A 243,793-nucleotide genomic window follows, 5' to 3' on the forward strand; every position below is an offset into this window, starting at 1 on the left:
GGAATGTATTGATCGCCTTAACCCCAGGAACCTTAACTAGAGTTCTTAAATTTCTGACCCAACATTTGCTAAGATGGTGTATTAATGTATAAAACTTAATTAATCCTAATCAGCCCAAGATCCACAATAAAACAAAAAATCGATTGACTCAATGCATTATTAATCACAGTGAGTGGGTTGTTTTAAAAGTTCACACGATAGCTGCTTCATTCAGATAGTTCTTGCATGAACGAGCAGAATGGGTTACATGCGGTGTGTTTTCTCCGGTTATTCTTTGTGTAACGCTGTAAAATCATATGTTTCTGTGTGAAAATCAATATACCGTCATTAGTTTAATAAAATTATTCTGCATTGGCACCGTAGCTTTATATGCATTTAAATTTTCATTCAATTATCATAATTAAATCCCAATCTTTCATCAGTTTTCGTTTTCTAGTATCTTTATCGGATATCCTTTCTCTGACCAATAGATTTTGGTTTTAGGGACAGCTCGAGGTGTAGAATATTGCCTTTCATGCTAGACAATCATATAAAAAAAACTGTATATTATACATCAGAGATATGTACTCTTGATTTCTTGTCTCATGGAATTTTCGGGAAAAAATGATACAACAAATCCGGTCTTTCAATCAGTTTTGGCGTTTGTGATAAAATGAGTAGTCCAAAACTGGCACAGTAATTCAGTGTCAAAGATTTTTTTGAAAAATGAAAAATAAGATTCCTCCAAATACATTTTAGTTTCAAATTAGTCAAAACGACAGCAAGCCAACAAGGCCATAAGAAAGACATTATATGGTAGTTCTACTGTTGCTGTTTTACATTATGAAGTGTTTATTATTGCTACACATACATTAGCTTATTCTATTAATTTCATAAGAGTAAAAAGTGCAGAATTGCACATAAAAATGGGATCATGCTTAGGAGTATTCATGCGAAAAAAATATGTTTTTCCTGAAATCATTAGTTAGCATTAGTCTGTTTGACATTATGTCTGTAGCATATCTTTTGTACTGTACGGTTTATAGTCGGTTTGGTTTGTACAGTTATGCTTACCAATTACAACATTTTGATTATCATAATGATACAACATTACTTCTGCCAAGCTTTTAATGATATACTCCTAGACATTTCAGGAAATTATTCTCTACATTATACGGGAAGCAGCACTACACAATAATCTATATATAACTCTAGACATCTAATTTTCATTAATGTGACAACAAAACAAACAAATATCAGTGAAAATTAAAATTTCATCTATATGGTACAATGAGTATCGGAATTTGCTGACTATGAGAATTTTGAACATATATAGACTTACTTTAGATTGAAGTTCCTCCTCCTTATTGAAGATATGAAATCCTGTCTTAGGAGTATCATAATGGTAGATCGATGCCACGGTCTGATTAAATCTTAAGACGTTCCTGTGTCTTTGGAATAATATTAGAATCGATATCAAGATTTTTTTCTCTCTGAAAGCATTTAATTTATCATCCATCATATATGTCTTTCTTTCACAACAAATCCTTTCTCTATCACGTGAAATGAAAAGTGCCGTGGTCTTAAGCACATCTTGGTTTTATTGGTATCATTCAGATCGAGGCAACTTATAATAATATTTGGTAATGAAAGCTTTAAAGGGCGCCTGGAACAGACAATTCACACTTGGATATTCATAAATATTTGATAGAGTTATCTATCGTATAGTCTCCAGGGATTCAGGTCTCCATCTGTTCACACAGGTGAAACACGACAGGTGGAAATTACCTTCATTTACCTGAATTTCATGTTCTCCAATCAAATATTAAACAAGATAATTAAGCCTAGATTGATATTTTAGATAATTTTGTGAACAATTACCAAATTAATTCTGATTTATTATCGATTCATCTGTTGTGGTTATGAATATAATGATGATTAGATGGACCAGTATGTCGACAACTGGTTTCTTAGTATAATATCCTGAATGCACTGCTAATTAGAAAATATCTTTATATGACAAAAACAGAGATGAGAAATATACTGTTTTATTCGCCATAGGACAAATGCTTCATATTGTTTTGACAGAATTTCACTTGTTTTTAAAAGGACCTGGATGTACAGAAATTTTACAGAGTCTGTTCTAGGAACCCATGGGTAAAATTTAGAAGAGAATTGAACCAATATCAGTAAATATAAATCAGACAAAACTAGACTAAATAAAGTTAAGAAGATGTGGGATACATACTAATGAGAAAACTATCCATAGAGCAAAGATGAAAACAACTACAGGTCACCGTAGACCTTCAACAACGAGCAAAACCCATACCATATTGTTAGATATACAATTCTACTGTATGAAAATATTTGAAAAACCAACAACCCAATTTATACTACACCAACGAATGAAAAACAATATGGCAGACACAAACCTAACAACTACAATCACTAGGTTAAAGGTTCCTGGCTTGTGACAGACACATAACGAATGTGGCGGGGTTTAACATGTTAGTGTGCACTAAAACCTCTCACCAACCTTGGAAATCGATGTAACAACAAACATAAGTACAAACTGTAAAAATCAGGTTTTACTAGTCAGATCAGTACTTAGCACAAAAACATTTAACAAAAACACAAACGACAAGAAGTACTGGACTCGCAGTTGCTGAAAGCTAGCTTAAAATCCAATTGCAACTAAACCCTGTTATCCCAGACTAAAATGTGAATCAGTACACGTCGGATGGATTAAGTGTAAAGACACCATAAACATTCTATGTATTAAACATTCTTATTTAGTAACGTTATGTGACATCAAACTGCCAGCTTTGATTTGAAATTGTATTCTGACTTTGTGAATACAATTCATTTGAATATCTTTTAAAAAAAAAATTAAACTCCTGTGCTTTCTAGAGAGATGTCTTGTGCTATATAGAGAGATGGCTTGTGCTATATGTCTTGTGCTATTGGTATATATATCTTGTGCTTTCTGGAGAATTGTCATGTGATTTATGGAGAGACGTCTTTTGCTATTAACACAGATGTCTTGTGCTTTCTGGAGAAATGCCATGTGATATATGGAGAGATGCCTTTTGTTATTAACACAGATGTCTTGTGATTTATAGATGGAGATTTTGTGCTTTCGGGACATATGTCTCTTGCTTTTTAGAAAGATGTCTTGTGATTTATATCTTCTGTAATCTGGATGTCTTCTGCTATTTAGGGCAATGTCTTAATTGTGCTTTATGGAAAAATGTAGCATTTTCTCGAAAAGTAAAAATTATGATCATATAATTTTGTTATCCATTTAAGTTTTTGTGAAATCCCGGGATGTCTTTTGATAAAATTGAATAGAGAATGGAAATGTATGAATAAAACACAACTACGATTAGCATACGCTTAATTAAGCGACCAGGTCACAACTTGTATTGGTGGAATTGGTTAAGCTGATATATTTCTTACATCTCCATGGCAGGTCAAACTCGCAATACTTTGTAACGTAATAAAATCTATGCAGATTGTACATGTATGAACGTTTGGTTTATTATTTGATACTAAAAAGGAAATAACAAATGAGGCACAGAAGTTAATTACAATGCATTACTCATCTACAAATTTTGTTTACGAATTTTACTGGTTCTTTGTCAATACTTAATGCAATGTTAATTTTTATTAAGTATACTGTGCTGTATCGGAATACCTTTTTAGTTCAAGTATCTTCTATTCATCAAACTAGGTTACTGTACTTCTAAACAAAGTAATATCCTTATTGTCGTTGCATCACAATCGAGTTCAATGACCACTATATCATTAAATGTTAATTAGAATGTGTCGTCTTAAGAGGTCTGTGCATCTGACACGAATATTAAACATATCAAATAATCAAAGTAGATGGTGAATTTAGAATTTGTTTTCAAAATTTTTAACAGCATCTTATAAAGAGATTTTTAAGTTTATAAACATGAACAAATAAACTGATTTGGTAAAAGTAAAAATACAAAAATACCGAACTCCAAGGAAAATTCAAAACGGAAAGTTCCTTATCAAATGGCAAAATCAAAAGCTCAAACACATCAAACGAATGGAAAACAACTGTCATATTCCTGACTTTGTACAAGCATTTCCTTATGTAGAAAATGGTGGATTAAACCTGGTTTTGTAGCTAGCTAAATCTCTCACTTAGAACATATGAACTCCGATACTTGAAATCTGAAATCTGAAATCTAATTTTAAATAGTTTGTCCATCTTATCAAGTTTGAAATTCGATGCTTTTATTAATAAATCAAAACAATTCGATGTTCAAATTTAAACCAAAATATACTTTATTGAAATATACTTTTTATAAGGTAGATTATATTTGTTAACGATACCAATAATCATGATGAAGACCGAGTTCACTTTACAGGCGATTTTTTCAAACAAGTACATTGACCGATAAAAGTCATTTCGTAGTACATAACTTAACGAAAACTAGACTGTGTACTCTTAATATTCTGTATTCTAATTAAATTTATTCCTCGATAAAATGACCGGTTCTGTACACCTCAACAACATTACATAAAAAGCAATTTCAAATTAGATATCAATTTGAAACCGATTTATGGGACGTGTGTTGTAGTTGTAACTTCGCAAGATCATATAGCTGGTTTTTTCAGTAAATTTTTCTGACTTAAACATAGATACTGTATGATATAAACAAGAATAGAATTGAAATAACTTATGATAAGTAAGAAATGATTTTCAGTTTCAAACATTGCTACTTAATTAAGGTGACACTTTGTAATGGTTTAGTAATTATGGAATGAAGCAAGGAATAATTAATGTATTTTATTCAAATATGTACATTGAGGACATGAAATCTCTTTCGGAAACGTTTGGTGTTATGTAGCTTAGAATCAGCCTTTGTGATATTAGTCGCGTGTTAAAAATACTGGATCAATGGTCAACGACATTGTTGTCTGTCACCAGAACCTCTATTGGAAAGTGATCTCCGTTGATCTCTTAATTGCCCATTATGCCACTATCTTTGAAGTTTTAAATGGTCACTGACCCTTCATGCTTCTATATCTAGATGCAACGATATTCGGGAACTCAACGAAAATATTTACTATTTCTTCTACAATACGTACGCGTAATACGTACAATTTAAAAAAAAACTGAAGATAGAAAAATGTGTATTTCAAAATGATTTTCCAGTTGGTAGTGTCAAAACTATTTTTTAATTACAATAACCAAGTAATATGTAAAAAAACATAACCAAGTAATATGTAAAAAAACAATAACCAAGTAATATGTAAAAATAGAGATTAGGGTATCATGTAGATTTTTATTATGTAGCTCATATATTCCATGTTTGTGTTATAGTTCTCGAAAAAGCCAGACGTCCAAGAAATGTCTATTGGAACGCCTAACAAGTTTCCCAACTTTCCATTTTTTAATAAAAAAAAAATATATTCCCCTTCTGGAGACCGTCACAAAAAATGAAGGGACAGCTCTGTGATTTAAATTTTATAGTCTGTTTTGTTATTTTCGTCGATACACATCAGTAATCCCTATAGTCAAACCATATCTAATTTAAAATCTGAATAACAATTATATCGGACTAAAACCAGGACACAACAAAATGACAGGACAAAATGACACAACCAGGACAAATAAAAAAAAAACAACGAGATAAAAAAGAGTGGGTACAACTAAAGTAACCGATTGGTGTCTTTTGATATTGTTTTGTGTTGGGTTGTTGTCTCAATGACGTTTAACCCCAATATCTCCTTTTGTTCATTTCCGAAACCTTGTAAACATATTGATTTGAACAAATGAATGAATACGCAGAATTTTATCAAACTGAAATGTATTAAGCTCTGTTTAAGTATCCTATTGAACTAGTTATGCATTCCTTTGCTTATCTTGATAATTCTGAAGAGGGGTTATCATTTATTCCTTATCAGAAATAATGCTGAAATCAAAGGAAAGAATTACTTGATATTATAAACTTGACGACATGAGAAATTGTTTTTATTGATCTACCATTTTCTATTGTCCGTTCAAGTGACTGTAATGTCCTAATCGTATTAACTAAATGTCTGAATCGCATGACACTGTCATCAGCTAAATTGGTTCGAAGGTGTAAACCTACACGTGCTGGTCATCTGTCTAGTTTATGGGTGTGGAAGCAGAAAATAGATTTAAAAATTACATGATAATGAATAAAAATGTCTAAACTTCACGTATTATGTTTGCAAATATAGAATATTGCCACGTGCGTCTGGCAACCAGTAATTGGAACAATGTCAAAGACACTTATTTCAAGAAGTATAATTATTTGAAATACAATGTCAGTTTTTAAACTATCATTGGTAACGCATTTGAACATGCTAAATACACATTACCTTTTTCATCTAACAAGAGTGAAAAAATTGTCATCTTTTGGTTTTTGCTTTATTTTTTATAATCATTTCTCCCTTTTTTTTAACTCAGAGCCTACATTGTATAAGGCTTGCTTATATATTTAAGATGTACACATACCGATGTTAACCAATTTTTAAACGGTTTTTATATTTTACAGATGAGAAAAACTTTAAAATTGAATGTCAATATTCACTGCGACAACATTCTCGAAGTCGAGTGCAAAACACATTGTCTGATGGTAATTAGGCATAATTTCTTAATTTTGGTTTAGGGATACACTGTTTGTTTGTGAATGAAAAGGTTTCTCCTCGATGAACTTTTGATTTTACTGGTATTGTCTTGTCCAGTGAATCAAGGACATTTTTCAATTAAGATTTACTGTGGGGTTTTAACTAGATTCACCTTGAGAAAGTCTAGGACAAATAAGCAATATAAATGTGTTAATGGGCTGTTTTGATTGCCGCTTGTTCGTTAGATGTTTCAATGTCGGGAATATTTATAGCTAGTATGAAGGAATGGCGGTCTTATAAGGCGAAATTTTATACTTGATGCTAGTTTTGATTACAATTTTTATCATCATTGAACGTTCTTATTTGTCGTTTATAATTACAACGTATTGATAACAATAAAATGAGGAAATTATGAGTTTACAGCCACAATCAAACACATTTTACATCCTGTGCTCTGTCATTATAACGGTGTAGGTTATGTCGATTCCAAACATGCATTGATTTAATGTGGAAATTTCTGCACATCTCACTCAATCAATAATGCCTTCCTTTCAAAAGAACTGAGGTGTAATTCTTTAAGAATTAATTCAATTCAACTTAAAAATTCATGTATTATTCAGTAATCCGGGAACCAGTTACTGCTTTATCAATTCCATTCTTGCTTTTAAAACTTTAAGTCCAATTAATATTTTTGAGTTTAGAAAGAAAAAAGATTCTGGAATATAAACTTTTAGACATAACTTGAAATAACATGAATACTGAAGTTTTTGTTTATATTTCTTCATTTAGTAGGTTTAAGGCCAATTTTGACATTTAGATTTGAAGTGATTTTGAAGGTCATATGTCACCATGATCATTTGTGAGGACTTGATAGAACTACGTCTAACTATTTGTGACCTGATGACTCTTATTGTGGGATAATGTCTCTTTAGGGAAGTTAATAACCCTGAAGAAAAATTGCCTTTAAAACATCTTGTCGCCTTATCGCCTTTAACATCTATCTGTTATCTGACTAGTATTTAGTTATGACTTTCAGAAAAAGCTAAACAGTCAAATGCATAAACCTTCGATGACTTTGACTCAGCTTATTTACCAATAAATATAGACCTAACAACATACTAAATACGAAGTGATCACCCTAATTCAGGGTAGGATTAAACACAATAAGTTTCCTTCATTTTGGGCAACACAATACGATGAAGGAAAAGTTAAGGAAATACTTAAAAAACAAAGAATAATAAAACATATAATTGATAGCAAAAAAGATCAACAAAACGAATACTAAAACATTCAATACCATGACACAAAAAGAACAACATCAAATTTAGAATACCAATATGCCGCTGCAGCAAAAGGAAAAAATAAAAAGTAATAATTTCAAATTACTTGAGTTGGTGATACCGTCCAATCTGATTGAACTGCAATCTTAATTAAAAGTTCAACAACATTAAAAACCAATTAAATCTACAAAGTCTAATGTTACTGCGATCGTCGTTTTTTTTTTTTTTTTTAGACCAGGATATTAAAAAATCTCATGATGATCTTCATATTAATATTTCGAACAATCTAGACTTAAGTTTTTCGTTATTAAATTTTGTTTCCTCGATGTTGATGATCCTTTGACTCATTCGTATGGGGAGTGTATTCGACGTGTTTTAAGTTCTTTTTTCATTAGCACAAACTATTACAACAGGAATACGGACAAAATTAAATGGTTAACACTTTAACTATAAACTTTACTACAAATGTTCAGATTGTTTTTATGGAATTATAAAAAGACTACATAAAAACTTACAGTATAGTACAGAATATGGAATGTCAACCATGAAGACTTACAGTATAGTACAGAATATGGAATTTCAACCATGAAGACTTACAAGTGTAGTACAAAATATGGAATGTCAACCATGAAGACTTACAGTATAGTACAGAATATGGAATGTCAACCATGGAGACTTACAGTATAGTACACAATATGGAATGTCAACCATGAAGACTTACAGTATAATACAAAATATGGAATGTCAACCATGAAGACTTACAGTATAGTGCACAATATGGAATGTCAACCATGAAGACTTACAGTATAATACAAAATATGGAATGTCAACCATGAAGACTTACAGTATAGTACAGAATATGGAATGTCAACCATGAAGACTTACAGTATAGTACAAAATATGGAATGTCAACCATGAAGACTTACAGTATAGTACAGAATATGGAATGTCAACCATGAAAACTTACAATATAGTACAAAATATGGAATGTCAACCATGAAGACTATAGAAAAATGTTACAGATACAATCAATAGCAACCATAAAAACTCGGAGGATAATGCAAAAATATGGAACTACCTGAAATACTCAGAGAATAATGCATATACACATAATATAACAACCATTTAGATTTAGAGAATTATACAAAAACACGGAATAACCACCAGAAATGCTCAAAGAATAATGCATACACACGGGATAGCCACCGTAAGGTTATAGAGAATTATACAAAAACACGGAATAACCACCAGAAATGCTAAAAAAATAATGCATACACACGGGATAGCCACCGTAAGGTTATAGCGAATTATACAAAAACACGGGATAACCACCAGAAATGCTAAAAAAATAATGCATACACACGGGATAGCCATCATAAAGTTATAAAGAATTATACAAAAACACGGGATAACCACCAGAAATGCTCAAAGAATAATGCATACACACGGGATAACCACCATAAGGTTATAGCGAATTATACAAAAACACGGGATAACCACCAGAAATGCTAAAAAAATAATGCATACACACGGGATAGCCACCATAAAGTTATAAAGAATTATACAAAAACAAGGAATAACATCCATAAGATCTAGAAGAATTATACAAAAAACACGGAATAACCACAAGAATTGTCCGGAGAATAATGCATACACACGGAATAACAACCAAAAGATCTAAGGAATTATACAAAACACGGAATAACATCCGAAAATGCTCTGAAAATTATGCATGCACACGGGATAGCAACCATAAGGACTTAGAATTACACAAAAACATAAAATATTTATTATCAAGACTCGGAATACACTTCAGATACAAGGAATATAATAAAACAGAATCATGATAGAGCCACCATATTACTTAGGGGGTTATATAAAAACATGGAATATCAACATAAAGAGTCGAAAAACAATACAGAAACACAGCATAGCAACCGAAAGATTAAGAGAACAATCTAAAACACGAAACAGTAACCTGAGAACTAATAAACGAGAATACGGAATAATCTCCATAAAACCAAGAGAAAAATACTGACACACGGAATAATAATCATAAAGACTAAGAGACTGATAATACAGAAAACTAGCAACTATAACAAGTTAGAAAATATTAGAAAATTACACGATGAAAGAAAATAAATTCATTTGATACTGTTAAAAATCTAGAATAAGATTAATATCATATTAATATGGAAAACGAATAATTCGTGCTTTAGATAAGAAGTTAAAATTTCAACGTTAGAAAACGAGTGGGTAATCTGAGTAATATTAGTAATAATATTAGAAATACGTACATTATAATAAGATTGGAATTTCAGATATCAGGGAAATGACTTTATGATATGATGTATTTATTGACGACATGGAAAATATTTGATAATCAGAACTTTTTCCTGTAAAATAACTTTACCGTAATGTTTTTACTTACAACCGCAGATTGAGTGAAACCTAATTTTGATGTTATTTCCCGTCAGTATAACTCTCATTGATTGTACAATTTTTATTTGCTGGTGTTTTTGTACAAAAAAAAATGTTTTAAGGCAAGTTTTAGGTATTACGTGATACGAAGATGGATAAAAGACAATCCTACGGGAGTCTTAAATCTACTTTCGGAATAAATATTTCAATGCTATTGAATTTTCTACGAGAAACTATTTTGGCAGCATCTCTGGATAACATCTAAATTTAAACATCGATTTTCACGTGACGCGAATGCATCAAAGATCTGAAAGATGATGGGATTGTTACCATAACAACAAAATTAAAGTCCTATAGATTAATCCGGAAACGTCACAAATGGATGAGCAGACATAAATGATATCTAGATTTCCTAACAGAGAACCTTCATGTAGTTCTAACGCCATGTTCTAATATTCAATGAGGATATAGTTTTATAAACCTGATAAAAAAACATATTTATTTGCAATTTTAATAAATCAGCTACACTATATGCACAAACCGAGATCTCGATCCTGATATGCTTCATTTTAGAATGGAAATAATTGGAAATGTAAAATCTAACACGGTATTGTTTATCTGTAACAAATGAAACCAGTTTCCAACACGAGCTTTACGGACTAATATGAGTGGTGATATGAGACAATGTTGGTTTTGCATTGATTCAAGTAAAATGTATGCCATTAACAAACTGTTTCTGAACACTAATATTTGGAGAACACAACAGCTTTCAACAATACTCAAATATTTAAAAAAAAATAAACGTTGTGAAACCAAGACTACCGGAAACCTCTCCATCTACGAACATAATTTGATGCATTTATTGACGACATGGAAAATATTTGACATAATTTATCCCCGTTCCTTTTGCAACAGTTGTGAAACTTTTTAATCTCTGACTGGTCCTTGCTCTAAGCCATACATCCTGATGAATAAAGTTGAAATATACGCGTTATGTACAGCAAGAGTGTTATACACAGCAAGAGCGTTATATACAGCTAGAGCGTTATATACAGCAAGAGCGTTACGTTTTATCGATAATTGAAAGAGTCACAAGACTTGAGACAAACGAAACAGACCTGGTGTAATAACAGCATTTTACGAACAATTACCGAGCACGCACCGACTCTGAACATGAATCTAAAAGAACTTTAACAGTTTGACATTAAACCATACGCGAAAAATATTTACTGTTAAAAATACAATACAAACCATAATATTTATAGTTAAAGTTATGCAAGATATCATATCAATCTGCTTTTAATAGAATTTGTCATCAACTGCTAAAAATGTAGACTTAATTTTTATGCTTTTGTTCTTTAACTCGAATCAAATAACGCAAGTTGCTTATATATAGCTTACGGACCGTGTGTGATTTTTTAACAGATCGCAATTTACCATAACTAAATATTGTTGTTCAAGGTGAATTACAGCAAAACTGACAAAATAAAGAAAGAAAATAACGTTGTATTAGCGTTATTTGACGAGTAATTTCCATTTTCGTATAAAAACAACCTAGCTTTTTGTTATCAAAAGTTTTTCGTTCATAAAGATAAGCCAGACAGTTACAAACGTAATTTTTCATGCTTAAATATAAGGTTAATCTATGGCTAATTTTCACCATTTAACCTGTTATATTAGGACACCGATTGAAATATGCCAAACTTGTGTGTTTCCTACCTCGATAATACTGAATTGCCAATTCTATCTTACACCTACAAATAGTCTAGCAGAAATATAGATTCTATTGTCAACGTTTATATTGAAAAGAACACTCCTAGTTTCTTGGATCTTTTAAAATTAGAGGTTTGGATATGATCCTCCTTAGTACACAGAGAAAAAAGATAAAAAAATCATTCGATTTCTTTCTTCTAAAACATGAATGAATATTGTTAAATTTTTGTATTAAGCATTTTAAAAGTAGCTTCATGAAAAATTACAAAATCAATATCAAGAATCACAGAAACCGTTTTGTGTTTGTACCAGCTAGCAAAGCAGTCACCACTGTTATCGTTAATTAACGTAAGTACTATACCTACATCATCAAACAGAGACGTTAGTAGATGAATACGTTTTTACAACTGAACTGAAAGCTGCTACTGAAAACCTAAATCTATGTATTGGTTCCGTAAATTATAAAAACCAAACCTATCAAATTCCGTTTGATTTCTGCATCTACGTAGTAAATGTTCAATTGCAAATATATCTGTACATCTTACTAGTGCTTTAACAACCGTATAGAAACTCGCTAACAAATGTTAATACACAGCTTACTTTTTTAGCGATATTAATTATTTCTGGAGAGTTAAAACAAATTTAAAATAGATATATGAAGATGTGGTATGAGTGTCAATGAGACAACTCTCCATCCAAGTCACAATTTGTAAAAGTAAACCATTATAGGTCAAAGTACGGTCTTCAACACGGAGCATTGGCTCACACCGAACAGCAAGCTATAAAGGGCCCAAAAATGACTAGTGTAAAACAATTCAAACAGGAAAACCAACGGTCTAATCTATATAAAAAACGAGAAACACTTATGAACCACATCAACAAACGACAACAACTGAACATCAGGTTCCTGACTTAAGACAGATGCAAACAAATGCAGCGGGTTTAAACGTTTTAGTAGACGCCAACCTTCACCCTAACCTAAAACAAAAGTGTAACATCACAACATAGAAAGACACACTATAAAATACCAATTGAAATGGCTTAACTCAATCAAATGACATATTAACAAAAACAAGTGAACATACACTGAACGAATAAATTTGATCTATGACACAATGTAAATACAAAATTAATAATACAAGGGGGTTGGATGTAAAACAATATCAGAAAGACAACCATAACCTTGGACAAAAAAGTCGCCAAATAAAATAACGTACACAGGTAAATAAAAATAATTTTGTTGCAAGGTATACATGGAGTATGGAAATATTTTTTACAAAATAAATAATTTTATTGTTCATTGTACGAGAACAGAAGTGAAAATTTATTGTTAAAATAGTGAGACGAGATATAAAACTAAATAAGTAAACATTAAATAACAAAAAATGCATTACAAATTGTATCAACAGGTCAAATTAACACGAAAGTACGATTTGAGAGTACTCGCAGTTACTGAAAGCTAGTTAAAAGCTAAAAACAATTAATAATAATAAAAAAAAGCATCAGAGACTAAAATCAAGAAGACATGACTTGTGCAATGCCAAAGTAAAAGTATCGACAGGCAGTAGGATTGTTAGGAGTTAACATTTAAATAAATATGTATAATGTTATAGATAGAGTAATCTCTATATAGAAAATGAACGTGGGTGTGTATTTAAAAATCCCAAAAAAAAGTTTGAAAAGAATACAAATTTAGTTATGTTTTAATTTGCTGAGGACAAAATCGATATTTGTGCCAATGTAAACTATATTCAAAGATCTAATCACAACATAATTGCAAAGATCTAATTTTATATATGTACGTTTCGGCGATAAAGTGTATCGTCAGGTAGTAGGTATTCCTATGGGCACTAACTGCGCCCCTTTAATAGCAGATTTATTCCTGTATTGCTATGAATCTCAGTTTATGACCAAACTCAGTAGAGACACATCATTGTTACATTTGGTTGATATATTCAACAATACCTACCGTTATCTGGATGATATTTTTTCGTTAAATAATCCAGAGTTCTCTAAATATACTACCGAAATTTACCCAAAAGAACTTACTTTAACTAAATCTAACATAAACAGTAGCATTTGTCCTTTTCTAGATTTAGACATTTCAATTTCTAAAGGGAAACTCCATACTAAAATTTACGACAAAAGAGACGATTTTTCATTCCCTATTGTTAATTTTCCTTTTTTAGACGGCGATTTGCCTTTGGCTCCATCATACGGTGTTTATATATCCCAACTCGTTCGGTATGCCCGTGTGTGTAGTGATGTCATAGATTTTTACGAACGTAATCAATGCATCACTGGTAAATTATTAAGTCAGGGATTTCGTTAACATAAATTACTTAAAACTTTTACAAAATTCTTTCATAGATACAAAGATTTGATTAGTAAATTTGGCTGTACCTGTAGAAAACTTATCAAAAATGGTATTTCACATCCTAAATTTTATGGTAATATTGTACTTAAAGCGCGGATATCATTATGTGATCCGTGCAAACTCATCGAACCTTTAAACAAACTTATTAGTAAGGGTTGTCGTACCAATGTTGTAATTAGATCTCTGAATATAGTTTACATTGGCACTAATATCGATTTTGTCATTAACATATTAAAACATAACTAAATTTGTATTTACTTTTCAAACGGGATGTATAGAGACACACACACGTTCATCTTTATCTATAAAGAAGACTCTCCTAACTATCCTACTACCTGTCCATACATTCATTTTTGGCATTGCACAAGTCATGTCTTCTTTGCCTGTACATGACGTTAAAATACTATATCCCTGGGATGTATTTTAGTTGATTTTAGTCTCTGATGCATGATTTTTTATTATTAATTGTTTTGGCTTTTAACTAGCTGTCAGTAACTGCGAGTACTCTCAAATCGTACTTTCTTTTTAATTTGACCTGTTGATACTATTTGTAATGCTTTTTTGTTATTTAATGTTAACATGGATCTTGTCTATATACCAGCTTTGATTATTTGGTATTCAATTTACTACAAATTTTCACTTCTTCGTACTATGAACATCAAAATTATTTCATTTTTCCTTAGATGCTGTTCTTGGACCTGTACAGGAAGTTTTATCTAGCACTAATTGTATATTTTTATTGTTGATATTCACCCCATATGTACCAAGTGTTAGATTAGTTTTATTGATATTAAAGAAATTTCTTGGTATTCCTAAACGGAAGATTTTATACACACAGAAGAAGAAGTATACTTAACAACAAAATTATTTTCATTTACCTGTGTATAATATGACGCAGGTTTCTACAAAAAGTGATGATTTGCTAAAAATTGTTTGAAATTTACAGTGATATCATACTTTAACTTTGTTTAAACCTGTTTATTTACTTTTTACTTTAATTATTTATCCCTTGTAGTTTTTTTATTAACTGTGTATTTGCATTCAGGTGTCACAGGTCAAATTTATTCGTTCATTGTATGTTAAGTTACGTTTTATGATTGAGTTAAGCTTCCAATTGATATTTTATAGTGTGTTTTTCTATGTTGTGATGTTATACTATTGTTTCAGAAAAGGGAGAAGGTTTGGTACCATGTAAAAGTTTAATCCCGCTGCAAATGTTTGCACCTGTCCTAAGTCAGGAATCTGATTACAGTAGTTGTCATCTGTTTATGTAGTTCATACGTGTTTCTCGTTTCTCGTTTTTATATAGATTAGACCGTTGGATTTTCCGTTTGAATTGTTTTACACTAGTAATTTTTGGGGCCCTTTATAGCTTGCTGTTCGGTGTGAGCCAATGCTCCGTGTTGAAGGCCGTACCTTGACCTATAATGGTTTACTTTTATAAATTGTAACTTGGATGGAGAGTTGTCTCATTGGCACTCATACCACATCTTCCTATATCTATATGTTCAAAGATCTAATTACAACATTGGTAAGATAACCTTTACTAATAAGTTTGTTTAAATGAGTTTACACAAATCACATAGTGATTACCGCGCTTTTAGTACACATACCCAACTATATCAGTCCTATTCAGGACCGATAACTCTGTCGATAAATATTGTCGGGTATACAATGTTGTTGAAATCAGAGCAAATGTATTATATGTCTCTGTTGAAATGTATACAATAACAATTTTTTTTACACAAGTTAAACTTTCAATATCGATTTATTGAATGCCTGGATTTTGCTTAAAATATTGAATTAAAAAAATAAATAATAAAATCATATGCAATAAAATCTCGTTTAATTTTCTATGAAATAAAAAAAATCCATTTAAATGAAAATTTGAATCAGAATATTTCTTTAAAATAATTATGGAAACATAAATATTTGATTATCTTTTTAAGCAAAAATTATTTTTTTAAAGAAATTTTCATAATATTCATATTTTCTTAAAGTTTATTATGATACATACTTCTTCTGATTTGACACGGGGAAGAGAAGATATTTATCTGTACATTTATGAAAACTTTTGTATATCACAAAATTTAAACTCTGGTAATACATGTATACACAGGATGTTAATGTCACCTGGTTGCTTTTGGTTTGCACGTCTACCTGACAATATATTGTTATGTAACATTATAATCCAAGTCAGAGTTCACCTGTTCGTCAAGGGACATGAGATTTTAAAGGTATAGAATATTTATCTATAATAATTGTTGGGTATTGGGTTTTTTTTTTCTCTTGGGACGAAAACATTTTTTTGTTCTAAAAGGAATGTATAAATATATTTCTAAAGAAAGATAAATTATACAGAAAACCGGAAAAACACCTTAAAAAAAAGAGGCGAAAAATTTTATTATAAATTTTATTGTTAACTATTTTCTGGGAACAGTATATCCTGGATATCTGTCAAAATAAATGTTCCCGTGTCACACTTGAAATAATAATTTTTTGATCAAGAAATTTTGAAATCAATCATTTCGAAATATCACCAAAGAAAATAACAGAAACATCAGAGATTCTGCATGAAAAATTTAATTTAATCAAGGAAAGTCTTACTATACAAATCCTTGATTTGATGCAACATCATCCGCCATTTTGAAAAATCCCGAAAAATCCATTTTTTTAAATCGATGAAAGACCGAATTTGCTCTAAAATTAAACTGTTTTAAGTAGAATATTTCGCAAGATATATGTTTTTATATTCTGAATCGATTTGCAAAGTGTTACTTTTATTTACCGAATTTGTGAATTTAAAGTACAAGTAGACATGGGGTCACTAGATTTTAACATTAAGTCAACGGAGAAATAACGAGAAAAAGTACGATTTATACGAATCTCCAGAGACCTAATTTAATCAAAAATTAATCTGTCAGAACCAACATTATAAGATAGAATTATGTTCGAATACCAAGGATTGATTTGCAAAAGTTAAAAAACGGGTCAAGTTTATGAGAAAATTGAACTTTATTGAAGCACCTATGCAATTTAATGGGACAAAATAATTCAAAATGGCCGCTAATCATACGTCACTAAAGTCACGTGATGTCTTACTTAGTTGGATATGTATTACCATAAAATTTAGGATGTGAAATACCGTTTTAATAAGTTTTCTACAGGTACAGCCAAATTTACTAATCAAATCTTTGTATCTATGAAAGAATTTAGTAAAAGTTTTAAGTAATTTGTGGTTACGAAATCCCTGACTTAATAATTCACTAGTGATGCATTGATTACGTTCGTAAAAATCTATGACATCACTACACACACGGGCAAAACGAACGAGTTGGGATTCATAAACACCGTATGATGGAGCCAAAGGAACATCGCCGTCTAAAAATGGAAAATTAACAATAGGGAATGAAAAATCGTCTCTTTTGTCGTAAATTTTAGTATGGAGTTTCCCTTTAGAAGTTGAAATGTCTAAATCTAGAAAAGGACAACTACTGCTGTTTATATTAGATTTATTTAAAGTAAGTTCTTTTGGGTAAATTTCGGTAGTATATTTAGAAAACTCTGGATTATTTAATGAAAAAATATCATCAAGATAACGGTAGGTATTGTTGAATCTATCAACTAAATGTAACAGTGACTTTACTGAGTTTGGTCATAAACTGAGATTCATAGCAATACAGGAATAAATCTGCTATTAAAGGGGCGCAGTTAGTGCCAAGTTTTGAATAAGCTATATTCCTTCCGCGACCAGTTTGTCTCCATTGACAGTTAACATTTTTCTACTTTGATTACTACAGTACCACATACTTTTGATGAAATTTTCTTTCGATAACTTTAGGCATAACTTTATCTGTTGTGATTACCATTCCATTCTAAGTAATAAAACTTGCAAAGACACTAATACGATACACAAAGAAATGATAAAAACCATTACTTTTTTTTGCTTGAAATATATTTATATTCGTTTTGGAGAGAGAAAGTGTACCGTCCAGTGATTCCGATGGCAACGAATGTGTTTTTGTTTTTTCTAATCGCAGATTTGTATTTTACTTTTTTTTCTGTTATTAATCAGAGTAGATGGCTAAACTGCACAAAATCTCATTGAAACACCTTGATAGATATTTTCATCTGTACATGTAGACGACCTATTTCTGTGTAAATAAACAAATGAAAATTATCCATATGATCAATTTACTCTTTCTATATTCAGCTTGACAAGTGATCGGTATCCTGTTTTAACCTTTTTTATTACAATCCATATTTCAAAATTTATAACAAACAGGACGATATTTCCCCTATGATTTCTTTCCTTTATAGTGACAGTTATATTTTCATTCTTAAAACTTGAAATCACCAGTGATATACATGTATATATATCGAATTGATAAGAGTGTACTAAGATGTATTACAATTATAGGGGTTAATAGTGAGAGTATGATTCCATCTGAATTAAATCAAAATTAAGTTAAAATGGCATTTCACATCCAGCGATTTACGGTAACATTATTTATAACGCAAACGAGTTTGGGAATTATCCTTCGAATCTTTTCTTCTTGTCTTAAAGGAGTTATTGGTCAAGTTTACAAGTATACTGATGTTGTTCAAATATTGAGTTTGATATTTTAAGGGATTGACACCAATTCCCTAAGCTATAGCTTGAAACATTTTTTTTATTTTTGTTCTTGTTGATATCAAAGTCAAGCAAACTGACCAAGAACACATCGCTCCGTGTTGATACCAATTTGACATTTGTGTACACAAAGATCTAATGGTGGAATATCTCTACTAAACGAGCAATCGTTTTACTCAGAAAGATGCCTCCTTGAATTTAAATTCAGCCCATCATATTAACTTTTATTAATATATTAACTTTTTAATCCTCATATGTGACAGTTTCAATTTGACAATGGAACTCAGCAGCAATAGTTATCGATTAATATTAAAATTTTAAACGTAAACAACAATGATATTAAAGATTGTCATGAAAATTAAATTTTTGTCATGACGATGGGATATTGATGTTAAATACAAATGATTTAATTTTGGTTGTAACACGTCTTCTGATTGGCTGAAAGTGTTTTGTCTATCAGCTCATAGACATAATTTTGTCATGTGACCGTGACGTCATCAACGTTTTACTCCTTAAATATGGAATTTCGAATTAAATTATAAGGAATGACTGTAATATTTTTTCTGTCTATTCGAAATAACCTAAAAAATGTGGTGCACACTTTTAAATAACCAGCTACGTGGGTTATTCAGTGTGCACCACATTTTTGATGTTATTTCTTCATGGACAGAAAAAATTATTACAGTCATTCCTTAAATGTTTGTCACGAACGTCGTATGAATGAATTTTGCTGTAACGTGACTGCATTGTTGATGATAGAATTGGAGTCAAACTGTTACCTACTATCCAACATCGTAAATACTCGTTTTTCTAAGAACCTACACTTATCTGTTGTGAACGTCTGATAAAGTCACAAATGCATACAGTAGATGAATGATAGATTCTGTACAAAGTCAATTGACTTTCAACATTAATCACACAAACGTTTCCAAACAGTAAAAGTAAGGTCAGATTGGACTGTATCTAAAACAAAACCATATAAAATGTTAGGACCGATTCTTTACAAAATATATTTTTGTTCACCTTCAGGATAAACACCGGAAGATTTATCATTTCTTTTCCGTAATGAGATATGACTTTACACAGCTTCTTTTCTGACATCTTAGAATCGACTTGTCTATATTCAAATGTTATGTAATACAGCATCAAACAATAAAGTCATCAGATTATTATACAAAACCCCTTGGTTCCGATCAATTATTTATCAAATTTCAGACAGCTTTGTTACAACTTCATTTATTAAAGTGATTTTTCTAATCTATATATGTTATTAATTGCTATTTCATTTGTATCATTCATTGGAACTGTATTCAACATAAAATACAAAATGATTAGTTTCATAGATAAATTTTCTCTGCTACATTGTTTTTAGTTTTATAAAATATTGACGACATCTTATGTAATTTAAAAGCTGAAACATCTCTATGGTATACTTGTAGAAAAGGTTAATATCTAAAGATCATTTCCTTTCCTTTAACATGCAATCATTCCACAAGAGACGTGAATTTAGTTTCTCAAAAAGTGGGTTTGGAAGGGGGACTTGCAAAGGCACGGTTACATGTTTGCAATTAAGTACTTTAGTTTACTATTGCTTTCACTAACTGCGATTATTCTTTGATACAGTAAATTATTGCTTATCACTTTTTATTCGTACTTGTATTTTTATTATTTATTACATCGTTATTTTAGAGTTTTATTGTATGTTCTTTTCTGTACCTATTGTTAGTCAATTGATCGCGAATAAAGGCGGAGGGTTGAGATGTCAAAAAACTATCATATTTATTTATGTGCATATCATCATCAGCGATTATCTTATGCCATATCTTAAGGATGTATTCTTCTGATGTTTCAGTCTCGTTGAAATCTCGTTCGGGAATTATTACCAAAACATGTGATACAAGTGGAAAATATTAATGAATTCAAAAAATATTATAATCAAACTAAACTCTGCGAAAAAATGTGTACTTGCAATGAGTACTTTTTGAGTAATAAGATTTTCGAATTTCATAACCAATCCGGTCAGTGTCATCAGCCAAAATGTTGAGAAAATGGGTGAGGGGTACAAAGAAATGATTTTACCAAAATATGTACATCCCATATCATTTTTTATCTTTTCAAAATTCTTAGATATGTATTTATTCAATCATTCGTAACAAAGAAGTTAAAATAATATGCTTTTTGTTCTAAAAAAAAAAAGAGAAAAATCCCAAATTTACAAAATTGACAGCATGGTCAATTTGACACGAAAAAGCAACAAAATCCTATAAAACTTTCTAATATTAACACCAACCTATAATTTTTTTTAACTTAAATGTATACACATTAGTCCACTTCATCTTTAGTGAAAATATGAAAAAAAAAGTTTAATTGTGAAACTGTGATTTTTTTTCATGATAATAGCCCGAAAATAGGTAAAAATTGATGAAAAATGGGAAAATCATTAAAAATGGGGTATCTCAAATGGCCGTAGCAAAAAAAGAAGACCACCATATGATTATTTTCTTCATCAATTACTTTCTTACAGTCATATAAACCCAAAAATCAGGTTAAGAAAAAAAGTTTAATTCTAGAAATTTTTGGCTCCTCAGAGGTGAACATACTTAAAGGGTTTTATTATTTGAAGAATCTCGCAATAATCCTTTTTTTTAGTTTATTTGAAACTGTTTAGACTCGGCAGTCGGTACAATTCAGTTAAGGCCTAACATATTGAATAGAAAAATATGTCTATTGTTGAAGCCTATGATTTGCCCTGTGGATGTCTTTGGTTATTTGTGTCGATAGATTGTTGTCTCATACATCACCTTTGATTCGTGTGAAACATCTCCGATGAATAATATAATGGACCACACAGAATTTTCAGAAACAAACCAATACCTTTTTAATTAATGAAGAAAACATTTTACATACTAGTACTTATAATTTGTGTCTATCCAAAAACTTGGGTGTTTTAACAACAGAGTAAAGTGTGGAAGAAAAGTGTCTTCTATACGATATATCACAATGGGATGTTACTCGAAATCTGAAGATTAGTAACTCTTTATTTGTGATGAAGGTTAACACATCAATTTTAGCATTCTGTAGATCTATAGTCGATGCTTCATGTATAGAACCACTAATTTTGGTCCGATCATGAAGAAAGTAGTATTATATAATATATTCCACACAAAATAGTTCATACGCATAGTGTAACTTGCAAAATATGTAAAATATTTAGGGAATTTTGGTATTAAATGGAAAGCCGAAGGACCTGTGATCACTATTGAACACTTGTTGGATGTTAATTTTGAATAATGAAAAAAAATGATGAAAGGAATTGAAATAGAAGGGTATATTTTGTTTTGTATCCTAGATCACAAGTAATTGTTTTTGTACATCCGGACTTCCAGGGCACAATGCGCTCTAAAAATACATTTATACGTAGGTTTATTTTTTTAGCACAAGACAAACTAAGCTATAATTGTTTTGACAGGAAATGACTGTCATTTTTCATTTAAACTCAATACAAAATGGCTATGAATGCTAAAATTTGCTGAATTTATATAGAAAGCAACGAAGACATGAAACAGTGGCTGAATACCTTCCTAAAGCTATCACTAAAATACAAATAAAACTAAAATATCTTAAAAATGAATGAAGTCGGACATACAAGTATGAGTATGAATGACTACATACTCATGTAATTCATCAAATATTGCAAAACTATTTCATGATTTTCTCTTGTAGCTTTAATTCTTATTAATAAAACAAGGAGATATGGCCGTATGATAACCAATAAGACTAATATACACCAGATTCCAAGTGACGTGGATTTAAGTAACTAGAGGTCACCCATACGGCGCTCAATAATGAGCAAAATCCCTACCGTATAGTCAGCTATTCAAGACCCCAACATGACAAATGTGAAATATTCGAATAAAAGAAAAAGAACTGCATAATCTATGATAAAATAATAAAAGAAAACCAAGTATGAAAAAGAGCAACCAACCACTGAATTATAAGCTCCTCAAGTGGGACAAGCAAATATACAATTTGGCGGGGTTAAACATGTGTGTGTGTGTCCTCCCCTTACATGGATCAGTGGTGTAACAGTTCAACATATGAACCAATAGTAAAAATTTAAGGTAGATAGGGTGTCTTCCTCCATCTTGGATTTTGTAATACCTGAAAACAATCGGTCTAGATCTTTAATAGAATGTGCAAATTTTGCGAGTAGTAGGTAATTCATGTGTAAGAATTTTCATTTCAATATAGAAAATGACATGTTTTATCATATTTATGGTTGTATTTTACAAAAAACAGAAAACTTTTGTTTGATTCAATTTTTTCCAACTTTGCCACATAAGGGGAGGCAACTCAAATGTAAGGGCAGATAATTCAGATAAAGGTACTTTTACAATAGAATGTGTTAGGAATTTACCTATTTTATTATGTAGCAAGAAAACGGGTCCGGTGACCCCATTTTTTCTTTTTCTTATCCGAAAGCATACTATTAAAGCTATCTTCTCATATTTTATCTCAAAATTCTATGGTGTAGTTTTCGTTTTATGGCAGAAAATTGGGTTTTCCATGCATAATCTATACAAAATCTGTTAATTTTGAACAACCTGTAGCGTGAAAATAAGCCCCGTGACCCATTCTTTTTATCATTTTTTTTTTAAAAAGCTTGATATAAACTACATCTTGGCAAATTATTAAAAAATTCTATGGATTATAATTAAGACACCCCATCTACCTTAAGTTGTAAATTGCTTGATTCATCAGATTGGCAGGAAGCATACAAAATAAACAACTTACATAAAGACAAAAACCACAAAGTACCTATCTAAGAGAACTCCAGTTACTGAAAGCTAGTCCAAATTCAATAAAAACTAATGAATAAATCATGTTCTCCCAGACTAAAGTATCAATCAGTACACATCAAACGGATTTTGGATAGAGACTCACAGTTCGAAAAAAAGCATGACCTCATGAAATGCCAAAATATAAGTGTGATGAGATGATTTAATAAAGCAGGACATTTTCTCTTTACAACATCTTTGTAAGTTTCGTCATTAGAGTTTATCGACAGATCGTAGGTATTCCTACCGGCTAAAGCTCCGCCTTTTAATAACAGACATGTTCTTATATTGTTATAAATCACAGTAACTCGCATATTTACCTTTATAATTACTGAAGGCTTTATACGAATAATATTAAGTTCTGCTATCAGATTTTTAAAATTTACCATTTTAATTAAATAAGAAAACTTATGGGGCCTGGTTTTCGAAAGTATCGTAAGATATGTCATAAGATATATCTTAGGACAAATCTTATGACCATCTTATGACTATCATATGATATGTCATAGAATGTAAATCAAAGCTGTCTTAAGATAGTCATACCTGTCATGCTCTTATGACTGTCATAAGTGAACATATGTTCTTTAATTTTAAAAAATGATAAAAAGAAATATTAAAATAATAAGTATGAACATAATAATTATTATCACTCTTATTATTTACGAATATTTAAAAAAAATCATTATAATGAACATGAACATAAAATGCATAATTAAAGTACCACATAAGGAAAGAAATAATATATATAGTTATCATACAAAATCATGAGTAAGAATTTTACGTCGCAGGAGATTCAAATTTTAATTGCAAAGTGGAGAAGAATAAATCTTTACTATTTATCCGACTGAGCAAAACAACTATAATTTTTATTGTAATGAACATAAAATTATACACGAAAAGTAATTAAAATTTTAGTTGATAATCATAAAACCATCACAAGTCATGTCGTGAGGTGTCTTAAGTTTACGACAAAAGTTATGATATATCGTAACTTGGGACACTTTCGAAAACATATCGTACGACTATGACATGTCCTAAGACCATCATAAGACATACCTTAGTCATAAGATACTTTCGAAAACCAGGCTCCTGTTTGATAAGATTGTGAGGAATTGTAGTGTAGAGAGTCGAAAAGTATCCCTTAAATAATCATGACATAGGTTGGAATCCAGAGAACTGATTGAGGTTTTTTTTATCGAATCCATAATTATATAAATATTTTTAAGTTGTCTGTTGAACTGAATAATTTGAAATATGCAACAAGCAAGTGTATTTTGTCTCACTATCATTTTTTACCAAGAAAATGAATTAATTACATGCTAAACTGATTTGTTTGAAAACTGTCAATCTTTGCTGCATGCTTATAATAAATATACACCAAAGGATCTATTTTTAAAGATATAAATATTGAGTTGAGGTAATATGCACGAGGATGATAAAAATGTCTTTACACTTTGCAAAAACTTAGTGTATATCGTGCTTTTTAAAGAATATAATATAATGGATAGATAGATATAAGTCAAGAAGCTTGTTTTCATGGTACAGATTGTGGCTAGTCGACATATTTTGTCATGATTGTACACGGGAAAAGCCGAATGTGAATAGAAAAACTTTATTATAGAATTTTGAAATAAAATATCAGAATGTAAAAAGAACAAATGAATTTACCATACTTGTTTTCTTTCTACGTAACAATAAAGATTTAATTGTACATTCATTTATAAAACTAGATGATCTCAGTTATTTCATATGTACAGATCTTTTATAAGTTCAGTGAAGCTATCACAATTTTGTCTATAGTTGTAAAATGTAAAAAAAATGTTTGTTGTCACAAGATTAAGTCATACAATTTATTTTCATTCTAAGGAAAAGTCCTACAAATAAATTACAATTTTGTAACAAACATGTATTTATTCCATTAAAATTCTTGATCGATCATTTGTTGTTCAGTTATTCCCTAACTGTTTATTTCAAAAGTCACCAACAGATAAATAATGTGTAAAAGATAAATTTTGATTTATAATTAACGTTTTCAATATTAGAAATCAGACATAGTTTTACCTTCCATGTAAGCTCAAGATTTTGCACAGCCTATAGTTTATTCAAATTATTTGTGAGAAGTGGAATGCCCGTGAGAAAAATATGAGATAAAAAAATTGAAATTAAACTTAAGATATGTATAGTACCGTTTAAACAGTAGAGCAAGTAAAGCGTAAATAGAAGAAATCAGAGGGAATATCGAGAGACGTGGTTCGTCAACGTTTGGAAAACTCGTGATCTCTTTTATAAATCGTGCATGAACCATTTATTGACTTTGAGACATGTTTTGCTGCAGATAAGACTTAAATTTTAATCCTACTGAAAAAGATAAATAAAATATATATCGTAGCTCCATTACTTCATTATTTGTGTTTGATTCTGTGCAGATAAGACATATCGTTTAGTATAGTTCACATGAATGTCCAATAACTGACGGTCACAGATAACGTGATCGTCAATTTAAACTAGCGACAAGAGTTTCTGGTAAAAGCTAAACACATACAACGTTTGTGAGCTTGAAAACACAAAGAAAAAAAAAAGGATTCTTCTAACGCAAATGTTACCATACATGAATAAGTTATGATAGTTAATAACGATTCATCAAAAAAGGTTAGGTTTCTGAACGACCAAGTTAAAAAAGAATAATTAAACTAACCTAACTTGAAACGTTATGTGTTTTACTGTATATATGTTTAACGGAGTACTCGTAATACATGATTCTTACATACTTTACATACTTGTCTAAACTCGTGTTTTTTTTTCTTTTCGAGCTCTGGAAAAAAATAGCTCTTAAACTGCATAAACATTCGTTTAGTTTTATATGATATGACCGCTTTATGGTGTTTTCATCTGACATTGCTTTTATTTCTTAGTCTCTGGCCTTTGTTAGTCTTGTATGTTTTTTTTAACTTTGGTTCATTTATATGTTTCGGAGTTTAGTATGGCGTCCATTATCGCTGATCTGGTATAAAATTGAGAATGGAAATGGGGAATGTGTCAAAGAGACAACAACCCGACTAAAAAGCAGAAAACAGCCGAAGGCCACCAATGGGTCTTCAATTACATTACAAATCCCGCACCCGGAGGCGTGCTTCAGCTGGCCCCTAAACAAAAATGTGTACTAGTTCAGTTATAATGGACGTCATACTAAACTCCGAAATATACAAAAGAAACTAAAATTAAAAATCATACAAGACTAACAAAGGCCAGAGGCTCCTGACTTGGGACAGGCGCAAAAATGCGGCGGGGTTAAACATGTTTTCTGAGATCTCAACCCTCCCCCTATACCTCTAGCCAATGTAGAAAAAAACAAAAACACAGCAATACGCACAGTAAAACTCAGTTTAAAAGAAGCCCGAGTCCGGTGTCAGAATAGGTAACAAAGGAAACTAAACAAAATGACAATGATACATAAATAAACAAAGGACTACTAGCAGTGACTGACATGCCAGATCCAGACCTCAATTAAACTGATTGAAAGATTATGTCTTCATCATATGAATATCAAGCACAATCCCTCCCGTTAGGGGTTTAGTATCATACCATCATAAAATATATGAGAAGAACATAACCCGTATCATGCCAACAACTGGTTTTAGAATAAATGTGTTTATTACCGATGCAAAGAACCTATAAGTGAATCAATATTAAAGCCAAAATATGCCATCTTTAATGACCTAACAACAGTATCGTAACTATATCCCTTCTTAATAAGTCTGTTTAAAGGTTTTGTTAGCTTTAGAGGTGAATGCCGACATTTTTGTGCTTTGTAAAGAATAATACCATAAAAGATTGGATGTGAAATACCTGAACGTATAAGATGTCTGCATGTTGATTTATATTTACGAATGATGTCCTTAGATATAAGAAGATGTGGTATGAGTGCCAATGAGACAATTCTCCATCCAAGTCAAAATTTATAAATGTAAACCATTATAGGTCAAAGTACGGTCTTCAACACGGAGCCTTGGCTCACACCGAACAGCAAGCTACAAAGGGTCCCGTTAAACCATTCAAACGGGAAAACCAACAGTCTAATCTATATAAAAAACGAGAAACGAGAAACCACATCAACAAACGACAACTACTAAACATCAGATTCCTGACTGTACCGATGATAAAATTTAGTAAATGTTTTGACTAGTTTGTGATATCAAAAACCCTGGTGTAATAATTTTTTAGTAATACATAGATTTCTTTAGATAAAATCTAATACGTTGTTACATACACGAGCGAATCGTACAAGTTGAGATACATAAACACCATAGGATGATGACTAGGAAACGTCACCATCTAAAAATGGATAATTAACATTAGGAAATGAAAAATCATCTCTTTTATCATAAATTTTGGTATTAAGCTTCCCGTTAATGATATAGATATCAAGATCCAGGAAAGGGCAATGTTCATTGTTAGTATTAGTTTTATTAAAAGTTTGTTCAACAGGATAAATCTCTTTAGTGTACATACTAAAGTCGTCATTAATGAGAGCCAAAATATCATCCAAATATCTAAAAGTATTATTAAATTTTTGTATCAGATGTTGTTTCGATGGGTCTTTGCTGATTTTAGTCATAAATTGTAACTCATAACAATACAGAAACAGGTCCGCAATAAGTGGTGCACAGTTAGTCTCCATTGGAATTCCGATAATTTGACGATATACGGAATCTCTGAAGCGAACAAAAATGTTATCTAGTAAAAATTCAAGGGCAGTTATAGTATCAAAGCATGTCCAATTGACATAGTTCTTTTGTTTGTTGTTATTAAAAATGCCCTAAAAGAGTTTGAACATGTATATTCGCATTCTGACTTTTCAAATGCCAATTTAATTAGGTGTGTGAACTTTTTCTTAATAAGAATATGAGGCAAACTGGTATATAGGGTAGAAAAATCAAAACTTTGAACAGATTAGTATGTTATTGTTTAGGGGCCAGCTGAAACCCACCTCCGGGTGCGGGATTTTCTCGTTGTATTGAAGACCCATTGGTGTCCATGGGCTGTTTTCTGCTCTTTGGTCAGAATGTTGTCTCTTCGACACATTCCTCGTTTCCATTCTCAATTTTATTTTCCAGACGTGAAGAAAACTGGAATAGTTGTTGGTTAAGCATGCCTGATGATCAGTTACATACATTATGTGTATAATATGGAAAACACCAATTGAAATTATGTAAATTAGTAGGATTCGAAAAAGGTGGATAATTGTTAGAGCCAATAGAAAACAAGGTATTATCGAGTAGGATGAAAACTTTGATCGCAACATAGCTTATATAACTCACAGAAGAGCAGGAATTTTGCTTTTTTCTCTGGTGGAGCACGTAACGAAAACGTCCAGATTACCATTTTTTAATACCACAAAAGAAAATTAGAAAATCTCGGAAAAATGTGTAAATATATATATTTCACAGTCATCGCATGTAATCAGTAGAAAAAAAAATCGTGGTTCGCGTAGAAAATAAAGTCTTTTAAATAGCATTTTGTCGGATTTAGATTACAAAATGAATTGTAAGTGTTCTTTTCAACCGAATAATCAAAGTACTGAAGTACTGTACATCGGATGACTGCAAGTTCTTGTGGATGGTCACAAGCACTTGTCTCAGAAAAAAAATCACATCTTGATACCTGAAAGTGAGGTTAATGTACAGATATAATTTTTTTTCTTGGACAAGTTCGTGCGTGGATAATAAATAAATGACAGGGAATTCAACCTCACCGTAATAAATATGATAGTGAAGTGATACAAATCAGTATACTCTGGTTTGGTGTTATATATTATATTAATATTTGTATATTACAGTTACATGTATATATAATTTTCATCCATTTGTATATTATTCTATTCTAATATATTAATAATAGTGCAGTGCAAGTGCATGGTGGACACTCTTCTGTAATAATTCGATTTTTCTAATAGATTGGATTTCAGTAGGCATTCATATTTTCCAGCCAAACTTTCAATCTCCCATGCAGAGTTATCGGTCCTTGAGAGAGAGAGCGAGAACCGATAACTCTACATGGAAGATTGCAAACGTTCTTGAGATATTCTTCCGCATGCGTTAACACACATTTTCTGTACGTGTGCATAGATATTAAAGATTTTTTACTTATATATATATTTCTAACGACAAAACATTTTCATATTATTAATTTATGTTCTAAAAAAATTTTTTTAGGAGTATCCATTGAAAAAATGAATTTATAACAAGCGATAAGGAATGTTATTTTGCACTCGATAATGTCCGCGTATTTATCATGTTTATAGATCGGTTACAATCCCAACACGAAAGTTACGTAATGGAAATCTAGGCGACAGCAATACACCGGAATGCCCTCACGGTCATCCGATGTAAAAATTACAAGTTTTGAAGTCTTTTCCCATTGTAAACTTTTATTTCTTATACAGTGACATTCCATATGATATCTCACAGTTGATACAACTAGTATTACAGAGTTTGTGTTACTCATCTTGATTTTCTTGATAGAAGTTTTATGCTAACATGAAACTATTAAAATCAAGAACTTCAGTTGTTATGGTCTTTTTGAAAGTTTTACTGACATCGTCATGAGTTAGGTAACCGTTGTGTAATATTTGAAACACAGAGGACTACGGATATGTTCATTTAGCTGCAATCAATCCGTCCACCTAGTTTCCTCGACGTATCGACCTTTACCGGATTTTAACTTGTGATGGGTAACATGACAGGTGCTACTTGTGTGGCATAAAGATTTTTTAAACTTGTTTTGTGTTGGCTTTGATATAGTTTTTTTCTGCTTTGTGAGTTTTGTTATCTCATTTGTCACCGTCTTTTACCTACCGATTGTAATATTAGCAACACGACGGTGGTCACAAGTGGAGCAGGAACTTTTGACCCTTTCAGTGCATACGAGTTTGCTATTGCTTTATGATGTGGTTCGTGTTGCTCTATCTTTAGTTTTCTGTGTAACGTTTTGTGGACTGTTGTTTATATTTCATCTCCATTTTGTTTGCCATGGTGAAGTTCTGGCTTTAGACAAGTTTATGCTATTTTAAAACTTTTATGACGTCTTTACACTAAATTTATTTTGTTCTGAGTAGACATGGTTAATTTGTTATTTGAAATTGGGCTTTAAAGTAGCGATTACTCTAAGATCATTTCTTTGTGTTAGTTGTCTTGTTTGTGCTTAGAACCGATCAGATGAATATTTCACTTACAACTGCCTTTTTAACTGGCCTGTAATAGTTCCAACTTTTGGTCTTTGGTTTTTATTTAAAGTTTTCTCATTGCGCATACTACCACTTCTCTATGTTTATATTTTCGTATATACTGCACCTTTAATTTGTCGTGTGTTGTATACCTTATATAAGAATGTGGTATGATTGCCATTGGGACAACTCTCCACCACAGTTAAAATGAAGTGGTAGTTAGCACTTCGATGATGCAAAAAAAAAACCATACTGTATAATTGGCTATACAAGGGCCCGACATGAAAACCCCATACTGTATAGTTGGCTATACAAGGGCCCGACATGAAAACCCCATACTGTATAGTTGGCTATACAAAGCCCCGACATGAAAACCCCATACTGTATAGTTGGCTATACAAGGTCCCGACATGAAAAACCCACACTGTATAGTTGGCTATACAATGTCCCGACATGAAAAACCCATACTGTATAGTTGTCTATACAATGTCCCGACATGAAAAACCCATACTGTATAGTTGTCTATACAAGGCCCTGACTTGAAAAATGTGAATAATTCAAACAAGAAAACTAACGGCCTAACTTATAACGAAACATGTACATTTGAATTATAGCTAGTTTGGTTAACCTCGTGAAATAAAAATGTTTTTAAATCTCTAGAAGACATGTAAAGCTATAATTTTGCCTTAAAATCTAACTGTGATCGTTTTCACCCACTGACAATTATATATTACATCATGTTCAAACTATGGAGTTGAAACGATACGGAGATACTAATAATTTTACAATATGTCAGTTTCCAGTATGTTTTATTATCTAAAATCATGCTTCAAGTAATGTTTATACCATTCTACTTTTTATTTCTGCAGAAATATCCACAAACAAATGTTATCCCATTTAAAATTGTTGAAAAATTAAGATACATATAGATTCTTACATTGATACCAGTGGATTATCGGATTTATCCAATCGAGATAGTTAAATTATCAATTTTAAAGTCCGAGCCTCGGCGAGGACTTTAAAATTTATAATTTAACTATCGAGATTGGATAAATCCGATAATCCACGAGTAACTATGTAAGAATCTGTTTCTCTAATGATTAAAAAATAAATTTTCCTTTTTTGCTAAACTAAAATCCCCTTCGAGTGCCTTCCACTTTCCATAAAGTTGTCAATTTCATTAACACCTGTTAGCATATTTTGATGCATCCAGTGAGCTGAAAAAGGTTATGACCCTTAAACTCATCCAATCATCATCTGAGATCACTGGCAACCACACGTTGATTAAATTTTTTCATACAATGGGTTCGGAAAGGGATAAATTTCCATAGAATTAGAGAAATGTATATATAGCTAATCTTTCAATTTGTTCTCTGTAACAGTCTTTTTATATTAAAGAAAAACAGAGGGTACTCATTTCATACCTTCTGGATCCTCTATAAGCTACAAACGAATATTCTAAATTACACATTTTAAAACTTTAAGATCGAGACTTTTTGATTCTATCTTTAGTACAAATACAAAGTGATATATTTTTAATAATTTTATTTAATTGGAAATATTGTTCTATTCGAAAAATAGTTGTACAAACAATATTTCAGACTTTTGAGGCAAAAAGGCAGTTTCAGTATGGCGTCTCTCTGGCCTTCGTTATCAGATACTGTGCATCTATCACGATGTTGAATAGCATAGAGGACCCCAAATTCCTAAAGGTTTTGTCAAATACAGTTAGATAATCTTTTCCTGTGGTAGAAAAAACACATACAAATATACATTAGCTATCGTCTCTTTCGAATGTGTTATTGGAGAATAGTTTTAAAGGCTTTATCAGTCAATTCACATTTAAGGTATATACATCTGATTATGGTTCTTTACATTGATGCCTGTATTTGACTTTTAATGTCTAAAACAGACTAGTTTTAACTAAGGATAGTATTCAGTTCTGGTTTTCCTCGTCAAAAATCCTCTTAGTAATTCTGACAACTCATTCCTGTAAACATAAAATCACTAAAGCTTACTTGACAACCTAATTTACACTACAAACCAGAGGGATTACGAATGTTTTGTTCTGGTAATGACTTCTCGTTCAAAGATGTATTTTTTCACAAATAAAACTCCCTGCGGTATACCATGCTTTTGTTATTTATTTTGTATGCATCAAGCGTACTTTCAAAGGCAGATATGAGGGTCGAATGAGGTGTATATTCTGTGTGTTTATCTGTAAGAATGGTATAATTAAATTTTTTTTATCTTATTTTTTCTATTTATTAATTATCTAATATGTACTAAACCTACAGTTGCAATCCCCTATTTTGGCTATTTTGTTAATTACTTTTTTCGGGGCTGATGCTTCATATGTTTTTATTGAAGTTTTGCCTTCAATATACCATTGTAGATAACGATTTGATCATTTTACTGTCATATTACTAACTCTGCACAGACATTTTTCGTCACATTCTTGACTCAGCACAGACATTTTACTGTCACATTCGAAACTCAACACATACATTTTTATGTCATATTCCTGACACATCACAGACATTGTACAGTCATATTCTTAACTCAACACAGACATTTTACTATCACATTCCTAACTCATACATTTTATTGTATTTTTCAAACTCGGTACACATATTTTTTCTGCTGACATTAGATATCATTGATTCAATCATTATATGTAAATTTACTGTTTATAAAATGTTTATTTATTCGAAACACTAAGGGTTTTTTAATCCCAGACATGGATAGCCTTAGCCGTATTTTTGTTTTGGTTTAATGCTCTTCAAATTCATATTTGATTTGTTATTCCAAACGTTTTATTCGAGCACCACTGAAGAGTCCTATGTGGATGAAACGCGCTAGATTCAGACATACCAAATTATAAGCCTGGAATCTTTGGTGAGTTTTAGGCAAGGCATTTTTATCACATTCCTGAGTCGGTACTGATAATATTCAGAGAAAACGTTATGGTTAAAAGCATATCACTTAAAGTAGAGTTCTCGAATTACTGACATTTCCCCAAATCAGAAAGTGAACTTGAAAAGATAACACACTTAACAACATGCAGACTTTCTCTTACTTCACTTTGCCTTTATCACTCTGCCCAGTCGATACGAGACGTGAGCAGCGACGTCACAATTTTTCAGAAAATTATCACCGACGTCACAATGTGTGAGGAGACGTTATCAAGCTTACTTTTGTCAAGCGTAAAAATGTCCAAGGGAAGGGAAAAGACCAGAATTAGCATGATAAACAGATAATCCGTTTTTCTGCCTAAAGATATCGTAAAATTTAGCCGCTCACTCTCAAAAAAAGGTTCACATTGTCGCTCAAGGCTAGTATTTCATAATATCAATGTGTAGAAAATCCAATAATCTATACAATTAGACATCTAACAGATAATCTAAGAACATGCCGAAAATATTTTGAAATATACACGCATAAATGAGTAAATGCATGGTTTGAGAAATTCCGTTAATGGGAAAACGTTATGATCAACTCAGGACATAATCTATTTGCGTTAATTTCTATATACAAAATATATTTTACGCCAACTATTCATTTTCATTTGCATCACTTTCCTTAGATTGTACAGTATAAGTATACAAAAGGTGAGAAATGTACATTTGTCAATCTAAAATACATATAATGAGAAGAGGTAATTACAGAGTCTTATATTTCTATATCTGCGTGCATGATGAAAGCAATCACAACTTGTGAGTTTATTCTATTGTAGATTATTTAACATCAGAAGAAAGCAATAATTACAATTATGATGTATATTTGTTACTTCAACACAAACGAGGATATATCATATAATGATAGATTTAACAGTGCTGTTAGAAGGATTGGTATTTCCAGAGTAGCAGCAAAAGTATCGTTATTGCAGTACAAATTGCGTGGTAAGGTATTACGAAATTATGTATTTAAGCATGTTATGTTAAAGAAATGCTTTTTGAATTGCCAATATCGTCTTGTGCTTCTTAATTCATATTTGGTCTGGAAAGAAAAATTAGATCCGAAGGCAATCTTGTTTATTCTTGGAACAGCTGTTTTTTTATTTTATTTTTAAAAGAAACTTCCGATTGTGCATAGTATTATAAACTTAGTGAATTATAATGGCAGATTAAAAAAGGTTCAAAGATATTCCAAAAAGGCAATTACGATGCAAATCCAGCAATGCTATATTTAATACACCAATTTAAGCAAATAAAGTAGCTTCATTTGCCAATTGTGCAATAGCAAAAACTTTGTAGAAGGGTTCAAATTTAAACTTCTGCTTTTGTTTAATAATTGTAACTTTTTCACGACTTGGTTGATTTTCTAGCAAAATGGCGTTAAATCTTCAAAGGTTATAAGGGACCGACTGGTTCATAAAAGAACAACTTGCAAATGACACTGACATAAGCCAACAAAAGGTCTACTTATAGATATATGGGATATTTTATGTTTTACACTAATATCAAACTAAAATCTCATGTGGTCAGCAAAGAAAATTATATTTAGCAGCAATATCTTGCATTTGCCGTAAAATATAAAAAAAAAAACAAACATCAATTAACAAACATTATCGCATGTTTTGTACTAATATGAACGTTTTTGCATGTCCAGTAATAGCCGGAAGTAGGGGTCGGTTATCTGTCCTCGGGGCCAATTTCGATATTTACTCTCAAATACCCATATTGATCCCCGAATTTAACTTCCGGTAAATCTGTCAATCAAATATGTGATTAATAAATCATTAGATGGCATTTTCAATATTGGTTCAGGTATAAGCCCTCAACCCATATCAGCCCTCGGATTATTAAGATACCAGGGGTAATATGGAAAATGTCATACTAATATAATGATCTACTAGTATATATATTGAACAGTACAACAGGCCACATCAACCTCAAACACCCGACTCCTCCAAAATAAAAAAGACGAAAAACAACAACTAACATGACTTGGTGCAGTCAAACAGTGTTATGTCAACTGTACGTGCGCACAAGCAATGCCTTTGCCTAATCATACCACATGTGGTACAAGTAAACAACAATAAAAAATACCCAGCACAGTCCAATTACCAACAGAAAAACCCAGCACAGTCCAATTACCAACTGAATGACCACTAACTTAAACAAGGAAATACAAGACGACACGTCGATTGTAGAGTCTAAATGATTGTCAATGTAAGAAGCTTGTTAAGGTAGCCACCGCGGTTGTTTGAATACTACCGCTCAAGAAAAAAAAATTGAGACAACACACCCCGCAGGTTTCAGGAGTATTGGTTTAGAGAAATTTACTGTAGTATTTAGAGTAATGGCAAGTACTGTTAAGTGAATTCAATATTTGCTAATGACGTTTTTAAAATGTATTTGCAGAAGAAATGTACCCAGAGGATATCATTCTTTCGTACGCTAAGATCGACGTAGTCCAGGAAAGTTCTATATAAATTCAATAGACGACATATATGAATTCAATAAACGACCAAAAAAAGTATCAGACATTAACACACAATGTTCAGCAATACCAGGACGCTTGTCTTAATTTGTAATAGGGCGTGGAATTTGAAACAAATTGCTATACAGAAATAAATTTCGAACGGTCATACACACACATATATATATATTTTTGTATTTCAATTTCTGTATGTTTTATAATAGCACTTGTTTTCATCATTATAATAATTAATATTTTCTTTCCTTTGTAGCAATACTGTTCGTGTATAAAATGATTATTTTAGACATTGCCGCTGATATTTTGGAATCCAATACGTCAGTCTGGTACAATAATTTGTTTTTGATTTCCCTTTATGAATTATGAAAATACAATTATTAGGTCTTTCCTTATCAGAGAAGAAGATAAGGAATTTTCCAAGTCATGTTACAAAAAGGTAAAGATTGACACGCGATGTCCAACAACATTCTCATTATGGTTTTGTTCATCCAAAGCCATTTGCGTGATTCTACACCTGTGGTCTGGTTCAAAGAGACCAACCTATAGGCGATATAGTCATATAGCATTGCTCGACAGAACAGTAGCGTTTTAAATATTCCTTTTTTTGTCTCCAAACCTTGTAATGAATAAAAACTTGAACATTTTCATTTTGAAAAAAAATGGCTTATTTGATAAAATAACCTTTAAAGATTACTCACATTTTTTACTGTTAACAATTACAAAGTAGAAAATTAAGGCTAATTTCCTCTCTATCTCTTTCACACCTGAGCCATTTTCTAAAAGTCTTTCAATCTTTTTCACAATTAAATCTTATATTAGTATATGTACTATAAAAACGTTTTGACGTTTTCCCTAATATGAATATAATGTAATCAAATCAAATCATATATTGTGTTAAAAATCCATACACAGAATTGTCACCTAGACAGACTAAGTTCAATAATATAAAACATATCCAACAAAGACATATTTAAACATGTAAATAAGAGTAAATACATACATTGATATCGAAGGAGGTGATACTCTTGCCAAGTTTCGTTTGAAAATGTATGACCAAATTAGAAATGCAGTATTACAGTAGGCTTTACAACTTTCTGATCTTGAATCTGTCAGTTAAATAAATACAGAAGAAATTGGTTCTTATTCTTTCAGTGTTTGATGCTTCTAAACACATCATCATTATTCCAGCTTTTTATTTCTTTCATGTACAAACATTATTCCAGCTTTTTATTTCTTTCATGGACAAAAGGAGGTGTGCGACACATAAGTCAATGACAAAACATCCAACACAAGAAATGCATCAAGAGGTCATGATACGGTTACCTACTATAGACTGTCGTCAATACTGTCCTGACAATCTTAATCGGCTCAAATTAAGGCAAAAGTGAGAGAGAGAGAGAGAGAGAGAGAGAGAGAGAGAGAGAGAGAGAGAGAGAGAGAGAGAGAGAGAGAGAAAACATTCTAAAACTTATAGTCGACAACGCTAGGAAAAAAAAGATACTCTCTACAAAGCTCTACACAAAAAACTAAAACAAATGAGCAATACGAACCACACAAAATCCGAGGCTGAACTCCTGTGTTTCAGAAAGCTTAGCAGTTCCTGCAGCCTGTGGTGTTGCTCATGGAAAAAAAATCGATGCTGCTTAAATGTTGCCTTTTTAAAAAGAAATGTTCACAATGGAAAAATTGAAATTATCACCCTAACTGTCAATTTCAAAACATATAGGTGTTACGATAAGAATTGTATACCCATCATATGAAGTAACCTTTACATCAAGTTAAATTGGATAGATTGAAGTTTTGAACAAAATCAGCAGCGGCGACAAAGTAACTGCCACCAATAAATATTTATTCATTAAAACGCGAATAAGCATCGACGAGATATGCAGTGGGTATATGAAATACTTTTTAATACAGTATATATAAGAATGTTCGTAATTACATAAAGCAAATTCCAAGTACTTTATCTGATGACAATGTATCATACCGTCTTCGGCTGGGTGTAGAGCTACTTATGCGCTAAATCTGTCATATATTTTTAAAATGTCACTTATTTTCATCAATTATTTCTATAACATAAGATTAAGTACTTTGATCTAGCATTCAGTGACTGTGAGAACTCTAAGCAATAATTTAGTACTATCGTTTACTGACTAGCAACAATTTTTTTTGTCGTCTGTAAAACCAGTTAATATTTAGATTTAGTACCACTTTTAATTTTGTGCGTTTTCCACTGATGGAGATAACATGAAGGTGTTGAGTACTCACGAAACTACTTAAACCTCGCTATATGTTGATGCGATTGTTTCAGGTAGGTGTCGCTTTATCTTCAAAGGTTTTGTGTATTGAAAACTAGGCACTGGTTTTAGATATTTGGTCCACCCAGTATATTTTGTTCACATCTTGTCTATTCACGGTGCCGTTTGTCTTATAATGATCACCATTCCTCTATATATGTATTTCGGTTATATCATATATTTTGGTTGGTGTCTCATTGTCATATACCCCAACTTTTTAATCAGGATCAGATTACTTATTACATTTTTCTGACGCAATACTACTCCAAATAAACTTTTGCTTTAGGAATACGAGTATGTGTTCAAATCTTTAAATCTTCATATCTTTGACATGAATATCAATATGAATAAAAAGGAGACCTTCGGGTATACGTCGCTGAGACAACAACTCATCAACAATAATTACCAAAAAACACATGTAGTCTTCGAGAAAAGACATTTGTTTCTACAAAATTTTAATCTCTAAATCAAACCTACTCTTGCGGAACCTCATAACTTCGAAGTTTCAGTCTTTAAGGCTAACAGCTTGGTAAATAACTTCTTTAGAAATCGCAGACCACTGACCTTCACAGGTTGAATAACAATTTATTTTAAAAACGTATACCGCTAACCACCATGTGTTATATAACAACTTTTACCGCTAACCACAATGTGTTATATAACAACTTTTACCGCTAACCACCATGTGTTATATAACAACTTTTACCGCTAACCACATGTGTTATATAACAACTTTTTTCAAACATCGAAGTACCACTGACCACCAAATGTTATATAAGGACTTCTTCAAACATTGTATACCAGTGACCACGACAGTTTACAAAACAACTTCTTCAAACATTGTATACCGCTGACCACAATATGTTATATAATAACTTCTTCAAACATTGTTAACCGACCGCCACAGATTAGTGATATAACAACTTTGTGAAACATCATATGCCATTGACCACAATATCTGATATATCATATACTTCAAACATTCTATACCACTGACCACAATATGTTATATAATAACTTCTTCAAACATTGTATACCACTGACCGCCACAGATTAGTGATATAACAACTACTTAATACCAAAATTTATGATAAAAGAGATGATTTTTCATTTCCTATTGTTAATTATCCATTTTTAGATGGCGACGTTCCCTTGTCACCATCTTATGGTGTTTATGTATCTCAACTTGTACGATTCGCTCGTGTATGTAACAACGTATTAGATTTTATCGAAAGAAATCTATGTATTACTGAAAAATTATTACACCAGGGTTTTCGATATCACAAACTAGTCAAAACATTTACTATCGGTTTTGTGTGTAAATATCATTACATAAACTGCTTGATAAATGAATTGGGTATTAACAATTCACTTGGAAACTCAACATATACCCTCACGACACTTACCAAAGAGGAAATCCTGGATAATCATAGGTCTGATCTATGTTCCTTTGTAATTTCAACCAAAGATGAAGAACTGGATCTTCCATCACTGTATTGGATACCTATACTACACAAGTGTCCTTACAACCAACGGTATATTGCTGGGTCTTCCAAGTGCTCCACGAAACCTCTTTCTAAATTATTAACATCTATTTTATCAGCAATCAAAGCCGGGCTCCAAAGTTATTGTGAAACTGCCTATTCTAGAGGTGGCGTGAATCAGATGTGGATACTAAAAAAATCCAAAGATCTTTTAGAGTACATACAATCTAAGACTCTCTCATCTTGCAATAGTATTAAAACATTTGACTTTTCTACACTTTACACAAGTATTCCCCATTCCAAACTAAAAGACAAATTGAAAGAGTTGATATTACTTTGTTTCATTAAAAAGAATGGCGACCGTAGATACAAGTATCTTGTCTTTGGGGGGGGGGGGGGGGGGGGGGGGTGGGGGATAAATCCTACTTTGTAAAGAATCACTCTGATTCAAACAAAAAATTCTCTGAAACTGACTTTATCAAGATGCTTGATTTCTTGATTGACAACATATTTGTTACGTTTGGAGGACGTGTTTTTCAACAGACTGTCGGAATTCCAATGGGAACCAATTGTGCCCCTCTTCTTGCCGACTTGTTTCTTTATTATTATGAGGCTGACTTCATACAGGAACTTCTTAGGAAGAAAGATAAGAAGTTAGCAATATCCTTTAACTCTACGTTCCGCTATATAGATGATGTTCTCTCACTAAATAATACAAAATTTGGTGACTATGTTGAACGAATCTATCCCATCGAACTAGAGATAAAGGATACTACAGATACAGTTAAGTCTGCCTCATATCTTGACTTACATCTAGAAATTGATAATGAGGGTCGGTTGAAAACAAAACTTTACGACAAAAGATATGATTTTAGCTTCCCATTTGTGAACTTTCCATTTCTATGTAGCAACATTCCAGCAGCGCCTGCATACGGAGTATATATCTCCCAATTGATACGATATTCCCGGGCTTGTGTTTCCTATCATGATTTCCATGATAGAGGATTGCTGCTCACAAGGAAGATATTAAAACAAGAGTTCCAAATGGTGAAGTTGAAATCATCCCTTCGTAAATTTTACGGACGCCATCTCGAGTTGGTTGACCGTTATGGAATAACCGTTTCACAGATGATATCGGAAATGTTCCTTATATCGTAACTACTATACTCCCTTTTCACGAATGTGACTTACCAAATCAGACTTTTTACCGGATTTTTCATAACATAAGCAACACGACGGGTGCCACATGTGGAGCAGGATCTGCTTACCCTTCCAGAGCACCTGAGATCACCCCCAGTTTTTGGTGGGGTTCGTGTTGCTTAGTCTTTGGTTTTCTATGTTGTGTCATCTGTACTATTATTTGTCTGTTTGTCTTTTTATTTTTGGCCATGGCGTTGTCAGTTTGTTTTCGATCTATGAGTTTGACTGTCCCTCTGGTATCTTTCGTCCCTCTTTAACTAAATTTTATCATCGGTACAAGGACATCATTCGTAAATATAAATCAACATGCAGACATCTTATACGTTCAGGTATTTCACATCCAATCTTTTATGGTAATATTCTTTACAAAGCACAAAAATGTCGGCATTCACCTCTAAAGCTAACAAAACCTTTAAACAGACTTATTAAGAAGGGATATAGTTACGATACTGTTGTCAGGTCATTAAAGATGGCATATTTTGGCTTTAGTATTGATTCACTTACATAATCTTTCAATCAGTTTAATTGAGGTATGGAGCTGGCATGTCAGTAACTGCTAGTAGTCCTTTGTTAATTTATGTATCATTGTCATTTTGCTAAGTTTCTTTTGTTACCTATTCTGACATCGGACTCGGACTTCTTTTAAACTGAGTTTTACTGTGCGTATTGCTATGTGTTTCTTTATTCTACATTGGCTAGAGGTATAGGGGGAGGGTTGAGATCTCACAAAACATGTTTAACCCCGCCGCATTTTTGCGCCTGTCCCAAGTCAGAAGCCTCTGGCCTTTGTTAGTCTTGTGTGTTTTTTTAATTTTAGTTCCTTTATATGTTTTGGAGTTTAGTGTGACGTCCATTTTCACTGAACCAGTACACAATTTTATTTAGGGGCCAGCTGAGGACCACCTCCGGGTGCGGGATTTTCTCGCTGCGTTGAAGACCCATTGGTGGCCTTCGGCTGTTATCTGCTCTTTGGTCGGGTTGTTGTCTCTTTGACATATTCCCCATTTCCATTCTCAATTTTACTTCAAACATCCTATACCACTGACCACAATATCTGATATATCAGCTACTTCAAACATTGTATACCACTGACCACAATATGTTATATAATAACTTCTTCAAACATTGTATACCACTGACCGCCACAGATTACCGTAGTGATATAACAGCTTCTTAAAACAACCTATACATACCACGGACCACAATATCTGATATATCAACTACTTCAAACATCTATACCAACTGGAACATATATTGAGTATAATAGTCCCAGATACCACTGACCACGTGAGGTTATACAATATTAAAAATATTTGAAATGAAAGAAAAAAAAATCTACAGAAAATTTAAATTAAAACATTTTCATGAATGTTTCTACTAAATCTATTGTGTCTCATGTTGTCAGTCATTTGGATTATTCAAAATGAAACGAATCTCACACAGATGTTCACCTATTTGCTATTGATTAAAATTTACTATAATGCCAAATTTAAATAACACAAGATTTAAAGCAGATGATAAATATCACAAATATATGATTCCAAAAAAACAGTAACTCAATTTTAATAAAAAAAAAAAAAGTGGAGATAGAAAATTATTCCTTCAACCTTGATATTATTTTCAAGGACACACATGTAATCTACTGGAGTTTATCCGTAGATACTTCAGAAGTCTTTCAAATAAGGTTGTATTCAGTAAAACCTTTTCAAAAGTGGAATTTCTGCCATTTCATTGACATCAAATTAGTATCATCAACAAAACTTTATCGATTTTAGCGGAGATGTTCGCTTCGTTAAGTAGATATTAGGATGGACGAGCATTGGAATGTTGGCCAAAACATATCCATTGTCTGATGTCTTCAGGAAAATCTAATTTTGTAAGAAGATTTTGTGTGTATTGTCGCAGAAACTGTCAGTGACAGCAACGTTTTAGAGGAGAATTATAGCGAATCCTTTCCTGGCATTGTTCGCTACGTCTCATGGCGATGGGAAATAAAATTAAACTTGATTGAATGCCTATAACACCGGGTTATCTAATAAATCTTGAGACACAAACGTCAATATATTGATTTCCTTATCTGCGTTTTTTTTTTTGCTTGGGGTTACAGAGCGGAAATAGCAATACTGGGAAGAGCATTGTAATATGGCGGTCTTTTCCATTATAGGGAGATATGTTAGGACGTAGACTTGATTTCCGGGATATAATTATTTGGTTAACTGATTGATTATCTTTGATCATATAATATCAATAATTTAATTAAAATTTGGACTTTTTATCCAAATCATTTCCTATCCGATAGATATGGAAAAATGAAATGTTACATAGCTAGAGAAAATATCAAAGTCTATCTTCACGAGGAAAACACTTCATTATATAAATCATTTTAAAATTTCCTTCGATGATTCTCAATTAAATTCACAAATTATTTCCTGCTTTTTTCGCCTCGTTGTCTCAAATAATACAACATACGACATGGGTCGATCGGTATAACCGGAGACCGTGTTTTAACTTTATTTTGCGTGACTTAATTTCCTAATTTAAAAAACGAGAAGAAAATTACACAGAAAAAAAGAGGTGGAAGTCTGAATTCTGGCTGGCTTTGGACATTCAGCCATTATTTATTAGGCAATATCTAAAGATTACGAGAGAAAGACGTGGTTGTTAGCCTTTTGGACTGTGATGAAATAACAAACTAGACAATTTACTCTTCAGCGGCCATTATTTTGTCCGCAAAACAATTTCTTCGTAGCAAACTCTGATTACAGAGACAATGAAATAAGTAACTATTTATATTTGTTAGGTATAACAAAATAAAATCAAATCAAAACGACTACATGTATGTCATGTTAAAAATGATGTTTTGTTATCATTGAAGCCATTATTCAATCTCCATGAAGATAGAAAATGCCAAACTAAATTGTGATAGTAGCAATTCAGCCCCCAAAATACCCGGTAAGATAATATGTGCATAATGGCATATATGATCGATGTCATTGAAATCATTTCCGTGGAGTGCGACGAATATTTAGATGATAGCAAATAAAATGTTCACGTAATACCATCAAAACGCTGGAATTATTTATATAAAACTGTAGGTAAAAGCTTTAAATCTGGCAACAATTACTCTTCTTTAGACTCTGAAGAAGTGTCCTTTTATGAAGTGTTTTGAAATGACACAACCCACTGTTCATGCACTAGTAATCAAATTTATGTAAAGTATTATTTGATATATACTAAATGATCCGAGGTTTTTGCTTTCTGTACATTCATATGATACTTATGAAAAAATAAAATAAGATTTATGTCTATTAATAAAATAACACCCACCAAAGACCAAAGTAAAAGTGTATATCTAATGAAAAAGAAAGAAGATGGTGCAGTAATTCATGACGCAAATTCTATATTAAGGTATACATGGGGAATAACATTTAATGTACTAGCAAAAGACAAGGTGTGTGACTTGAGAGTGCTTGCTCTTACTGGAACTGCCAAATCTACTTCAAAATACAAATGAATGTGTGAAAAAGATACTGTTATCGTAGACTTGAGTCATATCAAACATATCTTGATGTTAATTTTCTACTTTCTTTATTCATCAAATATTTTATCTTAAAAGGTACATTTTTCAAACCTCGTAAACATTCTAGAAATGAGAAAGTAATAAAAGAGAAGGACATGTTTGAAATAGTAGTTTGAAAAATAACACAAAGTTTGGGTTTTGTGTAATTTTTCATTGGGTTGTTGTATCACTGATGTATACGCAACATCTCATTTTGTTCATATCCAATCAACATCTTATTGTTATGACTCTATCTTAGGTTACTATCTCTGGATTGCACCAGTTATCATGAGAGTACATATTATGATATATCTGTCTCACGAATGAGTTGGAATCAGTGTTGTTCTTCACAAAGTAACAAAAAACAAGGCATTTTTATCTATGTTTCCTGTTTTTAAAAAAACAAGCTCTGTTTTATGAGACGATATAGTCGATCTTTCAATTGAGCATGAGGAATAGTAGTTTAATGTGTAGAAAAATCAAAGGTTTTGACATTACTGCAAAAATGTAAAGATAATCATTGAATATTTTGGAGTAGATCTTTAGAAATTTTAAGAATCCACAACACACTATTTCTGAAGACCTTCTTTTTACCGTAGAATTGTCTTTTTTAATGTAAATACCAAAAGGGAGAAGGATTTCGTGAATGATGTAAGGGTATATGTGGGATTTTCAGATTTGCTGTGAAATCCAAGTTCTTTAGTGAGATATTCCAAATAAACAGTTGTTCAATTGGTTTAAGATGTTTAATTCTGAGGCCAGTCGACAACGTCGGCTACATCTCTAAGGAAACAATAGTAAGACCGGTAACCATAACACAATATATCTTAACATATTAAAACATTTTTAAATCGAAATATGAAAGATAAAGATGTACGTTTAAAAATGACCAGCAGATATCTCCGAACAAGAATTTTAAAAAATCCGAAGAAATGCAATACGGCAGTATCCATTATTGCTTTAAATGTTACATTTAAACGGCACTATTACGGACAAATGTGTGGTGTAATGGATACATTCAACGACAAGCAGATACTCTTTTAGCCTTAATCGGGACAAGAACTTTCTGATTAATATGGAATAAAAATGATTCCAGCTATGCAGTCGACAAAGAAACCGAGCCGAGGTTATAATCAGAGATATAGGGAGATGACACCTCCTTACACATTGTTGTAAGGGCATAATCAAACAAGATGTCAATTTTAAAAAAGAGGAGTCAATGTACTCGTTTTCAAGCTAATGATTTAGATCAGTCTAAAATTGCATCTTTACCCAATATATCACATATTGACGTAACATATATAGTAGTAGTTTTGATTTTATTTTCCGTTTTATAAAAATAGAGGCGGAAGATACCAAGTGTACATTCAAAACTCACAATCTGAAGAGAAACTGACAACGTCATAGCAACAACAACAACTAAAAACGATGAAAAGACAAGCATGTCCACAAACCACTACATAAAAAACTAAAGTGATGTCATTTTCACGGAAGCCTAATATTCATCAAATCATTAATTCATAAAATCAAACATTGATCATAAAGTTTTATTTCATCTTTGCTTGCAGCCAATATTTAAAACATTTGAAATTTGTTCATCATTACCAATAAAAATAGCTTCTTACGAACCACGTGGTAGCCATTTCACTATTGTCGTGCAGGAGGCATTTCTTAACATTCGAAGACGGAGTGATTTCTTGATAGTCAATTTACCACTCTTTAATTCAACGATAGGAATAAAATTTAATGTTTGTCAAGCGTCAACTTGACAGCAACCCAATGATACAACTTTACAAATAACTAATAAAAAATGTAAATGCATATAAAGAAAAGCTTTTTTAGTCTAAGATCGAGAGTAAAACGATTATTCTATTGCTATCAAGATATTTTTTTAACATCGATGTATGGAAACGGACTTCAGCTTGAGAAAAATCAGGGTATCAGAATTTGTTTTCCCCACTGTAATCCCTTGGAAAATGTCACAATTGTAAACATGATCCCTTAGCGGACTTTCTAACAAACTATGGCAACGTGCAACCAGAAATTTGGAAGAAAAGATTGTCGAAAAAAGAATTACAGATAGAAAAGTCACATCAGTCCAAATTTATGAAAAATCTTAAAACAAATCAGCATCCTATTATCTTTTCACGCCCAAGAAATGATTAAAAACCATTACTTTAATTTGGGACTATTATACTATGTTTGTATAATAGTCCCAGATTTAATATAGCTAGATGCTGAATTTAAAAAAAATATTTTCTAATTGTTATAAAACTAAGGTAAACGACAGAAATGTTATTTGTAAATATGAAACAATGAATGAAGGATTTCTTGTGCAGTTTAGTTTACCAATAAATGGTTGGATATTCAAACAAAAAGAGGAAGTCTTTTGTATGTACGTTTTCGTATTATATTTGTCTACTTTTTGTCTATTAGTTTTTCAGTGTGTCGTAAATAACATTGAAGACATATCATTTTAAGAGTCTCAATGCCGAATCTTCGATTTCTAGAAAGAAGTAAATATATAATGGGTATTCTTTCTTCGGGCTATGACTATAACTACCGTGGGGATGTAGTATAATACACAGATATGTTTGAAGAATAACGCGCTATTCTGAATAACGTGCTATTCTTTTGTTCGTAGTAATTTAACTAGGCATCAAATTATATAACGTTTTAACGAATGTCATAGATAAAATAAATGTTTTCAAAAACAAGGTATAATAATATGCTTTAGATAAAAACAAATATAAGTAGTAATAACATTACATTGTTTCCTTGTCTAGTTGACCATGCGACGTGAATATTATTTGGTGATTCTAAAAATTGAAATGTTATGAATAAGAAATACATAATCTTACAAAAATAAAGATTGGAAAATGTTTACCCCGTTTGATCTCAAATAGTATAAAATAATAACAGATGCACATAAAAATCCGCCCAGAAAATACTTGTTTTCGAGATTTTTCGTGATTACAATCTACTTGAAATTGATGCCGTTTTGCAAATCAGAATTCAGAATAAACTTTAAGATTCACGTTATGTACGTGTTTCTAAAATCGATTTGATCATAAAATTGGAACGACATAACAAACTGAACAATTCAACAACAGTTCAGAAAAAGCACTTAAATCTTACTACGAGCTGGGTGTAGTTTTGCTATAGGATACACTGAATTACTCATTGGACGTTTGTCACTTTTGGTAACATAGTTCATTATTCGGAAGTCTATGCAAAATCGGGTTGATTGTTACTCCATTTTGGCAATAAAGATTGTATTGTCATAAAGGATGACAATTATTTTATGAAAATAGCCTCTAGATATCCTTGAACCACTAGACATACTTTTCTAGCTTTACTTCAGGTATATATTATATGGCCCTTATCAGATTGGTTATTCAGTGGTTACCTTTTTCTTGTGTTGTTTAAGATGTTCATTGTTAGTCTGTGAATTAGTTTCTATATTTCGTCAACAATTTCATGACCTCTGTTTTCTGTAATTTTGTCAGCTTTTGGCTTATTATAATATCTCTTAGTGTCTCGGTCTAATAAAAGTGAATTTTAGGTATCAGCCACTCCTGTCTTTTCTTCATCTATAGCTTTTATCATAGGAATACCTGTCATTTCTTCCAACTGATTCTTTTTCATTTCTCATACTTCTTACGCAAATAAGTATGGTGTAACTTACTTTTACCATCGACCTTATGTCCATGCGGTTAGCCATTTCAACTATCTCAAATGATCCCTTCATTTGTAACAGGAACTTATCATTTGTAGATTGCAGTACAAAACTTTATATCCATCAATGAAAGATAGTTCAACTGCTTTTTTCGTAAACACATGTTTAAATAAAAAGATTTTTACAAGCGCTCTGTAAACTTTCGTTTCTTTATGTTTTTTTGCACCTTCCTCTTCGTTCCATCACTTCAAAACCACTAGATGATGTAACCAGGAACTACCAATGCATTTCTTATGCTTAACATTGGTAGAGTTTGGAAAATTTCACATGTTTGATAGTGTGTTTTCAGATTGTATGAGGGAATTGAACGTTTGCTATACGGTAGTTAATTTAAAAATGGACTTATGAACTCCTCTGGAATTATATTCTTATGATCTTTCATTTTATGTGTATACACAAGTTTGTCTAAACAGTGCGTTTATATGTATATTTAATATTTTTATTTAATCTTAAAGTCAAAACTTTCTATTGTATTAACATTGCGAATGACTGATCAAAATATCGTACCAATGCAAACATCCAGACTTTGTTATTTATTGCAAAATATTTTGATTGTGTTTCGAATAACTCGACATTTTATAAACAGTCAATTTACAAGAAAGGAAAAAAAAATATCGATGATATTTCATGTCGAAACAAAAGTGCTGGATCTGGCAATACCCTTTGGAACGCAGTGTCTACAAGCAGTAGCATCGACCCAGTGGTCATATCATTTGATTATAATCTGGAATGTCATACGTCTTCTATATAAGACTCGTTAGTGGCATTTGATTATAATTTGGTATGTCATACGTCTTCTATATAAGACTCGTTAGTGGCATTTGATTATAATTTTGTATGTCATACGTCTTCTATATAAGACTCGTTAGCGGCAATCGAATCAAAACAGTTGGAATGCCAAATCGAATACGAAGCTGAAGAAAATTAAAAATCGTAAATTCGAAAAAAAAGCTGTGCCAAATACACGCGCGCGGTTACGGCAATTCTATAACCATCTGAAATTTACATCAAGACGATTGAAATGTATTGATACAATGTAACATAATTTGTCATGGTTGGTGAAGAGATTTTTAAACAGGCAGTCAGATTTCCAGAGGGAACAACTGGGTTCCTTGTTTACAACGCCGACTTGTTGTTTTGTTCGTTTGAGAGAAACTTCATTGAGGGTTTCTGAATAAGAATAGAAAGAATATAGAATTGTTGTTTAACTTCACGTCCCTCAATATAGTTTATAAGTATTTTATACTTGAATGACTATGTTTATACCAGAACGTTCCACTGAACTTGAAATAAACGATTCAAAGGTACAGCTAGGTTTCTCCATACCTTTGCCTTACATCTAGACGATGAGGTTTGGTTGAAAAAGAGGTTTTGTCTTTTATCGCATTGTAATCTTTATCTTCTTATACAGGGACAAACATTTCAGTAGCAGCCACATTTAGAGTAAATATCTCCCTGCTCATACTATACTTAATCCCTTGTATTTACTATCAGAATTCCTTTGATAGTAGATTACTACGTATGAGAAAGCTTCAGGGTTTTTTCATCGACATGAGAAGCGACTGCAAACATGGGTTCGGCGCTTGTAACTTGTTTAATTGTTAAAATTATGTGAACTTGTTACTTAGTACTGTTATGTTGACGTTTACTTTATATCTTGGTACCTTCCGACTCTCTTTTTTGTATTAATATGATAATTATTTTTTAATGTAATTCTTCGTGTAAATAACAGTGGCTCATTTATATTTGTAACACACAACACCAGCTTAGTGCATACATATTTGTCCATTGAAAACTTCATTTCAAAGTTAGACTTTCAAAATCTCTGAACTGTTGACTGGAGTACACCAAATTTTCAAACTGAAAGTTTATCACTCACCTTGAAACTTCTAAACCTATTCATAATATTAACTCATATTGCGGATCTTTTTAATCTGAAGTGGGTCGGTTATCTTTATGGTAGCTTTCTGACTTCGAGTGCGGGGCGGATGAGTTTTGGGTCAAGGATTCGATTTCCTGCATGACCAAACCAAAGTCTTCAGAACAGATATTTGCTTATCCAAAACCATAATTAATGCATTTAGGAATAAGACTTGATCTGCTTGGAGTCTATGTGTCCTGGTTTTCTTAAGAAACGGTACCTTTGGGTCATGCACAGAAAAATCCGACTGAGTGTGGCGCTCTGAAGTAGGTTATACGCATATATAGCAATAAAATCTATATATACCTCATACATTTTGAATGCTTTTCCATTAGTTTTGTGTCGTCAAATCGTTTAATACTAAACAGTAAGCAAAAAAGAAAATCACGCTCATAAACTAACCATAGCATACTGATTGGTGCAGTTAAATTTTAATATATTCATAAAAAAAAACCTATTCAAGCAAGCATATGTGGATGCAGAATACAACTTTTGTCTTAATAGAAATTACTAGAATTATGTGTTTTCATAGTTACTTATCTATTTTTATGAATTTATTTTTCTTTCTTCGTCAAACCAATACTTTCACAAAGAAAGTAAGCATGTATCTTAATTCATCAAACCCCTAATGAATGCGCTAATGCAAAATTATTTAATAAGTTGAAACAAAATATAAAAACTAAAGAACTGACGAATCTTATGAGTTTGAATGTCCCTCTGGTATCTAGTTTAGCCCCTCTTTTTCACCACCTTTTTCATATGAATGTTGTCATCATTTATTTCAGTTAAGAGGTTAGACAGTAAATATGTAAAAATCATTGATATCTTTTTATCTATATTTGTGAACAACATTTTTTTTATTAGTTAATAACTGTTTTTATACTTAATTCACTGTTATGATCAGAGTATGTATTTAAAAAAAACATTTGATGGGGTACCAATATCTAAATTGACACAAGTATCCCCTCTAGCCCTCACCTTTGATGAAAGCCTATTATCTTTCAAAATTTTATTGAGTTTGTAAGACGCTTATGGTAACTCTTTTATCAGTTGTAACGTAATGAATTTGCATCCAACTAAAAATAAAGTGATCTGATATGATTGACAATGAGACATTTATTCACCCGAGACCAAAGGACGAGGATGTAAACAACTTTATAATGAGCAAATCTCATACCGTATATCAAGCTATAAAAGGCCACGACATTACAAAATGTGAAACAGTTCAATAAGAGATTGGTTGTTGCTTGCTAAACTTCTAGTGGCTATTTGTTCATATAAATAAGAAGATGTGGTACGAGTGCCAATGAGACAACTATCCATCCAATTCACAATGTGTAAAAAGTAAACAATTATAGGTCAAAGTAACACCTTCAACACGGAGCCTTGGCTCACACCGAACAGCAAGCTATAAAGGGCCCCAAAAAGGCTAGTGTAAAACAATTCAAACAGGAAAACCAATGGTCTAATCTATATAAAAAAACGAGAAACGAGAAACACTTCTGAACCACACCAACAAACGACAACCACTGAACAACAGGCTCCTGACTTAGGACAGGTGCATAAAAATGCAACCTTCACCCTAACCTGAGACAGTGGTGTAACAATACGACATAAAAGGACACACTATAAAACATGCATACTTTCAAAAAAAACTTAGCACTTTATCAATTGATTATGTAGCCATCTTCCACGCCAGTACGGTCTAACTGTGCATCTAATATATTTCCTATGTATAATATCAATATGATAAACCGTGAAATAAAAGAAGAAAAAAGGATTTGATTCGCATTACAAATCAAAAATAAAAAATCTTTCACCAGTAAGATTAGATGATATAAAAATAAGGGGATGTGGTATGATTGTTCTATTAGGCATCTACCCACAAAAAGACCATGCAATAGGCATGTATGTAAACAACTATACAGGTCAAACCTCACGGCATTCAGAGATGAGCAAAAACCAAAGAGCAATATATGCTTTGAAAGGTCCTGGATAAGAACCAATAAAACAGATGAAAACAATAGCCTGTCGTTAGTTAATAACATTTCAGCTTAGACAATTATGATAGACGGCAACCACTGGAATGCATTCTCCTGGCAAATGACAAGCACATAAATATATGGCGGGGATATACATGTCTGTTAGTGCACACTCCACCTCTTCTCACCACCATCTTCAGTGCTAATCTCGGACAATGATGTAACAAACCATGGACCATGTTTTCCATGACTAAACTATCAATTAGTGTACTGATATCCCTATTGAATGAAGTGTAAAGACGGTGTAAACAGTCTAACAAAAACATGGCTTTGTGAAATGCCAAAATAAATGTAGCGCCAAGTGTAAATAACTGAATATAGCAATCAGTGAAATGTTTAGTTATATGTACTAAATTGTGAAAATAAAGTTAATGCTTGTATTGATAAGACACTATTCAAAGAGCTTACTGTTATATGAAGTTGATAACCTAATACGTTTATTCAAAGAACCAATAAGTTTCTATGGGTCGCATCTTAGTTTAAGTGCTCTACAAACAACATCACAGTAAAATTGTAATATGATTTCCTGTTTGTAACTAAATTTCAACAGTTACACCCAAACGTTCAAACCATGTTATGTATTTTGTTTTGTGCAAGAATTTATAAAAGGATTTAAATGATTTATGGTAACGAAATCCCTGACTTAATGATTTCCGGTTTTACATAGATTCCGCTCATTGAAATCCAAGACGTCTATAGATATAAATGTACAATGCCGATTTCCATTTCTTAACGTTATTACATTAAATGTTGTCGTTTCGGTTTTTTATACACACCAGAATAGAAAGGGCTTCCATGACAGTATTTGTTAAATTTCTTTTTCGGATGTAATTTATAATTTGTTGATATTATCTCGCAGCTGTGTTTCCGCAATGCACAGATTTATAGCGTGATCGACATCTATCAAACAATTACTCTAAAACCGGACCGTCGTGAACTTGCAGTGATGTGAGAGTTTTTGTGCCATGTTGAAAGTCTCACTATGACAATAGATGAAGAATATCCACAAAAAACACTGTTTCTTTGATTGCAGTTTATTGTGTATGCGTAAAGGTTTAATGTCAGGAATTGATACATCATGCCTTATCTTTTCGATTGATAAAAGAAAATATATATATAGTAGTGAGCACTCTTTGATCCTGCTTTTGTGACGTTTTTTTATTCTTTTTTCATGTTGTAGGCTATCCTATTGGTGGCTGGACTGTACATGTTGTAGGCTATCCTATTGGTGGCTGGACTGTACATGTGTTTTATTGTGTGTTTTACTTTTACTACATATGTTTCGAGATAAACAGGGTGCGTGTGCACTCGATCTTTAACCCCATTACATCGTGTGCCTCAACCACATGGGTTATGTGTTGTTGGTTGTTTGTACGGGTTTCGGTGTTGGTTGTTGGTTGTTTGTACGGGTTCCGGTGTTGGTTGTTGGTTGTTTGTACGGGTTTCGGTGTTGGTTGTTGGTTGTTTGTACGGGTTTCGGTGTTGGTTGTTGGTTGTTTGTACGGGTTCCGGTGTTGGTTGTTGGTTGTTTGTACGGGTTTCGGTGTTGGTTGTTGGTTGTTTGTACGGGTTTCAATGTTGGTTGTTGGTTGTTTGTACGGGTTTCGGTGTTGTTGTGGTCTGTTGTATTGTCCATTATTTCGGTAACTTCCTGTTAGCCCTTTTATCCATTATATGATACCGGTTCAAGGAAACATATGAACCAAGAAGACCCGATGTAAGCTAAAGTTTCTAAAATGAAATAAAAAAATAAGTTAACTTTTAAGCTCTTTTTATCAATTATTCAAACGGTTAATACATTATTATGAGCTTTATATGGCAATGTTATTGAGAGTTTGTGTGTTTTAAGTATTAATTTTGATTAAAAAGCTGCAATATGTTCAAATTAAAATTTAAAAAAAATAGACAATTGATGATAGATTGTTTTTTACTGGTCATCTTGATGTATAATTGAACTTTTCCACTTACGTTGTAAAAGCATACATTTTTAATTTTAAAAAATCATGTAATTTATAACATAATGTATGATTCAAATTTGAATTTATAAAAGAATAAGAATAAAAAATTCATTAATTGTTTGTTTGTGTAGCTGGATATTTATTTGATTACCAATGGTCAGTTCACTGTATATGAATCCTTAAAGTATCTCTAAAACTTCCCAATTTCAGATTGGTAGGTTATTATCACTGCTTAATAAGTATTTATATCAATATGTGGTCTTTCGAGGCTTCTGTCTATAACCACGTCTTACTGACCTATGGTATTTAGAATTGCTTCTTTCATCAACAATAAATACTTAAAACTTTAATTCTGTTTGACAATCCCAAGCGATTCTTTGACATTTCTTTTCGATAAAAAGGAATTCCCTTCCCGTGTTTTTCATTTGTCTCTGACTATGGAAATAAATTAGATTTCACGCAAAAACGTATTTCATGGTGTAAATAATGGTTGTTAATAAATCACTATAGAAATTCGTCAGAAATAATCAATGGTTTGGATATGTGACATGAAAATATAAAATCAAGTTAAACCTGACTTGCGGGACATAAGCTATCGTACAAATCAGTGTTTTGTTTTGTTTTCAAAATGCAGCAAGGAAGAAATCGAAGCGAGGCTTTAAATAAAGCCAATTTTTTTAAATTTAATATCAACTTATAATGCGTGAAGTATTTACATCTGGTGGTTAAGCAACCAACAACGGATTAACATTTTTATCAATACTATATATATTGACGGCTCCTTACGACACAATTAACACAAAACAAAACATCTTCAGATAAACATATGTAGCACGCAACAATAGACAGGTGTCTGTATAGTATGTCAAGTTTTAAACAGGTGTCTATATAGTATGTCAAGTTCCAGAAAGCCCCGAGTCCAAACAGATATGAACTAATTACTCTGAAACTACTAATTATCTGCAAAACAAACCCACCAAATTCTCAAAAGTTTGAAAGTTTAAGATTTTAATACTTTTTTCACGACTAAATCATCATCGCTTGCTATTGCAGTTGGTTACGGTTCGAGATATATGAAACGCTGGTCCATATCTATCCCCTTGGGTAGTATTTTTATGAAAGAAAGTACAAACTCTTGAAAGCCACCATCAAATAAATCAATCACAAGAAACTTCCCAAGGACCACAACTAATTTTCCAGTGCATTTCTTTAGAACAATAATTGCAAATCAAAACAATCACATCTGTGCTTTCTAAACGAGATTTTAAAAAGTGACGTAATATACTTGTGGAACAAATTCTATCAGAATTATGGGAAACTTCATCAGCTCTAACCCAAAATATGGACAATGTTATTTTAAGGGCATACGATACAGTTTTGAACCCACGGTGATTTTTTTACGAAAATTTGCATACAAGCTTTTTTTCAATTAGTTAATTCAAATATGTAATAAAAATATACCTTCATGTTCTAAATTATGATAAATGGGGTCGAAATTTTAGACCTTTACTCGGAATTTCGGTTTCTTGGAAATTTCTTTCTTTTGGACAGACATACTTAACTTTTTTGTTTCAAAAGATAAGCACATGCGGATTTATTTGAAAAGATTAAGAATATCAGCTTTACTATAGAACGCTCTTAATTTGTGTAACAATTCTTTATAAATTATTAATTCTATCAAATTTTCATGATTTTAGAAGAAAAAAAACGGCATTTTTTGCTGCATATCTATCTAATTTAAAAAAAAAAATATCACTCGGTGGTTTTTTCATAAAAATTCGAAAAAAATAATCTTCATACAGTATCAAGTCAAATGTCATTTTAAAAAAGAGGGGTCCATGTACTCGTTTTCAAGCTAATGATTAAAATCACTCGAAAATGCATCTTTTCCGATATGTCGCAGTTTGACGTCGCGAAAAATAACATTTTACGTTCATACGATACAGTTACAGGGGAGGTAATGACGTTGCTAACGTAAAATGTTATTTTTCACGACGTCAACTTGAACTGTCACATATCGGGAAAATATGCATTTTCGACTGATCTTTATCATTCAGACTGATTTAACTTGAAAACGAGTTCATGGACTCCTCTTTTTTTAAATTACATTTGCATGGCTTGATTATGTATGAAGATTCTTTGTGCCAATTTTTATATGAACAAATCACCGACGAATTTTTTTTAAATTGGATAAATATACAGCAAAAATGCCGTTCTTTTGACTAAAATCATGAAAATGTGATAAAAATGAACAATTTCCAAAGAATTGTCACACAAATTCAAAGCACACTTATATAGAGAAGATATTCCAGATGTTTTTACAAAACCCGCTTGTGTTTATCTTTTGAAACAAAAAAGTTAAGTACGTCTTTCAAAAGGATAGAAATATCCAAGAAACCGAAATTTCCAGTAAATGTCTAAAATTTCGACCCCATTTATTTCTAAAAGTAGCACATGAAGGTATATGTTTTGCTACATATTTGAATAGGAATTGACTAGGTAAAAAATAGCTTGTATGCAAACTTTCGTCAAAATTTCACCGTGGGATCATAACTGTATCGTATGCCCTTAAGGGGATCTTTAGTTCAGTTTGACATTTTTTCAGACGTACTCCGTTTTCAAGTGCACCAATTATCATACCTTAAAATTTATGACCCGAATTTTTTTACAGTGTGATGAACCCTTACTTGCCATTTTATTAATAATGGTTGCCTGAATATAAAAATTTGACCGTGTACTTAAAATTTAATTTTTACTGCACATAATTGTCTCCGTGTATAAACCGAACATGTTTACGCACTGCTAACCTAGTATATTTAAACCTTTTGATTTGGCAAAATTTAAAAAAAAAATTATGCAATTTAATTGCACCCGTCCGTTTTAATTAAAGGCAATGGCTTGTAGATTATCAAAGCGTCAACACTTTAGATTTTCGTTTTAAATGCATAAGAAGGGAACTTTTCCCCTTTTTCTGCTAAATCTTAGGCTTTGAACAAATTCTTGCAACCATCAAAGTGTGTTCCCCCGCCATGGCATTCTGTTATTCACTTTTTAGTAATTAACGGTTTGACAAAAACCTTGTAATTTTTCTTCTTTTCTGCTTAAGTATACTTATTTGGCATCCGATGAATGTCCATATCCTTTAATTGGGTTTGTACTTAATCAGATTTCCGCCATACAAGACCAATATTAACACAGTCGAGCTTTTATCTTGCTCCAACAGTGGTGATATCTGTCCAAAATAATAACAAGCTGTCAGACTGCCTTACTTCAGATAAGACGTTAAATCAATGTGTAAACCAAAGCCAAGTCAGTTTTATGTCTTAGATAAAAACATATCTCCGAAAACGTCGCTTAACCATTACAAAATATCTATTTATCTTCAAATAAAAAAATATCTGTATTTGAGTAAGGATTGAGCATTGGAATCTTTTTTTTTTTAATAAAGATTTTACAATATAGGGCAATAAAAGATTTGTTTCATTTGAAAGGTTTGATGACCGAATTGTTTTGAAGATTATATATATTTTAAAGTAATTATCAGAATTCGTTTGATTAAGTAAGTGTGCGAATAGAACAGTAGTACCCATTATTGCTGTTCATCAATTGATATTAAAGTTCTCGAGAATGCATAAAAATTGGCTAGCAAACTTTTTAAACAAACTTTTAACCATCTGCTGTGTGTATTATGTATAGAACTGAGTTGTCGTGCGGTACTTCCAAGACATTGAAGATTAGAAAAGAGCTTTTGCTTGATCGGAGTAAGCAAGATGTGTCCATTTTACGGATATTTCAAAAGCGCTTGGTTGCTTTCCAACCGAAATTATTTTTTATTACCAAAGTTACCTACTTTGGTGTATACAACTCTGTTGTTTCTATTCTCTCTGACTATTAAACAAGTCATAAGCAGTCTGTTCAAATTTGAAACGTCCTTTGTACCGGAAAACATTAAATATATGAAAGAGGTAATGCCGATTTCACCTCTATTCGTTTCACTCAGAGAATTTTAATAAAATCGAAAGCGTGATTAAACATTAGAAGTGAAGAATTAAAAGCAATTTTAATGATATCCGTAAATTCGAAATAGCATTCTTGCTTTACATGGCTGTTGAGGAAAATTGTATCTGCTATTGTTAATTTTTGCTTCGAAGAACATATTTTTCTAAATGAATTAGTTTATTTACGAAAGAAAATAATACAGCTTTTATTGTACCAATTCTGAATATTTGTAATGTTTGAGGCAATTAATTAGAAATAGTTTTACAATACATATATGTAGAACACATCAATTTGAGGAGGTGAAATGAATTGAATTTAACCTTCAAACTTTGCCTCTTGTATATTTCAGATGAAAAAAAAGAGAATCAAGTCAACTGCGTAATAAATGATGAGAGCTTTATCAACCATCAAACAAAACGGAAGTGCACATGCATTCAATTATATATTTTCCAATGAAATGGTTTTACGCCCTCACCCCCCCCCCCCCTTTTTTCCCCACCACCACCGAATCCGCCACGGCTAACAATTTCGTGAAGTACGCATTTTATTTATAAAACTCATATGCAACAACAACAACAGAAAAAAAACCAACAGCATTTCCTTTTTTTTTCTCTTGTACAGAAAAACTTCTATCATCTGAAAATATTTTCCCCTGTTTTCGTGATAGAGTACTTTGTACTTTCATCTTAATATAATCGTATTTCACGACCACCAGCTGCTCATCTGATTGACTAAAATAAAAATGTAGATTTTGATGAGTTGGTTCCGAGTTTAATGAAGCCGTTTCCGGCCCTTCTTTGTTTCCGTCATTTAATATGGATTCCAATCAAGTTGGCCAACTCTACCGAATGGTCACTTTTTGTCGGTATTAATTGCTTTATTTAGCCGCGATGGCAATAAATCTTGATGCAAAATCAACAATAAACACAACCTTATTTGATTTGCAATATTTTTTTATTTAGATTGGAGACATATTCCTAGAAGAAAGGAAAAATGTATCAAATTACAACAAATAACGCTTTAGATGACACGAAGAAAGAATAAAATAATTATAATCAGTCAGGTCAAGATCTCTGCTTGTTGTTAGATGTGATTAAACTATCGAGATTTTATATAATTTGCATAAAGTATGGTGGAGAATTTTGGGAAAAGTCAACAAGGCAACAAATATAAAAAATAAAGAAGCAAAATAAATATTAAAAAATATTGAATATATATATAAATCTAAAACGTTCACGCCTCATGACAGAAAGTATTCAATCTCTCTATATATATTTGAATTATAATGGACAGAAGTAGTTAACAGATGATTCCTATCTTGCTATATGGCTTGGCGCTTGTAAAACTGTATGATTTCAGTAAACATGTCTTGTTATATTGATGTCTCATTGATCGTTTATTCGCATTGAGTGCATTTTTAAATAAAAATTACTTCAAAAAGTTCGAGCAAAGAGCTCATCCATCAACAAACTGGGTATGCATTTTAGTCGCAAAATTGTTATTTTTAAGATACAAAATGTATGATTACTTATTCATGTATAAACATCTAAACGTCTTACACCTTATAGCTGACAGATACAACCAACCTCTCTATATGTCGGATATGAATGGATTGGTATAAACATCTAAACGTCTAACACCTTATGGCTGAAAGATATAACCAACCTCCCTGTATGTGAACACCTTACGGCTGACAGATACAACCAACCTCTCTTTAGGTTGCACTTTGTAAATACAGCTGTTTCACAAACCACGACTCTTTTGGGGAGATATATAATATTCATAGATATATTGTTTTGTTTACCTACTGGTTCCCAGATATGATTTATATGTTTCATCTCGTAGAGTAATACTTGAATGTTACCAGTATAAATACACATGAATAGCGGCAAAATTGAAATCTGTGAAAGACCCAAAGTGAAGGTAGTACAGAATTTTAGTATAAGTTTAAACTCTTAGAAGTTCGAGGCATATACATATTGAAAATATGCTGCACAGCCCTATACTTTGACCTTTGAAAAAAATAGTAGTGCATATGAGCTTTCCATTGTAGGATATAATTTTTTACGAAACTTCCTAGTAAAAGTGGTACAGTTTTAGCCGTAAAATGAGTTCCTGTGGGAATTGCATTGTCTATATTTACAGAATTGCAACCTATATGTGGGATATGAATGGATTGGTATAAACAGTATGAATCTTTCCAGTCAGGCTGTCTTGCACTCCCTTCATCTCTCCTAAAATTCTGTCAATGGCGTCCATTTTTTTTTTGTGTTTAAGTCATTCACAGCTAGTCAGTGAGATTGACAGCTTTCCTTGTGTCGTGGGCGCCTAAAAATTCACAAAAACCCTAAGATTTCTATTTTTGGTATAACCAGAAATGTTGTTTTGTTACTTCGTTGACGTATAAACATCAAATCAGCTTTTATTCATATTTAATGGACAATGAATTTAAATTATATTCAAAAAGTAACGGCATTAGTGGGCTACCCATCAACAAACTGAAATTGTATTTTATTCCTGATAATATAACAAGTAATATAGAAAATACAGATAAGCAATATTTTTACCGATGTGATAGAAATCAATGCTGTCATAAAAGAATGCTTACAGGGTTTCAAATGAATATAAAAATGATGTAATCCAATAAACATTGTGTAACAAGAACAAAATACACTATAAGTGCAATTGTACCTGTGAAAATATGAATAAAAGGAGACGGCTATTTTATTTAATTTATTTGAATAAGGTCATCTAATATCATATATGATAGGGCTTTTTTCAACATTCAGGGGGGAACTTTGGAAGTCAATATTCGGCATTATATATATAGTTGTCATGACAGCCCACATTATTTGTTCAATAAAATGGCAAAATGACTAGTTTTACCATAATTTTCGTTTTCAGTGAAATTGTTATGTAGGTTACGATTTACGTAAAGTTTACGCCTACATGAACTATTAGTGTCATTTTGTCGACTCTCTAAGGACAGATTTTTCAGCAATGGTGTTTTCTGGTGCAGTGATAAAACTAACAATATGGATTGCCTTACCAAATCAACAACTGTCTGCTGTATGACTAAGTTTCTTAATTGAATTAACACCAAAGCTAGAAGTAACTTAAACTGTAACATTTTTAGCACTAGTGAGTGTTATAGTCAATGCCGGATAGAGAAAATATTTGAGGAGAAATCCATAGTGATGCATTTCGTGTCTTAAAGTGTCAAAGTTATGCAAATATTTAATTACTGTTGATTTGTGTTGACTTGTATAATCCTCAAGGAAATGGAAAAATTATGACCGTAATTATTTTTTAATTCCTTTTTCGCCACGAAAGAAATTAAAGCGATAAAGAAAACAAACGCGTCCATGACAATTGAAATCAGTAGAAAATTTCAAATTAAAAAGTTCATGAAATGTATGGGTGTTCAAATTAATATCTAAACCATAATTAAATCTGCAAATATTGAACCAGTAAAAATCAAATTAATTTTGACTTCATGTATTGAATATTGGAAAATCGGTACAGCTTTTGTCCTTTTGAAAATTCAGCTATAACTTCCATTGAAATCTTCATAGCTTTGCAAATATTCACAATAAAATAAAATACTACAGCTCAGTGGCTTCTCTTTTCCCTTCCATGGGCACGTGTTAAAAATTGTGTTCAAGGAAGATCCCCAGAAAGTTTCAACTGACTTAAAAATAGCTTTCAATAATGAAGTTTATTGGAATGAAGTAAGACTTACAAGGAGCATCCATCTAAGAAGATTTGTTTCAATCATACTGCAATAATTACCGCTAGTGTAAAAACAATGTAGTCTGATTTATATCATCTAGATTTTCACAGGATGAACTCAAGGTGCTTGATAAAATTGTGATATTTCCAGTTAAATTGGATTCTTCTTTGTTGACGTAAATACAAGACATTTAATATTCTAACGTCGTAATGTTCTGGTACCAGTGCTAATTTGATTTAATTTCTAATATACTTAAAGCTAGGTCTGCTTGCATTTTATATTTATTAAATAACACCTTCCTTGTTACTTATTTCTTTAAAAGTGCACATGGCACTATTTACTAATTGCTTGAATAACACCTTTTTGTGGGCCTGTCTATATGGTTAGCATGCCAACGTACCAAATATAAATAGATTCAACAACTAATGTCTGACCCGATCAAGAATGAAATCAAATAATATCTGCTTATCGAAGTTTAAGGTGAGAGGGAAAATAAGATGGTAAAAAGAAAATTAAAGAATGAATCGATCGTGTCTAAAATTATGACATTAGGCAGAGGAATGCTTACTTTTAATGCGCGTAGAATTACTCATGTTGCATTTGTATACTCAGCCGCAAGTTTTTCTTTAAGTATTCCAGAACAATTGTGGAAATTTTTTTAAAATCTTGAATGATACTTCCTGGTTAAGTTCTGCTTCTGTCATTGTGTATTTACCGGTGTCATACCGAAGGCTTTTGGCGAATTAGTGCAGCGAATTATAGGTCAGATTTGACAATATCTACGTGAAATTATAGCAAATCCATTATGTTAAAAATAAGTTTTGTAAGTTTGTTAGGAAGTTTTTTCGTTCGTTACAACTAAAATTGACGAACTATTCATAACATATGTCCAATTGAATTTCAGTATTTTCTTTTGATATATTAAAACTCTACCTTTGTCGTTGTCTACAATTCTTCATTTTAATTATAATGGTCAAACAAACTTCCTCACAAACTTGGCAAACAACTAACCATACTTTGGTTGAACTGAATATTGCAGAATAGCTCTAAACCTGCTTCATGTCTTCGAATCCTGTGATTTTTTTGTGTGTGTGTTTGTCCGGTTCCTCTTCCTAACTAAACGTGAAAAAAACAAGTAATACTGGTTCTTTTTTATTTGCCGTCATTCAGTATAAAGAAACTTAAATTGGTTATCTATAAAGATATAAGAAGAATGTGTCGGTGCATTGATAACTCGATCTTGTATTTGATATTAAATCATTGTAGATTGTTGACTGTTTTTGAATTGTAATCAACCTTTAAAAGAGAGAGTGGCTGCAAAAAAAATAAAAAAAATAAATGATGCAACGCTCTTAGCTCTCACTTACAACAAAATATATTTACAGAATCATCATTGTATTCCATTCAAAATTCGTTCTTCAAAATCGTTACTAAGCATAGTTGTTGACTTTGATATTTATAACGATATCACAGAGACTCTGAGAATTCAGTACTCCGTCCTTTTTTCAGTATTGTACTATGATGATACAATCCTTATTTTCAACAATGTGCTATGAGGACGCAGTCCTTTTTCTCAATAATATTCTATGAGGACGCAGTCCTTCTTCTCAGTACTATACCCTGAGGACGCAGTCCTCCTTCTCGGTATTGTACTCAGAGTACATAATTCTTCTTTGCATTGTGCTATGAGATCACAGTCTTTTTGTCTCACTAATATACTATAAAGGACTATAAAGACTCAGTCCCTCTTCTCAGTGTTGTACTCTGAGGACGCAGTCTTTCTTCTTCTGAGGACACAATCTTTCATCTCAGTATTGTACTTTGAGGGCTCAGCCCTTTTCACCGTACTGTACCACGTGTATGCAGTCGGTCTTCTCAACACTATACTCTCAGGACGCAATCCTTCTTTTTAGTACTATCATTGCACTCAAAGGACGCAGTATTTCTTCTCAAGTTTTATCATAATCACCATTCTATTCCTTTCAAAGGTCACCCTTTAACAAATGAGTACTACTTAATGGGTTGATTAGCTACAACTGCCTACAGAAATATGTATAACTTCTTTACATACATTTCATCCGTTATCAATTGAATTCACATCATTGTGATATAAACTAAGGTGTAGTTATATGTCAAGACTTCCCTTTTCAAATACTTACAGATATAAATGTTTTTCTTTGTCGTTGGTATGATGTTTTGTAGTTGGTTGATAAGATGTTTTGTCGTTGGTATGATGTTTTGTAGTTGGTATGATGTTTTGTTTTTGGTATGGTGTTTTGTCGTTGGTTGGTATGATGTTTTGTTGTTGGGATGTTAATGTTTCATTAACATTTGCTCGCACATCTCCTTGTTTTAAACAAGACACAATTTTTAGCATGAAGGAAGAAGACTTAAATTGACAGATAGTAGATAAGACCAAAGTTCGTTGTAGAATCTTTTCAAGAAATGGGAAAATCTAATTGATATTGAACATACAAAACAGCTGACATGTTGCCGATATTTTTAAAAGATTGAAAACGAGGAAGGGTGAAAAGTATTCACATTGCTATAGAAGTCCGAAATTGTTAATCAACTCAATAAAGAAATAAGAAGATATGGTATGACTGCAAATGAGACATCTCTCCACCGGAGTCCAAATGACGTAGAAGTTATCAACTATAGGACACTTGAGTGAAAATATGCAAAGTTTGTTCTTTTTAGTAAGGAAATGAGAATGTTGCTATCTTTAGACTATAAAATCATTGTAAATATTCGTGATATTTCAAAGATATTACACTATAAACTTTGCTCATACTCAACGATTATTTGTAATTTAAAATCACCTAGCTGTGTTATACTTCATTTTCACATGCCGACAAGGACCCTTATCGCACCTTCCCTTTGTCTCTTGTAGTGAATTTTTGCCAGTGATTTGATTCTTCATCGCCAAGAAGAACCTGATTATAAAATCTAATAGATTAATATTTTCTTGGAAGTCCAATTCGTGTATATTTTATTATTATCGTTCAAAAGGAATTATGATGACTATTTTCTATAAATTAATCGAAAGATCATATTATCCAACATCATTTTTTTCCTTTTAATTAAATTATGTCGTGATGTCTTGTATAAAGTAGAAAAATCATAACGGAAACAAACTTATCGTCAATAGAAGCAATAGTATCAAAGACTTTCAAAGAATTTGAACATCGCAAAAATAATTAATACTGTCATTTACGTAAGCTTTATTACAAAAATTGACAATGCACTTTTAAATCTTATTGGAAGTTGAATTGTTATGGAGGAATTTACTTTTTACTTTTTTTGTAGTAAGAGGATGGAAATGACTAGATTTAAGTTATGTTTGACTAAGGCATTTAATTGACTGCTTTGTCAGCTGGTACAAACACAAAATGCTTTCAAATGAACCTGTGTAGTATTTATAATGAGTAAAATTGCATCGCTCTGACACAATGTTAGGTGACTTTTGGCAATTTTATTTAGAATCAGCTGATGTCACTGCTGGTAGGTTGCAAGTCACCTACTGAAAGTATTGTCAGCCCAGTAGCCAGTAATTTTGATTGATAAGTTATTAATTTGATATTGATATTTTAGAATTTACAGTGGACGAAAGATGTTATATTTGTGTAATTCTAAGGATATTCACTCAGTGAGAAGGTGTTTTATAATTTGGACTTCCTGTTAGTTTTTTTTTTATTATTACGTTTTTCCACTTTGCAACTTACTTTCGACTTTCTGAGATTTGGTCTCGAGCATCACTGACGACATATAGTTTTCGAAATAAACATATAATGCATCAAATTAGTTTCAATATTTTGTTATTCTGTAATGGTTATATTGCTGATGCTTGCGTGTATATTCGATATTCAAAACCTTTGGCTCGTAGCATTCCGTAGAACAGTAAATTCAGATATTCACATCTTACGCATAGATTATAGAGGAGTTTAACTGTCATTTGATTTGATATGACACAATACTATATAAACGTACATAAAGTTCTCCAATTGTGAAATACCAACTTGCTGTTTTTGCAAAGGTCGAATTAGTCTACACGTTAAAAAAAGGTATAATTGAAGATTTTTTTTAGTTTTGTTTGCATCTATATTGTTGCAACTTAGTAAACTTCATTGTACATGTTGTCAGTCAGAAAGGAAATCTCAAACCATCAAAATGTATCCTTTTCCATAAGAAAGTTAAAATTTCATTGGGCATGTTGTCAGTAAGGAAGGAAATCTAAAAACATCAAGATATAAATAATATCCTATTCTATAAGAAAGGTAAAATTTCATTGGGCATGTTGTCAGTTAGGAAGGAAATCTCAAACCATCAAGATGAATTCTGTGCCATAAGAAAGGTAAAATTTCATTGGGCATGTTGCCAATAAGGAAGGAAATCTCAAATCATCAAGATGTATTTTGTTCAATAAGAAAGGTAAAATTTCATTGGAGCAAGGAAAGAAACTTCAAACTATCAAGACGCATCCTGTTCCAGACGAAAGGTAAAGGTCATTGGACATGTTGTCAGCAAAGAGAAACCTGAGAATGTCGAAGCTGCAAAAAACCTAACCATTCCACATTATGCAATGAAATTAAAAGTTTCTAGGTAAAATGCTTCTACTCCTGAGTTTTCCCGAACACTTAATGAAAGAACTCAAGTTCAACAATATAGTTGAATATCACAAATCAGTCGGTACGGTATAGAAAACAAAATTAAACATTCCAAGTTTGCTGATTTTAAAACTTCTTTTCCAAATGAATTTTTACCAGGAAAGCTCAGAGGCGAAAATTTGAAAAACCATGCATGATGTTTAAATTCGGGGATCCAAATGTATAACTTGTATAAAAGAAAGAAAAATAACAAAAATACCGAACTCCAAGGAAAATTCAAATCGGAAAGTCCCTTATCATATGGCAAATCAAAAGCTCAAAACACATCAAACGAATGGAAAACAACTGTCATATTCCTGACTTGGTACAGGCATTTCCTTACGTAGAAAATTGTGGATTAAACCTGGTTTTATAACTAGCTAAACCTCTCATTTGTACGACAGTCAAATAGAATTCCATTATATTGACAACAATGTGCGAGCAAAACAAAGACATAATAGGTAAAAATGTCAAAAATGAGGGTACAGTAGTCAACATTGTGTTATAATCTAGTGAGTATGAAATCTTTGTTTATTTAAACATGTCCAAAGCTTATCGGCTGAGAATTTATCTGAATGTATGTATGAAGTCAAGTTGTATATATTACAAACGGAGCTAACGTGTAATCGAAAACCGAAATCGTCTATAAGGCAAACGTTTCACTAAGGAGTTGCCATCTTCGCTATTCAAAGAATTCACAAAAGATAGCATATAAGAATTTATCAAAATGTAAAACATATGCATATAACTAATTATGCGCTGACAAAGTCAGAATTATCTAGAGGTTGGTACCAATGGGGATTAACATTCCATAACTTGTCAAATCAATAAGGTATTTAAGAAATTTCAAAATTGCTGCGTTCGAAAGATTTTTCTTGATATATTTTCAACAAAATTGTCAATAGCTGGAAGTTTGGAAATTGAAGATCAGTGAAACTACGTTAAGTATGTACTCACTCTGTATTTTTAGATAGTAAATTTATGATTATTTTGTCAAATTGGCAGAAGGGCAAATTCTTCTTTTAATAGAAATTTATAGAATAAAATTTACAAACGAATTTTTAGAAAATTCAGATTCAAAACAGTGAAGTGAAACATATGAAGCAGAGAAAAAGAAGTGTGTTTTAGTTGACTGATTGGTTTGTATGCTTTCAGTAGCAAATATTTCATGCATTTTTAAGACGAGAACAATTTGGTTATAATTCATATAGGTCATTTCTGCATTGGATTAAAATGGATAAAGGACAGGAATGTCGGCTGCCGCTTGAAATGAAGGTATTTTGGATAGGGACAGAAAATTCCACCTGCAGAACGGTCAAAGAGTTCTAAACGTGCAGAGAGTGTTGCACTTTACTAACATGCGGCAATATATTTAATGTCCCCATTTAAAAAAGAATGAGAATTTATACATCCACATCCAAACAAATTCCCCTCTATAGCATGGGTTTCGCCATACAAGGCCTGTTTGGTTGTGATGCACAGATATAGGTATCTTCATCTTCACTGCCTCAAGGAAATTCATGGGTCTTTGCAATCTGATGAATTAATAAAACAGTAGTTAACTATTGTTAAAATCTCGAAAATCGACCAAGAAGAGACAAATAACGGTGCATTGACAGGGTAAGGGTCTCCTGCTATAGATGCATCACCCGTCATGGGCAGATCTGCTTCAGTCCGTTAAAAACTATAAGCCAAAAGATACAAGTCAAACTAATCATAATAATGTACTTTGAATCTTTTTGGAACATATGAAAAAGAAGATATTTTAATGTGTGACGTGTGTGATTATTGCGAAACCCAATGTTGTCGAACGTTAAGTGTTTCATCATGCAGAAAAGGTAATGAAAGAGCTAAATGTGTCATGATCCAGGTTTCTCCAAATGTGGTCGAAGTGCTAAAACCAGATTTTACGCCAAACAATGTATTTGCAAAAAAATAGGACAAATATTGTGTAACAGTTCTGTCATCCAAAAACATTTTAAGAAATAACAAATAATTGTTGAGTTCTGTGCTTGTGTGAATTTGGAATAATTCAGTAAAACTTATCTTTGATTATTAAAACTCTTAAATTGCAAGCTTTAACATTCAGTAGTTATCAACAATAAAACTGCTCTGTTGTTCAAGGTTTTCAATTGGTTTTTTTTTAACATTTCATTCTATAAAATAATTTCAGGCATTTTCTAAAATGCCTTTCAATTTTTCCAGGCATTTTGTAAAATGCCTAGAAAAATTAGTCATTATGTAAAATGCCTGAATCTTGCAGGCATTTTAGAAAATGCCTTAAGTTTTAAGGCATTTTACAAAATGCCTAAATTTAGAAAATGCCTGTATGATAGTTTGAGGTACTATAATTAACAAAACGGACTCGAAGAAACTCGATGGTCAAAGTTGTCTTAGTGAGTATGAAACCTTTGTTTATTAAAAGATGTCCAAAGCTTATCGGCTGAGAATTTATCTAAATGTATGTATGCAGTCAAGTTGTTGGAACTGTATCAAAACACTTAAAATAAAACTTGTCTTGTTCTAAATAAGGGAAGCCACAACTTTAGAACATGGCACTTTGCCTCCAGCAAGTTTGACACTCATCACGCATGATGTTATGATTAAGAGACTTAAGACTAAAGTCTAATACAAGTAGTCACTATTGTTATCATCGGCTATTGAATCTCAGAATCACAATAAAAAAGCTGCAATAAAACATTAACAGTACCAATTTTACAGCAATATTCCCATTCGATAATTGATGTCTCACTGGAGGACGACAGTCATCCAAATAAAGCATATATGGAAATCTAAAGAGGTGTATAAGATGCAATATCAAAGTAAAGAAAGTCATTTTGTTTCTATTTGGTAGCTATTGGTTACAGAGACAACCAAAATGAATTTTATTCTCAGAACAATGCTGAAAAATTAGTCTTAAGGTATTCAGTTGTGACATGTAGTTCCGTTATTATCAATCATATATAAATAGAAGGAGATGTGGAGTATACGACAGTGAGACAGCAACACCACGACACAAATCATCAAAAGACATCTAAAAAGCAACAAAAAGTGGTCTAGAGATCAATATACAGTCTTCAACAATAAATGTTTGATAACAAATGAATACCAGTTACTAGTGAATGATTTATGCTCTAATTTATTCTTTGATTTTATATGCTAAAAACTTTAATTTCGAAGATTCACTCCATCTTTTTTCTCTCCCGGAAAGACTTGATATAAAATCCAGAATTTACATTGTCAATTATATGTTGTAACACATAGTTTAATGCCGAAAATGCTTAAACGTTGTTATTATGCGTAAAGTGTTAAAGATTGAACACATTGGCGAAGAGAATCGATAGACAGCTCTTCTCTTAATTGCCAATTTGTAAATGAAAATGGACAATACATTAGAATGGTAGACAGCAACATTAAGTATTTTCGGATGCGTTGATAGATATATTACCCCGGCTCACAGGTCGTAAAGTCCACAGCGGATTACTGTATCTAATGCTTGATTGGCTAGATCAACATTAACTTAATGGTACAGAGAGAAATGTTGTCATATACAGTGGCGAAACATTTTTCATTAATGTTTTCTGCTATCTGTTTGACATTTTTTTCTCACCGACTGAAAGAAATTTTCGAATGCTGGTTTTAGTTATTGTTACTCATTCTAAAAACTTTTGTAGACTTATCATACTTGTTAATGCTTTATCCAATTGAAAGATCTGCTTTGTTTATAGATGATGCTTAATATGTACCCTTTTCTTTCTTTTTTTCAAATAGTATCTGTAGGTATTAAATACTTTCATAATTTCATAGTGTTTCGAAGAAAATGCAAAAAAAAAAAAAAAACAACAAACGAAATGGATAGTTTTCGTCTTTTGTTACTTTCAGTTTTGGAATTTAAATGATATTATTTTTATCAAATCAAACAATTTCGTGTGCACTTGATTAAATATGGATGTTTTTGAAAAACGTCTTGTAAGTACGTAGGTAAACAAATATCGATTGATATTCGGTGAACATGTTCAGGATGGATATCTGAGTAAAATGCCAGTCTTGAGACACAAAATTTCATTTGCCTATCGGCTCAGGAAATTTTGCCATCTTTCGACTGATATTTTTCACTAAAACCCCTCTTTAAGAGAGATCGGGTGTCTTTTTCTGATCATCACTTCTGGGCATGTTGCATAAATACATTTTTGGTTTAACAATATTTTACCAAGTTTTATTCAATATACAACTAAAACATATAAAACTTGTTAACGATTAGACTATAAAAAAATCAAGTGTCATTAATTCTATTAAAATTTTTCAGAAAATTCTTTTAATATCAATGGCAGATAATCATATTGAATTTGATAGGACAATTTGTGTTTTTTATTTTATTTTTCAAGAAAATAAGGCCCATGTGACTCCCTATTTTTATTTGATATTCAAATGTATTAATGTAAGAAATTCTCTCATTGAATTTTTAACAAATTCTATCGTTTAATGTTTCCTCAATAAGGAAGATTTAAGTGGCCTCTATATAACCCATATAAAATAACTGTGATTTCGTTAATTTCAATGTATTTTTCCGAGAAAAAAAAACATGGCCCGTGACCTCCAGTTTTTATATTAAAATTTGAAAGTACATTGACCCAGAAGTCTTTTACAAAAGTTTAAGAAACATCTATAGTAAAACATTTAGACACCCCAGCTACCTTAACATGATATATTTGTTCAAAATTCATTCAGAAGTTGAATGTCTGGACTCTGGACGACTAAGAGCTCAACAAAATGATGCACACCTTCCATTAATATGCAAATAAGATCATTACCCTTGACAGTAATCTATCCTTACATGCACGATAGACACGTTTTGTTATTTTGGTTGCAAACTAGAGTAGAACTTGAAATGCTGCCGTGCTCTTTCATCTTGTATATCTAATTTTTTTAACTCTAGCTTTATGTAGAAATGGAGTTATCAAATACAAACGGTCAATAGTTAAACAAGAAGTAAAGCGGAGCCATTTTTATCAAATATTTGTCAAATTTTACCTGAATATCAGTAAATATATATATGTTTTTTTTTTTCTTTCAAAATATCAATTTATAGACTTGATAAGAAAAAAGATTAAACATGAAATGTTTGTATATTCAACAGTGAATCATGTCTTGCTTTTTACTCAAAATGAATTAAAAAAAACTGCGGCCAAAGTCATATACTGTATTATTAATGAAAGGGATAAAGTATCTCAGATCTTTTCTCAATTCGCAAATATTATCCAAAGTATTTGCCAAAGCTTAAGAAGAACTCGTATTGATCAAAATACATGCCAAAAATTATGCGAGGTTTTTTTACCAGTTTGTATTATTCACCATCTTATGTCATTGCATTCTTCTATGTACTTGGTCAATATGTTTTGCTTGTTGTAAGAGTGCTATGTTGATATCGTTGATACCTTTCCAAAATTATGCTAAATTTCTGAAGGAATTTACATTTAGATTGCAATTGAATACAAATCGCTAAAAAAGAGCTATAGTGTTCGTCCGCAATTTTCTATTTATATACTGCAATTTTAAACAAGACTTATCCTTTTCTCAGATATTTCTGAAAAATAAAAGTTGATATTTTTAATGTCTAGACAAGTGAACTTTAACTTTTAACATAAAATTGTTTGATGGCTTAATAACTGCATATGTATAGATATCTAAAGACGTCATATTATATCGGCTTTTCTCATTTAATTTTCAGTCCTTTTGTTTGTCTTCCGGGAAACGACATTTTGACAGTTTTAATCTATATGTTTTAGTATCTTTCCGCTCGGCTAACCTTTCCTCAACCTCAAAATAATCTGTTTTCATTTAATTTTCGACTCTGATGGGTTTTTGGCGAGAAAATAATAACTGGTTCTTGTCCATTACTTCTTTGACTTGATTGAACAATAATGTTGTCAAGGAAAAACATGCGGCTTCATCAAAATGTCTTTATAGTTTGACAGCGAACACTTACTTAATGAAGAAATGTGCCATATTTTGTGAAAATAAGACAATTTTGTGAGAAAAGTTTTAGATAATTAGATTAATAACGCCATTTTGCCTACGCGTCTGCTGGAAAATGTGTTCTAATATGAACGTTAATGGAAAAGACAGAATTTAATAATTCCTTATCTTTCAGTCATTTTCTGTTCAGTAAAATATCTTTTGACCACATACAGCATATTTACCGTAGCATATATGTAAATATATTTCTAATCATTTTTGATAACATTTTTCACGTGTCAATATATATATCGTATTAAGTGCCAGTCTTTGTAAGAATCAGGCAATTTAGAAGAATTTCAAAACATGGCCGGAAAAAACCCAACGACCTAACCATCCTTTTTTGAAGTTACCCTCATCCTGAGTTAGAAATGGTAGGTCTTTCGTTTCTGCATGTCTCCGTTGGAGATATCTCTAGATAACTTTTGGTTAGAATGATAGCAAATTACGGAGCTCTGGTGCATTTCTACCAAATTATATCGTGAAATACCAGAACAGGAAAAAGGAAACGAATGTTATATTCGCGTGAACATAAATTAATGTAAAGCTGAGTGGGTTTTTGTTTGTCATGTTTTCACCACTGCCTGATTCTTAGGCAGATTGACACCTATAAGAAACACCCGACAAAGTATCAGTACAATGTATTTTGTAAGGTGAAAAGGGACATTGTGTGTATTGAATAAAAACAAACATTCCTACATAGACTATACAAAATCCAGATTGAAGGAACAGATCTGTTACCATGGCTCCCAATCTCTAACTTAGCCAAAACGAGGTCAACAACAAAAGCAAACAGGTAGAAGCTAACACGCCAACGCAAGCTCAAGACGGTCTGGAAGCAACGGTACCAGCGGCACTCCCTGCCAGACGTTTATCGCCTCTCTCAGACAAAAGTTACCTTATGTAGATTTGGCTATTCTTTTTATGTCCCTCTTGTTCATAAAGCCCTTCAAGTGTTCATGTATATAAACGTATTTGTCTTTAATGTTTAAAGCTCTTCAAGTGTTCACGTATATATATATACATATTTGTCTTTAATGTTTAAAGCTCTTCAAGTGTTCACGTATATATACATAGTTGTCTTTAATGTTTTAAGCTCTTCAAGTGTTCACGTATATAAACGTATTTGTCTTTAATGTTTAAAGCTCTTCAAGTGTTCACGTATATATACATAGTTGTCTTTAATGTTTAAAGCTCTTCAAGTGTTCACGTATATATACATATTTGTCTTTAATGTTTAAAGCTCTTCAAGTGTTCACGTATATATACATAGTTGTCTTTAATGTTTAAAGCTCTTCAAGTGTTCACGTATATATACAAAGCTCTTCAGGTGTTCATGTATATATACATATTTGTCTTTAATGTTTAAAGCTCTTCAAGTGTTCACGTATATATACATATTTGTCTTTAATGTTTAAAGCTCTTCAAGTGTTCACGTATATATACAAAGCTCTTCAGTGTTCACGTATATATACAAAGCTCTTCAAGTGTTCACGTATATATACATATTTGCCTTTAATGTTTAGGTATGAGCGTTCCTGTTGAAGGTAAATCCAGAGAAGTGCTTCGAATGCACCAAATGTATAAAGTGTTGTTTTCATCTTAAAAAGCTATGCTAGTCATGTTTTGCCTTCTTTTCATTTACAAAACAGTGGGAAAATTTTTTATTTTTTTTTTGCGTTTAGTGACAGATATAAAGGTCTATATAAAATCATACAGAAGTTGTGTTTTAAGTTAACCTTTGGGTTAAGTGTAAATGTGTGTAGTCTGTCAAATGATATATAAATATAGAGCCTTCAGTTAAATTTCTAACAAAAGAAGCTCTCTAATGTATCCTGGATTTTGTCTGTTGTTCAATTAAGCCCAGTCCTATAGAATCAAGTCAGACAAAATCACCTTACAACCTTATAGAAATAGAAGAAATGTCAATCACAAACGTCGCTTCTGAAAGTGAAAACCGTCTTTTTCTACTAATTAGAGATTACGAGTTTCTTTTACGCGACTAATTTGTCTTTTCCACTTTTCTTATTTATAAACTTAAATTGGAGAAACGGCTAGGGACTATGACAGTCGACAGTCATTTTAATTACTACAAATTTCTATAAAATTGCTGATATTGGAAGATGTAGACTCGTTTTGTAAAATTGTATTTCACAACAAAATTATCCGCTTGGCTATGATGATAGACAATTAATTCCTGTTCTTACATTCATAGGCACAGTCTCGTCTTAACCAAGGACACCAAGCAACACGTACTGTGTTAATACTTCGATAAATTTGAAGAAATTTGAGTTAATAAATTAGTAGTATCAGGCAGTATTTCTAGCCAGATAATTGTGATGTAGAATTCCAAGCACAATGGGTCAGTAATTCAAGTAGTCATTTTAGGAATTAAAGTATAATATTAGCATATTTTTTTCATTTTTTAAACCCTTGCTTTTAAATGTGATGCGACTTTAAAAAGATGTACTGAATATAATACTGGAATATTCTTAAGCCGATTCTAGAAGATTTCTCTAAATTAAGTTTACAATTTAAATTCAGATATTTATGTTTTCCTGCAAATGGATAATAAGCTAACCTTAAAGGAATAAGTTCGTCATTTTTCTTTTGTCCAAACAAAATCTACATGACTTTCATATTTTTCATTTTGTTTTTATTCAACATCAAGGTTTAATGATAATGATTAACTATTGTGACGTGTTTCTTAAACTAGAGGCTCTAAAGAGCCTGTGTTGCACACCTTGGTCTATGTGCATATTCAACAAAGGACACTCTCCAACATTGTAGACGATAATAGAATTCATGACAAAAATCTCTGTTTTGTTGATCTTGTATTGCTGATCATTCAGTCTGTCTAGTTTCTCTGTATCTTCTTTAGTTGTGTTCAAAACACAAAAGAGGGTAAAAAGCCCTCATTTAAAGGAAATCACTCCTATAAAGCGTGACAGCATACTAACTTTATCGGCAAAATTTGACTTGTTAGTAGATCTTGCCTTGCTGATCGTTTTTGTGATTTAATGTGTCTATTTATCTATTATAATTCTTATCATATAAGGCAAACGCAAAAATGGTAAAAATCGTCAGTAAAGGGCAATAACTCCAATAAGGAGTCATCGGACGATTTCCTCCATATGTTTTAATTGTAGATCTTGTCTCGCTGATAATTTTGCTTATTAAAGTTTCTATCTATCTATTATAATTTTTAAGATATAAGTCAAAAACGCAAAACATTTATCAAAATCAACGGTCAATAACTCTAATAAGGAGTCGACTGATGATTTTGACCATGTTTAGACTTATTTGTAGAACTTGTCTTGCTGATCATTTTTGCATTTTAAAGTTTTCTCTATCTTTTATAATTTTAAGATAATAGGCAAAAATGAAACAAAATGGTAAAATTTGTCATTTAAGGGCAATAACTCCTAAAAGAAGTCATCTGACAGTTTTGACGCATATGGACAATTGGTAGAGCTCAACATTTTGAACATTTCTGTTCCCTGTCAGATTTTCTCTATTTATAACGGTTTTCATAATAATAAACAAAACTTGCAGTTTACCCCAATGTTCTAATTTTAGCCATGTCGGCCATCTTGGTTGGCAGGCGGGGTCATCGGACACATTTTTTTAAACTAAATACCCCAATGATGATTGTGGCCAAGTTTAGTTAAATTTGGCCCTGTAGTTTCAGAGGAGAAGATTTTTGTCAAAGTTAACAGACGACGACGGACGCCAAGTGACGAGAAAAGCTTACTTGACCCTTTGAACCAAGTGAGCTAAAAATACAACAAAATTTTAAAAGGCAGTGTGCCAATGCTTATACAACTGCGTACCAAATACCATTGACCTACTGTTAATGGTTCCTCTTTAACTTACCTGATCACAAATTTTAACATATATACTACTCGAGTATATATAAACTATCGGTACTTTTGCCAACCACGTATCATTGATCTTCTATTCGCGATCGTCGTTGCCGGAAACAGCACACCTCCCATCGTCGAGGCGAGACAAAAAGGTTGAAAACACATTTATTTATCAAAATATATTTCCAACTTAGGGGTCCTAATGACGCACTGTGAATGAATTGAACGATTTCCAGGGGCTCTAATGACAGTCTGTCATCTCTTCAATGTCTGCCTTTCTTGAGGTTAATAAAATCAGTAATTTTTTACGGAAAGATGATTTGTAAGCAGTAGAAATCTTCATGTATGGTTGTGAAGGACAACTGTGTTAACTGATAATGATAAATCATACATAGTATTTGAGAAAAAAAACATTAAGAATTCATGACTTGATTACAAATTAGTGGACGTGGTTGCATTTTAACCATACGTTAATTTAAGGTTGGACCGGTTTCAATCGTCTTTAAATTACATGTTGTGTTAAATTGACAGATGTTCTATCTACCTCGATTTTAAGTTGACAGATGTTCTACATCGCTCGATTCAAAATTGATATATGTTCGACCTAGCTCGAGTTCAAATTGACAGGTGTTCTACCGATTTTAAATTGACAGATGTTCTACATCGCTCGATTTTAAATTGACAGATGTTTTACCTAGCTCGATTTTAAATTGACAGATGTTCTACTTACCTCGATTTTTAAATTGACAGATGTTCTACATTGCTCGATTTTAAATTGACAGATGTTTTACCTAGCTGGATTTGAATGGACAGATGTTCTACCTAGCTGGATTTTAAATTGATAGATGTTCTGCCATTGACAATTTTGTTACCTAGCTCGATTTTAAACTGATAGATGTTTTACCTAGCTGCGACTCTTTTCACAAAAAATCTTACGATTATAATTGATCGTAAGTTATACTGAAATGTGTATGACTTACGAGTATTTTTACTCTTTAAGATTTTTTGTGAAAAGAGTCGCAGGATTTTAAATTGGCAGGTGTTCTACCTATTTGGATTTCAAATTGACAGATGTTCTAGCTAGCTTGATTTTATATGGATCTTTTTACAGCCAATAGAACCGGTATCTTGATAATGAGAAACGAAGACTTAGTAAGTAAGAGGAGTAATTTTATTTAGAATCAGAAGAAATATACAGTTAACAATAAGCTTTAGAAATCACAAACAACCGACTTTATCAAATATATACAAAACGTCACAATAAACGGAGTTAAGAATAAGCATAAGATAAAATAGCACATGTATCAAAAGCACCAAAAAATGTCATATAAGCAAATCAAGATCAGAATAAAACAAAACATTGAATTAGTTAAGCAAATTTCTATTTACTGCATAAGCATCGAACACCAATATACTTGTAATCAAATAGCAAAATATGTGGCCAATAATGACGTAGAAAAAACAGAACTTGAATAAATTCATGCATGAGGCAGCAATGTTTGGCATTAACAGGCACCGCAAAAACAGTTTCTACAAAGATTTCATTCTGGTGATTGTTGTCTTTTTTCAGTTTAAGAACTTTACAAACTTAGCGTCTATATTACACGTACACTCGGAGTGTTAGGAATTGAAATTTTAACAAACATTACTGCTGTAAATCAAACAACATAATTGTACGAGTCGGTTTTTTCCATGTTTCATAGTTTGATATTTTATTTTCTTGTCGTAGAAGTTCGATTACATTAGTTTTTTTCCTATTTGTCAATTCTGTTTGTTCTTTGCAAATTTGACTCTCCTTAATGTATAACTCTTGAAAAATACATCTGATTTTATGAGACGTTTTTATATCGGTTTCGTTTAATAAATGACATATTCTGCATCCGGCTAGTAAATTGACATTTCTAAATAAAAACATAGGACGTAAATGGTAAGGATTACAGTTCTATTGCGAGTGACTACTTAGTTATGTTATTGTTGTAAATTGATTCAATTATTGTTCAGAAACATATTCCATCTTCTCTAGTTAATCAGATGGCGTTCAAGCAGTAATGATAGATAGAGGAGAAGCGATAATTTGAAACGCTTCCCCAATGTTTTGAAAGAAACAATCAAAATTGATGAAATGCCTGTCACGTTCTCGGCTCGAAATGAAATTGTCGATACAGAAACTTAGATTGATGTAATTATTCAACCCTAAGACTCAGACCACGTGACCTTTTACTTTCAATATTGGCATATTATTTTATCCATGATTTATTACTATATACGAATAAAGCACCATATAAGGTCAGCGACAAAAGTACTCTCACACCAAAATATCATTCTAGACTTGTCTTCATTATACAACTCTCAAAAATTGTATTTTTCTATTTCTTAAACGTAATTTGCTAAGATCTAGTTTTCTGTCGGGTTGTGTTTGCGTCAATAGCACCTCTCCACTTAAATGATGAATTGAATAATTCAAAATAATCATTTATTTCTTAATGGAAATCACCAGAGATGGAGAATATCAAATTGAGTTTTTATCCATGGCCAGTCACAATTAACGTCTCTTGATTCTAAATTACTTTATAACAAGCACGTTCTGTAATGGAAAGGCGGACATCCTGGTTCTTGTCCGTTTTCTGAAGTCCTATAAATGTATGTTATGTTTAGTTAGCTTACTTAAAGTCTTTTCCTCCTTCGGTAGAAATTGCTATACTCATTAAGTATGTGCTTCCTGCAAATATTGAATAAATTGCATCTATTGCCAGCAACTTTTTTTAAAGATAGGAACAGAAGCATAGTACTTCTATAACATTCGAATATGTTCGGGTATAAGAAAGCTTAGAATGAATAAAATAAAATGCGGGAAACATGATTGATTGATTGATTGATTGATTGGTTGGTGTTTAACGCCACTTTCAGCACTATTGTGCTATTTCGTGGCGGTCAGTTTTTATTGATGGAGGAAGCCATGGTATCCGGAGAGAACCACCGACCTTCGGTAGGAATCTGATAATCCTAGTCAATTAAGACTGGAGTCGAGCGCACCTGCCACGTGCGGGATTCGAACTCAAAACCTAAGTGTTGACAGGCTGATATAGTTGTTCAATAGCAAACTTACAACAAAATAAAATAAAAAAAGCTTCAAATCGTTTTATTTTTGTTGAAAATATATGAAAAGAATAACTTTAAATTACGAGTGCCATCAAATTCATACGTCGTACCGTCAAGCACATTATCCAATGGGAACGAGACTTAAGGTTCATGTGGACCCTTTGGCTAAATGGCTGCATTTTTACCTCAAAATTTACTTTGAGTACAGACAAACCTGAGTATCTGGAAAAAATTTAAAGTATAGCATGCTCTAGATAAATAACATTCAAATGCATTTTCTCTTTTAGAAAATGAAAAACTTAACTGGATTTTGCAATGCACTTTTTTTCATTCCTCCTGAAGGTGCCAAAATGAACAAAATTAGGAGAGAGCTTTCAGAATTTTCCCCACAGGTAATAATTGGGGTGAACTGTATTGATTCACATGGATTATAGATACCTGGCAATAATTGGTGATTTATGGCTATTTTCCTAATGCTTGTGGTTAAAAGGTTTGGTTGGCTTGCTTGATTTGTTTGTATAAATGTTTGCTAAGGCATTGTAATTAAGATTGACATCTGCAATCAATAGATAGGCGGGGCTTCAGCTTGTATAGATTATACTTATAAATGTTATTGGATGTTAAGTATAATGCAGTGTATAATGTATACAAACTGAAGCCCCGCCTATCTATTGATTGCAGATGTCAATCTTAATTACAATGCTTGAGCAAACATTTATACAAACAAAGCAAGCAAGTCAACTAAACCTTTACACTAAAAGCATTAGGAAAATAGCTCTAAATTGTGTACCTGAGTAGACCATATCAAGTGAAACTTTTTATCATCTTCTGTAGGAACAAAAAAAAAAGTGCACAGCGAAATCCAGTTAAGTTTTGAATTTTCTAAAACATAAAATGCATTTAAATTTTATTTATCTAGGGCATGCTATGCCTTAAAATTTGTCCAGATACACATGTTATTAATGAGTATTAATGTATAAGTGTGTAAATAGTATTGCACCTGATTATCTTTGTCAATTATTTAACAATAACCAAAATGACAATGCAAGATATTCTTTGCGTTCATCGGACCATTATTGTCTTTTCATACCACGTCCGAGAACAAATTTTATGAAAAAGACATTTCAATATTCCGGTACTGTTCTTTGGAACAGTATTCCTGTAGAAATAAAAAAGATAGAAAAGATAGAACAGTTCAAACAAAGGTATCATAATTTCTTGTTTCTAAAACAAAAAAGTTAATTATCAGATTCATAAACAAACGCGTAAAACCAACCAAATAATGAAATTTATCTATATTTTAAAAATCCATATATTTGCCTTGTACATCATTAAGAAAATATGTTCATGAAACGAATCTATATGTTTTTTTCACCATTTGTTTTGCATAAAAAGCTGTATGTATGTATATGTATATATCATATTATTATATTTTGAGTTATTCAGAGGGCATGAGAGAAGATTAGTATTGTACTAACTGATTTTACCCTATTTAAATAAAGTATATATCATAATTTTATTTATTATGTTAGTCTGTGCTCAGAGTAAATTTTGAGGTGAAAACTCAGCCATTTTAGACAAAGGCTCCACATGAACCTTAAATGATATCAACAATAGGTTGTATGCATTACAGATTATACTTTGTTCGAATACTGTGTGTAATCACGATGGGTTCTGTTTCAATTGGACCCTCGTATTATCTAGACTAAAACTCAGTGTATATTACAATAGAAAAATGGATCGAAACTTCGACAAAAACATAAATTCATGCTCATTTTTTAAGTTAAAGATATTGCTTTACAGATTCATAATTCATATTTTTGAAACGGAGATATCTCTAGGAAAGCAAGATAGACCCTACAGTGACTAGATCATTGTGTTAATTTGAAAATTATATTTTCTGGTGTTTCTAATATATACTGCTAAATTTGAATGGTAAGTTCACGATGGGAAAACGTAAGTATTGCACTGGGCCACAGCTTGGCTAGGTGTTTTTTATTTAGAATTTGACATTGTCCCTTATTTATGAACAGCAAAATTCGTGTAATAAATGCTTACAAATAGTAAAATGGTTAATTCTGAAAGATTTGGTCAAATTATGAGATTTCTAAACAAAAATTAACGTAGCGTTATATTTCATCAAACAGAAAAAACTGTGTCCTAAAAAAAACCCGTGGTAATGACCCATCAAACAAAAAAAAAATCAAACAAATATTAGTGGCACAAACAAACAACATTAGTAACATTATGTCCCTTTAAAGAAACAAATGCGGCTTTAACTTCAACCAAACAAACATGCGGGCATTGAGTCATCAAACAAAGGTCTGTAGCTTAAACCTCAACCAAACAAACATGCGGGCATTGAGTCATCAAACAAAGGTCTGTAGCTTAAAACCCAACCAAAACAAACATGTGGGCATTGTGTCATCAAAAAAAGGTCTGTAGCTTAAACCTCAACCAAACAAACATGCGGGCATTGAGTCATCAAACAAAGGTCTGTAGCTTAAAACCCAACCAAAACAAACATGTGGGCATTGTGTCATCAAAAAAAGGTCTGTAGCTTCAACCTCAACCAAACAAACATGCGGGCATTGGGTCACCAAACAAAGGTCTGTAGCTTAAAACCCAACCAAACAGAAATCAGTGACTTTGAGCTATGAAACAGCTTCCAGTGGTTTAAATGCCAACCAAACAAACATCAGTGACATTGAGCCACCAAACCGTTGTCAGTGGGATCAACCCCAACCAAGCAAACATCGGTGGCATTGGGCCACACCATAAACATTAGTTGTATTATTTCAACTCAAATAAAAAAATATCGTTGTCATTTTACAACAACGTTGACATCAAATCACATTAATGTCAACAAAAACACCAGTATTATCAAGTTCAAAAATGTCACTAAGCTGGAAACTTATTTTGTGAATTTGTGTTGTTTTTCGTATTGAGATGATGGTTGTCGCATATTTGGTGCTTAATGGTGATGTCAGATATCATCAATGTTAGTTTCTGAACTCCCATTCAAACAACACACTTCATGGCCTCATATATACTTGTTGTTAATAAAAAGAGAAACAACCATTTCTACAGCACTATATATTGACTAAGAGTGAACTCATGTTAATAAAGTGAATATGATTTCCATATTGACAGTCATTGTACTATAAAAATGTTTTAGATGATAAAAATCAAATTCAAAGTTTTCAATGCCATTATTTGATATGCTTCTTGTCATTTTTTTTCATTTTTATAATCAACAAAGAAAGACCGATGTGAAAGCCAACGTGCGACCACTTTATAAGATAAGTTCGTGTGCAAATAAATAAACCAGTACAAAGTATGTTTGGAAACAATTTCTGTGAGAAATCTGAAACAATTTATATCATGCCAAGAAAATAGTGGTGGGTTTGATTTGTTCTTAAGATGGCATAAATCACTCGATACTCCATTAATTAAACATCAATATCTTTACTTGGTAAAAAGCTCTTATTTATGGCTTTCTTTTGGACGTGTGAAGAGAACTTAAATAATTAAAGTAGACGTGTGCCTTTTTGTGACATTAAACAGTTAGATAACAACACGGTTCTGTCTCATGAAAAATGTATACGCTGTTGTTTGTGACACGAGGTTTTAATTAATCTTAATGTTATTGATGGTCGGATGCTTCTTATTTCCTTGTTTTTTTATAGGTAAAATATATTCTGATGAATTATTATTACAATATGTACAATAAGCTTTTCTGGACATAATATGATCATGTGATTTGTATCTTACCCTAATAGAGCACCCGAATTCTACAGAGTTCTTACTTTCAGTGTCTTGAACATCAATGGAAAGGGAATATTTTTCTGTGTTCGATCTGCATATCATTTCTCTGTTTACTTTTATCAGAAACGCTCAGTGCCAAAAGTTGCTGCTCAACCAAAGTTGAATGAATACACAACTATATAACCAAAGGGGTCTTTAAAATAGTTCAAACTTTAATACAAAGCACTTTAACAAAAGGGATCATAAAAAAAACAGTCTTAACCATGACAAATCATTATACAGCTCTATAACAACTTGTGTCGGTATTGTGCTATCATTTTGAGTTCTTTTATGTTTATGCGATATATTATTCAAGCCAGTTCCTTTGCATTATGTATATATAAAAACTTTAGCGAATGCAACGTATGACAAATGGCATTGTATAGAGTATGAATAAATAGAAATATGAAAAATCATCGGTACCAAATTCCTCTAATGATAAAAAAAACAAAAAAAACAACCATTGTGATAATACAAAAAAATTCACGAATTTCTAACTTAAGACATGATTTCATAAATTTGAGTCAACTAATTTTTACATTGTTCTTTATGAAGTAAGTACACTGAAATAATAAACAATCAAAACACGTCGTCAATATACATAACAAGCTAGAGGTCTACAAGAGGACAACACAGTTAAGATTGTGCTTACACCGTTGAAATGAAACTCTTTTTTCGTAACAAAAAAAAAACGAAGTTGACCTTGCTTCGACTCTTTATATTCGCTTAAAATGGTGTTATAAATCTTTGCGTATCTTATCAGGTTTTCTCTGAATAATGATACTTTAGTTGCGATGAAGATAGTAGCAGTCACAGTAAAACAATACCAGTGATAGGTCTCAAAGGATTCGATAACAATTTGTTGCCGACAAGAAAATATTCACATGTTTTGATGGTAATGAAGACAAATTTACATGTATCTCCACAGGGACCCTCGTTTTGCTCATCAACCACTTTTCGGATTTACCATTGTAAGGTCCAACCACAGGGTAATACGAATGAAGACTTCAATTTCTTTCACGGATCCATTAACTTGTTAGTCATTAAGATCAGACAGTTTAGATTTCTCCTCGTTATTACTGGAAGACTATTTGGACACATTGGGAATTCAATTGCATAGATCTGCCCCCTAAATCGATCTCCCTTAGACAATCAGGAACATTAACCTTTTCCTTTTTTGCAAATTTGAAATTTCCACATGTGATTTTCCTGAGCGTCTCGTGGGCATAGGAGATAATCAGATCAGACGATCAGGTCATTTTCTGTAGAAATCAATTTCTCCAAGCAATAATTTTGTCATGAAGGCTAAGTCTGATTACAATTCTGGTCTAATTTCATATGAGGATATTTAATTTAGCACCCCACATTGTAAGATTGTGTTTACTGGTTGATCGATGTATTCTTTGATTGTACAAATAAATAGACTTATATCTCCTATGCATACACAAGCTTTCCTAACAGATAGATCGCGTCTGATGACGTCATTACTGTTCAATACGTTTATATTAGATAATAATAGAAACAATGGTCATTAATTCGCTCGCTTTTAAATAATGTTTATAAAGTATTGTTCTTTTTTAACTGTCTGTAAGATTATGGACTGTAGAGCATGGCTTTTTGGGGAAGACAAAAACAACGATTTTTATGACATATTTTTATTGGATTTGTTCTTTTTTTCTTTTTTGTTTAGTGTCTTTTGTTTTTGTATTTTTGTTGTTCTTTTTTTTTTTTTCCTATGGGAACTCATTTTGCTCACCTTCTCGTCGACTCTTTTATTTGTTAGTATGAAACAGACTTCATACGCTTGATTCTCGAGAAGAATGAAAAGAAGGAAGAGTTATCCTTTCCGCCAAAAAGATGATGTTCTCTTACTGAGAATCCGGAGTTTTTTTTAATATGTTAATAGCATCTATAGCTACTATATATCCTATTGAACTTGAAGGGATACCGCAGTTTTTCAAGTGTTGTTTCTATTTGTCATGCTTTTGTCTATCCTTTTGTCGTATTTGAATTTCCGACTTTCATATTCGGTCATGTTTTATAGTAAGAGAATTATGGTTTATGAATGTAGTAATGTTTTAGGGTTATATCAGAGACGCTACGAATACGCTATGACATTCATCCTTACAACTGACTTTAACATATAGGATTTAAGCATGGTCAAACGCGATAGGTGTCATTATTGAAGGGGGAACGGCTAACCCTTTAAGAGCACCTGGGTTGGCCCCTGTTTCTGGACGTGTAGTGTTTTGTAGGTTGTTGTTTGTCTGTTCGTAATGATATTCTTTTAAATGTTCTTTTCTGTCTCCATTCCAATTGGTTTTCTACTATCGCCTTGGTATCCTCTATCTTTTTAACAAACCTATATATTGTACATATTTTTATCTTTTGTTTTGCAATTTTCTTGTATTAGAGGTGTTTAAATACCTACCGGGTAAATATTATTCTTTCTAAAAAATATCAACCTTTTATTTCTTTGTTGATATTAATTTTTTCTTCGTCAGTACCTTGTATCTTTTATAACCAATTGATTTCAATATGATTATTTTTTTATGTTTTTTTTAAATAGTTTGCTTATTTTTTATTAGGCAGAGAAAGCAAAATGAGAAGGTGAAACTGCTTTAAAATGTTAATAGAGACTTTGCACGGTGAATTTACTGCCTATTGCATAGCTGTAACAAAGTAGCAAGGGGGAAAATGTACAGAAGTTAAAAGCATTCTCAGTCATAAACATTTGATATTTAAGCACAAGGTATTGATCCACGGAACAGAAAAAACAATTAAGAATGCACAAGAATTTAACTGATCAATAGAAGGAGTAGTGATTGCATCGCAATCTGAAATAGTTCCGAAGTATTTTACATCATTATATTTTAATTTGACAAGACAAAATCTGTTATTAAGCAAAAGACATTTCAGAAGACGACGGAGTCATATGTCCTCTCATCTTGCTAAACATTGTCAACTTTTTAAGTATGAATTTGTTGGTTTCAATATGTTGTATTTCCCCAAAAATATGTATATCCAGTGAGAATAAAGAAGATACAGAATCAAAAAGTTAGCAATTAATGGTAAATTTGGAATGATACCAAAAGAAATTGCACGAAGTATCAAAGAGTTATGTAAGAAGCTTTCACAGATTAGTATTCACACATTTTCAGTAACATCTGGTACTAGCCAAATCCGATCTTGTACATAAGAGCTATGACAAAACCTCCTTTCAATAAGTTGAAACTGATAATTTGATTATTTGTTTCACGCACATAGTAAGTGTAAAAAAAATGATGAAAAACAATTAAAATTTGAATATTGCAGTCTTTATTATATATACTTTGGAATATTTTCAAAACTTTTACATATACACATTAAATCAAATATTATTCATAACTAGAAATTGCCGTTTTGGGTATATGATAAAATGTGCAAATTTTACATGTTTTTTTTTAAATTCTGCATTGAAGGAAGCCCGAAACCAAAATGAATTAATAATGAAAGACTATACAGTTTTCTTATGACAAATTTGGAGGGTGGCATGCGTTTCCTATTAATATTTGAGATTGAAAAACTGAACTGCCAAAATCTATCAAATTTCCGTTTTGTAATATGAAAGAGAATGTACAAGTCAAAAATGGGTAACTGACCAGGGTTAAAAGTTCAAAAGAAGTGGTACTAATAAAAGTTCAATGGAATGTGATATTCTACATATACGCACATTTACGGATCAAGATCTGCAAATCGTGGAAGTTCGACAGATCAAAATGAGAAGGTATTCATTGTTTCATTGTATATGGATAGATAATTGGGTGGGCAGATAGTCAAGATGGTAGACTTTAATAATGGTTTGAATGTGGAAATCGTACTGAAAATAGTTCTTATTTCTTTTAACAAAACAGTCGATAGTCTGAGAATGGTAGTATATCATGGATAACAGTTTACAACAAAATCTTCATATTTTCTTTGTAGGAACTTTGAAAAGATTTGCATCAAACTGGTTGGTTTCCAAGTAACCCGCGTAATATAGATTGACAATCGTGGAGTATAGCAGTCCACTAGGATACATTTTAATTGATAGAAGTAAGAAATATACGGATTAAAACCATTGCCTGTCAGATTGATGTGTATAGATTGCTCAGAAAGGCACTTATCCCACATATCTAAATATTGACTTTTCTCCAAAGAAAAATTGTCTGAATAAAGTTAATGCATTGCAAAATACTATCCAGCAACTGAAATAACTAATTCACCATTTCTTCAATTTATTGTATGCAAGTCATGTAAACATTCGCATTTGTCTTCAGTTTTAGCTCCAAGCTGCACGTTCTTTAATAATTGATTGGATAAGAGTTATAAAAATATTCCAATTATGCTGATAATTTTTTCCCTAACCAAAAATGAAACTGTGAAGATATTCCTGACAGCAATTAACTTACAAAGGAAACCATAGGGATACATCATATGAACTATAGATGAACTTCGTAAACACTCCAGAAATTTCAATATCTGTGTTACTGGGGATTCAGTATGTATGTTGTAAATACTATTCACCATCCTGTGTGCAACGTATAGACCAACCAAAACCAGAAATGTATATGATTAATAACTATACCTTATATACGAATTTAAAAATAAAAATAATTACATATTATGCACTCCAATAAAGCTGTATTTCCAGTGAGCCTGGACCTCCCTTCGGTCTTTTCTGAAACTTACAACCCTTTTGTAAACCAATTGCAGAAAACAAAGATGATCTTCACTGAACATTCGGAAGATATTGCAGTTTAATTCAATGAGTAGTGCAATATACAGATGGCATTCCGATGACTTATATAAAAAGGCTGCCTGACTGGATCTGGTAAATAAAGCCCTTAGTTGCTTAGAAAATAACTTCTGACAAATTAAGCTTCGGATGGCTTGGTTTTCAATTGTGCACAATTCATATAAAGAACCTCGTATACATTGTTCCTGCCAATGAAGTATTTCCTTTATGGTTTGAGTGGCAACTGTGAATGACCATTCATGATGCTTGTCACTTACATTTTTTGAATATTTGAGAACAGATTTATAAAAATGCGCTCCGCCTGGAGCAGCTGGATACAACCGCAGAGGTCGAACTCTGATCAGTTGGGGCAAGTTGGGGACACAATATTCAAGCTTGATACAGCTTTGAATTTGGATAGTGATTAAATATTTGACACATTATAGATTCTGACACAGAATAAATGTTGTCAGATAACTTAACAAGAGGCTGTCAGATTGACAGCAAACTGGATTTTCCTGCAGAGGTCGAACCCTGAACAGTTGAGCAAGTATGGACACTACATTTAAGCTTAAAACAGCTCTGAATTTGGATTGTGATTGAATATTTGACACAGCATAGGTTTGTGACACAAAATGAATGTGGTCAAAGAACTGAAATATTTGAAATTGGACATTTACCTATTATGGTCCAATATCCAAAATCTAAGTACATATTAGAATCAGCATATCAAAGAAACCCAAGAATTCAATTTTTGATGAAATCAGACAAAAGTTTAATTTAGGACCCTTTGGACCTCAATATGGACCAATTTGATAAAGGAGCCCACAATCCAAGATCTCTCAATACATGGTTAGATTCAGCATTTCAAAGAACCCCATAAATTCAATTTTTGTTGAATCAAACAAAGTTTAATTTGGACCCTGATTTGGACCAACTTGAAAACTGGGCCCAAAAATCTAATATTTAAATACAGGTTTAGATTCAGCATTTGAAAGAACCCTATATATATATTTAATTTATGTTGAAATGAAACACAGGTTAATTTTATCCATAATATTATCTGTGCAAAGGGAAATAACTCAAACTGGATAAAATTTTTCTAAAATAAGATATGATGCAATTTTTCAAATTATAATCAATAATATAATAACAACAACCAGTGATGACTAAGTTCTCTAAAATTAGATATGATTTAACACTCAAACATTGTTAGAATCAGCATATCAAAGAACCAAAGAATTAAATTTTTGATGAAATTAAACAAAAGTTTAATTTAGGACCCTTTGGACCTCAATGTGGTATTATCTTATTAATAATGAAAAGAAATACAGGTTTAGATTAAGCATTTCAAAGAACCCTATATTTATTCAATTTATGTTGAAATCAAACACAGTTTAATTTTGGACCCCGATTTGGACCAACTTGAAAACTGGGCCCAAAATCAGAAATCTAAATATATGTTTATTAATAAACAATATAAGCTTAGTTTTTAAAGGAGTTCACTTCATCAAAAAAAATATATAGCATTCAGAAAATTAGTTTTTACAGAATAACAAACAAACTTGCCACAAAATTCTTCAAACAATCTACCAAAGAAAAGAAGAAAAAAATCCAAAATCTTATTTATCATTAATACAATGTCTTTTCAAAATCTATAAAACTTATCAGTAACAAGAAATAATTGTAACAGGATGCTGTTACGAAGTCTCCCAAACAAAGCTCCAATTATTCATCATTCCCATGGTCGCCTGACATTGGGCAAAGTTCAGTACAAATTGGTTTGTGATATGCATAAGTGACAGGAATATTTATGGTTGTTTAGGGGTGGAGATCTCGACCGTTTACAAGTTCTCAAAAGGGGTGTGTGATCCCCAGGGGACTCACCCTTTATTTCATATGATTTGTTTTTTTGTCCCATACAAGAATATATATGGTTTAGGGGTGGGGATCTCGACTGTTTACAAGTTCTTAAACAGGAGGGGGTGGGGGTGACCCCAGGGGACTCACCCTTTATTTCATATGATTTGTTTTTTTGTCCCATACATGAATATATATGGTTTCAGGGGTGGGGATCTCGACCGTTTACAAGTTCTTAAACAGGAGGGGGTGGGGGTGACCCCAGGGGACTCGCCTTTTATTTCATTTGATTTGTTTTATTGTCCCATACAAGAAAATATATGGTTTCGGGGTGGGGATCTTGACCTTTTACAAGTTTTCAAAAAGAAGGGGTGGGGGTTACCCAAGGGGACTTCCCCTAAATTTCATTTGATTTGTTTTATTGCTCCATAGAATATATATGGTTTAGGGGTGGGGATCTCGACCGTTTACAAGATTTCATAAAGAAGGGGGGTGGGGGTTACCCCCGTGGACCTCCCCTTTATTTCATTTGATTTGTTTTATTATCCCATACAAGAATATATATATGGTTTCGGGGTAGGGATCTTGACCGTTTACAAATTATCAAAAAGAAGGGGAGGGGTTACCCCCATGGACTTCCCCTATATTTCATTTGATTTGTTTTATTCTCCCATACGAGAATATATATGGTTTAATAATGAAAATCATACTTGCAAATCTGAAGGGTTATTCTTTTGAACAAAACTGTGGTTTAACATAGTACTCTAACATTACATATATAATAATTAATAATGTAATTAACTTCAAAATGTCTAATAATATAGCTTATAATCATCACCACTTAGGAAATAGAAAATTTTCAAATAAATCTGTCACTTCAATTATAATTTTGAGATAAGACATTTACTATGCTTAGTCATAATATGATAACAAGAGAAAAATATTTAAAAATACCACTTTTGGATATTAAAAATGGCGATAACTCAAAAAGGATAAATACTAAAATAGTGAAAATTGATCTAGACCTTCATTTAGTCACAAGAAACAACATATCTAAATTAGAAAAAAAATCATCACAGCGTTTTCATTTTATTGAAGAGACACTGTTTGGCAGCCGCCCGTCCGCCCACCCGCCTGCCATACATCCCCAAATCAATAACCAATATTTCCTTCGAAAATCCGGTAAAAAATTTGAAATGGGACATTTAATCTACTTAATGGTCCAATATCCAAAATCTAGTTCCATGGTTAGATTCAGCATATAAAAAAAACCCCATGAATTCAAACAAAGTTTAATTTTGGACCCTCTGGACTAATTTGAAAACAGGGCCCAAAATTAAAAATCTTAATTCACAGTTAGATTCAGCATATCATAGAACCACAAGAATTCAGTTTTTGATGAAATCAAACAAAGTCGAATGTTGGACCCTTTGGACCTCAATGTAGACCTATTTAAAAATGTGGTACAATTTCATAGAGATCCATACACTTATACACAATTTATAGTCCAGAAACTAGAAAAATGCCTTTTTTGGTCCTTACAATGAACATGTAAAATTAGTAATTAGTATTGTAGATCATTTCTCCAGATATAGTCTTTTTGATTTTTGTAGCAGGACATTGTACATTGTTGCTCTTTTCTAATGGAATCATTTCTACTTTTTCTTAGATTTGAACAAATAGATAAATACAACTAAATAGCTGTGAACTGTATAATGCACAATATAGAAATATATAACATCTGGAATCTATTCAAAATAAAATAAAATTATTCAATCAGTAAAATTTTATTGAAGAACTGGATGCCATTATACACAGAGAGAAACAATAAACAATTATGCTGATGATTACAAATGAATGAAACTTATGATATACATTAGATAGACAGTTTTTATCTATGCTAATGTCATTGTCTTAAAGCAACAAGTGTCATCTTCCTTAACTTTATAAAAACATATATATCTATTATAAGTGGTGAGTTCCTTGTATTATCATGATGTGATATACAAAATGTACCTTTGAAAAGTTGCCAATATTAGATATCTTATTTAACTAAAATATATTTAATAAAACAGATAGTTTTTCATTTTACAATATATTTTACAGCAATTTATTGAGTTATCTACCATTAAAAACCATAAGCAAATGTCTATCCACTTTTATACTCCTGACAAATGAAATATTAGGAGACAAAAATATAAATATATTCATGGCTTGATTGCTTAGTAGATTTATTTAATGTTCTTGGTTTTTTATAATAACTCTGAATAAGTTATAAAAATCTAACTACTCTATGTCTCTGCCTAAACTATCTATAAAATGCCAGGAAAAATTATCACAGTACAGCATCAAACATTCAAAATGCTAAACAATTAAAACCTAACATCATCTCAAAGAAATTTGAATAAAGTTTACTTTTCAATGATCTTAGAAAATCTGATGACCACTGACCTGGGTGTATATTTGATTAAAATGAAAAATTTAAACAATTTAATTTTCACAAATACATCAAATTAATTTTATATTTTCATTAATAAATAAGGCAGACATAAGCACCTAATAACTTTTTAACCTACAATATACAAACATATATAATACTATAGAATAATAAATTGCTTCGCCTAGCGCAGCTGGATACCACCGCAGAGGTCCAACCCTGAACAGTTGGGGCAAAAATGGACACAATATTCGCGCTTGATACAGGTCTGAATTTGGATTGTAATTAAATATTTGACATAACTGTAGTCAAAGACCTTAGAATTGGTTATATGATTTGAATTTATATTCAATTTTTTGCTTTTGTGCAATACACTATGCTGTTGTGAATTGCCCCCACCCCCACCCCAAAAAAGAAATTTTCTTATTAATTTCTGAAATCTGAAATGAGAAAAAATCCCCCCCCCTCACAATTTCTTTTTTACCCCCCCCCCCCCCCTTTTCCAAAAAAATAAATTCTTTCCCTCAAGATATGGTCATAATCTCAATTCAAATTTCCAATGGAGTTTGCAACCATAATTACCCATTTAAATACATCTTAAAAGTCTTAAAATAGAAAATGACATACATAATCATGGCTAAAATTAATATTCCTTAATCAGCATTTTTAAATAGTAACTTCTAAAAACATTGTACTTTTTTTTAATTGTCCATTAACCAGGAAACCCTTGTTTTTCCCCCTTTTTGGCCCCTAATTCCTAAACGGTTTGAGCCATAACCCCCCCAAAGCCAATCCTAACCATCCCTTTGTGGTATGGAAACTTGTGGTATAATTTCAGAGAGATCCATAAACCGTTCCACAAGTTATTGTCTGGAAACTAGAAAAATGCTTATTTGGGCCCCTTTTTGGCCCCTAATGCCTAAACTGTTACGACTATAACCCCCAAAATCAATCCCAACCTTCTTTTTGTGGTTATAAACCTTGTGTTTAAATTTCATAGTTTTCTATTTACATTTACTAAAGTTATTGTCTGGAACCCAAATGTCTTCGGACGACGCTGACGACGTGATACCAATATACGACCGCAAAATTTTTTGCGGTCATATAAAAAACTTGGCACAAGTGTAATCAAACACTTCTTATATAACAATGTGAAGTTATATCTCATGTGGTGAGTTATCAAGATATTCAACATAATATATATATCATTTGTTTACATTTCATGTATTTATAAAATTCTTAGCCACCATTACAATCATAAGTAAAAGTTAAGACTTTGGAAAGCATAAGAAGTTAATTTTAATAATTTATTCAAGAATGTTCTTTCTCTTCATTTTCAGAAAAGTACACTTTTTTACACAAAAAATATCTATTATCCTACTAATATGACATTTTTTTTCCTTTTTTGTGACCACTATGACATTACCCTTAGACTTTTAAAAAGTTGTGAAGTGTCAAATTTTCTTATCAAACATATGACATATCAATAATTGAGTGCCATTTTATATATATTCTGAAATGGCTAATTGTTTACTTTCTTTTGTTCACACAGCTACAGTAGTGATAGGACTAGAAACATTAGAGAGAGAGATGGTATTTCTGCATGCTTGCTATGACTAATCCTCTACAATATAATTTGTTAAATCATGACAAGTAGATACATCCTAGACAGTGTGGATGTAATTTGTCCTATAATGTGTTTTTTAAGTGGCTAAAAGCCTGCAATTCAACAACAAAGTAAGAATTTTCGTGACTAATTACAGAAGTGACTGAGTAAATTGAAAATTTCTATATTGGTAATAACTGCACTATTTTACCAATTGTTCTAAACCTTCTCATACTTTACTATCAGAATACTATTTTATGAATTGTAAATACAGATCTATCAAAGAAGCATGGTTTAAATTAATACAAAAGAGTTAGCAATGGGTATCATTTTACTTCAATATCTCTTATTTTAAAGAGGTATTAAACTCATCGTAAAAAATAATTGATGAAATTACATTGTCTGATATTGAAAAGGCAATACAGACATGTATGCACTTTGTTATATACCTCAAGTAGATATTTTTTCATGTGACTTCGTAACACAGATAAGGGGTTTGATAAAAGCCTAAACAACCATGACTGATAACTATGACATGACTACATACAGATTAGGGATTTGATAAAGCCTTTGCAACAGTGACTGATATTGTAACATCATGGAAGGTTGATACAGAATGATTAACACATATATTCTATTCGTATTTACTGCTAAGCATATTTTAAAGACTATAATCAAAAACCTTTTGGAAAAGAAAATGCATGAGTATTGATAAATTACATATGACTGTGTTGACATTAAAACATAGGAAAATGATAATAAAGCTCAAGAAACAGACGAGACAGAAATGTGGAGAATGATAGGAGTTATCTAAGAATTCTGACTAAAATATTCATATCTATGTTCTCAGATACATAAACCAATGTTTTCAAAAGGAGTAATATGCATTTAAAAACCTGATGACATTCTGATTAAAATAGAACTGTCTTTCTCAATCAGTTTGTTTGGTGTATAACAGTAATTGTTTAATGACAATAACATTTATGAAGACAAGAAATAAGCTGTATTATTTCAAAGAAATCTATATTTTAAAACTTGTGAATGTAAATTTAATAATTTTTCATACATCCAAATTTACGATTTCAGAGCAAATAGTTTTCTTTCCATGATATCAAATTTTGTATTATGAAAATCAATTGAAATTAGTATCGAAATTAATTGTGTCTTATTTGTGGAGGTTTAAAATGAACTTTTTTTCAAGAGAATTATTCATGAAAGTGATTAGAATTTTGAAATTCAATTAAACCTTCATCATTGAAACAGAGTGAAAGATATATGTTATACATGGCACTGTTCAATCACACAATCAAAATGAAGCTGCTATATTAAATGAATTCAGTTTCTACTTTTATCCAATAAAAGAGATTTTTATGTTTTCTTTCATTTCCTAAGAGGTAGAACAATGAACACAGGACAAGACAACAATTCTGATGTACATATCACAATCAAGCTCAGCATCATAACAAGTGATAACGAGAAATAATGTGATCCTGTCCATTGTCAATGAAACAAACAATAAAAAAAATACCAGCAAATGTTAGTCATTTTGATTTTAATAACAATATTAAAAAAATATCTCAATCAACAGCAGAAAAGTGTTCAATTTCAAAAACATACCTGTTGATATTATAAAATTTAAAAGGTCAAGCATTACTGACTATAAAGCTTAAAATATAATTTAAGATGCATTTATCACTATGCACTTCATCAGTCTATCATTTCAAGCATTTTACAATGCAACCTTCTGTCACGTAAAGATTTATATGTGAAGACTTGTCACTTTTTTACATATCATCTTTTTCTGTGTAATATTTTTAAAGCCATCCAGTTCACATATTACAAACCATGAGGGGTATAGCTGGTACAATTGTCATAAAATCAACAATTTTACAAAAATACATCATTATAATGAAGTGATAATTGGTCTCGTTATATTGAATAATAACAATGTAAGGATGGACAGAAAAGCAGTTTCTTGCTACTAAAATCACTAATGTTAAGAATGAATTATATGGAAGTCCACTGAAGCATCACAACATATATTCCACTTGATTGAACACAAGGATTTAAGTCACTGCTATAAATTGTTGTCATTTAATAGGGGTTCTGCTTCTATCTTAACATCACCTGAAAAATACAAAACACTCATTCATCATAGGCAAACATCTTTACACTAAATCTGTTGGATGTGTACTGGTTGATACTTAAGTCTGGGGGAACATGATTAATTTATTAGTTGTTTTTGGCTTTGAACTAGCTTTCACTAACTGTGAGTATTCTAAGATCGGTACTTTGTGCCTTTTGTGTTTAGGTCAGTTGTTTTTTTGTTGTCTCACTTCAGTCAAGCCATTTCCAACTGATTTCAACAGTTTGTTCTTATTTTGTGCTGTTTCACCACATTCCCAGGTTATGGTGAAAGTTGAACGCTCAAAAACATGTTTAACCCTTCACATTCTATATTTGCCTGTCCCAAGTCACAAGCCTACAATTCAGTGGTTGTTGTTGGTTGCTATGTGTCATTGTTTGACACTTTTTGGTTATTTGTGTTGTTTGGTTGCTGTCTCATTGACATATACCTATCATATGTTATTACAAACATTGAGTAACCCTAAGTTAAATAGCAAATGTCAATAAATAGAATCTGTTGACATAAAATGCAATGAAATATCCCATTGCGTATCATAAGAAGTAGAATATGTAACTAAATATTGCGTCTCTCTGAATTTATTATAATTAAATGCATGTCAAAATTTGTTTATGCTTTTTCAGTGTTACTGGGTTGTTGTTGTCAGTATCATCTTTAATTCATATTTGAATTTAAATCTCTCACTTCTTCATTCAACAGACAAGTTATAAATAATAGTATGGACCATTTGAAGGTAAAGGAAAAGCATTCAAACTGTAAATCTCTCACTTCTTCATTCAACAGACAAGTTATAAATAATAGTATGGACCATTTGAAGGTAAAGGAAAAGCATTCAAACTGTAAATCTCTCACTTCTTCATTCAACAGACAAGTTATAAATAATAGTATGGACCATTTGAAGGTAAAGGAAAGAGTTCAAACTGTAAATCTCTCATTTCTTCATTCAACAGACAAGTTATGAATAATAGTATGGACCATTTGAAGGTAAAGGAAAGAGTTCAAACTGTAAATCCCTCACTTCTTCATTCAACAGACAAGTTATAAATAATAGTATGGACCATTTAAAGGTAAAGGAAAAGCATTCAAACTGTAAATCTCTCACTTCTTCATTCAACAGACAAGTTATAAATAATAGTATGGACCATTTAAAGGTAAAGGAAAGAGTTCAAACTGTAAATCTCTCACTTCTTCATTCTACAGACAAATAATAAATAATAGTATGGACCATCTGAAGGTAAAGGAAAGAGTTCAAACTGTAAATCTCTCACTTCTTCATTCAACAGACAAGTTATAAATAATAGTATGGACCATTTGAAGGTAAAGGAAAAGCATTCAAACTGTAAATCTCTCAATTCTTCATTCAACAGACAAGTTATAAATAATAGTATGGACCATTTTGAAGGTAAAGGAAAGAGTTCAAACTGTAAATCTCTCACTTCTTCATTCAGCAGACAATTTATAAATAACAGTATGGACCATTTGAAGGTAAAGGAAAAGCGTTCAAACTGTAAATCTCTCACTTCTTCATTCAACAGACAAATTATAAATAATACTATGGACCATTTGAAGGTAAAGGAAAGAGTTCAAACTGTAAATCTCTCACTTCTTCATTCAACAGACAATTTATAAATAATAGTATGGACCATTTGAAGGTAAAGGAAAAGCATTCAAACTGTAAATCTCTCACTTCTTCATTCAACAGACAAGTTATAAATAATAGAATGGACCGTTTGAAGGTAAAGGAAAGAGTTCAAACTGTAAATCTCTCACTTCTTCATTCAACAGACAAGTTATAAATAACAGTATGGACCATTTGAAGGTAAAGGAAAGAGTTCAAACTGTAAATCTCTCACTTCTTCATTCAACAGACAAGTTATAAATAATAGTATGGACCATTTGAAGGTAAAGGAAAGAGTTCAAACTGTAAATCTCTCACTTCTTCATTCAACAGACAAGTTATAAATAACAGTATGGACCATTTGAAGGTAAAGGAAAAGCATTCAAACTGTAAATCTCTCAATTCTTCATTCAACAGACAAGTTATAAATAATAGTATGGACCATTTGAAGGTAAAGGAAAGAGTTCAAACTGTAAATCTCTCACTTCTTCATTCAACAGACAAGTTATAAATAATAGTATGGATCATTTGAAGGTAAATGAAAAGCATTCAAACTGTAAATCTCTCACTTCTTCATTCAACAGACAAGTTATAAATAATAGTATGGACCATTTGAAGGTAAAGGAAAAGCTTTTAAACTAAATCTCTCACTTCTTCATTCAACAGACAAGTTATAAATAATAGTATGGACCATTTGAAGGTAAAGGAAAAGCTTTCAAACTGTAAATCTCTCACTTCTTTATTCAACAGACAAGTTATAAATAATAGTATGGACCATTTAAAGGTAAAGGAAAAGCGTTCAAACTGTAAATCTCTCACTTCTTCATTCAACAGACAAGTTATAAATAATAGTATGGACCATTTGAAGGTAAAGGAAAAGCTTTTAAACTAAATCTCTCACTTCTTTATTCAACAGACAAGTTATAAATAATAGTATGGACCATTTGAAGGTAAAGGAAAGAGTTCAAACTGTAAATCTCTCACTTCTTCATTCAACAGACAAGTTATAAATAACAGTATGGACCATTTGAAGGTAAAGGAAAGAGTTCAAACTGTAAATCTCTCATTTCTTCATTCAACAAACAAGTTATAAATAATAGTATGGACCATTTGAAGGTAAAGGAAAGAGTTCAAACTGTAAATCTCTCACTTCTTCATTCAACAGACAAGTTATAAATAACAGTATGGACCATTTGAAGGTAAAGGAAAAGCATTCAAACTGTAAATCTCTCACTTCTTCATTCAACAGACAAGTTATAAATAACAGTATGGACCATTTGAAGGTAAAGGAAAGAGTTAAAACTGTAAATCTCTCACTTCTTCATTCAACAGACAAGTTATAAATAATAGTATGGACCATTTGAAGGTAAAGGAAAGAGTTAAAACTGTAAATCTCTCACTTCTTCATTCAACAGACAAGTTATAAATAATAGTATGGATCATTTGAAGGTAAATGAAAAGCATTCAAACTGTAAATCTCTCACTTCTTCATTCAACAGACAAGTTATAAATAATAGTATGGACCATTTGAAGGTAAAGGAAAAGCTTTTAAACTAAATCTCTCACTTCTTTATTCAACAGACAAGTTATAAATAATAGTATGGACCATTTGAAGGTAAAGGAAAGAGTTCAAACTGTAAATCTCTCAATTCTTCATTCAACAGACAAGTTATAAATAATAGTATGGACCATTTGAAGGTAAAGGAAAAGCATTCAAACTGTAAATCTCTCACTTCTTTATTCAACAGACAAGTTATAAATAATAGTATGGACCATTTGAAGGTAAAGGAAAGAGTTCAAACTGTAAATCCCTCACTTCTTCATTCAACAGACAAGTTATAAATAATAGTATGGACCATTTGAAGGTAAAGGAAAGAGTTCAAACTGTAAATCCCTCACTTCTTCATTCAACAGACAAGTTATAAATAATAGTATGGACCATTTGAAGGTAAAGGAAAGAGTTCAAACTGTAAATCTCTCAATTCTTCATTCAACAGACAAGTTATAAATAATAGTATGGACCATTTGAAGGTAAAGGAAAAGCATTCAAACTGTAAATCTCTCACTTCTTTATTCAACAGACAAGTTATAAACAACAGTATGGACCATTTGAAGGTAAAGGAAAAGCATTCAAACTGCAAATCTCTCACTTCTTCATTCAACAGACAAGTTATAAATAACAGTATGGACCATTTGAAGGTAAAGGAAAAGCTTTCAAACTAAATCTCTCACTTCTTTATTCAACAGACAAATTATAAATAATAGTACGGACCATTTGAAGGTAAAGGAAAGAGTTCAAACTGTAAATCTCTCACTTCTTCATTCAACAGACAATTTATAAATAATAGTATGGACCATTTGAAGGTAAAGGAAAAGCATTCAAACTGTAAATCTCTCACTTCTTCATTCAACAGACAAGTTATAAATAATAGTATGGACCATTTGAAGGTAAAGGAAAAGCATTCAAACTGTAAATCTCTCACTTCTTTATTCAACAGACAAGTTATAAATAATAGTATGGACCATTTGAAGGTAAAGGAAAGAGTTCAAACTGTAAATCCCTCACTTCTTCATTCAACAGACAAGTTATAAATAATAGTATGGACCATTTGAAGGTAAAGGAAAGAGTTCAAACTTTAAATCCCTCACTTCTTCATTCAACAGACAAGTTATAAATAATAGTATGGACCATTTGAAGGTAAAGGAAAGAGTTCAAACTGTAAATCTCTCAATTCTTTATTCAACAGACAAGTTATAAATAATAGTATGGACCATTTAAAGGTAAAGGAAAAGCGTTCAAACTAAATCTCTCACTTCTTCATTCAACAGACAAGTTATAAATAATAGTATGGACCATTTGAAGGTAAAGGAAAAGCATTCAAACTGTAAATCTCTCACTTCTTTATTCAACAGACAAGTTATAAATAATAGTATGGACCATTTGAAGGTAAAGGAAAGAGTTCAAACTGTAAATCCCTCACTTCTTCATTCAACAGACAAGTTATAAATAATAGTATGGACCATTTGAAGGTAAAGGAAAGAGTTCAAACTTTAAATCCCTCACTTCTTCATTCAACAGACAAGTTATAAATAATAGTATGGACCATTTGAAGGTAAAGGAAAGAGTTCAAACTGTAAATCTCTCAATTCTTTATTCAACAGACAAGTTATAAATAATAGTATGGACCATTTGAAGGTAAAGGAAAAGCATTCAAACTGTAAATCTCTCACTTCTTTATTCAACAGACAAGTTATAAATAACAGTATGGACCATTTGAAGGTAAAGGAAAAGCATTCAAACTGCAAATCTCTCACTTCTTCATTCAACAGACAAGTTATAAATAACAGTATGGACCATTTGAAGGTAAAGGAAAAGCTTTCAAACTAAATCTCTCACTTCTTTATTCAACAGACAAGTTATAAATAATAGTACGGACCATTTGAAGGTAAAGGAAAGAGTTCAAACTGTAAATCTCTCACTTCTTCATTCAACAGACAAGTTATAAATAATAGTATGGACCATTTGAAGGTAAAGGAAAAGCATTCAAATTGTAAATCTCTCACTTCTTCATTCAACAGACAAGTTATAAATAATAGTATGGACCATTTGAAAGTAAAGGAAAAGCTTTCAAACTAAATCTCTCACTTCTTCATTCAACAGACAAGTTATAAATAATATTATTCCACTGTATATCAAATTTGATAGTTTAATTAATGTTTGATTGGTTGAGACCATTCCAAGTGACACTGAACAAATCTTCATATTCCCCTCTGAGTATCATATTCCACTCTGAACATCAGGACTTGCCTGTGCGACGTTACGCGCGGTTAATGTAAGTAACGTTTTGAACGTTTTTAAATTGCGATAGTAAAGTCACTATTGTGTTCAAAATTATTTCAGACGTAAAATCCAAACATAAATAATAGATAATTATCTTTTGATCAGTACTGTTTATCAATTTTTTAAATTATGTCGTGTTTAGTTATGAAAACAAGCGGTTAATAAAAATGTATGTGAATTAATGTTTTATGTTCATTTACTTAGAGTAAACAAAGTAATGGCAGTGGAATAAAACATTCATTTCCCTTGGCTTAGGGAGATATGAAGATTTGTTCACCCTCGAAAAGTCATATTTCCCTCGGCCGAGGCCCTCGGGGAAATATGAATTTTCTTAGGTTAAAAAATCTTCATATCTCCCTCAGGCACGGGAAATAAATGTATAGTATGGACCATTTGAAGGTAAAGGAAAGAGTTCAAACTGTAAAACTCTCACTTCTTCATTCAACAGACAAGTTATAAATAATAGTATGGACCATTTGAAGGTAAAGGAAAGAGTTCAAACTGTAAATCTCTCACTTCTTCATTCAACAGACAAGTTATAAATAATAGTATGGACAATTTGAAGGTAAAGGAAAAGCATTCAAACTGTAAATCTCTCACTTCTTCATTCAACAGACAAGTTATAAATAATAGTATGGACCATTTGAAGGTAAAGGAAAGAGTTCAAACTGTAAATCTCTCACTTCTTCATTCAACAGACAAGTTATAAATAATAGTATGGACCATTTGAAGGTAAAGGAAAGAGTTCAAACTGTAAATCTCTCACTTCTTTATTCAACAGACAAGTTATAAATGATAGTATGGACCATTTGAAGGTAAAGGAAAAGCATTCAAACTGTAAATCTCTCAATTCTTCATTCAACAGACAAGTTATGAATAATAGTATGGACCATTTGAAGGTAAAGGAAAGAGTTCAAACTGTAAATCTCTCACTTCTTCATTCAACAGACAAGTTATGAATAATAGTATGGACCATTTGAAGGTAAGGAAAGAGTTCAAACTGTAAATCTCTCAATTCTTCATTCAACAGACAAGTTATGAATAATAGTATGGACCATTTGAAGGTAAAGGAAAGAGTTCAAACTGTAAATCTCTCACTCCTTCATTCAACAGACAAGTTATAAATAATAGTATGGACCATTTGAAGGTAAAGAAAGAGTTCAACTGTAAATCTCTCACTTCTTCATTCAACAGACAAGTTATAAATAATAGTATGGACCATTTGAAGGTAAAGGAAAGAGTTCAAACTGTAAATCTCTCACTTCTTCATTCAACAGACAATTTATAAATAATAGTATGGACCATTTGAAGGTAAAGGAAAGAGTTCAAACTGTAAATCTCTTACTTCTTCATTCAACAGACAAGTTATAAATAACAGTATGGACCATTTGAAGGTAAAGGAAAGAGCTCAAACTGTAAATCTCTCACTTCTTCATTCAACAGACAATTTATAAATAATAGTATGGACCATTTGAAGGTAAAGGAAAGAGTTCAAACTGTAAATCTCTCACTTCTTCATTCAACAAACAATTTATAAATAATAGTATGGACCATTTATAGGTAATGGAAAAGCGTTCAAACTGTAAATCTCTCACTTCTTCATTCAACAGACAAGTTATAAATAATAGTATGGACCATTTGAAGGTAAAGGAAAGAGTTCAAACTGTAAATCTCTCACTTCTTCATTCAACAGACAAGTTATAAATACTGTGGATTTATTTATTTTCGTGGGTACCAATTTTCGTGGATTGAGGAAAACTTACATGTTCGTGGATATTTAATTTTGTGGTTTTGCCGAAGTCTGCATACAAGCCTATAGAATATTTGTTATATAAGTGGGTTGATGGTCTTTTTATAAAACAAATAGTATGGACCATTTGAAGGTAAAGAGTTCACCCTGTAAATTCTGAAACTTTTGCATGTATATATTATTGTGATTGTTGAACAATGAACACAATAGGGATATTATTATTTATAGCCATTTCAGGAAATGCTACATACAAATAATACTTTCAAAATTTCAAATGTGATTTCTTATTTTAGAGAAAATTATTCTGTTGCATTTATTGCAATAATAAAAAGATCCCAAACAATCATGAATTTAAAGAATTTTCTTCAAATGAAATGGAGGATGTTCTCACCAGGCTTTAAATGTTTGTCCTAAAATAAATCTTGATGTAAACACTTATAAAAGGTATTCCAACAACTCCAGAATGTGTTTTATCATATTCTTTTTATCTAAAGCAAACATATTGTCTCCTTACCTGTACCATTGTTGAAAGACTCGTTTAGTTTTGCAGACTTTTTCCTGCCTGCAATGGATGATGAATGGGGATTTTCTGGAATAAAAATGGCCACAAGAAAGGCCATTATGACTAATATTGCACCAAAGGCAAATGGGGGTCCTGGAACCATCTCCTAGAAACAATAAGCATTAGTTTAATATGTCACTCTATCAAAATATGATTTGAATTGATATTTTATTATACAGTACTGTATTACCTTTTATGAAAAAGTGCTATAAATTAGTTACAAAAATTAACCCAGAAATCTCATAAAAGATAATTGAAAAGTCAGATCATACGGGAGTTCATATGGGAGTTTAAATAACCTCTCCCCCAGTTATCCAAATATCAATTTAAAAAATAACATTATCAGATTAAAAATTCGTAAGGGTTCCGCGGAACCCAGTGTCTCGCCTACTTTTGGTGTTAATCGCAGGCTCAACAAAAATGAGGAAAAAAATTAATAAAAATATTCCCCTCTATACTATGTTTTGATTGTAAGTAGCTTCTGTCCAAGTTTGGTAAAAATCCAGGATAATTTATGAATCTAATAAATGTTTTAAAAACTTAAACTGCAGAATGTATGTAATGTTGACTGGAAGAAAAACTAAGTCCATTTATAAGTAAAATACAGAAAAAATGGAACAAAATTTTATCAAAATTTCCTTCTAGATACTAGCTTTTGATCATAAACAAGCTTCTGTCCAAGTGTGGTACAAATCCAGGATAGTTTAAGAAAGTTGTTAAAATTTTAAAAACTTTAACCACAGAGTGAATGTAATGTTAACTGGCAGAAAAACTAAGTCCATTTATAAGTAAAATACGGAAAAATGGAATTTTTTTTTTTACAAAATTTACTTCTGGATACTATCTTATGATCATAAACAAGCTTCTTTCCAAGTTTGGTATAAATCCAGGATAGTTTAAGAAAGTTATTAAAATTTCAAAAACTTTAACCACAGAGTGAATGTAATGTTTCCTGGCAGAAAAACTTAAGTCCATTTATAAGTAAAATACGGAAAAATGGATTTTTTTTTTTACAAAATTTACTTCTGGATACTATCTTATGATCATAAACAAGCTTCTTTCCAAGTTTGGTAGAAATCTAGGATAGTTTAAGAAAGTTATTGAAATTTTAAAAACTTTAACCACAGAGTGAATGTAATGTTAACTGGCAGAAAAACTAAGTCCACTTACAAGTAAAATACGGAAAAAATGGAATTTTTTTTTTACAAAATTTACTTTTGAATATAATCTTATGATCATAAACAAGCTTCTGTCCAAGTTTGGTAGAAATCCAGGATAGTTTAAGAAAGTTATTAAAATTTCAAAAACTTTAACCACAGAGTGAATATTTGTGGACGCCGCCGACGACGACGCCGACGGAATGTAGGATCGCTATGTCTCGCTTTTTCGACAAAAGTCGAAGGCTCGACAAAAATCATCTGTTCAGAAGGGACAACAAAGTTTAAAAGGTTAATTAAAAAGTTAACAAATGTCTTCACCTTTAAATATTCATGCATATGAAAAACCCCTGTATGCACTTTTGAAAATAAAATTTTTCCCAACCACAGAATCCTTGATGTCACAAATATTCAAACTAGATACTTAGTTGTAAAGACATATCCATTTGCATTTTACCATTGATTAGTCTTCAAATTACACCCATCTATATCCTTTGGCATTCTGTGTAATCTATAATTACTGACAACTAATTCAGGTGTATGTTATTAGTGTTGTCTCCCTTTGTATTGACCCAGAATTACAAATATTAATAGACTGGCGGAAAAATTCAATTTCATAGAAAAGTTTATCAATGGTCTTTGATAAAAGCTAACAATGGTTGTTCCAATCATAAGAATATTTAATATACTTATAAATTCATTTAAACTAAAATTAAGTAACTCAGCTCGGTCATCTGTATTCCTAAATATTTATTTAAAGTGTCCTGCATACCGTACGCAAGTTTTCAGCATAATAGTAAAAGAACCTCTGTTATTTCGACTTACCCTAAAAGCATCATGAACATGAGATGTATTTGCTGATTTAGTTGCATTCTCTTCATTTAAATCTACTCCAAACAAGAAGAAAATACATCCAAACACTGCTGGACCAAGTCCATTACATAATCCTCTAATACCAGTTATAAGACCTTGTGCTGCACCTATAAATAAATCAATAAAATGGGTCAATGTCGCTATAGTCCCAACTCCAGAATTTCTGTGAAAACTTATGTTCATATCATTTGTTGATATAGTCAAATTTGAAAGGTGACACACTAAAGCCTGAAAATCAATTATGAATATCATGAAATATTTAGAATAAAGATTTCCATGATATATTAAAAGTTTTAGGATTTATTTGATGGATATGCACTTCAGTAGTCATTTAAACATTTCACCAACATACTGTACAGATATGGCAAAGTCCATGTTTTAAAATGAGAAACCCATAAAGGTAAAGTCCATATTTTGAAATGGGAAACTCATAAAGGCAAAGTCCATATTTTGAAATTGGAAACCCATAAAGGCAAAGTCCATATTTTGATATCCCATAAAGGCAAAGTCTAAATTTTGATATGGAAACCCCATAAAGGCAAAGTCCATATTTTGAAATGGGAAACTCCTAAAGGCAAAGTCCATATTTTGATATGGGAAACCCATAAAAGCAAAGTCCATATTTTGAAATGGGAAACCCAAAAGATCATTGGAATGAAATAAATCAGATTAGAAGGTGCACAATATCATTACGTTCTACTACTCTTTGAAATATTCTTTGCAATCTTTTCAGTGGTTTAATGTATGCAGGGGGGTTAAAAGCACTCTTTAAAAATTCTTCAAATACAGCAAATTTCTCAATTTTCACACTCTGGGAAATAATAACTTTTGTTTGAAAAGATTTCTTTTTTTAATATACCTTTTTGAGCTATTTTAATTGCATAAAAGTTTTTATTTTGCTGTAACCTTTTTCAAATCAAAGCACGAAAGCGCTGTAAAGGCAGTTAATTACAGGTTGTGTGTATTTTAAGTCCAGTTATATCATTATCTTGCATAGTACAGTGTACTTATCAGAGGTGGCTTTCAGTATTTAAGATTTAGAGTTCTCTAATGATATTGAATAAGTTTTATGAATGTCATATTCTGAGCACTATATGAAGGTGATTGTTCTCACTTGTTTATGAACTAGTGCATTATGTCCAGTTTGTACCTTTTTTTATCTATGTTTATAGTCAAATTAGTTATCAAAGGTACCAGGATTATAATTTAATACGCCAGACGTGTGTTTCGTCTACATAAGACTCATCAGTGACGTTCAGATCAAAATAGTAACAAAGCCAAACAAGTACAAAGTTGAAGAGCATTGAGGACCCAAAATTCCAAAAAGTTGTGACAAATACGGCTAAGGAAATCTATTCCTTGGATAAGAAAATCCTTAGTTTTTTCATTGGCAATCATAACACATCTCCTTATTTATATAATGATCTATATTCAACGACCTCAGGTACAAAAAAAATGTATGTAACTAAACTATGATGGGAAACCTTTGACTTCTTTCTTTATATAAACTTTTGATTTGGTACCATAGAACTATGTAGAGTAAATGCACATTGCAACATGTCAACTCTTTCAACTCCAAGCAAAATTATATTTCCAAGCATAAAGTAATTTATGAATGAAATAAAATGCTCCGCTGGGGTGCAGCTTGATACGACCGCAGAGGTCGAACCCTGAACAGTTGGGGCAAGTATGAACACAACATTCAAGCTTGATTCAGCACTGAATTTGGATTGTAATTAAATATTTGACACAGCATAGGTTTCTGACACAGAATGAAAGTGGTCTAAGATACTTAAAAAAATTTAATTTACCTATTCAAACCATATCATTATTATTTGCTTTTATATATAAATCAGAAATAACCAATTTAAAATGGAAAATTTTAAAGAAAAAAAAGGAAAAAGAATCCCGCCCCCCCCCCAAAATTTTTTGAACCCCCTTATGATTCATCACCCCAAAACTCAATCCCAGCCTTCCCTTTGTGGTATGGTACCTTGCAGTACAATTTCAGAGAGATCCATACACTTGAACACATGTTATTGCCTGGAAACTAGAAAAATGCTTGTTTTTTGGCCCCTTTTTGGTCCCAAATTCCTAAACGTTTAGGGCAATTACCCCCAAACTCAAACCCAGCTTTCCCTTTGTGATATGGAACCTTGTAGTACAATTTCATAAAGATCCATACACTTACACACAAGTTATTGCCATGAAACTAGAAAAATGCTTGTTTTTTGCCACTTTTTGGCCCCTAATTCCTAAAATTTGGAGGCAATTACCCCCAAAATCAATCCCAGCATTCCCTTTGTGATATGGAACCATGTGATACAATGTCAGAGAGATCCATAGACTTACACACAAGTTATTGTCATGAAACTAGAAAAATGCTTGTTTTTTGCCCCTTTTTGGCCCCCAATTCCTAAAATTTGGAGGCAATTACCCCCAAAATCAATCCCAGCATTCCCTTTGTGGTATGGTACCTTGCAGTACAATTTCAGAGAGATCCATACACTTGAACACAAGTTATTGTCTGGAAACTAGAAAAATGCTTATTTTTGGCCCCTTATTCCTAAACTTTTTGGGCAATTACCCCCAAACTCTATTCCAGCTTTCCCTTTGTGATATGGAACCTTGTAGTACAATTTCATAAAGATCCATACACTTACACACAAGTTATTGCCATGAAACTAGAAAAATGCTTGTTTTTTTGCCCCTTTTTGGCCCCTAATTCCTAAAATTTGGAGGCAATTACCCCCAAAATCAATCCCAGCATTCCCTTTGTGATATGGAACCTTGTGATACAATGTCAGAGAGATCCATAGACTTACACACAAGTTATTGTCATGAAACTAGAAAAATGCTTGTTTTTTGCCCCTTTTTGGCCCCTAATTCCTAAAATTTGGAGGCAATTACCCCCAAATTCAATCCCAGCATTCCCTTTGTGATATGGAACCATGTGATACAATGTCAGAGAGATCCAGAGACTTACACACAAGTTATTGTCATGAAACTAGAAAAATGCTTGTTTTTTGCCCCTTTTTGGCCCCCAATTCCTAAAATTTGGAGGCAATTACCCCCAAAATCAATCCCAGCATTCCCTTTGTGGTATGGTACCTTGCAGTACAATTTCAGAGAGATCCATACACTTGAACACAAGTTATTGTCTGGAAACTAGAAAAATGCTTATTTTTGGCCCCTTATTCCTAAACTTTTTGGGCAATTACCCCCAAACTCTATTCCAGCTTTCCCTTTGTGATATGGAACCTTGTAGTACAATTTCATAAAGATCCATACACTTACACACAAGTTATTGCCATGAAACTAGAAAAATGCTTGTTTTTTGCCCCTTTTTGGCCCCTAATTCCTAAAATTTGGAGGCAATTACCCCCAAATTCAATCCCAGCATTCCCTATGTGATATGGAACCTTGTGATACAATGTCAGAGAGATCCATAGACTTGCACACAAGTTATTGTCATGAAACTAGAAAAATGCTTGTTTTTTGCCCCTTTTTGGCCCCTAATTCCTAAAATTTGGAGGCAATTACCCCCAAAAATCAATCCCAGCATTCCCTTTGTGATATGGAACCTTGTGAGATCCATACACTTACACACAAGTTATGTCTGGAAGTTACAAAAATGCTTATTTTTGGCCCCTAATTCCTTAACTGGTGGTACCATAACCCCCAAAATCAATCCCCACTTTCCTTTTGTGGTATTGAACCTTATTTTAAAATTTCATTGAGATCCATTCACTTAAACTAAAGTTAGAGTGCGAAAACTAATGTGTCTTCGGATGACGACGCCGACGTCATACCAATATACGACCACAAAATTTTTTTGCGGTCGTATAAAAAGGAGTTCTTAATTAAGAAATAAACTGATTCGCTAACACACGCAGAGGTACTACCCTGAACAGCTGGGGCAAAAATGGACACAATATTCAAGCTTGATACAGGTCTGAATTTGGATTGTAACTAAATATTTGACATATTATAGTTTCTGAATAAATGTAGTCAATGAACTTGAAATCGGTTATATGAATTGAATTTATATTCAATTAAAGATTTCTTGCTGTTGTGCAATACACTGTGCTGTTGTGCAATACTTAATAAATCTGTTGCCAGACTATAAACAAATAAAGTTCAATTTCGTCTCAATGTCATATTTGAAATTTATGAAAATCAATAGGGAGATTACATCAATAGCTATAAAAAATTCACCAAAGTTTCATGTGAACTGCTTAAAGCATTTTTTGAGTTGTCCAAAAACTGGAAAATCCCCCCTTTTTTAATGAATAAAACCCCATAACTCAGAAATGTAAAATCTAAAATTTATAAAATTCTAAAGGGAGCTTACGGATTGATAATTTAGTCTTAGATGCAAGATTTTTTTATCAGTTGTTAGTGGCTTTGAACTAGCTGTCAGTAACTGCGAGTACTCTCAGATTTGTACTTAGTGTCTTTTTGTTGTTTGGATGTACAACTACCCGACCACGTCCACTTGTATTTGTATTTATCCATCTGATGAGTTTAGCCTCTTTTAACTGATTTTTATAGTTCTTTCTAATATTGTACTGTTACACCACTGTCCCAGGTTAGGGGGAGGGTTGGGATCCCGCTAACATGTTTAAGCCCGCCAAATTCTGTATGTACATGTATGTGCCTGTCCCAAGTCAGGAGCCTATAAAAGTGTAATTCAGTGGTTGTCGTTTGTTTATGTGTTACATATTTGTTATATTTGTTCATTTTTTTAAAATAAAATAGGCCGTTAGTTTTTTTTGTTTGAATTGTTTTACATTGTCATTTCTGGGCCTTTTATAGCTGACTGTGTGGTATGGGCTTTGCTCATTGTTGAAGGCCGTACTGTGACCTATAGCTGTTAATTTCTGTGTCATTTGGTCTCTTGTGCATGTGTGGAGAGTTGTCTCATTGGCAATCATACCACATCTTCTTTTTTATATTTACATCAACAGATATAAAAATTTCACCAAAGTCAAGGTGAGACAACAAAACTTAGTTGTAAGATCTCTGAAATTTTTTACAGGGTACGAGTTTTTCTCATTGTTGGAGATTGTACGGTGACAGTAACACCTGTAACTGCTTAAACCCATTTCTTATGCACTTTAGTTTGATAAACTCACTGAATATCATACCACATCTCCTTATTTTTATATGCATTACAATTTACATGTGCATGTAATTGTAAATATATATATATCAGAACAAAATTCATTGCGTCACTTTTATTTATGCATCCTTTGGCACAATACAAGTTCTAAAATTACACAACATACAACAACTAAATGTTATTTCAGATGAAAGTTTTGTTTCAGTTTCATTCATAGGATTTATTAGAATTTTGTATGTTTTGCCAAGTCCAATAATTCGCTCTATGTGACATAGAGACCACCAGGTGTCGAACATTCAAGAATTTTCAGTGTTTCTGTTTTTATTTGATGAAAAGGTTGCCTGAGCTCTAGGAGCTTTAGGTTTTATCACGGGATATTCTGTGCTGTCAATAATAATCCAAGTCGTAGGAAACTTTAATTTGAAGTTGGATGGTGAAAAATACCTGACTAAACCACTAGATGGCCAAGTGTTAGCCTCACACCACTGTTTAGACATAAAAATAATCCATGTATACACAATATTCTTAACACTAGATTCAATCTAGAATCTAGACAGTTCAAAGTTGGTTGTATGATGCCTCAATTTCATCAAAGTCATAAAAAAACTGATTTTCAACTGACACCCTATCAATTTGAAAATATATGTATCTCAAACAATGTGCTGCTGGACCAAGTGTGGTCAAAACAAATAAAAATTTAGTATACAACTCTAAACCGGTATAAAAATGCATGGCTGTGTCACGTGTCTTCATTTCAAAATTCTCTGCTGAAAACATAGGCATTGATGGTGTTTGCGTAATTCCATCTGTGAAGCTCAACATTAGCTCGGCAGTTGGTGGTGGACAGTCATAAATCCTTTCTGCAGTATGAATGACTTCTTCAGGAAAACCAACTTCACAATCAAAACTTTCCTCTAGATTTCTACTACATGTACAATATTCATCAAGTTTAGTTCTTTTGTTTTCACAGGAAACTGCCCTGATTTTTCTTTTTGCGGACGATCCAGTCTCTTGCTTGGTCCAGGAAAATAGGCTGGGAATTGCAGTAGACTTAAGTCTCTGTATGGTGGGTTTGCGCCCTGAAAAAGGTTACAAAACATTAGATTTTTTATAATTAAATGAACTTCCATTAGCAATGTATACTTTGTACTACCTGGCGAAATATTAACTAGATTTATTCATTACAATCTGGATAAAACTATGTTTGCCTGATTCAATGTATGTTATGTAAATCCAAAGGACAAACAATGAGAGACTAATGCAACAAACGTACATTGTTTGTACCTAAATAACTATAATATAGATGAGAGCATGTCATTGTTTTGTTCCTGTTAACATTGTCATTGATATTTTTCAAGAAAGTCTATGAGGCATAGCTTATGCATTCCTGTCATTACTACATTAGCATAATTACTGCTAAAATAATTCTCAGTATGATATACCTCTTGTAAGAAATCATTATAATTGTAGCAATCACCAAAAAATCTCAAACAGATCACATTGAATCGTAATCCAAAAAATTATGACGTCTTGAATTACCCACCCCCTTTTATTCTAAAACGATAATTGCGGTTGTAAACAGACTTTGGTTTATTCGCATGGAGATTACATATATAACTATATATTTCACAAAGAAAATAGAGTTTTACCATGAATAGTTTCCTGCACGTAGTCTTTTTCAGTAAAACGTGCCTTGCAAACAACAGCTGATTGAGATGGACTCCACGATATCATCGTGTTCTCGTCCAATCTGCGTATGGGCCATGGCGTTGATCCAACTTTTCCTTCTTTTTAAGTCATTTGGAAATGCATGTCCTCCTCTTAAATGACATCCAGGTACACAACAACAAGTACTTGGCATCGTTAATTAAAAATATAACTGAAATAGTTGCACAGTGCAGAAACCGGAAGAAGAGGAACAGGATCCGCTACCACGGCGCCACCTATTCAGGAACGATAATTTTCTACTTTTTATAACTGCGAAAATAACGTTAGACGGGTTCACGTGCATAAACAGAAATGCGCTTTAAATTGTATAATATAATTCATGTTCAGTCGACCTTTAATTATTATATCAACGACTGAAACGATTTATAAACATCTAGATTGCAGATAACACTCGAAATTAACCCGAGCTCTTTCCACACGGAATTCAAATAATTCTAGTTTGTCAATCGGTTGACTGCTTATAATGCAAAATACTAATATATCAAAAGTTTTTAAAACTAACAAAACACAATGATCGTTTCTCTATTTCCCAATGTAAATGAAATGAAACAAAAAACATTTTATATCGCAATAAGAAGAGGAGATAATTCAATATTTCCGGATCTACTTAGAGTCTAATGACCCCCCACGTAGATAAGTTGGATATCGCGGAAGGAAGGATTAACCCGGCAACTAGAAAGGCATTAAAGCACTGCCTTTAAAAATGCAAGTTTAGGGCTGTTCCATAAAAAAATACATGGGATGAAAGGAAGGTAAGTTGAATTTGCCTCTATGGGTTGGTGTGAAATATTATGTTGAAAAGTTTCAAATATATGCAGGTCTCTAAAATTACTTCTATGGGTGGTAACTCTATTTTCAAAGTACCTTCCCTGGGTACACTGTGTTTTAATGGAATAGCCCTTAGGGTTTTTTTTTTAACATTTTACAACCACATCTAGAGAATGAACTTTAACCATATACATTTTTTTGTAGAATGAACTACAAATGCACTTCAATGGACTCTCTTAATAGACATCCTATTGTGTTCTAATAAACAGACAATACACATTTTTCATGTAAACTTAATGTCAATAAACGTGATATTTGTTCAGACAATACATAAACTTAACTGGAAACTTGGACTTAATAATTTGATAACAACTATATAATATATTTCATATTTACTTCTCTCCCAAGTGTACCATAAACCTTTCTAACTGTCTCAGAATTTGAGGAAAAAATAAGAAATGATTGGATTTTACAGATAAACTTTTCGATATATCTGTAATACATTAAGGACAAAAAGCATTACGACAGTCTGTCATAGATAAGACTTTAAACATGCCATATTAAATCATTCCTTACATAATATTTATTTCTTTTGATTTGTATAATGAGCTCAAAGGGCAAATAAGGTGTGGAGTTTGGTCGACTTCCAACAATATCAGACACATTATTTCCGTATCATGCAAACTTTTGTTGATATTCTTACCCTGTTGGTCGGGAGCAGCATGTTCTGATGCAAATGCACTGATTGCAGGATAAGTTACACTGGACATAGCAGCAATACAACCAGCCATCCAGATTATCCTAGAAGTAAATCATTTTATTGTAAAAAAAATTGAGATAAGAAATTGATTATGCAAAAGTATGATGTTAAGATGATGAATTAATACATGTTATATTACACAAGAGGATTATAGGTTGAAATATTACATAAGAGGACTATAAATCATCTTAAAAACATCATATTACGCAATACAATTAAAACATTTAAAGTAGAAACATAAAATAAATCAAGATTTAAACATGCTTTCTATCAGGTTGTTCTGGTTATATTGTTTTAGTAGATATAATTTCAATTGTGATATGTTACAGTTTTGTATTACTATAATGCGACAGAAACGCTAGATTATCTCGATAACATTTTCTACAAGACAAAAAATACCCAATATACTGGTGATCATCATTATGTCAGACTACTGTTTTATTTCCATTAAAAATAAACTGTTTACACAGAGATATGTCTTGCCTGTCAACAGAAAATTCAGAAAAAGACAATCTGATGGACTGAGGACAGCAACATTGCTAATTAATTCAGTCGCTGGAGTATGAACTATAAAATTGTCCCACATTTTGTGCTTAGAAATACTTTTGAAATATAAAATATGTCATTATATTTAGAAGTAAATAACACTCACAAAACAAGAATGTGTCCATAGTAAACGGATGCACCACTCGCACTACCATTTTCTATGTTCAGTGGACCATGAAATTGGGGTCAAAACTCTAATTTGGCATTTAAATTAGAAAGATCATATCATAGGGAACATGTGTACTAAGTTTCAAGTTGATTGGACTTCAACTTCATCAAAAACTACCTTGACCAAAAACTTTAACCTGAAGCGGGACAGACGGGCGAACGGATGGACGAACAGGATGCACAGACCGAAAAACATAATGCCCCTCTTCTATCGTAGGTGGGGCATAAAAATAACTCTTTTTATCTACAGTGATGTTGTTTCATGTACAGAAAATATACATATTTTTGCTGTTCCATTTTTTAACAATATTTCCTTATTTAAAAAAAAAACAAGGGTAAAACTTAATGATCCCTCTGCTACGGGGGCATAAAAAAAATATTTCTTGTATCTTTCAATTTTTCAACTAACATCTGAATCTCAATACTATTTTGTTACTTTCATCAACCAATAAGATAATTTATAACACTTACCATGTTTGTGAACCAAAACCATAACAGATTAGCTGTGATATTTCAAACACCAAACCAAACATGATAGAAGCTTTATGGCCTAAATATCTCATTAAAAATGTCAATATTAATGTCTGAAAGAAAAATGAAACTGTCAGCAGGAATTTATCAACAATGAAATGTAACATTAAACTGTCTAGGAATCTAATATGTAATCTCTTTATTTCCATTTTTATCAGAAGAAGCCATTAAAATTGTTTGACATTCAATTTACACCAATAATTTTAACTGATTTATCTGTATCCATCATTTAATAAATTTAAAAACTTCCAGAAATTTGTTTAATTGATCATGCATAAAATTTCATTTACTGGTCAATACCCATCTAGTCAGACTAATTTGACCAATCCAGAGTACAAAAGTGTTCTTAAAAATAAATCTTGACTGAAATGTTAATAGATTAGTATAGTCAGAAAATTAAACCCCATCTTAACACAATAAATCCTTGCTTTATCAATAAAGTAAAAAATAATTTCCGCTGACCATTTAGCAACCAGTAATAAATTGTACATAAAAAAGGTAATTATATTTGACTACGTAGCTAAGAATAAAGCTTACTTGAGCAACAACAGATAAGACACCAACTAAAGCAATGTATGATGCAACTTCTTCTGCAGAAAAATTCATTACCTGAAGAAAAAAAGAAAAAAATATATTCTACCATTATATAGAGATGTAACATTACAACTTAACCATGAATCATAAGTTACAAAGACTCCATGGGAGGTGCACAAATTCAGGAAGCATCAAAGACACATTAGCCTAGTTACAACTAAAGAAATCCGGTAATGCAATTACAAACTAGAGGCTCTAAAGAGCCTGTGTCGCTCACCTAGGTCTATGTGCATCTTCAACAATGGATACTCTCCATCTTTGTGGACTACAATAGAATTCATGACAAAAATCTCTTCTTTGTTGATTTAGTCTTGCTGATCATTTTTGCTTATTAAAGTTTCTATCTATCTAATATAGTTTTTCTGATAGAAGGCAACAATGCAAAATAAAATGCTCCGCTGGGCGCAGCTTGATACGACCGCAGAGGTCGAACCCTGAACAGTTGGGGCAAGTATGGACACAACATTCAAGCTTGATACAGCACTAAATTTGGATTGTGATTAAATATTTGACACAGCATAGGTTTCTGACACAGAATGAATTTGGTCTAAGAACTTAAAATTTTTTAATTTACCTATTCAAACCATATCATTATTATTTGCTTTTATATATAAATCAGAAATAACCAATTTAAAATGGAAAATTTTAAAGAAAAAAAAAATCCCTCCCCTAAATTTTTTGAACCCCCTTATGATTCATCACCCCCAAACTCAATCCCAGCCTTCCCTTTGTGGTATGGTACCTTGCAGTACAATTTCAGAGAGATCCATACACTTGAACACAAGTTATTGTCTGGAAACTAAAAAAATGCTTGTTTTTAGGCCCCTTTTTGGCCCCAAATTCCTAAACATTTAGGGCAATTACCCCCAAACTCAAACCCAGCTTTCCTTTTGTGATATGCAACCTTGTAGTACAATTTCATAAAGATCCATACACTAACACACAAGTTATTGTCCTGAAACTAGAAAAATGCTTGTTTTTTGCCCCTTTTTCCTAAAATTTTGAGGCAATTACCCCCAAAATCAATCCCAGCCTTCCCTTTGTGGCATGGTACCTTGCAGTACAATTTCAGAGAGATCCATACACTTGAACACAAGTTATAGTCTGGAAACTAGAAAAAAGCTATTTTTGGCCCCTTTTTGGCCCCTTATTCCTAAACGTTTCAGGCAATTACCCCCAAACTCAATTCCAGCTTTCCCTTTGTGATATGGAACCTTGTAGTTCAATTTCAGAAAGATCCATACACTAACACACAAGTTATGTCTGGAAGTTACAAAAATGCTTATTTTTGGCCCCTAATTCCTTAACTGTTGGTACCATAACCCCCAAAATCAATCCCAACCTTCCTTTTGTGGTATTGAACCTTATGGTAAAATTTCATGGAGATCCATTCACTTAAACTAAAGTTAGAGTGCGAAAACCAATGTGTCTTTGGACGACGATGACGACGACGACAACAACGACGCCGGCAACGTCATACCAATATACGACCCAAAAAATTTTAATTTTTGCGGTCGTATAAAAATGATAAAAATTATTATTAAAGAGATCAACTCCAATAAGGGGTCATCAGATGATTAAAACCATGTTGACTTATTTGTAGATCCTGTCTTGCTGATCATTTTTGCTTATTAAAGTTTCGGTCTATCTATTATAGTTTTTCAGATACAAGGCAAAAATGCAAAAAATTGGTCAGAACCATCATTAATGGGCAATAACTCCAATAAGGGGTCGTCAGACTATTTCAACTATTCAACTTATTTGTAGATCTTGTCTTGAAGATCATTTTTGCCTATTTAAGTTTCTATCTATCTATTATACTTTTTCAGATATTAGGCAAAAACACAAAAAATTAGTAAAAACTGTCATTAAGGGCATACGATACAGTAGCAAGGGCAGATAATAACGTTTTCAAAACTTTTCGTGTTGTTTTCGCGATGTTGTTAATCAGAACGTTGTAATTTCGCGATGTTTCTTAAAAGAATGATTACATTTTGCGACGTCGCTTTAGATGTAGTCACATTTGCGGAAAAATCCACTGACGTCATAATCCGATTGCGCGAATTTGAAAAAAGGCACCTGCTAAAAAAATTGACCATATCACGAAAATTGTAATATCTATTCATTAGTAATGAAGTCAACAGTATTTACTTGAAATGTGAAAAAAAATCAAATCCACAGTCATAGTTTTGTATGTGTTTTATTTCATATAGGAAATGAATAAAAGATATGTAAATAGAATAATACGTCGAGGAGACAGAAACCCAACTACACAAAAAGCCCAATAAATAATTCAACGTACTGTCTTGACCATAATATAGTATCTATATATACACCATTTGGCAAGCTCTAAATCGTATGACAATTGTACGGATAAATTAAACAGACTATCAACAAAATGTTAAAATAACATAAGAAATAAAGACAACGCCTCATACTGTTCCTGACTTTGAATAGGTACATTAAAAAGTTTAACGGCATTTTTAGAACTAACCCAGTGGAATATTTATATGTGTATGAAGAATAACTCTCAGTTAAGTAAACACAGTTATGAGCCCCGTACGTATTACAGACCAAAACAAAAACGTACCCGTTCATGCGCTAAACTTATCCCCTATGTACATATTGAGAGAAAACAATCAAAGTATCGGCACACCGGAATTAGGTATCTGACAGACAAGAAAAGTGTTTACAAGTTGCAACTCACTGTCGTTAAGCTACTGACCAAATACGAAGTCTTTCCGTAAGGTAGTTTATCAGATAAGAAACAAAAATTTGTTGGACCACCGGATGGAATGACAAACAATGGTGTTGCACCCAATGCTAGATTGGAGGTATAATACAGACAAATATGTACCGTAATAAAAAATACCCTGCCTGAATACAAGCTAAGGTAACCTATCTATTGATACAGAATCATGCAATGGTATGCTCTAATATCGACTGCTGTACTTCCTATGAAATATTATACTACACCGCAATGGACTATATATATTGAGATGAGACAAATACGAAATAAATGTGGCTTTTTTGTGTGTCGAAGGCCGTACGGTGACATTTAATTGTGTTTATCTTCGTCATTTGAACTATGATTGATAAAGTTGTCTCATACCAAATGTCCTTATTTTTATATTATCCCATTTACTTTTTTTTTGTAATTTATAACTGTTTGTCATGTCGGGGCCTTTTGAATAATTATATGTATGCTCAAGCTGTGTTGTCTACATGAAATGTAGGACTAATTTAGGACAGAGATGCAAATTTCTTTTTTTTATTAGATTTATTTTTTTTTTGTTTCCGGTCATTTCTTTTCTAAAAGTAATTTACTAAAATACTTTTTCTATCCAAGTTTCGTAACAATTCATAAAGGTTTGGCAAATAGTTTATGCTACTTTACGAGTAACTATCTTTATAAATATTGATGATAGATATCATTGATTTCGAAAAAGAAAACCTTGGCTATACCACTGAACTTGACAGCGTAGTCGTGAACGACGGGAAAGATTTCACGACGTTGTTGCGATTAAAACTTATTTCAACGTAATTTAGCGCCTTATTGGCAAACGTCCCGTTTGCCATTAAAACTCATGGTTTATTGCTTTTATTGAGAAAACAAGCACATGGACCCCCATTTTTTTCTTTTGCAATCAATCAAGGAATGTTTCAGGGACGCTCCGCCAAAATTTTAAGAAAAAATCAACGATCACTTCTGAATAGACGCAAAAATATTGTCAATTTCTTTAGTTCACTAATAGTAATATAATTTAAAAAAACAAAAATTAAGTTAAACCTTAAACTTGTTACAGCATTTTGATGCCGTGGTTCAAAGGAACATTTTACAAAAAACCCGGTTAAATTGTGACTGTTCGTTCAAAAGTATTGTTACTTTCCTTAAAAGTCCTTATTTATGCAATTTCAGTGTTTTTCCTTCAAATATGCAAATTTCGAACCAAATTATCTCAAAAAGTAAGTCATGAAGGTATATTTTTCTTTGCACATTTCAAAAGTACACATTAAAATTGACCTTCTACCAAAATTTCAAGAAAAAATCAACAAGGGATCTCTACTGTATCGTATGCCCTTAAAGGGCAAAAACTCCAATAAGGGGTCATCAGACGATTTCAACCATGTTGATTTTTTGTAAAACTTATCTTGCTGATCATTTTTTGCTCTATACAGTTTCTCTCTATCTATTATAATTTTCAACATAATAGAACAAAAAGTTGGTGAAATTCATCATTTAAGGGCAATAACTTTTATAAAGTTGTCTGACAGTTTGGAAGTAAATGAACAATAGGGAGATCTCATCGTTCCAAACATTTCTACCCGTTTCAGATTTGCTCTTTTTATAGTGGTTTTCAAGATAATGGACAAAACTTGCATTTTACCCCTATATTCTATTTTTAGCCATGTTGGCCATCTTGGTTGGCAGGCGGGGTCATTGGACACCTTTTTAAAATTAAATACCCTAATGATGATTGTGGCCAAGTTTGGTTAAATTTGGATCAGTAGTTTCAGAGAAAAAGATTTTTGTAAAAGTTAATGATGAGGGACAACGACAGATGCCAAGTGATGTGAAAAGCTTAATTGGCACTTTGGGCCAGGTGAGCTAAAAACATTCATGCAATTACATATCTTCTGGTAGATTTAATAGCTCCTGTGATAGGAATACCTCGAGAATGTAATTATATAATGTTTGGTAGATACTGGATATCAAAGATAGTATGTGGAAACCAAAATTCAGTCCATCAAAGCTAGCATTTTGATGTTGACCTTTGACGAACTCAATATATACCAATTTATACACAGAAAATATCCATATCAGAAACAAAAATCAGGACACCTTGTTGCCATTCGGTAAAATATTAGCAGAGTTCAATATGATACATTTTTGTTCATCATTTTATTAAGTTTAACAAACAAAATCCATATCTAAATTATTTAATGTTATTGAAAATTCTTTAATAAAAAAACTTATGATAATATCTTTAATAGGGCTTGCTGCAAAGTCTTCACTCATACAATATGTGTAACAAATTTCTTGTTTTTTTTATATTGATTGACTGTTGTTTGCTTTATGTCCAGTGACAAATATTTCATGCATGTTCAGGGCGATCTTGTTTTTATAGATCATGTACATGATATTTTAAGACTAGGGAGTGAGGGAACCGCTTTCATTCTCAAGATTCTGTTTCCCCAAGATCTTTGACCTTTTGAAAGATTTATTGAGATTTAATCACCAAGTTGAATATAAAGCTGTGATCTGCTACTTTGAAACTAGAAGAAATATATACATATGACATGCTCTTTGCTAAAAAGCACCAAGAAACCAATTTTATCAAAATAAGAAATGGGAGGTTCACAATGCCTTAAATAGTTAAGTCTTTTTTATGGCCATGGCGCATTCTACTTGTTTTCGACTTATGAGTTTGAATGTCCCTTTGGTATCTTTAGCCTCTCCTTAATTACCTCATTTTGGAAGAGCAAAAATGTTTTTATTTGTGCATTCAGCACGATAAATTAAGTCATGTTATAAATAGAATAAATTTTAAGATGTGTAGAAGATATTCATTAAAAAGATCAGGTTCTAGAAATAAAAAATAAAATCAAAGGCACAATAGCAATGAGGATAAAAAATCCTGTGAAAAAGGCATTTAAATCCCTCAAAGTGTGCATGGGAGATGCTAAAGAACAAACAAAGTGAAGATTTGACATCCCACTACTATATACAATTGGTTTTATGAAGAAACTTTATTATAAAGCTACAATAATACTACATTTGTTTTTTGATATATCTGTAACAATGTCAACCCAATTTTTTTCTCCCTCATCTTTATTCTTAAGTACAATTGTAGTACAAAGGGAGGATACTGTATGAATGTTTTAACAAGAGATTTTTTGTTTGTTATTTCCTTTCAGTTTTTAATCAATCCTTGTATTAATGTCTTACTTAAGTTAACACTGTAAATAAACATAGAAAAGATAATCTACATATTTTTATATAGATTAAAATACAATAATTAAAAGAATGGGTTGTAAGCATAGACACAAACACTGTGTTGATTGCACTTAAACAGCCAACAGCATACTGTAAATTCAGAAATTATTGCGTGCATTTATTATTGCGATTTTGAAGAATGAAAAAAATGAAAGTTTAATTATTGCGATTTTAGGAAAACCTTCATACAGATATACGTATCAGATATCAGAATGCGAGTTCTTATTTTTGGGATACTTAAGGAGTCGCATTATTTGCATAAATAAAAACCTCGCAATAATTTCTGAATCAACAGTAATCTGAAATGGAAAAGAAGGGACTGCAGATATTACTTAGAAAAGGATATTTCATTTACCTTGAAAAAGAGGGGTCTATTAGATCCATTACCAGTACTTGTTGAAATATATCTCATTCCTACTTATAATATATACATAGAAATAACTATCTAATTTCAAGTCATTGGGTACCATTGCCAACTTTTTTTTGTACAAACCTCCCCCTTCCAATGTGAAAATTGTCCATCTTATTACCAAACGTACAGAAAAATGAGAAATTGATTCAATACTTACTAATCGTAAATAAACAAAAAATGATGAGTATTCCCCTGCTTCTGGTAAATATGATAAAAATACTGTACAACATAATAATAATATTAACTTGTCTGCACCTATCCTCTTTAATGCCTGAAAAATAAATTATTATTCTTTCAAAGTAAACAAAACAGAAAGAAAGTATGGTTTGAACGCTCTGACCTTTTTCAACTCCAAACCCAATATATATTTTTTTTCATTCTGATTCATATAAAAAGTGTTAAATCTTCATAAGTAGATAAAATTGTTCATTAAATATAAGTAAAGGAGTTTAACAATAAGAGAAATATTATTGTGATTAATTGCATATAACATTACTGAATATGGGTGTATCTTTACATATTGCATAACATAAAGGTATTGTTACCATGGTTATACACCTTCATAAAAATAATTAATAATTCATGACCTTATTTTTTCAGAAGTTGGAAGTATTGTCAATAAAGGTCGTACAATGCAAGGGACGGTTTTCATCAGCTGTCCATTTTAAAACCAAATAAATTTTATAATCTTTCCTTAATATATGGATCTTGTAACAGACATATAATTGAACAAGTATAAAATATCAACTTCTTAAGTAAAACCTAAATAGTTCCATTTGCACAAAATTTAATTACATATTTTTTTATAAATTTTGACTTACTCCAAAGGGATCAGCCTGTTCCCATGAGATCTGGGAACCATAACTAACTGGTCTAATTTTCTCCGGTAAAGATTCTGGTACAAACAATAATATAAACAATACATCTAATACGGCTACAGCTGTGGCTAGCCATACAACTAAATTATCACTATAGGCATTCTCTAGGTAGGCTCCTAATGCTGGACTGGTAACTAAACTGGCAGCAAATGTTGCTGACACCTGTAATACAAATCATGTAATTTTGCATTTAGCAAATGAGGATGTCTCTAAAAATAGACATGATGCAACAAAGTCTAAGATGCATTTTTCTTTTTCCTTTATATATGAGATTTCAGAAGTTCCAACCTGCCATTCCGACAATATTTTTGATTTTGCATAGTTTTCTGGCAGATTGGCTCTTAACAATTTAGAAATTCTCTTGTAAATGTCACAAAGTTCTTTTAAATAAATAGGGAATGTGTCCATGGGACACAGATGATGCCCCCGCTTGCATATCATATGCAAAGTTATAAAGGGACATAACTGAAGAACTGTAATAGTGATCCTATCCAAATTTGTACTTGATCTGAGTTTTGTGGTAATAAGTGTTGTGTATAAGTTTGATAACATTTGGTTGAAGCAAACTTAAGTTAGAGAACGGAAACGAAAAATTCAGTAATTTTTCCATTTGTAAAGGGGCATAACTTTAGTATGGTTAAAGTGACGCCACAAAAATTCAAATTTGATCTGTATTTTGTGGTAATAAGCATTGTGTATAAGTTTCATAACATTTGGTTCAGGTAAACTTAAGTTGGAGAACGGAAACGAAAAATTCAGCAATTTTTCCATTTGTAAAGGGGCATAACTCTAGAACTGTTTTAGTGACACCATCAAAATTCAAATTTGATCTGTATTTTGTGGTGATAAGCATTGTGTATAAGTTTCATAACATTTGGTTGAGGCAAACTAAAATTAGAGAACGGAAACCAACTTTGGGACATACGGACGGACGTACAGACGGACAAGGGTAACACTTTATGCCCACTCCGCTATGGAAGGGGCATAAAAAATGTTATACAATGTACTTAAATAGGGTTTTTTTCAAACCCAGGGAAATTTCTGCAAAATGATCAGTTTAGTTATCTCACAATTTAGTATATGATATTTCAAATCCAATAAATGGTAAAATGTTTTTTTTTTATGACTTTGGAAAATATAGCTTAAAATGGTCTACTTATTATCTCCCTTGAATTGATAGTTGTTCCCAATAATGATTCCTTCAAAGTTCTATGTAATCATAACCATATTTGACAAAAGTATTAAAGTTTCATAAACTTTAACATTTGGGTAAATCTAAATCTATATACAAATTATCTGAAAAGGCTCAAATAATCAATCAATTGACATTTTTTGTCAAAGTTGAAAACTTGTGATGTTATCTCATACGTGCAATTTTCGTTGCAAGTAAAAACATTGGACTGATATAACTGACATCATATTATGGTTATTTATAAAATATAACCAAGGATGTGTAAGAATGAATTATACTCAATTGTCAACAAGAGTGCACACGCTGAAATGTCTCGCCTTCTTTACTAATCATTGATATTATGTTGATAGTCCTAAATATAAAGCTTTATTACAACTGTCACATAAACTTAACATTAACCAAGTAAACTAAACATTGACCAATGAACCATGAAAATGAGGTCAAGGTCAGATGAACCATGCTAGGCAGGCATGTACAGCTAACAATTCTTCCATACAACAAATATGGTTGACCTATTGCTTATAGTTTAAGAAAAACAGACCAAAACACAAAAACTTAACACTGAGCAATGAACCTTGAAATTGAGGTCAAGGTCAAATAAAACCTGCGTGACTGACATATAGATCATAAAATATTTCCATACACCAAATGTAGTTGAACTATTGCATATAGTATTAGAAAAAAAGATCAAATCTCAAAAACTTAACTTTGACCACTGAACCATGAAAATGAGGTCAAGGTCAGATGACACCTGCCAGCTAGACATGTACACCTTACAATCATTCCATACACCAAATATAGTAGACCTATTGCAAGCAGTATTAGAAAAAAAGACCAAAACTCAAAAACTTAACTTTGACCACTGAACCATGAAAATGAGGTCAAGGTCAGATGACACCTGCCAGCTAGACATGTACACCTTACAATCATTCCATACACCAAATATTGTAGACCTATTGCATGCAGTATAAGAAAAACAGACCAAAACTCAAAAACTTAACTTTGACCACTGAACCATGAAAATGAGGTCAAGGTCAGATGACACCTGCCAGCTAGACATGTACACCTTACAATCATTCCATACACCAAATATTGTAGACCTATTGCATACAGTATTAGAAAAACAGACCAAAACACAAAAACTCAACTATAACCACTGAACCATGAAAATGAGGTCAAGGTCAGATGACACCTGCCAGCTAGACATGTACACCTTACAATCCTTCCATACACCAAATATAGTAGACCTATTGCATACAGTATAAGAAAAACAGACCAAAACACAAAAACTTAACTATAACCACTGAACCATGAAAATGAGGTCAAGGTCAGATGACACCTGCCAGTTGGACATGTACACCTTACAGTCCTTCCATACACCGAATATACTAGACCTATTGCTTATAGTATCTGAGATATGGACTTGACCACCAAAACTTAACCTTGTTCACTGATCCATGAAATGAGGTCGAGGTCAAGTGAAAACTGTCTGACGGGCATGAGGACCTTGCAAGGTACGCACATACCAAATATAGTTATCCTATTACTTATAATAAGAGAGAATTTAACATTACAAAAAATCTTAACTTTTTTTTCAAGTAGTCACTGAACCATGAAAATGAGGTCAAGGACATTGGACATGTGACTGACGGAAACTTCGTAACATGAGGCATCCTTATACAAAGTATGAAGCATCCAGGTCTTCCACCCTCTAAAATATAAAGCTTTTAAGAAGTTAGCTAACGCTGCCGCCGCCGCCGGATCACTATCCCTATGTCGAGCTTTCTGCGACAAAAGTCGCAGGCTCGACAAAAATGTTAGTTTTGTTTTACACTATTTAATTGTCAATGACTTCAACATCTGGAGATAAGATTAAAAGAGTGATGATAAAACCTCTTTGAATGATTTGCTACTTATTTCCTTAGCTCTTACCAAAATAAAAAGAAAATACATATAATTGCTAAAGCCAGTCGATTTTATCTCCAATTTCTTAGTCACATAATCCACTTTTAATGACAAGTTTCCTGTTAATTGTCTGATAAATATACCATCAGGAACAAAAGCAACTGACACTGGAGATATGTAAAAGAATTCAGCCAAGATAGTTACACTTAATTGCCTTTTATATTATTTTAAACATTGCTATATTAATCTCTAGTGATTTTCAGATCTGCACATGTTGAAAATTATTAGTAAAAAGATCATTTGGACATCATATACAGTTATACATGTTTAATTTTTTGGTATATTGGAAACTTAACTTAGTTTCGAGATATTCCATGTTGAAATCTAAGGGAAATGATGTATAAATTAATTAATTGGTGTTTTACACCACTTTCAGCACTATTGACTATTTCGTGGCGATCAGTTTTTATTGGGGGAGGAAGCCAGAGTGCCTAGAGATAAATGTATAAATTAAGATAAAATAATTTAAATGGATCGAAGACTCAAATGGTTGGGTGATACATAATGTTTCTTCACAATTGAGATTTGTTTATAAAGATATCACTGACTTCATATTATGACTATTTATAAAATATAACCAAGGATGAATTGTACCCTATTGTCAAAGTACGGTTTCATGGAAATATAAAATATCAAAAATGGGAGAGGGGAATCTTTAGACAATTCAATAAAGGGAGGTGCTCAATTTTTAAAAGGTGTGTAAATTTCTGTGAAGTTTTAAGGATCTGGATTTATAACTGCTGAAGGAGATAATTAAAAGAATTGGTACCTCTTTGAAAATTTTATTGAAAATAAACTATGTTCTCAAGTCTGGAAAAAAAGGCACACTATTCTATAAATATAAAAATAAGAAGATGTGGAATGATTGCCAATGAGACAATCTTCCAGAGACTAAATGACATAATAGTTAACAACTATAGGTCACCTTTCTGGCTTCTATAAAAGCTGGTGAAAACTTTAAACATGTGTCAAATCTTTTTGAGTAGTGTCCAGGATCTGAATGGTGAAGGACTTCGGAAGGAGGAATTAACATGAAATTTGTCATTTCTTCATCAAATTTTGCTCATATAATTCCATAATAACAGGTGAACAAATTCAATATGGGCACAATTTTTTGTGAAGTTTCAGGGATTTGGAATGAAAACTAAAGGAGGAGTTAATTACATAAAATAGGTCACCACTTTATCCAACCCCTGTTTGCTCGCTGGCCAAGCCACCCCCCGATATCACATTTCAGCCAGTTTTACACTGTGTGCAACCAGGCAAAACAGGCCAATCAAATAAAGACTCAGATGTTGATAAGGATATTAAAAAGTCATAAATTTAATAAGACAAACAAGCAAGTGCAATTGATTAATGACATTTTTTATCTGTCTGTTTTATCAAATGTCATAGATTAAAGTTAGCAGACCCTGACTGAAGGAACAAGGCCAAATTTTCTCCATTGAAATGAGATGTACCTTTGTTTATACAACTGCATACCAAATATCATAGCCTTAACATTAGTGGTCCCCATTAAACTGGCCTAATCACAAACTTGGCTCCTCCAGAAACAGCATGTCTAAGACTTGCCTCAACTAGATAATTAGATTAATCTTTGCGGTTGTATTTGAATACTTTTCTGGTGGATTGATGGATGGACAGAAAACAGTATAACATCATACATTGTATATTCATCGCTAATAGGCATATCAAAATTCATTAACTATTGATGTTCTTTTGAAATAAAGCTTTACATTTTTTTTTTTTTGGGGGGATATCAGTCCAAGACATACTTGGATTTTATGACCTACCAGTCCATATGCTTGACCTCTCTCCTCATCTGATGTGATATCTGCCACATATGCAAATACAACACTAAATGTTACAGAGAATAAGCCTGACAGTGACAACATAGTAAAATACCACCTGAAAAATACAAAACAAAGTAGCATTACTAAAATCTGATTATTATACACTGGTATCTATGTTTATGGTCTGAATATATGGAATAAAATCAATTTATGGTTTCTTAACAATCTTAAATTTAAGTGTGTAATTTGCTGTACTTTAATTTATTTTTAACAGATCCTGTAATAATCCGTTAGTGCATTTTAAGTTTAAAACACACAACAAATCACTTTGTTTACATTTCTTTATCTAATACAACTGTTCTTCCAATCACATAAAAATCTATTTCTTCAAGAATTGTGAGCTTTAAAATTGATATTGTTTACTTCATTATCTAATGGAAAGTAAACTGCAATATCTGTAGTGTAATAAAGATGGAGTGTTTTCCAATGTTAAACAAGTGTTGCATAATTTTGTGGCAAAAAGGTAAAATCTTATGCTTTTATGTACATGTATGCTATTCCAAGACATACCAGTAAAGAGGAAAGTATTTAATTTACATAGCAGTGATAACTTATAATAATTACATTAGATGGATGGTTCATTAGAATCAGTAATTCTGATTGGCTGATAACAATTGAGAGGCATTCCATTATAATATTTTATTTCCAATCGAGAGGCACTCCATTATAATATTTTATTTCCAATCGAGAGGCACTCCATTATAATATTTTATTTCCAATCGAGAGACACTCCATTATAATATTTTATTTCCATATAAAATACAAAAAGCTGCATGTGCTATCCGTGACAATGTTTAAACAATGCATGGAAAAACAAAAAGCTTGATATAATTCTTAATTTCATGCTTGTAACATAAAAATGTAATTATAAGAATTGAATGTTTCTTTTAATAATTTTATAAGATTGATCATGGACACATTTTTAATGTATGAAGCAAAAACATGATTAACCCTGCCACATTCTTTATGTGCCTGTCCTTTGTCAGGCGCCTGTAGTTCAGTGGTTTTTGTTGGTACATGTGTCATATTTCTGTATTGTAAATTGTAAATTAGGCCGTTATTTTTCTCGTTTAAACTGTTTCACATTTTCCATGTTGTGACCTTTTATAGCTGACTATACAGTATTGGTTTTTCTCATTGTTGAAGGCCATACGGTGGCCTATAATTGTTTTTATCTTCATCATTAGAACTCTGGTCAATAGTTGTCTCATTGGTAATAATCCCACATTTCTTTATTGTCGAGCCTGTGACTTTTGTCGCAAAAGCGAGACATAGCGATCCTACATTCCGTCGTCCTGGATTTCAACCAAACTTGCACAGAAGCTTGTTTATGATCATAAGATAGTATCCAGAAGTAAATTTTGTACAAAAAAACAAAAATCCTGTTTTAATATCCATATTTTACTTATAAATGGACTTAGTTTTTCTTCCAGTTAACATTACATTCACTCTGTGGTTAAAGTTTTCAAAAATTTTAATAACTTCTTTAAAATATCCTGGATTTGTACCAAACTTGGACAGAAGCTTGTTTATGATCAAAAGCTAGTGTCTAGAAGGAAATTTTGTAAAAATTTATTTCCTGTTTTTCCGTTTATTACTTATAAATGGACTTAGTTTTTCTTCCAGTTAACATTACATACAGTCTGCAGTTAAAAGTTTTTAAAACATTTATTAGATTCATAAACCATCCTGGATTTTTACCAAACTTGGACAGAAGCTTCTTACTGCGACTAACAGCAAAAGTAGGCAAGACACTGGGTTCCGTGGAACCCTTACAAATTTTTTCATATAAGATTACTTTCTAGCTATGTTTTAATCTACAATTTTCAAAAGAGATTTTCTTTTAAATTTTGTCATCACAGCTGATATAAGATCACTGTTGACTGTATGGACAAATTGCCCCTCATTTAATCATATCTTTTATATAATTTTCATTGCAAGAACCTGATTTGACCAATGATAAAAATTCTATAAGTAAATATACCAAGAAAAATATATGCATATAAAAATGTTTTAACCTATTAATACTTACATGGGACTAATAGAGATCAGTGGTATGGGCAGACAAGTAAATGTCACTGTTAACAGAAGAAATATCTTCCTTCCCCATACGTCAGATAAAGCACCAATTAATGGTGCACTTAAAAATGACAACATTCCCTGTAAATAGTAGTAATTCTACCAATTAGATTCCTTCAATTTTAGTACAATTTGTTGTACAAAAAGTATACATTAACTTAATATGGGTTAATCTTCACATTCATTGTTATCTGTAAACAAACACCTTAACAAACTTGGCAACATATTAAACTAATTTAATTTTTAATGAATATAATTAAGAAGAGACATATAACAATTTAAGATAGTTTGTCCGACCTTCATGCAGACAGCCTTTGAGCAAGAAATAGATGGTAGATCTGAACATCCAAAATTAAATATAATTACCATACATATAAAATGTATGATTCCGAAGAATAACTAACTGTAACAATCACTTTATAAAAGATGTCATCTAAATATCAATAACATCCACTATAAACCTTCTGATTGTTAGTAATGACACAAAGCAATTGTCGGCATTACAATTGATACTTTTATTTTCAAGACAGAAATCATCATCTACAAGTTTTGAATAGTTCTTTTACTTCACTTAGAAGACACATTAACATAATTTCCCATATTGCAGATTGACAAAAACTAATATCCAGTCCAGTATTTGAATTATCCACCAAAGTGGACAGGATAAGCAGTTGTGCTAAATAACAGTTGTCTCAAAGTGTGACACAGTGTCTAGGGCAAACTCGTAATAAATATATATTGCTATATTTGTCCCGTTATGGGTACTTGTGATCATACATCCTGTTAATCCTGTTTACTTATATTTTGGCATTGAACATGGTCATGCATTTCTAGAAATGTTTATGACGTCTTTACACTTAATCTGTTTGATGTGTACTGATTGATACTTAAGTCTGGGAAAACATGATTTATCTATTAGTTGTAATCAGCTTTCAAATAGCTTTCAGTAACTGTAAGTACTCTTATCATATCAGTGCTTTGTGTTATTTTTATTTTAGCTGTTTTTTGTGCTTCGTTCAATCTATCTTTTGTAACTGATTTTTACAGTTGCTTCTTATGTTGTGCTGTAACACCACTGTCCAAGTTTAGGGGGAGGGTTTAGCGTTCACAAACATGTTTAACCCGCCACACTCTTTATGTACCTATCCCAAGTCAGAAGCTTGTAATTCAGTGGTTGTTGTTGGTTCATGATTGTCACATTTTTTTCCTCTTAAATTGTATTGTTATAATAAGACCATTAGTTTTCTTGTTTGAGTTGTTTGACATTTTTCACGTCAGGGCCTTTTGTAGCTTCCTATGCGGTGTGAGTTTTTCTCATTGTCGAAGGCCGTATGGTGACCTACAATTGCTAATATCCATGTCATTTGAACTCTGGTGGATAGTTATCTCATTGGCAATCATACTAGCTTGCACACACCCTTTATCCTTCCTTTTCTAATTGATTGTTTGAGATTTGTTAGAATGGTTTGTTTGAGATTTGTTAGAATGGTTTGTTTGAGATTTGTTAGAATGGTTTGTTTGAGATTTGTTTGAATGGTTTGTTTGAGATTTGTTTGAATGGTGTGTTTGAGATTTGTTAGAATGGTTTGTTTGAGATTTGTTAGAATGGTTTGTTTGAGATTTGTTTGAATGGTTTGTTTGAGATTTGTTAGAATGGTTTGTTTGAATGGTTTGTTTGAGATTTGATGGAGATTTGTTTGGTTTGTTTGAGATTTGTTTGATTGGTTAGTTTGAGATTTGTTTGAATGGTTTTGTTTGAGATTTGTTTGAATGGTTTTGTTTGAGATTTATTTGAATGGTTTGTTTGAGATTTGTTTGAATGGTTTTGTTTGAGATTTGTTTAAATGGTTAATTAAAATCATCAGGAACTCGAAATATGGAATCATAAGGATAAATGGAAACTACTACGTGTGATTTGATCTACTATATTTTCAATTATTGTATTACAAGTTTTACCAACCTTTACACCTTGTATAAGTCCATTCAACAGAAATGTGTGGTTAGGAAATGTCTGATTTAATACCTGTCAATATAACCATAATTAAAGCAATATGAACTTTTTACTTTTTCAATGAACAATATATATATCAGATCAAAATTATATAGACAGCAAATTTTAATGTATATTTGTGGACAAAAGAGTAATACAAGTTTTACTTTACTGTTAAGGAATATTATTTTCTGGTGAGGATGTAAAACAGTTCTTCCTGGCAGATATATCATAAAAAGCTTCTGCATTATTATGTCCATTGAGTAGGAAATATAATTACATTAAAACAAATCATAACCATAAGTGATAAACTTACCATAATGATAGGAGATGTCAACAACCCCCATGCAAAAAATTCTAAAAATATGATTATCAGTGCATGATAGACACTTGGAGAACCAAAACCAGAGTTCTGTAAATAAAAAAAGAAAAAATCATGGTAAAAATGGTGATAAACTTCTACATTGTATTTCATTTAACATAATTTATTATTTCAATGTATATTAATGTAAATGTTGATAGCTTAACAAATATTTGATATTAAAGTTGAGACTATTCTACATGTACATGACACTAAACAAAACATTATTTTACTTTCTAACATTGTGACTTGTCTCTCCCTGATGTCACCTTACATGAATTTATGTAAAGTTTAAATGCTGCTGACACCATGTACACAGAATTGCCAATATCCTGCTTAAGCTTACTTCAGGCATATAATTAAAACATAAAATAACATAAATAGCATATCATATAATAAATATTGAATTATTGATATATACTGGTTATGTCAAAGAACAATAAGACATGAATTTCTTGGGTGTACAAATGCCCAAGGCAAATCATAAAATCTTCTTACGGCAAAGGAAATAAATGTTTAATATTGAACTTAACTATTTGTAAATACATCACGGAAAGTTTTTTTAAGACAAAAGCTTAAGGGTGTTTTTTTAAGACAAAAGCCTAAGGGTTTTTTTTAAGACAAAAGCCTAAGGGTGTTTTTTTTTAGACAAAAGCCTAAGGTTTTTTTTTTAAGACAAAAGCCTAAGGGTGTTTTTTAAGACAAAAGCCTAAGGGTGTTTTTTTAAGACAAAAGCCTACAGGTTTTTTTTAAGACAAAAGCCTAAGGGTTGACCAAATCCCAATAAAAATGTTTCGTAACAGTAGTAGGCAACATGATACATGTATTTTAATTACCAGTATATGTTTATATATTTAATGAAACTGATTTTGATGTCCAAAGCGTGATTATTGGATATAATCAAGATCTTGATAAAACGCAAATAAATATTGGGAATTTTATAGTGTTTACGGGAAAATTTAGTATTTGGAAAGGTCGGAACAATATTAAATTCAACAAAACAGCATATAATAAAACATCCATCCTCCGTATTTTTAAGAAAGATATGAATGATTTTATCAAAATGATTGCCTAAATCAAACAAAAAAAATTATTCGGAATAGACAAACTTGACCATTTATCTCAAATGTTGTAATCACTATTAATAGTCGAATTTGCTTATTCTTTGCAGGGACCCCTCTGTCAGCTGCCCTGGACTGCTTAGTGTTTATGTATCCAGGTGATTTGAAATAAAAGATATAATTCACAAAAAAAAAGGAAAGAAAATACAGTACACAACATGTCCATTCTAGTGCAAATTATATTATTATTTTATCGTTTTTGTATGAAGATTATATTTCTAAGTGTAACAAGTAATCATTTGCACACTGTACAATATAAATCACTCCTATTATACACCATAAAACAAAATGTTTCTTTTGATGAACACATTTAAGACTTTTATTCGCATAGTATTGAAATACAATAAGCATTTTGATAAAATAATGGTTTCTTTAAAAATAAAATTAGCTAGTAGTCTTTGATATTTAAAAAAAAAATATGAAGGAACCTGGGACCAAGAGACTGTTTTATTCATGTAAATCCCAGGTGTGACAAATTGTCCCTAAATAAATAAATAAATAAACTGTACAAAAAAAAAAAAGAAACTTCACGTTGTAAAGGCATAGAATATACTGAGTCATGCTATTGTTTACACATCATTGGCATTGTAAAAGATGAGTTATGCTATTGTTTAAGGAACTACATTTTGCATTGGCATTGTATAGATTGGGTTCTACTATTGTTTTAGAAACTTCATTTTATTATGATTTTCCTCCCTTTCTGCGTTTTGGGTTTTTAATTTAAGAACTATAAAAGATAAAGATATGCTTTCAGAAAAACAGATCAATGAGAAAAAGAGTTAAACTACTTTGACATAACTGAAATTGTCATATTTTTTTTTGCTGTTCTTGAAAATTTTAATAGCTAAAGAGAGGCAATATACAGCTTAAATGAGCTTAAAGATATGATTTACCAATTGGTTAACATTGCTGAAAATGTGAATTTCTTTACCAGTTATTGCCAGAAAAGAATTTTTTAGCTAAATTTTGAGATTTTACAATATTAGCTTAAAAACTATAATAGATAGAGAGAAAATGTGAACACCAAAATAAAATCTACATGAAAAAAATAAATTTTGCAGAACACACAATGTATTTGGTTTTAAGAAGGAGTTTTTTTTTATATTATCCACCGAGTACAAAAGAAGCAATTGAGCGGATTCAGAGTAGTTTTATTAGCAAGGGAAGGACATTTCTATATTTTGTGATGGGGATAAGAGATGCTGAATGAAATGAATGTGATGGTGTTTAGAACTGAAGATCAATAATTTTGCCCAAGATATGCTGAAAATGAATTTTCTGTACATTCAGATGTACATACGATTTGGAAAGAGAAATAGGTGTGTACACAACGGAAAATGTTTTTTTCAACAAAAAGTAATCCAGCCTTATAACAGGTCAAAATGATTATTCTATCCTCGCAAAACCTTTTGCTCAAAAGCCAAACCCTAACCAAAGAAATAAATTGGTCATTCTCTCAGCAATTTTGTTCGTTCCACCTTGTTTTTGTAGATTCAAAGGACCTGTCTTTAATATCACATTTGGTCACTTGTGGAGAGTTGTCTCATTGGCAATCATACCACACCTTATTTTTGTATTTGGATTTGTAATCAAACCCTTATTTCTTCAACCTTGAAATTGAATTTTCCATATAATTAACTATTCAGGATTATGCATGTGTACAATCAAGTCAGTGTAATTCAACAATTCGGTACATACAATGTGTGTTTTTCAAAGGGATTACTTATTTAAAGAAAACTGCATGTTTGATATCAAATTTTTCTGATTTTTGTCACAATGAAACCGAAAATATATTGTTGCAAGGCACTTTTCTGATATGGGCAAGAATTCCCTAATGAAATTTTAAGGTCAATAGTGTTTATCCAATAAAAAAATAAAGAAATCATGCAAATATGGAGAAAAAACATTGTTTAAATATCAAAGTGGGTTAATCTTTATTGCCACATACAAAAGAAATGGTTCTAATTAAAATAAATGTGGATAGTGTCCACATGTGGACACAGATTGATGATGCCCCCGCTTGCATATCATATAGTTATAAAGGGACATAACTGAAGAACGGTAAAAGTGACGCTTCCCAAATTTGAACTTGATCTGAGTTTTGTGGTAATAAGCATTGTGTGTAAGTCTCATAACATTTGGTTGAGGCTAACTTAAGTAGAGAACAGAAACTAAAAATTTAGCAATTTTTCTATTTGTAAACATGCATAACTCTAGAACGGTTGTGTATAAGTTTTATAACATTTGGTTGAGACAAACTAAAAAATTCAGCAATTTTTATGTTTATAAAGGGACATAACTCAAGAATGGTAAAAGTGTTGCCACCAAATTTCGTACTTAATCTGTATTATGTAGTAATAAGCATTGTGTATACGTTTCATAACATTTGGTTGAGGCAAACTATAGTTAGAAAACGGAAACAAAAATGTGCATACAATTATTCAATCAATAAAATCTTGTTGAAATTTAAATTTGCTTCATATAAGTTATATTAAAGAAATAAATGAGTTTTAATTATTTGTGTTTATTTTTTTCCTTGATTGACTTGCAATTTTTTCTCATCATTTGTTGGTGTTCCCGTCAATGTTACATGCATAACCCAGAATTATAATGTTTTAAAAGCATTGATTTCCAAACCTCTGATATGAGCCTTATATTGAATTTATCTGAGTTTATAAATGACTACCATCTGAAATATTGTCATCACACAATTTCTTCTTTGGTGCTTATATGATAACTTTATAAGTAACATGGACAGCAATTTTTTGTGTCAGGTCTTTTTTGTGTCACATGAGAAGATTTTACTGTGTCCAAATCAACAGTTAATCAAATTTTTAATATTCAAAGTTATTATTTTGATACTTATTTTAAAAAATAATGTATAAAGTAAATCCAAGGTTTACCATTAAACTTTTTTTCATAAAGAAATTGTGTATGTAACATTGACATAGTCTACTAACTTAGACTTTTACATGTTCTGGCCAGTATAACATGCATAAACAAATCTTACTGCCATATGGAGCTATCATTTTATTTTTATTTTACACAATTAAAGCGTTTGAATGTTTTCATGTTTAATTTGTCTTTTAACACTTGTTAGTAACATTGACAACAATATTTTGTGTCAAGATTTTTTTTATGTTACATGCAAAGGTATTATTTCGTTAAAGTCAGACTTTTATATAACATTTTATAACCTAAATGATTAATTAAATATTACTGGATAGCAATAATATTATTTCTGCAAAGTTGACTATTAAGCACACCACTTTCATCTTATGGTCTTCGTGTATGTAACATTGACATACAACCTTTTACTTTTCTGTCAAAGTTACACGCATGAACAGAACTGAAAATATTTACTAACTCCTTTGCTCCATAAAGATGTTATTGATAATTTAACTTGTTTTACCCCCATCAAACTTCATCTTTATTTCTAAATATAGATATTCTTTTTAGAAGTGTTTTCTTCATTGACAACAAAATTGGTGTCAAGTCTTGAAATTTTACATGCAATTTTTGATAAAAAAAATTATAGGCAATATAAACCTAAGAAAGAAAAAGAAGATCAGCAATAAATGTGACAAGAAAACTCTCAGGAAGATACTACAAAAAATGCTAGACTTTCAAAAATGATGTCCCTGTTAGCCAGTCAGATGGTGATGTCCCTGTCAGCATGTCAGTTGGTGATGTTCCTGTCAGTCAGTCAGTTGCTGATGTTCCTGTCAGCCAGTCAGATGGTGATGTCACTGTCAGCCTGTCAGATGGTGATGTCCATATCAGTCAGTCAGTTGGTGATATCCCTGTCAGCCAGTCAGATTATGATGTCTGTGTTAGCCAGTCTGATAAGGTCCCTGTTAGTGAGTCAGGTGGTGACGGCTCTGTCAGCCAGTCAGATAGTAGTGTCTGTCTGTGTCAGAAAACCAGACGATGATGACTGTGTATGCAGACATACTCAGTGATCTCCCATTTGACCATTCTACAGCAGTGTAGAAGATAATTATTTCCAAATCTTGTTTATTTATCAGTTTTCAATCACCAGTCAACACATGTATTTATTCATGCTCATTAAAGAAATCATGAGGAGTTCAATTTGTAACATTTTTTTTTTAATTTGTTATGCTAATAATTGACATTCCAGAATTTCTTTTGCATTATAAGAGGTTCAGGCTCTTTCTGATTTCAAAATAATAATAATAAACTCATCATGGATACTAGAATTGAAATTTTGTAGGCCAGACACACGTTTCATATACAATAGACTCTTCAGTGACGCTAATGAATCAAAAAAGTTAAAAGGGCCAAACTTGTTTTGAATGTTTGAAATAAAATTTATTGTTTAAACCTTAAAAAATTATTATCAATGTAAGATTAACCAGCAGAAATAAAACGAGATATGGGGTCATGTCTATCAGACAACAACCTCAAAAAGGAAACCCAAAGAGTGCTTTATAGAAGTTATGTAAACGGTTGAAAATAAGATTCTCCATAAATGCAGCTGAATTAACCTCTCGTAGATGTGGAGCACCTACATTTGTCAATATTTTGCCTTGGTTTTTCATACTATTAGTTTTAAGTGTAACTGTGTCGCATTGAGGGATACTGATTACATGTATTTGTTTTGTTCCCTTACTTTGTCAGTATTAGTTATTGAGTGAGAAAATTGTGGATGCTGATGGTTGTGTGGTTGTCTTCTTATCAATCTCATCCCTCAGCATAAAAGAACGGGTTGCTTATTTACTGATTTATAAAAATGTTTCATGATGTGGAAATTTTGAATAACTCCCTCACCAATTGATCTATCTTCGGTCTTAGTTTTATTTTTCTGGTTATTTTGACGTTTGAATATCTTTTAATTTGGCCTTCCATGGTGTACCAACATGAACAAGCATAACTACTGGTATAGTTTAAAAATATGTCTGCTGTCTGAAATTTAGGTGAATGGTTTCGGTAACCACTATTTAAATAATATCATTTATGAGAAATGTGGGAATATAATTTACATTCAGATGGTTGTTTGGAGGCTTTTTATATCTTTTAAGGTCAATTCTGGCATGGTTCATTATTCATACTTTTATGTGTCCACGTTACATTCAACATTTACGTCACCATTTTATAACAGAAAAGAGATAATTGCAAAAATATTGATAGAATTTTTTAATGTTAGGGTAACACAATGAAAAAGAGCCTTTTCATGTTCAGAAAGAAAATGATTCTTATTGTATTTATCTCTTAAACGTTGCATGTAACATTGACAGAAAAGTAGAGGAAACCTGTTTTCAAAAAATTTCTGAAAGAAATGAAAATACACATTTTAGAGTTTAGATGATAGACAATGTTTTGTGATCAATATATATGATATTGAATGTTGAATGAGTTAAGGAATCATTAATCTCAATTTGGAAAAAGTGTCCATGTTACATGCACTAAATTCATTAATTGCCTTTGTTCCAAACTGACTCAAGTTTAAAACTGATTTTTTTTTGTCACAAATAGAAAGACGCCATTTGCAGCAATAATTTGTAAAAAATTTGGAAGCTTATAATGATTTTTATTTTTTTCTTACAATGTCACACTAAAGTAACATTAGCGAATTCCTGCCCATATAAATAAATGGTTTCATGGCAATTTTCCAACATAAATAAATGGTTGCTAGGCACTTTTACACTATAAATGAATGTTCGCTAAGGACTAGTGTGATAATAGTCACCCCTGACCCTGGTCTATGTAATAATCTATACAGTCCTGAATCAAAACATATATGGTTACTAGGTTCTTCTGTAACAAATAAGGGTGGTTGCTAAGCACTTTTGACAAGACCTTAACTTCTTACTGTTTACCTGTAAACAAACCGTGGCTTTAATCATCCTGAACATTTTCCTTACATATTGTTTTCTTCTTTCTATTATCTTTTCTTACAAAATACGATTAATATACGCAAGGTCAAAAGGTCAATATATCTATGACTTTGGGTTAAACTGAATGTCATTTAATGCTCAATAGTTTTCACATCATAGTCATTCAATAGTAATTACTGTTTTCGGGTAATTTTAATAACATGGTCAAATTTCTAAAGAAAAAAACAAAAAAGACACATTTTGGTTTCCATAGCAACCATACAAGCACTCTGAATCCCAAATATTTTGTTGTAAATTATTGACTAGAAACAATGATACTTTATATTTATTACCACAACTTAAAAGGAGGTGGATACAAAACGGTATATTTTGTTCATGCTAAATGTGTATAATTTGCCTTCATAAATACAATGAAAAATGACCTCTGCTCCTGTGGTTGTGACAATATTCAGCCAAAATATTATTTGTATATGAAATTGCTGTTATGCTTGTCATATGACAGGGCTCGACAATAACGCTTGTCCGATACCAGAGGAAAAAAGGGTCGGACAAGTAAAAGTCATATCAAGTTTGTCCGACGGGACAAGTAAAAATCATTCTGTTGAAAATAAATTAAATCCAACTTTGATGATCAAAGTAATAAACAAAAAAAAAAACAAGAAAAGAAGATATTTGTTTGACATGTTTACTTGCGATCGATAATTTAAAACTGGTTCTTTGTCAGATACTTTATAACAGATAAAACGCATACTATTCTCGGAAACCAGTCTTACCGAATGTGGCTTTGTAGAAAAGGTAACAAGACAGTTGGGCACCGTCACGGAAACGAATCGGCTCCATGTTTAAAAGACAGTTCGGCACCGTTGGAGACATTTCGGGACAAAGACAAACCAGTACCTTGTTTTCCTACTTATTCTGTTGCTTTATAATAAATATATGAGAATTTTTTTTACCATAAAATTCATAAAATCATATTTGATCATATTTAGACAAAACAAGATTTGATTGTGTTTGAATAAACATTTTAATATATTAAAAACAAAACTGATTATAGTAAGGCATTAATCATAATAATCAATATTTTATCAACTCAAAAGACCAGGATACAAACTAAATGAGTGTAGACTGACAGGCCTAACAGACTGTGCCTAATGTGCAGAGTTTGATGAGACTTTGGCATTGATGAAAAATAGAACCGAAGTCCTGTGACTAGACTTGACTAGATTCAGTTTTTCTGGATTCATATTTTTGAAAAAGGATATCAAGAGATATAAATCAAATTATGTTCATTGAATCAACCTAAAATGCAAAAAAAGGTTAATATAAAGGTTTTTTTTGGACAAGTTACAATTCCATTCGGACAAGTAAGTTTTGGTATGTACTTGTCCTATTGGGCAAGTTGAAAAAAAAGTTATTGTAGAGGCCTGTATGAAACTAGTTTCTTGTAATTTTAATGTTATCAAAATTAATAAACCAATAGATATAAGAAGATGTGGTATGAGTGCCAATGAGACAACTCTCTATCCAAGTCAAAATTTATAAAAGTAAACCAATATAGGTCAAAGTACAGTCTTCAACACAGAGCCAATGCATGCATATATACTAAACTAAGTCCTGTATGCACGTTTTTTTATATTTATGACAGATCTATAGCCTATTTTCGACAATAATATTTCATTCAATGATTGTTGATTGCAAGTAAATTTACATTCGAGTTTGTTGCCAAAGTTTACCAGATCGTGACATTGATAAACAATCAACAGAGCATGTAGAACACATGACAAATAAGTGAATTTATAGAGCCATGATATTTTTTTTTTATATTTTCCATGCGTTTCCATTTGTTTATATATATTTTCCTTAATAGTTGTTAAATGATTTTTTGTATCAAATTTGTTCTTTCAGAATCAATTATTGCTAATTACCTTCCAGTGCACGTTTCTTAACATTTTTCATTACGGTATTCCCCTTTGCACTTGCATTGTGCGGTGTCCGAAGTTCTAACGAGAGGTCTCGTAGTTAGATCACTGCATACGGGAAAATATTGGCAAATTAGTATACGGGAAGACAATAATTCAATAGCTGTTCATTTATGACGATTAATAATACAAAGGATTTTCGTTTACAAGAAAGTTCACGTACACTTGTTTCATAGTAAAACTTATCCATCCAAGTTTTTAAAACATATTCAAATTTTTTTTAAATTTGAAGTTTCATATGACTTTAAGTATCATGTTTCTGAAAAATATTACATGATTAACAAATATCATTAAATAAAATCTGATTTTGCTTCAGAATGCCTGCAAAGCAGTTTTTTTTTCAATGCTAAATTCCCCAAAATGTACAGAAAAACTCATTGACTTAGCTGCCATGGCAACCGTGGCCTAGCAACACTTTGAGAGACATTTTCTTACTTTTTCACCTAATTATATGGTCAGGCTATAGCTAAGTTTCAGGAAAATCAGTGACTATGTGTGCCGACCCCCATATATGAAATGGTTTGTGGTTACAGAGAATTGCTCTCAATGGGTGTTGTAAACTTGATGTGAGTCTTTCCATTTATGGGGAACCACCTCAGTGGTCTCATTGTAGCGTGTTCACCTTGAGTGCAGGAGGTCGTGGGTTTGAACTTAAAATTAGTATTTGCTGCTTCTCGGCTAAGCATGCATCATTAAAGAGTGAGAGCAAAGACTGGTTGGCTAGGAATCAGAATAATGTGTCCGGGTAAGGTGACATGTCTTCCTAAGAATATACCAAAAGAGGAGTTCAAAGGTTTTTTCGACATCAAATTTCAAATGAATTGTATATCCCCCCCCCCCCCCCGACACAGAAATATCTCTGGGGCTCTTTTCACATGAAAATCTTATGACTAAAATTTATTGTAAGTTATACAGAACTGTTCATGACTTACGAAAAAAAATTTCATAAGATTTTTTTGTAAAATGAGTCCCGGATATTGCTTATAGAATAACTAATCGAAGAATTCAAATAGAGAAAAATATTCAACGAGTGACCGAACAACACATTATTTCACGAATGCGCGTAGCGCATGAGTTAATTATCAGTGTTGTTCGGTCACGAGTTGAATATTTTTCGATATTTGAATTCTTTGATTAGTTATTCTTTTTATTACATTGGCAAATGGCTTTTTTCAATGAAATTAATGTAGAAAATGTAAGGAACTATATCTTTTTTCTACGCATTCACAATTTGTTTTGATCCGACGTTATCGACGTCTTGACAACGCCTATTGTTGTATGACGTCCGAGAGTGAAATAACCACGTTTATTTCACATGTGAAATTATCGGTTTTTATTTGAATGGGAAATCAATGTAATTCAATGCTACCAATGTTATAATATAAAATAAAGATTATAAGTTTTTTTATTGTTTTAAAAAAAGTGACATTCTAAAAACGTAAACAAGTTTCCTTTAGTGTTTTGTGAATTATTTTGACGAAATGAATAACAGATAATGTCATGATAATCAATGGCCAAGTTCACTCATCTAAGATTTGTAAAATAAAGGTGGAAGATATTTAACAACAATAATATTAAATTAGATTTGTAAGTACCAATTAACAGTAATCATAAATACACATTCAAGAATAAATCATCTAAACACAAAAATAAAACAATTTTCACGAATTTTTATACATGAAAATATAAATATATTCTTAAAAATATTAAATAATTCAACCTGTATTTAAATAAAAAAAAGGGTGTGAACGAACCCAGGGGTGGAAGTGTGGGGTGCGAAAGTATAGGGTGCGAACATGTTCTGGGAGCGAATGGACACGATATCCATGAAAACATTAAGGTTAATCAGAAGGAATTGAAAAATATGGCCATGATTACACCACAAAATTTACAGACAAACCTGTGCACCTAGAAATGTTTTAAGGCATGGCAGGAACTAGGTAAATACAATTTGAATGCATTTTAAGTTTCAGAAAATTAATCGCTTACCAGGAATTTGAGATTCCTTTTTTTTAAGCCTGCAGAAGGTAATAAATAAACAAACACCCGAATTTCATTTGATATGGTCCACTCATTTACTAAGTTTAAATCACCTATTGTTGTGCAGATATCTATTGTCCATTTAATCAATACAACTCACACCAATTATTTACATACACGTGTAGGGGAACATCTCAAATATTTTTCATAACTTAAGTCTATTTTGGCACCTTATGTGGGAACGGTAGGTCTTTTCACCACCGAACACCACCGCACACCGCCGAACACCACCGAACACATTAAAATACCATCTAACACACCTAAATATATTGTTTTCATCTTTATTTACATACTTGACTTACCTTCTGATCGAGTATGAATATGTTTATACATACATGACATATATATACACAAATTAATAAGAAATGATAACAAGACAACCAAAAAGAACAGTCTTGCAGGGCTGTTGTCAGAACAGTACACTTTCAAGTCTAACATTTTTTAAATATAATTATTGTGATAATTTCACATTAAATAAAATGATTTAACTTATTTGAACAATTTATTTCTAATAATTGAAAAGTAAAGGCCATAAGACATGTAAGATAATATACAATGAAATACAGACAAAGTAAATCCGGAAAAAATATTGCTGGATCCGGAAGCGTTTTTTTTTTTTATTTTGATTCTTAACTTTTAGGAACATCACTAAATGACTAATGCACATAAAAATGTGAAAAAAAATGATAATAGGATTAAATTTTACATAATTTAATCGATTTTATTGTTTTATTGTGTAACATTACTGTTTTTCTTAAGGGTTAGTGGTCTTTTCAGGTGTTCGGTGGTGTGCGGTGGTGAAAAGACCGACCCGTGTGGGAACGATTCAACGGAAAAAAAGGAACCTCAATATCCAGAAAAGTTTATAATTTTCTGAAACATAAAATGTATTTAAAATTTAATTCTCTAGTTCCTGCTTTGCCTTAAAACCTTTCCAGGTGCACAGGTTTATTTGTACTCAGAGTAAAATGTGTGGTGTAAATACGGCCATATTAGCCCCCCAAAAAAGGATATAGCGAATTTGGTCTTATGTTATTTAAACGTGGAACAGTTCTACGTGCATAAACGCATTACAGAAATAGTTCCTGCAATACAAAGTTACTTTTAATTGTGTAAATATTGAACTAGAAACCTGACAAATGTTATGTCAAATTCCGAGATGGCGTGACAACTGACGAAACAACTTTGAATTATTCATGTTATTTACCGCCCCATTCTCTTTCAAGTGATGTTTCCGTGGAGCCCATGTTATCTTTCCTACTGTTCTTTTCTTCCCCATATTTTATGTATAATATACAGAGTTCTTTTTGTTCATTTTTTATAAAAGTAAAAGCTGTCGTCTTTCCATTTACTGTCCTTCACCTTCGATGACTAACACACTGGAACAAAATCGGTTCTTTTCCCGGAAATTTAACTGACATAATTTTTACACCCACATTTCAGCATGTGAGACAAGTCGGCCCGGAGACAACTCGGACCATCTATGAAGACATCTCGGACCGTCAATAAGTCAACTCGGACAGTTTTTTGTTTGTTTGATATATATGTTTATTCAAATCAAATCAAATCAAATCAAATATCTTATAATATTCCAATCATGGTCCCACAGGGGGATTTACAATTAACAATTGTAATTAGATATGACAATATAAGCAACAAACATGAGACTCAGTTTATTATATCCTCGATTATTTGAACAAACTATAACTATAATATATACATGCGGCATATCTTTATTTCATCAAAGAAATAATTTCAAGTCAAGTATGTCATTTACATAAGAAACATATAATTTAAGCACCATGTACAACCTAAGACGTACACTAAATCAAAACAAGTATGTGCTTGCTGTTCGGTGTGAGCCAAGGCTCCGTGTTGAAGGCTGTACTTTGACCTATAATTGTTTACTTTTTACACATTGTGACTTGGAAGGATAGTTGTCTCATTGGCACTCATACCACATCTTCTTACATGTTTGTATGTCATTCACATAGTAGTAGGTTACTTATGATTGAGCACTAATTATAACTTATGATATAATATAATAAGGAAACGTTATCTCATAAAGTTCTTATTTCAAAAGCAGTCAAGTTAGACAGTAGGATTCATCTCATAAGCTAGTTGGCACTATAGACGATCCGAGTTGACTTTAAAATACTTTTTTTTAAATATTAGATAAAGAACTCAACAAATAAATAAATCAAATTCAACCTAGCTAAGACTTTTTTTTTGCTTTATTGCATTGCATTATAATAAATTGATAAAGACAAGGATTTGTATAGAGAGTCTCACTATACAAATCCTTGATAAAGATAAGTAAAAATTTGAAATCACATTATACAATATTTTTTTATGATGTTTTGCAAATTCAGCAACATGCAAATGATATTGTCATGTAAAATCTAACATTTAATAATTTATAATCATTTTATAGTTCAAATCCTCTTTTAATACTTTGTTTCAGTTGTCATTATAGACGGGCCAAGTTGACTTATTGACGGTCCGAGTTGTCTTCATAGACGGTCCGAGTTGACTTATTAGTCGGTCCGATTAGACTCTGTCTGACTTGTCTCCAGGCCGAGTTGTCCCACATTCTTCACCAGTCTTTTCGATCTATTCATTCCAAACATAGATCTGGATATTTTTAAACACTAAGATCATTTTGATAACTTTGTTTACTTTTAATCAAATGCTTATTCTGCATAATTTGTAAAAAACTTAAAAGTCAATTTAAATTGTATTTGAAGAAATGCCCCCAGAAGAACCGTTAAGACAATCATGGCTGGATATATAAGAAATAGTTATCTAATAGATAATAAAAACTCAGTACATTACAAATTTAAAATTAATTTCAAATATGAAAATCACTTAAATCTTGACTTAAACTCATAAGATGACACCGGAAAAGAACTACAAGTTAACTATGTGAACAAAATTGGTAAATGGAGTTCGCCCTCTTTGTATTGGTTCTCTCCTCCACTGTATATTGGTTCTTGTATTATTATTATTATTATATTTTTCTTATTAATCATTTTTAGATATTAATAATCAATATGTATGTTAGATTTCATGTGATGTATGTTTGGATATGTATGAACTTTGGGCTTTGTATTGATTTTTATACTTTAAATGGACCCTTTCATTAGGAATAACGAATTTTGATTTTGATTTGATTTAAAAGGGTCTCGTTAATGACCCTGGAAATTACTTAGGTATATCATAAGTGTCTCATATAGGATTTGTTTTTACAGCTACAGCTACAGCTACTATCAATACTAGACTGCTGAAATGGAGCGAGGAACACTGTATTATCTCAGACGCACAGTTCGGATTTAGACCTGGGCACGGAACTCATGATGATCATGCAATATTTGCTCTTCATTCCATTATATCAAAATCTTTGCGAAACGGAAAAATTTTATTTTGTTGTTTTATTGATTATAAAAAGGCTTTTGACAGTGTTAAGCATTTTAAATCATGGATGAAATTAGCAAAATGTGGTATAACCGGAAAATTGTTAAATCTAATAAAATCATAGTATTCTTACTTGAAATCATGTGTTAAACATGAGGGACATTTTTCTGAGTTTTTTAACTGTGACATAATAATAAAAATTCAATATACATGCAGTACACTACGCCATCTTATGAAACGCCTTCTATATCCAACCTTATAAATATCATTCATGATAAATTACCAGGAAATAAGAAAAGGTAAAAATGATGCACGTCCTAAAGTTAAAATATTTGAATAATTGGACTAGAAAATGAAAAAAAATAATTTCCAACTTTGGACACCAAAATACTGAACAACTCATGAAAATGAAATCATGAAAACAAAAATTTCCATATCGTTCATCTTCAATGCCGCATCATGTTTATCAGTATCAATAGGCAACCCTAGATGGAATTCCAAAAATAGGAGACCAATTTTTTAATAGAGAAATGCTCAGTGCGCCCAAAACTGCCATGTTATACAAGTAAATTTTGCGGGACAATGAAATCAGTGAAAAATATTCTAGTTACATGTCCATTTATCGATTACCCCAAAAAACTTCCATGTTATACAGGTAAATTTTGCGGGACAATGAAATCAGTGAAAAATATTCTAGTTACATGTCCATTTATCGATTGGCCCCAGATCAAAACTAAAATTCTATCGGTAGAGTAAATTTCAGATGCAAATTAAGTATGGTATTCAACCGGATATTCTTCAAAAGGACATTCAAACAAAGCCATAAACAAATTATAATATAAAAATGAGAAGATGTGACATGATTGCCAATGAGACAACTTTCAACCAGAGACCATGCAAATGACGAAGAAGTTAACAACTATAGGTCACCGTACGGCCTTCAACAATGAGCAAAACCCATACTGCATCGCAATTAAGCAATAAAACCCGACATGGAAACAATTCAAACGAGAAAACTAACGGTCTGATTTATATACAAAACAATTAAAACATGTCAAAGGCCGTACGGTGACCTATAGTTGTAAACTTTTATGTCGTTTGGTCACTGGTGGAGAGTTGTCTCATTGGCAATCATACCATTATATCATATCAAAACTGTCTTCAAAAGCAATGTATCATTTTGATTCTACGAAATTGTTGAACAAATCTGGAAAGTTATATCTATGCTCTTTATAAGATATTCAAATTCCACTGCATCGTCTTAGTTATTATTATCATTTGATATCGTTTTAAAGTTTTAAACTATTTATATTTATTGTCTGAATGGTTGTCAAGGCGAACTTCCTTCTTCTGTTCATCCAGAATATCGGAATCAGACTCTGTACTTGAATGAAATTGACTCGGCGCATCTTAGTTAACCAGACAGGAGGCACCTCAAAGTCAATTGGCAAAAAGTTGAAAATTAAAAACTGGTTGTATCTTGGTCCCAATGTAATGTATATGTATATATTAGGTCAAATGGTTCGAGAATGAATGCACAAAAATCACGAAAGAGCATATTCCATCCAATTTACAGGCGCAGGATCAGATCAACCATGGATGACAAGAGAAAACAAAATGTAAGGCCTAAAAAGAGAATTTTACAAAAAAAAAACGAGACGACAATGAACCTGGAGAAAATCAAAATCCACCAAAAAAGATGGCCAGAGTATGTATATATATACAACGAAACAGACAACAAGAGTGCACACACTGAAATGTATCACTTGCTTTACTTATCATGACTGATTTTATATTGAAAGTCTTTAAAATTAATGTTTGACTATAACTATCACAAAAAAATAACATTTTAAATTATCCACGTAAATAAGGTCAATTTCAGATGAAGCTTGCTAGACGGACATATACACCTTACAATCACTCCATACACCAAATATGTTTGACCTACTGCTGGTAGTTTCTGAAACACAGACCTATCCACAAAATTAACCTCAACATTAACAAATGAACCATGGAAATGAGGTCAAGGTCAGATGATACCTGCCAGATATACATGTACCTTTATAAACCATTAACATAAATTATATCAGCAATCAAAGCTGGGCTACAGAATTATTGTCAAACTACCTACTCTATATATGGACGGTGGGAATCAGATGTGGATACTTAAAAATTCAGAATATCTGTTAGATATAAAAATAAGAAGATGTGGTACGATTGCCAATGAGACAACTCTCCACAAGAGACAAAATGACACAGAAATTAACAATTATAGGTCACCGTACGGCCTTCAACACCACTGTGCTTAAACGGCTGTGAGTAACTTAAGTTACCCACAGCCCAAGATGGAGCCGCCTGGCTTCGGTAAGAAACTTCTCTCTTATATAATAACAATACAATGAAAACAACACAAATGTTCAGTAATTAAAAAGTTGTATCAATCTTTTAGGGAAACACTTACACATAAAAGATGATTAAATACTGCAAAATAAACGATCACATTACGATTTTCGAAAACACTTAGGATGTCCGTAACTTGAAAACAACTTATCCGTAACTTTTTTCATTATACCAATAGGGATGTCCGTAACTTTAACGGGATGTCCGTAACTTTAACACGATGCCCGTAACCTGGGACATAATATATATTATAGTCCCAGCTGTAACTTTCAAAGAATCGATATTCGTGGATGTAATAATTAAACATATTATAGAAATTGTATCGAATATATAATCAGAAATAAAGTAGATTTCTAGTATGATATAATTCTTTTGTGAATACCATAATTTCTGGTATTGTACCCAGCTAATAAACTCGATTTTTTTTTCAATTACATTTGTTAGTTTATCTAGTGACATAGATACCATGTTTATCACTCAATCAGCCAACACAATGGAACTTCAAAATTTAGCATAAGGAAACGAGTTTTGGACGAAAAATCAGGACATGCAGCTGATAAATCTCACCACTTCCCACTGCAGATATCACAAATTTCAGATCAAATCACTCAAGGCTTTAATTTAAACCATACATTAAAAGTGAACATACGAAAATCACCTTTAAGAGAACAATATAAAAAAGAAGATGTGGTATGATTGCCAGTGAGACAACTCTCCACAAGAGACCAAATGACACAGAAATTAACAACTATAGGTCACCGTACGGCCTTCAACAATGAGCAAAGCCCATACCGCACAGTCAGCTATAAAAGGCCCCGAAATGACAATGTAAAACAATTCAAACGAGAAAACTAACGGCCTAATGTATGTACAAAAAATGAACGAAAAACAAATATGTAACGCATAAACAAACGACAACCACTGAATTACAGGCTCCTGACTTGGGACAAGCACATACATACAGAATGTGGCGGGGTTAAACATGTTAGCGGGATCCCAACCCTCCCCCTAACCTGGGACAGTTGTGTAACAGAACAACATAAGAACGAACTATAAAAATCAGTTTAAAGAGGCTTAACTCATCAGATGCATGGATAAAAATACAAATACTACAATTACAAGTGGACGTGGCCGGGTACTTGTACATCCAAACAACAAAAAGACACTAAGTACAGATCTGAGAGTACTCGCAGTTACTGACAGCTAGTTCAAAGCCCCTAACAACTAATAAAAAAAATCATGCATCTAAGACTAAATTATCAATCCGTACACATCCAACATCCAATGGATTTAGTGTAAAGACGTCATAAAAAGTCAGAGAAAAACATGACCTTGTGCAATGCCAAGATACAGGTATCGACAGATTGTAGATCCATGAATGTGTATATGTATATAACAATAATATTTAGTTTGCTTTTAATTTACTGATAACAAAATCAATATCAGTAACAATAAAAAACAATATTTAATGATCTAATTACAGTGTTGAATTGGTAACCTTTTAGAATAAGTTTATTTAAAGGATCGATAAGTTTACCAGGATCGTTTCTAAATTTCCGGGCACGGTAAACAATATTGCCGTAAAATGAGGATGTGCAATCCCGTTTGAAATAAGTTTTCTACAGGTACAACCAAACTTCAAAACTAAATCTTTATATCTGTGGAAGAATTTAGTAAAGGTTTTAAGTAATTTGTGGTAACGAAACACCTGGCTTAATAATTTACCAGTAATACATAGATTACGTTCGTTAAAATCAAAAACGTCACAACAGACACGGGCATAGCGAACGAGTTGTGAAATATAAACACCGTAAGATAGTTCCAAAGGAACATCACCATCCAAAAAGGGAAAATTAACAATAGGGAACGAAAAATCGTCCCTTTTGTCGTAAATTTTAGTGTGGCGTTTCTCGTGTAAAACCGAAATATCTAAATCTAGGAAATGACAGTTGTTACCGTTTACATTTTATTTATTTAAAGTAACTTCCTTTGGGTAAATTTCGGCAGTATATTAAGTAAGTTCAGATGTCAATCCTGAGCGGAAATACATAGACGGAGCTGTCCAGACCCCTGAAGAAGATATTTACACATAACACTAGGTATAGTGGAGACCATACAGTGGCGGATCCAGAACTTTTTGTAAGGGGGGGGGGGGGGGGGGGGGGGGGCGCTGACTGACCTAAGGGGGGGACGCTCCAGTCACGCTTCAGTGATTCCCTATATAATCAACCAAATTTTTCCCACGAAAGGGGGGGCCCGGGCCCCCCAGGCCCCCCCCCCCCTGGATCCGCCTATGCCATACTTTTTTGGCTAACAATTCGGAAATTATTTAAAGGAAAAGGTATCAATTTTGCCCGCGGCTAAAGGGCCAAGGACTCAACAGTGAACAATCTATAAAGCAGGAAGAATGTAAGATAAATTTCGCCGTACCATCAGATCTTGTTTTATGTAAACACTCTGCAAAGTATACTTTGGATGCTGCTAACCAGGTTTACTGGATTAATCTATCAACATATTATCCGAAAATCGGGAATAAATTGAAAAAAACAACGGTACATGTGTAAATCCGTAAAACTCGGGTCTGATTTTTTACAGCTATGTTCTCTTTTCTCTTGGTTATTTTGACGCATATCGTAATAGTATAAAACTAGGTAATAAATACGGGATTTGATAGTGTTTATTGTCCTTTAATTGTTGAAATTATCAATCTTACAATTTTGAAAACAAAAGTTACCCACATTTGAAAATAAAGTTACGGACAGTCTGATTAGTTTTGACCATAAAGTTACGGACATCTTATGCATTTTTTAAAGTTGGCCTTGCGCTAAAATGAACTCAAAATTGACAAATTTATGGTAATGGTAAGTGATTTCTTTATTCAAGAATCCTATAAATATTTACATAGTGCATGAAAAACGTCGCAAAAAGTAGATTTTGTATCAATTATATATCAACGAGTTTAGAGACCGCCATCTTGGGCTGTGGGTACCCACAGCCGTTTAACCACAGTGAACACTGTAAATCTAAGTGTTAATAAATAGAACACTGCTTGAACGCTTTTTTGTAACACTTTTTGAACGTGTAATGGTGTTCCAAATGTTTACACTGGTGTCCCTCAAGGGTCGGTCCTCGGACCATTACTTTTTATAATATATATTAATGATATTGCAGAAAGACTTATTTCTCTGTGCAGACTCTTTGCAGATGACACGTCGTTCAGCTGTGCGGATCGTGATGCATTGCAGATAGAAACTGTGATAAACCATGATCTGGAAAAGCTGAACGAATGGTCCAAAAAATGGTTAATGTCTTTTAATCCAGATAAAACAGAAATTATGTTATTTTCTAATGTTGAAATCCCAGAAATGAACTTTATATTCAATGATAAAAATATACATATTACAAATATTCATAAACATTTAGGGGTTACATTTAGCAATGATGCTAAATGGAATGTCCACGTTGATAATATTATCTTAAGCACATCTAAACATATAAATATGCTAAGGAAGTTGAAATATAAACTGAGCAGAAAAAATTTAGAAAAACTCTATTTAGTTTTTATAAGACCTTTATTTGAGTATGCCAGTGAAGTTTGGGATAACATTGGGGTAGGTTATATCAATAAACTGGAGCAATTACAGCTCCAAGCTGCTAGAATAGTTACGGGGTTACCTATATTCACAAGCTCAAGGGTTATTTATGAAGAACTTGGATGGGAAACATTAGCTGAAAGAAGAGAGAGAAGAAAAATTCAAATGTTTTATAATATTCAAAAAAATATTGTTCCAGAATATTTGACAAATTTAATTCCCCCAAAAATCCAAAGTATGACGGTCTATCCTCTACGCAATGGAAATGACGTCATTATTCCATTCTGCAGACTAGCATTGACTAATGATTCATTTATTCCATCAACCATACGTCTTTGGAATAATCTTGATGATTCAACTCGTGATGCGGAATCAATAAATAAATTTAAAACTGAACTAAAAAAACTTTACCCTCAGAGTAACATATTTGTACCGAAGCAATATGAGTTTGGAATTCGAAAACTGAATATTATTCTAACCCAACTTCGATGTTTTGCATCATCCTTAAACTATAATCTATATAGGGTCAATATTATTTCTGACCCTTCTTGCCGCTGTGGTGTTAATCGTGAAGATTCCTATCATTTCTTTTTTAAATGTATATTATATTCAGACATACGAAATAAAATGTTTGAAAGTCTGCGCTGGCTTCCAAAAGATTGTAAAATTAACATAGAACTACTAACCTCGGGTAGTTGTCTTCTTTCTCTAGAGCAAAACCAAACCATTTTCAAAAATGTCTTCGAGTTTATTAAAAGTTCGGAAAGATTTCTAATTGTCTAGATAGCAGACCATGATCGCACACACATCATCATCCAAGTAAAAGTCTTCCTTTTTTTTTTTTGTATTTTTGTTTGTTTAATTTGTATTTTATTTTTTGTTTTTGTTTTCTAAAGATTCATTTATTTATTTCATATATTTATTTTTTCTGTATTATTGTTTTCTTTCTGTCTTCACTTTTCTGTCTTCTGACATAAATCCATATATATATATATATTAAATAGATATACCATTCTATACATGCATGCTCATACATATATTTTGTATTATATTGCTATAAATGTTGAATGGAGAAGACTTCATAAGTCTGTTTGACTTGTGTCTTATCCAATTTGTACTTGAACAAATAAAATATGTTTAAACTAAACCTGGAGAAAATCAAAATCCACCAAAAAAGATGGCCAGAGTATGTATATATATACAACGAAACAGACAACAAGAGTGCACACACTGAAATATATCACTTGCTTTACTTATCATGACTGATTTTATATTGAAAGTCTTTAACATTAATGTTTGACTATAACTATCACAAAAAAATAACATTTTAAATTATCCATGTAAATAAGGTCAATTTCAGATGAAGCTTGCTAGACGGACATATACACCTTACAATCACTCCATACACCAAATATGTTTGACCTACTGCTGGTAGTTTCTGAAACACAGACCTATCCACAAAATTAACCTCAACATTAACAAATGAACCATGGAATGAGGTCAAGGTCAGATGATACCTGCCAGATATACATGTACCTTTATAAACCATTAACATAAATTATATCAGCAATCAAAGCTGGGCTACAGAAGTATTGTCAAACTACCTACTCTATATATGGACGGTGGGAATCAGATGTGGATACTTAAAAATTCTGAATATCTGTTACATATAAAAATAAGAAGATGTGGTACGATTGCCAATGAGACAACTCTCCACAAGAGACAAAATGACACAGAAATTAACAATTATAGGTCACCGTACGGCCTTCAACACTGTAAATCTAAGTGTTAATAAATAGAACACTGCTTGAACGCTTTTTTGTAACACTTTTTGAACGTGTAATGGTGTTCCAAATGTTTACACTAGTGTTCATCAATTGAATGTGTGGTGTTCAGTTTTTAATGCCTTTGTGTTTCATTTTTGAACACTTGATGTTAGAGTTCTTAACACTTAGTGTTCAACGATTTAACGTGTCCGAATGTTCAAAATCTTAATACGTCGACGCGTTCAACAGCCATGTAACACTTTTTGAACACATAGAACATGTTTAAAGCCAAAGTGTTAAGATTCAGAACACCAGACGTTAACTTTCAGAACAGTTGACATAAGTGTTCAAAGTGATGGTGTTCAAATGTGGAATATGTTCTATTTTCAAGCGTACATAATTTTCCATAAGTACTCAACTTGAATAAACTGTTATAAAAACTATATTCAATCAGGCAAAATATAACAATAAAACATATTTTAACAAGTAATTCTTTATGTAATCAAATGAGCATATTATATGTAAGAAAAGTACACCAGATACCTTATGATATCACAAGTAACAGTCAGTGAAATCACATACATAATGTTTTTAAACTGACTTAATATATATCACAAATAATGATTTTCCCCTACATGACTAGATAGTTGCAACATCATTTGTATCCTAACCAAAAAAGCATGTCAATGTGATAACTAGATAGTTTATTATATAGGTATTTGTCACAATGAAAGTTTAAAAGTTTGCAAATTCCAACAGTTCTTGTACGATCACATACAATGTACGCTCCACTGTTCAGTGCATCTTCACTTAAAGCTATCAACTGGGTGGCATTTTATGTGTTGTTATCAACTTCCAATGTCAAAATCCTCCACAACAAGGAATGTCTATGAGCCTATATATCCTGCAAAATAAAATTAAAAATTAATAGAAGAGAGTTTTTCATAAAGCATCAAATTATGCAATGCTTGTTATGCTTTAATGTCGATATATACTAGTGTACAAATTGATATTCTATAGCAATGAAATGCAAGTTTTGACATTATAACATACAAAAGTCGATTTCTTGACCTAAGGTGAACAGATAGAAATGATACACCCACATAAGCTATTAATATACATATATTGTCATACCTTTTTTCGACATCTTTCTTTTTTCCACCACTTTATAGCATGCAGAAATGGCCTTTTTGGGATTATTGGCTACCGGTTCCTAATTCAAACATTTTAATCTAACGATTCCTGCAAATAAAAAAACAAATGCATTTTCTAAGTCAAAAATGGTGTTCCAAATGTTTGCACTAGTGTTCATCAATTGAATGTGTGGTGTTCAGTTTTTAATGCCTTTGTGTTTCATTTTTGAACACTTGATGTTAGAGTTCTTAACACTTAGTGTTCATCAATTGAATGTTAGATGTTCAGTTTTTAATGCCTTTGTGTTTAATTTTTGAACACTTGATGTTAGAGTTCTTAACACTTAGTGTTCATCAAATGAATGTGTGGTGTTCAGTTTTAAATGCCTTTGTGTTTCATTTTTTAACACTTGATGTTAGAGTTCTTAACACTTAGTGTTCAGCTAATGTATGTGGATGTCGAATATCATCATTTATTCTGTATAACAGACAGACAGTTTATTCATCAGTTTAGGAAATCATCAGAACAAAGCTGACAGTTATTTACGTTTATATCTAAAGCCCGTTTTTTAATTCGTCTTTTATGTTGAATATTGAAAATTTGGATATAGCAGTTATGAATATTTGACAAATATATATCTGGCATGAGAAAATAACAAGGAAGCCATCGAACTACCTATGGAGATTATTCTAACTTGTTACTTACTTCTTTCGTGTTCATATGGGATAGAAGTCCCTTCTCCAGTTCTCTTTGTTATGTGTATCCATTCTTCGTTTAACCGCCTAAATCGCCAGCCGATATCTGTTTCCGGTATTTGGTATCCTGGTATATTTTTTTTAACACGAGGTGTTCAAAATTTCGAGCGATTTGAACACTGATTGAACATGTAATGTTAATAAAATGAACGGATCATGAAGTAAGATAAACATCGACATATTTTCATTACGATATTATCATAACAGGCCTCATTGATATGCATAATTATGTCACTTATAAGTAAAACTAGTATATATAAATAAATAATAAAATAAATTCATAAACTATACATATATGCCAGCTTGGAAGTTTAATATTTCACAATTACTAAAATATTAGCCAAAAATTCACAAGATCATCATCCTGCGTATACATTCATATTTTTTAAAGAATTTCTTCTTGAATTTGCCAATTGGAAGGATAGAAAATCGGACAAACGACTATCTTCTTATTTAGATCAGAATTTGAACACCGGTGTTCACTGCGTCTGAAAACACATGTTAATATTTTTAACACAAAAGTTAAAACTTTGAACACGTCTCTAAGCATGAACATATGACGTTAAAATATTGAACATTCGGTGTACAAATTTTGAACGCGTCCGGACGCGTCAGGCGTCAGGTATATTTACAGTGAACAATGAGTAAAACCCATACCGCATAGTCAGTTATAAAAGGCCCCGAAATGACAAATGTAAAACAATTCAAACGAGAAAATTAACGGCCTGATTTATGTACAAAATAATGAACGAAAAACAAATATGAAATACAACAACAAACGACAACCGCTGAATTACAGGCTCCTGACTTGGGACACTGACACATACAGAATGTGGCGGGGTTAAACAAGTGTGAGTACATACAATCTAAGTACGTTTCCCTTACAATAGTATAAAACAATTGACTTTTCTACCCGGCCGTTACACACGTTTTCCCAATTCCAAACTTAAAGACAAATTGACAGAATTGGTCTTAATTTGTTTCATAAAAAAAGAATGGCCAACGTAGATACAAATATCTTGTTTTAAAGAGCAAATCATATTTTGTAAAACAAAAATCAACACTGATTAAAAAAAAAACCTCTAACACTTACATTATCAAGATGCTTGTTATCCTGATTGACAACATATTTGTAACGTTTGGAGAAGGTGTTTTACAACAAACAATCGGCATTCCGTCTTGGGAACCAACTGTGTTCCCTTTCTTGTCGACTTGTTCCTTTGTTCATATAAAGCTGACATCACACATGAGCTTCGTATGAAGAATGAACAAAAGCTAGCATAATCGTTTAACTTCACGTTCAGACACATAGATGATATCCGCTCACTAAATAATTCAAATAGAATAGAGAATGGAAACGGGGAATGTGTCAAAGAGACAACAATCGAACGGAGAATGGAAACGGGGAATGTGTCAAAGAGACAACAATCGAACGGAGATTGGAAACGGGGAATGTGTCAAAGAGACAACAACCCGACCAAAGAGCAGAAAACAGCCCAAGGCCACCAACGCAGCGAGACAATCCCGCACCCAGAAGCGGGCTTCAGCTAGCCCCTAAACAGTAATGCATACTAGTTCAGCGAAATGGACGCCACACTAAACTAAAAAAACACACAAGACTAACAAAGACTATATAGGTTCCGGACTTGGGATAGGCGAAAAAATGCGGCGTGTTTAAACATGTTTTGTGTGATCTCAACCCCTTTATATCTCCTAATGTGGAATGAACAAACACATGTAGCAAAACGCACAGTAAAACTCAGTTCAAAAGAAATCCGAGTCCGATGTCAAGTTTGGTGACTGTCGAACACATCTATCCCATCGAACTTGAAATAAAAGATACAACAAATACAGTTTAGGCTGCCTCATATCTAGAAATTGGCAATAAGGGTTGGTTGAGAACAAAACTTAACGACAAAAGAGATGCTTTCAGTTTCTCAATTGTAAACTTTCCACTTCAATGTAGCAACATTCCAGCAGCGCCTGCAGAAGGAGTATATATCTCCCAGTTGATATGATATTCATGTGCTTGCATTTCCTATTATGATTTACTTTATAGAGGGTTGCTGCTGCAAAGATTTTATTAAATCAAGGTTTCTATAGGTTAAGTTTAAGTCACCCCTTCCACGGAAAATTGTACGGACACCATCACGAGTTAGTTGACCGTTATTGAATATTTGTTTGACAGATGACGACGGATATGTCCGAATCGTAACCATAATCCCGTCCTTTTCCATCGAATGTGACATCACCGAATTAGACTTGTTATAGAATTTGTACTTATATGAGCAACACGACGGGTACCACAGGTGGAGCAAGATCTGCCTACCCTCCCAGAGGACCCGAAATCACCCCGGTTCTTCGTGGTGTTCATTTGTTCAGTCTTTACATTCTATGTAGCGTTTTGACGGGTTTACATTCCGTACTTTCCCGCGAGTTGCCTGGTGATATTACTTCAAAAGGGAAATCCTCTCTCAGCTGTTCGAGTCATTATCATTTAGCTTCAGTTGTGCTTGCGCTTTTGTAATATAAGTCCGTATAAAGCGAAAGGTCAGGTTTCAATTCTTGGAAAACTCAATAAATAGACCATCAGAAATAACACCAACAGCAACCTTCCTATTCAACTCTGCTTTACAACAAGGCAAAATACCAGACCAGTTGGAAAGGCAGGCGTAACACATCTATTTAAGAAAGACGAGGGAAAGCTACCAACTATAAACCTGGTTCATTGACATCTACCAACTATAAACATGTGCCATTGACATATAAAAACTATAAACCTGTGCCATTGACATCTACCAACTATAAACCTGTGGCTTGGAGACCTACAAACTATAAACCTGTGTCATTGACATCTACCAACTATAAACCTGTGCCATTGACGTCTACTAACTATAAACCTGTGTCATTGACATCCACCAACTATTAACCTGTGCCATTGACATCTACCAACTATAAACCTGTGCCATTGACATCTACCAACTATAAACCTGTGCCATTGATATCTACCAACCATAAACCTGTGCCATTGACATCTACCAACTATAAAGCTGTGCCATTGACATCTACCAACTATAAACCTGTGCCATTGACATCTACCAACTATAAACCTGTGCCATTGACATCTCTCAACTATAAACCTGTGTCATTGACATCTACCAACTATAAACCTGTGCCATTGACATCTACCAACTATAAACCTGTGCCATTGATATCTACCAACCATAAACCTGTGCCATTGACATCTTCCAACTATAAACCTGTGTTATTGACATCTACCAACTATAAACTTGTGCCATTGACATCTACCAACTATAAACATGTCAAGGACATTTCCCAACTATAAACCTGTCATTGACATCTACCAACTATAAACCTGTGTCATTGACATCTACCAACTATAAACCTGTGCCTTTGACATCTACCAACTATAAACATGTGCCATTGACATCTACCAACTATAAACCTGTGTCATTGACATCTACCAAATATAAACCTGTGTCATTGACATCTACCAACTATAAACTTTTGCCATTGACATCTACCAACTATAAACCTGTGTCATTGACATCTACCAACTATTAACCTGTGCCATTGACATCTTCCAACTATAAACCTGTGCCATTGACATCTTCCAACTATAAACCTGTGCCATTGACATCTACCGACTATAAACCTGTGCCATTGATATTTACCAACTATAAACCTGTACCATTGACATCTACCAACTATATACCTGTGGCATCGACATCTACCAACCACAAACCTGTGCCATTGACATCTACCAACTATAAACCTGTCAAGGATATTTCCCAACTATAAACCTGTGCCATTGACATCTACCAACTATAAACCTGTGCCATTGACATCTACCAACTATAAACCTGTGTCATTGACATCTACCAACTATAAACCTGTGTCATTGACATCTACCAACTATAAACCTGTGCCATTGACATCTATCAACTATAAACCTGTGTCATTGACATCTACCAACTATAAACCTGTGACATTGACACCTACCAACTTTAAACATGTGGCTTGGAGACCTACAAACTATAAACCTGTGTCATTGACATCTACCAACTATAAACCTGTGCCATTGACGTCTACTCACTATAAACCTGTGTCATTGACATCCACCAACTATTAACCTGTGCCATTGACATCTTCCAACTATAAACCTTTATCTTAAGTTGCAAGATCATGAAGCACATTATGCACATGCAGTAACATTATTCATCATTTGAAAGTCTAGATTTTATTCAATCCAAACTTGGCTTTAGAAAGTTTAAGATTTGATGAAAGCAAGTTAACACTAGCAATCATTGAATGGGGAGCAAACAGACTGCATTTTACTCAAGTTTTCCAAGACTTACAATTAAGTCGCTCGCCAGAGTGACGTGTAATCAGCAAATGTGACTACTATTGAATAAAGCAGTTGATATCTGGCTTCTCTTTTGAAAGAACACAACATATAGTAATTGAAAGAGAGAGAATTATCAAAATCGGTTATAACATCAAGAATACCTCAAGGAACAGCAAAAGGCTGCTTTCTCTTCCTGGTATATACCAATGACTTTCCTAAGCCAGTTACATCAAAGGCCATGTGATTATAAAAAAGAAGATGTGGTATGATTGCCAATGAGACAACTCTCCACAAGAGACCAAATGACACAGAAATTAACAACTATAGGTCACCGTATGGCCTTCAACAATGAGCAAAGCCCATACCGCACAGTCAGCTATAAAAGGCCCCGAAATGACAATGTAAAACAATTCAAACGAGAAAACTAACGGCCTAATTTATGTACAAAAAATGAACGAAAAACAAATATGTAACACATAAACAAACGACAACCACTGATTTACAGGCTCCTTTACTTTATGACAAGATAAAATGCTCAAAAGACGAAAATAGTCCGATAAGTCTACAGAATATCTGCAGGGTTTGAAGCATGCTAGGTCTTAAAGGAAACAAACTAGACAAACGCAACCCTATACTTAATGAATACAGTGGACATGGAGAATCATTGGGGACAGTAAATACGGAAAAGTATCTAGGCCTTACACCAGCTTCAACCTATCTTTTAATAACACACCAACAACATATAGTAGCACAGACACTGCCACATCTGTGCTTTTTACGCAATTACAGCAACCAATATCCAAGATCAATACCCAATATTATGAGACATTAATTAGACCCATTATGGAATACGACTGTGCTATATGGGACCCGGTGACTAATACCAACATCAACGGCATAGAAAAAGTTAAAAGCTAAGACAGCCAGTTTCATCATATCATGGGAGCCTAAAGAACAACTAGAACCCTCAAATCCATGCTACATCTTGAATGGTCTCAGTTGAAGAAGGGGGAAAGGGCCACAGTACTCTAAAGAGTACTCCATCACTCAGTTGCTGTACGAACTAAGATTATCTCTTCCACAAGGAGGAGCCTCCTCCACCAGTGATATGAACTCCCGTATGCCGGGATTCAGTACTAGTGACACCAGCAATCTTTCTTTCAGTCAGCAACCATAAGAAATTACCAGCAAATTAAGGTTTGATGCCTTCAAGAGCAGTCTCCCAACAACACTCCACTAAATGTATAGGCATACTCAAGTTTGGATTTTAATTTGGTAATTTGATGTTGTTTCCACAATAATCGTTTTGCAGGTTACACGGGAAAAGAATTCAATACCAGGATCTTTTTTTTACCTATGCCAATAGTAGATATATTTCTTGTCATCGATGATCCTATTACTTGTTTAAACCCTTTGAAGTCAATGTTTTTTTTTTATCATGCATGACCTGAATATTACAAGAACAAGACCTGGTAAGGACAAATATCTTTTTTTCAGTTTTTATGCAATATTTAAAAAACACATTATGTAATTGGGTCATGTAAAATTTTCCTTGTGAGTTCAGTATTTTTGTTATTTTACTTTTTATTATGATTACTAAAGAACCTTTCACTAAAGTCGATAAGATTGATTTTATAAATTGCTATCATTATAAAAATTTATAATCATTATTGTTGAATGGGTATGGTTGGTGAACAATGGACTTGATTACTCCTTGTTATCACACACTCAAAGGAAAACAGTGCCTATACTTTATGAATGTCAAAACCACTTTATGCGACTATTACCTACTGTTGTCCAACCCTGCTATTGTATCAAGAAGTTGAAGAATATAAATAAAATTTAAGACATAATTGCATTTTGAACAAAATCAAATGTAAACTATATATAGCTATGAAGACTAACTATCATTCAGGTTAAAATTTACTTTGTTACAAACTTTAATTGACATGTTTATGCAATACTTTACTAATTCTTGAAAAAAATGCAAGGGCATTTGTAATGTATTTCTTGGAATTTTATGTATGAAATTTGTAATATACAGAGGAGCCGAAATATTTCCAAGATTGTTGTCTTGAATTTTGTCTTCAAGAAAGCTAAACAAGCTAGAATGCCAAAGCAGTGCAACGGTTAATTCACAGCTCTGTGTTGAATCTAGAACTTTTCACTAGCCATTTATCATGCAAAAGTGTTTCCAAATTTTCAAATTATTCCAAATTACATTTCTTTACAATCTCACTGCCAATTTTAGGGGATTGAATTATTTTTCAGTCTAGTAGCTGTTCAATTAATATGATGTATAGCACCTGCGCTATTGTGATCCATGAACTATTCAGTCAGTAAAATGTAAATTGTATGTCTGAATTCTCAAGTTTTAAAGTACATAACATAAGATTTTTTTTTTAAATGCAGAACATCTGCATATTCATCACGATCATTATTTGCAATGAGCTAGTTTTTCTCTCTCTCTCTCCAAAGACAGAAAGATCCAATTTGATTATGTATAAAAATTATTTAATGAAATGAAACGAAAACTAGTAAATTCTGCTTTATCACAACTAACAAATTAATTGATTAATCTATTTGTTGAAATTTCATACCATCAATATACAATATACATGAAAGTGAACATTTAAAACAAAAAAAAACATAATCTGACAAAATTAATTAAGACTTTTATTATAATGACTATTTTTAAGTTATAAACAGCATCAGAGATTTCAAAACAGAGCTACAGATGCCAACACTGTAAAACCAAGCAAAACACTTTCAATTATTTGTTCAATAACAACACTAACAAGTGGAAAGTGTTAAAACAGTATTATAATTCTGACTAATTTGTAATAAATTAGCTTATTTTCAGTTCCATTCTCACCTTTTCTTTTCTTCTCATCTTCTACTAGAATCATTAATCTTTATCTTGGATTTTTTCTCACCTAATCTTTTTGGGGAATGTGATGATAGATAGTACACTTTACTTCAATTGGTGAATGGAAATGTTCATTAGACCACCAGAATCTGGTTCTCAGCGTTTATTTTTAGTTCTGTTGTAGAAAGGTGGGTATTCAATACAACACATTATTTGAACAACTATTTTTGACCAAGATCAATGTCAATCATTTCTATATATAGTTGAGATGGACAATTTCATTTATTTAAGAATTCTGTTGTATTTCTGTGATTATAATTAAAATGAAACTATGGGGTTATGTATATTCTAGATCACTAGGACAAATCAATTTTTAAATTGAGAGTTGTTTCTTATTTTCTAAATTGCAATTATGAAGGAAATTCCAAGACTTATAATTAGCATAATTCATATAAATGTTATGACCTCAATAAATAGGAGCTATCAGTTGATATTTTTGTTTTGTGACATGATAATGTCCAGAGAACCAGACAATTTATTATAAATGGCTAAGTAGTACAAAGTTATATATAGTTAATAACTTATACATAGAAAGATTTGATTTAAAAAATTTTGCTATTGCAGTTCACAAAAATCAAGAACATAACATCATATTTGTCCTTCACTAATTGGTAACACTACATTTGAAAGGAAAGAAATAAGATCATCATTGTCCAGATCCAACTCTAAAAATCTGTCTACTATCATTTTACTCCTGAAAAAGAACAATATTACAAAATGTATTATGGTAGCTTAATGGTATAAGTTTGGTTTAATGCAATGCTTATAGTGAAACCCTTTCCAAACAAACCTCTATGAGACTGCAGATTTTTTATTGATTAAGCAAGTTTAAGTTTACACAGGTTTTTGATTTCGGCATGTTTCACTGTCACAATTTCACAAATAGTATTTTTTATTATGTCCTGTAACATGCAATGAATATTTGTTAAGCACATTTATTTCATGGTTCTTGATTGTTTGTATCCATTTAGATGATTGAAATAATCCTTCAAAAGCGAAAAACCATGGACACAATGACTAAATTAGGAAATTATTTAAAAAAGAAATTTTTTCTGTCAAAAGTAGCTTTCCAACATTGAAGTATTAACAATGAAAGTGCTATAGTAATAATAGAACCATGCCTAAAAAACTCAACACTTTTAAGGTATTTCAATTTAAGTGGAAATTTTTTTACAACTAATTGAAAAGACTAAGTATGATAGTGAAATCTAATGAACTAATGCCATACAGTATAAATACAATATAAACACAGGTTGCATGCAAACTAAATGCTAACATACCAGTCTAAATTACCTTTTATATTGTGTATCAGTACCCTCAGTATCAACTTTCTCTATAGGTTTGTTTTGTCTAATCAGCTCTGATACCTGCAACAATAGTATTTTATAATATTGTTTTTGAAACAGTCATCAAAATTGTTTTCCTGCTGGACTGAATATCATCTGACATATCAAAAACCAATTAACACTAGAAGTTCTATGTATTCACTAGATGACAGAATTAAGTACATCAACATCTTTTATTTTAACCAGAAATATGCTCAACTTATAGAACAGCTTTTTTTTTCCGTTTTAATTTTCAACAAGTTCTTCCTAAAAAATTATGGAGACTGCAGTGTTGAGCTTAAACGCTTGTGGTGCTTTGAAGTACAGAGGACAATAGAATAAAGATTTTAAAACTATGAAGTAATTACGGAAAATTTAACCTCATATGGTACCAAACCACATATGTGAAAATGCATCAGCTTCAAAGGAGCCATCATACATATCCAAGTTTATATAGACAGAGAAATTGAAATAAAATGGTACTGCCTACCTACAAAGAATTGCACATATTGACCCAGTATAAATAATGTATAAACAAGAAATGATTGTAACAGGATGCTGTTACGAAGTCTCCCAAACGAAGCTCCCATAATTCGTAATTCCCAGGGTCGTCTGACATTGGGCAAAGTCCAGTGAAAATTGGTTTGGTAAAGTTATATGCATTAGTGATGCCTTGGGACTAACCCTGTATATCAATCAAATCATCTTGGCATGACAAACCAGAATATATATGGTTTAGGGGTGGGGATCTCGACCACTTACAAGATACTAGAACATTGGGGGTGGGGGGAACCCCTGGGGATGACCCTATACGTCATTCAAATGTTCGAGACATGACGAACAGGAATATATATGGTTTAGGGGTGGGGATCTCAACCATTTACAAGATATTAGAACATTGGGGGTGGGGGGAACCCCTGGGGACTGACCCTATACGTCATTCAAATGTTCGAGACATGACAAACAGGAATATATATGGTTTAGGGGTGGGGATTTCGACCATTTACAAGATATTAGAACTTTCTCAAATGGCAGGGGGTGGGGGATGACCCCTGGGGACTAACCCTGTAAATCATTCAAACCATCTTTGCATGACAAACCAGAATATATATGGTTTAGGGGTGGGGATCTTGACCACTTACAAGATATTAGAACTTTTTAAATGGCAGGGGCTGGGTGTGACCCCTGGGGACTAACCCTGTATATCATTCAAACCATCTTTGCATGACAAACCAGAATGTATATGGTTTAGGGGTGGGGATCTTGACCACTTACAAGATATTAGAACTTTCTTAAATGGCAGGGGGTGGGGGTGACCCCTGGGGACTAACCCTGTATATCATTCAAACCATCTTTGCATGACAAACCAGAATATATATGGTTTAGGGGTGGGGATCTTGACCACTTACAAGATATTAGGTTTTTCTTAAATGGCAGGGGTTGGGGATGACCCCTGGGGACTAACCCTGTATATCATTCAAACCATCTTTGCATGACAAACCAGAATATATATGGTTTAAAGGTGGGGATCTTGACCACTTACAAGATATTAGGTTTTTCTTAAATGGCAGGGGGTGGGGGTGACCCCTGGGGACTAACCGTGTATTTCATTTGATTTGCTTTATAATGACAAACCAGAATATATATGGTTTAGGGGTGGGGATCTTGACCACTTACAAGATATTAGGTTTTTCTTAAATGGCAGGGGGTGGGGATGACCCCTGGGGACTAACCCTGTATATCATTCAAACCATCTTTGCATGACAAACCAGAATATATATGGTTTAGGGGTGGGGATCTTGACCACTTACAAGATATTAGGTTTTTCTTAAATGGCAGGGGGTGGGGATGACCCCTGGGGAGTAACCCTGTATATCATTCAAACCATCTTTGCATGACAAACCAGAATATATATGGTTTAGGGGTGGGGATCTTGACCACTTACAAGATATTAGGTTTTTCTTAAATGGCAGGGGGTGGGGATGACCCCTGGGGAGTAACCCTGTATATCATTCAAACCATCTTTGCATGACAAACCAGAATATATATGGTTTAGGGGTGGGGATCTTGACCACTTACAAGATATTAGGTTTTTCTTAAATGGCAGGGGGTTGGGGTGACCCCTGGGGACTAACCTTGTATTTCATTTAATGTGCTTTATCATTTAGAACATTTTCAATTAAAAAGATTGTGTCTATCACAAACGGTTTTCAATTTATAATCATTTGAAAATTTAAAAAAATAAAATCCCATAGGGTTCTATAGTAAAACCCTACTTTCTTTTTGCCCCTCAAAGTACCCCTTTATAAATCCTATTGCACAAACAAAACCCTGATTGCACCACTAGACATGTTAGTCTAACATATTGTGAAACCCTAAGTTAATCTGACTAGCGGTTTTGGAGAACGGGTGCGGACAAGTTCAAATTTAAAAGTGGCGGAAGAGGAAGAGGAAGAGGAAGAAGAATAATAATAATAATAAGAACTGAGCAAAAACAATAAGTCTTCCCAAACTTCGTTTGGGAGACTTAATAATTGCATTTAAATGATTCTCTGATTAATCTTACTGTTACTATAGCCCCTGATCTATGTGTCATATCATATGCTATAACCCATACAAATAAACAATAACTTCTTGAGGTACTATATATATCAACCTTCCATGGTTCCCCCTGTATCTCACCTCATTTCCACGTTTTACTATTTCCTGTGGTAGTCCAGCTTGGAGTGCTATATGGCTTGCATAACTAGAGTTGGTATGACCCTCTACTAAATGATATAGTAACAGTAACTCTTCTCCATCATGAACAGTTTCTAATGTCTGAATGTAAAAGACAAATTATACAGTGAATGGTCCAAATTTTGTTTTAAATTTTATTTTTCAAGATGTCATTTTGTTTTGCTTATCCATATTTGAAAAGTAAAGTGTAAAGTCAGATTCACAACCCACATAAACAATAAAGCATTTTATTTATGTATATATCTAGGTGTGCCAAATAAAGTAATGACAAGTATGTATAAATTGAAGCTGTTAGTGTAAACAATATTTTATTGTGAAAATAATAACATAAACATTACAAATATGAGAGTTTTATCAGGATTGGAAAACAAGTCAATTATCACAATATAGATGTTGAGATATTAGTAGAAAATATTACTGTCCATAGCATATCCTGACAATTTACTTATTTTAAACAAGTTCTGAATTAGAAAAAAACAACACTTTATACTCACCATGTATTTAATCTTTGGAGATTTTGGAAGCAAATGTTGGTTGATCAAACTGTGGAAATGTGTACATACAAAAACATGTGGGCAACGCTTTCCCATCTCTAACCAATAAGTTAGACATCCACAAAGTAAGGACATCCCATCCACCTGTTACAATAAAACATGTGACAATTACCAATTTGAATAAATTATTTGTTTTTAAATACTTATTTGGATTCTTGAGATTTGAAAGTAAAATTGTCATTTTCTAAAATTCCATATAAGTGTCAGCATGCCAGAAATTAAAAGGGGCTGTAGAACCTTAATCATACTCGTTCAACAAATTTTATATACAATTTCCTGCCTGATTCCAAATTCAGTCATATCCATACAAGTTTTTCCATTTTTATTAACACTAGAGGCCATTTAACTAACCATTTCTGTGCCTTTACCAAACTCGTCAATAATAATTAAACTACTCTCTGTAGCGCTCTTCAAAGCCTGAGACATCTGTTAAATAAAATATATACAAATTGACAAATAGTGTTTTGCACAAACAAAAAACCAAAAAATATATGAAATTAATTGCTATGCACAGGAATCCTATCAACCAATCAGGACATCAGATAAAGCCTTCAAAAAGTATACTACAAGCGCCAAACTTCATTTAGGACTCTCAGGATTTTAATTCTGTCTTACCAACAACAGAACACTTTACCAGTAATGTGCTGCCTCTTATGAAATTAGTTCAATTTGAATCAAGTGACACTTTAAGGTTTCTGACATCAGCATGTTTAAATGTGCTATATTGAAAAAGAAAGTCATTACAAAAATTTACTTCAAATTGTTAGTCCATCAAATGTGGTCTATATAGAATATTTTGAGTTATGCAAATGATATTTATATTAATTTGGAAACTAAAATTATATATTTAAATGTTTTATATGCAGAAAATCATCAAAGCAAAAAATCAATCTAGATCAATGTCCATATTTCTGATTATCCAAGTGTATTAAATTCTAAGATGAACAAGCTCATCATATGCTATGAATATATTTTTTTCATTCCAAAAAAGGGTTTCACTTTCGATGTGACAGGAAAACTTGAAAATTAACTTTCAGCAACTCTGGCAATTTGTCACTTTCCCAATTCACTTTTTCCTTTATTGAGCAAATTTGCCATGTTATGGTTTGCAACTGGATTTTGAATTTAATTTCTTGTAAGATCATATGTTTTTGAAGCAAATGAATGGATAAGTGAAATAATAAGTAAAGTACATCCAAAATTATGGCTATTTAATTTATGCCTTTGATGAAGAAGGAATACCTGGTTGATGTCAATCATAAATGTTGACAGTCCAACAGACACACTATCCAGAGACTGTATTCTGGTGTATATTCTTTCTATAGGACCAATCGATGCTGACTCTGCAGGGACAAAGCTTCCTATATGGGCCATGTATACTATCACTGCTACCTATAGAAAGTGCAAATTATATCAAAAGATTTAGCTAAGCTTTCAAATTACTTTAGTTTTGTAATGTTAAAATTCTTTTAACACTTTCAATACTACCAAGTATTACCTTATTCAATAAATTTTGCTTATTATTTTTCTCTAATTTTCACTGTGCATACAAAAAAGTGAAATATTAATACTCTCTAAAAACTCCTTTATACATTTAAAAAATGCACATTATTATATCAAACAAGCACTCTGAGAGTATTGCATGGCAATACATAGTCCCCTACCGGTTAAATTTCATTATACTGGAACAAAATGCTTACTTGATCTATAACTTGTCATGGTGTAAACTATTAAACAAATATCAAGTCAATATCTTCAAGCATGATGAAAAAAGGTGTGGAAACTGATTATTTGAGTGAATTTTCCGAGTCCAAGGACCATAATTCTGCACAAAATCTTCCGACCGGATAACAAAATTAGTACTTGATCTGTAACTTGTCATTATAAAACTACATACCAATCATCAAATCAATATCTTCAAGCATGACCAAAAAAAGGGTGGAAAACTGATTATTTGGGTGAATTTTCTAAGTCCAAGGACCATAACTCTGCACAAAATCATCAGACCGGAACAAAATTCGAACTTGATCTGAAACTTGTGATGATAACATTATATACCAATTATCAAATCAATATCTTTAAGCACGAAGGAAAAAAAAGGCAGAAAACTGAATATTTGAGTGAATTTACTAAGTCCATGGACGATAACTCTGCACAAAATCATCAGAACAGAATAAAATTCAAACTTGATCTGTAACTTGTCATGATGAAAATATATACCAAATATCAAATCAATAGCTTCAAGCAAGAAGAAAAGAAGTGTGGAAAACTGATTTACCAGACAGAGTGCAAACCGAAAGTCCCCTTCGACTTTGTCGGTAGGGGACTAATTACAGTGTAGTTTTCATTGTTTCGCAAATTTTGGTATTATTGATTTGAGTAAACACTCTCTTGTATGTTAGAACATCCTGTAAATGTTTTAACAACAGAATTTAGCTAACCTGTTTTAAGTAAACACTTTTGCCACAAGCATTAGGTCCTGTCAGAATTTTAATATTACTATAATCTTGGCCGCTGCATACATCATTTGGTACAAAGGGACTACAACACAATTCTTGCAGTGGATGTCTGTTAATATATGATTAAAAATATGCTTCAAATATTTATATGTCTTTTCTGAAACAAATTAAAATGTAAAATATTAAAGTAATTTTTAGTTTTTGGCTTCCTGTTTGGGGGTAAAATTCTGGAAAACTTGTATGTTCTCTACTTTTATGGTTTTCTGAATCATTTCAATGTTTCCATTTCTCATATCACAAATTTCTCTTTAACAACTGAACCTGCATAAATCTGACATGTGTTTAATCAAAAAACTATGTGGTGAAGACAAATTCAATTCATCTGCATTCTATACATGGGAGATAACTCCAACTTACTTGCATTAAAAATACACAAGAAACTTGAGAACATTACAGAATATGTTATCTTACCAACATATGCACAAAATATGAGGTTTAAGTAATTTCAATCCAAGGGATAAATAATATAACATAATGTCAATAGTTTACAGCACAGTTCCTTACCTGCCTGATTTAATATCTATTACATTTTCTGGTACCAGCTTGGGTTTAACATAATTAAACTCTTTAGCACAAGTAGCAAATGCCAATAAACTGAAATAACAAATCAGGAAATGTTTGACATAAAACATGTAATCTCAGAAATATGCATTGAATTCACTGTTTTGTAGTTATCTTAACTGAAGCATGAAAGTACATCATAGTAACTAGATATCATTGAGATGGGCCCCGCTGTGAATAATGTGTGGTAAAAAATTTGTATCTTTATCATTGCACATGGGGTTGTCAACTGAAACTGAAGTTTATGACCTTGACCTTTGACCTAGGAAGTTGTACATAAATTATGACACACCCTCTGGTGTTGGTTTATATACATGTCAAGTATAAAATTTGAAATCATAACGGTTCTCAAGATATAGAGCGGACACAATCTTTACGATAGGACATGGGGTCGTCAACTAAAACCAAAGTTTTTGACCTTGACCTTTGACCTAGGAAGTTGTACATACATTATGACACACCCTCTGGTGTTGGTTTATATACATGTCAAGTATAAATTTTGAAATCATAACGGGGGGGGGGGGGCCTAGTTAACAACTGCACAATGTATGTCCATTGCCTCTTTTTTACCACTAAAGTCACAAAACCCCACTAAAACAAATCTGAAATTCATTAAAGATAACATGGATGAAACCTTAATGGAATCAAATTGTTCTCATTATTTTTTAAAGGTCCAATAAAGCACACCTGAAGAGTCAAGATATGTAGTCAGTTTAGACTCCCAAGTCAAATAAATTTGGAACAACAAATTTTTAAATTATCAAAATCTAAAAGGACCTTGGCTTTATGGAACATAACATAGTCAATTTTTTTGTTTAATTTCCAAGTATGGAAGTTATCATAGGACATGCTTCAAATCATTGATATTTTTTACAATTATAGTGCTATAACTCTGGAATGACATATTAAATAATGCTAAAAACTGCAATGAAGCATGTAAATATGAAACCAGATTACTATTATAATTTATCGAATACATGTAAATCAAACTTAAGGAATACCTAAAAACTTAAACATATTGTCAATTTTATTTTACAATTAATGTCCCATTACTTTGGAACAACATTGTCTAAAAATCTGGCAAAGATTTGTAATGTTATCTCATGACAATATGTAAATGCTTGGACATATTGACTGATGTCAGTGCACAATACAACATCAGGAATTGAAATCAATATAAGTTTTATCAAAACTTTTCAATCCCTACCAAGTTTCATAAAATGTTTTAAATTCTTGTTATATACAACATAATAAAAACATATTTGATAATGTCCATATAAACATGTTTTAAATAGAAAAATCTTCCATTTTATTAAATAAATAAATGGGGAATGTGTCCATGGGACACAGATGATGCCCCCGCTTGCATATAAAGTTATAAAGGGACATACCGGAGGAACGGTAAAAGTGACGCTACCCAAATTTGTACTTGATCTGAGTTTTGTGGTAATAAGTATTGTGTATAAGTTTCATAAAATTTGGTTGAGGCAAACTTAAGTTAGAGAACAGAAACAAAAAATTAAGCAATTTTTCCATTTGTAAAGGGGCATAACTCTAGAACGGTTAAAGTGACGCCACCAAAGTTCAAACTTGATCTGTATTTTGTGGTAATAAGCATTGTGTATAAGTTTCATAACATTTGGTTGAGGCAAACTAAAGTAAGAGAACAGAAACGAAAAATTCAGCAATTTTTCCATTTGTAGAGGGGCATAACTCTAGAACAGCAAAAGTGACGCCACCACATTTCGAACTTGATCTGTGTTTTGTGATAATTAGCATTGTGTATAAGTTTCATAACATTTGGTTGAGGCAAACTGAAGTTAGAGAACGGAAACAAAAAATTTAGCAATTTTTCCATTTGTAAAGGGACATAACTCTAGAACGGTTAAAGTGATTGATCTGTGTTTTGTGGTAATAAGCATTGTGTATAAGTTTTATATCATTTGGTTGAGGCAAACTAAAGTTAGAGAACGGAAACCAATTTTGGGACGTACGTACAGACGTACGTACAGACGTACATACAGACGGACAAGGGTAAAACTTGATGCCCCCTCCGCTATGGCGGGGGCATAAAAACTAAACTATCAACTTCTTGTATTAAGGATGATTCTTTTTAATATGAAGGGGATTCTGTGGCTGAGTGGTCTAAGTAGTTCATCTTCTGCATCACTAGCCAGTCAACACTGAGGTTGTGAGTTCGAACCTTACACTTGGCAGGTGCTTTCAACCCCAATCTTATTTGACTTGGATTACCAGAATTCCTGCCAAAAGTGGTGGTTCTTTCTGGGCACTCAAGCTTCCTCCAACAATAAAAACTGGCTGCCAAGAAATAGCCAATACTGCTGAAAGTGGCATTAAGCAACAAATAATTAATCAATCAATCTTTTTAAAATGATTAACTATTTAGTAAAAAAAATGTACGAGGCTTCCATGAATCAAAGTGATGGAAATCACTCATGGAAAGATTGGAAGAGTAGTTTGAATAATTTCAAATTATATTATTGAGGTATGGTGTGGACAAAAAAAGAACATTAAAATAGCACTATTGATGATAATTGCATTAAATGCAGGTCTTTAGAAGGATAAGCACATGTGAATCAATGTTAGCGGGTCCCCTAATTTGCTCGAAATTTTCATGTAAATTGCAATTTTATATCTCAACCAAGTAACCTTCCCTGTTACATGTTTCACCTTTTACGTTTTATCTTTAGAAACAGAAGAAGATACATCTAACAAAGTTTATCAATTATCCTTTTAGGACATGGAACCAACAGATAGACTTGAAACTAAGATCTTTATTGTCTCCAAAAATTAATCTTAAAAGCTTGTTTTTGGGGCATTTTGTAAGTTGAAACATAGGTGTACTATTGTTATTATTAATTGCTTATTGATTTTGAAAACAATTATCATGATTATATGACAATGAAGTTTAAAGTTGTAGAGTGTATTTTAATTCAATTTTAATTTAATATTTTACAGAAAAGGGCATTGAATATATGTATTTTTTCAACGTAAACAAATTAAAAAACTTTTTATTGAAATGGGGATTCATTCTTAATTGCAAAAATACACTTCCTGTATTCAAATGACTAATATTGTTAAAAGACATTTGATGGGGAATAAATTAAAAAAAATATTGGATTACTCCGGTTAAGAGTATTGAAATTTTACTTACTGTTTCAAGCCAATCACTGATTAGTGTAACCTAAATTATTGATTAATTACAGATGAGGATTGCACAGATTTATCACGTAAAATAAAGATCTTACTTGAATACCTTTTTCATATCTAGATTTCATATTTTGTCTTTTCTTTTGAAAAAAATTTATCTTGTTAATTCTTAATCATTTATCTTTCAGACATAATTCATAGAATCACTTTATGTAGTATAGATCAAAAGTATTAATAGGCAATGAATAAATTTATCATTTCTATATATATATATACACATTTGTGTATTCAATATTGGGTCAAGTATTTGTGTATTGAGATGTATAATGAAGGGTCTACTTAATTATGTAAGACTGAGGATGATTAGTAATTTGGTAATATGATTGGCATTAAAGGAGGTGGGACATTGTAATTAAGCCCCACCTTGTCTCTGATTGTTTAGTGAGCATGGCAGTTGTCAATCAAACTGGTATTGTATCATTACTCTTACCTAATTTTAAAAAGTGACAAAAAAAGCCTGCAAATTGACATACTTAAAGACATACATACTTCAATGAACTGCTCCAAAGATATAACACACACTTTTCACAGTTCATATGTACACAGACATGAGAATTATAGGGAACTTTGTTAAGCCTGTAGAAGAATCTGAATTCTGTCAAGATATTTTCAAGAGTTGTGCAATAACAAACTGATATAAGCAAAATTGGCCATGTCTTGGTGTGGTTAAAACCCTAAATCACTAAGATCAATTAATAAACTAGGAGGTGCACAACTACGTGCCCTGTAAAAGAATCTGTTGAATTTTGTCCTGTCATTATCAAAGGAGTTGCAGATTACCATCAAGTGTGACAGGATCAAAGACGATGCAAGACAACAGAAATGATCCTTATGTAAACTTAATGTATATGGCTTGGCATTGCCAAAAGAAATCATACATTTAAGTTAGTCTAAGTTGTTTTACACTTTTTTTATGGTATTAAGTTCATGCTTGAGATTTTGTGTTCAAATGAAATAATTTTTACCAGTCCAGTTCCCCACATAACTCCAAAACTTCCAACAAAGCCTTTGTATGTTCAAGGATGGAATTCTGTAGCTTGTGCATTATACTGGTCTCCTGATCTGTCAAAAAATGTATATAAATTTCAAATTTCATTTATCATAGTCAAGGTGCATTCTTGCTATTTACATTAGCTTTTTATAACTATGCATTGAAACAAGACTTCACCAAATGGAAGATGGGCAATTTCAACTGAAGTGAGGGATTGGACCCATGCCCAGAAGTGATTTCAGAATTTGAATTGAAGGTTAACTGGCTTTAAATTGAGTATAGTTGCCGGTTTACATTGTATAAACCTATGATATATTGCATTTTAAAAATATGCATCCTTTTACCTTGTATATCATTCTGATATGCATGTGAAACTAAGGATATATTAACCTTCTAAATACCTTGATCCTTTTATCATGTACTAAGCTAAACACATGCCTTTGATTATGTTTTATATCACACCAGAAGGCAAGTGAAACTAATGATATGTTCATATACTAAGCTAAAACATGCTTTCCTTTACCTTATACCACACTGATGGGCAAGTGAAACTAATATTTTCACATACTAAGGTAAACACATGGTTTTCTTTACCTAATATAACACTGATCCACAAGTGAAACTAATATGTTCACACACTAAAGTAAACACATGCATTCCTTTGCTTTTATATCACATTGATGGGTAAGTGAAACTAATGATAGGGTCACCTACTCAGATAAACACATGCATTCCTTTACCTTGTATAACACACTGATAGGCAAGTGAAACTGATGATATGGGCACCTACTAAAATAAACACATGTGTTCCTTTACCTTGTATAACACACTGATAGGCAAGTGAAACTGATGATATGGGCACCTACTAAAATAAACACATGTGTTCCTTTACCTTGTATAACACACTGATAGGCAAGTGAAACTGATGATATGGGCACCTACTAAAATAAACACATGTGTTCCTTTACCTTGTATAACACACTGCTAGGCAAGTGAAACTAATGATATGGGCACCTTCTTAAATAAACATGTGTTCCTTTACCTTGTATATCACACTGATAGGCAAGTGAAACTAATGATATAGTCACCTACTAAAATAAACACATGTGTTCCTTTACCTTGTATAACACACTGATAGGCAAGTGAAACTGATGATATGGGCACCTACTAAAATAAACACATGTGTTCCTTTACCTTGTATAACACACTGATAGGCAAGTGAAACTAATGATATGGGCACCTACTAAAATAAACACATGTGTTCCTTTACCTTGTATATCACACTGATAGGCAAGTGAAACTAATGATATAGTCACCTACTAAAATAAACACATGTGTTCCTTTACCTTGTATAACTCACTGATAGGCAAGTGAAACTAATGATATGGGCACCTACTAAAATAAACACATGTGTTCCTTTACCTTGTATATCACACTGATAGGCAAGTGAAACTAATGATATAGTCACCTACTAAAATAAACACATGTGTTCCTTTACCTTGTATAACACACTGATAGGCAAGTGAAACTAATGATATGGGCACCTTCTTAAATAAACACATGTGTTCCTTTACCTTGTATAACACACTGATAGGCAAGTGAAACTAATGATATGGGCACCTTCTTAAATAAACACATGTGTTCCTTTACCTTGTATAACACACTGATAGGCAAGTGAAACTAATGATATGGGCACCTTCTTAAATAAACATGTGTTCCTTTACCTTGTATATCACACTGATAGGCAAGTGAAACTAATGATATAGTCACCTACTAAAAAAAACACGTGTTCATTTACCTTGTTTAACACACTGATAGGCAAGTGAAACTGATGATATGGCCACCTACTAAAATAAACACATGTGTTCCTTTACCTTGTATAACACACTGATAGGCAAGTGAAACTAATGAAATGGGCACCTACTAAAATAAACATGTGTTCCTTTACCTTGTATAACTCACTGATAGGCAAGTGAAACTGATGAAATGGGCACCTACTAAAATAAACACATGTGTTCCTTTACCTTGTATAACACACTGATAGGCAAGTGAAACTAATGATATGGGCACCTACTAAACTAAACATATGGGTTCCTTTACCTTGTAATACCACTCTAGGCAAGTGAAACTAATAATATGGTCTCTACACCTGTATCTGTCTATACCTGTATTTTGGAATTGCACATTGTTTTTCTCTGACTGTTAAAGACGTCTTTACACTTAATCCATTGGATGTTGGATGTGTACTGATTGATGTTTTAGTCTTAGATATATGATTTTTTTTATTAGTTGTTATTGGTTTTGAACTAGCTGTCAGTAACTGCTAGTACTCTCAGATCTGTACTTAGTGTCTTTTTTGTTGTGGGGATGTATAAATACCCTACCACGTCTGGTCTGTGTTTTTGTTACTTGTTTTTCGATTTTGTATCGATCTGTTGAGTGAAACCTTTTTCAATAGATTTTTATAGTTTGTTCATGTTGTGCTGTTACACCACTGTAAAAGGTTAGGGGAGGGTAGGGTGCCTGCAAACAGGTTTAACCCCGCCACATTCTGTATGTGCCTGTCCCAAGTCAGGAGCCTGTAATTCAGTGGTTGTCGTTGGATGCTGTATATCATTGTCTCGTTGGCAATCATACCACATCTTTTTATTTTTATATCCCTACTAAACTAAACATATGCTCTCCTTTACCTTGTATATCACACTGAGTATCTCCTAGTAACCTGTCTAACTCTGAAAAAAGTGTTTATAAATTAACAAATTGCTTTCAATAAAAATAATCTAATGAATTATGTTTATAAAGAAATATTAAATTTCTTTAAAGTTAAAGTCTAATCTCAAAAGAACATAAGTAAAACACTTTTCTAATCAATCAAAATCAGTTCAAAATCAGTCTGATGACACAACTAGGATAATATTCTTCATAGGCCATTCCTAAATGTTTGATATTATTGAACCATCACACCGGATTCCTACTGTTTTTAAAAGTAAACATGGTGAATTTATGACATGAATTTAATTGTAAAACAACTGAGGTGTATTTTAAGGCAAGTATTTAATCTGCTAAAATTTTCTGACACAAATTGTAAATCATTCTTAGTTTGTTTGTACATTACTCCAGTGAAATTAAAAACAAGAGATAATAATGTTTCAACATTTAAACAAAAAATGGCATGCAAAATTAACACTTCTTTTAATCAATTCCATCATTTCAAAAGATAAAAGCCAAAATATAAAATCAGAAATAAGCTTGTAAATTAAATAAACTGAAAAGTATGAAACTTGAATTAAAAAATTAAAATGCTATACTTTGCTGTCTCAATGAATTTCACATAAAGAATGTCAGTTCAAAATCAAACTACACAATTCAAATTGTATGGATGGACTGATGTTTGATCTTCAGTGGCATATATTACATGCATATCAGAACAGGAACAAGAGATAGGAATATGAACCCTGCTTTGTAAACATGCTAGTTCACATATTTACATTATGCAGGAAGACATGTCACCTTATCCTGAAAAGATAAGTGACTCTGGCCCAAGGGTCCGAAAACGGTCATATTTGCCAGTCATGTCCTAAGATAAAACTATTTGTCCTAAACGAGTAATTGGGATTTAGGACAAATTTTATTTTTTTACAGAAGTAATTTCGGTCATTTCATTGACTCAATGTTTGAAATCGGATTTCGTAATCGCCATTTTGCACTTGTGATCACTTGTTTTTGTTTATAATCCCTTTCCTGTAATAAAACTGCCACTACAGCAGTTTGATAATCCTGAGGGCCCTCCTAATATCTATATCAATGCCTCTGGGAAACATTGGCTAATGATCGTTAATCACTTATTTACTCTCATCAAAGACAGTCATCAATTCTGATTTAAAAATTAAATCTAAATTTACGTAGAAAAAAGTATTTTTTCATGAGTAACACATGTGCTTTATTTACTATGTAATACGCATGCGTGAAATTGTCTTCAGCAAATTTAATATTTAATCGTAAAATGCAAATTGATTTCATGCTAAATTAAACGAGTGCAACTATTATCTGTTATATTCAAACACTTTTAAAGGTAATAAAATAAAAAAGCCATAAAAAGCCGGTGATTTCCTGTCAATTTGATAAACAAATCAAATCCCGGAAATGAATCCGGAATTATTCGTACTTTAAAATATCGCAAACTTCCGGTTTTAACTTTTGTCAAATCGAAAGAAACGTAAGCAATGTCTGAGAAATTAACCATTTTGAGTCATTAAAATCATTTCAATTTTAGACTGCTGCCTTCCCTAAACTGTCCTTCATGGTAATGGTAAGACATTTACTTAGTAAATGCGATGAAACAGCAATACAAGTTCGTTATGTTCGATGATGCTATGAATATAGTCAAGTTGATATCGACAATTTGAAAAGGGGCACCAACTTTTCAAACATCTCAAAATGACCGAAATTGTCTGGAAAAATTTCAGGATCCTTGCTCTGGCCTATGGTTTGTTATAGACTTATTGCATTTGAAACATGACAGGAGAAACAAAAAGTAGCACTTATTATCATGCTTAGCATATCTCCATCATAATATATAAAGTATTGGAAAACAGAAAGTATATGTCGGACAGATCCCAAAAGAACTCACATGGTACAACTCCTCACTGTTTAACTGCTGACCAATAATGGAGTAATTGTGTTCTACAGTACCTGAGAAAAGTGTGACAAAAATATTTGTCTAAAAATATGGACAAAGTAAATGTAATTTAGCCTGGACTCCTAGAGTGGGGTTATATCATGTAAGTGAAAGATTTTGCCATTAATAGGTCAGTGATATACCCTCTGTATTTCTGTGTCATCCACCGGTAAAACTTAAAGGTTGAAAGTGGAGGTAAACAACAACAAACAAACAAAACCCCAAAAAAGAGATATTCATAAGTATCAATATACCGTAGTAAATCTGTACAAATGCTGATAATTGAGACAGCAAAGTTAAATTACCTCTAGTTCTAGCACTTCTATAGTGTAACATATTGTTGGACATGAACTAATAAAAGTGTTTTATACTAATATGTTAATATGTAAATTACAGTACACACTATGAAGTTATGATGCTTTCAAGACTATGAAAAGAAAAACGTTAATGCTTCCAGTAACAGACAAACCCTCTCATTTTACCCCTCAATTTTTAAAGAAGGTAATTATGACATCTTTCTGTTCGGATCTGTTTTAAAATACCAACAATAGTAAATTTGCTTAACAACAATTAAACAATTAAAATTGTACAAAACCTAATGGTTTAACAATTATGAAATTAGGAATACAGTTTTATGAACTCCATTATTAAAGTATTTCCTGACATAAATTTGTGTTGTGATTATCAATAAAGTTATACTAACCACAAATTCTAGATCTTCCATGGCATACTGATCATCTGTACCATCACTTGGTTTAGGGATTGCTAGCAGATATCCAAGCTTCAAAATATCAAAGTCTATTAAAATCTTCAGTTTCAAGATCGCTAAAAGGAAGTCAAATGAGTATAAGAAGCAGGTAAAACATTTCTATTATAAATCATTGTTAATAGCCAATTATTAATAAAAGTAAAAGGTATTAAGAGCAATAAAATAATTCCAACACCTAGCTTAACTTTACCTTTACAGTTAATACACTGGGCTAAACGAGGACAAAGTATTAATTAAGCAGTAATACTACAAGACAGATCAAGTTAAAAATTGATCAACTGATATACAAATGATTTAAGGGTAAGAGTTAGACGACTTTATAATAACAAGAGAGATAACCCAGAAAAAACAAAAAGGTAATTGTTAAAATCAAACTTAACCTCTGTTTCGGTGTCTTGATAAAACAATAGTTAAAAAATTAAACTACTTGAAACAAATATTTCTAATTAAGTTAAATGTACAAACAGATTTAAGATGAGCAAGGGCCATCAATGCCTGTTGGAATGAACAGAACCTAATACCAGTTTGAAAGGACATAGACACTGATACCTGTAAGGATAGTCCTTAATACCTACTAGAATGGACATAGAACCTAATACCTGAGGTAGATATATAACATTGCATTCTGTTATATCTTCACTTAATCTGTTCAACTCCTCCTTAGCAACTTGTGTCATAAAATCAGGTAAACCATTGTATCTTCTCTTCTCTGTAAACAACAAACATCTTTACTAGTATATTACATCACCAGTGTAAACAACAAACATCTTTACTAGTATATTACATCACCAGTGTAAACAACAAACATCTTTACTAGTATATTACATCACCAGTGTAAACAACAAACATCTTTACTAGTATATTACATCACCAGTGTAAAGAACAAACATCTTTACTAGTGTATTACATCACCAGTGTAAACAACAAACATCTTTACTAGTATATTACATCACCAGTGTAAACAACAAACATCTTTACTAGTATATTACATCACCAGTGCTATTTCTAAAAGTAACAGTATTGAATTTTTTAAATATTTCATAAAATTCAATTTGTATAATATTCAACATGGTAAACTTGTATGCACACAAAGTCATTATCTTTAAAAAAAAAAAAATTGCTTTTCTGTTTGATTGAGAGGAGTTCTCTCCTTACTTATATACTGTGGATTCATTTATTTTTCGTGGGTATCAATTTTTGTGGATTGAGGAAACATTGCATTTTCGTGGATATTTGATTTCGTGGTTTTGCCAAAGTCTGCATACAAGCCTATAGAACATTTGAATTCGTGGGTCACCTTTACCCACTAAATCCATGAAAATTGATATCCCACGAATAATAATGAATCAACAGTATCTTTAATACATATTTTATAATCATCTTTTCAACAAAATCATCTTATTTGTGTTTTAAGTAGTCTTGACAGTTCTGTATTTGGCAAGTTGTTTAAATAAATAGCTCATTACACATCACTTATCTTGTCACTACTTTATTGTCATCTTTCAGTTGAAAAAAACCCATACATAAACAAAGTATCACAACATACTTTCGTCTAAATCTTCATCTACATTAGGATTAACTACAAATCTATTCTGTATACCCATCTCATCAAAATCTACCTAAAACAAAAATAAACATATAACTGTTAAAAGGTTTTCTTCAAATCACATATTGCTGAATGTTCCTGTATCTATTGACATGTTGGCAACTGTTTCATTTCCTAAAACATTCGGTGAATAGTGAATAAACATCCATGTTCATAAAAATCAAAACAATACCACTGTGTCACTGCGTCACTGCATGCAATTAATTGAGTTAACATGTATATTGAAGCATAACTAATCATTTTCATTAAAGACAAACAAAATGAGACAAAAATTTTCGAAAACAGACGAACAGAAAGAGTCGAGCAGTTACTAGACCTGCTTTGCCTTCGACAACATACATAAAAATAGATATCTTAAACTTACAATTTTACTGATTAAGTTTGCAACTCTGTGAAGTTCCTCCCCAAATTTAAGTGACACCTGCAACATCAAAAGAATTAGTTTGATTAGTAATGGTCAGTTAGAGAAGAATTATAAGATTAATTTTACCATCAATTTGTTCCCTCAGCTGATATGATAAACATTTTCTGTTATTCATAGTGATTTTGGACATTTGAATTTTGAAACTCTTTCAGAAACTTTTACTGTATTACACCTGTATTACATATATGTATCTTTTCTAATCTATTACATTCTATTCTTTTAAAGACATTATTTTCACGCAATTTCTTCTATTTTCTCTTTTCATGAACCTTTGTTGTTGGGTTGGCCATATTTATAAAACTAAGTTCAACAGCGTCATATGTTCAAGTCTCAAGTCAGTGGTTGCCTAATGTCATATCTTAATGCTTTTACTTAACTGGAGAATTTTGTATTGCTATTAGTCCTTGAAAGATCTGTTTGATTTATCCACAAGTTTTATATACTCAGGATAATCTGGAGCTTTAAATATTGTATAGATACCAGTCTATTGTTGAAGACAGTTAAATGACCTTAAATCAAATTATTTATTTTTAGATGGTGATGTTCCCTTGGCACCATCTTATGTTGATTATATATCTCAACTTGTTTGAAGCGCTCCTGTATGTAACAGCGTATTTGATTTTACTGAAAAACTATTACACCAGGGTTTTTCGATATCACAAACTCTCAAAACTTTGGCTAAATTTTACTATCAGTACAAGAACATCATTTGTAAATATAAATCTACGTGCAGACATCTTATACCTTCAGGTATTTCACATCCTATCTTTTATGGTAATTTCTATACAAAGCACAAAAATATCGTCATTCACCCAAAAAGCTAAACAAACCTTTAAATGTACTCATTCTCACAAGGGATATACTTACAATACTGTTGTCAAGTCATTAAAGATGGCATTTTTGGGAAATAATATTGATTCACTCATATGGTCTTTGCATCGGAAATAAACAAATTTATTCTAAAACCAGTTGTTGGAATGATACATGTTATGTTTTTTTCATATAATTTATGATGGCATACTAGGTCTGCAGCTGACATGTCAGTAACTGCTAGTAGTTCTTTGATAATTTATGTTGATCATTGTCATTTTTCTTAGTTTCTCCTATTACCTATTCTAACATCGGACTCAAGACTTCTTTAAATGTGACTTTTACTGTGCATATTGCTGTGTTTATTCCACATTAGCTAGAGGTATAGGAGGAGTGTTGAGATCTCACAAAACATGTTTAACCCTATTGAATTTTTGCGCCTGTCCCAAGTCAAGAACCCCTAGCCTTTTTTAGTCTTGAGTGTGTTTTTTGACAATTTTGGTTCATTTATATGTTTCAAAGTTTAGTGTGGCATCCATGTCGCTGAATTAGTATACATTATTGTTTAGGGGCCAGTTGAAGCCCACCTTCTATAGAAATATATACGCATATTGATGCATAGAGGGCTCCTTTCATGTATATGAAAAGGGCACAGAGACATAGAAAACCATATATATTAAACATAACTTACTTTTTTAAATATATCTATTGACTGTGACTGACTTTTACATAAATTTCCTATACTAATTGCATGGTATGTGGTCTGAAAAGATGAATTTGTGGGTTATTAAAAGAACACAACCAGTCTATACAAAAGGGAAATATTTCATAAACTGACAATAAATGCTTATTGATGTTGGGGCATAACAGAAATCTTACATATCAAAACATAACAATATCAATAACAATTAAAGAAAAAGATAACTTCAGCCCCTTAAACTTTTAAACATTATGTTTACTTTAATATAGTATTTTTATATGCTTATATATCGATATAAGAAGATGTGGTATGAGTGCCAATGAGACAACTCTCCATCCAAGTCAAAATTTATAAAAGTAAACCATTATAGGTCACATCACCGTCTTCAACACGGAGCCTTGGCTCACACCGAACAGTAAGCTATTATGAGTGCCAATGAGACAACTCTCCATCCAAGTCAAAATTTATAAAAGTAAACCATTATAGGTCACAGTACGGTTGTATGGTTTCCATTTGTACAATTATTTCATCATCATAATTTCTAAATTCATTTCTCATAACAAAGAATTAGCCTTCAATATAAGAGCATTTTTCCATATAATTTATGTTTCTAAGGGGCATAACTAAAGTGAAAATAAAAATAGTTGATCAGCACTGACTTTCTAACTTGTCTGAGACATTGCAGATTTAAACATTTGATATAAATTTCATAATAATCTGACAAGAAATGCAGGCAAAAGAGCTCCTATCAGTATTTGTATGCCCCCACTTGGCTTTGCGGGGAAAGACAATTAAGATTATAGTTTTGTCTAATAACAGTTGCTCCATTCAAAGTGATAACATGCTAGGATTTGAACAGCCTATACATACTCTATAAAGAGCCTGCCAATCACCAATTGAAGCCTGAGATTGCTGCATTCTTGAGAGAACCCTCTGGAAATACAAAATGAAACTAATAAATCCCAGTCAATATCATCATTAAACAGAATTTCATATCCCATAATGTAAATGGAATTGAAACAAACACATTGATAAGGGATAATTTTCAAAAGCAAATGTAATAGTTGTTATCCCTGATTCAATGACATTGTATTTTTTGCTTCGAAGTAATATTTTTAAGAAATAAATATAAGTTCTCAAATATATGAACATTTGTAATAAAAAAGATGCAGTTTTTCATTTTGTCATGCACTTCATACTACATGTAATACTGGTTTTACAATGTGAAAATTCAAGTTATCTCCCCTTGATTGGTTTCACCATCGTTTCCCTAGAGTCAAACTTCAGTTGACTTGAAATTTTATCACTGCAACTTTGTTTTCAAGTCAACTGAGGGTCAACAGTATCACCATTTAACATTGATGCTGACTAATGCATTTTCACAAAATAAATTTACTTGGGGGTGAAGAATCACATTTTAACTAATTGTTACTTAATCTTCTGAAAGAACAATCATATAATTGTGCATCCTACCCATTTTAGCAGTCAATTCAGTAACGACCCTATGAAATTATCTAATAATTTAGTACATTTGTTATGTTCTTACAGATGTATTGATTATGGGCTGCTTAACGTCCAGTGGCAAATATTTCATGCATGTTCAGGACGAGTCTTAGAGATGTGTAAAGTATATATATTTAATGAATACTTTTTTCATGTAATAAAATATAAGTACCTGAATATCTTTGACATGTTTAAGATTATCAGACAGAGCTGACACTATCTCTATATTCCTTGGGGTGATGAAAAATGACACTGCATCATGTCGCTGCTTCAATACAGCCTGATCTCTCAAAGGCCTCAAAAACCACACTCTGTCAAACATAATTATCTAAATTCAAGCAGAGAAAACTTTTGTAATTCAGTGTGTAATCTATACATGTCCATTTAAATGCTGTAAGTAAAAGCACTTCATTAAAGCATTGATATTTTGCATTATAAAATATTTAACTTGGTAAAAAAAAAATTCTTAAAAACATTTCTTAGTTTCATGGTACAAAAATCAATGAATGTATTTCTATTTCTATGGTTTTGAAGACAGTAAAATATTAAGATATCACAAATATTTCATTGAATCCATTCTGAAAAAGCACTCTCAAAATATGATTTATATCTATGAAACTGAATTTTCTCATATCAATCATTTAAACTTGAATTTTCAGCAAATTATAGGAGTGATCTGTGTTTTTTCTATTTAAATGGATAGTAGCTATGATTATCATTAAAATTATTTTTTGAATGTATACGGCAAGATTTGTACAAAAAGTTAATTAAGTATAAATTAAACCATCACTGTTTACTTTCCATTTACCATTTAGAAGCTTTTTACCTTTTAACACCTGAAAATAATTTTTGTCAACCAGACAAAAATTCGATGTTAACCAACCCTATTCATACGACCTACGTTGACCTGAACTCAGCAGTCCTCATTGCTCAATCGCTCGTTGTCACTCAAATGGGAAAATTTTAAACAGGAATGCGATCTCCGGGAATGAAAGAAAAAAGAACAGAAAAGAGGTGCAGACAAATAATGGTAACTTAAAAATAAATAACGGCAAAGTGATCGGTTATTAGAATCAGTTAAAAAACCTATCAAACAGGCATAGTTACACTGAAGTAGCCAACAATATGATAGTGTGGGAAATATTTACATTTCTAAATTATACCCTATACCATGAAAACAAATCGTGCCATGTTCAAATCGTTATTGTCCAAAATATGTTTATTAATTTACGGGTAGTGATCTCCTGACTTAGAAGAAATAAAAAATCAACTTTTTACAGTTTAATATTATTCTTCCAGTGTATCCTTCATGATGACCCCAATTCAATTCACAAAAACGTGTATATATTATCAGCATTGTCTTTCATACAAATGTAAATACAAGTGTATAATATCATTATTGTTTGAGAACCTTTTTCAAATAATCTACAGGCTTTTGTTATATTTACATAATTTGATAAATGGTGTAAAATACGTAATTTCAATTTAAAGAAATAATCAATTACTTCTGAAAACAAAAAGCACATGTTCATATCTACATGCATCTGAGTCAATTTTTTTTCGTTGTGCCGGCAAGGTTTCGGGAAATTAACCTGATGCATAATTAAAGAGATGAATAGTCACGGAATACGATATTAATTACGAATTAACACTTCTGTAGTTTATGTGGACATTCCAGCGATCTTATTGTGGATTTTAAGTACATATCTTTGATCTTGGAAGCTTTAAACTTGGTTATAATTTTGTTGAAATGATACCTACTATCCCTTTTAAGATATTTCATCTATCAGAATCTTAAAAAAGTATTTTTTGTAAAATGCTGAGGAATTTTTATTGAAAATATATGCTGTCCAGCTGAATTATGGGATATAAACTAAACTAGTGAGAACAAATATTGATTTAATCTCTAATTTTGTTTAACTGACCTCATTTGCCTGCTACCTATCTGTGATCTACACCTGTTTAGTATACCTGTGTAATGAAAACAATTTTATGAGGTGAAAACTATGAAAGGCCCCGAAATAACAAATGTAAAACAGTTCAAATGAGAAAACTAACAGCCTAATGTAAACATTCTATGTGCTCCTTTCCTTCATTTTTATCTTTTTTGTGAAACAGACATTCCAAATTTGCAGGTGAAGCTTTACAAAAAAAAATATAAGTAAGAAATAACTTAAAAAATCCCCAAAACAAAAATAAAAACAAAATACCTGTTATTCAAAAACTGATCTAAATTTGATAACTTCCACAATGTACAACTTAATAATCTATATGTTATCAGATAATACCAAAGAGACTGAGTCCTTCTTTAGCACCAGTTTGTCCTGATTTGTAAACAGATGGGTGTAATTCTTTGTGGAAAATCTGTAAGGCACTGAAAGGGAAAAAAACATTTTAGTATATAACACAAGTGAAACTGTGAGCTACTGCTCACTGATACCTCCGCCCAAATACTTGACGGTAAACAGGAAGTTGTTGAGTGATGAATCTGAAAATGCATCACAGCGTATAGCTGACTTATATAAACCCTGAAACCAAATTCAGAAATCCTTGTATTGTAGTTCCTGAGAAAAATGTGACGGAACATTTTCAACTTGGCTATCATGTGTAAAATGATACAAGTGTTCGGTAAACAGGAAGTTGTTGAGTGATGAATCTAAAAACGCATCACACTGTATAGCTGACTTATATAAACCCTGAAACCAAATTTCAGAAATCATTGTATTGTAGTTCCTGAGAAAAATGTGACGAAAATTTTCAACTTGGCTATCATGTGTAAAATGATACAAGTGTTCGGTAAACAGGAAGTTGTTGAGTGATGAATCTGAAAACGCATCACACGGTACAGCTGACTTATATAAACCCTGAAACCAAATTTCAGAAATCATTGTAATGTAGTTCCTGAGAAAAATGTGACGAAAATTTTCAACTTGGCTATCATGTGTAAAATGATACAAGTGTTCGGTAAACAGGAAGTTGTTGAGTGATGAATCTGAAAACACATCACACGGTACAGCTGACTTATATAAACCCTGAAACCAAATTTCAGAAATCTTTATGATGTTGTTCCTGTGAAAGATGCGATGAAAAATATTCATGGGATGGATGGACGGACTGACAGATGGACTGACAGATGGACGGACGGACAGACAGAGGTAAAACAGAATACCCCCACTTTTTTAAAGCAGGGGTATAATAATAATAAGTAATTCATGTGAAATGTGGAATTTAAACAACATACAGGATATTTTGAAAAACAAATATGACAAACAGTAGCCAATGGAAACCACTTAATTAAAGGCTCCTGTCTTGGGACATGCAAGTAAAAAATGAGGGGGTTAAACATGTTTCTGAGCGCTTAACTCTACCCTAACCTGGTACAGCAGTGTAACAGAACAACATGTCATTTTTGCCATAGTTCACTCTAGATACATGCATCCAATTAATTAATAAGCAATCTAACTTGAAACTGACGTCTAACAGAAAAATTAATGTCCAAATACCTAAAATCAGTCTCTAAAGACTCAGATTAAAGTGTATCACAGATCTTCTATGTGTCTATAATAACTTGTACATTTGAAATATTTTGTTCATCGTGGTTCCTGTACTTAAAATAGTTTTGGGTATAAATTACCTGAACTGACTCGCTGACATGCATTATTCTTTATTACTATTAATTCAACTCCTACATCACTTACCTAAATGCAATGTCATCTAGGAGAAGCTGGTCTTCCCTGAAATCAGAAATAAAGATTTATTTCTATAATTTGTACTTATATTTAAATATATCAACCTAAAAGTGTGGCCGTCTTTATTCAATATATATGAAAGACTACCTACTTATTTTACAGTAGGAAGAAAATGAGAATGGTAATGTGTGGTTTATATGGTATTGGTGGTGTATATTACATAATTTTATACACAATTCAAGGTTGTCTTAAAATACAAATCTCTACAATGAAATCTCTATCAGTTGAACCTTGTTGTGTTGAAAACTTGGATGAGTTGAAGAAATTGCGCAGTCAAGCAAAATTCCTGTTTTATCAATGCATTTTTAACTTCTGATAAGTCAAACTTGGTTGCGCAGTCAAGCAAAATTCCTGTTTTATCAATGCATTTTTAACTTCTGATAAGTCAAACTTGGTTGATTCCAATTATTGGTTAAGTCAAATAAATCTTATAGTCCTGTCGATGGAAAATTAATGTTAATTGACCCCATGTCTCGAAGTTCGAAAGTAAGAAATTTTCGAAAAAATGCAGACTTAAAGATAAAAATTTAAATTGGATGTTTTTCTTATGTGACATAATCATTTTTACAAGTGATTAAAGCTCTGTAAACATAATTGTTTGTATAGCAGTTAAAATGACATGTTTTGGTGACCGGTAATCAACACCTTTGTTGATCGTCAAAGAACTTTAGTGTGATGAACATATTTCACCTGATATAAAAATGAAACAAATTCAAATAATCCAAGCCTAGATTGAGTGAATTTCTTTGAATCAAAATTCATTAATTACAATAATTGAAAGATTAAGACAACTATGACAAATTTCCAATAATTGAATGCAAAGCAGACGGCCCTCATCAGTGATCTTTCAGGATTTGCTTCATTCTACGAGTGATTCCTTAATTTAAAGTGATTGATTGATTGTTGGTTGCTTAATGTCCTTAATTTATAACAACAACAAAAATACTTTATTCTAAGAGGGTTACACAGTTAGTTATATATCTAATCTTCCCTGAGGCCCTCATCATAGAAAAAGCATAAACAAAAATGCAAACATATACATGGCATAAATTAGTATAAAAGTCAAGTATAATGATAATGTTCAATACATGTACAACTGTAAAAATGTTATAAAAAAAAAACATGATGAAATAATATTCAATATTTTTTCAACTGGTTGCTTTCAATAAATGATCTGTTATTTTGTATTTGAAAGGATTAACATTTTTAATATTTCGTAACGATATAGGCAAATTGTTCCACAAGAATGGTCCAGAATACATAAAAGATTTCTTGAACAATTCTATTTTTGGTTTAGGGAGTATGAGGTTTCCTTGAACAGCATTTCTCAAGGGGTATGGATTTCTGTCTGAAACATAATGAAACTTGCTAGTACCATATTTCATGCATTCCAAATTTATTACAATACACTTGAGCTGGGATGAGTCTAACCTCGGATAAGTCGAATACTTTCGTCCTGTCCCTTTGACTTCGACTTAACAAGGTTCTGAAGTCATGTATTGTGAAATAGGATTTTTCTCATGTGCAATCATCCAATTCTTATTTTTGAAATTTTTATATATCAAGTATAATACCCTTAACATTTTCCCCTCTATAACTGGATCAGTCCTAGCTTTTACATAGTATTAATTTCTATGTCTAGTACAAGCACCTTAACATCCTTCAGTTCAATACTTACAAAGTGAAAGTTTTCACATCCAGTATAGGTACTCTAACATCTGTATCCTCAAGTTCTATCCCAACTCTCATCTTCTCAAGGTATTTTAACAAGCCGCCCGTTGCTCTGATCTGTAAAAGTAAAGTGTTCACTACTAATCTGATTACACCTCTGTCAGACAATAAAATCTGAGAAGGAAGGTCCTTTAATATCACATACCGATGTGTTAATTATGTTCTCTTTATCAACAATCCAGAATCTTTTTACCAGCTTGAATAAACAGCCTTGAGAAACTATTATCACACATTGTAATATAAGTAAATTCGATTATCTCCCCATTAACACGCGAGACCATGATTATATTCTTATATGCACATCAGTAGTTTGTATATTAATAACTGCAAAATTGCACAAATCAATGTCTAGCTGCTTATTGTGAAGTTGTGCTTAACTATAAGATAGACTATTTCCACATGTAGCCATTTTGAATTATCTCCCTTTTAACATACACCATGATTATATTCTTTTATGCTCATTCTCAGGTAGTGCTCTACAGTTGTGTTAAATTACATTAATATCTTTCTAGATGCTTAGGAGGAGTTGCTTTTAGAAGGCACATAGACAAGGATAAGGATGATATCTATATACTCTTAAATATCTTTCCTTTTTATTGGGGGGTACAATTTAAGAAATTGTAGTTTAACATACCATACATTGATTATCAAATGGTACCAATGATGAGATATACAAAGTCCTCTCAGATTCTGTATAGTGTTTAGGAAGAGATGGCAAGTCTAGATTTAATATTCTTCTCTTACAAATATCAGCACCTGAAATTTAAAAAAAAAAGTTACAATTTGAAACAATTGTTCAATACTGTTGCTTGCACAACTCATCAAGATTTTTTTACAACATGGTACATGGTCACTGAACACATACATACATGACAAATGCCTTTTTTACATAAAATCTCATATTAAACTACCAGCATTAATGGAAGTAAAAAATTATTAACACACAGAATATATCTCAGTGAATCCATCTTTCAAACATCATGAATCCAAGATGACTGCAATGACGGCTTCCAAAAATAAAAATATGTTTATGTTTTTATCATATGCACTGTATGCATATCTGGTTCACAAAAATAAAACTACATACTGAAATCAATGCTGGGCAAAAACTGCAAAACATCATCAGTCTCATCCTCTGTTTCCATACTAACTATTAAAATAAAATAAATCAAATTAAAAAACATCCCATAAATAAAGAGAAAGAGATTATAGTGTGCATATCTTTTTTTTTTCACTTTTAGGTATGATTCTTTACCGTTATGATTTTAGACTGTCTAACAAAAATCAATTTTCAGTAGCTATGATCTTGATCATAGACCTAATTGACTTGTTGTCTCTTTGACACATTCCCCATTTCCATTCTCAATTTCATTCAAACTCAATCAGGAACTTCCTCTCATTATTTGTGACCACATATCCAAATCAAGTTGCAATCTAATATAAAATATTTGATTTAGCATCCAGAAACCATTTTTCTGCACAAATTACCATTTATTTTTACAAAATATGACTTTGACATTAGAAGCAGCGACCTCAAAATCATTAGGATATTCCTCTCATTATATGTGACCATATACTGTAAATTCAAAAATTATTGCCTGCCTTTATTATTTGAAAAATGGACAAAAATGCGAGATTAATTATTGCGATTTCAGGGAAATCTGCATACAGATATATGTATCAGAATGCCAGTTCTTATTATTGCGATATTATTCGCATTAATAAAAACCTCGCAATAATTTCTGAATTAACAGTATCCAAGTAATGTTTCAATCCAAAATATATTTGATTTAGAATCCAGATATTGCTTTCCTGTACAAATTTCTGTCTATCTTTAGTAAAAATGACTTTGAACATAGATACATCACCTCAATTCAATAGGGATCTTCCATTCATTAGTAAGATTTCAACTGACTAAAAAGTGAAACCAAAATGACTGGCGGACAGGTCAAAACTTTATACCCAGGCTACTTTGTAGCATTGGATATAAGTAGAACTGTTGGTGAACTCAAAAGAGGGATATCGCTAGCCCCGGGATATTATCAGTATATTGAAACAAGAGTGCACACGCTGAAATGTCTCGCCTTCTTTATTGACCATTGATTTTATGTTGATAGCCCTAAATATAAAGTTTTACTACAACTATCACATAAAATTAACATGATTCAAGAAAATGAGGTCAAGGTCAGATTAACCAAACTGGAAATACATGTACACCTTACAATCATTCCATACACTAAATATGCTTTAAATATAGTTGACCTATTGCACATAGTATCTAAGAAACAAACTTAACCAGGAAAACTCAACATTGATCAATGAACCATGAAAACGAGGTCAAGGTCAGATGAACCATGCCAGACAGACATGTACACCTTACAATTATTACATGGTTTAAATATAGTTGACCTATTGCATATAGTATCCAAGAAACAAACTTAACCAGGAAAACTTAAAATTGACCAATGAACCATGAAAATGAGGTCAAGGTCAGATGATAATTGCCAGACAGACAAATACACCTTACAATCATTCTATACACCAAATATAGTTGACCTATTGGTTATAGTATAAGAAAAACAGACCAAAAAACAAAAACTTAACATCAAGCAATGAACCGTAAAAATGAGGTCAAGGTCAAATAAAACATGCCAGACTGACATGTACATCGTAAAATATTTTCATACACCAAATATAGTTGACCTATTGCATACAGTATCAGAAAAACAGACCAAAACACAAACATAAACTTTAACCACGGAACCATGAAAATGAGGTCAAGGTCAGATGACACCTGTACATCTTACAATCATTCCAAACAGATCCATGAAATGAAGTCGAGGTCGAGGTCAAGTAAAAAGGCATGAGGACCTTGCAAGGTACGCACATACCAAATATAGTTATCCTATTACTTATAATAAGAGAGAAATTAAGAATACTAAAAATCTTAACTTTTTTTTCAAGTAGTCACTGAACCATGAAAATGAGGTCAAGGACAATGGATACGTAACATAAGGCATCTATATGCAAAGTATGAAGCATCCAGGTCTTCCACCTTCTAAAATATAAAGCTTTTAAGAAGTTAGTTAACGCAGCCGCCGCTGGATCACTATCCCTATGTCGAGCTTTCTGCGACAAAAGTCGAGGCTCGACAAAAATGTGAAACTCAAAATACATTTTTTTATGTTCAAGGTCAAAAGTTTGTTTTATTTTTGAGGTATTTGAACTTATTTATTATGTATTGTGACTTCCTTTTTCAAACAATAGCGTACTGTTGTACATAATAAATGATTGTAGTTAAATGTAAAGCATAACATTAACAAAACCTCACTTTATATAATATGTTATTGTTACAGCATGGACTGAAATCACAGAAATAAATGTAGTTCATAATTTATATAAGACATATTTTAATTCATCTTAAAATAACAGCTTTGCTATTAATAGTTCAATATTTCTTCAATCATTTATTTTTTCTATTCAAGGAGAAAAAAACCATTATGAATGTGTTTAAATAGTTTTATATATAACCTGAAGACAGATGCATTGAATTTTGAATTGTAAATTTTGCATATGTTGATGTTAACATATGTAAAACACACCAGTTTGACATACATAGAAGGAAGTCTGTATATTGATTTACAACAACCAATTACAGATATAGGGAAATAAACTTTCCTTTGAAGTTTGTTCAATCTATTACAGGAACTTAATTATTATAGCCTGTAGTTGTTAAATCTATTAAAGGAACTTAATTATTGTAGCCTTCAGTCTTTGTGAAACAGAAACTGATAGCCTTAGGTTTCTTTTCCCTTTTAAAGTTGTTAAAAGAATAAGGAAACATAAAAAAAAAGTGTATATTTGATTGATGTCCTTTTAACATCCAAAATACTATGCACTAGAAATATGAAATTTTTAATTATCAGTTTTAAATTTATCTAATCTTAGCATGTCTAAGTGCCCATTTTGGAGGGAGTTCTTTCTTCAAATTTTAACTTTTTTCATTTCGGAAGCACCTATTATTCCTTAATTTTAATGGAAAACATTAACTGTTTCCACACCTTTATAACATACCTATAGGCTTGAGTGTTTTAATCAGTCTGTCATCTTGTTTAGAACTCAGTACAATGATCACAGGATTTATCTGTCGTATCACTATATATATAAATGTTAAACAGATACATTTAGAAACAAATATGTACACTAGAATATAATATGTTATATGACAGAAACAAATATATACACTAGAATATAATATGTTATATAAATGACAGAAACAAATATGTACACTAGAATATAATACGTTATATGAATGACAGAAACAAATATATACATATAGATTCTACCACTGCATCGAGTGTGATACGATATTTATCCACTCGAGACAGTTAAATTTTTAAATTTAAAACGCAAGGCTTGCCGAGCGTTTTAAATATTTAAAATTTAACTGTCGAGAGTGGATAAATATCGTATTACATGAGATTTGGTGGTGGAATCTGTTTCTCTAATGATTTTCAAACCATATGCAGGCAAACTTATTCCTTCTTTTTGAATGATCTGCAGAAAGATGTGTTCTTTCTATGTGACGTCATCAGGCATGGTCGCCTTTTTACATGCCGTCACAATAGGAAATTCAGAGGAAAGCAAGAAAATTCGACGTCATAATCGGATTTTAACCAATGAAGAACTGAGATCAAACAAACCACACGTTGATTAAATTTTTTTTATTCAATGGGTGCAGAAAGAGATAAGTTGACGAAGTATTAGAGAAACTAGAATATAATATGTTATCTAAATGACAGAAACAAATATATACACTAGAATATAATATGTTATATAAATGACGTAACAAATACGTACACTAGAATATATAAATGTGATAGTACTTTTATTCAATGAGATTAATTTTTTTTTAAACTAATGGGAAAATCAGTTTTTTTGAATATTTCTTCTATTTTTTTATTAAATGTATATTTCGTTGGGTAGGTAACTATCAAAATGCATACAATTTTATACAATAAATAAAAAGCCTTCACAAAAGAAGATGGGGCTATTCCAGGAAAGATTATTGGATATGAGAGTTTTTTTTATTATTTATTTGAATGGTAGGGAGGGAGTTTAAATAACTTTTTTAGAAAGCTAATATTAACCTTTAAAAACAATTCATTACAATTTTAACAACACCCTCACCCTATAAAATATTATAAATATTCCTTCTGATATGTTTGAAGAAATAATAAAGACTCTAGCACTGTATCTTTATAGGCCTTTCACATATTTTTTTTAATCCCTGGTCTTTTTATTCTTAACTAATGGGCTTACCATAGTTTTTCTCTAATTTTCCATTATGTGATTTATTTCAATATACATGTACCAGACAAACTGGATATAAGCTGTATATCAACTGACTAGTTTGCAACTGTTCTCGTCTTGTGAAATGTAGTCATAAATTTTATGATAAATTTCATTCAATCTTTTGCAAAATTTCAGGATAATGATTTTGAAAAACTAAAATAATCAAAACATACAATGCTAGACCCTCAAAAAGAACCAGAGATATATAAATATAGATATGTTTATAACAAGGAACATGTAACATGACATACATGTACAATCAAATGGGAGATAACTATTGATCTACTATTAATAAAAGTAATCAAAAACACTCATAGTTATTTCTCCTTTTTGACAAAATTTCAAAAATGCAAGTGACTAAGAATTTTCAAATTTAGTCATTTTCTTGGCAATGATGAAGTACTATATACTTTTATTCAAGGAATTTGCTACTAGTCAAAAAAATGAATTACATATTTTTATATTTTTCATCAGATGATGAATCACGTTATAATTTCATTGACATCTGTCAACAAATCAATTTACCTTGAAATTTCTGATTCATTAGTAATTTACAAACTAATAGATTTTACTACTTCATTTATCCTCTATGTTATATATAAAATCTGATCTAATTGGTCAAGGCACCACCCTGGAATTACCATTTTATCATCAGACTGAGTAATATCAAATTTTTAATTGTAGTAAAAAAGAATTTCATTTTCAAAATTTCAATCAATAAATTACTAAACCAGAAGTAATGAAATCATATTACTAAAATACTGACTTAATATCTTTACATTCTTTCAGTCAGATAATTAGAATGGGGCTATTGTGAAATAAACTCTAGGAAATTGGGTTGGTTGGACTACTCCCCTCTCACACTATGTATAAAAAATTAAAAAAATTTCAGAAGTACTGTGGATTCATTATTATTTGTGGGATACCAATTTCCTTGGATTTTGTGGGTACAGGTGAACCAAAAATTTGAATGTTCAACGAATTACAAATTTTCTATAGGCTTGTATGCAGACTTTGGCATAAATACCAAATCAAGTATCCACGAAAATAAAAGTTTTCCTCGTTTCACAAAAATAAATGAATCCAGTATATAAATTATCAAAATTTTAAATTCTTTTCCCTCTCTATATTGTTTATCTCTGATTCCCTCTTTTTTTCCTTCAAGTCATTTACTGATTTTGCTGCTGCAAATTTTCATCTTTAATTATAAGAAAAGAAGAAAAGAAAGGTTATGAACCACTAGAAAATGGGATTTGGTAATGAAATAATAAAGTCAATATTTCTAAAGATTAAGTAGACATTTTCTGAATATATTCATTGTTTCTAATTTCTAGACACATGTGACAGCCTCAAAATTAACACTATCAAAATACTGCTTGTAGTTTAATATTGCAAGCACAAAATAATTTTTTTCTTATTCAATATCTGTTAATATTTTTTTGCAGTAATTTGCAAAGAAAACTTTGAATAAGCCATATTTTCAGAGGTATACAAGTATGCTGGTCATCCACGACCTGGGCGAAAGGGGAGATTTAAGGGGTAATTAATTAATCTAATATTGGGTAATAAGGAGGTACTACCTCGCTGTAACAGAGAAAAGTCATCATGTTCAGCACTGTCCATCATCATGTGTATTTGTGTTGATTCTATATCATAATAGGCCAGACCAAGTCGTCCACCTTGCCAAAATATACTCATATAAATCTACAAAAATAATTATACATTATTAAAGAGATAACTATGATACCAAAATAAAATAATAAAAATTATCATCAAATCTTTCAAAAATGAAGATCCTCTTCAAGAGGCTAGACCAAAACACATTTTCTGCAAAACATTTGTACAAAAAAAAAGGATTTAAGTATCTTGCCAAACATACTCATCTAAATACAAACAAATGTACATGTACATCAGAGCAGTTCAAACAAAATTTTCTACTTGTATTTAACCTACTTTAAAAGGATTTTAACAAAGCCTTTTCTTTAAAAGCGAAAAAGAATTATCTAGGTCAAGTACATCTTTTCTTTTCTTATTAGGCTTTAAATGAGTATCTATATCTGTTGTTGTAAGATCACAAATTAAGTTTCATTAAAACAGACATGCAATAGATGTTTGTGTGAGAGAAAAAAAATTGATACAAAATCTGCTGCACATTACTGAAAACATCACCACTTGTGACATGTGGGATTATTTAATGAAGTGTATCAATTCTACTGTTAATCAATCTTAAATCTTGGGCAGTAGACAGTAAAACATTAACTTGTAACATATGTAGTTTATTCTATCATTTATATTAACACAAGTTCCTTAGAAAGTATATTATACTTTATATATTATCAATGATGAAATACTGGTTTAGAATAATGAATATGGAACATGGTTTACTGTTTGATACCTATATGTGTAACAAAAACATGTTTACTAATAATATCAAATGCTGGTATTCATCCATACATTATATTTTTAAAAACCTGAATATTTAAGATTTAGATGTAAAACTTAACTTTTTTATGCAAAAACTTTGCAATAGTTTTGTAAAATTTTGGAACAAAAAGAACAGATACAAAAAGAAGTAAATTGGATACTTATGTTCAAACCAAAAGCTTGTTTTTCTAAAGAAATCTATCTTTAAACAATTTTCGATTAAGAAGTGCCATATGTAAAATCAGAATCAGTGCCTATGATCTAAAAATAGACAGAGACAGGTATAAAACTTCATATATAGAAAGAGATCAGAGGCTTTATAAGAAATGTAAGAAATGTACCATTAACATGGTTGAAGATGAACAACATTATATTACTAGTTGTCCAGCATACAATGATGGTAGGGATATATTTTTCAAGGAGATAATTAAAACAATATTTGTCATAACTTTCAGATCTCTCAAATGAGGCAAAATTTAGAATCCACCTAATAGGATATCGGCTAAACAAATATATCTGCTATTGTAATATTTAATATTTCATTTCAACGCAAAAACTTTTTTTTGTTTATACAAATAAAAGTGTATTGTTTTGTGTGTATAAATGTCATGCTGCCCATCAATGGCCCTTAATTAGAACAATAAATATTCTTATTCTTATTCTTTTTTTTCTATATTGCATGGAAAAATTATTCTAAATTAATGTTGTTGTTTTTTAATTGTGGAGGGATGGAGCTGTACCCTTTAACTTTTGTAAAAACGGGTGAAATATTAGAATATGAAGTCTCCTTCTTTAAACATCCTATTTCTTGACTTGGAAACCTTCCTTTTAGATATTTTGAACCTTCCCTTACATGAATGAACTAAAAAATCTACTACCAAATTTTAACCATAAGAAACACATATTAAATATAAACTTTCAAATTCCTCCCTGTTTACAGATGAATACTAACATGTATCTAAAATGAACTTCAGAACATGTGTTAACTATCATTTTATTCAGCAATAAAATCACCTACTGGGACTTACTAGAGCATAGCTCATGCTCCATTTAAACTTAAACCAATAATACTTTTAAAATGTTACAAACTCTTAATTATAGATTAAAAATTTGTAAAAACTTTCAAATAATTTTAACTCAGTAAAAAGGATCAGGTTTTGTTTATCATCCTTCCTATTTATTTTTATTTGTAATTCAATTTCATTTTTTTTTTTATCAGATTTTCAACAAATTTGTTATTTCATAATCTTGGGTCTGGGTTTTTTGTTGTTGCTTTTTCACCTTTGCTATTTAGTGGCAATAATAAAATATTATTTTTTTAAATTAGTTTTTTATAAAGTTACGGTACATGTATGGCTTTTGTTTGTTTACTATTACTTTCATTTGCAATACAAAGTTTTATCAATTTCTTTTTTTGATATATTCAAATATTTAGCCCTGCATCCTAGGAAAGGTAAATAGGTCCAGTTTTGTGATTTTTAATGTTTAATATCCAGGTGTTACTGGATAAAGATAGGTTTATCTTTTAAAAAATCAAGAAACATTATTTCATGGATGTTTCAATATTTTGATTTCAGTTATAGATTCTAAAAATAACAATTTTCTTTAAATTTAAAAAGAAAATTACCCTCCAGTAATAAAGGTGTGATTTTTAGCATTATATCTTATAAAAACTTAATGACTATAACAGATCATAAAAATTTTATGTGAAAATAAATTGTTTTTATTGACGACAATATTTGATTGACACTATCAAAACAGTTATCAACATTACATCAAATTGTTTCACCACAGTGACGTCAAAACTGACAACCTTGTCAATTTCTTGTCTGTTAGATATTTACTATACTATGTATTGACTTAGTGTTTGTACTGTTAATACCCTCTCTATCAAAGTGCAGATTTCCTATTCAATCCACCTAATAATGGCTATATTCAAACATCTCTTAGAACACGAGGATCGTCATCCCTATACTCTTATTTCAAACAATTAATCCTTTTAGTGGGTCTATTTATACATTTAAATGGTTGTTTTTAAATTCAGTAAAGGGTCAGTACACTTGAAAACTTTAACCTGTTATTATGTAGAGCTTTGTAACTTTACAATATTGGTCCAAGATTTGGCAGATGTCAAATGTGTGTGGGTGTTTTGTTCTTTTCTGCATCAATTAAATAATAAGTCGATTACTGTTGCACAAATATTTCTGTACTATACTTGAAATGTATAATCAAGATTTTGTATGCAACTTGTCTAATATCCAGTTTAGGTTTTTGATGTGGTAAATTTTGCGTTACATTAGATTTGACAAACAGACAAGTTTCTTTATATGGTTGATTTTCAGTCTATTTTGACCAAAAAGTTTTTTATTATGTATATTGCACTCAGTAACTTAGCACACTGTCATAACATAAATTTGAGATAGATGGCTCATTTTTCAAAATATTAAGAGATACTTCAAAATCACTGATTAAGTATAGTTGAGAGTAAATTTTCAATTTTTCATGGAGATGCATATCAACTTGTACATTGTCATGTACTCCATGAAACTTTATTTGTCTTGTAGTTTCGATGGAACTTTCATTACAACTTTATGTACAATTATTTTTAAAGTCTGCTTTAGGCAATAAAAGCTGATAAAAAGTTACTATAGAACTTTAAAACATCCTAATATATTGATGGATAAACACTTTCCATACTGTTATCCTTAAATGTATTATATTATAGTACCAGTTACTATCAGAAATTCACAAGAAAGTAAATATTCCTTTTATATTTTAAGGGTTACCTAAAATTTGTGCAAGTAAGATAAATGGTAAATCTCCCCATAAAAATGAATATAGTCATAAATGTATTGCATTGTACAAGCTGTTTTAAGGGAAATAGGTCAAGGTACCATCATTTACAAATATGGTATATATCAGCAAAATGATAGAAATGAATTTGAAACTATAATCACATCTTGCCTGATGTTGTGTAGCTTCTGTAGCAAGAACAGAAGATGTGTTAATTGAAGTAAACAAAAAATGATAATTTGTCAAATGAAGCAAACATATCATGAGGTCAAAGTGTACATTAATTCAGAAGAATTCTGCCATCTTTAATCTGAAATGTTCCAGATTTGATGTCACTTGGTTAACAAGAGGTTTTACTGTTTTGTAGATAAGCAAGTGTGATAGGAATATATTGTTGACTTTTCTTTTTAAATTTTTTTTGCTGGATGTTTGTACTTAAATACACACCTATGTCTAAGGTTAAGGGAAGGATTTGAACACTTGCAAACATGTTTGATCCCACCACATTCTGTATGTTCCTGTCCCAAATCAGGAGCCTGTTATTCAGTAGTTGCTGTTCATTGCTGTCTGTCAAATTTGTTTTTATAGTCTTGTACATAAATCAGGCTGTTGGTTTCTCATTTGAATTATTTTACATTTTGACATGTCATGGCTTTCATAGCATGCAATATGGTATGGGTTTTGCTCATTGTCAAAGGCATGAGTACAGTTGACTTGTATGGTGACCTTCAGTTGCTTACAACTTAGTCATTTGGTCTGTGGTGATCTTATTAGCAATCATACCACATCTTCTTACTTTTATTCATATTGCTATATGCCTGATGAAGACAAAATTGTAAAATTCAAGAACATAAGTCACATCTCCACAGAAGTAACTTTCCCTTGACAAGATCAAATTACAGAAAACTTAGCATCCATTGTCTTAATCAAATAAAACAAAACATTTTACAAATAAAAATTTAATACTTTGTTGTTGCGCAATACTATGCTATTGCGCAATACTGTGCAAATGAAGATTTCTTGCTATTGCGCAATACTGTGCAATTGGAGATTTCTTGCTATTGCGCAATACTGTGCAATTGAAGATTTCTTGCTATTGCCCAATACAGTGCAATTGAAGATTTCTTGCTATTCCGCAATACTGTGATATTGCTCAATACTGTGCTATTGTGCAATACTGCCCTATTGCCCGTTACTGTGCAACTGAAGATTTCTTACTACATGTATTGCCCAATACTGTGCAATTGAAGATTTCTTGCTATTGCCCAATACTGTGCTATTGCGCAATACTGTGCAATTGAAGATTTCTTGCTATTCCGCAATACTGTGATATTGCTCAATACTGTGCTATTGTGCAATACTGCGCTATTGCCCGTTACTATGCAATTGAAGATTTCTTACTACATGTATTGTGCAATATTGTGCAATTGAAGATTTCTTACTATTGCGCAATACTGTGCAATTGAAGATTTCTTGCTATTGCGCAATACTGTGCAATTGAACTTTTCTTGCTATTGCCCAATACTGTGGTATTGAACAATACTGTGCTATTGCGCAATACTGTGCAATTGAAGATTTCTTGCTTTTGCACAATACTGTGCAATCATTTGAAATTTCAAAAATTTTGAATAAAAAAAAATATGAACCCCCCAAAAAAATTGGAAAAAAAAATTCCACCAAACTTTTTGAACCCCCTCCCCCTTGGAGTAATTACCCCCAGCCTTCCCTTTGTGGTATGGAACCTTGTAGTACAATTTTAGAGAGATCCATGCACTAAAACAAAAGTTACTGTCTGGAAACTAGAAAAATGCTTGTTTTTGGACCCTTTTTTGCCCCTAATTCCTGAACCGTTGGGGCAATTACCCTCAAACTCAATCCCAGCTTTCCCTTTGTGATATGGAACCTTGTGGTACAATTTCTGAGAGATCTATACACTAACACATAAGTTATTGTCCGGAAACTACAAAAATGCTTCTTTTTGGCCCCTTATTCCTAAACTGTTGGTACCATAAACCCCAAAATCAATCCCAATCTTCCTTTTATGGTATTGAACCTTCTGGTAAAATTTCTTATAGATCCATTCCTTTAAACTAAAGTTATTGTCCAGAAACCAAATGTGTCTTTGGACGATGCCGACGCAGACGACGACACCATAGCATTATATGTATAAATACTAAGGTCGGTAGATATATTGGAAACACAGGTATATTATTTAGGCCAAAGCAAATTCACTTGCTATATGCACAATAGAATGCATAGGTTTACTCTCTATAAATGCATAAAATGCATAAAATGCTAGGTGATGTTCAGTATCTGTTCATGAATCTAGAAATAATGCATTCAGTGATACTATGAAAAATTTTGCATCATAAAGAATTGGTAAACGAATAGTATTTTAGATATGACGAAATTAACTTTGCATATTTGCATCATACATGGATTTACTCCTTTTCAAATTATTTGAATATGTACTAGTATTCTTCACTTTATGAACTAGCCTTTATAATTCTGATTTAAATAATAAATAGGAAAACTGGTTGGTCAAAGGTTATTGACACATTTACAAGCACAACAGGAGCTTTTATTGTTTGTAGTTTTTCATAACTATAATTATACAAAATCTTCCATACAGAATTTGACCTCAAGGTATAAATATAATACAGCAATGTTTGTGTAGTTATCAAAGTATTATCATCTTGTTTAAACTTTCATAGACCTATAATTATATCTATAAACACAGTAGTGTTTAATTCTGTTTTATGATAAAAATAATAACTTTCCTTTTATATTTTTGTTGTTGAATTTATTAAAATTTTCAAGGGAGAAACAGTGAATAAATTTAATCATACAAACATTTGTAGCTATCACACTAATCATGAAAACAATTAAGTAGCTAAAAACAGTATGAAAGTGTTAATAACTTCCTAGGTATATGAAAATACTCAACCCTTTTTTTATTTTTATTTGTAAGGTTTGGGTCAACATACACAAGTTTTTTATACATACAATACATCTGATTTTAATTCAAAAAGCTATCTTTTTAACAAATTTTCCATTCCGCCTATCTATTTTCTTATTATAGAACAAAAACCAATGCATTTAAGTGGTAGTTGCTCTTCATGACACCTCATAACACTCATTTTGTTTTGCAAAGAAAGAAAGGTATAAGAAGTATTTTTTGTCTCATAGTACTCTTTGCCTTATACCAACGACCTGTAAATAAGTTATGTTACTATTGTAAATAAACAAAGTTCGTGACAACATATGTTTCCTGGCGTTTATCTATCAGTATATACACTACTTCTGTTCAGGAACTTATGGCCAGGATATCGACAGGAAAGGCTTAAAACTTGATCAACAAATAGTTTATTTTAATTTTCAAATTGGTTTTGTTTCTCAAGGATCTTCAGTATTCAAAGTACACATTTTTTTTAAAAGTAAAAATGCCTTCTGTATATCTTCATTTTAGTTTTCTTTTGGAAACATTTTTTTTTCTAAGAATTTTGCAAGGAAAAATTGATATTAAAGTATGTTTGAAACAAATATACAGGCTTTCGCATCTTAAATATCTTAAATGCTGTGTAATTCACGTGTAAAACTACTTAAAAAAGAGTTTCTGTTTTGTCATTAACAAGTCCTTTCTAACGCCATTTATAGTCTGTCTACCTATTACCTCCCTTATGCAGATGACAGATGAATAAGGATACTAAGTAAAGTAGTTGAATGATTAACTCAGACAAGTCATAATCACTTGTCTCAATTTTTTTCAAAACCTATCAAGAAATTTTACTAATTGAATGTTGAATTATTTCAATGACTTGCATAATTTGTCCTAAAATTAATTTATGTTTTGAAAAACAAATATCATATTGACATGTACACAACTGTCTTTGACTAAAATCTAATCCTGACAACATCTATCGATATTAACACTTTCTGCCTACCACAACCCAACCAACACCCTTAGGATAATATAAGATCACTGCCTCTCTAGTCCTGTCCTTAACTTCATATTACCCTACCTGATCATTTATTGTAGAACTTTCCCCTCTCTGTCGTACAGGATTAATATGATTTTCATGTAAACTTTCATCTTCATCATCTGCCCCAATGATACTACCATCACTAGTATAAAATGATGCTGCCCCTGAGGATGTAACAGTTCTATTTGGTATGCCTTGTCCTGATGATAAAATTCTATTGGTGGACATCTCACTACTGCTACAAAAAATGTTTTTATGAGAATTAAAGTAAAATAAAGTTGAGAACTCCCCTACACAGACTCCAACAGGTTGTGAAAGATCCTCATAAATAGGTATTATCCCCATCTATGGAAATTATACCCAAAATCAGGTATCATACTTTTTTTGTGGGGCCTTCGTATACTTTCATAGATACATTCTTACACAAAAAATTTATGTCACCTTTTTTTAAAGATAAAATGTAGGTCAGAGTGAATTCCTTTTTGAAAGAAGTCGGTATACTCCCCTAGATGTATCTATATATATATATATCAAGTTGTATGATTGTAGGTCTCTGAGTACCAGAGATCTGAACCCAAATGAAAAACATAATCAATTTTTAAAACATAGGTCAAATTGACCTAAATTTTTTAGATGCTGCTATACTTTCATAGATGCATCCTTTATCCAAGTCATATGATTGGTGGACACTCAGTAATTAATGTAAGACTTATATAGGTAATGAAAGTTTAAAACTTTAAGCCACTAAATTATAAAACATGTGGTCTTCATTTAATGGTGCAGTCAGTCTCTCAAGTATGCATCCACAATAAATCTTCACATTTTAACAGTGTATAAACTTTCAAGTCAATAAAGCAATAACTATGAGGACATAGATAATGATGCAACATCACAGCAACTATTAATAAACTTTACATTTTACTCAGTTAAACTTAATTGTCACTATTAAAGCATGCAACATTACGGCATATGTCAATGGTCTAGTACCATTTCAACAATGTAAAACTGAAGCATGCAGCATACCAAATATCAATGGCACATTGAAGTTCTTCTCTGTAAAACAACTTATCTGAAAACTTAATTCATGTTATAAATTCAAATCATATTAATTATTAGACCTTCATTTTTTGTAGTACTTTTGTTGTAGTTTTCAGACAACTGTGACTTTGCCATTTCTTACAATTCAATCCATTATGACAAATATAGCTTTCAACACAATAAATACCCTGTTCATTACTTTAAATAGATACTTTAACTTTGATGAACCAATTCCAAAAAGGCAGAAAATTAGAAGCACCAATCTAACAAAGTGTGTCTTATAAATAAAGATGGTATGATTTACACAAGTGGAATTACTTTGTCACCACTGAGAAACAAAACAAATCCAAATAAAAAGAAAATCTTCAGATAAAATTGTAGTTTTTCAAACTCTAAAAATCACAATATATATATATATATATATATGAAAATTCTATTACAAACAAAATATTTTAATTGAAAAAATTTGCTCCTTTGAAATGTGTGGACATACAGTGCATGGACACAAGTATTCGTCACTTTTCACTATATATTTCTTATAGAACTATGTTTTTCAAAAAAAATTTGAGGGGTCATTTATGATCAGAATTTAGTCAACTTGGTACCAATAGCAGAAATGTCACAGGCATAATTCTTTATTTTGTTATATTTTTGTTGTTGAGTTCTTTCATTTTCTGATGCACGTAATATAAATACAAAGAATTATTTTTCGTTCAATTCATAAGATTTTCTATACATTTCAACCAAATGAAATTGTAAAAAATCATCATACATGTTCATACCAAGAGAAAATAAAAACAATTGAGAAAAAAACTGTGACCAAATGAACAAATATATTTCAGACAATTCTGTGTCTTTAAACACGTTTGTAAAAATCCAACAAATATCCTTCAAATATTTTGATTGGAAAAATATGTTTTTATATGATATATATATAGCAAAACAGAAACGTGACGAATACTTTAAGGCCATGCACTGTACATCTATATATATATATATATATCTATACATATCTATATCTATATATATATAGTTTTTTTTTAAATTACTTGGACATTAAAATTTCATTTGTATCAAAAATAACTCTCTGTTATTGTTTATTATCTTATCATCAATACTATGATTAACAGTCTATTTCGTAATTGGGGACAACTGCTATTTTATATTATCCTTAAATAAACCAATCATGTGATCCAAAATTTACAGACAATAGTAAGGTCATGTGATGGCCTGATGCCAATACACAAATCTGGAAAATCTCAAAATCAAAAAATTTCAAACCACCTCTCTATTCTTTAACAACAATTTAAAAATATGATAACTCCAACTTCAGTCAGCAACCTTTATATTATCTTTTTCTAAAATCTAAATTGACATATTTCATCAAATGTTTAACATCATCTCCATTTCTTTTAATTCAGAATTATCCCCCCCCCCCCCCCCTTTTAAAGAAAAGTCTTGAGAAGTTTAGAAATCTTGATTTGAAGACCTAGCAGAATACAGACATTTTCACATAAGCAGCAATAATTTTACTGTGAATGCCTTAGTTGTATTACTATATATATTTATTTGACAAACAATCTATATGTTAGTGTTTGAGATGTTTTCAATGCCTTTTTACTATGGTAATTTTACAATGCAGTTGAATATAAAAACTCTGAAGAGTTCAATTTTTTTTTTTTGGAATGAGCCTAAATGTAAATGTTCTTTGTGCAGAAAAATTAAATACAAAAAAATGTGTCTTCAATTTTTGTTCTAATGAAAACAATTTTGCAAGGTAAATGTGTCAAATATACCAATATTTAAGGTTTTTACACAAAAGTGACATATTTAATTAAACAATTACTATCATGACTTGTTTTCTTTTTAAATAAATTACAGTATACTTTAGAACCATTAAAATCTATTTAAAGAAGAAAAGCTAGACGAAAAACAAAAATACATAAAAGATGTGATATTGCATTTTCTATTTTGATATGTTCCCCCACAGGTAAGTCATGGAAAAACAATAAACAAACACCTACTAACCTACTGTTGTGGTGAATCATCAGATAAATATAGAAGATCCACTCACAGTGGGAAATTCCCATGCAATGCCAACACACAAAGTTCATTTGGAGGATTGTCAACAAACATGTTCAGACATCAACAGAGAAAAGGGGGGATGTATTTCATTAAAAATTTAAATTTTCAAAAGTTTTATATATGTTTTGGATTCTTAACTTCTTATAGGCAATAACAACTTTTATTCCATTCTATTCTATTGGATTTGGGTACAATTTTTGACATTAAAAAAAGATTGATATATTTAAAAGGCTATTCAAAAGAAATAAAAATGTAATTCGAAAATTTTAATTATCAAAATTATCTAGACACAACAGGCTAAATTTCAGAAAAAAACTTTCAATATGTAGTCCTTGGCTTAGTGGCTAGTGGGACATAAAAGGCAATATGGGGTAAATGTCAATGAGACAACCACCTAAAGACACAAACAGCAAAAAGTCATCTACAGGTCAACATACATCCTTTAAAAATAAAAAGTTTAAAATTAAATATGCTTGCCCCAGAAAGTTAAATTAATTACTCCATGACCAAATAATAGGGAGTAAGCAAGGGGCTGTCATAAGTTCAGTAAACCAGGTTTTTCATACAAATTTTAAATCAATTTAGAAACCAGATTTTTCTGTCTGAAACCTGGTTATACAAAATTTAGTAGGATCCAGCCATTTTTAAAAGGGGGGTTCCAAATATATGTCCCCATTCAAAAAAAAAAGAGGTGTTCCTACCCCTGGAATACCACCCCCTGGATCCGCCACTGGCATTCAGTGTTGTGTTATAACAGGTTGGGGATGATTTAGTATTTCAATGTATTGGCTGTCGTGGTGCCATACAATAGAAGTTCCTTTATAATATAAATTCCAAATGGAAGAAATATAATGGAACAGAAAAAAAGAGTATAAAATATTTGTTCCAATAGGAACAGATATTACAGCATTGTTTATAACAAAGTTTTCAAAGGAACTTCTGTTAGGAGGAACAAATTTATAAACTGTCCTTATGGATCTACATTAATGGTTAATCCAAAATTTTTGCTTATTCCTCTCCAAACTTTTCTAATTAAGGGGCCTACAGGCCCTGTAACCCCCCCCTCCTTCAAAATTCTGTATCCGCATCTATATTTTTCAGATGTTCCACTTCAAACATTGCCTAGTGTGGGAGCCCACAGACCCCCTATTCAAAATCCTGGATGCACATGTATTGTGAAAATTATGAGGAGGCTAAAGAGAAACTCCGCTCTGCACTCTACTTCATAACATCAAAACTAACACTTGAATCAGAAGTATTATTAGCAACAACAGAAAAAGAAAATTACAAACATCACATAGAAGATATTCAACATTTGTTAGGGGTCTTTATTAAAGATACTGGAAGGTTCACAAAATAGATAGTTAAGGTTTTATAAGGGTTAATTATTTATTCACTTTTTTTTTTTTTTAATTAATTATTTAATTATTTATTTATTTATTTATTTTTCTCTGCAGTGCCACATCATAAATACAAATGTACTAATGAGTTTTATACAATAGTGACATAAAATTACCAGAGTGATCGAAAGTACAGAGAGATTATAGTGTCAAGTTGACACTTCTAAAGACTAAAGATTAGTCCCAGATGATGGTCATTCATGCAAAAGGCATCATTTTCTCTAAAAGACCATAATTTATATGGAATGAAAGTTAATGAGGCATGGTCTACAGAAATTATATTAATATAAAGCCATATTGACTTAAAATTTTATCCAAGGAACAGTTCAGCTATGGTGTCTTGGTGGAAAATATTTCCTAATTTCAAATTTAAATCACTAGATATCAGATTTTTTTGTATACAAATGTAATACCCATTAAGATGAGGATCATCCCCAATATTTGTGAAAATCATCTGAATCATGGGATAATTCATTTTCACCTGTTGCTAGTACAGGTTTTTATATTGATATGTCTCTGAAAAACGGACTTGCTGTTAAATCTTTCGGTTCAAATGAAAAGACTTATTTACATCATTTACTGTTAGTGTTATATAGATATTCACTGTGACCAAGGATTTGTATAGTCACAGTCGCTACACAAATTATTGCTGTGAGTGAGTGTGACCCGAAGTCGAAGACGAGTCCCTGTCTCAGTGTCTGTGTGTGGCAACCTTCTCTAAATTGAAACTTTAACTGCTCGCCATGATCAGGCGTAGTTTAAAGATCATCTGTTTGATGCGAACTTGGTCTATATCGACTTTCGTTAGCCTTATTATTAGTCTCAAAAGTTCCACGTGTAAATACTGATGATTCATAATTGGAAATCCCCTTCTGAGAGCATGGTTTGGCGCCGAAAGTTTCAGAAACATGTGTTTGTTAACCAATTTTCTATAAATTATTTTCGGTTAGATTTTAAATAATCTTACTTAACCTTCTTGTATTTAGTTTCTAAAGAAACAATTACTCGCAATGTTTAAAGCAGTTCTTACTAAAGTCGAAAATTTTAATGTTTTCCATATATGGGTTGTAAATATCCTGACGTCACAGTCAATATTGCCTTTTACAGAAAGTGCCCTTTTCCAGAGTTCAAATCAAGTCACACCCGAGAGAATTGTCCAATCAAAATCAACATATTTTCTCGAAACAACGATCACATTTTTAGGTTTAACCGATACATTATAGTAAAGATATCAGAGAAGTCCGAAGGAACAATTACAACATTGCCGATGATCGCATTGAGATCCAATGAAATTTATCCAAAGTGATGTCATGCTATATTTAGATAACTGACTCATTTCATATAAAAAGGAGTGAAATACGTTCAACAAAGCATACGTCTAGAAAACTTACTACAGGACAAGCCTCACACGAAAAGGAATATAGAGAGGTGACTCATATATTTCCACCATTTTTACATCGACCTTCATAAGGATTAGTCATCACAAGTTTATCAACTGAAGTTGAAAAAGTTTTTGGACTGATATTATTACAAACTTTTGTTAGACAATGGAAGTTTTGTCCGAGCGGACATTTTATCCAGAAGGCATCATGAACAAAGCCGGAGACGCAAACGTGAATAGTTTGAAAAGAAAAATGACATTAGACTTTAATTCTTCAGGAAAAACTAAACAGCAGAAGATACAAAACCTGCTTGCTTCTCCTGATTTGAACATGCTGAAGTTGGCCTCTCCAGAGTTGGAAAAGTTCATCATTCAAGCAAATGGATTTGTCACAACAACGCCGACACCAACACAGTTCATATTTCCAAAATTCGTGACAGACGAACAGGAATCATTTGCTAAAGGATTCGTCGAGGCATTAAACAATCTTCATGGGAAAACAGGACAATGTTTAAAGGCTGAATCCTCTTCGGATTGTGAAAGCCAAAGTGACTCTGTGTCTAATGCCAGTTACACGTATGTACCTCCAGACTATGTTCTTACCTCAGCTACTACAACCCTCCCTGGTGGTTTATTTACAACTAACACATCTTCTGCAGCAAATCATTCAATAAAATCTCTGCCTGCCCAAAGAGTTAGTTTGTTACGACAGGATGAAGAACCCCAGACCGTTCCTTCAATAGCAACTAGTACAACTGACAGTTTTTCAGTGTCGCCAATAAACATGGAAAATCAAGAAGTTATCAAACTTGAAAGGAAACGTGCCAGAAACCGTGTGGCTGCAAGAAAGTGTAGAACGCGTAAACTTGAAAGAATCTCCCGACTTGAAGATCGAGTAGATGACTTGAAAGGACAAAACTGTGATTTAACAGCACAGGCAAATTCTCTCAGGGACCAAGTTTGTAAACTAAAGAAAAAAATCATTGACCATGTGAACAGTGGCTGTCAAATCATGATTTCAAGCACAAATATTTTCTCTTAACATTTGAAAGAAATGATCTGTGCCTTGACAATGTGTTCATATGGATGTTATTATATAAAAGTGCCAATCACGTATTGTTTTTGCATGTTTTGATGATAATTTTGTTGCTGACATTCCGCAATTTAAACATTTTGTCTCCTGCATCAAAATTTCTATCTTGCATGTTTAAATGTGATAATTTCATTTAGTCATTATTTCTGAGGTTATCATGCAAATGTCATAATTTTATATATATATATTATTTTCTACAAAACATCTCTGGTCCTTGTAAGCACCAGTGGATGCTGTTATTTATATTTTGAAAAAAAAGAAAAAACCATGAATAAAAAGTTTAAAATTTAATTTTCTTGTATGTAAATTAGAGTTATTCCCCTTACATTGTAAAAAATAATACAAGTACAAAGAGATATGTTAGTGAGACTATAATCAAAGAAAGATATCTATAGACCTACTTATACATGTGTTGTCGTCCTGTTAAAAAAAGTATGGATCTCTCAAAGTTGCTTTGGCTTTGATTTATCAGTGTTCCTGACAATTTGTTATTTGTCTTTTGAGTGGTATGTACATGTATTGTATGAAGAAACATAACAATAAGAATCTGTATCCATGGTCATGTTTGTCTTGAATATGCTTCTAATATTTGCTACTGGTTTATGGGACCACTAAAAACTGAATAACTTAATTTGAACAAATGTGGATTCAAGGTGTACATGAACTGTCATGAAATAAAAAGATGTGATATAATTGCCAATGAGACAACTCTCCACCAGAGACCAAATGACATAGAAGTTCCTTCACATTATTAGTTCTAAATAGAATATTCCATTTCCACTGGAATAAATATTTAAGTATTTGTTTCAACAGGAACAGATATTATTCACATTGTTTCCAGGACTGAGGTGACCTGATGTTAAGCAGAAAAAATATACATTTGTACCTTGACAGTACAAGGTTTGGAAAACTAAAATAGATGCTGAGCAGTGATTTTGAATGCTATCAAATGATCAAACAGAACAGCTCTAAATAAAGTAAAATCAACACATCAGCAAAAATGAGTTGAAAGTTTTATTGCTTTTTCCTGTTAAAAAAGACAAATGAACTGAAATCTTGGACTATTGGTATTGGTGAAAAAAAACCTCATTAAATATACCAAACTTGTTATTTAGAATACAAGATAAGATTTTTGTTACATGTACATAAGTCCAAACTATGATGCTCTAATCAAAACAACACAGTGGATATTATTTTCAAGTAATGTTGTCTTTTTGAAGGAACCTGTCCTAAATCAATAAGATGAAACTGTCCCACAGTTTTTACAAGTTCAACAGATGGTGCTCAAGTTCAAGAATTAAAAATATATGCAGACGTGAATTGGATTATGTTTTATTTTCAAAATTGGCACTTAACATCAAATTCATGTAGAAAGAACTTTTTTTGAAAGGGAATTAAACTCAATGTGTACTGTACAGATCCCTTTCACCTCTAAATTCCATTTTAAAAAAATAACATGCACCACTGAAAAATTATTTCAAATTTGCTCTTTTTAGAATTACCAATTTACCTCGCTGATTTAATGAAGTAACATTATAAACCCTACTCAATCAAAACCTGTCCACTTGAATCCCTGATGAAAATGAGCTTTTTACCACCCCAGAAAGACCTGCATTTGCTAGACACATAATATGGAGTACATTCTACTGACATTCACACCACATGCATTTTAGTGCATTGTTGTTTGGATATGTGAGCTATCACTTGGTGTACATTAACTTTTTATGCCCCCATCGTAGTGGTGGGGGCATAAAGTTTTACCCTTGTCCTTCTGTACGTACGTACGTCCCAAAATTGGTTTCGTTCTCTAACTTAGTTTGCCTCAACCAAATGTTATGAAACTTGTACAGAATGCTTATTACCACAAAACACAGATCAAGTTTGAATTTTGGTGGCGTCACTTTAATCGTTCTAGAGTTATGCCCCTTTATAAATGGAAAAATTGCAAAATTTTTAGTTTCCGTTCTCTAACTTAAGTTTGCCTCAACCAAATGTTTTGAAGCTTATAGACAATGCTTATTACCACAAAACACAGATCAAGTTTGAATTTTGGTGGCGTCACTTTAATCGTTCTAGAGTTATGCCCCTTCATAAATGGAAAAATTGCAAAATTTTTAGTTTCTGTTCTCTAACTTAAGTTTGCCTCAACCAAATGTTATGAAACTTATACACAATGCTTATTACCACAAAACACAGATCAAGTTTGAATTTTGGTGGCGTCATTTTTACCGTTTAAGAGTTATGCCCCTTTACAAATGGAAAAATTGCTGAATTTTTCGTTTCAGTTCTCTGACTTAAGTTTGCCTCAACCAAATGTTATGAAACTTATATATATAATGCTTATTACCACAAAACTCAGATCAAGTACACATTTGGGTAGCGTTACTTTTACCCTTCTTGAGTTATGTCCCTTTATAATGATATATGCAAGCGGACACATTCCCCATTTATTTTTTTACATACTTTTAGATAGTGCCAAATAGGTGATTTGCCCACAGGCACTGGTCTCTGAAATAAAATTACCTATATACTTTAATATATTACAATACAGCCTATTGCACCTTGCATTGTATGCTAAAATCAATATAAAAGAATACAAAGAGAAAATAACTTACTAACAAATGGAATTCTATTAAATTCTATGATTTACGAATAAATTTAATAGAAAAAAACTGAAATCCGCCTACAATATGAAATGACATGCATGTGTCTTTCACAATCATTTCCTTGAGAAAAGAAACTATCGTCAACACTTTCACGGGACCAACATTACAAAAATATCCCACCAAGGCTACCAAATCACTCGGTTTTCTTAAATAATATCTCGACAAATTTCATGAAGATGTCAAACGACATGCATATCGTGCACCTGTTTCACCTCACATAAGTTTAGCCCATTTGATTTGAGATCTGTACTCTTAAAAACATTCACAATATATACTTTGATGGTTCAACACATATCCGATGATTTATAGTCAATAAACACCCCCCGGAGACCCAGACGCAACGACATCATTCCCTTAAAAATGTATTAATCTTATCTTCCATCTCTCCAATCTAGAGAGAAAATAGCATAAGAGAGAGGCGAAAAAAATCAAAGGGACATTCAACTGAACTCACAAGTCGAAAATAAACTGACAACGCCATGGCTAAAAAAGAAAAAGACAAACATACAAACAACAGTACACAATACAAAGCATAGAAAACTAAAGACTGAGCAACACGAATCCCACCAAAATCATCTGTGAAACTGACATTCTATAACGGTCAACCAACTCGTGATAACGTCCGTAAAATTTACGCAGGGATGATTTCAACTTCACCACTTGGAACTCTTGGTTTAATAGTTTCTTTGTGAGCAGCAACCCTCTATTATGGGAATTCTTGATAGGAAATACAAGCCCTAGAATATCGTATCAACTGGGGGATATATACTCCGTATGCAGGCGCTGCTGGAATGTTGCTACATAGAAATGGAAAGATCACAATTGGGAAGCTGAAATCATCTCCATCTAAAGTTTTGTTTTCAACCGACTCTCATTGTCAATTTCTAGTTGTAAGTCAAGATATGAGACAGACTTAACTGTATCTGTTGTTTCCTTATCTCAATTTCGATGGGATAGATGCGTCCACATAGTCATCAAATTTTGAATTATCTAGTGAGAGAACATCATCTAAATAGCGGAAAGTAAAGTTAAAGATTACTGCTAACTTCTTTTCTTTCTTCCTAAGAAATTCCTGAATGAAGTCAGCCTCATATCAATAATGGACAATAAAGTCGGCAAGAAGAGGAGCACAGTTGGTTCCCATGGGAATACCGATTGTTTGTTGAAAAACACGTCTCCAAACATTTCAAATATGTTGTCAATCAAGAAATCAAGCATCTTGATAATGTCGGTTTCAGAGAACTTTTTGTTTGAATCAGAGTGATTTTTTACAAAGTACGATTTATCCCTCCCTAAGACAAGATACTTGTATCTACGTTAGCCATTCTTCAGTTTATAAAACAAAGCAGGACCAACTCTTTCAATTTGTCTTTTAGTTTGGAATGGAGAATACTTGTGTAAAGTGTAGAAAAGTCAAATGTTTTAATACTATTGCAAGATGAAAGAGTCTTAGATTGTATGTACTCTAAAAGATCTTTGGAATTTTTTAGTATCCACATCTGATTCACGCCACCTTTAGAATAGGAAGTGCCACAATAACTTTTAAGCCAGGCTTTGAGTGCTGATAAAATTGATGTTAGTAATTTAGAAAGAGGTTTCGCGGAGCACTTGGAAGACCAAGCAATATAACTTGTTTGTAAGGACACTTGTGTAGTTTAGGAATCCAATACAGTTGTTGAAGATCCAGTTCTTCACCTTCGGTTGAAATTCTAAAAGAACAAAGAACAGACCTATGGTTATCCAGGATTTCCTCCTTGGTAAGTGTCGTGGGGTATATGTTGGGGCTATATGTTGAGTTACGTTATTCGGCGGTGGTGGTGGTGGGGGAGGAGGAGGCCACGATGAGCCGCCGACCTGGAGAACTAGCACAGGTGCAATCAGGAAGTTTACACTTGAAGTCGTCAATATTGAGATCCTGCAACACGTGTTTGTAATTGAAAATTTTGGTTGCAATTGGTTTGGTATAGGTAAAAGAAAATGATATGTACAGACTGATCTTTTAAATAGGGAGATATTTTCGAGTGAACTGATTTATGATGAAGGATATTGCCTAAGTTGATGGCATCGAGACCTTTGTTGTCAAAGGAAAGTTTCAGAAAAGATCTTTTCTCCTTTTAATCTTTTCCAATGCGAACTGGTTTGATAAGTCTGTGACTTGTAATATCCGAGATGATAGCTGCGAGTTTGTATTGGTTTGAGTGTGGGTTTGTAACAGTGGTTTCCAAACAGAAGTTGTACAGAGAATGAAGATTTGAAAGGGGTAATGAATATAGATTCGTGCGAATGTGGTGAATACCTAACGGCTTTTATATAAATGACAGCAGGTCATTAATAGGGACATCATGGAGAGTAGGTGATGTATAATGACGATGACCACGACTGCGTCTACGTCGAGGATTATAGTTTTTAGGTGTGGTAGTCACCGATTGCCAGTTGAGACAGGAAGATGGCATGGCCTTTCAAGAGACGATAGAGTATATGCCACCTTTGTGACTCAACTGACATTGGTGACGAAAACCACTACATCATGACTTGCGAAACACTAAAAGCAGATAGAACAAAATTCTCATCTAATTATTTTTGGAAAAATCTAAATACATACAAATTTAATGTTTTATTCAATTCTACAAATACTGAAAATTTGAAAAACTGTGTAAATTTATTAAAATTATTAATGTGAAAGTATGTCCTCCCAGTTAAAATATGTAACTTACATGTAGTATTTCACACATGCATGTAGTTAGTCTATTTATGTATTTATATGTACCATTCTCTGTAACTTTGTATTTAGTTTATGAGAATAAAAAAAAAGATGCAGAGTTGAAAATGTTCATCACATTAACCGAGCTACAGGAAGGACTAGATAGAATACCTATACCATAATCCTTGAATAATACATCTCAGTCTACAAGACAAGACAAACCAGACATGGCAAAGATGTTCCATTCAACTCGTCTCAACTGGCAAACAAAACTAGAAAGGCCGAACAATCAAAGTTTGGAATGTTTTACCACCAATCATTCTCGACCTTGAGTTTAAATCAGCCTTTGACTCGTTTCCCACATGATTTAAAAGGATCTTGACGAAAAGTTTTTATACGCACCTGAATGTAAATTATTATAAAAGAGAGGCGGAAGATACCAATGGGAATTTCAAACTCACAAGTCGAAAACGAACTGACAATGCCAATGCTTATACACATCACCCATCTCTTATTTTCTTTGCATGGATACTGGGACTATTATACTAATATACCCAGATGGATATAAAGATATTCTCATTTAAATATTTTTTTGGGGTCACTTTTCCTGTCTGAAAGAAAGTAAATTGGGGGGAGTCTTTGGGTCTTCCAGGACTGTATCCCCAAATATGAGGGTCGTAATGGGCGCCGGTATCTTCATGGCGAATAACGGTAAAAAAATCTTGCCAAATGACGTTAACGGTATTTTTTGGTGAATGACGATAAAACGTACATTTCACTGAGTCGTAATGACCGTAGAAAAAAAAATTAACTGATTTTTACGAATCACGTTAATAAGTTTTTTCCCAAAAATAACTATACGGATAATCATTTGAGACCTCTGACGAATCACGATAAGGATATTTTGACGACTGATCACGATAACATTTTAGCCAATTTGACACTAACGGTAGCAGAATGACCGTTTGACGCCTGACGGTAACTTGAGGGCATTCCTACCCCAAATACATATGGTCCGCCCTTCAAGTTACTAGTTAAAATTTCTTCTAAGCAGCCCTCTTAAAAACCAAATGATTATTTGCTCCTTGGACCAAGGATTTGTATACAAATCCTTGCTCAGTCATTTTAATTTTTCTCCTTAACCGTTAGAAGTTGGCGGGAAACAATATTATCTCCCTTTAAAAAACAAGGGAGGCAATTAGAGCACCCCCTGACAACATTATACACATGATATGAAAGAATGAACATTTATATATGAAATCTTGAAACTAACCGTATAATTAAGGTCCCAGACGAAATTCGACATTTGTGAGTCTCCTTAAATTCAATGCCAATTATTCGTCTGTATGTTATTCAAGTCCAAATTCATTAAATGGGTTTGTTCACCCTCGGAGTGCTCGCATAGTTGTATAATAATTAATGACATCTTGAAAGTTGAAGGGCTATTTTTAATTTTTTGCTAGTTACCTTCCTTCATAGAACGTCATAATTATTTAGACTTGTGTTTGTTTCCCCTTGTGACGGTAGTCAACACTTTCCTGTTACACCCCTATTAAAGAAATATTAATGGTAGTTGGGTTAATATACACCTATGCAGAATATTTATATTTGATTAATCTCAATTACCCACTGGACGTTAAGCAACCAACAATCAATCAATCAATATACTCAATTACATATATCTCAAAATTCATGAACAAAACATGAAAATAATTTTAAATTAATTGCTTTTTAATTGTTTTTTAGCAATGATTGGCTTCATTGTTACATTTGTTTTTACAGAGACATATAATACAAATGTCTCTGGTTTTTAGTAAGAATTAATTTTAATGACTTGGTTGTAAGTTGGAATCCTGATTAATTAAGATATCCTTTATCTCACTGATTGTTGTATTAATTGTCTATGGTGGTTTTATCATGAAATAAAAATTAAAAATTAAACTAGTCCACTTGGAATATTAAGTAATAAACAATGCATGTATGGATTGGTCTTAAGTCGTTTTTATACGTTGTATTCCTGAAGACTACAGTGCTAATCAAAGGAAAAAATTATCTGGTAGGAGCAATACAACTTAAATATATTACATTTTTGTGTATTTTAATCCCATTTTAACTTTGAAAGACTGTTTTGATGTATTTTGTTCATACATTGGAGGATTTCAAGAGTCGGGTTAACACCTTTGAGACTCGAGTGGAAAATCCTCCATAAATCAGGATAATTGGCAGGTCTTCAAAAGATTCATAGACATTTTGTGAATCCTAGTTTGTAGCTACAGGGATCCATAATTTTGAATAAGCTGGCACTAACATGACTTAGTTTCAGAATTACATTGTAGTTGCAAACATTTTTGCATTTCACACAATTTAAAAAAATACGCCTTCAAGTAGAAACATGCTGGCTTAAATATACAAAAGAAGACACAGCTGTCTGAAACATGAATTTAAAAAAAGACACCTTTTGAAATGCCCATAGTAATTTGTTGCAGAATTTGAATTCAGAAAATTTGTTAAGCATTTACATACCAGTTTAAGGATGAATATAAAAATTCTCAGATTTTATTAGATTTTTAAACAAATAACATTTATTAAAGAACTTTGTTATTTCAGAAAAATGGGGGTCTCTATGTCAGGACCAAGTGGTTGTACCATTAAAAATGGAAATGGTGTGTTAAAATGTGTACCTTTTACCAAATATAAACCATTTCCATCTTGTAAGAAAAAAAGTGCAGGTGAACTAATTATAGCATTCAAAGCACTACCAACTGCAACTCATACAGGTAAGTTTGATATTCTTAACGACTAAACATTGGATACTTTACAAAAAGAATTCTTTGACCAAAAGTTTTGGTTTACAAAGTCATATGGTACTGTTGAGACTTGTATTCAATCAACCAGATGATATAGAATGATAGATCTCTGCTTAATGTCCAGTGGCAAATATTACATGCATATTCAGGAAGATAACTTGTTAATGAGATACAAATATATTTACTGCTTTGTACAACACTTAACATGCTGAGTCAAATTTAATGTGCTAGCTCACAAGGTAACAGTTCACAAGGAGACATGTCACCCTCCCTGACATATAATTTTGACCATGAGCCAACCAGTCTGCCTACCCCTATTAAAATGCCTCATGATTTAGAAGCAGCATATACCAGTTTTGAAGTCTTTGGTTTGACCCAGCCAGGGATACAGCTCACGACTCTTCCTTTCAAAGTGGTTTAGAAAATTAAGAATTTGCGATAACATGTCATTCAGTAACCATGGTAACCACAAGTTTTTTTTAGTCCTGCTGAAATGAGCTTGCTGGTGAACCAATTATCAAGTGGAAAATTAGAGCATTTTAAAATTATGTCATCTATTTTTGCATTTTAACAAAACACTTGTAAATCATCTTACATTACATTTACATAGCTATTTGACCTTAATAAAAAAAACAGCCAATCCAAAAGAAAGCCTATTTAGAGAATTTTATTTGGAACTCATGACTTCTCTATAAGAAATTGCTCACTACCATAATCTATTAATTTAGTCCTTACTTAACATTAAGTTTTCTGATAAGAATGAATGACATGTTGGGTATAGGACAATGAGACAGCAATCCAACAACACAAAAGAACCTAACAGAACAATTGTCATCTAGAGGTCAAAATACAGTCTTCTATGATAGAAAAGTGTCTGTACAGTATGTCAAGCTGTAAATTGTCTCAAGAAAAATTGTGAATAAATTTAATAGAATATCATAAATCCTCCATCAAAATAACATTACAATGACATTGAAACTTCCATTATGGGAATATTTGAATATCTTGTACCACATTTTTGAGGAGCAATGAAGAAAAAGTTACAGTTGAAGTTTTAGTTTTAAAAAAATCTGTTAAATAGAAAATAGACCTTGATACATTCACAGTTATAAGCATATTACATGATTTATCTTTAACAGGAAGTGACAATTACTGGTGGATAAATTGTCAGTTTGTACCTAATGATGACACCACTCTGATGGTGACTAGTAGTGTGTATATTCTACGAGGTGGTATGTCTAATGTCCAGGTTAGAAACATTCCAGCAGGAAAAGTATGCAAATTTTCCCTTGAATCTAATGGAATAAGTAAGTACAAAAAAAGAGAGGCGAAAGATACCAAAGGGATATTTAAACTCTTAAATCAAAAACAAACTGACAATGCCACAGCAAAAAAAAAAAACCACGAAAAGACAACAGTACACAAAACACAACATAGAAAAACTAAAGACTGAGCAACATGAACCCCATCTCAGGTGCTCCGGAAGGGTAAGCATATCCTGCTCCACATGTGGCACAGCCACATACAATGTACTAAACACTTACATCTCAAGAAATATAGATAGATAAAAATAAAGCATCAGTTATCGAAATATTGGTTTCTTAGATCATGTCAGTAGTTGGGTTGATCATATTCAAGTTTTATTTAAACATAAGTCAGGAAGAATGAATCAATAAAATTACAGTTCTTATAATCCCATTCTGAAGGGGGTATACTGCCATGACTTCTGTCCGTCACAATTTTATCAGGGATTATATATCAAAGATTCTTTTAAATTTGGTATCGAGCTTTATGTGAGTATGCATTATTGTGTGATGCATTTTCACATCCATAGCTAATCAACTTCTTATATTATAGCAGGGATATAATTTAGTAGGCAATATCTCACAGTGCAAAGATTCCTTTTTATATGAAAAATTGTGATTTTTAAACAGCAGTCCTATAGAAATTTAGTAAATAGATTTAACCAGATAGTAAAAATATAAATGTTATTGACATCACAGATTATTTATAAGCTTTTATATCAACATGATATTTTAAATTCAATAAGTAACTGTAACTTGATAGTTACAATGAAAGAAAGATAACTCTTACTTTTTTATGAGACATTGTTATGATTTTTATAAATGTCTGCAGCAGTTCTATAAATAATAAGAGAATAAAAAAAAATATTCTTATACATATTGGCCAATAAGGGACTAGAGTTGCATTCTCAAACCATTCAACACAATTTTTAAGCCCATATTTTAGCATGCATGATGAAAATGTCTATGATTTTTGTTGAACTCTCATCAATAACTTCCAGCTACCATCTCAAACCTGTGATCTTAGAATATTTAGAGAGATAGTCTACATTAATTGGAAAAAAAAAGGGATATGGGATGGATTAACACTACAGAAATAAATTGTATACTTCAACTTGTAGAATGGTTTTTAAAATACTTCCAATACAGAGATAAATTACTAAGCTTCATGCTGTTTACTCGAAGTCTGAAGAACAAAAATATTTATTCCTTATGACCTTTTCTAGAAAGTAATTTCTGAAGGTCTGAATTTAACTTTTCAATAAAAATTTGATACAATTTTACTTGCTATTCCCTTACCTGGCAAAGGGTAATGATTCTCTGCAAAGAAGAAACTGTTTCTTTATTATTATTCAATAACTTAAAATTTTCAGTTTCATAACCTAGTGTTGGTATGAAATATATTGGGTATAAAAAAGACCTGACTGGTCCAGTACCAGTTACCATCAGAAATTCAAAGTTTTTCTTGGAAATTTTTTAACAGGAGCTACTTTTAAACATATTCTTTTAACATACAAAGGTTTACCAAAAATACTGTAGACTAGGTTATTTCTTCTTTTTTGTAAGTCATTTAATTTTGATCACTAAATTTCAGGATGTGAACTTGTTAAAACAACAGGAAGTGGAACATGGCCTAAGTTACAGGTACATCCAGACTCATTTTATATCTGTTATTTAGATATCCATCAAGTTAAGTTCTTCCATTCTATCACAGATTCTGGTATCTCTAGTAAGGCACTAGACCCTCATTTCAGACAGTATCGTTCCTTTGCTCTGTCACCGAATGGAAAACAAATGTGTATATTGGCTCGTAATGGAAAGACAGATTATGACCTTGTAATATATGGTGTTAATGTGTATTCACATCCTGACTGTACGATACAGTGTAGTAAGATCAATAAAGATTTCCGTGGAACACCTACAAGAACAGACCTTGTGGATTGTAAATGGTCAATGGATAGTCGTAAAGTTGCCATTAGTATATCAACAGGTTATGTGATGATAATAGATATCACATCAAAGGATATTGTGTGCAACATATTCCCAGATATTTTGGATGACTGTAGTTTGAGTAGTGTCTCAGCTTTTGATTTTGATCCTCGATCTTGTTGCCAGATAATGGCAGTTGGGACTTCAGATGGATACCTACATATTGTCAACATTGAAGACAAAGACATCATATGCAAATCAGACTGTTATAAACAGGACAGCATTGATGTTGTTATGTACACTCCTGAAGGCAACATATTGGTTATTGCCTTGCACAGCTTCTCACTACATCTATATAACTCTTATACCTGCGACTTGGTGTATACAATTAACATGATAGATTCATGTCCAGAACTGGATTCTATTCTGTCATCTGGAAATTACCCATTTATTACTTCCATGGACATTACACGATCTGGAGAACAGCTAGCTACATGTTGTTCTGATGGGTATATCCGAGTTTGGCAGCTGCCACCTAAGTTGAACCTTAAGTTTATATGTAAATTAAGAATATTGAGTTTAGTTTTTCAGGGTGACATTAAGCATCTTCCACTACCTCATGCCCTAAAGGATTATTTGTTACCATTTCCTATGTCTTCTTAATTGGTAGTCAGATAAATTTTAATGATGTAATAACTTCAGATCTTGAGTTCTGAGTTTTGGCAGAGTGTAGAAAGTAGAAATCAATTCCACTGATAGTTTTGTTTGTTGTTGTTGTTGTGATCAATTGTGCAATCGTCTTCATGATGACCATAAGTTTACAGGGTATTTATATATTTGTTTATACAGAATAGCAATGAAAGCAGTTTTAGTAAGATGACATTACCAGTTGTATGCAATTTATTAATTACTCTAGCGTAATATAGCGTGATATGTAATGAAACCTGTTTAAGTCTATATTTCTTTACCTTGCAGTAAGATATGAATTGTAGAGTTCATCATTGAAGAATTTCGAGCAACAGTCATGATGGAGAATAGCAACAAAAGCATATTTTCTTGATAATTGGTTATTTCCCAGTATTTCATGAAAGTTTTGTCTCATCTGCACCCAAACCATGTTGCTTAACTCACAAATTTCTGAAATTAATTATTTTAAGATGTCTTATACTTGTTACTGTAGTTTTAGAAATTTTCTTGGTTCAGGTATTCTACACATATCCAAAGGGATTTTTGTCTTTTATATGATGATCATATGTGTTCAAAGTATCTATATAATAATGTATACATGATACTATACAATTCAGAATATCTATTTATATTTATTTTCTTGATAAAGCTGATATTTTTCATGTTTGTGACTTTTTTGATATTCTCTATTGTAATATTTTTAAGATGTATATCGTTGTTTATCTTTTTTCGTGTATTTGAAGGTTTTACATAAGTTAATGTATATTATGTCTGTGATATATTTAAACCTATGCTTACTGAAGATTGGGAAATATAGTGATTGTTGTGTACTGCCAGTTTGTCGGTGTTCCCTTGTTCCTTCATGATTTCATCTGTCTGCACTTTGTATCAGGATGTCTCTTAGACCACTGGTTCAATATCGGTAGACTTTCAGTGAATCATATGCACCTAATGTCACCATTTACCTCATAGCTTATCTTTTGATTCAAATAATGTTGGGGTTTTCCATAGCAAAACATGATTTTTTTCATATCTACAGAAGGGCATGGGCATCTTCTATCCACAACTTGTCCTAAATCATAGCTTGATTTCAATGAAAATTCCACAGAATTTTATTGATTTCCTAAAAGAATTGATACTATCAACGCTAATGGCTGCCAATGTTTCTAAAATTAGTAAATTATGGAAAAATAATTGGAAAAAATCTTGTAAAGCACCAATAACAACCAAACATTGGTTGAATGGTATATTTATGAATCTCTGTGAGAAGTATGGTGAATAATCAATAACTATAACCACGATCAAACATTGCTCCCACCAGTTATAAACATAGAAAATTTGAAGATTACATGTACCTTCTACCATGTTCAAGAATTAAGGTGGACGACCTTATAACATTGAAAATTTGAAGATTACATGTACCTTCTCCTTCAAGAATTAAGGTGGACGACCTTATAACATAGAAAATTTGAAGATTACATGTACCTTCTCCTTCAAGAATTAAGGTGGACGACCTTATAACATAGAAAATTTGAAGATTACATGTACCTTCTCCTTCAAGAATTAAGGTGGACGACCTTATAACATAGAAAATTTGAAGATAACATGTACCTTCTCCTTCAAGAATTAAGGTGGACGACCTTATAACATAGAAAATTTGAAGATTACATGTACCTTCTCCTTCAAAAATTAAGGTGGACGACCTTATAACATAGAAAATTTGAAGATTACATGTACCTTCTACCATGTTCAAGAATTAAGGTGGACGACCTTATAACATAGAAAATTTGAAGATTACATGTACCTTCTACCATGTTCAAGAATTAAGGTGGACGACCTTATAACATAGAAAATTTGAAGATTACATGTACCTTCTCCTTCAAGAATTAAGGTGGACGACCTTATAACATAGAAAATTTGAAGATTACATGTACCTTCTCCTTCAAGAATTAAGGTGGACGACCTTATAACATAGAAAATTTGAAGAAAAGTAATCAGCTAATATAACAAAAAAACAGTAGCTACAAAACTTTGATTACATGTACCTTCTCCTTCGAGAATTATGTATCATTCAATTATCACAAATTGGATCTGTGATTCATCCCAATATGATATTCTATGTTGTTGCAATTCCAGATGAGCTTACAAGCCTCTCTAACATGTCTAAGACACTTCTGTTAGTTCATATGTTGTATGATAAAGCAGTAACTGTTCCACTGAATCGAATGGAATTTTACAATGCCTTCAAATCCTATGAAATCACTTATTTTATATATTCTGACAATTTTCTAATTTATTATTCTGGAAGTGTGGGACTTTAATCATAGACAACTAGAAGTGTGGAACTTAAATCATTTGTTGTGATAAAACAGGTTTCTTTAACAAATTTTCACGAAATGTTAACACAGTAATCAGATCCATGAATGCAAACTCTCTTTCAATCTTGATAACTGGATTAGTAATTGTAATTTTAAAGTTATTGGACTTTATTCGTTAAAAAGGAATTATTGTATTCTGCAAAGTCCTGCTTTCTCGCAATCCCTAGTCCCAATAAGTTTTACAATTTTATAACCAACAGAAGTTACCTCCCTTTAAAATTTTGACTATTTTCAGTATATGTTCTAAAGTATTGATTTTGTTATGAAGGAAAAAAAGGTACTGTAGATTCAGACATTATTGGTGCATTTATTATTGCGATTTATAGAGAATATTGCAATTTCAGGAAATTCTTCATACAGATATATATATATGTATCAGTTCTTATTATTGTGATACTCAACCATGCAGTCATATTATTCACATTAATAAAAACCTGGCAATTATTTCTGAATTGACAGTATCAGAATTACAGGTGTATCATACTCAAACGGTGTAAGTTGTAACTATTTTGTTCTACTGTGATACATATCTCCGACCAATAGATAAATGTACTGGTACTGCATTTAACATATTTACTGTGATGGATGTTTCTATGATTGTATTGATTTTTACAAAAGATTTTCATGCATGAAGTTTATGCTTATACAGTAATTGTGTTTAAGATTATGATAATTATTCAATCTTTTAGCAATAAAAAAGGGTTTGTTTCTGTTTAAAAACATTCAATTCTTTGACATGGTTTAATACATGTATTTTTACTTGTAAACCTTACGGGTGACTGGGGTAAAGAAATATGGTTACATTGGTCTTCTTCCAACTGTCACTTAAACCTTTGCTTAAAAGAAGGGTGTCCATGTGGCTGTGCTGGATGCATAAATTCACAGCCACGTATGGTTGAATGTGTAGAGAGAGTGTCAATCTCTGCACGATAAAGAACTCTTACAACTCTTTTAAGGGTCCATAGGTGGCCTGTTGCCAGGCATAATTTCTGACCCTATCGAACATACCCTCATTTTCAGTGTCAGTCAAAATTTCCTACCTTTTGTATTTATTTTTGAGTTTTCTTCTTGAATATGCATAAAATAATTGCCACTGGATGTAAAACAAGCAACAATCAATCATTTTTTTTATATGGAACATTTCACCATCTTTGGTGGAAAATGACTGAAAATTATTGGTCTATGTGTTATTGATAAACATTGCATTTTAAGGTTTCTTGTTCAGGAAGGATGTTATTTCTGTGATGTAATATGTTTCCCTTATTCATTACAATAATACCAATTAATCCTTTGGTAGAGTTTGTGTGTCGTCTTGTTTTCATTTTTCAAAATATGATATTCCACCACTCCATCCATGATATGGAACATGACAGCTCAGTATAATTTGGGGCACTCTGACCTTTATTTGTATCATGTATTGTATTTCAATGATATTTGTCTAGTCCTATTGTTTTATATAGTACAAAACAACATTCAGGCCTCTATGATCACCACTTTCAGATAAGTCAGTTTCTGGTTAATGTCTCTATATTACAGACAACACTAATGGTAAAAAAAATTAAACATGTCATTCTTACTATATTTCAAAAACAATATTGTACAGCATAAAGTACATTTTGGCTTAATATCTTGCTTGTTATCAGTTTGGTGTTAGAAGACAAGTTAGTAGACTATGATATATATTAATATTTATTTTATGATAAACATTAATAATTTGTTAAAATCAATAAAAGATAAACACATTAAAAATCAAATTTCAGATTGTCTCAGATATCCCTGTTAGCACAGTCTAGAATACAATTTAATGACACTTTTGAAATAAAACATCATGGTAGTCTACTTTGTAGCTGTTCCCCATAATATTGGTCTGATTAAAAACACATAAGTATTTAAATTCAAATTATTAATTGAAGTTTTGGAAAATCCAGCTCTGTCTATAGCCTTGCCTGTTTCTTTGTTTACTTGACAATCTCCAGAAAAACAATACCATATTGGGTTTAACCATCCCTGCACTCTATGCAAACATGTCCCTCGTTTGGCTGCTACATGTTCTATGAAGTAAAATGTTCCATTCTACAAAAAATGAATAAGAGTGGATTGTTTTCACTTAAACTCATTGATTGATTGTATAATTACAATAAACAAACTTATTAATATATAAATATAGTATAGTTTATAATTCAATTATGAGTCCCCTTCCCTTAATTATAATGACTGCCTTAGAAATGGAACCTATGCTTTCTACCTGTTTGTGTGTTGATGGGCAGAGAATAAGTTTTAACAAACAACAAAATGCAGTTGTAAAAACTAAAAGGGGAGGCACTGAAAATTTTAGTTCAGCATAAATATAGCTACAGACAAATGTAGTACAAGCAGAATACCAAATATAACTAAGAGAGACCAGCAAATACATAGTAATGGTCAAGCAAACTTCAATTTATAGACAAACCAAAGACATATTTCAGAGACAAGCCCAATACAACTTACAGAGACAAACCCAATACAACTTACAGAGACAAACCCAATACAACTTACAGAGACAAATCCAATACAACTTATAGAGACAAACCCAATATAACCTACAGAGACAAACCCAATACAACTTGCAGGACAAACCCAATACAACCTTCAGAGACAAACCCACTACAATCTACAGAGACAAATCCATTATAACTTACAGTGACAAACCCAATACAACCTACAGAGACAAACCCAATACAACTTACACAGACAAACCCAATACAACCTACAGAGACAAACCCAATTCAACTTACACAGACAAACCCAATACAACTTACAGAGACAAACCTAATACAATCTACAGATACAAACCCAATACAACATACAGAGACAAACCCAATACGACTTACAGTGATCATCCCAATACCTTCAGAGGCAAACCCACTACAATCTACAGAGACAAATCCATTATAACCTACAGAGACAAACCCAATACAACCTACAGAGACAAACCCAATACAACTTACAGACAAACCCAATACTACTTAGAGAGACAAACCCAATACAACTTATACAGACAAACCCAATACAACTTACAGTGATTTCACCAGCAACCGACCTATTTGTAAATCGGATCATCGGATATCCTAGGGACTGAGATTCCGACACTACCGACCCCAGTATTAAAAGTCGGATCATCGGATATCATACAGGACTGAGATTACACCAGCTGCAGTACCGATCCAGTAGTATGAGAATGATCATCGGATATTCTAAGGGTGTAAAATTCAGATACTCGGATATCATAATTAAGTGACTGAGAATCTACAATTACCGACCGAGTAGTAATAATCGGATCATCGTAAATCCTAAGGGGCTAATATTTCACCTTTGTCGACCGAGTAGTGATAGTAAGATGACCAGACATCCTAAGGGACTGAGATTAGATACACGTACTACAGTCATATGTATCATTCAAATATATCCCTGGAAGGGTCTTTGGAAATTCTAATGGAATGTGATTCCACCAGCTGCTGACCTATTTGTAATAGTCGAAACATCGGATATCATAAGGGACTGTGCTTCCACCAGTAGCCGGCCATGTAGTAATTGGCGAATCATTGGATATCCAAAGGGACAGTGATTAAACCTGCAGCCTAGTACCGTCCCAGTAGTACAATATCGAAGTAGTCGGATCATCGGATATGGGATTGTGCTTCCTCCAGCAGCCGTCAAAGTAGTAAAAGTAGGATTATCGGATATCATAGGTGGTTGTGAATCCACCAGTAGCCGGCCCAGTAGTAATCGTCGGATCATCGGATATCCTAAGGGATTATGATTCCACCTGTAGCCGGTCCAGTTGTAAAAATCATCGGATATCCTAAGGTGTTGAGATTCCACCAGTTCTGACCAGTAGTAAAAGTCAAATCATCCGATATCCTAAGGTGTTGAGATTCCACCGGTATCGACCCAGTAGTAATAGTCATATCATCTGATATCCTAATGGACTAAAAATCCAATACAACATATAGAGACAAACCCAATAAAACCTACAGAGACAAACCCAATACAACCTACAGAGACAAACCCAATACACCCTACAGAGACGAACCCAATACAATATACAGAGACAAACCCAATACAACTAACAGAGACAAGCCCAATACAAATTATGGAGACAAGCCCACTACAACTTATAGATAAAAACCCAATACAACATACAGAGACAAATTCAATACAACCTACAGAGACAAACCCAATACAACCTACAGAGACAAGCCCAATACAACATACACTGACAAACCCAATACAACTTACAGTGACAAACCCAATACAACTTACACAGACAAACCCAATACAACCTACTGAGACAAACCCAATACAACCTACACAGACAAACCCAATATAACCTACACAGACAAACCCAAAACAACATCCAGAGACAAACCCAATACAAAGTACAGAGACAAACACAATACAACCAACACAGACAAACCCAATACAATATACAAAGAACCCAATACAACTTATAGAGACAAGCCCAAGACAAATTACGGAGACAAGCCTACTACAACTTATGGATACAAACCCAATACAACATACAGAGACAAACCCAAAACAACATCCAGAGACAAACCCAATACAAAGTACAGAGACAAACCCAATACAACCTACAGAGACAAACCCAATACAATATACAAAGAGCCCAATACAACATACAGAGACAAACTCAATACAACTTACAGTGGCAAGCCCAATACAACTTACAGAGACAATCCCAATACAACATACAGAGACAAACCCAATACAACTTACAGTGACAAACCCAATACAACTTGCACAGACAAACCCAATACAACCTACAGAGACAAACCCAATACAACTTACACAGACAAACCCAATACAACCTACAGAGACAAACCCAATTCAATCTACACAGACAAACCCAATACAACTTACAGAGACAAAACTAATACAATCTACAGATACAAACCCAATACAACATACAGAGACAAACCCAATACGACTTACAGTGATCAACCCAATACCTTCAGAGACAAACCCACTACAATCTACAGAGACAAATCCATTATAACCTACAGAGACAAACCCAATACAACCTACAGAGACAAACCCAATACAACTTACAGACAAACCCAATACTACTTAGAGAGACAAACCCAATACAACTTATACAGACAAACCCAATACAACTTACAGTGATTTCACCAGCAACCGACCTATTTGTAAATCGGATCATCGGATATCCTAGGGACTGAGATTCCGACACTACCGACCCCAGTATTAAAAGTCGGATCATCGGATATCATACAGGACTGAGATTACACCAGCTGCAGTACCGATCCAGTAGTATGAGAATGATCATCGGATATTCTAAGGGTGTAAAATTCAGATACTCGGATATCATAATTAAGTGACTGAGAATCCACAATTACCGACCGAGTAGTAATAATCGGATCATCGTAAATCCTAAGGGGCTAATATTTCACCTTTGTCGACCGAGTAGTGATAGTAAGATGACCAGACATCCTAAGGGACTGAGATTAGATACACGTACTATAGTCAAAATGTATCATTCAAATATATCCCTGGAAGGGTCTTTGGAAATTCTAATGGAATGTGATTCCACCAGCTGCCGACCTATTTGTAATAGTCGAAACATCGGATATCATAAGGGACTGTGCTTCCACCAGTAGCCGGCCATGTAGTAATTGGCGAATCATTGGATATCCAAAGGGACAGTGATTAAACCTGCAGCCTAGTACCGTCCCAGTAGTACAATATCGAAGTAGTCGGATCATCGGATATGGGATTGTGCTTTCTCCAGCAGCCGTCAAAGTAGTAAAAGTAGGATTATCGGATATCATAGGTGGTTGTGAATCCACCAGTAGCCGGCCCAGTAGTAATCGTCGGATCATCGGATATCCTAAGGGATTATGATTCCACCTGTAGCCGGTCTAGTTGTAAAAATCGTCGGATATCCTAAGGTGTTGAGATTCCACCAGTTCTGACCAGTAGTAAAAGTCAAATCATCCGATATCCTAAGGTGTTGAGATTCCACCGGTATCGACCCAGTAGTAATAGTCATATCATCTGATATCCTAATGGACTAAAAATCCAATACAACATATAGAGACAAACCCAATAAAACCTACAGAGACAAACCCAATACAACCTACAGAGACAAACCCAATACACCCTACAGAGACGAACCCAATACAATATACAGAGACAAACCCAATACAACTAACAGAGACAAGCCCAATACAAATTATGGAGACAAGCCCACTACAACTTATAGATAAAAACCCAATACAACATACAGAGACAAATTCAATACAACCTACAGAGACAAACCCAATACAACTTACACAGACAAACCCAATACAACCTACAGAGACAAACCCAATACAACCTACAGAGACAAACCCAATACAACCTACACAGACAAACCCAATACAACCTACACAGACAAACCCAATACAAAGTACAGAGACAAACACAATACAACCAACACAGACAAACCCAATACAATATACAAAGAACCCAATACAACTTATAGAGACAAGCCCAAGACAAATTACGGAGACAAGCCTACTACAACTTATGGATACAAACCCAATACAACATACAGAGACAAACCCAAAACAACATCCAGAGACAAACCCAATACAAAGTACAGAGACAAACCCAATACAACCTACAGAGACAAACCCAATACAATATACAAAGAGCCCAATACAACATACAGAGACAAACTCAATACAACTTACAGTGGCAAGCCCAATACAACTTACAGAGACAATCCCAATACAACATACAGAGACAAACCCAATACAACTTACAGTGACAAACCCAATACAACTTACACAGACAAACCCAATACAACCTACAGAGACAAACCCAATACAACTTACACAGACAAACCCAATACAACCTACAGAGACAAACCCAATTCAATCTACACAGACAAACCCAATACAACTTACAGAGACAAACCTAATACAATCTACAGATACAAACCCAATACAACATACAGAGACAAACCCAATACGACTTACAGTGATCAACCCAATACCTTCAGAGACAAACCCACTACAATCTACAGAGACAAATCCATTATAACCTACAGAGACAAACCCAATACAACCTACAGAGACAAACCCAATACAACTTACAGACAAACCCAATACTACTTAGAGAGACAAACCCAATACAACTTATACAGACAAACCCAATACAACTTACAGTGATTTCACCAGCAACCGACCTATTTGTAAATCGGATCATCGGATATCCTAGGGACTGAGATTCCGACACTACCGACCCCAGTATTAAAAGTCGGATCATCGGATATCATACAGGACTGAGATTACACCAGCTGCAGTACCGATCCAGTAGTATGAGAATGATCATCGGATATTCTAAGGGTGTAAAATTCAGATACTCGGATATCATAATTAAGTGACTGAGAATCCACAATTACCGACCGAGTAGTAATAATCGGATCATCGTAAATCCTAAGGGGCTAATATTTCACCTTTGTCGACCGAGTAGTGATAGTAAGATGACCAGACATCCTAAGGGACTGAGATTAGATACACGTACTATAGTCAAAATGTATCATTCAAATATATCCCTGGAAGGGTCTTTGGAAATTCTAATGGAATGTGATTCCACCAGCTGCCGACCTATTTGTAATAGTCGAAACATCGGATATCATAAGGGACTGTGCTTCCACCAGTAGCCGGCCATGTAGTAATTGGCGAATCATTGGATATCCAAAGGGACAGTGATTAAACCTGCAGCCTAGTACCGTCCCAGTAGTACAATATCGAAGTAGTCGGATCATCGGATATGGGATTGTGCTTCCTCCAGCAGCCGTCAAAGTAGTAAAAGTAGGATTATCGGATATCATAGGTGGTTGTGAATCCACCAGTAGCCGGCCCAGTAGTAATCGTCGGATCATCGGATATCCTAAGGGATTATGATTCCACCTGTAGCCGGTCTAGTTGTAAAAATCGTCGGATATCCTAAGGTGTTGAGATTCCACCAGTTCTGACCAGTAGTAAAAGTCAAATCATCCGATATCCTAAGGTGTTGAGATTCCACCGGTATCGACCCAGTAGTAATAGTCATATCATCTGATATCCTAATGGACTAAAAATCCAATACAACATATAGAGACAAACCCAATAAAACCTACAGAGACAAACCCAATACAACCTACAGAGACAAACCCAATACACCCTACAGAGACGAACCCAATACAATATACAGAGACAAACCCAATACAACTAACAGAGACAAGCCCAATACAAATTATGGAGACAAGCCCACTACAACTTATAGATAAAAACCCAATACAACATACAGAGACAAATTCAATACAACCTACAGAGACAAAACCAATACAACCTACAGAGACAAGCCCAATACAACATACACTAACAAACCCAATACAACTTACAGTGACAAACCCAATACAACTTACAGTGACAAACCCAATACAACTTACACAGACAAACCCAATACAACCTACACACAAACCCAATACAACCTACACAGACAAACCCAATACAACCTACACAGACAAACCCAATACAACCTACAGAGACAAACCCAATACAACCTACAGAGACAAACCCAATACAACCTACACAGACAAACCCAATACAACCTACACAGACAAACCCAATACAACCTACAGAGACAAACCCAATACAACCTACACAGACAAACCCAATACAACATACACAGACAAACCCAAAACAACATCCAGAGACAAACCCAATACAAAGTACAGAGACAAACACAATACAACCAACACAGACAAACCCAATACAATATACAAAGAACCCAATACAACTTATAGAGACAAGCCCAAGACAAATTACGGAGACAAGCCTACTACAACTTATGGATACAAACCCAATACAACATACAGAGACAAACCCAAAACAACATCCAGAGACAAACCCAATACAAAGTACAGAGACAAACCCAATACAACCTACAGAGACAAACCCAATACAATATACAAAGAGCCCAATACAACATACAGAGACAAACTCAATACAACTTACAGTGGCAAGCCCAATACAACTTACAGAGACAATCCCAATACAACATACAGAGACAAACCCAATACAACTTACAGTGACAAACCCAATACAACTTACACAGACAAACCCAATACAACCTACAGAGACAAACCCAATACAACTTACACAGACAAACCCAATACAACCTACAGGGACAAACCCAATTCAATCTACACAGACAAACCCAATACAACTTACAGAGACAAACCTAATACAATCTACAGATACAAACCCAATACAACATACAGAGACAAACCCAATACGACTTACAGTGATCAACCCAATACCTTCAGAGACAAACCCACTACAATCTACAGAGACAAATCCATTATAACCTACAGAGACAAACCCAATACAACCTACAGAGACAAACCCAATACAACTTACAGACAAACCCAATACTACTTAGAGAGACAAACCCAATACAACTTATACAGACAAACCCAATACAACTTACAGTGATTTCACCAGCAACCGACCTATTTGTAAATCGGATCATCGGATATCCTAGGGACTGAGATTCCGACACTACCGACCCCAGTATTAAAAGTTGGATCATCGGATATCATACAGGACTGAGATTACACCAGCTGCAGTACCGATCCATTAGTATGAGAATGATCATCGGATATTCTAAGGGTGTAAAATTCAGATACTCGGATATCATAATTAAGTGACTGAGAATCCACAATTACCGACCGAGTAGTAATAATCGGATCATCGTAAATCCTAAGGGGCTAATATTTCACCTTTGTCGACCGAGTAGTGATAGTAAGATGACCAGACATCCTAAGGGACTGAGATTAGATACACGTACTATAGTCAAAATGTATCATTCAAATATATCCCTGGAAGGGTCTTTGGAAATTCTAATGGAATGTGATTCCACCAGCTGCCGACCTATTTGTAATAGTCGAAACATCGGATATCATAAGGGACTGTGCTTCCACCAGTAGCCGGCCATGTAGTAATTGGCGAATCATTGGATATCCAAAGGGACAGTGATTAAACCTGCAGCCTAGTACCGTCCCAGTAGTACAATATCGAAGTAGTCGGATCATCGGATATGGGATTGTGCTTCCTCCAGCAGCCGTCAAAGTAGTAAAAGAAGAATTATCGGATATCATAGGTGGTTGTGAATCCACCAGTAGCCGGCCCAGTAGTAATCGTCGGATCATCGGATATCCTAAGGGATTATGATTCCACCTGTAGCCGGTCCAGTTGTAAAAATCATCGGATATCCTAAGGTGTTGAGATTCCACCAGTTCTGACCAGTAGTAAAAGTCAAATCATCCGATATCCTAAGGTGTTGAGATTCCACCGGTATCGACCCAGTAGTAATAGTCATATCATCTGATATCCTAAATGGACTGTGATTCGTCGAACAACCGGCACAGTATTGATAGTCGGATCATCAGATATCATTAGGTGTTGAGATTCCACCAGTACTGACCCAGTAGTAATAGTCAAATCATCGGATATCCTTATGGACAGAGATTTCACCAGCAGCTTAGTACCGACCCCGTATTAATAGTCAAATCATCTGATATCCTAAGGGGTTGAGATTCCACCAGCACTGACCCAGAAGTAATGGTCAAATCATCTAATATCCTAAGGTGTTGAGTTTCCACCAGTACTGACCAAGCAGTAATAGTCAAATCATCTGATATCCTAAAGTGTTGAGTTTCCACCAGTACTGACCCAGTAGTAATAGTCAAATCATCTGATATCCTAAGGTGTTGAGTTTCCACCAGCACTGACCCAGTAGTGATGGTCAAATCATCTAATATCCTAAGGTGTTAAGTTTCCACCAGTACTGACCCAGTAGTAATAGTCAAATCATCTGATATCCTAAGGTGTTGAGTTTCCACCAGTACTGACCCATTAGTAATATGCAAATCATCGGATATGCATACGGGATAGAGATTTAACCAGTAGCAGTACCGACCCAGTAGTAATAGTAACAGACCAAAACACTGTTTACACAGAAACAAATCTGGTTAAAACCTTTCGAAATTTTTGGTCCTCAATGCTCTTCAACTTCGTACTTTATTTGACCTTTTTCAAATTTTGTAGAAATTTTTAATCCTGGTATCTATGATGGGTCTATGATGAGTTTATTGGATTTTATTTAATATACACGTACTTTATTGTGTTGATCCTTAATGTTCTTTTCAAGGACTCCTGACGCATTTTATCACTAAATATACTTCGAGTACTATTGATATATATTAGTCTCAAATGCTGACAAGAATTCTTCAATATATGAATACTTACTGGTTTCAGCACACGGCGAACTTCTGACATAGTTTTGTCCAAGTCACGTACAGAACATAAAACCATGGAACATACAACAGAGTCGACACTATCGTCCTCTACAGTTTCCAGTTTCTCGGCAAAGCCTTGAATAAAACGCTTCATCTCGACATTACTTTCTTCTATGCTTTGCTGTATGTAACTTTTGAAATTTGGGTTTGGGTCCAAACATACAACTTGACTCCCTGATGGATAAAATGTAAAGTTAGCACCACCACCAACACCGATCTCCAGTATTTGAAGTTTCTGGCTTCTATTCGTTTTTTGTTCTTCTAGATTAGAAAACAATCTTTTTTTCGTAGCCACAATTTCCCTTTTCTTGTTAAATCTGGCCATTAAGTTGGCTAAAACTATCGCAGCTAGCTTTCTTTTTAAGCTTTTAAATGTCACACCTTTCTGTCTGTAATACCATATTGTTCCCACTACTAATGCAAATGGGAATATCTTCCACGTTACAAATCTTCGAACATCGGCATCCTCTATCGCCATTGCCACTCGATCTAGCTATTGACCTACAGGTGTTAATGTAATATTGCAAATAACCCGAATAATTCAGTCGTTATATTCCACTGCTCTACGATGGCTACATTAACCCTCGCGAGTGGGAGAGTCGATCACGGGGAGGGACTGAATTATTCGGGTTATATTGCAAACTACACAATCGGCAAACCTCGAGTGAATCCATGCTCGGACGTGTCCAGAGTTATGTCGCTTTGTATACCAATGATAAAATTGTAGCTGCAATGTCTCGGGGCGAAAGTGTCATATCTAAATCGTTTTGTTTACTTCAAATTTTGTATTTGACAATTTTTGTCTGGCGAGCTCAAACTGAAACTAATACATAATTTCTTTATCATATAACTTGCTTATATCAATATTCTAAATAGTAATTCCCCAACAGTATTAAAAATTGTTGTGAACTATTTGAATGAATGCTTTTTTGTGAGAAACTCGTTGTCCGGCAAAAGGCACTTGATTTTTTATATTTTTCTCATGTGTTAGTGCTAATAAAGTTATCTTATCTTATCATAATATAAAGGTCCCAAACTCAAAGACTATATGGTCTTTTTTCTTTTTTAGCTATGGCGTTGTCACTTTATTTTCGACTTATGAGTTTTAATGTCCTTTTGGTATCTTTCGCCTCTCTTTTAAAAGCTACAAAAAAAAAGAAAAGACGGAAGGTTTGAGTGCATATAGTATATCAACCGTGATTTTTTGTGATTGATTGATTAATTGATTGATTGGTTGATTGATTGGTGTTTAATGCCACTTTCAGCACTATTGTGCTATCTTGTGGCGGTAACTTTTTATTGGTGGAGGACTCCGGAGTGCCCAGAGAGAACCATCAACATTCCAGGGACGGATCCAGCCATTTATAAAAGGGGGGGGGGGTCCTAACCCAGGATAAAGGGGGGTTCCAACTATATGTCCCCATTCAAATGCATTGATCGTCAAAAAAAGGGGGGTTCAAATCGTAGCTTGACGATAGAACGAATGCTATATAGCAGTCTTTAATTATTTCATAAGACAATAATTTCACATCATCGCTAGCCAAGGGTTACGACCCAGAGGAGGGGACTCGGGATCGTAACCCTTGGCTATAGCGAAGATGATAATTTCAAAACACGACTTCTTTTAGGACATTTTCGTGAACATGAGTCATAACCACTAAGCTTCGAATTGATGTGACCACACACTACTCTAAACACCGAAACTTTAACATACCTGAAACCAGATCTTTAGCCTTATACGGGCCTTATATGCACTGACCGAACATCCTAATCAGTGTTTAAAACTTTTGTACGTGTGTTTGTGAGTTATGTGCATTGCTTTAGATCTAATTTAACACGTTTTTATTTACTATTCACGATATTAAATTATTGGTTTGGACAGTTGTGCAAATGTTTCTTTGTGTTTTATATTTGGTCACGTTTAAGAAGACATTCGAAAGCTATTACGTGTTAGCGCATTATCTAAATCACACAATCACAAAACAAATTCTTAATAGACCGATATTATTTGCACTTCTTGAACAAATGTATTGATATATACAAGTGCACTGGTATAAAGGGAAAACGTCAATCTATAAAACCACTTTCCAGTGTTTGATAAACTATGTTGCTTGACATCAAAGGAAGGTTAAACTTTTATCATTCCAACACCAATCGATGATCCTGGTGGGGGAGTGTAGCAACTTTCTACTGATAAAGTTCATATCTCAATAATACAGACCATACCCGGGTGCTGTAATGATTCATTCATCTGAAATCGATATATATAAAAAGCTTTTGAGAAGTTTTAATTTCAAGGAAAAAACTGGGGGGTGGGGGAGGGGGCATTTTTTTCGTTGGAATATTCTTTGAAAGAATAGAAGACTTCGTCAATGGATGCGGATTCCCGGTTGCAAACAGACGAACAGAGGACTGCGTTAACCAACAGAGGCAGTTGTAATTTCCTCTGAATTTATTTCACCTTGGAGCCATATCCAAACAGTTTTTCAGTCTGTACTAAAGTTTAGCATCACAGCTTCATGTGTGTACTTTAAGGTCAGAAGCACTTTAACGTATACAATATAACATATATACAAGACCGGATTCGCTTGACCTTGATTGATATCATTTTATGGTTCAGTGATCAACGTGAAATTTTCTTGATTATGTCCGTTTCTCAGATACTATAAGTAATATGTCAGTTTTATTGGGTGTAAACAAATATTGTAAAGTGTACATATCCGCCTGACCTCGACCTTATTTTTATGGTTCATTAGTCAAAGATATGTTTGTTACCGCTGTAAAGAATATAATGAATAGTTTCATATACACAATGATCTCATTCTCACGAAACATTTTCTTATATTTTTTTTCATTACAAAAACTGTTCTAAATTAAAATGGCAATGACAAATGGCACATAATTATCAATACAATTATATTTTTTAATCCGAAGAAGATGAGTTTCTATAATTAACATGATGAACTCTGGAAGAAGGAAACTCTCCGTTTTTCAAGTGTCACAATTAGACATTGGTTATCCAAAGTTCAGTAAAAGTTTAAAAACTTTTTGTTGAATGATAAATCATGATTTCAATAATTACGGTTCTACACCATTGTGTTATGAATTCTAAACCAGTGCTTATTTTCCACGTGTAAACGTTGTTTCCATCCCCTGTGATTTGTGTTCCTTTATTCGTGTGTATTAGAAGTGATTGACCTTCCCGCCTTTAACCCTAAAAATTGTAAAGAAATGAATTGATAAACGGAATTTAAGAGATAAAGTGTAAAATGTAGGGAATTATTCCGTCCTTAAGTAGGATTAAACGACATTACCTTGTTTATTTATACCCTTATCTTACTTGGCACGACCACAAACTTAACGGTTGTAATATGGGTGTAGAAAAATAACTTCTCATGTTCTTAGGATCCAAATGTTTCTTTGTATTCAGTTGAAATCATGTAAAAGAAACTTGACATGCAGATTAAACATATGGAGAACTTGTTAAATGTTGAGAAATGCCACTGGTAAAACCAAGGTCATAACACGCTGCTAGTGTATTTATCATGATTCTTCTATTTATTTAAAATGAAATGCTCACAGCAAAACAAAATTAGAAGTGATTTCACCTGGACACGAAAATAATCACTGTACGCTTCGGCAAGCTGA

At 32.3% G+C, this 243,793-nt stretch overlaps 6 protein-coding genes and 3 long non-coding RNA genes across 25 annotated transcripts; 2 read left to right on the forward strand and 7 right to left on the reverse strand.

The window, feature by feature from the left end:
* Positions 1–96,100: 96,100 nt before the first annotated feature.
* Positions 96,101–145,826, reverse strand: LOC127732923 (hippocampus abundant transcript 1 protein-like). Its single transcript, XM_052242142.1, has 13 exons — positions 145,666–145,826; positions 133,416–133,511; positions 133,070–133,132; positions 131,063–131,190; positions 128,971–129,085; positions 123,964–124,182; positions 123,300–123,413; positions 116,676–116,747; positions 116,079–116,191; positions 114,837–114,934; positions 106,465–106,619; positions 104,435–104,588; positions 96,101–96,692 (listed from the first exon to the last, which is right to left on the reverse strand). Exons 1-13 carry the CDS (start codon positions 145,735–145,737, stop codon positions 96,643–96,645), a joined length of 1,449 nt encoding a protein of 482 aa, XP_052098102.1. The 5' UTR covers positions 145,738–145,826; the 3' UTR covers positions 96,101–96,642.
* LOC127733051 (uncharacterized) lies at positions 108,432–110,392 on the reverse strand. The gene is made up of 3 exons (XR_007996648.1): positions 109,935–110,392; positions 109,463–109,773; positions 108,432–109,301 (listed from the first exon to the last, which is right to left on the reverse strand). It is a non-coding gene; the product is annotated as an uncharacterized LOC127733051 (long non-coding RNA).
* Positions 111,738–113,678, reverse strand: LOC127733028 (uncharacterized). Its single transcript, XM_052242292.1, has 2 exons — positions 113,287–113,678; positions 111,738–112,716 (listed from the first exon to the last, which is right to left on the reverse strand). The coding sequence occupies exons 1-2, from the start codon at positions 113,369–113,371 to the stop codon at positions 112,196–112,198; spliced, it is 606 nt and encodes a 201-aa protein (XP_052098252.1). The 5' UTR covers positions 113,372–113,678; the 3' UTR covers positions 111,738–112,195.
* LOC127733062 (uncharacterized) lies at positions 125,502–127,023 on the reverse strand. Its single transcript, XR_007996693.1, has 3 exons — positions 126,460–127,023; positions 126,166–126,312; positions 125,502–126,018 (listed from the first exon to the last, which is right to left on the reverse strand). It is a non-coding gene; the product is annotated as an uncharacterized LOC127733062 (long non-coding RNA).
* A 10,240-nt stretch (positions 145,827–156,066) lies between the features above and the next one.
* LOC127733054 (uncharacterized) lies at positions 156,067–157,669 on the reverse strand. The gene is made up of 3 exons (XR_007996686.1): positions 157,471–157,669; positions 156,766–156,873; positions 156,067–156,535 (listed from the first exon to the last, which is right to left on the reverse strand). It is a non-coding gene; the product is annotated as an uncharacterized LOC127733054 (long non-coding RNA).
* Positions 157,670–164,455: 6,786 nt separating this feature from the next.
* Positions 164,456–207,955, reverse strand: LOC127733049 (mutS protein homolog 5-like). The gene is made up of 27 exons (XM_052242324.1): positions 207,303–207,955; positions 199,644–199,767; positions 196,783–196,863; positions 193,796–193,858; positions 193,343–193,464; positions 192,656–192,765; positions 190,927–190,962; positions 189,517–189,602; positions 189,154–189,199; positions 187,401–187,539; positions 186,596–186,658; positions 185,717–185,788; positions 184,156–184,212; positions 183,732–183,804; positions 182,785–182,894; positions 182,120–182,197; positions 181,722–181,767; positions 179,429–179,470; positions 176,713–176,809; positions 172,460–172,549; positions 171,878–172,004; positions 170,679–170,828; positions 169,788–169,862; positions 169,377–169,520; positions 168,826–168,963; positions 166,112–166,185; positions 164,456–165,512 (listed from the first exon to the last, which is right to left on the reverse strand). Exons 1-27 carry the CDS (start codon positions 207,606–207,608, stop codon positions 165,407–165,409), a joined length of 2,655 nt encoding a protein of 884 aa, XP_052098284.1. The 5' UTR covers positions 207,609–207,955; the 3' UTR covers positions 164,456–165,406.
* Positions 207,956–213,145: 5,190 nt separating this feature from the next.
* Positions 213,146–214,551, forward strand: LOC127732995 (transcription factor Jun-like). The gene has a single exon (XM_052242257.1). It carries the CDS (start codon positions 213,334–213,336, stop codon positions 214,207–214,209), a length of 876 nt encoding a protein of 291 aa, XP_052098217.1. The 5' UTR covers positions 213,146–213,333; the 3' UTR covers positions 214,210–214,551.
* Positions 214,552–220,819: 6,268 nt separating this feature from the next.
* LOC127732946 (uncharacterized) lies at positions 220,820–229,452 on the forward strand. Of its 16 annotated transcripts, none has more exons than XR_007996528.1 (5): positions 220,829–221,683; positions 222,235–222,404; positions 223,574–223,741; positions 225,333–228,182; positions 228,309–229,452. XR_007996528.1 is itself a non-coding variant. In XM_052242171.1 (4 exons), exons 2-4 carry the CDS (start codon positions 222,239–222,241, stop codon positions 226,328–226,330), a joined length of 1,332 nt encoding a protein of 443 aa, XP_052098131.1. In that variant the 5' UTR covers positions 220,820–220,935; positions 222,235–222,238; the 3' UTR covers positions 226,331–229,452. The 16 variants fall into 16 exon arrangements, 2 of the variants coding, with proteins under 2 accessions (XP_052098131.1, XP_052098116.1); XR_007996532.1 differs by having other exon boundaries at positions 225,333–228,115; XR_007996526.1 differs by having other exon boundaries at positions 225,333–227,922; positions 228,049–229,452.
* A 946-nt stretch (positions 229,453–230,398) lies between these two features.
* LOC127733015 (putative methyltransferase-like protein 7A) lies at positions 230,399–240,823 on the reverse strand. 2 transcript variants are annotated; one of them, XM_052242278.1, is made up of 3 exons: positions 240,805–240,823; positions 240,096–240,646; positions 230,399–230,805 (listed from the first exon to the last, which is right to left on the reverse strand). In XM_052242278.1, the coding sequence occupies exons 2-3, from the start codon at positions 240,621–240,623 to the stop codon at positions 230,569–230,571; spliced, it is 765 nt and encodes a 254-aa protein (XP_052098238.1). In that variant the 5' UTR covers positions 240,624–240,646; positions 240,805–240,823; the 3' UTR covers positions 230,399–230,568. The 2 variants fall into 2 exon arrangements, with proteins under 2 accessions (XP_052098238.1, XP_052098231.1); XM_052242271.1 differs by lacking the exon at positions 240,805–240,823 and having other exon boundaries at positions 240,096–240,795.
* Positions 240,824–243,793: the final 2,970 nt, after the last annotated feature.

The sequence above is a fragment of the Mytilus californianus genome, unplaced genomic scaffold, assembly GCF_021869535.1.
Source record: "Mytilus californianus isolate M0D057914Y unplaced genomic scaffold, xbMytCali1.0.p SCAF_1, whole genome shotgun sequence".
Classification (NCBI taxonomy): domain Eukaryota; kingdom Metazoa; phylum Mollusca; class Bivalvia; order Mytilida; family Mytilidae; genus Mytilus; species Mytilus californianus.

Bases quoted from the DNA above. Each gene is read 5' to 3' on its own strand.
- LOC127733028 (XM_052242292.1), bottom strand. From the start codon at position 113,371: ATGATATCGTGGAGTCCATCTCAATCAGCTGTTGTTTGCAAGGCACGT. The intron at 112,717-113,286 runs GTAAAACTCTAT...AACCTTTTTCAG, and splicing joins CGTGCAGGAAACTATTCATG to GGCGCAAACCCACCATACAG.
- LOC127732923 (XM_052242142.1), bottom strand. From the start codon at position 145,737: ATGGGGAAGAAAAGAACAGTAGGAAAGATAACATGGGCTCCACGGAAA. The intron at 114,935-116,078 runs GTAAGTGTTATA...ATTTACTTCTAG, and splicing joins GGTTTTGGTTCACAAACATG to GATAATCTGGATGGCTGGTT. The intron at 96,693-104,434 runs GTAAGGAGACAA...TGTATTTTTCAG, and splicing joins GTCTTTCAACAATGGTACAG to GTGATGTTAAGATAGAAGCA.
- LOC127733049 (XM_052242324.1), bottom strand. From the start codon at position 207,608: ATGGGGATAATACCTATTTATGAGGATCTTTCACAACCTGTTGGAGTC. The intron at 192,766-193,342 runs GTATGTTAAACT...TTACTTTTACAG, and splicing joins CATTTGATAATCAATGTATG to ATCAGAGCAACGGGCGGCTT. The intron at 183,805-184,155 runs GTAAGTTTAAGA...TTTTTGTTTTAG, and splicing joins CAAACTTAATCAGTAAAATT to GTAGATTTTGATGAGATGGG.
- LOC127732995 (XM_052242257.1), top strand. From the start codon at position 213,334: ATGGAAGTTTTGTCCGAGCGGACATTTTATCCAGAAGGCATCATGAAC.
- LOC127732946 (XM_052242171.1), top strand. From the start codon at position 222,239: ATGGGGGTCTCTATGTCAGGACCAAGTGGTTGTACCATTAAAAATGGA. The intron at 222,405-223,573 runs GTAAGTTTGATA...TATCTTTAACAG, and splicing joins ACCAACTGCAACTCATACAG to GAAGTGACAATTACTGGTGG. The intron at 223,742-225,332 runs GTAAGTACAAAA...ACTAAATTTCAG, and splicing joins CCTTGAATCTAATGGAATAA to GATGTGAACTTGTTAAAACA.
- LOC127733015 (XM_052242278.1), bottom strand. From the start codon at position 240,623: ATGGCGATAGAGGATGCCGATGTTCGAAGATTTGTAACGTGGAAGATA. The intron at 230,806-240,095 runs GTAAGTATTCAT...CATTTTTTGTAG, and splicing joins TTCGCCGTGTGCTGAAACCA to AATGGAACATTTTACTTCAT.